The following is a 256014-nucleotide window of genomic DNA, read 5'->3' as shown; positions in this document are numbered from 1 at the left end:
TCTCATGAAGTCATTAGATTCCATTTGCTCATATTTAATTTTTAAGGAATTATGTTTTTCAGTGAGCTTTGGCCTAGTTTTTTAAGGTGTCATTTCTTACCATTTTTTTTCTCTTTTACCAAGCTCTTTTTTTTCTTTTTTCTCTGTCTCTTTTTTCATGATTTGCTTGCATTACTGATTTCTCTTTTCTATTTTTCCTCTACTACTCTTACTTGATTTTTAAAATCCTTTTTGAACTCTTCCATGGCCTAAGACCAATTCATATTTTTCTTGGAAGCTTTGGATATAGGAACTTTAATATTATCTTAGTATGTCTTGATTTCGTTGTCACCATAGTAATTTTCTATGGTCAGAATTTTTTTCTTTTGTTTGCTCATTTTTCCAGTCTACTTCTCTAATTTTAAAAGTAGAGCTTGTTTTTCAGGGTGACTCACTGTCCCTAGCTTCAGTAGTTTTGTGCAGCTGTTTTCAGAGATATTTCTGGGGACTGCTAAGTTTTCATTTCTTCCAAAGTGGTGTGATCTAAAGAGAGGTATTTACTGCTCTTCTTGTCTGTGAGTGATCACAAATACTTTTTTCTGCCCTGGAAAATTGTGTTGCATCCTTAGTTTCAGACTGATTAGCCAAGATTTCATGGAGTCAGATCAACATAAGCTGAGCTTAAGGTTTGGAGGGGATACTGAAGGTTTTTATTCTTAGTGAAAGGAATAATGTGATCAAGGAGTGGACACTTCTAGATGGGATCATGGGTTTAGGGCTAGAAATGACCTTAGCCTACCTTGTCTCATGTAGATGAGGAAACTGAAGCCTACAAGGGGTAAGTGAATAACCTTAAGTCACAAAAAGAATATGAAACTAAAGAGCATTTGAATCCCAGGTCGTCTTACTTTAAATACAAGATTAGACCCATTAAACTCACTTTTCCTCCAAGTTAAAGAAGGAAGCGGTAGTCCCTCCCAAGACAAGTCAAGTCTAAGGCCTTGAAGGCCAAGAAGGGGGTGGTGAAGGACATCCATAGCCACAAAAAGAAGATCCAAACATCCCTCACCTTAAAGTGACCAAGACTTTGAAGACAGCCTAAATACCTTTGGAAAAGTGTTCCTCGAGAAGCTAGATCTCCACCATCAAGTTTCCCCTGACTACTGAGGTCTCCTATGAAGAAGATTGAGGACAACATCCTCATCTTTCTTGTGAACTTCCAGAACAACAAGCAGCAGATCAAACAGATGATAAGGAAGCTATATGACATTGATGTGGCCAAGGTTAGCACATGGATCTGATGGATGTCCATCTTGTTCCAGACTATGGTATTTTAGATGTTGCCAATAAAACTGGACCGTTTAGATGATTCCAACTCTCCTACTTAATATACTATAAAAGTTTTCCGTTAAAATAATCCAATTTTAGTAGACCTCTAAATCTATCATAAAAGATTTAAAAGTATACTTAATCAAGTATAATTAATTCAAGGGATAATAGTGGTAATGATAACATTATACTTATGTATACAAATTATCTAGAGTTACACATGTTTTAGACTACTCTTACATGGTAAAGATTTTTGTCCATAATAAGCTTGGAAGCATAGCTCTTAAATTCTATTATCTTTGCATTAAAGTTATGAAAATGACTATCTTAATAAGGAAATTATTAAGTGTTAAAATATCAAGTACCTATGATCCAGGCACTGGGCTAGGTATTGAGTGTACAAAACAAGTTCTTTCCCTCTAGACACTTACAGTTGAAGTGAGAAGGCATTGAATTTGAAAGCATGTAAGAAGACATGAGCAAATATAAAAGGAGAGAGAGTAGGGAAAGTATATTGGAAGAAAGAATTTAGCTAAGAGCCTTGAAGTAAGCTAAGTATTCCCATAGCATCCCTCACAGATTATTCTGGGACCTGTGAGAACAGCTTAAAGAGGGAAAAGATGTATTAGAAAATTTTATAGTTCAGGCAAGAAGTGATGGAGCTGTCTTAACTGATAGAGTGAGCATGTAATTGCCTGGAGGAGGACATGCCTGGAGATGTTGGAAAAGCAGAATAAAGAGTGGAGTAATGGGTGATTGGAGATGGAGATAAGACAGTGGAATTATTCAGGATTCAATTTAGCACTTCAGTGTCTATGTAGCTAGCAAGGTCCCAAAGATAAGAAAAAATCTCATGCACTTAAGGAGTTTTCATTCAATTTCATGACTGAAGTTCATCTAATCACAGATGTGAAGCTGTGAAAGGGTCTCAGAAGTCATCTATTCAACTCTCCTCACTTGACAAATGAGAAAACAGCTTTAGAGAGATGAAATTACTTGCTTGGAGTCGCTTGGAGTCAAATGAGTGGCAGAGCTGATATCCAAAGGCTGGTCCTTTAATTGCAAATCCCATGATCTTTCCATAGTATTAAGATGATAATGCCCTCAAAAGAAATAGGGATATTTGGAGGAGGGCGGTGGTTTTTGAGGGGGAAAATAAGTTCTCTTTTGGACATGCTGAGTCTGAGATGGCAAAAGATCGTGTAGAAGATTGGAGATGGGAAAAGAAAAGAAATGTCTAATTTGTGGCCCATAAACCACAAACTTGATCTAGAGGACCAGTAAGGGATTGTATAGTGCTTACTATGTTCCACCCACTGTGCTAACCAGTTTTCATTTGTTCCTCATGACTCTGCATTTGGTGCTATTATTAATCCCATTTGCAATTGAGAAATTAAGACAAATCGCAATTAAACAATTTGCCTAGGGTCACATTAAGTGTCTGAGACCAGATTTGAAATCCAAAGCTCTATTTATCCACTGTACCATAATAATTTATCAATATAAGTTTTCTCAATGCAGTCTAGTGTGTGTTCTACAATTGATAATAGAAAGAATTACCTTATATATCAAGTTAATAAGCAGTAAGGTCTTGCTTTCCAGCATTGTGCTAAGTGGATCAAACAGCTTCAAGGAGAATAATATCCAGACTGATACCAGAATAGTATCTTACCTAAATCAGGACTTCTTAAATGTTTTCCACTTGTGACTCCTTTTCACCTGAAAAACTTTTTAACACAACCCCGGGTATATAGAAATATAAAATAGATATACTAATCAAACATTTATTAATCTCATACATTTGTTTTCAAACAATTCTAAGGTATACATATAATTTTCTATTAAAGATGAAAGCAAATTTGAATACTTAATGGGATGGATGTGTTTGTTTCATTTTACAAAAAGAATTCAAATTTGGAACATTGTACACATTAACAAGATTATGTGATGATGAATTGTGATAGGCTTGGCTCTTTTCCATGATACAGATATAGACTTGGGATAGAAAAATGCTATCTATATCCAGAGAAAGAATATGGAGAAAGAATATAGATTGAAATATATAGTATTTTCACTTTTTTTGTTTCTTTTTTTTTTCTCATTTTTTTCCCTTTTAATCTTGATTTTTTTTTTCTTGCACAACGTGACAAATAAAGAAATATGCTTGAAATAATTGCACAAAATGTTTGTGGCAGCCCTTTTTGTAGTGGCAAAAAACTGGAAACAGTAGTTGGAGAATGGCTGAATAAATTATGATATATGAATGTTATGGAATATTATTGTTCTATAAGAAAGGATCAGCAGGATAATTTCAGAGGGAACTAGAGACTTATATGAAGTGATGCTGAGTGAAATGAGTACAACCAAGAGATCATTGTACATGGCAACAAGAAGATTATAGGATGATCAATTCTGATGGACAGGTTCTTTAAAACAATGAGATTATTGGAGCCAGTTCTAATGATCTTGTGATGAAGAGAGCCATCTATATCCAGAGAAAGAACTGTGGGAACTGAGTCTGGATCACAACATAGCATTTTCACTCTTTTTGTTCTTTGCTTGCATTCTGTTTTCTTTCTCATTTTTTTTCTTTTTTATTTTTCTTGTGCAGCAAGATAATTGTGTAAATATGTTTATATGTTTGGGATTTAACATATTTTAACATGTTTAACATATATTGGATTATTTACCATCTAGGGGAAGAGATATGGGAAAGGGGGGAGGGAATTTGGAACACAAGGTTTTGCAAGGGTTAATGTTGAAAAATTATCCATGTATTTGTTTTGAAAATAAAAAATGGATATAAAATTGTAAATGAGGACAAAAGAAATAGAATTGTACATATTTAACCTATAAAATTATTTGCTCTCTTGGGGAGGGGATAGATAACAGGGAGAAAAATGTGAAACACAAAAGTCTTATAAAAACGAATGTTGAAAACTATCTTTACATGTATTTGGAAAAATAAAATACTATTGGGCAGCTAGATGGCACAGTGGATAGAGTACCAGCCTTCAAGTCAGGAAGACCAGTTCAAATGTAACCTCAGAAGCTTAATACTTCCTAGCTGTGCGATTCTGGGCCAGTCGCTTAACCCCAATTGCCTCAGCAATAAATAAAATACTATAAAAAGAATAATAGCTTGACAGAATATCTGATAATTTTTGTTACCAAAATTTTTACAACCCCCGCATTCAGTTAAGCAACTCCATATGGAATAATGACCCATAATTTAAAAAACTTTGTTCTAAAGAAAGAAATGGTAAGGAAGAAGTGAATCAGCATTTTTAAACAGAGGATGATGAGAAAGTTATTCAAACAAAAGAAGGAATAGGAGGAGGCTTTCTGATCCATATATATATATATATATATATATATATATATATATATATATATATATACACACATATACATATGTGTATGTATACATATACTGATATATATATAAAATAATATGTGTATATATATATACATATATATACACATATATTATATGTGTGTGTATATATATATATATATATATATATATATATATATATCAGTAAAAGTAGATTGAGATCAGAACTGAAATGAACCGTGTAAATAAAGAATGGGGGGAGGTAAGGATAGAGAGGAAAAGTTTCTATGAGGGTGAGACTGGGTTTTGTTAAAATTATCTGAGATAAAAAGCAAAATGAAGACAAAGTTACCAAGCCATCTATGATTTAATTTGCTAGCATTTGCATACCAAATCCAGCTATTTGACTCCTCAGAGTTCAGAGACCAGGAGTGATTTACAGAGCTGAATTTTATAACAGAAAAGAATAAAAGAAATATATAAACTTGTTTTGAACGTAATTCAATTGGACAAGGCTTTTCCCAGGCTTTCTTAATCCTATCCAGGAAGTTCTTGATTCACAAGTGAAACTTTTTATAACTAGAAAGTATAGTAGGAGAGAGAAACTTGTCAGGTGTCAGCAGTTACCCCCCCCCCCATCTTAGAACATTCCATTAATCAACTTAGACTAGTGCCTCCTCCCTCCAAAAAGGAGCTTATCCACTAAGACTGGAAAGAACTTAACTTCTTCCAACCTTTCTACAATCGCCAGAAAGAGGTATTTAATCTCTTGTCAACCCCGCTTTCTGGTAGAAGGTGAATATTAGGCTTTTAAAAAAAACCCAAAAAACTAGGGCAGCTAGGTGACACAGTGGTTGGAGCATTAGCCCTGAAGTCAGGAGGACCTGAGTTCAAATTTGACCTCAGACACTTAACACTTCCTAGCTGTGTGACTCTGGGCAAGTCACTTAACCTCAATTGTCTCAGCGAAAAACAAAACAAAAAAACTCTTATAATCTCTTATAATCTTATTCTAAATTATCTGCTATTAAATGAAAAACATATTAATCTATCCACTAAACCTTTAGGACTACTTTAGTCTGGCCTAGCTGTTAGGACTAGCTTTAGGAATAAAGGAAGAAGTATAGCATTAATTCTATAATCAAACTAAAATTAAATAAAAGCAATTGGTTATTAATTGATTGTATTAGGCAAAATGAGCTATACATTGATGCCTAGTATTGATTTTTTTTATGTAGTAGATTTGGAGAGAAAAATAATTATAAATTATTATTAATAACCTAAACTTTTCCATAAAATGAAAGTATTGATTAGAAAACAGATCCAACAAACTACTGCATATAGCTAATACATGTAAAACACAAATAAAAAATAAAACACAAAAATACATGTAAAACAGAATTAAAGGTCCAGAATGAAATTTATTAATGTTTCATATGAATCTAATAAAGCAAAAATTTCAACCAAAGTCTTGGATGAGGTAACAGTAAAATACTGTCCAGAAAGAGCCCAACATAACCATATTATGTCTGAAGGCATCATGAATAAAGAAATATCAACATTACATTATGTGTGTATGTCACATGTAATAGTCACATATATGTACTCCAAAACAATGGCAAATGAATACTTTCGAATGGCAAAGGAAAAACTAAATGAATTGCAGAAAGATGTCCATGGTGGGACAATAATTAAGGTGACTTTAATGTGCTTTTTCCAGACCTTGACAAACAAGGAAATTATAGATCTGAAAAGAATGTTGGAATTTGATAAACCTTTTCTGTCTATATATGGGGAAGAGGCAGCAAATGTCACAGAATCACAAAATCTTTATCAGAAGGAACTTCACAGCATGTATCTCATATTCTTTGTCCCAGTGGAAAGAACTAGAAACATTGTACCTAATGTTATGTAATGTTAAAATCCACAAAGAAGTCCATAAGGCTATGGAAGCCTTTCAGTAAGCAGGAGTGCATGTTTGGCTTCCAGTTGGGATGGCATTCTCCATCCCAATAGCAGGTAAGGAACTTCTATTATCACTTATTAAAAAGGAGTAATGGTACCCTTGAACCATTCCAGAATGAAATAGGTTGCGCTTTGGGGAAACTTATCCCTTTACAATCTCCCAACATAGTATTTTCACTTTTTTATGTTGTTGTTTGCTTGCATTTTGTTTTCTTTCATTTTTTTTTCTTTTTGATCTTACTTTTCTTTTGCATCATGATATTTGTGGAAATATGTATAAAAGAATTAAATGTGTTTAACAGATATTGGATTAGTTGCTATCTAGAGGAGGGGGCAGGGAAAGGGAGGGAAAAATTTAGAACATAAAATTACCCATGCATATGTACTGTCAAAAAAAAGTTATAATTATAAAATTAATTTAAAAAAGAATGTTATCACAGTTCATTGCAGTTTTTCTGAGAGAAGCCCGTAAGAATAATTTGCCACATCAGAGGTATGTTCAGAATTAAATTTTCTGACCATAATTCACAATTCAAATATGACTTATATTCAGTCTGAAAGAGAAGGGAGAAGAGTTAGTTAAAAAGACATAATTAGAGATGCCTAAAGGTCTCTCTCTGTATAGATTAGATGTGATTGATTGGGGTTTATATCACAGAAGAATTTGTCTAAAGCCTATCAAAGAGTTTACAAGACCTTTCTTCCTATGTAGTAGCTGAAGATCAAATGGTAGCAGAGGGCAGAATCATCTCCAACAGAAACCAAAAACAGGAAAACTTGAAGATATAATGGTGTTAAGCAAGTATATCTGTAATTGTTAGTGTATCAGATTGGGAGGGAAAAGGGGAATCCCAGATCAGTTGGGGGGAAAAAGCTATTCTGTGATGACTTAATGGAGAATCTATTTAATGAAGAAGCTCCTCAACAATATCCCTGACCAATATCATAAAACCTCAAACTTGATAAAATCTGGATGGCAGAAAACACAATCTTCTAGCTCTGGAGACAACCCTTACTTTGATAAGAAATTATACTCCAGAATCAATTCAACACTTCAAGTAAACAATTATTAATTAATTACTTACTATGTGCAAGAAATTTGGAATAGATAACGTTCTAAAGGAATTTAAGAATCTACTAAGGAGTATGATAGTAAGTTGTAATAAATCTCACAGAAATAGCCCATTTCATTCAGTTGTCTCTGATTCTATATATTTTTGTCCTGTCTGCCTTGGTGCTATGTAGACCAGAAAACAATGGAGTCAGAAAGAGCTGAGTTTAAATCCTGACTTAATAAGTAGCTGTGTGACAATGGTCAAGTTACTTAATTTCTCTTGGCCTAGTTTCTCCATTTGTAAAATGGGGGAAATAATGCACTTGTTTCACAGGGCCATTGTGAGGATCAAATAATATAGCATGTAAAAGCATTTTGTAACTTTTAACAAACTATATAAATGCTAGCTATTATCATTTTAATAATTTTTGTCACTTTGATGATATTGAAATGTATACAAGTCACTTGTGTCTATGGCACACAGCTGTGATTATATTTAAAGTTTAAGAACCTTGACATCAGAATCCTGGTTCTAGTGTTTCTAAAGTTTTAAATTAAGGAAAGAGGATGGAAGAACTATGCTGCTACACCGTGCTTCTCTCTGTCGGCAGAAAGAAGGAAAATCAAGCCCTAACTGTTCCCAGACAGAGGAGTTGTTCTTCCAGCAGATCTTGCCACTCCCCCATGAGGTGAGAGCTTTAATACTAGAGCTTCCTGGGAAAGGAACTGATGGGACTATCATGTAATTATAGCTGCCCATTCCCAAAAGTGTTACAGCCACTAAGCCATGAAGGAGAAATGCTCCTACAGACCATGTGCCACAGACTTAGTTCCTCTTTGAAAAGAAAATGCACTTCTTCACTTCCTTTTCAATCTGTTTACTAGCTCTAGCTTTTTTTTTTTTTTTTGGTAGTATTTTGAATTTATTTTCTTGTTATGCAGTCATTGGCTTTCACTTTGTCCATTCTGTCAATTCCCTTTCCAATTCTTCCATAATTTTCATTTCTTTCTCAATTTTTTTTCTTTTGGTGTTCTCATTTCATTTATTAAAATAATTTTCAAACTTTTTTTAAACCCATGCTTTCTTTCTTCCACAAGTTTTAGTAAAATTTGTGCCAAGCTGTGTTTTTAAGTTTTCCCTTTTACATGTTAGATTAATTTTCTTCTTTCTCTCAAAAGGAAAGGAGAGTCTCTGTCATGATAAAAATTTTTACAGTGGGATTTTTGTTGTTGTTTAATATTTTTCTAGTCTTCTTAATCACTAAAGACTTAGGGATTAACTTTTAAGAAGAAAAGACTAGGCTGGGTATCTGCAAGCTTTCAGTGCTCCCAAAGTGGTCTGGCCCTAAGCAAAGTCTAATTTTTGCACACACACATACCCATCCCCATTCCTCAGCAAGTTATGTTAAGTTTCTAATCTGGGTTTGGGTTTGAGCCACAATAAAATGCTGTGGACTCACAATCAGCCAGCTTGAAAATTCTGTTGGTTCTAAATCATCAAACTGCAAGTGATTCCTGCACGTTCCTGTCCTAATCATTCCTCTGCAGGATTTGGATTGAGAAAGAAATTGGAACTGAGATTCTGCACTTCTCTTGTGATGGATTCATACTACCACTACTTGATTCTAAATTTGTTCTACTCAGCCTAGGGCCTCTGATGGCTCCCAACCTTAAAAGTCATTCCTGAATGTAATTCCCATTTATCAGTTCATTCTGAATCCATGATCTGGAACTGGATAATGAATAACAAAGCTTCCAATTGCCATTTGTTTCTGCAACCTATACAGTCCTTAATAGGTCTAGGTTCTTTCTGGCTTTCCCTTATAAACAAGCTGGAGGGCTCCAAGCGCTGCTGCTTCTGACCAGACCCTGTCCTGAGTACCTATACACATATCTCTTAGTATGTCTCCCTATGCTGACTTGAACTAGAAAAAAAAAAAAAAAAAAAAAAAAAAAAAAAAAAAAAAACTCGATATGATTTTTTCTTAGATTTTGCTATCAGGATTCAGTCTGATACATTTCTTAGCTCTGTTTGGAAGAATTTTGCAAGGGGTGGAGGATCTGTATATTGCTTCCTGCTACTCCATCATCTTGTGTATATGCTATATAAATGCTAGCTAACTAATTTATTATGAACTTTATACTAGTTACCATTCTAAGAAGATTTCTCAGATTCCTGCCTGGTACGTCTATTGAAGGTTGAGTGCTTACTGAAATTCTTCTCTTCTCTTTGTATGACTGTTCTGTTTGTTTGTTTTTTTCCCCCACCATTTAATTTCTCTATATCTTTGACCACGTGGTTTCTTTCCAAAATGAAGTTTCTTTCAGGATAAAAAGGAACCAAAACATAGAAGATTCTGGTTAATGAGTATACTACTACTCTCGATCTACCATGTTTTTATTGGCAAGGTCCCCCAGGGGGAGTGGTTTTAGTTTAATTCATAAATAGTACTACAGAATCCACATAAATTCATTACACAAATGAGAATATAACCATATATCAATCACCTGATTGCAGTCAATTTCTTTTCCTGTTTGTTTTGATCGTTCCCTTTTCAATTACAATTGTGTTGACATAGTTTAATCTCCTTTTTAAATAATTTGTTCATGAGTTATCACTTTTTTTCATCTTTCAGAAAAAAATAGATCTCAATTTTGCTTAGCAAATCAATTGTCCTTTCATTTTCTTCTATTCTTTTATTAACTTTATTATTGTTCTCTACTTTTAATTTTTCTTTACACTACAACTTTGTTCTTTTTCTAGTGCTTTCATGTACAGAGAGAAATTATTATTTCTTTCTCATGTTAATAATATATTATTGAATTAGGATCAGGATTTTTTTCAGAAGCCTATAGGTTGTTGACTTTTTGAAGGATATAGCTGATAGTAAGTTTGAATTAACTTTCTCCTCAATTTTATTCATACCTCACCCGGGTTGGGAAGCTCATTATGCTCTACACATGTATAGGCATAGATAAAATTTTTTATTAGATTTCCCAAGCTGGACAATTTAAAAATACGACATATTCAGAGTTATATTCCCCAACTCTTCATTAGAATGGGTCCACCTCTCATTATAATATTGATTCTCTCTCATTGGTTATTAACCGTCAGAGTTGTAGCAATCAATAATTTGATTGCTACCCTCTGGAGCACCCACTCTTCCAAGAAGATATAAACTGCCAGCCTGATGCCATAATTGGTTTTTGACATTCTAAAGTGTCAATTACCCATTTTATTAGTAATATATTAACATTATTAATAAAATGATTAATTATCCAGAAATTGTATCTCTAGAACTTTTTGAACATCGCACATGTAATTACAAATTTACCTCTTAAAACTTCTTTGTTCCTCATAGACTTTGATATGTGATATTAATATTATTTAATCAAATCTCCTGATTTATTAGTTAATAAAATAATATTTAAATAGATTGGTGTTTTGCTTTTTAAGTTCCCACTTAACTTTATAGTTTTTACTCATGCTCTCTTCCCTTCATTTGTTTGGTCATGTCTGATTCTTTGTGATCCCATTTGAGGTTTTCTTGGCAAAAATATTGGAGTGCTTTGCCATTTTATAGATGAGGAAACTGAGGCAAACAATGTTAAATGACTTGTCCAGAGTCATACAACTAGTAAGTAGCTGAGGTCAGATTTGAAGTCATAAGGATGAATCTCCCGGAGTCCAAACCCCATGCTCTAGTGTTTGCTCCACCTAGCTCTCTGTGTTATTTTGTAGCTGGAAAATAACATCAGATACATTTTCTGCCTTTTAAAATTAACCCAGTATTTCTCTTTTACCAAATATATGATATTTTCATTAGAGGTCTTAAATAAAACACATATTCTCAGCTTCCTTCATGCAGTTCTTGCCATTTATCTTCTATTTACTAAAAACAAAACAAAACTCACTTTACTAAGTGAATTCAATTTCCTCATCTGTAAAATGAGACCATTAGACTAGAAGACTTCTTCTCAGGTTCCTTCTAGGTCCAAATCCTATACTCCCATCCTCTTCCCCAGATGTTCTCTAATTTCCAGTTCCAAATATCAGGGTCTTTAGAACAAAGCTGGAAATTGCTCATCATATTTAAATTAAGTTCTCTGGTGCAAGCACCTTGATCTCTTTCCTGGAGATCTTACCGTAGTTCATCATAAACATTTCCTATGACTTTCCAATTTTATTCCCTGATGGGTAAATTATCTCTGGTCATTAAGTGTGTAAGAGACCAACGAGTTCAAAATAACTCTATATTTTGAGTTTTCCAGTTTTCCAACTCCAAAACTCTTCTATTCTCCCTTGTAAGTGTGTGAAGAGAGAAAGGCATACAAACAAAACTAATCCCAGGGGAAACATTCTTGTTTTTTTTTTCATTAATCAATCAATAAAGATTTATTTAAATATCTACTATGTCCCAGGCATGGTAGTTAGGTAAGACCAGGAAAACCAAGATAGATCAGATTCGGGAAAACCTAGGTAAAAGGGAGTAGTCTACAATTTCAAAGAGAGGTCAAGAAGGATGAGGATTGAAAAAAAGTCATAAAATTTAATATTTAGAAGATAACTAATAACTTTGGAAAGAGCAGTTTTAGTTAAATGATAAAGTTGGAAGTCAGACTATGTAGAGTTTAAAAGAGAATGATTGGGGAAAAACATGTAAGTACTGATTATACACAATCTTTTTCAGGAGTTTAGAAAAGGGATCAGTGATGTGTGGGGACGGATGAATGCATGATTAGTTATGTAGATGTCAGTAAAACCCAAAAAAACTTTGAATTCACTCTAATAAAAAATAAATATGGCTGCTGATAAAGAATTATTTGATTACTGTCTAGAGATAAATATTGATCTGAAGATGTGAGATTTTTTTTAAAATCAGCTTAATTAAGAAGCAAATTTAATTTTAAGCACCATCTAAATTACTGTGGAAACTTCCACCACTTTCACTCCTCTTACAATCCAGAAAGGGATAAAATCTTTTTAAAATAAATAAACATAAATAAATAAAATCCCAATTCAGGCTCTCTGCAGTTTGACACCAATGTGGCTTATAAAATAATCCACTACCTAAAGCCATTTAATGTTCTCTGCTTAAAGTTATCCTCAAATTTCTGCAGAACTCTTGTTTCTTTCTGTAGGCTTCTTCAAGCTATGATGAAAATGATTATAGCTAGAAATCAGTATAAAATGTCCAGAATGTGTGACAGACACTTTGAAGCAGAATGAAGAAAACATTTGTAAATGTCAGACATTGTACTTAGAGTTTTGCAGTATTATCCTATTTAATCTTCACAACAACTTTGAGAGATAAGTGCTAATATGCTCTCTATTTTATAGTTGAAGAACTGGAGGCATGCAGAGGTTAAGTGACTTGCCATAAATCAAACAGCTGTGTTTACTAGGCATCTGAGGTCAGTTTTGAATTAAGAAAAAGAGTCTTTCTTCCTGACTCCAGATCTGCTATATCACCTAGTTGACCCCAAAAGATGCCTTAGGGATCATCCAATTTCAGACTGTGAACCTGTTAATTTAAAAATAGTTTGATAGTTGTAATTCAATGCAATTGATTTCCTTTGTAATCCTATGTATTTTATTTTATGCATTTAAAAACATTATTCCTAGAAGGACTTCATGTGGACTATGCCATCCAGGATCCCAATCAAATCTCATTCTTTTATGGTATAAAACTGAAGGTCTAGAGAGGGAAAGTAAATCGACTCAGAAACTCAAGACAACATTTATTAGGGGCTTACTATGTTGTCAGGTAGGGCAGCTAGATGGTGGCAGTGGGTAGAGCACTGGACTTGGAATCAGAAGGACTTCTCAACATGAGTTTAAATGCAGCTAATTCTGTGATCCTGGGCAAATTATGAAGTTGCCTCAGTTTGCTCATCTATAAAATAAGCTTTAGAAGGAAATGGCAAACTACTCCAATATCACTCCAGGAAAAAAACCATCAAATGGAGTCTTGATGAATCGGACACATCTGAAAACAACCACCCTCACCAGACAACACCATGTATCAGCTACGAGCCAAGTGTTTGGAACAAGAAGACCTACCCAAATTGAATACTCAGAGATCACTCATAGAAAGAAGAATTACTTATTAGAATCTCAAGAAGTGAACCCCACCCTGGTCTGTGAGCCAAATTCACAGCAGGACAGGGCCAGAGCCTTGAAAATCTTACAGCTTTTATACATTTCAGACAAAGAACCTCCCAAATCCCGCCCTCTATATGCTGTGATTGGTCACTTGAGTCTACTGTTCCCCTAGTTGGTCAGTAAAATGTAGTAGACAAAGTGATATACACCTTCAGCCACCTTGGACAATGGGATGAAGTCCAGGCCTTATCTAGAATCACGTGACTCTGGAGAAGCTCAAACTGAGGCCTATAGGCTTGATCTACTTTAGGATCTGTAAATTCTTCACCCTTTTCCCCCACACAAGGATTGGACAAAAATCTGTCCCTGACATAATCTAATGGGAAAGACAAGATATAATTATGTATGTGTAAATCAGAGTTATTAAGCATAATAGAAGCAGCTGAATTGTAAAGTGGATAAGAGTTCGGATCCTGGAGTCAGGAAGAGTTAAAAGCTCAAATTAGGACCCTATCCAAATGCCTTCGCCACCATTCGCCTCAGTTTCCTCCATTGTAAAATGAGGATAATAATAGCACCTCCCTCCTAAAGGCTGTTGTGAGAATCAGATGAGATAATATTTGTGTACACATAGTGCCTGGCATATAGTAAGCACTTACATAAACGTTATTTATCGATTTGGGGTTTTTTATTATTACAGAAATGCACACTTGGTGAGCCAGTTCCTCTCTCAAAGAACTGTGCCCCGCCCCTCCCCCCATGCCCAGAGTCCGTTGGCGTTTGCATATAACCACCGGGGAGGGGCAAGGGAAGGAGGTGAACTGACTGGCAGAGGGAAGGGCCGCGTGCTCGGGCGCAGGGCTGCAGTGACTAGGTGTCGAGGCGCGACCAGTGCAGAAGCTAAATTCTCGAGGTATCTCGGGCTTTCTTCTCTGTTTAGGCGATGCAGCGGTTGTGAGGAGCTCGCAGCCTCCACCTCAGCAGGTCTAAGCCCAGAGGCACAAGCGGATCTGGGGGGACGAGGGAAGGGCCACCTGTGATAGGTGAGGTGCATCCACCTGAGTGCCGGACCGACAGGGGGCGCAGGACTGGGCCCCTACACCCGCCAGTGCCGGGTAATGAAGCAGAGGTCAGAAAGCCGTAGGAAGGTGGAGCTGAGGGGACCAGCTGGCGTAGGGAAAAAGGGGTGGAGAGAAGCACTAACATAACACTGGGTTGGGCGGATGGAAAATGTCGTTCTTCTAGGATACCAGCTGTGTGACCCCTAGTAAGTAATTTTCCCGCCGCCTACTTCGGTTTCCACATCTGTAAAATGGGCATGATAATAGCACCTACTTCCTAGGGTTGTTGTGAAGCTAAAATGAGGTAATATTTGTGAGACGCTTTGCAGACCTTTAAATGCTTTACAAATGCTAGCCGTTAAATTTTATTATGAGTAATGGTACCTTGTTACAATGTAGCGTTAGATTCTTTTGGAAGCGCTGAAGGTGACTCACCTCTGTGTTTTCAAAGGCTGCTCCCCTGCAGAGCTTAGAGTACAGCTCTAGTTTAATGCCGTGTGATGAAGTTGTTTTAGCCCCAAATGTTCAAAGAGACCATCTACAAAGTCACCAGATCATGGGATCCAGAGTTGAAAGGGAAACTTTACTGCTCTAAAACAAGTTTATATTTGTGTAGGGTCCCTAAAATATTGACATGTGCAGATCATTGTACTGGGGAGAAGCTTGTGGGTGTGTATAGATATCATATGTTGTTGATATCATATATAGATAGATAAGATTAATATATATTGATCAATGTATTATATATATTCAATATCAATATATCAATATATATTAATCAATTTATATAATACATTATAATGTCAGTATTAATATAATGTCAATATGTAATACACATATATATTATATATTATACACATTCATATATTGCATGTTTTATATATACATATATACTCTTGTATATTCCCCATAAGACAACAGGGGAATGTGAATTGTAATAACAAAAAGAAATTATTTGATAAATATACATGAAGTACAAATGAAATCATGATTTAAGACAGTAATCTCAAAAATTTTTGATAGTGTATTCCATCATCAGTAGGACATTTTTGAGCACTCAACACATTATATATATTTAGTTATTTACAAATCATATATGACTATGCTAATAGTATGTATGTTTAGTTATTTATAAATCATATATGTTCTATATTAATAACTGTGCATACTATAAAGCTTACACAAAAATAGAAATTAGAAAAAGATGGGATAAAGATGAAAGAATACTTGATCCTAAAATCTTCTGAGAGCCAATGGAGTTTAATGAGTAGGGAAGTTATTATGGTTAGGCTAGTAATTCAGGAAAATCTCTGTGGAGCTTGAATTGAAATTAGGACAATTTTGGCGGGAAGATCATTTAGGAGGCTATTGTTGATTGAGAGGAGACAGAAATAGGGTAGTGGCTGAGTGAATAGAAAGAAAGGGACGGTTTGTGAGGTTTGTGGTTGGAAATTGATTGGATATGTGGATGTGGGTAAAGGCAAACTAACACTGATGTGCAAATCTGAGTCACTGGGAGTAGGGTAATGTCCTCAGTAGTAATAGGGAAGTTTGGAAAGACAATGTAGTGATATCTAAAACATAATGAGAAACAGCGTGGTATAGTGGATAGAGATAACCCTAAATCAGGAAAATCTTAGTTCAAATCTCACTTCTGATAAATACTGACTTTATGACCATTTGATCTCTCAGTGCTATAAATATGCTTACAGTGAGGTTCAAGCATTGCCTGCCAATTCCTGCACTCTCTCTTTCATTGCATAAGCTCTTCCTTGTGTGCCTTTTATGTAAAAACAGTTTTGTGAGGTGTAGTAGTAGAATGGTAGAATAATGACAGGGACTCACCTAAGCTTTCTCCCAAAGCACTCCAGATACCTTTAAGTAATGATTCTAAACAAATTCGAGAGCAACAAAAAGCACAAAAATACAGTGAAACAATTTTCCAGCCCAAGAAGATGAGCAGCAAATCTTTGTAGCACCTCAATAAGAGTGCAGTACAGGCCACTCTAGCACTCACTGCCCCTTCCCCAAGAAACCAGAAACAGGCATAGGGAACAAAAACAATAATAATCCTATCACAAAAAGCTACTAGGCTACAGGGAGGATCAAAACATAAACTCAGAAGATAACAGTGTCCTCTAAGAACTCAAAAAGAATTTTTAAAACCAAATAATTGAGGAAGAAGAAAAATTGGAAGAGAAATGAGAAAATGGGGGGGGGAAAGTTAAGATATTGGGAAAGGAAACACCAAAAAATGGGAAAATATACAAAAATTCACTTATGAAAATAACTCCTTAAAAAATAAAATTGGTGAAATATAAAAAGAAGTACACAATTCCACTGAAGAAAATAACTGCTTCAAAAGTAGAGTTGGTCAAATGGAAAAGGAGGTATAAGATCTAACTGAAGAAAACTTTTTAAAGATTAGAATTAACCAAGTTAAAGTTAATGATTTCATGAGATATCAATCATTAATCAAAAAAAAAATCAAAAGAATGAAAAAATTGAAGAAAATTTGTAATATCTGATTGGAAAAATAACTGACCTGGAAACTTTTATGCCCTAATACATGTTCAGTATAAATTTTTTACCACCCAGTGCAGAAAATTAGAAAAATAAATGCATCTTTTTCAGGTCATAATGCAGAAAAAATTACATTCAATAAAGGGCCATTAAAGTATAGATTAAAAATTCATTGGGAATTAAATAATCTAAGTCTAAAGAATGAGTGGATCAAAAAATAAATTATAGAAACAATCAATAATTTCATAAAAGAGACAATCACAATATGCACAATTTATGGCAAGCAGTGAAAGGAATTCTTAGAGGAAACTTTATACCCCTAAATGCTTACATCAATAAAACAGAAACAGCAGATGAGTACTAAAAAAAAAAAAAAAAAAAAAAAAAAAAAAAAAAAAAAAACTTAGAAAAAGAACAAATCAAAACTTTCCAATTAAACACTAAATTGGAAATTTTGAAAATCAAAGGAGAGATTAATAAAGTTGAAAAAAAACAATTGAACTAACAAAAGAAAACTTAAGAGCTGGTTTTATTTAAATAAAAATCAATAAAATCCTAATTATTATCTCAAAAGATGCTGAATAATTTTTGACAAAATACAGTACCCATTCCTATTAAAAACTCTAGAGAGCAAAAGTTTTCCTTAAAATGATGAATAATATCTTAATAACACCATCATGGTTGGGTCCTAGACAACTGGCCATATACCTCTCCTCCCCTTTTTCATTTGTGCAATTAGACTTGGGAAAATTGAATTTAAAAAGAAAACTTAAACCTTGAGACTCCAACTCCCCTTCACATACCATTGCACACAATGAAGGATACAAAAGAATGTCTCCAGGTGCTTGCTTCTTTAACTTGATCCCTGTCCAAAAACTACCTTGGGGATAGAATTATTGTAAAGGACCATTTCATGTCCTGCAGTTATGCCCTTGTTATAGCACCTATCTATCCAAGAATTGTCCCACTACTCTGTCTGACAGGGCCTAAACCACAGTTTTCAAGCTGTAAATACTGAGTTAACTCCTCACTGCCCTTTCTTTGAAGTAAAGATAACAATAGCTGCAAAAGCTAATTGAATTCTTGGCTTCTGTATTCTTCTTGCAAACTCTACATAAACTCTGTGCCTCAGTTTCTCTGAAACTTTGCTTTGAAAGTGTATTCCCATTTTGGTCAGTTAGCTTAAACTCTCCACATTAAAGATTAAAAATAATTTCTTCTCCCCTCAGTTTCTCTGGTATTATATCAGCAAGCATTATCTGTAATGGGGTAAGCTAAAACCCTTCCCAGTAAGATCAGGAGTGAAGCAAGGATGCCCATTACCATCACTATTATTCATTATTGTACTAGAAATTTTATCTGTAGCAATAATAGAAGAAAAAGAAATTAAAAGAACTAGAATAGACAATGAGGAAACAAAGCTATCCCGCTGCAGATGATATAGTGGTACACTTGGAGAATCCTAGAGAATTAAATAAAAAAAACTAGTTGAAATAATTAACAACTTTAGCAAAGCTGCACCAAATAAAATAAACCTATATAATTCATCAGCATTTCTATATGATACCACAAAAAACAGCAGCAGAAGAAAGAAATTCTATTTAAAATAATTGTAAATAGTATAAAAAACTTGGGAGTTTACCTGCCAAGATAAACCCAGGAACTATATGAACACAATTGCAAAACACTTTTCATAGAAATAAAGCTAGATTTAAACAATTGGAAAAATCTTAATTGCTGATGGGTAGACCAAACTTTTATAAATAAAATTCTGAACCCCCAAAAGGGTGCAGTAAATGAACAATCTTTGGGTGTAAAGCAGTTTAAACTTTTAATATGCCCCTGCAGAAGCAGGTGGAAACCCTATATGAGTTCACACACTGATAAAGAACGAACAACTTTTTTTATCTTAAGATTTGTCCTACTTCTCTCTTCAGTTTTGGTTGGTCACAGCTCTTTTGGTTTACAGTCTTTCTCATCCACCCTTACATGTTGCTCCCCTCCCTGATCATACATCCCATATTCAAAAATAGGGACTATCTCCACCATTGGCAGTGTGTCAGATAATATGCCTATTAAGCAGGTGTAATGAAGAAAAGCCTTCTCCCAGTCATTGGCCCTTGGCAGGTTTCTAGTCAGTTTCTAACCTATCCCCCTTTCTCAGTATTTTGTGGTTAGTCTAGTTTCTTTATCTGAAAGTTGATTGATTAGTAATGCTTGTTACTTTGAAACTGCAACATTTTGTGGAAACCTAATTTTGAAACTTTTTAACTATTTCTTACAAAATCAGCATAATAAAGATAACAGTTCTACATAAATTAACTTACTTATTCAGTGCCATATCAATCAAACTACCAAAAAAGTATTTTATAGAGCTAGAAAAAAATGCTAACAAAATTCATCTGGAAGAACAATAAGTATCAATTAAAAACGTGAAGGAAGGTGGTCAAGCAGTACCAGATCTCAAACTATATTATAAAGTAATGATCATCAGAACTATCTAGTAGCTAAGAAATAGAGTGGTGGATCAGTGAAGAATAGATTAGACACAAGATTCAGTAGTATCTGATCATGGTATCTAATGCTTTAACAATTCAGGGAGATCTCTGTGGGGACTTTGGGGACAAATACTCATTATTTGACAAAACATTGATGGAAAAAATGGAAACAGGATGGCAGAAATTAGATATAGACCACTATCTTTCACTGAATTACCAAGATAAGATCAAAATGAGTACATAATTTGAACATAAATGGTGATACCATAAGCAAATTAGAATAGCAAGGAATAGTTTACCTGTCAGATCTAAGAAGACAGCAAGAATTTATGACTAAGCAAGAGATAGCATTACTAAATATAAAATGAACAATTTTGATTATGTTGAATTTTGCACAAACAAAACCAATGAAACCAAAAAGGAAAAGGAAAGGAAGAAAAGCAGAAAGCTAGGAAACAATTTTTACAATTAGAATCTCTATAGAGACTTCATTTTTTTTTTTTTTTTTTTTTGCTGAAGGTTAAGTGACTTGCCCAGGGTCATACAATAGAGCTAGGAAGTGTTAAATATCTGAGGTCAGATTTGAACTCAGGTCCTCCTGACTTCAGGACTGGTGTTCTATCCACTGTACCACCTATCTGCTCCAAGATTTCATTTCTTATAAAGAGAACTCATTTAAATCTGTAAGAGAACAAGTCATTCCCAATTGATAAAAGATCAAAGGAAATAGGCAGTTTTCAGATAGAAAAATTAAAACTCTCTATAATCATATGAAGAACTACTCTAACTCATTATTGATTTGAGAAATGCAAATTAAAACAATTCTGAGATTCCACTACATGCCTCTCAAGTTGTTTAATATGACATAAAATTAAAATAATAAATGTTGAAGGGAATATAGGAAAATTGAAACAACATCAAAGCACTCTTGGTAGAGATGTGAATTGGTCCAGGCATTCTGGAAAGCAATTTGGAACTATGTCCAAAGGACTATAAAACTATGCATTACTTTGACTCAGCAATAGTTCTACTTAGTTTGTATCTTAAAGATACTTAATAAAAAAGAAAAAGGACCTATATGTACAAAAATGTTTTATAGCAACTCTTTTTGTGATAATACACAATTAGAAATTGAAAAGGTACCTATTATTTAGGGAATGACTAAACATAACTGATTGTGAGGAAATAGTATTGAGCTATTTGAAATGACAAGGAGAATTCTCATAAACACCTTTGGAAAAACTTACATGAAATGATGCAAAGTGAACTAGGAGCACATTGTACACAATGACAATAATGTACAATGATTAACGGTAAGTGACTTAGCTTTTCTCAGGATTACAATGAGTCAAGATGATTCTGAAAAATGTGATCTATCTCCAGAGAAAGAACTGATGGAATCTGAATGCAGATCAAAGCATATTTTTAAAACTTGCTTTATTTTTCTTGGATTTTCATTTGTTTTCTTTTACCACATATCTTACATGGAAATTTGCATGATTGCATATGTATAATCTATATCAAATTGCTGACCATGTCAAGGAAAGGAAAAGACAGGGAAGAATAGAATTTGGAACTTAAAATTTTTTAAAATGAATGTTAGGCATTATCATATTTAGTTAGAGAAAAATAAGCTATTAAATGTATATTTAAAATAAAAATAATTGTGGAGTACTGGATTAATAATAATCAAACACTTGTCCCAAAATTCAAAATTCAGGAAAAAAATTAAATTATAGTTATACTTCATATAGTAAGTTCTACTACTTAGAATTTAGAGCAGTGTACAGTTGTTTTTCATGTCCTAATATGGTAACAATAAATTAAAACATTTATCTAAAATTTGTACCACACAATGTCTTCCCAAATCCACTTACCACCTTTCTTTTCTATTTTAAATATCTTGTAAAAATTAAGCTTTAGAAATTAAGGAAATAATCCCATTCTGGAATTTCATACAAAAAGAAAATATGTAATATTTCACTCATAACCTAGAAAAACCCTGAAGACAGCTTTCTTAGTGGGATAAGTCCAGATTTCCTGATTAGGAATTAGCAAAGGTGGGTTAGAAAATATCTTCATCAGTGGACAAAATCCTGTTAGGACTTCTGCAAAAATGGATTGACACTGAGAAAAAAATATATTCATCAGTAGGGCTAAATCCAGAACGGCAAATAGCTCCTGCTTAGGAATTTTCAAAGGTAGATTGACACTGAGAAGAAAATATCTTCATAAATGAGCTAAGTCCAGAAAAGCAAATAGCAAAGTTTCAGCGTTCAAAGTGGTCTTTTATTAGCCTTCTGAGACTTTATCGAGGCTTGCCCAGGCCCCAGTCCTGCCCCTCCACCCCAGCTGGGAGCAGTTCCAGGGACTTATCTCCAATTCAATAAAGGGTGGTGATTATGCCCCTGGCCAAAATCTCCAATTAAATGACATTACTTATTTTGGGAAGAGTATTGTTTGAAAAGGTGTGCCTCTCCCAGGGTTTGAGACTCAGAAACACCCTTTCTCTCAAAGGGGAAGCTTACATCAGAGGTCTCCCAAAGGTTAAAAGGGATACAATTTACATCATTTCCCCTCCCCCCAAAAAAAATCTCCGTTTACATCATAATGGTATCAATCCAGTTGAATGCATTTCTGCCTGTCAAAAACCACATTTCCTTTGTCTATCAATTTAGACTTTTCTATAGTAGCTGAATTTCACCATCAGCATAGAATAATTATTGTCTAATTATAGTTATAAAGTTTTTCAAAAGCACCACCATTTTCAATACACAGATCAACAATGCTGTTAATATTTTTCCAATTAATTTATCTAAACCCAGGATAAATTAAATTTTTAAATTTTAAAGTATTCAGTATATTAGTCATCTCCACTGATTTAAATGACTTAATTTAAGAGATTACACTTATTATTTTTATTCTTGCAATCTATAAATTTTTCACTTTAATGCCAGATTTTAAGTGTATTTTCCAATAAGTTGTTTTACTTATAGATGGAAGATCAAATATTGGAATTGTCCAAATAGTAAAAAAAAAAATCTTGCTTTATTTTTTCCCTGTTTTAAAAAAATTATTTTAAACTTTTTTCCTTTTTGTTTTAAACTTAAATACAAAACAGGAAAAGAAAAAAAGGATTGCTATGTGCACAGGAGAACATAATAAAGGATTCAAAATATAATACAATAAATTTTCATATCAAGAAAGTTATATAATAAATACTACAATGACTCAGAGCTGTTCATCTTTTCTTTGCTTCCTTATAAATTTTCTTTTGTTCTGTTTTTATGTAAACAAAAAACACATGTACTTAATTATGTATATATACACATATCTATATACATACATGTATATATACACACATACATGTATATACATAAGCATAAATATGTGCATATATACATATCTAAAATCATATGCATATGCATTCAGATACATCTATGTAAGATGCTTGTTTGTCCTCTGTTTCTCTGAAGGTGAATAACTTCTTGCTTTGTTAAGTGCAAGTCTTTATATATTTTCTAAAAACACCAGACACCATTTCCTATACCACAGCAATTTCTAGCTTTATACTCTTTAGTTATTTTAAATAGTCTAAAACAATACTCATTAATGTGGCTGACATTTCCCTATTTTTCTCTTGATTAAATCTATTTTCATCTTAACTTTGTCTGAGATCATGATCACTTCCCTTACCTTTTTTTTTAAACAAATTATATTCCTGATCTTTATTTTGTTTGTGTGTATCTTGTTTCCTATCTCTCCTGATTTCTCTGATTTATTTTTGCCTACTATCTTGCTCTTTTTAATCTCCCCACTCTTCAGAGATCTCTCCCTTTTCCTCTTGCCCTCTTGTTTCTATCTGAATCTAGAAAATTTTTATAGTCTTCTACACAGATATATGTTGTGTCCCCTCTTTATTCCATTCTTGTAAATCTACACACCTTTCAATACTCCTGTTTTTCAATTCCTTCATTCTCTTTATTTCTTTATACTTTTAGAAGATTTTTATTCCCTTTCCAAATATATGTGCTGTTTTCTTCTGAACCCAGATGTGAGCAGAGTTCTCTAAAAATCCCTCCCTTATACTCTCTTCCCTGACTATCCTCTTATTCTCTTATTTCTTTTTGAATTTAGAAGACTTTTATATCCACCTAGATATATATGTATTGTTCCCTCTTTAATCCATTTCTGGTGACATTATGGTTCCAGAATTATCAACTTTCCTTTTCCATCTAATTCTTCTTTGTTAGTTCTTCCTCTTGTGCCTTTTATATAACATAATTACTTTTTTTTTTTTTTTTTTACCTTTTCCTACATAGTTTTCCTTTTTGGAATCCCATCATACTTAACTCTACTCCAGTTTTTTAAATTTTTATTTAATTTATTTTTAATAATCAAATTACTAATGGCAATCCTAATTAGATATAAGGTTTTCATTTCTATTTATAAAAAATAAAGTTTGTCATTACTGAATTCCTTGAAATTAGTCTTTGATGTTTACCACATATTTCCCTTAGATCTTGCATGTCAAATTCTCTACTAAGTTTAGGGTTTTTATAACAAAACCCTGAAAGTCTGGTAATTTATTGAATATCCATTGATTTAAAATTCAGAATTATGTTTAATTTTGCTGGATTCAATTGGCTTTTAATTTAACTAAATAATTAAGTTCTGCAACAAAATGGTGAGATAAAATAAATTGAACTCATTCTTAAATTATGTCCTTCCCAATTTAAACAAATTTCTTTTTAGGTGGAGAGTTAATAATAAACGGTTTTAAAGCATCGTGTCATATTTTAAAATGGGAAAACATTTTCCCTCTCTATTTTTGATTTTCACTGAAGATTAACTCTGCGAATTGGCTTCTATTCTGTTTATTTTCTTATGTATATACATAATGGAGAAATCACCTTCTTCCCTAAACATGAAAATATTAAATATGTTACTCTTCAGGATGACAAGAAAAAATGATGAAGACATATGTTGTTTGTATGAAAAATTCTTGTAACTCAAACCCACTGGATTTTTTAGCATTTATAAAAGCATTTTTACCATGATTTGGGAATGCCTGGTAACTAGATTTCCTTTTATTTCAAATAATTTGTTATTTAGTTTACAATGTTGTAAATTTCTACAAATGAAGGATTTCTTTCCTTTTTATCTTTCTCTTTACATTCCCCAAATAGTCAGAATTAGGAACACAAAAATGAGATTATTTTAGACTATTATTGAAACTTTTGGCAAAAAAAAAAAGTTCTCATGTTTTCCTTATTTGTTTTGAAACTTATCTCTTACTGAAGATATAATCAGGACAATGGAAGGTTCCTGTTTATTGGGTTAGATTAATTTAGTGTCAGAATTGCGGTAATTACAGCACATAATGAATCCAGCAAAATCAAATCAAATACAGCAGGAGCTTATTTGGATATCAAGTTCACCTAAGTATACAATGCTTCAGATTAAAAAAGTTCTTCCCTGGGTTAAGCTAGTTTCTTTTTTTTTTTCTTTTTTCTTTTTTTTAATTTTTAGACACGGACACATTTTATTTTAGATATTTATTTAGATATATTTTATTTTGAATTTTCAGCATTATCAGACTTAACCCATTCATTTTTTTTAATTAATTTTTTTCTGCTTATATATGTATACCAACTATTTTTAAATACACCTTTCTTTATGAATCATGTTGGAAGAGAAAAAAGGAACAGAACAAAAGGGAAAAACCATGAGAAGAAAAAAATAACTAAAAAAATAAGTGAACATAGCATGTGTTGATTTACATTCAATCTCCATACCTCTTTTTCTGGATTCAGATGGCATTTTCTATCCAAAGTTTAATGGAATTGCCTTGGATCATGGAAGTACTGAGAACCAAATCTTTCATAATTGATCAGTGCATAATCTTGCTGTTATTGTATGTAATCTATTACTGATTCTGCTTGCTTCACTCAGTATCAGTTCATGTAAATCTTTCCAGGCCTTTCTAAAATCAGCATATTTATCATTTTTTATAGAACAATAATATTCTATTACCTTCATATACCACAATTTGTTCAGCCATTCTCCAATTGATAAGCATCTACTCAGTTTCCAGTTCCTTGACACTACAAAAAGAGCTGCCACAAACATTTTTGAACATGTGAGTCCTTTTCCCTCTTTTATGATTTCTTTAGGATATAGACCTAGTATTAACACTGCTGGTTCAAAGGGTAGGCTCAGTTTGATAGCCTTTTGGGCATAGTTCCAAATTTATCTCCAGAAGGCTTGGATCAGTTCACAGTTCCACCAATACTGCATTGGTATCCCAGTTTTCCCTCTTCCCCCCAATATTTATCATCTTTTCTTATAATCTTAGCTAATCTCAGAGGTGTGAGGTAGTATCTCAGATTTGTTTTAATTTGTATTTCTCTAATCAACAGTGATTTAGAACATTTTTTCATATGATTATAGATGACTTTAATTTCATCATCTGAAAATTGTTTATATCATTTGACCATTTATCAATTGAGATTCAATTATATTCTTTTCATTTCTACACAGTTCTTTATAATTTTAGAAATGAGGCCTTTATCAAAAACACTGGCTGTAAATTTTTCCCCAGCTTTGTATTCCCCTTTTAATCTTGTTTGTGTTGGTTTTGTTCATGCAGAGTTTTAAATTTTAATTAAAGTTGTCTATTTTACATTTCAAACTGTTCTCTAGTTTTTTGGTCATCAATTCCTCCCTTCTCCAAAGATCTGATAGGTAAATTATACTTCACTCTCCTAATTTGCTTATGGTATCACCTTTTAGGCCCAAATCATGTTCCTTATTTTGTTATGGGGTGTGAGATACAGGTCTATCCCGAGTTTTTTACATATTATTTTCCAGTTCTCACAGTAATTTTTCTGAAATAGTGAATTCTTATCCCAGGAGCTAGAGTTTGGGGATTTATAAAATACTAGATTACTATACTCATTGATAAATGTCATATGTATCTAACCTATTCCATTGATCCACCACTCTGTTTTTTAGGCTGTACCAAATAATTTTGATGATTGCTGCTTTCTAATATAGTTTTAAGTCTGGTATTGCCAGATCTCCATGCTTTGTAAATTTTTTTTCCATTAATTCTCTTGATATTCTTGACCTTTTGTTCTTCCAGATGAATTTTGTTATTATTTTTTTCTAGTTCTATAAAATAATTTTTGGCAGTTTGATTAGTATGGCACTGAACAAGTAGATCAATTTAGTTAGAATTATCATTTTTATTAGCTCAGTCTACCCAGGAGGAATCAATATTTTTCCAGTTGTTTAGATCTAACTATTTGTAAATTGTGTTTATAGTTCCTGAGTTATACCCAAATATTTTATTTTGTCTATAGTTATTTTAAATGGAATTTCTCTTTCCATCTCTTGTTGCTGGACTTTGTCAGTAATATATAGAAATGCTGATGATTTGTGTGGGCTTATTTTATATCTTGCAACTTTGTTAATTTTGTTAATTGTTTCAAGTAGGCTTTTGGAGGATTTCCTAGGTTTTTTTAAGTATATCATGCAAAGAATGGTAGATTTATCTCTTCATTGCTTATTCTGATTCCTGCAATTTTTTTCTTCTTATTGTTAAAGCCAACATTTCTAGTATAATATTGAATAATAGTGGTGATAATGGACATCTTTGTTTTGACCTTGATCTTATTGGGACTGCATCCAGCTGCTCTCCATTACAAATAATGCTTGCTTTATTGGTTGGTTTTAGATATGTGCTGCTTATTATATTAAGGAAAACTCCCTTTATCCTCATATTCTCTTAAGTGCTTTAATAGAAATCGGTGCTATATTTTATCAAAAGCTTTTTCTACATCTATTGAGATTATCATATGATTTATGTTGACTTTGTTATTGATATGGTCCATTATGGCAATAATTTTCCTGATACTGAGGTAGCCCTGCATTCCTGATATAAATTCCATTTGATCATGGTATATTGACATGCTGATAAATTGTTGTAATCTCTTTCTTAATATTTAAGATTTTTGCATCAATATTCATTAGGGAGAATGCTCTATAATTTTCTTTCTTTGTTTTGTCTCCTCCTTGTTTAGTTATCAGTACCATATTTATCTCATAGGAGAAATTTGGCAGGACTTCTTTACCTATTTTTCCAAATAGTTTACATAAGTATTGGAATTAATTATTAGATAAAATTCACTTCTAAATCCATCAGGTTTTTCTTTCTGATGACTTCTTCAATTTATTTTTCTAAGTAATTTATTTCCTCTTCTGTTAATCTGGGAAATTTTATAAAAAATATATAAGAAATATATATATATATATATTTAAAATATATATAATATATAAAAAAATTTATAAAAAAAATTTTATAAATAATCATCCATTTCAGTTAGATTTTTAGACATGCTATCATACAGATGGGAAAAATAGCTCCTGGTTGTTGCTTTAATTTCTTTTTCATTGGTGATAAGGTCATTCTTTTCATTTTTTGATGCTGGTAATTTGTTGTTGTTTTTTTTTTCCTTTCTCTAATCAAATTAACCAAAGGTTTATCTATTTTGTTATTTTTTTTAATAAAATCACTCTTAGTTTTATTAATTTAATAATTTTCTTAGTTTCAATTTTATTAATTTTTCTTTTGAATTTCAGAATTTCTAATTTGGTATTTAATTGGGGATTTTTAATTTATTCTTTTTCTAGCATTTTTTGTTTCATGCCCAATTCATTGATCTCCTCTTTCTCTATTTTATTCATATAACTTAGAGATATAAAATTTCACCTAAGAATTGCTTTGACTGCATTCCATAGGTTTTAGTCTTATTATTGTCATTCTCCTGGATGAATATGAATTGCTTCTGTGATTTGTTGTTTGATCTACTCATTATTTTGAATTAGATTATTTAATTTCCAATTGGTTTTTAATCTCTTTCACTAGCCCTTTATTGAAAATAATTTTTATTGTATAATGGTCTGAAAAGGAAGCATTTACTATTTCTGCCTTTCTGCATTTGATTGTGAAGTTTTTATGCCCTAATATATGGTCAGTTTTTGTGTTAGTGCCCATGTACTGACAATAAAAAAGTGTGTTCCTTTATGTATGTTCAATTTTCTCCAAAGAACTATTAACCTCCCTAATTTCTTATTTATTTTGTAGTTAGATTTGTTTGATTCTGAGATGGGAAGGCTGAGGTCCCCCACTGATATAGTTTTGCTGCCTATTTCTTCCTTTACCTTAATATTTTCTCTAAGAATACTTTCTTTTTAATATTTTCACTTAAGAATTTGGATGCTCTATCATTTGATGCATATATATTTAGTATTATTACTATTTCATTGTTTATATTCTCCTTAATAAGATATAGTTTCCTTCCTTATCTTTTATATTTTGCTTTTGCTTTATTTGAGATCAGAATTGCTACCCCTGAATTTTTTTTCTTTAGCTGAAGCATAATACATTGTGCTCCAGCCTTTACTCTATGTGTATCTACCTGTTTCAAATGTGTTTCTTTGAGGATTCTGTTTTTTAATCCACTCTGCTACTGTTTTAAGGGAAAGTTCATCCCATTCACATTCATAGTTATGATTACCAGCTCTATATTTCCCTGCATCCTATTTTCTCCCCCTGTATACTTTTATTTTCTTTTTCCATCTTGCCCCTCCTTATTAGTATTTTGTTTTTAACCCACTCCACCTCTACTTGCACTATTTTCTATCACCGCTCCCCCTTCTCTTACCTCTTTTTCCTAGTGTTTCTGCCCTCCCTTCCATCCAGTCCCTCCTTCTCCCCCATTTCTTCTTCTACCTTTTATAGGATAAGATAAATTTCTGTACTCAAAAGAATGACTAAGTTATTTCCTTTCTTTGAGTCAAAGTTGATGAGCTTCAAACAATGCTCATCCCTCTAACTTCTTTCCTTCTATTGTTATAGGTCTTTTGTGCCTCTTCATGTGATCTAATTTGTTACATAATATGTTCCCTTTCCTCATCTCTCAGTACAGACTTTCCCCGCCTCTTAATGTCTTTTTTATATAATTACATCAGAGTCCATTCAAGACCATACCCTCTATCTATGTGATACCCCCTCAACTGCCCCAGTAAGTTCTCAAGATATAGTTCTCAAGAATTATATATAGTTTCTCATCTAGGGATGTAAATAGTTTAACCTTTAAATTAGATAGATAGATAGATATAGATATAGATAGATATAAATATATATTTATATCCTCCCATTTATCTTTCTGTATTTCTCTTGAGTTCTATGTTTGAAGATCAAATTTTCTGTTTAGCTGGGTTTTTTTTTCAGTAGATATGATTGAAAGCCTCTTACTTCATTGAAGTTCCATTATCCATTATCAAACTGTGCATACCCTTTGATCCAACAGTGTTTCTACTGGGTTTATATACCAAGGAGATCTTAGAGGGAAAGGGACCCACGTGTGCAAAAATGTTTGTGGCAGCCCTTTTGTAGTGGCTAGAATTGAATGAAATTGAATGAATGCCCATCAATTAGAGAAATGGTTGGGTAAATTGTGGTATATGAATGTTATAGAATATTATTGTTCTGTAAGAAATGAATTAGATGAACTGATGCTAAGTGAAATGAGCAGAACTAGGAGATCATTATACACTTCAACAACAATACTATACGAGGATAAATTCTGATGGAAGGGGATATATTTGGCAATAAGAAGATCCAATTCAGTTCCAATTGATCAATTATGAACAGAATCAGCTATACTCAGAGAAAAAACACTGGGAAACGAATGTGGACTACTTGCATTTTTGTTTTTCTTCCCAAGTTATTTTTACCTTTCTGAATCAGATTTTTTCTTGTGCAAAAGAGAATTGTACAAATATGTACACATGTATTTAAGATATACTTTAATATGTTTAACATGTATGAGACTGCCTGCCATCTAGGGGAGGAGGTGGAGAGAAGGAAGGGAAAAGTTGGAACAGAAGTGATTGCAAGGGACAATGTTGAAAAATTACCCATGCATATGTTCTGTCAATAAAAAGCTATAATTAAAAAAAGAAAGAAAAAAAAAAAAAGAAAGATGATTCTCCCTCTCATTGGATAATTAATCTTGGTCGTACCCTAGGTCCTTTGCCTTCCAAAGTATGTATTCCAGGTGCTCCAATCCTTTATTGTAGATGTTGCCAGATCCTGGGTAATCCTGACTGTTGATCCTTGATATTTGAATTGTTTTTGTCTGGCAGCTTGCAGTATTTTTTCCTTGAAATTATAGTTCTGGAGTTTTGCAACAGTATTCCTTAGGGTTTCCCTTGTGCTATCTTTTTCTGGAGATGATTAGTGGGTTTCCTTCAATGATTATTTCCCCCTCTGTTTCATATATATCAGGGCAAATGTTCTTGATGATCGCCTAAAGAATGATCTCCAGGCTCCTTATGGCCCTCAGGGCCAGTAATTTTTAAATTACTTTTAAAATCTTTTTTGGTTCTATTTTTCAGGTGTACTATTTTCCAATGAGGAATTTTACATTTTCTTCCATTTTTCATTCTTTTTAGTTTGTTTGACTGATTCTTGATGTCTCATAGGGTCATTAACTTCCATTTGCCCCATTCTAGTTTTTAAGGTGTAATTTTCTTCAGTTGGCTTTTGTATCTCTTTTTCCATTTGGTTAATTCTACTTGTAAAAGTGTTGTTTTCTTCAGTGATTTTTTTTTAATTTGGCCAATTGTATTTTTAAAGGGATTACTTTCCTTTTCCAAGCTGTTGGCTGTCTCAGGCATACCTCTTTTTTCTTTTTTTCATTTTTTCTTCTTCCTCTCTTATTTGCCTTTTAAAGTCTTTTATGAGCCCTTCCAAGAAGCCTCTTTGGGTTTGAGAACAAATCATATCACTCTTTGAAATTTCCTCAGTGGACATTTTGTTCTCATCTGAGTTGGTGTTTTGGGCTTCCCTGTCACCACAATAGCTTTCTATGGTTAGGGTTCTTTTCTGTTTCTTGTTCATTTTCTTCCCTTTTGTTATTTCCTTTTTTTTTTTTTTTTAACTTTTAAGTTCAAGCTCTGCTCTGATTCAGAAAGGTAAAAATAACTTGGGAAGAAAAACAAAAATGCAAGTAGTCCACATTCGTTTCCCAGTGTTTTTTCTCTGAGTATAGCTGATTCTGTTCATAATTGATCAATTGGAACTGAATTGGATCTTCTTATTGCCAAATATATCCCCTTCCATCAGAATTTATCCTCGTATAGTATTGTTGTTGAAGTGTATAATGATCTCCTAGTTCTGCTCATTTCACTTAAAGTAAAAGGAATGCTGTCCCAAGCTTCCTGTGTAGCTCTGGTGGCTTTGAGCACAGGGGGCCCCTCCCTTGTGTTTGGTGTTTTACTTATAGTAGGGGGGTAGCTTTGTCTGTTCTTTCCAGGAAACAGCCTCATTTCCCAGAATTTGCCTTTTGAGCTGTACTGGAGGCTGCCCCACTGCTATTGAACCAGGACTGAGGGTCTCAGTTGATGATCTGCTGTGTTTAATACCCTCTCACTGGCTTTTCCAGACTCTGACTGAGCTGGGTTGAGCACCCCTTTCACTACAGTGAGAGTAACCTTTCTTGAAGTCCTTCCAATTTATCTTGAGTTGAAGAGTGATTTCATTCCCTCAGACTCTGTTCGGAGGCTTGGTTTCATGTGGTTTTTAAAGAAAGCTGGGGGAACTCAAGCAACTTCCAGGTTTCTCCCCATCATCTTGGTTACACTCTGGAAACCTGATATCTAGTTTCAAAAGTTAATCTGATACAGTAATTTTCACAAAGATGTCAAAATCAGGTTTTAGGCAAATTGGGTTGTGTTGTTTTTTTTTTTTTTTTCCACTTAGCTGGATATCAAAAGGGATGTTCAAATCCCATCTTGGGAGTAGATTAGACAAAGAATAATGCAGCATTTGAAATGACAGGGAAATTACCCCAAACCAGAACTGACAGAACTAGAGTTACCAGAATCTGAGAGATAAGAATACTGATTATTCAAGGCAGAATGAAGACATTAGAGTTATATTATTCATGATAGGAATCTTATTGACCACTAGATTAGACCAGATCATTTTTATCCAGGAATTTAAACAAAATAGTAGATAAGTCAGTACAGTAATTGCAAATTATAGACAAGGTGGAGCCAAGATGTCAGAATGAAGCCAGGAAGTTGCTCAAACTCCTCTAATTTCCCTTAAAAACCACATGAAATCAAGCCTTTGAACAGAGTCTGATGAAATGAAACTACTTTTTAGCTAGATCGATTTAGAAAGATTGGAAGAACTTCAATAAAGGTCAATAAAAGTCAGTCCCACTGGAATGAAAGGGGTGTTCAGCTCAGCACAGACAGAGTCTGGGAAAACAGTGAGAGAGTATTAAACACAAGAGATCAGCAACTGAGACCCTTGGTCCTGGCTTATAGTAGAGCAGACCAATGGGGCAGCCCCCAATACCAGCTCAGAAGGCAAACTCTGGGAAACTAAGCTGTTTCCTGGAAAGAGCAGGCAAAACTACCCCCTGCTATAAGTAAAATACCAAAACCAAGGGGGCCCCCTGTGCTCAAAGCCACGACCCAGAGCTGCACAGGAAGCTTGGGACAGCATTCCTTTTACTCCAGGAGCAGAGCTTGAACTTAAAAGTAAAAAAAGGAAATAACAAAAGGAAAGAAAATGAACAAGAAACAGAAAAGAACCCTAACCATAAAAAGCTGCTGTGGTGACAGGGAAGCCCAAAACACCAACTCAGATGAGAACAAAATGTCCATTGAGGAAATCTCAAAGAATGATATGAATTGGTCTCAATCCCACAGAGGCTTCTTGGAAGGGTTCATAAAAGACTTTAAAAGGCAAATATGAGAGGTAGAGAAAAAATGAGAAGTATGCAAGAGAAAAGGAAAGCAATTCCTTAAAAAATACAGTTGGCCAAATGCAAAAAAAAAAAAAAAATTTCACTGAAGAAAAACATCCCCTTCAAAAAATAGAATTCATGAAATGGAAAAAAAAATACAAAAGCCAATCGAAGAAAATCACACATTAAAAACTACAATGGGGCAAATGGAAGCTGATGACTCTATGAGATATCAAATATCAGTCAAACAAACTAAAAAGAATGAAACAATAGAAGAAAATGTAAAATACCTCTTTGGGAAAACAGTTATCATCTTTGACATTTTCCAGATATTTTTGCAATTTCACTGGCTAATTGTTTGCTCTTGTCTAAAACTCTCCTTGGGTAAAATTCACCTTGCAAGAAGTTTCAGACTGGACTATTTGCAATAAGTTCAACCTAGTTTTATCTCATATGATATGCCAAGAGTTGTGACAGAATTGTTCACATGTCCACATGTCTGCTGCTAATCAATAAAAGTGATAAATACTGAAGATTATATCATTCTCAGGTAGCATTACTGGTATACAAGAGTGAGTTTGCCAGTTTATCAGTTTCAGCAGCTTTATATAGAATATCAATACTAAGCAAATGAGAACAATGAAATTTTACAGAAAATTGGAGGGGAAGATAATGATGTATAGTACACATCAAGAAACAAATAACAGAAGAGAAAGGCTGCCTTGGGAACTAATTGGTCAAAATTGGAACTGTGTTTTATTTCCCAAATTTGGTTTTTACACATTTCAGCAAGAATAACCTATTTGTTTTAAGTAAAAGACTGGAGTAGAGTGGGTTTTGTTTTGTTGTTACCACAATGGCAGGAGATTCTCAGCCAGAAATTCTCTTGTCATATTCATAAACTTTTTTAAAGTTTTTTTTTTATTCACAAAGCATATGCAGGGGTAATTTTTCCAACATTGATCCCTGAATATCTCCCTGCTGCAAATTTTCCCCTTCTCCCGATCCCTTCCCCAACCTGGCAGGCAGTCCAATACATGCCAAATATGCCAAAATACATGCCAGATCCAATGTGTATACATATTCAAACAGCCATTTGATTGCACCAAAAAAAAAATCAGATCAAGAAGGAAGAAAAAAGAAAAAATGCAAGCAAATAATAAGAGGGAGAGTGAAAATGCTATGCTGAGTTCCACCCTCTGTTCCCATGGTTCTCTGTCTGAGTGTAGATGTTTTCTTCATCACTGCATGAGTGGAACTAGTCCAAATCATCTCAGTGTTGAAGAGAGTCAGGTCCATCAGAATTGATCATTGTATAGTCTTGTTGTTGCCGTGTATAATGATCTCCTGGTTCTGCTCATTTCACGTAGCATCAGTTCGTGTAAGTCTCTCCAGGCCTCTCTGAAATCATCCTACTGATCATTTCTTATAGAACAATAATATTTCATAACTTTCATGTACCATAACTTATTTAGCTATTCTCCATCTGACAGACATCCATTCAGTTTCCAGTTTCTAGCCACTACAAAGAGGGCTGCCACAAACATTTTTGCACATATGGGTCCTTTTCCTTCTTTTAAGATCTCTTTGGGATATAATCCCAATAGAAACATTGCTGGATTAAAGGGTATGCACAGTTTGATAACATTTTGAGCATAGTTCCAAACTGCTGTCCAGAATGGTTGGATCCATTTACCGTGACATCAACAATGTATCAGTGTCCCAATTTTCCCACATCCCCTCCAATATTCATCATTCTTTTCCTGTCATCTTAGCAAATCTAACAGGTGTAATTTCTTCATCTGAAAATTCTCTGTTCATATCCTTTGACCATTTATCAATTGGAGAATGGCTTGAACTATTATAAATTTGACTCCATTCTCTATATATTTTAGAAATAAGGCCTTTATCAGATACTTTGGATGTAAAAATGTTTTCCCACTTTATTGTTTCCCTTCTAATCTTGTCTGCATTAGTTTTGTTTGTACAAAAACTTTTTAACTTAATATAATCAAAATTATCTATCTTATGATCAATAATGATATCTAGTATTTCTTTGGTCACAAATTCCTTCCTCCACAAATCTGAGAGGTAAATTATCCTATGTTCTTCTAATTTGTTTATAGTATCATTCTTTTGTCTAGTTCATGAATTCATTTTGACTTTATCTTGGTATACGGTGTTAAGTGTGGGTCTATGCCTACTTTCTGCTGTACTAGTTTACAATTTTCCCAGCAGCTTTTGTCAAATAGTGAATTCTTATCCCCAAAGCTGGAGCATTTAGGTTTGTCAAATACTAGATTGCTATAGTCATTGACTGTTTTATTCTGTGAACCTAACCTATTCCACTGATCAACTAGTCTGTTTTCTTAGCTAGTACCAAATGGTTTTGATGACCACTGCTTTATAATATAGTCGTAGATCTGGTACAGCTAGGCCATTGTCATTTGCTTTTCTCCATATTCATAAATCTTTAAGGGGGAAAATTATTTTATCCAGGAAAATAGCCTTTTTACCATAATCTTCTTGGCTAATTAGGTATAAGACAGTAGTTAAGATGACTAAATCCAGAAGTAGAGTGTTTTAAAATAATATTTGGAAAATACTTTATTTGGGGTTAGAATTGGACTAATTCTATGTTGAATTCTGTGTGCTAAATCTATATGCTAATTTTTCTCTGGGGAGAAAATATTTGATAGTTAATGTATTATTGTGCTATTATAGAAAATATTAATGCATTTTCAATTTTAACTTTTATCTCAGTCTGGAAATTTTGGGTTTAATTTTTCATAATGAAATAAGGTAAGTAGGAAGTGACCTTCCTACTTAATTAATTTTTTTCATATTCTGTATGTATATAATATAAACAATACACAGGCTACATTTTAAAATTTAAAATTGTGGCACAATAATTTGAATTTATAAAAAAAACCATATAAAGTAAACATTTGGTTTGTTTATATATTGGTAATCTTTGTTGAAGAGAACTCAATGGAAATGCATCCACACATTGATTCAAACCTAGGTAAAAATTAGTCAAAGTCATATGGTAACATTTGTAAAAGTTCTGCTCTCCTTATACCTATTTGTAAACTAGCTTTCCTTGTACATTATTTTTCCTATTTCAACAGAAAGAACATAAAACTATTGAAGTCCAAGATATCCTAGCCAGTATGGTTTAGTAGCAGTCTGGTCAAAGAGATTTAATTTCTACTGTAACTTTTATTCTTAGTGTGTTATTTTAGAGTAGTTAGATTTAAACATGACTGTGGTAGGTATTATGATAAAAAATGAAGATCTTTACCTATGTAACAAGAAATAATTTTCAGGAAATTCAATATTGATTCATTAAATCCTTTTTTCCCTTTAACTTCCAGAACTAAATAGAAAACAGCAGAGATTTCTTCTATGGAAATTCTTCTAAGATGTAACTAAATTGAACTGAAACATGTTACAGATTCTTTGACATTACAAGAAATCATCTACCTCCTATTGCTAATTTGAATTTTTGTAAAGGTACATGCTGATGAAGAGTTGTCCTTCTAAGTCAGGAAGACCTGGGTTCAAGTTCTACTTCTTACACTTACTGTTTAATCCAAGTAGCCCACTTAACTTCTCACTACCCTAAAAAAGTGATGTCAAACTCAAATAGAAATGAATCTCTGGGGGACACATTTGTTGAGATATGATAAATGAGGGTTGAGATCTTCCCTGACAGCAATGATCTCCTTGGCCTGCTACAGGCTTTGTGAAAAAATTAGCAAACCTCAATGAATACAGACTCAAGGTTTGTTGCAAGAATGGGTTTATTACACTGAAAAGAGAAAATATCTTCATCAGCGGGCAAACTCCTGTTAGGATTTTTGCTAAGATGGGTTTATTGTTCCATGATCTTTAGACTGAACAGGTTCATAGCTTGGAGCCTGGATGAAACAAATCTTATAAGCAGGTTAAGTGGGGTGGCATCCAGGGTGGAGATGGTGACTTTTGGGAATGAGGCCTTTGCAAATAATGCATTGGGTCCCATCTGTAGGCTGCCTTGAAGATGCTGATAGCCCACTCAACACTCCTGAATGCCCCATTGCCACAGAGCTCCCTAGCTGAAAGGCTAAGAAGGAATTAACTACTGGCAGGGGCCATAGAATTACATCAAGAAAAGCCAAAGAGAAAATGCTAGGAGCAAAGTTCTCATCCTTGGAGTGAGAAAGAGTTAGGAAGAAGAGTGCTAGTATGAGAAAGAAGGACACAATACAATTTCACCTTTTTTCTCCAGAGTGTTCTGGGAAGTAAAAGCTGGACTATTTGTTGCTCTGCAAGGAGCTATGCAGGCTTAGGCAAGGTATGATCTCTTTCAGCAAGCACCTTGATATCTCCTGAGCCTACTCAGTCCTGCAGGGAAAAGCTTCTACCCATTTAGTAAAAGTGTCAACAAAGACCAAAAGCAACTTGAAACCAATTTCCTCTGGATATGTGCCCCTTCTCTGAACAGACTTCAGGAGAGGGGAAGATTTAACAGCTAAAAGTTGGCTTGATGGTGTTTGAAAACAGCCAGAAGGAGAAAGGGTTTGTTTATTGGGCTATAAGAAGGGGTGTAAGAATCAGGGAGCCGGCAGATTAAAGGTGCCATACTCAGGGGTGCATGGGCAGCAGCTTTAGCAACTAAATCTTCAATCCCATTCTCCTAGGTGTGTCCTTTACTAAATTTGACTGAAACCTCTCTTGGTTTATGGACAGGCTGCAGTAACTGTAGAATTACATATTTTATAGGAGAGTTCTTTGTTATCAAAAGTCCTTTTTCTTTCCAAATAGCCCCATGAACATGCAAAATATGACAAGCATATTTGGAGTCATTATAGATGTTCATTCTTATTCCCTTCCCCAGTTCCAGAGCTCTAGTTAAGGCAATGAGTTCAGCTTTCAGGCAAGAAGTCCCAAGGGGTAGTGACTTAGCTTCCAGAGTGCTATTGAAGGTAACCTTCCCACTATTAATCCACTGATGCCCTTTAACTTCAAAAATGCTCTGGTGCCCTAGGGTAAATTTTGAGGATTTTTCAATTAAAAGGGCTATAGCAGCCACTGCTGTAAGGCACAAGGGCCATTCTCGGGAAACTGAGTCCAGTTCCTTTGAGAAATAGGCAGGGGGTCTGGGATCCCCCAGTGCCTGGCCTTAATGAGAGAAAGGAAAGGAGGAACCCCGTTAGCCGGCTCAAAGATCCCATGAGGCACAATGTCCCCTGTAAATGAATTTACAGGACCGAAAATCTAGATTGATAAATAAAAGGTTTATTGTAGAAATTTGGAAGTAAAGTTCAGTTAGAAAGACGCCAGGGCCAAAGGTGGCCTCTGGGCGGGCAGGAACCCTTACATGGCTGGAAGGATACCATGTGTTGGGGGGAAGGGCTCCTGCAAAGAGAGAGCTCCAGCTTGGCTCTTTTATACTTAAAAGGAAATTGTAGGTGGTGCCAAGTTCTGGCGGGGCTTTTCAGATAAGGAAGAAACTGTTTGTGGGGGCTGAGAAAACCCAAGCCAGCTCAGATCTGGTGGGGGCTGGGCCTGGATATTCAAAAGGGTGCTTTTTGACTAGGATTTATGAATCAAGGCTGACCTTGGGTTGGGAAATCAGAAAGGAATCTTAAAGGGACCTCAACCCCCATCAGCCTCACCTTTCAACTACATACAGAGTGAAAAGCTTTTCTAAATCAGATAGAGCCAAGGCAGGGACAGAAGTCAGTTTGGCTTTTAAGGTGGCTGCATCTAGAAAAGCTTCTTGGGTTGGACTGCAGTTAAGCAGCTCCAAATCTAAACTCTTTAGCTAAAAGTTCGTGCTTAAGAAATTTCTCAATCCTGACAGAGAATTTTTCCCATTTTTCAGAGGGAATATAGGAGGACTTTGAGAGCAGCACAAAAAGACCATCTGGAGGTCTGAGGAGAGAAAATTGAGTCCCCAGTTTCACCATTAAAGCACACCCTAATAAGGGAACTGGATAGAAGGGAATAATAAGAAACAAGTGTTTAAATAACGGGTCACTAAATTGGCAAGGCAGAGGGAGAGTCTCCAAACAATTCTCGGAAAGTTTCCCTTCAATCCCCATTCTATAGGGGGAGGAGCAAGTGAGACTAGAGTATCAGAGCAAAAGGGAAGGAGAAGTCCCCTATCAAAAAGAAATTCAGTGGTCTTACTGGCCAGATGTTGTCGTGGTGGATGGAGGTGAAGCTTGACCAAGCCTTAAACTCCTGCTGGAGGGCAGGGTATTGGGGGGACACCTTGTCCCCTGTAGGCTCCTCCTCCAGTGCACTCAGAGCAAAACTTCTTGGCAGAGAGTTTCACCGCATGGCCCTGTCCATGACACCTGAAGCATGAACCCCTAGGTTTCCCAGAAATGTCAGTAGCTAACACATGGGACTGTTCATTTCTCGCTTTAATTCTGCAGTCTTTTTCCTCTGATGCAGTTTGCTCCCTATCATTAAAAATGCCAACATCTGTTCCTAACAGCCAAGTGGAAGAAGTTTGAGGGTCCATAGCTGGCTTCTGCAGCTTCCCCTGTATATTTGGGGCAAATTGTTTAATATTAATATCTCCCTAGGAGAGATTAAATTGAAGGTCATTGGCCTTGGACTCCTCGAAAAACTGGGTGGGGTCCTCAGAGTAATGGCCAGATTTTTCCTTAGGTTGGGAGAGATCTGCTCTGAGTGTCTCTTCCTGAGAGTCTGCTACTTCTCAGGGGGCAGAGGTTAGAAGAGGTGGCTAAATCAGTATCGTAAGGAGGAGAAAAAGGGGTCCCACTCCTTGTAACAGAGGGATTCAGCAGTGGGGACTGGGAAGTCTCAGGATCTGGTTCAGGAGGAGAGGGGGATAGAGTTAAAGAAATATTGTTGGACATAAGGTCCTGTCTTTGGTTAAGGAGGTGGTTCTGGAAGGGATTCAGAAGCCTCCTGATAAGGACTGCATAGGAGTGCAGAGAAGGGATCCCCTGTCCCTAGAGAAGCAGGAAAGGAGGGGGTTATTTAAAAGGTTAGTATCTAATTTTGATTTCCCTCCAGCAAATTTAAGCAGCAGCATCTTGTAGTGCTATTTTAATTTAAGCATTTTAGTTTTGAGATCTTTTAAGCCGAATTTGTCTCTGTTTTTTAAGAGACTGCCCTAAGGAAAAATCTTTGGGGATAGACACAAAGGTAGATTGTTCCATTTTGCCACAAGTCTACATTTCCCAGATTCTATAGTGTCTTGTTCTCTCTTAGATGTCCCTAGAGAGGGAGATGACAGAAGTTCCCTGATTAAAGGGTACTTCTTTTAGAATTCAGGAATTACCAGTTTGGCCGTTCGCAGACAGAGAATTCTGCTAGAGCATGGAGCTCCCGACAATCCAAATCTTCCAGGGTCTTTGAGTGTCCTAGCTATAGAATACACAACAGCAAGAGAAGGCTTACCTCAGCCAGAATTTTGGGGATCCCCCTAACAGGCCACCAAATATTGAGGTATGAGAAATGAAGATTGAGAGATCCCCTAACAGCAAGAGGATCCCCTTGGCTGGTTACAAGCTTTGCAAAGGAATTCCAAACCCTAATGAATTGAGGTTTGTGGCAAGAATGGGTTTATTACCTTAAGAGAAAATATCTTCATTAGCAGGCAAACTCCTGTTAGGATTTTGCTAAAATGAGTTTACACTGAGAAGGAACTCAGTGGGCATTCCTGATTAGGAATTAGCAGTAAGGGATTGATATGCTTTCAGTAATATCAGGTTTGTCTTGGTCTGGAGCTGGGGGACCTTTCAATAGAGGGTGGTGATCATGTCCCTGGCCAAGATTTCCAGTTGAATGAGATTATTTATTTGGGAGTTTCCCCTATAGGAGGGTGAAGCCCCTCCCAGAGGCTGGGAGGATTTGAGATCCAGGACCATCCTTCCCCCAGATTACTTTTCAACCCTCCCCCCCTACCAGAGATTAAAGAGGACACAGTTTACATAACATTGACTAAGTAAATTAACATTATCTATCTTGTATAGCATTTTTATTTATTACATTTTTATTTATGTTGTATTATTTATTTCATTAACACATTGTTACAGTCATGTATCATAACTTATTCAGCCATTTCTCAATTGGGCATCCACTCGATTTCCAGTTCCTTACTACTCCAAAAAGAAATGTTACAAACATTTTTGTAACATGTGGCTCCTTTTCCCTCTTTTTGTGTGTGAGGCAGTCAGGGTTAAGTGACTTTACCCAGGTTCACAGAGCTTCATAAGTGTTAAGTGTCTAAGGTTACATTTGAATTCAGGTGTTCCTGACTTTAGGGCTAATGCTCTATCCACTTCACCATCTAGATGCCCCTACTACTCCCTCATTTATGATCTCCCTGGGATACATCTCCAATAGTGACATTGCTGGGTCAAAAGGTTTGCACAGTTTTATAGCCTTTTGTGTTATTTATTTTGAAGAAGCAGGAAAGAATACAAAAGCAGTAAGTAATCTTGGGGAAAGAAGTTTTACAATAAAATTCTATTATGTTTTATTCCTTTTTTCTTCATTCATGTCCAGATTGTTTATTAAGCATTTTGTTATTCTTAATATTTTCTCTGGCCCCTAACTAGTGTGAATTTTGTCTCTGGATAGACAAACGATGGTGTTCAAGCAACTTAGACTTCTTCTATGGAAGAATTATATCTTAAAGGTAGGTATAATTATCTCTGAAATTATGGGGCATGACTCAAAGGGGAAAAATTCTATCAGGTCATTTTAGCTGCTTTTTATAGGTAAGGGACTTATATCATGCACCAAGGGAAAAAGAGAAGTTCTTATTTATTGATTTATCTATTCATCATTTATTGTGCTTTTTCTGTGACACACAAAAAAAAAAAACTATGTTAGATGCTCTAGGAGTTAAAAAAAAATAAGTAAGACACAGGTATTTTCTGCCTTCAAATAGTTTATAATTTAGTCACAAAGATAAAACAAATCCAAAGATAACTAGAGTATGAAGAGGTATCATGCATGCAAATTTAGAACAGAGAAAAATAATTTGCAGCTTAGAAGAAGAAATTTTGAGAAATCCAAATGATCCTCAAACTGGGCCCTGAATGATGAATAAGGTCTTAATAGGTAGAGACAGGAACAGAGGAAAAAAATGAATAGATATGAAAGGTTTCAGGGAAAGATTCTACAAAAGCTTGATATTATGACAATAACTGTGTACAGTATTTTATGTTATATGTGTATGTAGTATGATCCTTATTTTATAGATGAAACTAAATCTAAAAGATGTTAAGTGAGCTCCCCAAGGGGGGGTGAGACAAAAGGATGTAGCTGGGACTGAAACCTACGCCCTTCTGATTCCAATGTAATATTCTCTTTGCATGAGTTCACATAAAGGAGAAAATATAGTGAATTTTAAACTTAGATTCCTGAAAAAAAAATGGCATTAGTGGAAATAGGTAGAAATTAGGAAATTAGTAGAAATAAGGAAAGAAAATTGAAATATATCTTGTTTCTTTGATTAACACAGAATTCTCTCATTTCTTTTTTAGAAACGGAACATCCTAGTAGCAATCATAGAAATCCTTCTACCATTGTTGTTATTGGGGATTTTAATTTGGCTTCGCCTGATTGTTAAGTCAAAAAAAGTTAATGCTACCCTGTATGATGACCAGTTCATTGATGATCTGCCCCCGTTTTTCAAACGTCATCCTACAGATGATCCATGGGAACTGGTTTATATTCCTTCCAACAGTGAAGTTGTGAAAGATATCACTGAGGAGGTGAAAAAGGCCTTAAACAAAAATTTAAGAGGTTAGAAACTGAAGAAGAAGGTAGTGGCTTCAAGTAACATGGTTTTATTAAAGTATCATATTCTTAAGTATTTTCACTAATATATGAACCTCATAATCAAAAACTCTGAGAATAGATTCCAGGCTTGTTATAAGTGTATCTTTGTGAGCTGAATAATGCATGGGTTTGAAATTCAAATCAATGGATTTCTTAGCCCTATTTATATCAGAATGTGTATGTTCAATGAGGTTAGTCTGGGAAGGTATCTAAATAAATTGGAGTTGAACCTTAGTTGGTGAGAATCCTTGGTAAAATATGAACTAAAACAGTAAGCAGAGAAAAAAAGCTGAAAAAATTCATTTACTTTGAGGAAATAGCCTGGTTACTTCTGATTCTTCTTGGGCTTCCTGGAGGCATGGCTAAGTGAGGAGATCAAAATAGTCTTTCTCTTGCATTTATTTGGTTTTGTTTCTTAATTTTACTTATGCATAGATTTTACACCACATTAATTTCACAGTATTTTTTCCTTGCTTGTTTTCTTACATTAAAAGTTTTGTTCTAAGGATGTACTCATCTTCTTTTACCACCTTAAAAAAATAAAAACTTAACATATTAGGTATTTGTCCTTGTTTTCTTCTTTCCTTTTGAGATCAAATACATGTAAGTTATCTATTGCAACTTATTTAGATTGGGAGAATATTACAAACAGGTGATTCCATTTTAGTTTTCTTATAGCAAATTTTAATATGCACGTGTATTTGTTGAAGATAGTTTTTTATTACTATTTAGGTTATTGACATTAAAGCTTTATATCTTGTAAGATCATAGATAGAGAGTATAGAACCTCAGAAACTATCTGGTAATAAACTTTTCACTTTTACAGACCAAGGTTCACAGACTTACTCAAAGTCACAGAGGTACTAAGTATCAGAATTTGGAATTTGGACCCAGGACCTCAGATTCCAAAAATTTTTTCCATTGAATTCAAGTTACCATTGCCTTCTTGATTAGTTCATTCACTGATATTAATGAAGTATTACATAAAAACTTTGCAAGTGCAAGATTGTTTTTTTACACTAAACAACTTTGCTCCTCATGTATGTATTACAGTTCTTATACAATGTGAATTGAAAACATGGTTTTGGGAGATGAGCAAAAAGTTGATTGTTGTTATATCAGTATATAAAAGAGATCTCTTATATCAGCAGGGAAGAGAGAGCTCTGATAGTGAGATATCTGAAGGACAAGAAATATCAAACAATTCATAATTCTAAAAAATAAGTTTGGGTAACTTGTTTTAGGAGGCTTTAAAAAATCTATCTAGAAGGGCAGCAAGTAACTGGGAAACTTTGTAGTGAGATTGTCTTATTAAAGTCTTGTATTCGAGATATGTATAAGAAGCAGATGAAAATAGTAAATTAGATTAAAGAACATTCCTAATATGAAAATGGTCAAAACATATGAATAGGCAAGTTTTCAAAGGAAGAGATCCAAACTATCAATCATTTGAAAAAATTATTCAGATCCCTAATATTTAGAGAAATAAAATGTAAAACAGTTCTAAAATTCTACCTCTCATCATATTGGCAAAGGTGGTAGAAGAAGAAAATGAGAATTGTCAGAAGAGCTGCAGGAAAACAGGCACACCAGTGCTCTCCCTTTTGGTGGACCTGTGAATTGATTTCAGTCGTTCTAAAAAACAGCATGGAACTATGTTTCAGCTAGGTAGTATAGTAAATAGACTAGTCCAGGAATCAAGAAGATTCATTTTCCTGAGTTCAATCTGACCTTAGACTCTTACTGTGTGACCGTAGCAAATCACTTTAACTCTGGAGAAGGAAATGGAAAATTTGCCAAGAAAACCCCAAATGAGGTCATGAAGGATTAGACACAATTAGTCAGTGTCAAAGTTACTAAACTATGCATAATCTTTGACCTAATATTACCATACTATGCCTATACCTAAAGAGATCAAAGAAACAAGAAAAGAACGTAGACCTAAAAAAAAAAAATCTGAAAATTTGTTGCATAACCCCATTGTAACCCTAAAGTGGAAACTCAGGGAGTACTATCCAATTGATAAATGGCTAAACAAATTGTAATGTGTAAATGTATTGTGTGAAATTATAAAGTCAGTAATTTCAGAAGAAAATAGGAAGACTTCCATGATTTGACTCAGTAAAATGAGCAGAACTAGAGAAAGTTTATACAATTATAACATAATAGAGAAAAATAACAGACACTTTAGAATTCTGATCCCTGCAATACTAAACCACTAGTGCAGAAGACTGAAAATGAAATGCTTCTCCACTCCCTCCATAGAGTTGCTAGAATGATGCAGCAATGAGACTTATTTTTTGGTGCATGCTCAATGTAAGAATTGTTTTGCTGCACTGTGCATATTTACTTTGTTCCCTTTAGGGGAGGGAGAATAGGAAAAAGAATACTAAATGATCATTTAAAAAAATTCTTCCTTGCAATTCAGAAGGGAGAACTGAATTAGTAATAGGATTGAAAAAGAAAAATAGTAGAATAAAAATCACTGAACTGGGTAATTGATGGGACTGGAAATACATAGAAGTTCAAGTCTTATTTTTAGAACCCATGTATTGAGAGACAAGCAACCTAAGAATATCTTCTGACTGCTTAGAACAATTTTAACTTAAATAAGAGAATTGTCCTATTCGTGCACATAAAAGATTTTGATTTCCTCAAAGACTGAAGGCTATGAGAAATTGTTTTGGTTGGCATGAGATTGTAGCTCAATATATAAAATATTAAGGTATTTCAAGTTGGATTCTAAGGTTAATAGATATTTCCATTATAGATACAGATATAAGTATATATGGATATATCTATAAAGATTTATACCATTTGCACACTAAAATATACTATATAATAACATATATTTTACATACTAAACTGTGAAGACCGAGTTAGCACCCTGGATACCTCGGAATCAGCCCAAGTCAGGATAAGCAAAAGTCCTTGGTCTTTATTCTTGGTCTTTAGGGGTAGAAGTGAAGGGGATGGACACAGGATTTCCACGACCTCTTCTCTCTTCCTCTACTGCCAAAAGTGATTCTGGCTAGTCTTACTCCACCCCCTAATCCTTCCCACAATTCTCTGTATACACCAAACGATTGAACTAGCACAGAACAGTGAGAAGGGCCATTTTCCAAGCATATGATAATATTGTCCAATCAGTAATTTGCCGTAAGTGCTTGGTTGTCCGATCCCAGTGCATCAACTCAGAGTTTCAGCCCTTTACACTAAACCACTGACTAAAGGTCCAAAGTAGTTCAAAGCTATGGTTTTAGGGATGCAGATTAAAGAATGTTGTTGATAGAATTGACTAGAAAAGTGAGGTAATATTTCTGTTTGAAGCATCCTTCACAAATCTCTCATATTAGTCTCCCAAAAGAATAAAATTTTGGTTGATTGTGGGAAAAGAGAAAGTTTGTTTGACCTCCCCAATGTAGGAAAAGTCTATTTGCTTCATTCACTTCTCCTGCTCCATGCTGGATGCTAGAATTTTTCCTGATAGTTTTGAGAGTATAATTAGATTAGATATGAGATTGAAGTTGATGATGTTCCTAGGGAACATTTCTCTCTATCACAAAAGGAGAATTCCCTCTGGGCAATTTTCACAGAAAAATTTTCCAAGTTGGGATTTCTTAATATTACTGAGGAGACACTGGGAAGCTTTTAGGGGGAAAATTTGAATCAGTTCTTTCTAGTGTCTTTCCAGTTTTTATCATTTTTGATTAAACACAGTTTGGTTAACTACTACTATGCTGGTCCTATGTTCTGAATGAAATATTGTCCTGGGTATGATGGGAAAGGTTTATAAAGCCTTTAAGCTCATGAAATTTTACCCTCCTTGGATATAAAATAGACTGAAACTCCCATACCTCTTGAAATAGAAGGGGAGACATTGTTTTGGTTAAGCAGTCAGGTCACTACTTGAATTTTCTTTCTCTGCAGTTCAAGGCTTTCTCTCAGAGGATGATTTTCAGGATTATATTAAAAATGATCATTCTTCACAAGTGTTGGCTGCCATTGTTTTTGACCACATTTTTCTAAAAAGGGATGACCCCTTGCCACTTAAGGTGAGAAAGTCACATCCAAAGCCCTCGTCATTATAATAATTGGTGCTAGCATTTGGAAGGACTCCCCAAATCATCTAGTTTACCACTGCTTTTTACTTACTCAGACTGAAATTGATTAAGTAATTCTTAAAGATTTATATAAATATTTCATTGTACTTTTGGACTATCAAGCTATTTAGCTAGACTGACAAGTAGACTGGAGAATCTCTCTAAGTATCTGTGTGTGTGTGTGTGTGTGTGTGTGTGTGTGTGTATTTAAAACTAAAATGCACAATAGAAAAAGAAAATGAAAAAAAATCTGCTTAACAAAACATGAGAGGATTCAAAATATGAACGTATTTCCATTTCAAGAAAGCATATATTATAATAAATACTACACATTGTATTCAGAACTGTCCATTTTTTCTTTCCTCCTTTATAGGTTTTCTTTTGTTCTCTGCTGTGTACTTTTTATTTTTTTATTTCTTCTCCCAACTTCCACCCCTTCACCATGTCCCTCAGGCAGACTAAAGTTAAACATGGATATATTTATATATGCACACACACACACATATACAACACACATATTTATATACATATATACATACTCATAAATAGATATCTATAATCATATACATATATGTATATATATGCATTCATATGCATCTAAGATTGTTTTATTCATGTTTGTCTTTTGTTTCTCTGAAGATGGATAACATACTTCTAAGATCAAAATCTTTCCATAGTTTTCTAAATCTACTAACTCATCATTTCCTGCACCATAGCAATATTCCAATCTTACAGTATCTAGTGGTTTTAAATAGTCTAAAACAATATAAATATGTCTGATATACAATGTGGTTTCTATATTTTTTCTTTTTATTGAATCTTTTTTAACTTTAATTTGTTCAAGCTAATTTCTAGCTCTTGTGTACTGTGAAAATAGATGTTTGTTATCCATGTCTATCCAGAATCACTTGTATTCAATTGTTTGCCTAGTGAGATTAAGTAATCTTGAGTCTAGCATTAGTTTGTCATCTCTCAATATTTCAGATCCAGTCTCTTTTTAGAGAGGGGATAAGGACATTTTTGAGTTTAGATGACTATTTTGGGGCATAATTTCTACTTTTGGAAGGGTGTCAGAAAACCATTATTATTGCTTGGAATAGCTAGCTTTCTATAGTAGCTAGCTGTTTATGGGGGCCCTCAAGCATGAAGTGTTTCTGAGAAATAATTGGGAATGCAGGAAAGAGGGAAATAGCATAGGTAGCCTAATATCAGTACCACTAAGGTGAATATAGGTGAAACTTTTTCATTTGTGACAGTGTATAGTTATTATTTTCTGACATGGATAGTTCTTAATAATACACTTGGACTGCCTGTAGTCAACCTTTTCCCCTTGACCCCAGTCAAAATTAGTTACTCATATAAATTTTAAATTTTTTCTTTCCAATTTTTGAGTTTCAGCATCTCACAGACACTTTTCTATTTTCTCTTCCTAGGTTAGGTATAGTCTGCGATTTTATCACTATTCACGGAATGTTGATCTCGACACACAACTTGTAAAAATTAAATTGGACTGGCTAACTAAGGCACTTTTTCCAAGTTCTCAAACTCTAGGGCCCAGAGAACCCCTTCTATCTAATGGAGGAGAGCCTGGTAAGGAGAAACCTTATGTTTGCTTATTTGAATAATAGTATATTTACTTTCTGATCTATCTTATTTGAGTGACAGTTCCATTTTTTCCAAAATTTCATTTCTATCATTTTATGGGCACTGACCAAATCACTGACAGATAAATCAAATAAAATATTGATATATTTTGTTCTTTAAAAAATAGAATCACAATGATTTTATTTATTTATTTTAGTAATAGAAATGATGGGACAGCTAAGTGGTGCAGGACTGGGCCTTGGTCAGGAAGACTTCGGTTTTAATTGGGTCTCAGACATTTACTATTGTGTGGTCCTGAGTTAAGTCACTTAACCTCAATTTGTCTCAGTTTCCTCATCTGTAAAAAGGAGCTAGTAATAGCAGCAACCTCCAAGAGTTGTTATGAAAATCAAATAAGATAACATTTATAAAGTACTTAATATAGTTCCTGGAAATAATAGTTTCTACATAAATGCTTAGTTATTTTTTTTTTATTGTTAATAGAATTGCAGCATATACTAATCTGCTCTTTTCCTTCTGCATGTAGAAAGTAAGAAATGTTGTCAACGGAATGACATTCTGTGTTGTAGACTGTAATTTTTATATTTTTGTGTGTATTTACACATATGTGTGTATACATACATATATATGAAAAGAGAATTGTTTCTCGTAATTCAATTTAGTTATGGTTTATGAAGTCACTATGAACACTGATTTTTGCAAATGCTGAGATTTTGTTTTTAAGAGAATTAATGATTGAGTTTCTGTTTTCTCAAAAAAAATTTAATAAAGGTAGATTGAAGTTAATATGAGCTTTATCAGTTATTAGCAAGATGTGATCCTATTAACAAATAACAAAGTGGGACAAATGGCTACCTCAGGTAAACCAATGATCCACAGGAGGAAGCATACGGTCTTTTTTATAAGCATGAGATAAAGAATTGGGTAAGTGAGGAAAATAATACAATTGCTGATAGAACTGGCAGCATCATGTGGATGAAGACATGATGATAAAATGCTTAGTTGGAAATTGGGAATGAGGGGCTAGCAATAACCCCCTCTTTCTCGTGATGAAGAAATGTTTGTTGTTTTAGTCCACCTGCAAGGTAAGAGATAGTGGACCATACTTCTTTGGATAATAAACTAGACATCTTTGAAGGATAGCTTGGTGATGCAGAGTTAATAGAACAGACTCCCTGGTGATCCACTTGTATCCCTAAGGGATAACATTTCCTTGAGCCATAAATAAATCAGTAATTAATTAGTAGGAGAACTAAACTTCTGAATTTAGTCAATAGTCAAAAAGACAATAGAATCATATAAAATAACACAGAATAGTATCAATTACAGAATAGAATCAATTATAAAATGATATAGAATCCATTTGACTTCTTCAATATGAACTCCCTAGTAACATTTACTTAGCACTTTTCAGAGAATCCTCATATACAATATTAGAATCTCTTCTTCCTTTTTCTGGTTGTATTGTATTGATGATTTGTTAACTCATACCTGAATGAAGCTTATCTAACATATGTATTTTCCTTATAAGATATATCATAACCTTCTTTGCATGAGAGACAGATTAGGAGACTATTACAACAAAAATGATAATAGGCCTGAACTAGAGTAGTAGTGGAAAAAAGGTGAGAAATGATAAAAGGCTGCAGAGTAGAATTGGCAAAAGTTTAAATATAGGGAATGAAAGGCACTCAAGGACTATTTGGAGATTAGGAAACTCTGTAATCTGGAAGGATAAAATAGAAGAATAAAAATACAAAAAGGATGGGTTTGGGAGAAAATAATGAATTATTTTTTAATATGTTTAGTTTGAAATCTTTCAGAAGGACATTGAGATTGAAATGTCCCAAAGAGACATTTGTCTCCAAAAGAGAGTTATAGATGAAGAACTGGAGTCATGAAAGAGACTAGAAAAATTAGAACTGAATATATAGCTCTTGTAGGCTTCTCTGTGGAGATTATAGCTGAAGTTTTTGGAGGGGTCAATAAAGGGAGGAGAGTGAGACTAGTGGGGGGGGGAAGAGATAAAGGGACAGAGAAAGAAAAGAATTTGAATTGAAATTGAATAATCTAATAAAATTAAAGAAAATGCAGAATTGTTAAGAAAACAAAATATGGTAACTATGCATACAAGAAACTATTCTAAAAATAAGGACATAGAATAAAAAATGACAAGCTAGACTACTGTTTACTATGTATGAGAGGATTCTTTTAAAAAGTAAAAGTTATAATCATATCATAAAATAAAATAAAAAATAAGTATAACACCAAAAGATAATCAGGGAATCTAAAATATGCTTAAAGATATCAATAACAAACAATATCATTACTAAGTATATAGGAACCTAATGGCAAAATATCCAAATTCACAAGGGAAAAATAAGTTAACTAAAGTGAAAAAAAAAAGAAAAACAGTTATCATTGGAACATTAATGTTCCTTTCAGAGCTATATAAATCTCCTCCCCCCCCCCCAGGCTGGGGTTAAGTGACTTGCCCAGGGTCACACAGATAGGAAGTGTTAAGTGTCTGAGACCAGATTTGAACTTGGGTCCTCCTGAATTCAAGGCTGGTGCTCTTTCCACTGCGCCACCTAGTTGCCCCAGAGCTATATAAATCTAACAGAAATATAAGCAGAAAGGAAAATAAAGAACTGAACAAACTGTTATTGAAGTTAGATTTGAAAAGCAGCCTCTTTTAAATTAAAGAATATAATTATATCTTGATATTATATGGTACCTTTACAAAAACTGACCATGTATTAGAACATAGGAATTATAAATAAATATAAAAAACAAACACATTCTTTACAACAAAGAGTGCAACAAAAATAATAATAAAGGGATTTCAAGCAAAAAGAAAATTACAGACCTAAATAGAGGCTAAAGTAAGGCTAAAATAAACTAAAGTGATTTTCCTAAAACGAAAATCTTATCATGTCACCCTCTAGTCAGTAAACTCGGATGGCTTCTTATTGCTCCCAGGAATAAATACAGAATCCTTTGTTTAGTATTCAAAGCCCTTCATAGCCTAGCTCCCTCCATTATTTTTTATTATTCTTATATCTTACTCCCCAGTGTATACTCTTCAATCCAGTAACACTGGCTTCCTGACTGTTTCATGAACAAGATGTTCCATTTCTCAGCTTGAGGCATTCTTTTTCTGGCTGTCTCTCAAGTTTAAAATGTTTTCACTTCTCCAATCTGACTAGTGATCTCTCCAGCTTCCATTCAGTCTTGATGAAAATCCATCTCCTATAGGAAGTCCTCCCCAACCCCTCTTAATTCCGGTGTCTGTTAATTATTTTCTATTTATCTTGTGCATAGTTTACTTTGTGTGTATTTGTGTGTTGTCTTCCCTATTAGATTGTAAGCTCTGTGAGGGCAGGGACCACCTTTTGCCTCTTTTTTGTATCCTTAGCAATCAGGAACATGCTAGTCAAAAGCTAAAAAATGAGTAGCTCCAAATAGATTTATAAAATTATGTAAAGACTTAGACTTATGAAGGATGATATTATATACCTTCAGAGAAATCAAGGAGAAAAAAAGTAAAAACTTTACATGGATATATATATATATATGTATGAATGTATACATGTAAATATATATATTGTTAAAGATATCTATGCATATGTATGTGTATATATGGGTACGTATATATATATGTGTGTGTGTGTTTGTGTGTGTGTGTCTGTGTATGTATGCATTTGTGCATATATATGCACTTATTTTTATCTTTCTTGGGGGAGATGAGGAGAGGAAAGGAGGAAAAATAGAATAAAATTTAAAATGCATATCAGAAAACAAAAGAAAACCTACAAGGAAGCGCAGAAAAGATTGGTGATTCTGAACACAATGTGTAGTATGTATTATGTAGGAATTTTTGAAATGAAATTTGAATCCTCTCTATTGTTGAACTGTGGCATGGCAATTTTTTTCTGTTTTATTTTCTTTTTCTATTTTGTATTTAAATTTTAAATATATTGCATGGGGATGATTTGTTTCCATATCAGTAAGGGGATTTTAGAAACAAGTATTTTATCAGAACTCTTAATATATTTAAGGATCATAGAAAAAGATTAAAATGAAAGATGGTCTATGGGTAGCTTTGTTCTGTTTTAGTATTTTAGAAGACAAAAATGAGGTAGGAAATCTCATTTCTCAGGAAAATATACTGGAAAAGAAAGGAAAAAGAAGAAAAGGAAATGATTGACAATCAAAAATGTATAAATTAAAGAATATATAATCATAGAGGTAGGAGTGGGGAAAATGGGCATCCCATGAACTCCACTTTTACCTAAATCAGTTAAAGGAAGATTGAGCACAATTACTTGCACATTGAAGTACATTAAACGTGAACAAGGACAAGATAGGGTTGGAGAATGAGCTAATATGGAGGACAGGAAAAGTAAGGGAAGAGTCACAAGCAAAACAGTCAAATGTTAAGGGGAGAAACATGGAGGGAGAGAGTAAAAAGAAAGGAAGAAAATGCCAGTATCAAGAGTTGAATCAGAGCAAGAGGAGATCTGGAAGAAGATGAAATAAGCCATTTCCTTTATAAGACGAAATGTATCAGACAAACTCCCTCTTTTCCCAGCTTCTTATTTATTAAAAGGAAGGTAAGAGCAAGGAGAGGGAAATTTCATATAAGAAAACAAGGTCAAAGGAAATACAAAATTCAGTAGTATCTTAATATCTGTCTTCTTCAAAAACGCGTCAAATTCAGTGTTTGATTCATTTCTATGAGAAAAAAAAATGTTTTAGCACTTAAGGCTTGCTTGACATATCACATTTGGTTGTTGTCTTGGTTAGGCAGTAGAGATGTTGAGGTTGGCCAAATATACAGCCCAGCCCCCACCTCCTCACAGTCAGTCATGATCATGTTGCTCCTCTCCAAGGAAGGCAGCTGTGTGCAGGACTGCCACGTTGGAGCCCAGGATGCTGAGGTCGTGCACTTCTGCTGGCTGATCCTGAAATAGTTTCTTCTGAGGAATTACCTGCAATGTATGTTCTCCTGACTACCAAAACAGTAGTCCTGAAAGGGACACAGAGTGGACAATGTGCTAAGCAACAGAAGCAACAGCAGCAGGAGCCCAGGTGTCAGAGGAAGCAGAGGATTCCTGCTAGGTACTCCTGAACTCTGGGCAGAGCCAGAGCACTGGGTGGCAGTGGGTGCAGGGCCATAGCTTCCAACTTCACATCCAGACCCCTCTCCAGCCAAGAAAGCTTGGATGGGGTGGGGTGGGGAACAGTTAAAAAAAAAAAAAAAAAAAAAAAAAAAAAAAGGAAGATTCCTTTCAGAAAGTGAGTTGAGTCAAAAGGGAGGACCCTGGCTGGGCTGGGCTGGCTTATTTTCTCTGAAGCTGAAAGTCCTACTTGCCCCTTTGAGGAATTGGGTATAGAGGAATGGTTAGTTAGGCTGTGGACTGAAGATGTACCACTTATAGGAAAAAATTCATCTTATACTGATTGTTTTTGAACTCATTATGCCTTCTGGAACCAATTATTGATGAATAGGCGGTATCACTATAATCATAATTGTGAATTCTAAAGGAATGGACTCACATATTATATGTAAAAGGAAAGCATAATGGATTAGAAGGCAGAATCTTAGAATACATTGCTCATAAGAAACAAACTTGAAATACAAAGATGTACATAGCATTTAGAAGCCAAATCTATTGCATTTTGGCTTAACTCAAAGGAGCAATTAAAATTCAAATAAGAGAAAAGTAAATATTGACAACTAAAAGGGAATAAGGAAACAAATTACATTTGTGTGTGGAAGATAAATGATAAATTAGTATTTAATATATATAAATCTAATACCATAGTAACTAAATACTTTAAAAAAAAAGTTGGTTGAATTAGAGAAATAGAAAAATTTTGTCTTTCATAAGAACAAACCCTAAAACTTGGAGAAGAAATTTAGAAAGAAATTTATTTGGTAATTGATCTGAAGAAAGCAAGATAGAAAGGGTGTGGCTCTTATTTATTGTCTCTGAAGTTTGCATTGTATAAGATTCATAAAAACACCACATAAGAATCTCAAAAAACCTCACTAAAACAAAACATTTCCCATATAAAACCTTAATAGTTAGAGAACTTAATTTGTTTCTTTCAGAATGAGATAAATATAACAAAAACATAAAAAGTTATTAAGTATTTGAGTAGAACAGAAAACTTTGAGATGATAGATGTCTGGTGATTGCTAAATGGGAATAGCGTGGTATTATATTCATTCCAAATGTGCATGATACCTTTATCAAAAATTATCAAAATTGAGCATGCATTGAATAATAAAAAAACTTACCAAAACATATAGAAAAGAAGAAAACAAAATAATAAATAAATACTAATGATATATTTACTAATCACATTGCAATAAAATTCTATTCAATAGAGAACCCCTAAAGAAAAGAATAATTTGAGATTAAATAACTATTGAAGTTGAGATTAACTAACTGTTAAAGAACTATTGAGTCAAAGAACAAAATTGTTCAAACAGTAAAAAATTTCATCAAGAAAAGGACCACAGTGAAAATATATACCAAGGGAGCCAAGATGGAGGAGAATAGATATGGCTGTATCTGACCTTCTCTAACCTTCTCTCAAACCAACAGCAGATTAAGCCTCTGAACTGATTTTGAAGTGACAGAACCCACAAATATTTGGAGTACAACACATTCCTAAAGAAGATACTTTAGAAGAATTTCAGAACAGGTCTAGGGATGCAAGGTTGGGTCAATATTAGGAAAACTATTAGCATAATTAACTATATTAACATATCAATAACCAAGCTAACAAAAATCATATGATCATCTCAATAGACACAGAAAAAGCATTTGATAAAATCCAACACCCATTCCTATTAAAAACACTAGAGAGTATAGGAATAAATGGACTTTTCCTTAAAATGATGAGTAGCATCTATTTAAAATCCTCAGCAAGCATCATAAACTAGAAAGATTCCAATAAGAACAGGAGTGAAACAAGGTTGCCCACTATCATCATTACTATTCAATATTGTATTAGAAATTATAGCTTTGACAATAACAGAAGAAAAAGAGATTAAAGAAATTAAAGTAGGTAACAAGGAAACCAAAATTATCACTGTTTGCAGAAGATATGATGATATACTTTAGAGAACCCTAGGGAATCAACTAAAAAACTACTAGAAATAATCCACAACTTTAGCAAAGTTGCAGGATACAAAAGAAATCCACATAAATCATCTTATTTACATATTACAACAAAGTCCAGCAGCAAGAGATACAAAGAGAAATTCCATTTAAATTAACTATCAGTAATATAAAATATTTGGAAATCTATCTGCCAAGGAAAAGTCAGGAACTATATGAACACACCTACAAAACACTTTCCACACAAACAAGTCAGATCTATTCAGTTGGAAAAATATCTAGTGCTCATAGGTAGGCTGAGCGAATATAATAAAAATGACAATACTACCTAAATTAATCTACTTATTTAGCGCCATACCAATCAAACTCCCAAGAAATTTTTTTATAATTATAACTTTTTATTGACAGTACATATATATGAATAATTTTTTACAACATTATCCCTTGCACTCACTTCTGTTCCGATTTTGCCCTTCCCCTAGATGGCAAGCAGTCTTATGTTATAGTTAAATATTTTATAGTATATCCTAAATACAATATATGTGTGCAGAACTGAACAGTTCTCTTGTTGCACACAAAGAATTGGATTCAGAAGGTAAAAATAACCTGAGAAGAAAAACAAAAATGCGAACAGTTTACAATCATTTCCCAGTGTTCCTTCTCTAGGTGTAGCTGATTCTCTCCATCATTGATAAATAGAAACTGAATTAGATCTTCTTTTTGTCAAAGATATCCACTTCTATCAGAATGCATCCTCATGAGGGCAGATAGGTGGCTCAGTGGATAGAGCACCAGCCTTGAATTCAGGAGGACCTGAGTTCAAATCTGGTCTCAGACACTTAACACTTCCTAGCTGTGTAAACCCTGGGCAAGTCACTTAACCCCAGCCTCAGAAAAAAGGGAAAAAAAAAAAAAAAGAATGCATCCTCATACAGTATTGTTGTTGAAGTGTATAATGATTTCCTGGTTCTGCTATATTCACTCAGCATCAGTTCATGTAAGTCTCTCCAACCCTCTCTGTATTCATCCTGCTGGTCATTTCTTACAGAACGATAATATTCTATAACATTCATATACCACAATTTACCTAGCCATTCTCTAATTGATGGGCATCCATTCATTTTCCAATTTCTAGCCACTACAAAAAGGGCTGCCACAAACATTTTGGTCCCTTTCCCTTCTTTAGTATTTCTTTAGGATATAAGCCCAGCAGTAGCACTGCTGGATCAAAGGGTATGCACAGTTTGATAACTTTTTGGGCATAGTTCCAAATTGCTCTCCAGAATGGTTGGATTCTTTCACAACTCCACCAACAATGCATCAGTGTCCCAGTTTTCCCACATCCCCTCAACTTTCATCATTATTTTTTCCTGTCATCTTAGCCAATCTGACAGGTGTGTAGTGGTATCTCAGAGTTGCCTTAATTTGTGTTTCTCTGATCAATAGTGATTTGGAACACTCTTTCATATGAGTGGAAATAGTTTCAATTTCATCATCTGAAAATTGCCTGTTCATATCCTTTGACCATTTATCAATTGGAGAATGGCTTGATTTCTTATCAATTAGAGTCAATTCTCTATATATTTTGGAAATGAGACCTTTATCAGAACCTTTAATTGTAAAAATGTTTTCCCAGTTTGTTGCTTCCCTTCTAATCTTGTTTGCATTAGTTTTGTTCATACAAAGGCTTTTTAATTTGATGTAAACAAAATTTGCTATTTTGTAATCAATAATGAACTCTAGTTCTTCTTTGGTCACAAATTCCTTCCTCCTCCACAAGTCTGAGAGGTAAACTATCCTATGTTCCTCTAATCTATTTATGATCTCATTTTTTATGCCTAAATCATGGACTCATTTTAATCTTATCTTGGTATATGATGTTGTGTGGGTTCATGCCTAGTTTCTGCCATACTAATCTCCAGTTTTCCCAGCAGTTTTTCTCAAATGAATTCTTATCCAAAAGTTGGGATCTTTGGGTTTGTCAAACAGTAGATTGCTATAGTTGTACACTATTTTGTCCTGTGAACCTATTGTGTTCCACTGATCAACTAATCTATTTCTTAGCCAATACCAAATGGTTTTGGTGACTGCTCCTTTATAATATAGTTTTTAATCAGATACAGCTAGGCCACCTCCATTTGCTTTTTTTCCCCATTAATTTCCTTGAAATTCTCAACCTTTTGTTCTTCCATATGAATTTTGTTATTTTTTCTAGGTCATTAAAATAGTTTCTTGGGAGTCTGATTGATATAGCACTAAATAAATAGATTAGTTTGGGGAATATTGTCATCTTTATTCTATTCGCTAGGCCTATCCAAGAATATGTAATATTTTCCCAAGTATTTAAATATGACTTTATTTGTGTGGAAAGTGTTTTGTAATTTTGCTCATATAATTCTTGACTTTCCTTTGGTAGATAGATTCCCAAATATTTTATGCTATCGACAGTTATTTTGAATGGAATTTCTCTCTGTATCTCTTGCTGTTGGATTTTGTTGGTGATATATAAAAATGCTGATGATTTATGTGGATTTATTTTGTATCCTGCAACTTTGCTAAAGTTGTGAATTATTTCTAATAACTTTTTAATAGAATCTCTAGGGTTCTTTAAGTATACCATCATATCATCTGCAAAGAGTGATAATTTGGTTTCCTCATTACCTACTCTAATTCCTTTAATTTCTTTCTTGATTCTTATTGGGGGCTAGCATTTCTAATACAATATTGAATAGTAATGGTAATAGTGGGCAACCTTGTTTCACTCCTGATCTTACAGGGAAAGATTCTAGTTTATTGCTATTACATATGATGCTCACTGACGGTTTTAAATATATGCTCCTGACTATTTTAAGGAATAGTCCATTTATTCCTATGCTTTCAAGTGTTTTTAGTAGGAATGGATATTGGCTTTTGTCAAATGCTTTTTCTGCATCTATGGAGATGATCATATGGTTTTTGTTAATTTGGTTATTGATATAGTCAGTTATTCTCATAGTTTTCCTAATATTGAACCAGCCCTGCATTCCTGGTATAAATCCCACTTGGTCATGGTGTATTGTCCTGGGGATGATTTTCTGTAATCTTTTTGTTAATATTTTATTTAAGATTTTAGCATCAATATTCATTAGGGAGATTGGTCTATAATTTTATTTCTCTGTTTTCAACCTACCTGTTTAGGTATCATCTGTGTCATAAAAGGAATTTGGTAGGACTCCTTCAATCCCTATTTTTTCAAATAGTTTATATAACATTGGAGTTAATTATTTTTTAAATGTTTGGTAGAATTCACATGTAAATCTATCTGGTTCTGGGGATTTTTTCTTAGGGAGTTGGTTAATAGCTTGTTCTATTTCTTTTTCTAAAATGGGACTGTTTAACCAATTTACTTCTTCTTCTGTTAATCTGGGCAAGCTGTATTTTTGAAGGTATTCTTCCATTTCATTTAAGTTATCAAATTTATTGGCATTAAGTTGGGCAAAGTAACTCCTAATTATTGCTCTAATTTCCTCTTCGTTAGTGGCGAGTTCTTCCTTTTCATTTTTAAGACTTAGCAGTTTAGGGGCAGCTAGTGGTGCAGTGGATAGAGCACCAGCCTTGAATTCAGGAGGCCTGGAGTTCAAATCTAGTCTCAGACACTTAACACTGTGTGACCCTGAGCAAGTCACTTAACCCTAGCCTCAGAGAAAAAAAAAAAAAAAAAAAAAGAAAAAGACTTAACAATTTGATTTTCCTCTTTCTTTTTTTCAAACAGATTTACTAAGGGTTTGTCTATTTTGTTGTTTTTTTCATAGAACCAACTCTTAGTTTTGTTAATTCAAGAGTTTTTTACTTTCAATTTTATTAATCTCTCCTTTTATTTTTACAATTTCAAGTTTAGTAGTTTGACTTGGGGGGTTTAATTTGTTCCTTTTCTAGCATTTTTAGTTGTAAGCCCAATTCATTGACTTTCTCTTTCTCTATTTTATGCAAGTAGGCCTTTAGAGATATAAAATTTCCCTTTATTATCACTTTGGCTGCATCCCACACATTTTGGTATGATGTCTCATTATTGTCATTTTCTTGGGTGTTATTAATTATGTCTATGACTTGCTGTTTCACCCAATCATTCTTTAGCATGAGATTATTTGGTTTCCAATTATTTTTGGTTTATTTTCCCCTGTCTTTTTATTGAATGTAATTTTCATTGCATCAAGGTCTAAAAAGGATACATTTACTATTTCTTCCTTACTGCATTTGAGTTTGTTTTTATGTCCTAATATATGGTCAATTTTTGTATAGGTTCCATAAACTGCTGAAAAGAAAGTATATTCCTTTCTGTCTCCATTTTTACCTATCATATCTAACTTTTTTTTTTTTTTTTTTTTTGAGGCTGGGGTTAAGTGACTTGCCCAGGGTCACACAGCTAGGAAGTGTTAAGTGTTTGAGACCAGATTTGAACTCTGGTCCTCCTGAATTCAAGGCTGGTGCTCTATCCACTGCGCCACCTAGCTGCCCCCATATCTAACTTTTCTAGTATTCTATTTACCTCTTTGACTTCTTTCTTATTTATTTTATGGTTTGATTTATCTAATTCTGAGAGTGCAAGGTTGAGATCTCCCACTATTATAGTTTTGCTGTCTATTTCTTCTCGCAGCTCTCTTTATTTTTCTTTTAAGAATTTAGATGCTACACTGTAGCGAGCTATCGTCTCTAGAAGCTGCCGGATCACTCTCTGGGAACACTACACCACTTGGTGCATATATGTTTAATATTGATATTGCTTCATTATCTATGCTATCCTTTAGCAAGATATAGTGCCCTTCCTTATCTCTTTTATTAAGATCAATTTTTGCTTTTCCTTGATCTGAGATGAGGATGGCTACTCCTGCTTTTTTTACTTCACCTGAAACATAGTAGATTCTGCTCCAATCTTTTACCTTTACTCTGTATGTATTGCCCTGCTTCAGGTGTGTTTCCTGTAAATGATATAGTGTAGGATTCTGGCTTTTTTTCTAGTCTGCTAACCGCTCTCTCTTTATGGGGAGTTTACCCCATTCACATTTATGGTTAAAATGACCAATTCTATATTACTTGCCATCTTGTTAACTCCTGCTTATGCTTTTCTCCTTTCCTTCCTATGAGAACCAAATTAGCACCCTGGATACCTCAGAATCTGCCGGAGTCAGGATAAGCAAAAGTCCTTGGTCTTTATTCTTGGTCTTTAGGGGTAGAAATGATTTGGATGGACACAGGATCTGCACGACTTTTCTTCTCTTCTTCTCTCCTCAAAAGGTGATTCTCGCTAGTCTTACCCTAGTCCCTCCTATAATTCTTTATATCCACCAACAGACTGAGCCAGCACAGAATAGTGGGAAGGGCCATTTTCCAAGCATATGCTAATAGAGTATTGTCCAATCGGTAATTAGCTTTAAGTGCTTGGTTGTCCAACCCCAGTGCATCAACTCAAGAGTTTCAGCTCTTTACACCTTCCCCATTACCCTCCTCCCCAGTATTAAATTTGTGAACACCACTTGTTTCTCACAGCCCTCTCTTTTTAGTATCCCTCCCCCTACCTTACATGTCCTTCCCCTATTTTACCCCTTTTCCTCCCAATTTCTGTATTCCCTTCCACTTAGCTTACTCCTTCCCTTTTCACTTTTCCTCTCCCAGTTTTCAATGAGGTGGAAGAAGTTTCATCATAAATCTAATTTTTTTTCTCTTTAAGCCAATTCTGACAAGAATACGATACATACTATGTTCATCCCCCTCCATTCTTTCTCTCAGATATAATAGTTTCTTTTGCCTCTTCATGAGATGTAGTATTCTTACTTTACCCTTTTTCTAGTACAATTTCCTTTCCACCTCTAATTTCTAGAACAAATTATACATGTATTCTTTATATATCTTTATAACAGAAATATAGTTCCCAAGATTTCTTTTTACCTTTTTAGGTATCTCTTGAGTTCTATATTTGGAGATCAAACTTTTTGTTTAGTTCCGGTTTTTTCATCAGAAATAGATGAAATTCACTTATTTTATTGAATGTCCATCTTCTTCCCTGGAAAAAATGCTCATTTTTGCTGGGTAAGTTATTCTTGGCTGCATATCAAGTTCTTTAGGTTTTCAGAATATCAGATTCCAGGCCCTTTGAATTTTTAATGTGGACGCTGCTAGATCCTGGGTAATCCTTATTGTGGCTCCTCTATATTTGAATTGATTTTTTTCTAACAGCTTGTAATATTTTTTCTTTGGTTTGATAGTTCTAGAATTTGGCCACTATATTTCTTGGAGTTTTGATTTTAGGATCCCTTTTGTAACGTCCCGTTGTCTCTAGATTTGCGATCGTATTCTGGGAGGAGATCTCTTGGGGAGCTTCTAGGGAGGCAGCCTTGGCTTTAGTTCTGTATTGTGTCTTTCAAAGTCTTGAATCTTTTCCTGTCAGAATCTCTCCAGCCAACTTCAGTCTCTAGCTTCCTCTGAATCCAAAGCCTCCAGTCAGCACAAAGGTAGATGTGAGAATGAATCAGATTCTGCCTCCAAGAGTGTGGAATTGTGGGTTTCCTGGAAGTCAATCCTACTTGTGAATCTCCATGAGCAGGCTTTTCCTTTAGTTCTTATGAATCTGCTCTTGTCCAAATGTCCCCAGTCAGCACCACAGTAGAATCTCGAATCCTTGTCTTCCTGAATCCTGGCTCTGAATCCCGGCTCTGAATCCCCTCAAGCTTCCCTGAAGTTCTCCCGGGAAGTCCTTCCCCTGACTCGCTCCAGACTGACCTCTTCCAGACTGACTCCTTCCAGACTGACCCTGCTCAATGTTGGCTCCTTTTATCCTCCCAGAGAATGGGCTTGTGGGTACTCCAGGGGCTTGTGGAAACTCCTTACAGGCCAATGAGCAAGTTCCTTTAAAAGTGTAAACTCCTTTAAAGGTTTGAACTAAAGGTGTGAACTCTGAACTTAGAGAATTGTTAAGTACCAACTTAGCACTTACTAGGGATTCTAACACCTTTTAGTAGGTGATCAATGAATTCTTTCAATGTCTATTTTACTCTCTGTTTCTATAAAATCTGGACAGTTCTCTTTGATAATTTCCTGGAAAATAGTGTCCAGGCTCTTTCTTTTTTTTCCATCATATTTTTCAGAGAGTCCAATAATTCTCAAGATTGTCTCTCCTAGATCTATTTTCCAGGTCTGTTGTTTTCCCAAGAAGGTATTTGACATTTTTTCCCTTGTTTCATTTTTTTGGTTGTGCTTGACTGATTCTTGGTGTCTCCTCAAGTCATTCAATTCCATTTGTTCAATTCTGATTTTCTCTGAATTACTTTCTTCACGCGTTTTTTTTTTAAATATCATTTTCTAATTGTCCAAGTGAGTTTTTAAGTGAGTTGTTTTGTTCTATGTATTTTTTTCCATTTCGCCAATTTTATTTTTTAGAGAGCTATTTTCTTTTTCCAACTCACTGATTTTGTTTTTCAAGGATTTGATTTCTTTATCCACTCTATCTTTAAATGTGTGGGATGACCTCTCCAGACTCTCTTGCCAAGCTTCCCTTTCCTTTTCCCATTTCTCTTCTAGCTCTCTTGTGAGAGCCTTTTTGATTTCTTCTATGACAGTTTTGTGTATTGAGGAGCAGATCATATTGCCCTTTGGGGATTCCTCTGGAGACAGTCTGTTTTTAGTCTCCTTGGGATTTAAAGTCTGCTCCTTATCCATATAGAAGCTATGAATTGTTAGAGTCCTTTTAAATTTTTTGCTCATTTTGTCAGAGAAAAATCAAAACAAACTAACAAAAAAACCCAAACAAACAAAAAACAAATGCAGTCTGCTTTTTGGGGGGAGGGGACAGCAGCGAGGCACTAGCAGGACAGGAATGGCTGCGCTGAATCTGCATTCTGAGACCCTGAGAGCTTCTGAGACACTGCAGGTGTGTCCAGGTCCTGAGAGACCCCAGATTTTCTGGGTTATAGCCTTTACCTCCTATGTTTACAGTTTCTCTGCTGGCCTATTGGCTTGCTGCCAAGGCAAAATAGCCACACTGTGGTAAAGTTCTCCCCACAGAAACAGCTGAGATCACACCCCACCTTCCTCGGGTCTGGCTCAGTATAAGCTCCTGCCAAGCTCACACTGCTTGCCCTCAGCCTGGGCCAATCTGACTATCCCCACCCACAAGCAAAAACAGACCTTTTTTGGCGAATCTCAAGGATGACTTCTGTTGGAAATTATTTGTGAGTTTTTTCTCAGTCAAGCACTAATTCCGAGGCTTGTCATGAAATAAATTCTGAGAGCAAAGACAGAGATTAAGTAGATGTATGTGTCCTCTCCGCCATATTGGCTGGACATCTCCCAAAAAATTATTTTATAAATGTAAAAAAAATTAATAACAAAGTTCATCTGGATGAACAAAAGGTCAAGAATTTCAAGGGAATTAATGAAAAAAAATGCAAATGAATTTGGCCCATCTGTGCTAGACTTAAAACTCTATTATAAAGCAGCAATCATCAAAACTATTTGTTACTGGCTGAGAAATAGAGTAGTTGATCAGTGGAATAGGATAGGTTCACAAGCCAAAGTAGTCAATGACTATAGTAATCTAGTGTTTGACAAAGTCAAAGACCCCAGCTTTGGGGATAAGAACTGTATTTGACAAAAACTGCTGGGAAATTTGAAAACTAGTATGGCAGAAACTAGGCATTGACCCACACCTAACATCCTGTACCAAGATAAGGTCTAAATGGATTCATGATTTAGACATAGAGAGTGATATTATAATTTTACAAATTAGAAGAACATAGGATAGTTTATCTCTCAGATTCTTTCAGGAAGGAATTTGTGACCAAAGAACTGGAGTTCATTATTGAACACAAAATAGATAGTTTTGATTATATTAAACTAAAAAGTTTTTGTACAAACAAAATTAATGCAGACAAGATTATGAGGGAAATAATAAATTGGGGAAAATTTTACATTTAAGGGGTCTTATAAAGGCCTCATTTATAAAATATATAGAGAGAGAATTGACTCAGTTATAAGAATTCAAACCATTCTCCAGGTGATAAATGGTCAAAGATGAAGAAATTGAAATCATTTCTAATCACATGAAAAGATGCTCTAAATCATATTGATCAGAGAAATACAAATTAAGACACTTCTGAGATACCACTACACAACTGTCAGATTGGCTAAGATGAAAGGAAAAAATAATGACGAATGTTGGAGGGGATGTGGAAAAACTAGGACACTGATACATTGTTGGTAGAACTGTGAACTGATCTAACCATTCTGGACAGAAATTTGCCCAAAGAGTTATCAAACTGTGCATACCCTTTGACCCAGCAGTATTTCTAATGGGCTTACATCCCAAAGAGATCTTAAAGGAGGGAAAGAGACCCCCATGTGCAAAAATGTTTGTGGCAGCCCTTTTTGTATTTGCAAGAAACTAGAAACTGAGTGACTGGCCATCAGTTGGAGAATTGCTATGTTATGATATATGATTGTTATGGAATATTATTGTTCTATAAGAAATGATCAGAAGGATGATTTTAGAGAGGCCTGAAGAGATTTAGTGATGGTAAGTGAAATGAGCAGAACCAAGAGATCATTGTATATGGCAACAACAAGATTATATGATGATCAATTCTGATGGACATTAATCTTCTCAACAATGAGATGATTTAGACCAGTTCCAGTGATCTTGTGATGAAGAAAGCCTTGTGTACTCAGAGAGAGGACTGTAGGAATTGAGTGTGATTCACAACATAGCATTTTCACTCTTTTTGTTGTTTGCTTGCAATTTATTTTCTTTCTCATTTTTTTCCTGTTTGATCTGATTTTTCTTGATAGTAAGATAATTGACGAATTATATATGCTTTACCATATATTTCTTTTTTATTATCTCTTATTATTTACAAGATATATTGCATATATCTCTACCATTTTAACATATATTGGATTACATGCCATCTAGGGGAGGTGGTAGGGAAAGGGGAAGGGAAATTGGAACACTAGGTCTTGCAAGAGTTAAATTATCCATTCTATGTTTTGAAAATAAAAAGCTTTAATAAAAAGTAAAATAAAATTTAACTCACATCTAAACAATGCATTTTAAATAAGAAAAAAAAGAAAATATATACCAAAACTTAGGTGAAAAACTAAACAATTCTAATGGGACAATTTCTATTTTTGAAAAACAAAATAAATGAATTGGAACTAAAAGAGATGTTCTTTTCTTGGGGAATGACTAAACAAATTGTGGTATATGAATGCAATGAAATATTATTGTAAGAAATTGTGAATGAATGGTTTCAGAGGAAATGGAGAAGGTTTCTGTGAATCTATAATACTCAAGTCCTTATGTTATTAAAGAAAAATGGTTTACATAACATCTTAGTTACAAAATAGAGGCTTTAAACAAAACACAGTTGCTCATCTTAAATTAGCATATTTAGTCCTACTATAGGATTGGAGAGTAAAAGATAGTATAGTGTAGAATTAGTTAAAGAATGAGGAAAGAGAATATAGTCAGAGCAAGGGCAATAGGTTGGCAAAGGATGACAATATTGTAAGCAGGATGTGGATGAAAAATGTAGGAGGGATAAAATAGAGGGTTGGATGATTTAAAAAAAATCCATTTTATATTGGAATTTAGAGTTCTCCATCATGGAAGTATTTACTTGTGAAGATCAGACTGTAATCATCGCTGTTGGTCTTTGTATCCCAAAAACCTAACTACAACTTGTATGTTGCTATTTCATCATATAAAGGGCAAGAGCTGAGGTGAACTTAAATACTATGATCTAGGTACTATTTCACTGAGGAAGGAGATTTTACAAGAGAATGGTAGATAATGGCTATTGGAATCTAAATTGGGCAGCAAATTTGGATAGTCAAGTGTGAACCACATGATAGGAGAAGTTACTGAGTAAAGATTGTAGAACAGTCTACAAGTAGCAATGTAGGTACAGGAAGGGAATTCATGATAATTCTACCTCTTCCTCAGGAGGCCTTTCTTTCCCACTGTCAAGATAGTTCAGTACTAGGAAGGATGATCAGAATGTAGTATCATCATGGTGGAACCAGTTCTCTATGAGTGTCAAAAAGTGGAATCCATTAGAAAAAGAAGTCAGAAATGAAGAGAAATGTGTTCTTCATAGAGTGGAAGAGGGATTCTTTACAACCTAGCAGTGGGTGTTTCCTTCATATCATTTACCTTGTTGTGAGCAAACTTTATTGAGCCATTCAATGGCTAGCTGCATTGTACTTATCATGATCCTCATCCTTTTTTTTCTCATTTAGGATATATCAGAGAAGGATTTCTGGCAGTGCAACATGCTGTGGACAAAGCTATCATGAGGTATCATGCACCAGAAGCTGCCAACAATATATTTAACAAAATCACATTAATTGTGAAGAGGTTTCCTTATCCAGCTTTCGTTAAAGACTATTTCCTCAAGAGTTTACCTATTATACTGCCTCTGCTTCTTGTGCTGGCCTTTACTTTCACTGTACTGAATATCATCCGTAGCATTGTGCTTGAGAAGGAGAAAAAACTGAAGGTAATCTCCCTAATTTAGAATGGAAACCATCTGAGAGGCTTGAAGCATTATGGGGCACAGAGAGATAGAAATTTAATGAAAAATTAATATAAGTATGAGGTCAGCCTGCTCTTCCAGGCAAGTGGCTTGTTCAGCTATCAGACTGAAGATTATTCATTAGAGTTAGAAGGATAATGGTAATGTGATGTGTTGGTTTCAATATTATTACTATTTACTGCTTAGGTTTTCTTAAACATAATCTTTGTCTTGAAGTTGACTTTTCAAGAGTATTGCCCCTTGAGCTGAGAGTTGTCATTCTGATAAATCTCAATTATAATATGTTAACATTTTGTTTATACAAATAACAAAAACAGTCTTTGGGTGAAAAGATGTCAGAAAGGAATGAAGATCCGTATCTCACCCATTTTATGTTATTCTTGACTTCCAGTTCTCTCTGGTTCTCCTACACTTGTACTTCACTGTTACCAGTTCTTCCTTATTCAGGCTCTATTGACAATGCCACACTTAGCTATAAGACGTTATAATCATAGCCATTGTCTGTGTTGAACAGAATATGAAATGAAGTCAGAGCAAAATTGTACATTTTCAATTTTGCCCAAACTCCCAGTAACACAAATGTATAGAAACAAATGTGTTTATAAAAGGAAGATTTCTGATTTTTATTTTAAAATAGTCAAAAATTAACCTAAGTGCCATAACATATGAGCATTCTTTTTCATCTTTTAAATCCATTATCAGTTGCATTTTTAAAAATTGTCATACTTCTGTCCAGTGAAGGCTTGAGTTGACATTATTTCCAGGTTTCATGAATCTGCTTCTTACTCATCTTCAGGAGTGATCTTTTATGATTAATTCATCAAATGTTTATTAACCTAAACTAAATACAATGTACTGCACTAAGCATTAAAGGAAATAAAGAGCAAAATGTTTCCCTAATTTCAAAGGAATTTGAGTAATAGTGATGAGTTATATATATATACAGAAATATAAAACAGAATTTAAGATGAGATCTTTTAATTAAATATACTCATTAAAATGAACATGCCAGAGATGATCTTTGATACTATTGGCTTTCAGCATGTGAAGTAGTGGTAAAAAAGCCGTCAGGGAGGTGGCATTTGAGCTTGGCCTTAGAAAACAAATAGTCAGCTAATGAATTTGGATTTGAAGAATTTATTTATAATTAAAATGTTTATAATAAAAGAATTCCAAAGGGTAAGTAGAATGGTAAAATTTTCCTAGAGAGTTGTCAGGTTTTTCTAGGTGTATGTGTTCATCATCTTTCTCTAGTAACTTATTTGTTTTATCTTGTTTCTCTATGGAATTTGGATATAGTCTATTTATAGTTTAAAAATGAAGCTTCTATACTAAGGGATGGGAATTTTTATTTCACAAGGACTAGTGTGACATCACTGGTTTAGGGGTAGGGAAACTGGAGTTCTTGTCTTGGATATGCTATTAAATAACTTGGAGCCTTGCATAAGTTACAGACATTCTTTGTCATAGTAATTCTGTCTAAAAGACAGGACAATATTACTCTCATAATGAAGCAGATTTTTTCATATTACTCAGAGAAATTTATTGATAATATTATTCAAGTAGAAAATTAGATTTGATTTTAATAGTATTTGATTTTTCTAAACATATGCAAAAATAGTTTTCAACATTAACCTTTGCAAAAACTTGTGTCCAAATTTTTCTCCCTCTTCCCCACCCCTGCACCCTCTCCCTAGATGGCAAGCAATTTGATATAAATTAAACATTTATAATTCTTCTAAAAATATTTCCATATTCATCATGCTGCACAAGAAATATCAAATCAAAAGAAAAATAAACACAAGGAAAAAAAAGGCAAATAACCACCACCAAAAAGAAGGTGAAAATACTATGCTTTAGTTTACATTCAGTCTCGTTCTCTCTATGTAGATGGTTCTTTCCATCACAAATCTATTGGAATTGCCTTGAATCACCTCATTGTTAAAAAGAGCCAAGACATCACAGTTGATCATCACATTCTTTTTGTTGCTGTGTAAAGTGCTCTTGGTTCTGTTCATGTCACTCAGCATCATTTCATGTAAATCTTTCCAAATTTTTAAAAATCAGCTTGCTCATCATTTCTTATATGGTATATACCATATAAGAACTTATACCATATATACTTATTCAGCTATTCCTCAACTAATGGGCATTCCCTCAGTTTCTAATTCTTTGCCTCTATAAAAAGGGCTGCTACAAACATTTTTACATATGTGGGTCCTTTTCCCCTTTTTTATGATCTTTTTTTGGATATAGTCCCAGTAGAAACTCTGCTAGATCAAAGGGTATACACAGCTTTATAGCCTTTTGGGGGCTCTCCAGAATGTTGGATCATTTCACAATTCCATCAACAATGCATTAGTGTCCCAGTTTTCCCACATTACCTCCAATATTTATCATCTTTTCCTGTCATTTTAGCCAATCTGAGAGGTGTAAAGTGGTACCTCAGTTGTCTTAATTTATATTTCTCTAATCAGTAGTGATTTAGTACATTTTTATATGACTAGAAATAGCTTTAAATTTCTTTGTCTGAAAATTATATGTTCATATCCTTTGATCATTTATCAATTGGGAAATAAATAAATTTAATTCTGTTCTCTATATATTTTAATATTGAGGCCTTCATCAAAAGCACTGACTGTAAACATTGTTTCCCTGCTTTTTGCTTCCCTTCTAATTTTGGTTGCATTTGTTTTCTTTGTGCAAAATCTTTTTAATTCAATATATCAAAATTATGTACTTTTAATAATGTTCTCTAGTTCTTCTTTTACCATAAAGGCGTTTCTTCTTTACAGATCTGAGAGGCAGACTATCCTTTGTTCTCCTAATTTGCTTATACTATCACTCTTTATGTCTAAATCATGAACCCATTTCAACTTTGTCTTGTCAGTGCCTGTTTTCTGTCATATTATTTTCCAGTTTTCCTAGCAATTTTTGTCAAATAGTGAGTTCTTATTATAGAAACTGGAGTTCTGGGATTTATCAAATACTAGATTACTATAGTCATTGACTATTGTGTCTTTTGTACTTAATCTATTGTATTGATCCATTATTCTATTTCTTAACCAATACTATATGGTTTTAATAATAGTTACTTTATAATTCTGGTATAGGTATGCCACCTTCCTTTGCTGTAGTGTTCTCTCTAAAATGTAATGTTCTTTGTTGAGGTTTTCTTAGGGTTTCTGGGAGCAGCCTTGGTTTCAGTTCAGTAATCACCACAAGTACAGCCAGGAGTTAAAGTCCAAATCCTTTATTGTCTCTTTCCAAGGCTTGTCTCCTTTCTTGGGGTCTGGTTAGCTTTCTTAGAGGCTTATCTCTCTCCTTGGTTCCGACAGTTTGAGCTCCTGCCTCCTTCTCTGGCTTCTGAATCTCCCCAGATTCCAAGGGTTTGTGCTTGAGCCTCCAGGCACAACAAAGGTGGAAGATGGAATGAATCTGTGTCAGCCTCCAAGAGCTTCTAGTGCACTAGTCCTTTCTGGCCCTGAGAGCTTCTAGCTTATATGCTATACACTGAGTACAAACCAATCATTATTTCACTAGGAAACCATTATTTGTTGTAAGATTAAACCAATGATAAACTAGATAACCATTGTCTCCTCAATTCCATTTAGTATCTTGTTTCAAGTTCTGGCCCATAAAATCTCCTTGTAGGATTAAATTAATCATACTGAACAATGCTAAATTAAATAACTATTGTCTCTATCAATTCCACTGACTTAGTACTTTGTAAGAATAATTTGTTTCAAGTTCAGAGTTCTGGCCTGTAACACTTTGAATTTTTTTCATTAATTCCCTTAAAATTCTTAAACTTTTGTTCTTCCAGATGGATTTTGTTATTATTTTTTCTAGCTCTATTCTTAAGGGACAGGTCAATTTCCCCCTCTCCCCCACTCAGAGCCTCCATAGCTGTGAATCATAATATCTGAAGGAGCTGCAAGGCAGCCTTTGCTGACACAGGTGTCGCAGACTAGGAATGAGATAAATTGGAGGCAGAAAGAAGAGGAGAGGCTTGCCACCACTGTGGTGTGAGATGGAGTGAATGAATCTGTCTCTCAGTCCCTGCTGGCTGTTACATACTCTATTATAATTACATCATTGTAGATGTGAATCTTATAGAACTATATTCAGTTCTAAGTACATGTACTGAAATAGGGAATCACTGTGCTAAACTAGATAATCATTGTTTTATTAATTCCATTTAGTTAATACCTTGTAAGAATCCTTGTTTTAAGTACAAAAGTTCTGGCCCATAACACTCTATGAAATAATTTCTTGGCAGTTTGATTGAGATGGTACAGAATAAGTAGATTAATTTAGGTAGAATTGTCATTTTTATTATATTAGCTCAGCCTAGCCATGAGCACTTGACATTCTTCCAATTGTTTAGATTTAACTTTGTGTGAAAAGTGTTTTGTAATTTTTTTCTGGTTTTGCCTTGGCTCCCAATACTTTATATCATCTATAATTATTTTAAATGAGATTTATCTATCTCTTGCTGCTGGACTTTTTTGATAATATATAGAAATGCTGATAATTTATTTTATATCTTGCAACTTTGCTAAAATTAATTGTTTCTAGTAGTTTTTTAGTTGTCTCTAGGATTCTGTAAATATATCATCATGTCATTTGCAAAGAATGATGATAGTTTTGTTTCCTCATTACCTTCTCTTAATTCCTTCAATTTCTTTTTCTTTTCTTGTTGCTATAAGAAAATGTTGCTACAGCTAACATTCTTAGAACAATATTGAATAATTGTAGTGATAATGGACAGCCTTGTTTCAACCCTGATCTTATTGGAAATGCTTCTAGCTTATCCCTTTAACATATAATGTTTCCTAATGGTTCTTATCATTTTAAGGAAAACTTTATTCTTATGCTTTCTATTGTTTTTAATAGAACTGGGTTATATTTTGTCAAGTATTTTTTCTGCTTCTATTGAGATAATCATATAATGTGTATTAGTCTGGTTATTGCTATGATCAATTGTGCTGATAGTTTTCCTCATCTTGAATCATCCTTGCTTTTCTGATCTAAATCCTACTTTGTCCTGGTGTATTATCCTGGTGTTAAGTTGCTGTAATCTCTTTTCTAATAATTTTTTAAAATTTTTTGCATCAATATTCATTAGGGAAATTGGTCTGTAATTTTCTATGTTTTGGCCCTTCCTAGTTTAGGTATCAGTGCCATGTCTGTATCATAAAAAGAATTTGTTGTAGAATGCCTTCTTCCCCTATTTTTCCAGATAGTTAATATAGTATTAGAATTAATTGTTCTTTAAATGTTTGGTAGAGTTCACTTGAAAATCTATTTGACCCTGGGGATTTTTTCTTAGGGAGCTGATTAATAGTTTTTCAATTTCTTTTTTGCATGATATTCATTAATGGCATGTTCAATTTCTTTTTCTAAAATGGGACTTTAAGTTAAAATACTTAATAATACTTAAAATACTTAAATAGTTTTCTCATCTGTTAATCTGGGCAATCAGTATTTTTGTAAGTGTTTGTCCTCATTATTACCAGTTTTACTGACATATAATTGGGCTAATAGCTCCTAATTATTGCTTTAATTTTTTTCTTCCCTGGTGATAAGTTCATGGTGATTTGGTTTTCTTCTTTCCTTTTTCTAACCAAATTAATCAAAGAGTTTTTTTCATAAAACCAACTCTTAGTTTTGTTTATTAGTTCAATAGTTTTCTTACTTTCAATTTTATTAATCTCTCTTTTGAGATTTCTAATTTGGCATTTAATTGAGAGTTTTCAATTTGTTCTTTTTCTAGCTTTTTTTGGTTGCATACCCAATTCACTGGTTCTCGTTCTCTCTCTCTCTCTCTCTCTCTCTCTCTCTCTCTCTCTCTCTCTCTCTCTCTCTTAATTTCACTTAAGAGCTGTTTTGGCTGTACCCCTTAAGTTTTGTTATGTTTTCTTAATATTGTCTTTCTCTTGGATGAAATTATCAATTGTTTTTATAATTTGTTGTTTGATTCACTCATTCTTAAGGACTGGTTATTTAGTTTCCCATGAATTTTTGGTCTGTTTTTCCATAGCCCTTTAATTTTTATTGTGTCATGATCTGAAAAAGATGCATTTACCATTTCTGCCTTTTGGCATTTGATTGTGAGATTTTTATGTCCTTATATATAGTCAGTTTTTATGTAGGTTCCATGTACTGCTGAGAGAAAGATGTATTCTTTGCTATTCTTATTCAGTTTTTTTCCAGAAGTCTATCATGTCTATGTTTTCTAAGATTCTATTTATCTTCTTAACTAATTTCTTGTTAATTTTGTGGTTAGATTTATTAAATTCTGAGAGTGGAAGTTGAGTTTCCCCACTAATATAGTTTTGCTATCTATTTCTTTCTATAACTGACTTTTTTAAGAATTCGGGTGCTATCTAATACATTGTTGGTGGAATTGTAAATACATCCAGCCATTCTAGAGAGCAATTTGGAACTATACTCAAAAAGTTATCAAACTGTTCATACCCTTTGATCCATCAGCATTACTACTGAGCTTATATCTCAAAGAGATTTTAAAGAAGGGAAAGGGACCTGTATGTGCAAGAATGTTTGTGGAAACCCTCTTTGTAGTGGCCAGAAACTGGAAACTGAGTGGATGCCCATCAATTGGAGAATGGCTGAATAAATTGTAGTATATGAATATTATGGAATATTATTGTTCTGTAAGAAATGACCAGCAGGATGATTTCAGAAAGGCCTGGAGAGACTTACATGAACTGATGCTGAGTGAAATGAGCAGGACCAAAAGACCATTATATACTTCAACAACAATACTGTATGAAGATATATTCTGATGGATGTGGCCCTCTTCAAAAATGAAATGAACCAAATCAGTTCCAATAGAGCAGTAATGAACTAAACCAGCTACACCCAGTGAAAGAGCTATGAACCATTACATAGAATGCCTTTTTTTTAAATTTCAATTTTAAAATTTTATTTTATTTTATTTTTTCATTCTGGGCATCATGAATTTATTTTATTTATTTGTTTGTTTGTTTGTTTGTTTATTTTGACAGTACATGTGTATGAGTAATTTTTTTTACAACATTATCCCTTGTATTCACTTTTCCAAATTTTCCCCTCCCTCCCCTAGGTGACAGGCAATCCCATAATATTAAATGTGTTACAGTATATCCTAGATACAACATATGTGTGTAAAACCAAATTTCTTGTTGCATGACAAGAATTTGATTCTGAAGGTATAAGTAACCTGGGTAGAAAGACAGTAGTGCAAACAGTTTACACTCAATTCCCAGTGTTCCTTCTCTGAGTGTAGCTGTTTCTGTCCATCATTGATCAACTGGAACTAAATTAGATCTTCTCTATATTGAAGATATCCACTTCCATCAGAATATATCTTCACACGCTATCGTTGTTGAAGTATATAGTGATCTCCTGGTTCTGCTCATTTCACTCAGCATCAGTTCATGTAAGTCTCTCCAAACTTCTCTGTATTCATCTTGCTGGTCATTTCTTAAAGGATAATAATATTCCATAACATTCATATACCATAATTTACCCAACCATTCTCCAATTGATTGGCATCCATTCATTTTCCAGTTTCTGGCCACTACAAAAAGAGCTGCCACAAACATTTTGGCACATACAGGTCCTTTTCCCTTCTTTAGTATTTCTTGGGATATAAGCCCAGTAGTATCACTGCTGGATCAAAGGGTATGCACAGTTTGATAACTTTTTGGACATAGTTCCAAATTGCTCTCCAGAATGGCTGGATTCTTTCACAACTCCACCAACAATGCATCAGTGTCCCAGTTTTCCCACATCCCCTCCAACATTCATCATTATCTTTTCCTGTCATCTTAGCCAATCTGACAGGTGTGTAGTGGTATCTCAGAGTTGTTCATTTCTCTAATCAGTAGTGATTTGGAACACTCTTTCATATGAGTGGATATAGTTTCAATTTCATCATCTGAAAATTGTCTGTTCATATACTTTAATCATTTATCAATTGGAGAATGGTTTGATTTCTTATAAATTAGAGTCAGTTCTCTATATATTTTGTAAATGAAGCCTTTATCAGAACCTTTAACTGTAAAAATATGGGACTTCTGGCCAAGATGGCAGAGAGGAGGCACACAGCTGCTTGAGCTCCACGTTTTCTCTCAGGATTCATTTCATGACAAGCCTCGGAATTAATGCTTGACCGGAAAAAAAAAAAAACCCACAAATAATTACCAACAGAAGACATCCTTGAAATTTGCCAGAAAAGGTCTGTTTTTGCTTGGGAGAGGGGGCAAACAGATCAGACTCAGACTGAGGGCAAGCAGCGAGAGTGAGGCAGAAAGCTCACACTAATCAGACCAAAGGGGGGAGGGGTACAGTCTCTGCCATTTCTGTGGAACAACCTTTACCCCAGTGTGGATATTCCATCTTGGCAGCAAGCCAGGATCAACAGAGAAGGTGTAAACATTGGAGGTAAAGAATAAAACCTCATAAAGCTAGTGTCTCTCCGGACCTGGCTACCCCCACTCCCACCCGGAGTGACTCAGCACATTCTTAGAGCCTCAGAGCACAGACTCAGTGCAGACTCAGCGCAGCCATTGCTATCCTGTTAGTGCCTTGCTGCTGTCTCCCACAGTCTGTAGAGAAAGCCCGGGAACACCATCCAGCCCCATTCCCCCCCCCCCAGAAACAGACCAATTGTTTCTCTTGTCAGTTTGTTTTCTTTCATTCTGCTCTAACAAAATGAACAAAAAATTTAAAAGGACTCTAACCATTGACAGCTTCTATATGGATAGAGAGCAGACTTCAAATACTGAGGAGAATAAAAACAGACTGTCTCCAGAGGAATCCCCTAAGGGGGAATAAGATCTGCTCCACAATACACAAAACTCTCATAGAAGAAATCAAAAAGGCTCTCACAAGAGAGCTAGAAGAGAAATTGGAAAATGAAATGGAAGCTTGGCAAGAGAGTCTGGAGAAGTCATCCCATGCATTTAAAGACAAGAGTAGATAAAGAAATCAAATCATTGAGAAATAAAATTAGTGAGGTGGAAAAAGAAAACAGCTCTCTAAAAAATAAAATGGATGAAATGGAAAAAAATCCATAGAAGAAAAAAACTCACTTAAAAACTTAATTGGACAATTAGAAAAAGATATAAAAAAGTGAGTGAAGAAAATACATCATTGAAAATCAGAATCAAACAAGTAGAATTGAATGACTCAAGGAGAAACCAAGAAGTAATCAAACAAAACCAGAAAAATGAAACAATGGAAAAGAATGTCAAATACTTTATTGGGAAGACAACAGACCTGGAAAATAGGTGCAGGAGAGACAATTTGAGAAAAATTGGACTCCCTGAAAAGTATGAGGAAAAAAAGAGCCTGGACACTATTTTCCAGGAAATTATCAAAGAGAACTGCCCAGATGTTGTAGAAACAGAGGGTAAAATAGACATTGAAAAAAATTCATCAATCACCTACTGAAAGGGACCCTAAAATCAAAGCACCAAGAAATATAGTGGCCAAGTTCAAGAACCATCAGATGAAGGAAAAAATATTGGAAGCTGCTATAAAAAATCAATTCAGATATGGAAGAGCCACAATAAGGATAACCCAGGATCTAGCAACATCCACCTTAAAGGAGCGAAGGGCTTGTAATATAATATTCCAAAAGGCTAAAGAACTTGGTATGCAGCCAAGAATAACTTACCCAGCAAAAATGAGCATCTTTTTCCAGGGAAGAAGATGGACATTTAACAAAATAAGTGAATTCCATCTATTCTTGATGAAAAAACCAGATCTACACAAAAAGTTTGATCTTCAAATACAGAACTCAAGAGATTTCTAAAAAGGTAAAAAGAAATCTTGAGAACTATATTTCTGCCATAAAGATATGTAAAGAACACCTGTATAATTTGTCCTAGAAACTAGAGGTGGAAAGGAAATTGTATCATAAAAAAAGGTAAAGTGGTGGTACTACAGCTCATGAAGAGGCAAAGATAACCTATTGTATCTGAGAGTAAGAAAGGAGGGGAATGAACATTGTGTATACCAATAGACTTATTGGATTTATGGTGAAACTCCTTCCACTTCATTGAAAAGTGGGAGGGAAAAAGTGAAAAGGGAAGAAGTAAGCTAAGGTGAAGGGAATGCAGAAATTGTGAGGAAAAGGGATAAAATAGGGGGAGGAACTTTAAGGTGGGGGAGGGATTCTAAAAAGGGAGGGTTGTGAGAAGCAAGTGGTGCTCACAAGTTTAATACTGGGGAGGGGGATAAGGGGGAAGGAAAGGAGAAAAGCATAAACAGGGGTTAACAGGATGGCAAGCAATATAGAATTAGCCATTAAATATAAGGGGGTAAACTTGCCCATAAAGAGGAAGGACTTAGCAGACTGGATTAAAAGCCAGAATCCTACAATATGTTGTTTACAGGAAACACACCTGAGACAGGGTGATACATACAGAATAAATAAAGATAATAAAAGATAAATAAATAAGAAAGAAGTCAAGGAGATAAATAGAATACTAGAAAAGTTTGATATGATAGAGAAAGCTAAATGGAGGCAGAAAGGAGTATACTTTCTTCTCAGTAGTACATGGAACCTATACAAAAATTGACCATATATCAGGACTTAAAACCTGAAAATCAAATGCAGTAAAGCAGAAATAGTAAATGCATCCTTTTCAGACCACAATGCAATTAAAATTACATTCAATAAAAAGCCAGGGAAAAATAGACCAAAAAATAATTGGAAATTAAATAATCTCATACTAAAGAATGATTGGGTGAAACAGCAAATCATAGACATAATAACTTCACCCAAGAAAATGACAATACTGAGGCATCATACCAAAATGTGTGGGATACAGCCAAAGCAGTAATAAGGGGAAGCTTTATATCTCTACAAGCCTACTTGCAAAAAATAGAGAAAGAGAAAATCAATGAATTGGGCTTACAACTAAAAATGCTAGAAAAGGAACAAATTAAAAACCCCCAGACAAACACAAAACTTGTAATTCTAAAATTAAAAGGAGAGATTAATAAAATTAAAAGTAAAAAACTCTTGAATTAATTAATAAAACTAAGAGTTGGTTCTATGAAAAAACCAACAAAATAGACAAACCCTTAGTAAATCTGATTAAAAAAAGAGAGGAAAAGGAAATTGTTAGTCTTAAAAATGAAAAGGGAGAACTCACCATTAATGAAGAGGAAAATAGAACAATAATAAGTAATTACTTTGCCCAACTTTATGCCAATAAATTCAATAATTTAAATGAAATGGAAGAATACCTTCAAAAATATAGCTTGCCCAGATTAACAGAGAAAGAAGTAAATAGTCTAAATAGTCCCATTTCAGAAAAAGAAATAAAACAAGCTATAAACCAACTTCCTAGGAAAAAATCCCCAGGACCGTATAGATTTGCATGTGAATTCTACCAAACATTTAAAGAACAATTGACTCCAATGGTATATAAACTATTTGAAAAAATATGGATTGAAGGAGTCCTACCAAATTCCTTTTATGACATAGACATGGTACTGATACCTAAAGCAGGTAGGTTGAAAAGAGAGAAAGAAAATTATAGACCAATCTCCTTAATGAATATTGATGCTAAAATCTTAAATAAAATATTAGCAAAAAGACTACAGAAAATCATCCCCAGGATAATACACTATGACCAAGTGGGATTTATGCAACGAATGCAGGGCTGGTTCAATATTAGGAAAACTATTAGCATAATCTACTATATCAATAACCAAATTAACCAAAACCATATGATCATCTCAATAGATGCAGAAAATGCATTTGATAAAATCCAACATCCATTCCTACTAAAAACACTTGAGAGTATAGGAAAAAATGGACTATTCCTTAAAATAATCAGGAGCATATATTTAAAACCATCAGTAAACATCATATGTGATGGGGATAGCAAATTGGGAAAACATTTTTACAGTTAAAGGTTCAGATAAAGGCCTCATCTTGAAAATATACAGAGAATTGACTCTAATTTATAAGAAATCAAGCCATTCTCCAATTGATAAATGGTCAAAGGATATGAACAGGTAATTTTCAGTTAATGAAATTGAAACTATTTCCACTCATATGAAATAGTGTTCTAAATCACTATTGATCAGAGAAATGCAAATTAAGACAACTCTGAGATACCGCTACACACATGTCAGATTGGCTAAGATGACAGGAAAAGGTAATGATGAATGTTGGAGGGGCTGTGGTAAACTGGGACACTGATGCATTGTTGGTGGAGTTGTGAAAGAATCCAACCATTTTGGAGAGCAATCTGGAATTATGCCCAAAAAGTTATCAATCTGTGCCTACCTTTTGATCCAGCAGTACTGCTACTGGGTTTATATCCCAAGGAAATACTAAAGAAGGGAAAGGGACCTGTATGTGCCAAAATGTTTGTAGCAGCCCTTTCTGTAGTGGCTAGAAACTGGAAAATGAATGGATGCCAATCAATTGGAGAATGGTTGGGTAAATTATGGTATATGAATGTTATAGAATATTATTGTTCTGTAAGAAATGACCAGCAGGATGAATACAGAGAGGCTTGGAGAGACTTACATCAACTGATGCTGAGTGAAATGAGCAGAACTAGAGGGTCATTATACACTTCAACAACTATACTATATGAAGATGTATTCTGATGGAAGTGGATATCTTCAACATAGAGAAGATCTAATCCAGTTCCGATTGATCAATGCTGGACCGAATCAACTACACCCAGAGAAGGAACTCTGGGAATTAAGTATAAACTCTTTGCATTTTTTGTTTTTCTTCCCAGGTTATTTTTACCTTCTGAATCCAATTCTTCCTTTGCAACAGCAACAACAACTACAAAATTCAGTTCTGCACATATATATGGTATCTAGTATATAGTATAACATATTTAATACGTATGGGAATGTCTGCCATCTAGGGGAGGAGGTAGAGAGAAGGAGGGGAAAATTCGGAACAGAAGGTAGTACAAGGGATAATGTTGTAAAAAATTACCAGTGCATATGTACTGTCAAAAAATGTTATAATTATAAAATTAATTTTAAAAAATTAAAAAAACTATAAAAATATTTTCCCAATTTGTTACTTCCCTTCTAATCTTGTTTGCATTAGTTTTTGTTTGTACAAAAGCTTTTTAATTTGATGTAATCAAAATCTTCTATTTTGTTATCAATAATGATCTCTAGTTCTCCTTTGGTCATAAATTCCTTCCTCCTCCACAAGTCTGAGAGGTAAACTATCCTATGTTCCTCTAATCTATTTATGATCTCATTCTTTATGCCTAAATCATGGACCCATTTTGATCTTATCTTGGTATATGGTGTTAAGTGTGGGTCCATATCTAGTTTCTGCCATACTAATTTCCAGTTTTCCCAACAGTTTTTTACAAATAATGAATTCTTATCTGAAAAGTTGGTATCTTTGGGTTTGTCAGTAGATTGCTATAGTTGTACACTACTTGTCCTGTGAACCTATCGTGTTCCACTGATCAACTAGTCTATTTCTTAGCCAATACCAAATGGTTTTGGTGACTGCTGCTTTATAATATAGTTTTAGATCAGGTACAGTTAGGCCACCTTCATCTGGTTTTTTTTTTCATACATTCCCTTGAAATTCTCAACCTTTTGTTCTTCCATATGAATTTTGTTGTTATTTTTTCTAGGTCATTAAAATAGTTTCTTGGGAGTCTGATTGGTATAGAACTAAATAAATAGATTAATTTAGGAAGTATTGTCATCTTGATTATATTCACTTACCCTATCCAAGAGCACTTAATGTCTTTCCAATTATTTAAATCTGACTTTATTTTTGTGGCAAGTGTTTTGTAATTTTGCTCATATAATTCCTGACTTTTCTTTGGTAGATGGATTCTCAAATATTTTATACTCTCAACAGTTGTTTTGAATGGAATTTGTGTTTGTATCTCTTGCTGTTGGATTGTTTTGGCAATGTATAAAAATGCGGAGGATTTATGTGGGTTTATTTTGTATCCTGCAACTTTGTTAAAGTTGTAAATTATTTCTAATGGCTTTTCAGCAGAGTCTTTGGGGTTCTCTAAGTATACCATCATATCATCTGCAAAGACTGATAGTTTGATTTCCTCATTACCTACTCTAATTCCTTTCATCTCTTTCTTGGCTCTTATTGCCGAGGCTAGCATTTCTAGTACAATATTGAATAGTGATGGTGATAGTGGGCAACCTTGTTTCACTCCTTATCTTATGGGAAAGGTTTCAGTTTATCCCCATTACATATGATGCTCACTGACAGTTTTAAAATATGCTCCTGACTATTTTAAGGAATAGTCCATTTATTCCTATACTCTCAAGTGTTTTTAGTAGGAATAGATGTTGGATTTTATCAAATGCTTCTTCTGCATCTTTTGAGATGATCATATGGTTTTTGTTTATTTGATTATTAATATGGTCAATTATACTTATAGTTTTCCTAATATTAAACCACCCCTGCATCCCTGGTATAAATCCTACTTGGTCATAGTGTATTATCCTGGAGATGATTTTCTGTAGTCTTTTTGCTAATATTTTATTTAAGATTTTAGTATCAATATTCATTAAGGAGATTAGTCTATAGTTTTCCTTCTCAGTTTTCGACCTACCTGCTTTAGGTAGCAGTACCATGTCTGTGTCATAAAAGGAGTTTGGTAGGACTCCTTCATCCCCTATTTTTTCAAATAGTTTATATAACATTGGGGCTAATTGTTCTTTAAATGTTTGGTAGAATTCATATGTAAATCCATCTGGTCCTGGGGATTTTTTCTTGGGGAGTTGATTAATAGCTTCTTGTATTTCTTTTTATGAAATGGGACTGTTTAAGCAATTTACTTCTTCTTCTGTTAATCTGGGAAGCCTATATTTTTGGAGGTAGTCATCCATTTCACCTAAGTTATCAAATTTATTGGCATAAAGTTGGGCAAAGTAACTCCTTATTGCTCTAATTACCTCTTCATTGGTGGAAAGATCCCCCTTTTCATTTTGAAGACTAACAATTTGATTTTTCTCTTTCCTTTTTCTGATCAGATTTACCAAAGGTAATCTATTTTATTGGCTTTTTCATAAAATCAACTCTTGGTTTTATTTATTAATTCAATAGTTTTTTACTTTCAATATTATCAATTTCTACTTTTAATTTTAGAATTTCAAATTTAATATTTGGTTGGGGGCTTTTAATTTGGTCTTTTTCTAGCCTTTTAAGTTGTAGTCCTAATTCATTGATCTTCTCTTTCTGTATTTTATTCAAGTAAGCCTCTAAAGATATAAAATTTCCCCTTCTTACAACTTTAGCTGCATCCCACTGTGAAGTTCTTACTAAGTGCTAAGTTGGTACTTAACAATTCTCTAGTTCAGAATTACACCTTTAGTTCAAACCTTTAAGGGAGTTTACACCTTTGAAGGAATATTTTAAAGGAGCTTGTCCATTGGTCAGTAAGGAGTTCCCACAAGCCCCTGGAATACCCACAAGCCCATTCTCTAGGAGGATATAAGGAGCCACCAAGGCTGCCTCCCAGGACATTGAGTCTGGAGAAAGAGTCTAGATTGGGATAAAAACAAGATTTCCCAGGAGAACTTCAGGGAAGCTTGAGGAGATTCAGAGCCAGGATTCAGGAAAAAGAGGATTCGAGATTCTACCTTAACTCTGGCTGGAGGCTCCAGAAGCCTCCCAAGAAATCTGCTCACAGAGGAAAAGATTATACAAAAAAGAGACCTCCTCCCAGAGAAGGATTATAATTGAGAGACAATCAGAACTTTACATCCCACAGATTTTGGTATGATGTCTCATCATTGTCATTATCTTGGGTGAAATTATTGTTTCTATAATTTGCTGTTTCACCCAATCATTCTTTAAGATGAGATTATTTAGTTTCCAATTACTTTTTGGTCTATTTATCCCTAACTTCTTGTTAAATGTAATTTTTATTGCATTGTGATCTGAGAAGAAAGCATTTACTACTTCTGCCTTCCTGCATTTAATTTTGAGATCTTTATGTCCTAATATATGGTCAATATTTGTATAGGTTCCATGAACTTCTGAGAAGAAAGTATACTCCTTTCTATCACCATTCAGTTTTCTCCAAAAATCTATCATGCCTAATTTTTCTAATGTTTTATTTCTCTCCTTAATTTGATTTATCTAGTTCTGAGAGTGCAAGGTTGAGATCTCCCACTATTATAGTTTTGCTGTCTATTTCTTCTTGCAACTCTCTTAACTTCTCCTTTAGGAAGTTAGATGCTATACCACTTGGTGCATATATGTTTTGTATTGATATGGCTTCATTATCTATGCTACCCTTTAGCAGGATATAGTTTCCTTCCTTATCGCTTTTAATTAGATCAGTATCTGATTTTGCTTACTCTGAGATAAGGATGGCCACCCCTGCTTTTTTGACTTCTTGAAGCATAATAGATTCTGCTCCCACCTTTTACCTTTACTCCGTAAGTTTCTCCCTGCTTTAAATGTGTTTCCTGTAAGCAACATATTGTAGAGTTCTGACTTTTGATCCAGTCTGCTATCCACTTACATTTAATGGGAGAGTTCATCCCATTCACATTTACAGTTAAAATGACTAATTCTGTATTTCCTGCCATCATATTATCCCCAGATTATGCTTTTTTCCCCTTGTCGCCCTTGAACCCCTTCCCCAGTATTAAACTTATGGGCCCCACTTGTGTCATGCAGCCCTCCCTTTTTAGTAGCCCTCCCCCCCTCCTTTTAAGTCCCTTCCCCTTTCTTATACCTTTCCCTTATTACTCTTTTCCTTTTCCCTTTTCCTCTCCCCCTTTTAATGAGATGAGAGAGAATTCTCTGAAAAACAAATATATCAATTATTAACTCTTTGAGCCTACTCTGATGAGAGTAAGATTCACACAATGTTCCTCCCCCTCTCTAAATTCCCTCAGATATGGTAAATTTTCTTTGCATCTTCCTGGGATGTAGTTTCCCTCTTTTTATCTCCCCTTTTCCCATTTCTGATACTATCCCCTTTCCCTTTCTACTTCCCTTTTTTTTATGTTATATCACTATAATCAAATTATACATGTGGACTTTCTGTATATCCACAACAAAAATACAGTTCTCAAGAGTTCCTTTTACCTTTTTGTGCTTCTCTTGAGTCTTTTGGTTGGAGATCAAATTTTTTGATTATATCTATTTTTTTTTCTTAGAAACAAATGGAATTCCTCTATTTCATTAAATGTCCATCTTCTTCCATGGAAGAAAATGCTAAACTTAGCTGGGTAATTTATTCTTTGCTGCATTCCAAGTTCTTTTGTCTTTCAGAATATCAGATTCCACACCTTTCGATCCTTTAATGTGGATGCAGCCAGATCTTGAGTGACCCTTATTGTGGCACCTCAATATTTGAATTGTTTTTTCCTGGCTGCTTGCAATATTTTTTCCTTAGTCTGATAGTTCTGCAGCTTAGCCACAATATTCCGTGGAGTTTTTTTTTTTTTAGGGTCTTTTTCAGAAAGTGTTCGATGAATTATTTCAATGCCTGTTTTCCCTTCTGTTTCTATTTTCTCTGGACAGTTCTATTTGATGATTTCCTGTAAAATAGAATCTAGGCTCTTTTTTTACATCATAATTTTCGGGAATTCCAATGATCCTCAGATTATCTCTCCTAGATCTACTTTCCAGGTCTATGGATTTTCCCAGTAAATATTTGACATTATTCTCCAACTTTTCATTTTTTTGATTTTGCTTGATTGATTCTTGGTGTCTCAATGAATCATTCATTTCTATTCAGTCCTGATTTTTAATGAGTTATTTTCTTCATTCACATTTTTTAGTTCTTTCTGTATATGTCCAATTGAGTTTTTAAATGAATTATTTTGCCTCTATGGAATTTTTTCCATTTCACTAATTTTTTTAGTGAGTTATTTTCTTTTTCCAATTCATAAATCCTACTTTCTTGGGAATTTTTTATCTTTTTCAATTCAGAAATCCTACTTTACTGTGATTTTTTAACCTTTTTCAATTCACAAATTTTGTTTCCCTTCATTTCCTGTGAATTCTTTATCTTTTCCAATTCAAATTTCAGGATGTTGTTACTCTCTAGCATAGCTTCTCTTTCCTTTGCCCATTTATCTTCTAACTCTCTTTTCAGGTCTTTAATAGTCTTTTCCAGGAGAGAGTTATGTGATGGGGGCCAGGTAACATTCCCCTTCAGGGTATTATCTAGAGACTGTCTGCTGTTAGCCTCCTCAGGGTTAGAAATCCATTCTTTTTCTATATAGAAGCTGTCAATCGTTCTCTTCAACTTCTTACTCATTTTTAAAAACCTGTGGGGTCTGCTTTCTGGGTAACAGGTTATCAGCTTCCTCTACAGAACAGAGATATGGAAGGCAGAGCTGTCTTGTGAACAGACTGGAAAGGTACGAGGGTGCTCTGGGAGAGAGTTCCCCCCCCCCATCCCACTGGAAGTGATTCAGAGTCGGGCTGCAGGTGTGCCCAGTGAAGGACCCCTGCTTTGTAGCCTAGCGACTGCCCTAAGGCTAGAGTCTGAACAGTGAAAGCGTCACAACCCCAGGCCAAAGCCCCTCCGTGGGGCCTTGGATATTAGCAGCTGACCAGCAAATAGCCCCGGCACACAGACCAGAAGTATCTCTGCCCCAGGAAGCACAGTCACTGATGCAGGAGTTTCGCTGCTGTGGAAGATCTACTCTCGGGCCAAGGCCCCCACTGTGAGATTAGAGGCTACCCCAGGCTGTGTCCCTCTCTCTGCCTTGCAGGTTCTTAATTGCCCCAAAGAAAATCCCCGCACAACAGAAGGCATGCCACGATCTGTGCAGTCTCACTTCTGGTTTGGGGTAGCTATAGGCAGTTTCTGGTGGGGTTTTTTTAAGTGGCTTGATTTCTCTGCTAGTCTGCTGCTTTGCAAGCAGAGTGGAGCTATCAGCCTATGCCAGAATCCTCAGTCTCGGTACATTTTCTAACCCCAGAGGCTTCCCAGCCCAAACAGCACAGTAAGCTAGCCTTTAATCTATCACTGTCTTTGCCAGTCTTTTTTTCCCCCACCTTTCATTACAGACCTTTTCTGAGGAAGTTCCAGATTCTCTTCAGCTGGTAAGTTATTGTGTTTCTAATCTTCGTGATTTTTACAAGTCCGATGCTATTTTTGAGGCTGAATTAAATAGTTGGTATTGAGAGTAAGAGAGAGCTTAGAAATTCTCATGTATCTTCTCCACCATCTTGGCTCCCCAATTTCACTACATAGAATTCCTAATCCCTCTATTTTTGTCCGCCTGCATTTTTTATTTCCTTCACAGGCTAATTGTACACTATTTTAAAGTCTGATTCTTTTTGTACAACAAAATAACTGTTTGGATATGTATACATATATTGTATTTAACTTATACTTTAACATATTTAACATCTATTGGTCAACCTGACATCTGGGGGAAGGGATGGGAGGGAAGGAGGAGGAAAGTTGGAACACAAGATTTTGCAATTGTCAATGCTGAAAAATTACCTATGCATATATCTTGTAAATAAAAAGCTATTTAAAAAAAAAAAAAAAAAGAATTCGGGTATTGTACCACTTGGTGCTTATATGTCTAGGATTGTTTTTTCTTTATTTTCTATAGTACCTTTTAGCAAGATGTAGCTTTTTTGGTTATTTTTTAATAAAGTTTCTTTTTATTTTCAAAACATATGCATAGATAGTTTTCAACATTCACCCTTCCAAAACCTTGTGCACCAATTTTTTTTCTCCCTTCCTTCTGCTTCTCCCCTAGATGGCAAGTATTCCAATATATGTTAAACATGTGCAATTTTTCTATTTGTATTTTCACAATTATCATGTCGCAGAAGAAAAATTAGATCAAAAAGGGGGAAAGGAGAAAGAAAACAACATATTTTGTAGTCTGACATTGGGAAGTGTAGAAGTAGGCCAGTACTGTGACCACAGCATTTGTTACAGTCCTCCTAAGATAAGCTTCAGCAATTTCTTTCATCTTGGTTAAGACCATAAAAGATACTTCTTCAGGATATAAACCTTTGGTCTCCCATTTGTAACTCCATTGGGACTAAGGAACTGTCTGTGTCATTCACCACTATGAGACGAATGCTTCATGTCTGACTGAAAACTGCATCATCAAATCTTCACCTAATCAGACATTTGGCATCAGAATCTCTGTTGGTGAATTCTGCAGCTGGATTCTTTGCAGCATCACCAATTAATCATTCTGTGTCAGTGAAAGCAATGCAGCTGAGGGGGTCCTGCTTTCTTGGTCATCACTAATGTTCTCTACTTTCCCAACCTGGAAGTCTCCTACATAGGAATAAGTGGTGCCAAGATCAGTGCCAAGTGCAGGTCCCTTTGACATGATTGCTGGGGAGTTGGGGGTCACAGCTGACTACTGTGGAAAAGGAAGGGCTGCTGCTGTGCTGAGTAGAACCCTTCCACCCATTTGTAATGAAAAGACCGAAGCTAAACAGAAAATCTGATCTTGAATGCAAAGTTCAAGAGAAGCATAAAAAAGTAAAATAGGAAAAACATATTATGTAAAGGTTAAACTGTTAACATCCCTATATGGGAAGATGATACTTATAACTCTTGAGAGGGAAGTTAGAAAAGGTATATACAGACAGTGTTCATTTTAATATGATGATATTTTAAAAAAAAGAAAGAAAGAAAAGGGCTAAAAAAAAGTATTGTACTGTGAGAAGAGGAGAGGAAAGGTAAAATGAGATAAATGTGCCACATTAAGAGGCCTATTACAGTAGAAGGAAAGAAAAGAAGGGGATGAGCGTTGTCTAAAGCTTAATTTCATGAGATTTGGCTCAGAGAGGGAATAACATACATACTCAGTTGGATATAGAAATTTCTCTTATCCTAGAGGGATTATTCTCTCCTTAAGAGAAGAAAGAGGAAAGAAAAGGGAGGGGTTGCATATAAGGGAGGGCAGAAACAGTAGAAGAAAATGAGATGGGGTGATAGAAGGAAAGCAGACTGAGGGAGGGGGTGGTCTCTGGTCTCATTGTGCTCTGAACCATCAATAAGCCAACTGCTGCCACTATTGCTTATGGCTTTAGCCAAAAAGGTATTGCTGAGAGAAATGTGTTGATCTTTGACCTAGGAGGTGCACTTTGGGTATCTCCATCCTTACCATTGAAGATGGCATTTTTGAAGTCAAGTCCACAGCAGGGGACACCCAATGGGTGGGGAGGGTTTTGATAACCACATTGTTAACCATTTCATTCCCAAATTCCAGTTACCTGGGTAGTTGATTCTTGGTTGTAATTTAAGATCCTTTGCCCTACAGGGTATGGTATTCCAGGCCCTCTGATCCTTTATTGTACAAGCAGCCAAATCCTGGGTAATCCTGATAGTGATTCCTTGATAAATGAATTGTTTCTTTCTAACAGGTTGTAGTATTTTCTCCTTGATCTTATAGTTCTGAAATTTTGTTACAATATTTCTCAGAGTTTTTCTTGTGAGATTCTTTCAAGAGTTCAAATATATTCTCTTTCAATGAATATTTTACCCTCTGTTCTAGTATATCAGGGAAATTTTCTTTGATGATTTCTTGAAAAATGCTGTCATGGCTACGGCTCTTTTTTTTGATTGCAGCTTTCATGTAGTCCAGTAATTTTTAAATTGTCTCTCCTGGATCTGTTTACCAGGTCAATTTTTCAAATGAAGTATTTTATATTTTCTTTTATTTTTTGTTCTTTTTAATTTGAGTGATTCTTGATTTCTCAGAGAGTCATTGTATGATTTTCTTCAGTTAGCTTTTGTATCTCCTTTTCTATTTGATTAATTCTGCTTTTAAGGTGTTGTTTTCTTTAGTGAATTTGTTTTTTGCATCGGGTCAGTTATGTTTTTTAAGGAATTAGCTTCTTCAGTGGATTTTTTTTTGCATTTGGCCAGTTTTATTTTTAAGCAATTGTTTTCTTCAATCAATTTTTATCCTTCCTTTTTTTCAGATTGTTGAGTCTCTCTTGTATGTTTCTCATTTATTTTCCCATTTTTTCTATCTTTCTTATTTGACTTTTAAAATCCTTTATGAGTTTTTCCAAGAAAACTCTTTAGGCTTGAAACCAGTTCATATTTCCCTTTGATGTTTCACATGTAGGCATTTTGTCCTCTCCTGAATTGGTATTTTGGTTTTCTCTATCACCATAGTAGCTATCTGGGTTTTTTTGTTTTGTTTTGTTTGTTTGTTTGTTTGTTTGTTCTTGCTCACTTTCTTTCTTTTTTCCCCTATTTTGTGACTTTACAAGTTTAGCTCTTTTCCTAGGGTATGGGGCATGCACAAGCTTCTTATGCAGTTTTGAGCTTTGACTTTTAGCACAGGGCACCCTTGTGTTTGGTGACTTGCTCACAGCTATGAGGGTAGCCTGATCTAGTCCTACCTGTTGTTGCCTGGTTATCTAGGGTGGCAATTTTCCTTATGCATTGCGATTGGAGGCTGCTCCACTGCTCTGTTATGCTACTGTTTTATTGAGCCAGAACAGGAGGGATCAGTTGTTGATTAAGACCCTCTCACTGGCAGTCCCAGAGCTGAACAGTGTATCCCTTTCTTTCTAGTGAGACTGACCTTTCTTGAAGTCCTTACAACCTATATTGAGCTGGAAAATTGTTTCATTTTGTCTCTTTGTATCTGTCATTCCAGAATCTGTGCAGGCTTGGTTTCATGTTGTTTTAAAGAGATATTGGGAGAGCTCAAGGGGCTTCCAGCCTTTACTCCATCATTTTGGCCCTTTACTCATCCATCTTGGTCTCCAGTGATTCTTAAACTTTTCTCCTCAATCTCTTTTCCATGTCAGTTGTTTTTGCTTTGAGACACTTTAAATTTTCTTCAGAATTTTTAGCATTATACCTTATTAATTTCTTGTTTACTTACAGAGTAATTGGCTTCTATTTGTTCCATTCTAATTTTCAGGGAATTTGTCCCTTGATCAAGGTTTTGCATGTTTTATTCCAGGCTGATAATTCCCTTTTTAATTCTGTTTTCCATAGTTTTCCTTTATTCCCCCTTTTCCATCCCTTCAGCTCAACCATTGTTTAAAATATTTTAAGTCTTAACATCAAAATTCTTGTTTCATTTCCTTCTGGAATTGTAATTAAATTTGTGACCATGTATTTTTTCTGAGACTTTACTTATAGTTGTTTTGGAGTAATTTTCTTCTTTGGTTTTATGACTTGACTTTCCCTATCACTATAATAGGTTTTTATTGTAGTTTCTTTTTTTTTTAACCATTCTTCAGGCCTACTACCTGAATTTAGATTTGGTGTTTTAAGACTGGTCTCTTCTTTGCTTCTGGAAGGAAGGTCCAGGCCAGTTCTGTTTCTGCTTTCTTGAGAATACTAAGTATTGTATTATTCTAGGATTTCATGGAATAATAGACTTTTAGTAGTCTCAGTTACCTGATCTATTGCAATCTATTGATTTCTGTCTTACTTCTCTGAGCTCTACAAGCTCTACCTTACCTGTGTTTGGATCTAAGTAACAGAAAACTACTAGAAAAAGCTTTCGACAAAATATGATACTCATTTCTATTAGAAAACCCTAGAGAGCATAGAAACAAATTTAACTTTCCTTAAAATAATAAATAGTAACCCAGAGAGAGGATTGTGGGAACTGAGTGTGGTTCACATCATAGCATTTTCTCTCTTCTCATTGTTTGTTTGCATTTTATTTTCTTTATCATTTTTTCAGTATGATTTGATTTTCCTTGTGTAGCAAGGAAAATATGTATGCATATGTTGGATTTAACATATATTTCTACCATGTTTAATATATATTGGACTACTTGCCATTTAAGGGAGGGGGTGATTTTGCAAAACCTTTAAACACATGGTTTTGCAAGCGTTAATGCCAAAGAATTATCCATGGATATGTTTTGAAAAATAAAAAAGCTTTAATAATAAATAAATACAAAAGAGACCAAAAACAAAACAATAACTAGTAGCTATCTAAAGCCATCACCAAATCTTAATGGTAATGGGGATAAGTTAAAATTTTCCCAATAAAATAAAGAGTGAAGCAAGGATAACCCATTATGACCACTGTTATTTAATATTATGCTATAAATGTTGGCACAGCAATAAGAAAACAAAAAGAAATTGAAGGAATTAGAATGGGCAATGAGGAAACAAAATTATTGTTCTTTGTTTATCATATGATGATATTCCTAGAGAATCAACTAAAAATCTAATTGAAATAATTAATTTTAGCAAAGCTGCAGGACATAAAATAACTCATAAATCATCAGCATTTTTTATATTATACATTATATTATAATATAACATTAATAAGAAATGTAATTGTAATTTATATTGTAATATAAAATTATTATATATTACATATAATGACATATTATCATTTGTATATTAAATGTAAATTTATCTTTATGTTATCAAGTCCAGAATCAAGAGATAAGAGAAATTTTATTTAAAATAACAAAGGACAATATAAAATAATTGGCACTTTCCCTGCCAAAATGTACCCAAGAATTATTTGAACAAATTACAAAACACTTTTTACACAAATAAAGTCATATCTAAACAATCATAAAAATATAAGTGCTGATGGATAGGTCAAGCCAATGTAACAAAAATGACGATTCTACCTAAATTTATTTGCTTTTTCAGTGCCATAACTAAATGAAAGAATTATTTTATAAGGCTAAAAAAAAATCTTAATAAAATTCATCTGGAAGAGCAAAAGTTCAAGGATTTAAGGAAATAATTAAACCAAATGTGAAGGAAGGTGGCCAACTAGTACTGGATTTCAAATTGTATTATAAAGCAGTAATCATCAAAACTATCTGACACTGGTTAAGAAATAGAGTGGTAGATTAGTGGAATAGATTAGGATTCAGTAGTAAATAACCATAGTTATCTAGTGTTTGATAAACCAAAAAAACCCACATTTCAGAACAAGACCTCAGTATTTGATAAAATCTTCTGGGAAAACAAAAATTGTATAACAGAAAGTAGGATAGAATATCATCTTCCACCATAAACCAAGATGAAATAAAAATGGGTCCATAATTTAAAAATAAAGTGATACCATCAGCAGATTAGGAGAGTAAAAAATAGTTTATCTGTTAGATCTATAGAAAAGGAAGGGATTTATGACCAAATAAGAGGCAGCATTACTACTTACAAGTTAAAAAATCAAAGAACAAACCAAATGAACCAAATCAATAAAACCAAGAAAGGAAGGAAGGAAAACAGAAAATTGGAATATAGTTTTTAAAGCTAGTATCTCTGATAAAGACCCAATTTCTCAAATATCTATATATTGGTTTCAATGGATTCAAATAAGAATATAATTTATTTCCCAATTAATAAATGGTCAGATATAAACAGATGGTTTTTAGATAAAGAAATCAAAGGTAGCTATAGTTATATGAAAAAAAAAACATTCTAAATTCCTATTGATTAGAGAAATGCAAATTAAAGCAACTCTCAGATACCATATTGTACCTTTCAGATTGGCTAATATTACAGAAAAGAGAAACAATAAATGTTGGAAGGATTGTGAGAAAATTCATACATTAAATCACTTTTGGTGGAATTGTTAACTTGACCCACCCATTCTGGAGAGCAATTTGGAAATAATCAAACTGTGTATACCCATTGACTATCACTATCACTACTAGATCTGTATCTCAAATAAATTTTAAAAACACAAAACAGGGTCACGGGGAAGGACACATTAGTACAGAAATATGTACAGCACCTCTTTTTGTAATTATGATAAAGAAATGAAAATTGAGGGAATGTCGATCAGTTGAGGAATGGCTGAACAAACTGAGGTGTATGATTATAATGGAATACTCTTGTTCTGTAACAAATAATGAACAGGTTCTTTTCAGAAAAATCTGCAAAGACTTATACAAACTGAAGCAAAGTGAAGTAAGCAGAACCAGAAAAACATTGTACTTTACATATGGTAACAGCAATATCGTATGATGATTATCTGTGAATTACTTAGCTATCCTCAGCAATACAATGATCTAAGATAATTCCAAAGGATTCATGATGAAAAATGCTATGCTATCCATCTCCAGAGGAAAAAAATAATGGAGTTTAAATGCATACTATTTTTAATTTTATTCTTGAAGGTTTTTTTTTCCTTTGGGTCTGTGTCTTCTTTCATTCATGACAAATATGGAATAAGCATGATTGCACTTGTATAATCTATTTCAAATTGCTTCCCATCCCAAGGAAGAGGTAGGTGAGGGAAGGAAGGAGAAAATTTATAACTCAAAATTTTTAAAAGAATGTTTAAAATTGTTTTTACATGTAATTTGGAGGAATTATTGTTTTCATTATTTTAAACAAAAAAACTACTGCTAAATTCTGCCTGTTAGCTAGCTGGAGAGGTCTGTTTGTTAAAGTAGCAGATATATAGTCTTCCCTTTGGTTAGGGGTTCCTTCTGTGTTTAATTCTTATGAAAACTGGGTTAGACCTTGGAGCTGAGATCCCACTCTGCTCTTTCATTCTGAGTCACATAGCTGCTGTGTGAAAAAATTTTTAATTTCTTCTTTCTCAGTATACCACCTAATGTTCCCTGCTTGGGAAAGCCACATAAGTCCTTGTTGTGTGTAAGTCCTTAGTTGGCCCTGAATCTGTGACTCTGAATTGAGTAATGAGTGACAAAGATGCCAATTCTTACCTGTTCTTCTCCTGGCTTGGTGTCCATCTTATAGTGCTTCCACTCCAAATTATTTTGTAGATACTTTGTGTGTATATAGAGACATGTAAATAGTATATACACATAAGTATGTATATATGTATGTACATGTCTCCCTTAATAGAATGGGTCAAAGATTCTTTCATCTTTGTCACTATATCCTCCGGCATCTAGCGTAACTCCTGGAACATTGTAGATTCATAAAAAATGCTAATGGGTTGATTAGATCCATATTTTTAAGAATTATGTTCTAACTTGGTTGTAGTGTGTAGTGTATGCATAGCTTTAATATTTCTCTTTTAGTTTTTAAGTGGTAATTACAACAGCATAAGATTTAGATGATAGTGTAGTGTAGTTGGGGTTTTTTAAGAATTAGATTTGTAATTGGGAAACTTGAATTTAAATTCTATCTCTGGTATTTAGAACCTGTATAATTTTAGGAAAGTACTTTAATGTTTCTCTAGGTCTCATTTTATAGAAGATTAAACTTTTGCAAAAATCAATGGTATTTATTTATTCCTTTTCGTTCTTGCTTGCATGTACAGAAATATTCTTATAAGCCCTCAGAAATAGCTGAATTAAAATAAGAATCAAAAAATTAGTCTGACCAGTTACTTTGCTGAAGTTTTATTAATGGTTTGCTTATTAGGTTAAATAACATTAATTTCTTTTTTTCCTGATAGGAGTATATGCGAATAATGGGACTCTGCAACTGGCTACACTGGTTTTCCTGGTTTCTTGTGTTTTTTATTACCTTCTTCATTGTTATATTTTTTATCACTATTCTCTTTCATATCAAGGCAAGTGTTTAGTTATGCCTATTTTCTTTATCTTCCATTGGGAGGGAAGTTTTATTCATGGATAATGAAAATCATTTTGTAATGATTTTTTAAACTCTAGGCAAATCCTTCACATTTGTTTGGTTTTTTAAAAATAATCCTTTACAACTAATTAGAGTCATGGTAGCCTTCATTCTTATCTATAGATGCAAATGGAGTTTAATTTTCTTTTTGAAGTTTGATTTTCTTTTTATTTGGTTTTAATTCCTGGGAAATGGTTATTAGTTGTAGTAGAACTGCTGTAATTTTGAAGAATCTATTTTATACTCTACAGTTTCCTGACTTCCTGTAACAAGAATAATATGTATAACCAAAATATTTTAATAAATCTTTCTTAGGTGAAAAATGATATGGCAGTATTCACCAAAAGTAACCCAGTTTTGATATTTTTCTTTCTGATGTGTTTTGCAACATCCTCCATCTCCTTTGGCTTCATGATCAGCACATTCTTTAATAAAGGTAAGTACAGGGAAAGGGTCCAGAAGTAGCAATAAAAGGTTTAAAAATTGTTCTTTGCTCCTGACTTACTATGTTGGAAGGGCATGCTGGAAGGTTCATCTGGAGAGAGTGACAATGGATACATTGTCTTTTGGGAGCCAGATTTTTTGAATATAGGAAGTAAAAGATATGAAGGGTGATGGTCAGTTTACTAACAATAAAATAGTTGTAACTTCCATATAGCATCAAGTAAACATTTATAAAGTACCACTCTGTGCTAAGAATTGTGCTAAACATTAGGATTACAAGGAAAGACAACTTGCCCCCTCACCAAAAAAAAAAAAAAATCCCCCCAAACCCAAACCTTGCTCTCAAAGAGTTCACAGTCTAATGGGGAAGATAAAAGACCTATGTATTTGAAAAGAATTTGAAAAGAAAGCCAGATTTATACAAGATGAGTTGGAGATAATCACAGAAGAAAGCCATCAGTATGAAAGGATATTGGGAGACATTATAGAAGGTGGGATTTTAGCTAGGAATTGAAAAAAGCTAAAGAAGCCAGGAAGCAGAGATGAGGAAAGCATTTCTCACATGGGAGAGAGCCAGTGAAAATGCCTAGAATTTGGAGATGGATTGTTTCGTGTTAGTGACAACAAAGAGGCCACTGGATAATTAAGTATGTGGAAGAGACTACAGCAATGATTTCAGTTGAATTTTCTAAATTTCCAGGTAGAAATGTTAATAATAATATATATTTATATAGATAGCACTTCAAGGTTTGCACAGTACCTTCCAAAGAAAAACCTAATGAAGTGGGTTAGAATAATAATAATGTTATAGATCAGAAAACTGAAAATCAGAAAATTTAAGTGGCTTAGTTTAAGTAATTAAGTCACACAGTTGTTGTGTTAAAGAACTGGTATTTGAATTCAGGTCTCATGACTTCAAATTCATTGATCTTTCCATACCATCATAATGTCTTTGTGGTGATTTCTCTCTGAATATTCATAAAACTTATACATTTCCTATTCATTAAGACTTGTCCTGTACATTTTCCTTTATTCTTGTCAACCTTAACACTTAGTTTGAAGAGCTCCATGAAAATCTAAAAGAGGAGCAGCTTTTAGGGAGCTTTTCTAGTTAGTTTATATTGCTTTACAAACTTTTTATGCTGAAAAATGACAACTCTTCCTGACATTTATTGGAAATAATGTTCAATGCAACAACCTTGTCAAAATTTATGATTTCTGGCTGCAAAAATATGTACATATACAGGGTACTTGATGTAGGTAGGCTTAGTAAGCAGCACTTTAAAAAAAAAAAATCTATTGTTGTCTTAAAGCCCCATGCCTGCATGTTGCATGAAGTAGTGTCAATCAAAATGTCCCATATTGGACAGTACAACTCAGTATACAAGACTGGAAGGAGGGTAGAATCAGAAAAAAACACAGCATGTAAATGTGATGTTTGTAAGTCTCAGTCGATAGTGGTTCTCAAACCACTTCAGTGGTAGAAACTTTAATTCACCTTAAACAAAATTTCTGTGGAATCTTGCAGTAAAATTGTTTTGAACGCCTGCTCTAAAGGGCTGAAACTCTTAAAAGGTGTGTTTGAATCAGATAATTGAGCACTTAAGGTTAATTACCTATTGGACAATGATTCTATTAGCATATGTTTGGGAAAATGGCCCTTCTTACAGTTTCCTTTGCTGGCTCAATGTTTGGTGTATACAGATAATCGTAGGAGGGATTAGAGGGTGGTGTGAAAAGAGCCAGACTCATTTTTCGGCAGGATGAGGAGGAAAAAGGCTGGTGGTGAGCCTGTAGCAGTTTGTCTGTCTCCTTCATTTCTCCCCCTAAAAATCAAGGACTTTTACTTATCCTGACTCTGGCTGTTCTTGAGGCCTCCAGGGAGCTAGCCCGGAGTTTACAACCTGCTCCTGATAGAATGAAAAAAATAAGGCTGAATTTTAGAAAAGTCTTGTTTTGTATAATATTTCAAATGTAAAATCAAAATTGTATTTGTTACCCTGTTTTATAAATGGAAATATTAGATGCAACAATTGACTTTGTAAGATAGTTCACAACAATTTTTATTTTTTCACTTATCTTACACAATTCACTGTTTTGTGGGATTATTTTATTTCATAATTTTGCTGTAAACATTTAAGATTTTTTATTTATTTTCTTTTTGTAAATGTCTGTAATTTTTTTCTGGAGTTGTAGCACTTAAAATGGTCAACATAATGCATGTATATTTTAAGTTAGTTTGATGATTGGTCAAATAAACCCAGTTCTACTGCAACCTAACCTGTTTAATGAGTTCATGATATAAGCTGGCCATACTCTTATCACGCTTGGGACAACTAACCAATATAGAAAACTTTGCAGAATATTTAAAAGAAACAAAAAAATGGGAAGTAAGTTCTGTGGTAGATCAGCTCCCACTTATGCTTTCTTGGTCTCACTAGTATCTCTCCAGCAATTCTGTGGCTATTGTACTATGAAGCAGATGTCTCTCTTTCCTCTCTTTCTCCATTTGCAGATCACTCTGCCTGTGCTTGTGAATGAACCGTTCCCTTATTTCTTCTGAATAAATTTTGTCTTTCCCTCCTTCAGAATGGGAGTAGGGGTTATTGTCTTTTCCCAGGATAGTCACAATCTTCTATGTCCCTTGGATGAGAATACAATGATGATTTCTGTCCTGCCCTGCAGGTATTCATCCTATCTGGATTTATTGGTTAAAAGCTATTTGGATTGGAGCTATAGTTTTCTCTAGTTCAGGAATTTTGCACCTCTTCAAAATTAACTGTAGTACACTTTACATCTGCAATTGTATATCACATAATCAAAATAAAATCAGAATTTAATAGAACAAAAATTATTTATTCAGCAATCCAGGAAATAAATTTAGGGAACCATTCATAGCAAAGATATATCAACAGTACATATGATAGACCTACTTCAGTGTAAAGCATTACTTGATAGACCACTAGAGTGATGTTAAGTCTAAGTTACACCAGGATATATTATATGCCATGTCACAATGGAAAATGTACTTCCAAAGAAGACAAGAAAACATACATAACAGAATCTTTATTTAATAACATTTTCACTTGCTATGTAATTTTAATTTTAAAAATATAAACACTGGGAACAGCTGTATGGTGCAGTGGATAGAACACTGGCCCTGAAGTCAGGAGGACTAAGTTCAAATCTGACCTCAGACAAATAATACTTCCTAGCTGTGTGACCCAAGCAACTCACTTAGCCCCAATTGCTTCAGCAAAAAATAAATAAATAAATAATATACCAAAGGATATTTTTTCTGTTCATGTTACATAAATTATTTCTTTTCTTATTCTGAATCTGTAGCCAATTTAGCTGCTACTACAGGAGGCTTCCTCTACTTTATTATCTACATCCCATATTTCATTATTGAATCTCGTTATAACTACTTGTCTTTTGGCCAGAAGTTATTATCTTGTCTGCTGTCAAATGTTGCAATGGCATTAGGAATTCTGCTCATAATCAACTTTGAAAAGAAAGGTAAGCACTGATTTTCGCAAATTTATATTTTTGTTGATCCTGATATCTAACCACAGCTAGAGAATGATGAACTGTGTTGGCCTGCAGTTTGGGGTAAAACTCTTAATTGCCTTGTCATTGCTGTTTTTCAAAGTAGACATTTCAGTATTTACAATTAATTTTGAAAATCACTTTGGGCAACTTTTTAATGGGTATAACAATGGGAGATTGGTGATAATTAGGCTAGAGTTCTTATACATTATCAAGGAATACCTGACCCAGCTGAGGTTCTCTAGGTTGTTCATAGGTGAAAGGTGATGGCATAGTTAAAGTTTTGGCTTTTGATGATGTACAGAGAACTTGATTTTATGGTGATCAAGGGTAAATGAAATACTGTTTGGGAATAATTAGTCCATCAGGAATAAAATATTTAGGTGTAATTCAGTAAACACTTTGAGAAAAAGAAAGTCATTTTTCATTAGTCTGGTAAAGACAGAATGGCAGTAGCACTCATTTATTAGATAATCATAGTGCATCAGTTCCAAAAATATGACTTTTAGTGCTTTCCCTTTGAGATGGCCTCCTATCTACTATGTAGATATCTTACATGTACTTAATTATGTATTTATTGTCTCCTTTAAGAAAGAGTTGTGAGCTCTTTGTGAGATAGGAAAATGTTTTTGCCATTCTTTATATCCCTAGTACTTGGCAGAGTGCCTAATAACATAGTAAGTAGTTCACAACTGAGCTTTAGCATTTTAGTACTCTCCAAAGGATTTGAACTCCTTTTGTAAAATTAATTTTTAATTTAATAGAAAAGAAAGATAAAACAATACAGACATTGTCTCATGCCCAGCAGAATGTCAGGGAGGATTTAGAATATAACAATGAATTTCCAGGTCAAAAAAGGATATATAATAGTAAAATAATATTCACAACTGTCCATTTTTTCTTTACTTTCTTGTAAGTTATTCTTTTGTTCTCTGTTGTGCACTTTTTTATTTTGTTCTTTTTTTCTTCCTTTCATCCTCCCCATGTCATAGATGCCTTCTAACTCTTATCCTCTGAAGTCCTTTTCTCCTTTTATAAAGCTCTGAGGGCCTTCTACACATGGCATTAGTGGTGGATTAATCACTCTGCTATTCTTAGCTGACTTCTTCTAGAGTATGAGATTTGCACTGGATAGATGTGTCAATTGAGCTTGTTTCTTTTGGGGTACAGTTTTTTAGCCATTCAGGTCACTGTGCTGTTGGAAAGCTGGGGAAAGTTGTTACCAGTTGCCATGATGGTTTATCAACAAGTTTAGCCTCCTCTGGGTTAAGCCACTCAAAGGTCATCCTGAAACCTTTCCAGATGTTACAATGCTCACAAAGTTGTTATCTTGGCATACCCATATGTCAAGGACACATTGTCATTTCTCATTTTCTGTGGTTCCTTCTGCAGTCTCCAACGGACTCTGCTGCCATCTCTGGGTACTAGTAAGACCTCTCTTAGAAACTCTGTATCTCCAAACTTAAAAAGTCATTTCCTAGACATATCTACCTTGGAGTACTTAATCACCTAATGTCAAAAAAGAATAATAGAAAAGACAGAAATAGCCATATGCTTAGAGTTGATATCTTCTTCAACTGACTCTTAAGACTAGATCAAAGTAGACTTCTTTCTTTGCAGCTACAAAGGAGAGAAATTACACACTTGGGTACAGCATAGCATTTCCAGATCTGTGGCCATTTAAAAGACCCATCATCTTCATACAGTACCAACCCCCTGATTCACTTATGATCAGAAACTAGATCCACATAATTTTCACATAAACAGTTAAACTGAAACCAGGTTGGAGAACATCCACACATGGTTAACTTGCTAGCCTTTATTGGCCAGTCCACTCTGTAAATAAAAAGCGTTTGTCTAGTACTTATTATATGCCCAACATGATGCTAAATTACAAGTAGAAAAACTACCCTGTATAAGATTTCTTTCTTTTGTTTTATTTTTCTCAGTAGCATTTTATTTTTCTAAAGAAAAATGTCTATATGTCTACATGTGTAGACAGTTTTCAACATTCATCTTTGTTTTAAATTCCAAATATTTTCTTCCTCCTTACCCTTCCCTCCTCCCCAAGACAGCAAGCAATATAACATATACATTATAGTCATTTTCAACATATTTCCATATTAGTCATATTGTGAAATAAAAATCAGAACAAATGTGAAAAACCACAAGAAAGAAAAAGCAAATAAAAAAGGTAAAAATAAAATGCTTCCATTTACATTAAGTCTCCATAGGTCTCTCTCTAAATTCAGATGGTATTTTACATCCAAAATTTATTGGAATCATTTTGGATCACTGTATTGTTGAGAAGAATTAAGTCTGTGATAACTGATTATCACATAATCTGTCTGTTACTGTGTCCAGTGTTGTTCTGGCTTGGCTCACTTCACTCAGCATCAGTCTTTTCAGGCTTTTCTGAAATCAGCCTGCTCATCATTTCTTATAGAATGATAATATTCCATTACTTCAAATACCATAACTTATTCAAACATCCTCCAATTGATAGGCATTCACTCAGTTTCCAATTCCTTGCCACTATAAAAGGGCTGCTGCAAACATTTTTGCACATGTAGGTCTTTTCCACTCTTTTATGATCTCTTTCAGATATAAACCCAGTAGTGACAAAGCTAGATCAAAGGGTATACACAGTTTTATAGCCTTTGGTCATAGTTCCAAATTGCTCTCCAGAATAGTTAGATCAGTTTACAACTCCACCAGCAATAGATTGGTGTCCCAATTTTCCCATATCCTCTCAAGCAGACCACTGCTTTATAATATAGTTTTAGATCTAGTACAGCTTAGGCCACCTTCATTTGATTTTTTTTTTCATTAGTTCCCTTGAACTACTTTTCCTATCATCTTAGCCAATTTGAAAGGTGTGTGGTGGTACCTCAGAGCTGTTTTAATTTGTATTTCTCTAATTATGGTTTAGAGCATTTTTTTCATGACTATAGTTAGCTTAGATAATCAAAAAACTTCCTGTTTATATCCTTTGGCCATTTATCAATTGGATAATGACTTGTATTTTTATAAATTAGATTCAGTTCTTTATATATTTCAGAATTAAGGCCTTTATCTGAGATATATATTGCAAAAAAATTTCCCTAATTTTCTTCCTCCCTTCCAATCTGATTACAATTAGGTTTTTTTGTACAAAATATTTTTAATTTTAAATACTCAAAACTATCTGTTTTACATTTTGTTATACTCTCTATATTCTTTTTAAAATAATAATACCCTTATATTTTTCAAAATATATGCAAAGATAGTTTTAAACATTTACCCTTGCAAATTTTTCTCCCTCCCTCCTCATCTTTCCTCTTCCCTAGAAAGCAAATAATCCAATATAGGTTAAACATGTACAATTCTTCTAAACATATTTCCACATTTATCATGTTGCACAAGAAAAATCACATCAAACAGGGGAAAATGAGAAAGAAAAAAACACAAGGAAGCAAACAACAATATATGTTGTGATATCCCCATAGTCTTCTCTCTGGATGCAAATGGCTGCCTCCATCACAAGCCTATTGAAACTGGCCTTAATCACCTCATTGTTGAAAAGAGCCAAGTCTATCTTATTTGATCATCACATATATTCTTCTTGTTGTGTATAATGTTCTTTTGATTCTACTCATTTCACTTAGCATAAGTTAATGTAAGTCTCTCCAAGACTTTCTAAAATCATCCTGCTGATCCATTTTTTAATTATTATTCATGGGTAAATGCAAAATCTTTTGTTCCAAATTTTCCCTTCCTTGCCCCTCCTCCTTCCCCTAACTCAAGTAGTCCAATACATGTTAAATATATTGAAATACATGTTAAATCCAATATATGTATATATATTTATATAGTTATTTTGCTGCACAAGAAAAATCAGATCAAGAAGGAAGTTTTGAAAAGAAAAACTGAGAAAGAAAACAAAATGCAAACAAATAACAAGAGAGAGAGTGAGAATGCTATGTTGAGTTTCACACTTTGTTCCCATAGTTCTCTCTCTGGGTGTAGATGGCTCTCTTCATCACTGAACAACTGGAACTGGTTTGAATCATCTCAATGTTGAAGAGAGCCACGTCCATCAGAATTGATCGTCCTATATTCTTGTTGTTGTCATGAATAATGATCTCCTGGGTTCTGCTCATTTCACTTAGCATCAGTTCAGGTAAGTCTCTCCAGGCCTTTCTGAAATTATCCTGATTGTCATTTCTTACAGAATAATAATGTTCTATAGCATTCATATAACACAATTTATTCAGCCATTCTCCATTTGATGGACATCCACTCAGTTTCCATTTTCTTGCCTCTACAGAGAGGGCTACCATAAACATTTTTGCAAATATGGATCTCTTTCCCTCCTTTAAGATCTCTTTGGGATATAATCCCAGTAGTAACATTGCTGGATCAAGGGTGTGCACAGTTTGATAACTTTTTGAGCATAGTTCCAAACTGCTCTCCAGAATGGTTGGATACATTCACAACTCCCCCAACATGTATCAGTGTCCCAATTTTCCCACATCCCCTCCAACATTTGTCATTATCTTTTCCTGTCATCTTAGTCAATCTGACAGGTGTGTAGTGGTATCTCAGAGTTGTATTAATTTGCATTTTTTTAATCAATAGTGATTTGGAGCAACTTTTCATGTGACTACAAATAGTTTCAGTTTCTTCATCTGAAAATTGTTCATATCTTTTGGCATTTATCAATTGGAGAATAACTTGAACTATTGTAAATTTGAGTCAGTTCTCTATATATTTTAGAAATGAGGCCTTTATCAGATCCTTTGGAAGTAAAAATGTTTTCCCAGTTTATTGCCTCCCTTCTAATATTATATGCATTAGTTTTGTTTATACAAAATCTTTTTAATTTAATGTAATCAAAATTATCTATTTTGTGATCAATAATGATTTCTAGTTCTTCCTTGGTCACAAATTCCTTCCTCCTCTACAAATATGAGAAGTAAATTATCCTATGTTCTTCTAATTTGTTTATAATATCATTCTTTACGTCTAGATCATGAACCCATTTCAACGTTATCTTGGTATACAGAGTTAGGTGTGGGTCTATACCTACTTTCTGCTATACTAGTTTCCAATTTTCCCAGCAGTTTTTGTCAGATAGTGAATTCTTATCCCCAAAGCTGGGGCATTTAAGTTTATCAAATATTAGATTGCTATAGTCATTGACTATTTTATTCTGTGAATCTAACCTATTCCACTGATCAACTTCTCTAGTTCTTAGCCAGTACCAAATGGTTTTGATGACCGCTGCTTTATAATATAGTTTTAAATCTAGTACAGCTTAGGCCACCTTCATTTGGTGTTTTTTTTTTCATTAGTTCCCTTGCAATTCTTGACCTTTTGTTCTTCCAGATGAATTTTGTTATTTTTTCTAGGTCAGTAAAATAGTTTCTTGGGAGTTTGATTGGTATAGCACTAAATAAATGGATCAGTTCAGGTAGTGTTGTTATTGTCTTTATTATATTCACTTGACCAATCCAAAAACACTTGATATTTTTCCAATTGCTTCGATCTGACTCTATTTGTGTGGAAAGTGTTTTGTAATTTTGCTCATATAGTTCCTGATTTCCCTTGGCAGATGGATTCCCAAATATTTTATACAATCGACAGTTATTTTAAGTGGAATTTCCCTTTATATCTCCTGCTGTTGGATTTAGTTAGTGATATATAAAAATGCTGATGATTTATGTGAATTTATTTTGTATCCTGCAACTTTGCTAAAGTTGTGGATTATTTCTAGTAGTTTTTTAGTTGATTCTCTAGGGTTCTCTAAGTATACCATCACATCATCTGCAAAAAAGTGATAATTTGGTTTCCTCATTACCTACTTTAATTCCTTTAATCTCATTTTCATCTCTTATTGCCAAAACTAGCATTTCTAATATAATATTGAAGTAACAGTGATAATGGGCAACCTTCTTTCACCTCTGATTTTATTGGGAATGCTTCCAGTTTATCACCACTACATATGATGCTTACTGATGGTTTTACATAGATGCTACTGACTGTTTTAAGGAAAAGTCCATTTATTCCTATACTCTTTAGTGTTTTTATTAGGAATGGGTGTTGGATTTTATCAAATGCTTTTTCTGCATCTATTGAGATAATCATATGGTTTTTGTTAATTTGATTGTTGATGTAGTCAATTATGCTAATAGTTTTCCTAATATTGAACCAGCCCTGTGTTCCTGGTGTAAATCCTAGTTGGTTATGCTGTATTATCTTGGAGATAATTTTCTGTAATCTCTTTGCTAATATTTAATTAATATTTTTGCATCAATATTCATTAGGGGGATTGGTCTATAATTTTCTTTTTCTGTTTTCATTCTACCTGGTTTAGGTATCAGTATCATGTCTGTGTCATAAAAGGAATATGATAGGATCCCTTCATTCCCTATTTTTTCAAATAGTTATATAATATAGGAGTTAATTGTTCTTTAAATGTTTGGTAGAATTCACATATAAATCCATCTGGTCCTGGGAATTTTTCTTAGGGAGTTGAATAATAGCTTGTTCTATTTCTTTTTCCAAAATGGGACTATTTTACTTAAGTAATTTATTTCCTCTTTTGTTAATCTGGGCAATATATATTTTTGGTATTCCTCCATTTCACTTAAGTTGTCAAATTTATTGGCATAAAGTTGGGCAAAGTAACTCTTAATAATTGCCCCAATTTCTTCTTCATTGGTAGAATAGTTCTCCCTTTTCATTTTTTAAACAATTTGATTTCCCTCTTTCCTTTTATTAATCAAATTAACTAAAAGTTTATCTATTTCTTTGTTTTTTTCATAAAACCATCTCTTAGTTTTATTAATTCAATAGTTTTTTTAGTTTCAATTTTATTGATCTCTCCACTATAATAGTTTTGCTGTCAATTTCTTCTTACAACTCTCTCAACTTCTTCTTTAAGAATTTATATGCTACACCACTTGCTGCTTGTGTTTAATATTGATATTGCTTCATTATCTATGGTACTCTTTAGCAAGATATAGTTTCCTTTCTTATCTCTTTTAATTAGATCAATTTTTGCTTTTGCTTGATCTAAGATCAGGATGGCTACCCTGCTTTTTTTACATCACTTGAAGCATAATAGATTCTGTTCCAGCCTTTTACCTTTACTCTGTATGTATCATTCTGCTTTAAATGTGTTTCTTGTAAACAGCATATTGTAGGATTCTGATTTTTAATCCAGTCTGCTATCTGCTTACATTTTATGGGAGAGTTCACCCCATTCACATTTACAGTTAAAACTACTAATTCTTTATTTCCTGCCATCTTATTAACCCCAAATTATACTTTTTTTCTTTCCTTTTCCCCTTTCCCTCCTCCCCAGCATTTTACTTAGGAGCACTACTTGCCTCAAGGAGACCTCCCCCTTTAGAGACCCTCCCCTTTTCTTATACCTTTCCTCTACTATTTTTGTTTTCCTTTCTATTTAGCCTTTTTTTGCCTTCTATAAGGTGAGAGAAGTTTCTAGGTAAAACCAAATATATCTAATATTTTTTTTTTTAGACAAATCTGATGAGAGTAAGATTCACACAGTATTTATCTCCCTCCTTTCTTTCCTGATTATTATAGGTTTTCTTTGCCTCTTCCTGAGATGTGATTTCCCTCATTGTACCTCCACTTTCCCCTTTTTTTTCCTCTTACAATTCCCTTCTTTCGGGTTGCTTGTAATATTTTTTCCAAAAGTATTGGAAAATACTTTTTCCAATAGTTCTGAAATTTAGCCATGATATTCCTTGGGGTTTTAATTTTGGGGTCTCTTTCAGGAGGTGTTTGATGAATTCTTTCAATGGTCATTTTACCTTCTGATTTCATGACATCCAGGCAGTTCTCTTTGATGATTTCCTGAAAAATAGTGTCTAGGCTCTTTTTTCCTCATGAATTTCAGGTAGTCCAATAATCCTTAGATTGTCTCTCCTAGATCTATTTTCCAGGTCAGTTGTTTTCCCAATTAGGTAGTTTACATTTTTTTTCTATTTTTTCTTTTCTTTTTTTTTTTTTTTTTTTTTGGTTTTGGTTGACTGGTTCTTGTCTCATTGAGTCATTCATTTCCATTTGTTCAATTCTGAATTCTGGTGAATTTTCTTCATTTACTTTTTTTTACTTCTTTTTGTATTTGTTCAATTGAATTTTTAAATGAGTTGTTTTGTTCTATTTTGTTTCCATTTCACGAATTTGGTTTTTTAGGAGTTTTTTTTTCCATTTCACATTCTGTTTTTTAAGGAGTTATTTTCTTTTTCTGTTTCACATTCTGTTTTTCTGGGAGTTTTTTTTTTCTTTTTCTGTTTTATCAAATCTATCTTTTAATGAGTTTTCCAAAACCTCTTGCAAAGTTTTCATTTCCTTTTCCCATTTTTCTTCTACCTCTTTTAAGATCCTTTTTAATTTCTTTTAGAAGAGACTTGTGTGATGAGGACATGATTATATCACTTTTTGGGGTTTCATCTGGAGACAATCTACCTTTAGTCTCCTCAGGGTTTGATATCTGTTCTTCTTTCACCATAGAAGCTGTCTGTCTTCAGAGTTCTCTTTACTTTTTTACTCATTTAAAAAAAAAAAAGGTAAGTTCTGCTTTTAGGGGAAGAGAGGTTTTCCAAGCTTCCTCCACAAGCAGCAACTTCCTCTAGCTGTGACTTCTGCTGCACTGGGTTGGTGCTGACTCACTCCTGGTGCTGGATGGGCATGACCAGGTCCTGTGAGATTCTGGCATTTTGGGCTTGGCTATTTACCTTTGTGTTTGTGTTGGATGTTTTTTTTTTTAACTTTTCTGCTGATATGCTGGCTTGCTTATCACCACTAACAGCCAACACTGCTGCTGTAGATTCCTCCCTCTAGATTCTCCACCATGTGGAATCTGTACTGCAGAGTCCACATTGCCCAGGGTCTGTGCTGGTGTCTGTGCTCAGCCTGCTTCCACTTGACTACCTCCCTCCCATTTCTGATTGAAACAGACCTTTTCCCCTCCACCACATGGAGTCTGCATACTGCCCTGGGACTCTGAGCTGTCTGCACTGACATTTGTGGTCAGCTGCTTGCACTGGCTCCCTCCCTCCCATTTCTGATTGAAACAGACTTTTTCTGGTGAACTTCAAATTTATCTTTTTCTGGTGATTTGTTGCACTCCCAATATTTGTGGATTCTGCCAAGCTAGAGCTAATTCAGAGCCTGGATTTGGTAATTAATCTGGGGGTTGTAGGAGAAGATTAGAAAGAAACCTGTGTTGTCTCCACCATCTTGGCTCTACTCCCAGAAGTCCTCTGATCCTTTCTTATAAAACAATAATATTCCATTACATTCATATACCATAACTTATTCAGCTATTCTTCAACTGATAGACATCCACTGTGTTTCCAGTTCCTTGCCCCTGCAACACATACTGATACAAATATTTTTTGCACATGTGGCTCTTTTCCCCTCCTTTATTACTTCCTTGAGACACAGACCTAGTAGAGATACTGTTGGGTCAAAGAGTATGTACAATTTGATAGCCCTTTGAGCATAGTTCCAAATTGCTTTCTAGAGTTGTTAGATCATTTCACAATTCCACCAACAATGCATCAGATTCCTGGTTTTCCAACATCCCCTTCCATCATTTATCATTTTTCCTATCATCTTAGTCAACCTAAGAGGTGAAATGGTACCTGACAGTTAATTTATATTTCTCTACTTGATAGTAATTTAGTGAGCAGAACCAGGAGATCATTGTACACAGCACCAACAATATTATGTGACAATCAGTTCTGGTGGATGTGACTCTTTCCACCAATGAGTGATTGAGGCCAGTTTCAATCAATGATCTTGTCATGAAGAAAGTCATCTACACCCAGAGAGAAAACTGTGGGAACTGAGAGTGGATCATAACATAACATTCTCACTCTTTTTATTGTTCATATGCATTTTGCTTTCTTATTCATTTTCTTTCCTTTTAGATCTGATCTTTCTTGTGCCGCAAGATAATTGTACAAATATGTTTGCATATATTGGATTTAACATATATTTTAACATAAATAACATATATTGGATTACTTGCCATCTAGGGAAGGGGTAGGGCGAAGGAGGGGAAAATTTGGAACCCAAGGCTATGCAAGGATCAATGTTGAAAAATTATCTTTAATAATAATAAATAAATAAAATTTTAAAAATATTTTTAAATTAGTGATTTAGAACACTTTTTCATATGACCAGAAATGTCTTTAATTTCTTCATCTAAAAATTGTCTGTTCATATCCTTTGACCATTTATCAAATGGTGAATGGTTCATTTTCTTATAAACTTGAGTCAATTAGGAATGAGGCCTTTATCAGAAACACAATGTAAAAAAATTTCCCAATTTTCTGCTTCCTTTTTAATCTGATTATAATTGTTTTTATCTGTGCAAAAGATTTTTAATTTTAAATAATCAAAATTATCTTGGTTTTTTTTTTGTAATGTTCTCTATATTTTCTTTGGTCTTAAATTCATCCCTTTTCCATAGATATGACAAATAAACCACTCCATGGTCTTCTAATTTGTTTATGATATCATCCTTTATGTCTAAATCATATCCCCATTTTGATCTTACCTTGGTATACATCATAGATGTTGGCCTATATACCTAGTTTTTGACACTGTTTTCTAGTTTTCCCCAGTTTTTTTTTTCTTCAAAAAGCTTGGAACTTTGGGTTTATTATGTGCTATACTATATGGTCATTTAGTTCCTAACCTATGTAATGATCTAATATACTATTTCTTTGCCAATACCTGATTATTTTGATAATTACCTCTATATAATAGAGTTTGAAATCTGGTATGACTGCATCTATATTTAAAAGTTAGTTATTGTCCTTTGTTCTCAGAGAAGATCAGGAATGATATCACTATATTGTAGGTAAATATAGTGTGTTCAACTAACTGGCTGTTCATACCAATATGAGCTTGGGAGGTTTTATAAGTTGGACACACATGGTATATATGAACATTTAGGATGAAAATATCTCTAATTTTGCACATTTCACATTTCTTTTGAGCCATTCAGCTTCACTCATAGAACATAGCACTTTTCTTTGACACAGGCATACTATGCTGGGTGGAGCCTTTGCCAGTGTCTCCCACATTACAGAATTGATTTCAAAGTTTTTCAGAGAGACCTTGACAATGGTCTTGTATCACTTCTGACCACCATGTGCACACCTACCTGTCTTGTGTGTGCTCTCCATAAAATAGTTTTTGGACAATAACTTTATTGGCATTTAATCAATGGCCAGTCTATAGGAATTGTATCCTCTGCAGTAGAATTTGAATGCTTGAAAGTTTAAGAAGAGACTTCAGTGTCTGGTACTTTATTTTGCCAGGTGATCTTTAGAATTTTCTTAAAACAATTCAAATGGAAGCCATTTTGTTTTTTGGTATGGCATTGTTTTGCTATCCAAATTTCACAGGTATTCAACAATGAGGTCAGTGCACCAAACCCTGTAGACCTCAGTTTGGTAGTCTGATACCTCTTCTCTCCCATACTTTCCTTTGAAACCAAACAGTAATAACAAAAATAAAGATGTTTGTATTGTCTTCCAATAAATAATATATATGGATAGTATCTTAAACTTTGTAATACCAAATGAAAATGGGCTGATTTAAGCAATATAAAAAAACAAAAAATTGAAAGAAATCAAACTCAATAAGCAAACATTTATTAAATACTATGTGCTGGGACTTAGGGTATGTTCTATGGGATATTAAAACAAAAAAAATGAAACAATCTTTAACCTTAAGGGTAGAGAATTTATATACATATAAATAAAGAAATAGGGACTATGATTTGGAGCTATAATTTCAACAGTATAGGAGTGTCTTAGGTGAGGAAACATACATCTACCAATGCAGTTCATTATCTTTTCTGCAACTTATAGCCTTATATAGTAGTCTTGCCTAAAGCCTAAAATGGCTCTGTGAATAGAGCACTGAATTTTAGGCGTAACTGAATTTAAATCTGATCTCAGACACTTGCTAGCTGTGTGACCCAGGGCAATTTATTCAGTCTCTTTGCCTTAATCCACTAGAAAAGGAAATGGCAAACTCCAGTATTCTTGCCAAGCAAACCTTGTGGACAGTATGATCCCCAAGATCCTGAAGAATCAAGACAACAGAACAAGAAATCTAGAGCACTGAGTTAAGTGATTTTCTTAGAGTCACACAGATAATTATCATCCTGGATTTGAGACTTGTCTTCTAGCCACTGTTCCATGTTGTCTCTCACACATATTCATATATAGTATATACCAGACAAATCCCAGTTAGGAGTTCATGAAAAGGGTAACTAGCAGATTGTATGTTAGTGTTTCTCTAACCTCAATTGTCTTCTAATCCTATCCAGGATTACCACCAGCAGCTTCAGCTATTTAAGTATCAGGTTGCCTTCCTGCAAAGAAGTATACCCAGATCTAGAACTCCTGACTTTTAGACTCATTCTCTTTTAAGTCTTTTTTTAGTTCTAAGGGAAAAAGGTCTAAGGTATGAACCAAATATATTTGAACTCTGGAATATTATTAAAATAGCAGGCATTTCTCTTATCAGATCTATTGATAAACCCAAAAATATTTTCAATTACATTTTGCTTTTTCAATTAGCAAAAATTATTTTCTCTCCATTTTATTCTCTTTCCCCTGTTTTAAAAAACCTTCTAGTATTTATATGTAGTCAAGTAAAACAAATTTCCTCTCAAATCCATCTCCTCTATATTGGGTCAATAGTATATTTTATTGGTCATCTCCCTAGAATCATAGTCATTATGTTGATCAGAATTCTTGTCTTTCAAAGTTATTTTTATAATGATGTTCTCATTGTATAAATGGTTCTTTTGGTTCTCTTCACCTCACTGTGCATCAATACGTACAAATCGTAACATGTTTCTTTAAAACTATCTGTTATTATTTATTATAGCAAACTATATTTCCATTACATTCATATACCCATAATTTATTTAATCATTCCCCAACTGATTAGCACCCTTTTAGTTTCCAATTCTTTGAGTCCACAAAGAAGAGCTTTTATAAACATTTTGGTATACATGAGTTCTTTTTCCTCTTTCTTTGACATAGACCTAGTAGTAAAGAGTCAAAATACATTTACAGTTTAGTAACTTATTGGACATTGTTTCAAATTGTTTTTCAGAATAGATGGACCAATTACAATTCTTCCAACTCTGAATTAATGTTTTTCAGAAGCTTCTCTTATTTCATCATTTTTTCTTTTTTCTCATTTTTGGCAATATATCATGAGTTTGATGTGGCATCTCCAACATATTTTAATTCACATTTCTCTTAATTCTTAGTGATTTAGGATCACTTTTTCATATAGTTATTAACAACTTACATTTCTTCCCTTGAAAACTACAAATAAAATTTTGCAATTAAATTTCTCTGATCTAAGTTCTCATTTCTCATATAGAGAGAACTAAGCCAAATTCAATATCCATTCATTCCCCAGTTGATAGATAGTTAGGGATATTAACAGGCAATTTTCCAAAGAAGAAATCAAAGTTATCAATAGTCATATGAAAAAGTGTTCTATATCTCTAATGATTAGGGAAATGCAAATTACAACAGTTCTAAGGTACCATCTCATATCTATTAAATTGAATAACAGGACAGGAAAGGAAAATGACAAATGTTGGAATAGCTTCAATAAAACACTGTTGGTGGAGTTGTGAACTAGTCCAACCATTTTGGAAAACGAGGTCTATAGCCCAAAGAGATAAATAAAAAATACAGAAAAGAAAAGGACCTATACAAAAATTTTCATAGTGGCAAAGGATTGGAAATTAAGGGGATGCTTAGCAATTGAGGAATAACTAAATAAGTTGCAGTTTATGGTTGTGATATGAGAAATGATGAAGAGGATGGTTTCAGAAAAATCTGGAAACATGTGAACTGATACAAAGCTAACTGAAAAGAACCAAGAGAACATTATACACTCTAACAGAAATATTGTAATGATGATTAACTGTGAAATACTTAACTCTGATAAATACACTGATTCCTAACATTTCCAAAGTACCCACCAAAAAGATGCTATCCATCTTCAGAGAAAGAACTGATAAAGTCTGAGTGCAGATGGAAGCATACTTTTTACACTATTTTTCTTGTCTTTTTTTGGGGGGGGTGACATGACTAATATGGAAATTTGTTTTCCATGACATCACATGTATAATTGATATTTTTTCCTTTCTTCTCAAAAGATTGAGGAGGGGCTGTAGGAGAATTGGGAACTCAAAAATGTTTAAGTTAAATATTAAAAATAAATTGATTTTTAAAAAAGAAAACAAAACTTCTTATTCATATTCTTTGGCCATTTATCAATTGGGGGACTGACTCCTGTTTTATAAATTTGAATCCTTATATATTTTTAGAATGAGATTTCATCAGAGAAACTTTATATAAAGATGTTTTCTTCTCATTTTAATTGCTTTGGTCTTTCTTGTTCAAAACCTTTTTAATTTTATGCCCTCGAAATTGTCCCATTTTATCTTCTATACTTCATTTGGTCATGAAGTTTTGCCATATGTGTTAATCTGGAAAATTATTTTTTCCTTGTTTCTTTAGTTTAGCATTTTGCCTTCTATGTTTAAGTCATTTACCCATTTGGAACATACCTTGTTAAAACATTGTGAGATGTTGATGTGAATTTAATTTCTGAAAAACTGCATTCAGATTTTCTTAGATTTGGGTATTGGTTTGTTTATTTTTTCCCAAATAGCAAGTTCTTACTCTAGTAAGTGGAGCCTATTTCAGATTGTTTTGTAGGATAGTTTAAAATGCACCAAAATGACAAATATCATTCTGAATATGGGAATCCAAGGGGCTCACTGAGATGACTCTGTCCCCTGCTTTAGCTACAATAGGATATTAAGAGATTATGCTAGATTCAAGTCTCTTGGAAAGCCTCAAAGAACACTGGCACATAATAAGCATTTAACAGATGCTTATTGACTGATACATATGTACTCCCCCCCTTTCCTTGAGCAGATAACTGACAGGACGTAGCTTTATAGCCTTCAGACAAGAAAATGATGAGTTCCTGACGTCTTCAGACCCATCTGGTATATTTCTGACCAGAGCATGTACAAATTTCTGGTTATCATCTTTTATAGTTCGGCATCCTTTTAAATCTATGACAGGATGTTTCTTAGGGGACCTAAGCTTAGCTAAAACCTTTCATATTTCATCTTTATCCTAAGTCTTCCAATTGATTTTTTCAAATAATTTAGCTGGCTAAATTTTCCCCTATATTCCTCCCTTTCTCTTCCCAAATAACTATTTCATGTATCATAGAATTTTTAAAGATAGTGTGTAAGAAGAAATAGAGAAAAAATTAGCAAAATCTATCAATAAAGAAAAGAAACAAAGAAAAATCCTATATAGTATATACCTTTTTAAAGGAATGGTATGAGGTGTCTCCTCTTTGAGATCTTAACACTTTTGTGGTCTTCTGGATACTTTCTTCTTTCTAGATTTTCATAACATTTCTTTCTTTTGGTTATCCTCTGATCGCTCCTCTTAGTTTCTTTTTGTAAGATCTGCATTCAGATCACACTTACTAACTTTGGGGATCCTCCGAGATCCTGCCTTGGACCCTCTTCTCCTTACATACTATTTCACTTGATGATTTTCTTAGTTTCCATGGTGTCAGTTATCATCTCTATGAAGATGCTTAGAAAATCTCTTTGATCACTCCTAACTTCAGTCACCTCTCTAAATGCCTTTTGTATATCTTTAATTGAATTCTTGTAGACATCGTAAAGTCAACACACACAAAAATGAAATTTCATTATCTTTCTTCAAAAATCCTTCCTCTTCCTAATTTACCTGTTACTGTTGAAGGTACCATCATTTTCTCAGTCACCTATGCTCACAACCTACATATTCTCCCGGAGTTTTTCATTTTTTTATTTTTCATATCTAATTTGTTAAATCCTGTCATCTCTCCCTTTGAAACATCTCTTGTATATATCTTCTGCTCTCTTCTGACACTGCCACCACCCTAGTGTAAGCCCTCATCACCTTTCACCTTGACTATTGTAGTGGCTGCTGTTTGTTCTTCTTGGCTCAAGTCTTTCCCACCCCAATTCATTCTCCCACTCAGTTGTCAGATTAATTTTCCTAAAATGGAATATGTCAACTCCCTCCCCCATGTTTAGTAAATTCTAATTTTATTTATTTTAGTGTCTCATGTTGTTTTTTCTGAATTAATTCCCTTTTCTTTAAGACAGTACCTTGTACCTATAGTTATTTTTGTTTAATATGCTTTAAGATACCCCTCTTCCTGTAGTTTTTTGACCCCTTTACCTTAACTTAACTCTCTTCCTATTTGTCAAGCTTTCCCCTCCCAATCTAACTTATAGATTTCTTTTTTATTTATTATTATTTATCTAAATCTTTCTCCCTTTCCCCCCTTATTTCTCAATAGCAGGCCAGAGAAAATAACACAATAACATTACCAGAAAATAATAATGATCCTATGGCTTTAAAAGTGTTATTCTTTGCCTCCATTACATATATTCCTTACATATTATAGAAATGATGTTATAGGAGTGTATTCCCTCCACTGATATGATATCTCCTTTCTGTTGAGCTTTGATCACACATGTTCCCTATATTTGAGACCCCTTTCGTGTTTACTTTTCCCATTGATGATTTTTATGTTTGATGGAAAATGTACCTAAGCTTTATGGTAGAAATAATTTATAAACTACTGCACTATTTCATTAAACACCTTTGCTTTGAACTAATTGTTAAACATAAACATATTATTGGGGCTTATGATTTATAATTTTGAATACTGAAAAAGTTCAAAGTCAGTATAATATATAGGGTAACTTTTTGTCTTTTGTGTTTTGCAGGGATAGGCATGCAATGGGAAGAGTTCATGTCACCTATTCACGTAAATGATGACTTCACTTTAGGCCATGTGATATTAATGCTACTATATGACTCTGTTTTTTATGGTTTGGTGACCTGGTATATAGAAACTGTGTTTCCTGGAGAATATGGTATGCCCCAGCCCTGGTATTTCTTCTTACTGGTGAGTTTATGCTGCTTTTCTTCAGATTAACCTTGATTATTGCTGTTTTATAGAAGAGGGAACTTTAAGATTCCTGTGTTCCCCTGTTACCCTGATACCAAAGCCTTAAGAAGCAATTGCAAGGTTACAGATTGTGTCTTTACTATGTTAATCCATGATTACCTCTGTTTTAATTTTTCCTTTATTTGAGTCAATAAAGTAACAGTATTATGCTAGTCATGTAAACAAAACATATAGCCTAAGTAGTGGAACTGCAGGCCCACATCTCAGCAATTGCAAATAAATTTTTTCTTCTTATTTTTCCCGTCTGGGAAATCATGAGTAAGGAAGACTGAAGTTACAGATTTCTATTGACTTCCTGATGAAGGAAGTTACATATTTAGGAACTTACAGAGATACAAACTGACTCCTCATATAAACAGAACTAAACAGATTAGTAAGATATCATGGAATGTAAGCATTGAGAATATTATTAAGTTGAAAAAATATATTTTGGGATCTTTGACTTTCTCCACAACTCAGAATACCATAACAATAATCAAGGTAGCCTCCATCCTGCTCCCCTCTTATCATTTTCCTGGGGCAATTACAGCAAAACCCTTTCCCTCTTCTGCTCCCCAGCTTTGCTAGAATGCAGTCAACTCCACAGCCTTCAAGCCTATTTAGGCCATAAATCATAGTACTATAGGAAAATCTGATTCTTTCTGACCAAAGAAAAAAATCAAGCCTTATCTTATTAAAAAAAAATGTTGAACCTTAAGTCAGGAAATTTGTTTCAAATCCTGGCCCAATATTTTTGACTCTGAGCAAATCACTTGAACTTTGTAACTCTCAAGTTTTTCCTTATTAAAATGAGGATAAAAAATTATACCAGGAGCAGCCAGATGTGGTTCAGTGGATAGAAGTATCAGCCATGGAATTAAGAATACTTGAGTTCAAATTTGATTTCAGATACTTCCTAGGTCTGTGACCCTGATAAGGTCACTTACCCCTGATTGCCTTTAAAAAAAAAAAAAGTTAAACTACATAACTCACAAAGTTGTATTCTTCAAGAAAAGAAACTTGGTCTAGCTTAAAGATTCCTCCATTTTTCTTTCATTTTGGAGTTCATTCTGGAATTACCACATTTTCATCATTAATTTTTGGATAAGAAAATGTTTGTTAAATGTTTTCAAGACTGAAGTCATTAGGTCAATTAGCTGCAGAATTTCAGAAAAAAAAGTGAAGAACTGTGGTATTCTCAACAGTACTGTGACATTGTCAGTTAGTGCTCATTTTGGTAATTGAGTTTTGATTTTATACCATAGCCTTCCTACTGGTTAAAGAAGCCAAGAATGATTTTAAAAGAAAAGGAGGAGGAAGATATTGAGAAATCTCCACAGCATGAATTCTTTGAGTCTGATCCTACAGACCTGCAAGTAGGAATAAAGATAAAAAATTTGTCCAAGGTATTGTCTCCATTCTAGTTAGGACTAAGATTTGGTTTAGAATTTTAGATTTTTCCCTTTTATGTTTTAGGGAACTGGAATTTAGTGAAGAAGGTCTTATTTAATAACATGTCTCATTCAGTTTATTTGAAGAGGTTGACTCGTATTCTTAGATCTGTTTTACCCTGCAGGAAAGAAGGGTATACAAGGAGGAAGAGTGGGAGAAGGGAGGGCATATTGGAGGAGGAGTATCAGAGGCAAAACACTTTTAAAGAGGGAAAGGGTGAAAGGAGAGAGAATAAAATAAATGGGATAGGAAAATATGGTTAGGAATAGTAATTGTGAAAAGAATATAGAAGCCAAGTTTCTCTGATAAATGTCTCTTCCCTCAAATGTATAAAGAACTGCATCAATTTTATTTTTTTTAAAAAAAAGGTATTCCCTAATTGATAAATGATCAAAAGATGTGAACTGTGCCCAAAAGGTTATAAAATCATGCATATCCTTTCACCTAACAATACTAATTCTAGATATGAATCCCAAAAGAACTTTTAAAAAGAAAAGGACCTATATTTGGACAAAATATTTATGCCAGCTCTTTTCTCAGAGTAAAGAATTGGAAATTGAGGAGATACCCATCAACTAGGGAATAGCTGGATAAATTGTTGTATGTGATTATAATGAAATACTACTATTCTATAAGAAATAATGAGCAGGGTGCTCTTAGAGAAACCTGGAGAGTTCCCCATGAGTTCATGCAAAATGAAATGTACTGTGTACAAATTAATAGCAATGTTGTAGATCATCAGCAGTAAATGACTTTGGTGTTCTTTGCAATAGTGACCCAAGACAATTCTGAAGAACTAATGATGAAAAATCTAATCTGTAGAAAGAACTGATTGTGTCTGAATATAGATTGAAGCATATTTTTTAAACTTTATTTTTCTTAAGGTTTTTTTGGGAGGGGATATTTATGGGGTTTTTTTTGGTAATATGACTTCTTTGGAAATGTTTTGCATTAACTTCACATGTACTTTATCAGTGGGGAAGTGGGAGGGTAGGAAGGGTGAGAATCTGAAACTTCAAAGTTTTAAAAACATGTTAAAAATTGTTTTTCCTAGGACACTAATATATACATATATATATATAAATACATATTACATACAGTATATACATATACAGACAAATATATCTATACAAACATAGATATAGAGAGAGACCCATATACATGCATATACATACATGTATCTAGATTCTATAATCATAAATATACATATATACATCCATATGTATCTGTATAAGACTATATTATTCAATTTGTCCTCTGTTTCTCTGAAGGTGAACACCATCATCTTTCATAAGTCCAATCTCTCCATATTTTTCTAAATGCTTCATTTCATCATTTCCTACACCACATAATGATTTTAAATAGTCTAAAACAATATTGATTGATATAGTTGGCATGTGTGGTTTCTTTACTTATCTCTTGATTAACTCTATTTTGGCTTTAACCTTGAGATATGATAACTGTCTCTGCTTTTTATTACATAATAAATTTTACTCCTGATTTTACTTTGTTTGTGTGTACTTCTTATTTCCTTCTCTCCTGACTCTTCTGCTATACTTTTACCTGCTGCCTTGCCTTCCTGTTATTTAACCTATCTATTCCTCCTTTTAAAGATATCTCCTTTATTCTTTCTCCCAACCCTTTCCCCTTGCTCTCTTGGTTTTATTCCCCCCCATTCCTTTGTCCCCTTATTTCTTTCATATAGAAGGCTTTTATATCCTTATAAATATATATATATATATATATATATATATATATATATATATATATATATATGTTGTCCTCTGCTTAACCCATTCCCAATGAGTAGGGTTCCAGAACTATCAATCCTCCTCCCCCATCTAATTCCTCTGTGTCAGTTCTTCCTCTCACATCTTATTTACATAAGATAATTACTTTTTTTTACAACTTTAGAATCACATCATACTTAGCTTTAGCTCAATCTTTTTTTCCAAACAACTCAATTACTAATGACAGTCTTAGACAAACAGTTTACCTTATATTTCTCTATATTTTGTATATCAACTTTTCTATAGTTTGTCTTTTTTCAACAAAATCCTGAATGTATGGCAATTAAGTGAATATCCCTTTTTTGTTTTTATGTTAAGGATTATACTTAAAGGGTATAATTATTTTCAGCTGCAGTTCAAAGACCTGGGGACTTCTGGATTTGGCTATTATATTCCTATATGTTTTCCTTGTAAGATCTCTTTCAAGTGGTGGTTGGCTGATTTTTTTTTTCTATTTTTACTTTCCCTCCATTCTTCAAACACTTCAGGACAGTTTTCTTTAATTATTTCTTTTATTGTTATATCAAGATAATTTTTCTGATAATAGCTTCTAGGTAATCCAATTATTCTTTTATTTTCTCTCTTTGGTCTGTTCTCTAGATCAGTTGTTTGTCTTAAGGGTTGTTTCAAATTCTCTTCTGTTTTTTCATGGTCTCTTAAAACATCACTGACTTCTCCTTGCCCAATTCTAATTTTCATGGAGTTGTTTTCTTCCTTAAGATTCTGAATCTCCTTTTTCAGTTGATTGATTTTCTTTTCATAATCTTCTTGTTCTTCTTGGATTGTTCTTTTTCTTTAAAAAAAAAAAATTTTTTTTCTCAATCTGTCATTTGATTTTTAAAGCTTTTTGGGTTTTGTTTTGTTTTGTTTTTTGCTGAGGCAATTGGGGTTAAGTGACTTGCCCAGGGTCACACAGCTAGAAAAAAAATTTGAGGCCAGATTTAAACTCAATGGCCTCCTGACTTCAGAGCTGGTGCTCTATCCACTGTGCCACATAGCTTCCTCCTGATTTTTAAAGTCTTTTAAAATTCTTCTATGATTTTTTTTTGGTATGTGACCATTTGACATTACTTTTTGAATTAGAAGAGACTTTTTTTGCTTCACTGTCTATGATTAGGTTCTTTTTTCCTTTGCTTGCTCATTATTTTTTAATTTATAAGAGCTTGTTATTGCAATCTTGGCCAGTCCTGCTTCTGGCGTCAGGTCCTCCTTAATTCTCCCCTCTGGTCAAGAACCAAAATCAAGAACTCCCTCCTTACAAGAGCTCACAACTAGTGGAGTCAAGTCCCATTGTTTCTTCTGGTCTGGGCTGTACAGCTATGTCTGGCATCCCTTATCAGCAGAGGTTCCCCTCATCTTCCCCTGCTTAGAAACCTAACTCCCCATACTTTCCAAGAGGTGAAAATTCCTGTGACTAGAGTTGAGTTACCTCCCAACTCAGCTAATCCCTGGGCTTCCTGCTTGCTGTTTCAGTGGAGCTAGCCTGAAGGTGTTTACACAGGCCAAACTGTCATAAACACTTTACTGCTTGTTTGTAGAGGATGACTGTTTTGCTCCAACTGTTGTTTATTTTCAACCACTCTACATTTGCCCTGAGGCACTATTTTGTTTAGTTAGTATGAAAAATCTGGAGAGCTTGGAACCTTCTGGCCTATTCTTCCATCTTTCTAGAATCTCCTCCAGAAGTTTAATTTCACAGTGAGGGAAACGGTTTACATGCAAAGGAACTGGGTGACAAGGACTCTGCCTCTAGTGGGGGACCTGAAGCAATGTGGGAAGATCTTAATGCCGATGGTTGTGCTACTATAAGTTGTAGATCTGACCATAAGGGATAACAACAACAATGAGACAAATTTGATTCAGAGTAGGGCTTCTTGATCAGCTCTTGTCAAAGCAATGTAATAACTTTGTGAAATTCTGGGATTTTGCTGTGGCTGAGATCATGGGGGTAAATACAAAGGATTATTGTTATGTTAAGCTCTTGGCTCAGCTTGCTTACTGGACATTAGCTCTGGAAAACAAAGTGTCTCCTAATATATTTATATTTCTTACTTCTTTTATTGAGGAAATGAGCAAATTTTCTTTGGATTATTTAGACAGCATATGTATACTTAAGAAGTTGCCTCTTTGACATTTAGAATGTGTGCAGAAGTGATTTCTTCCTTTCTCAATATATTTTGCATCCTTATTTTTACATGTTTACGTTTTGATGCCAGAGCTTCAGAATGGGAATGGGAATGGGAAAGAAAGATTATGCTTTTTTGCTGCCAAATTCTGGTATTTTTGTGGGCAAGTATATGGCAACAATAGGCTCTAGAGCAAGGGTTCTCAAACTATGGCCCGCAGGCCAGATGTGGCCCACTGAGGACGTTTATGCCGGCCCCCCGGGTTTTGGCAAATGGGCTGAGGGGCAGAGACAGAGTGTGAGCTTTCGTTTTTACTATAGTCCAGCCCTCCAACAGTCTGAGGTACAGTGAACAGGCCCCCTGTTTAAAAAGTTTGAGGACCACTGCTCTGGAGGATATCCTAATTGTCCTTAGTCAGAGATATACAGAATTTTGGATATGGTACTTTAGGGAAGCAATATGAGTTTCCTCCCATCCTAGCCATGAAGTTCTTTGTAAAATAATGAAATAACAGGGCAGGGACTTAAAGCATTATCTGCTCCAGGATCTTGCCTTTAGACAAATAAATTTAGTTCCTGTCTACTATTTCTTTTCCTTTTGCCTAAATACATGCTTATTTTAGCACAATCTTTAAAAATAAACAAAAATTTTACTTGATCACACCATTGCTTAAAGTAATATATCCTGTATATCTTCACATTCAATTACATTTCTAGAAAAAGCTGCCAACATCATTATCTCTATGTTCTCTCACCACTCAATTAAAACTTTCTCCAAAGTTATTAATAATCTTCTACTTGACAGATTTATTGCCTCAGGGATCATCCTCCTTGACATCTCTGTAATACTGATTGTATTGATATGGCTTTCTTTGTTTTATCCTTACTTATCTGATCCCTTCTCAATCCTTGGCTGGATTGTTTTCAACATCCCAACTCGAAAAATATGGATATATCTGCAAGGCTCTGTCATGGGTCTTTTTTTTTCTCTTTTCTATACCTTCTTTCTTAGTAATGTCATTTCAAGTCAGGTGACTTTCAGCCCTATATATTGTCAATAGAATTTCTGAATGCTGCCCATATTGGAACAGTCTGTAACCTGGAGAAACCTAAACAGAACAAGCCAGACATGTGTCAGGACTCAAAGTAACAGTATATTTCAGGGTGAGTAAAGTGACTTGCATACAAGGACAGAGGAAAGAGAGCTTAACATGCTGGGGTAAGGCACATATGGGTTGAACTGTGACATAATCATTCCTAAGTCTTGATTAGCACTTCCTTTAGCAGGCTCATATATGGACAATATAGGTTTTTCTGGGTCCTATGGGAACTGTCTCCAAGTTGATTGTTAAAGAACCAGAGTCAGTATGACAGGAACATGAGTGCCCTACCTAGTTTGATTCAGTTAGCTGTTAAAAGATAGATTGTGAGCAAGTCAAGAGAAGTGATTAATGACTTTAGACCACAAAATGTTGGCTTTCTGTCTCTGGAAAATAGGAGACAGTGATCATCTAATGCTAGTCAAAGCAATGTACTTTGCCAGAGGATGAGATCATGCAGAGGTCAAAGGATTGTTATTATGCCAAGCTCATGGCATAGCCTTGCTGCTTAACTCTGGGAAACAGAGTATCTCCAAAATATTTTGAAAGCATCTAGTCATAGTCTCTTTCAAATTAGTCTCACAACACCAACTACCTATTGGACATCTCCAACTGGATGTCCCTTAGGGTTCTAAGAACTTTAAAGCATCTAAAAAAGAGCTCATCATTTTCCTCCATCACCTATTCCTCTCTTCCTTATTCCTGTTGAAGGTGTCACCATACCTTTTATTGCAGTTTCATAGTTTCTTGAGTCATCACTTTTTCCTCTCTCCCATCTCCAGTCACTTCCATGACATCTTTCACATTGTTGCCCTTCTCTCTCTCTCTCTCTCTCTCTATATATATATATATATATATAGATATAGATATAGATATAGATATAGATATAGATATAGATATAGATATAGATATAGATATAGATAGATAGATAGATAGATAGATACTACTTTCTTTCAAATTCTTACTTTAACCCTGGATACTGTTCTAACATACTAATTGGTTTCCCTGCTTCTGGTTCCTTTCCTTTCCAATCTATCACACAGCTGTCAAAATGACAGGATTAACCATATCTCTCCAATTCATAAATCTTCAGTGGCTCCCTATTACCTCTAGATTCAGCTACACTATCTTCATTTAGGGGTATTTTACATCCTTAACAACATAATCCCAGTCTATATTTCTAGGCTTTTTGTGAATTCTTGGATCTAGCCAAACTTGCCTATTTGATGTTCTTTACTCATGACATAATATCATCTGTCTTCATGCCTTCCACAGAATAATAAATAAACTCCCTTTTGACCTGTACCTCTTACTGGCTTTCTTCAAAGCTGAGCTAAGTGCCACCTCTTCAATAAAGCCTTTCCTAATCCTCCTAGGTGCTAATACCTTCCTTCCCACTGAATTTGTTATTTGGTATCAATTTTGCTTCATTATATTTACATATAAGTCATTTCCCCCAAAACAGTGCAAGTTCTTTGAGGGCAAATACCTCTTTTGATTTTGCCTTTGTATCCCTAGAATCTAGCAGAGGATCCAGCACAGGGAAAGCATTTACTAAATGCTTTGATTAATGATTAAATGATTAACCAAATATAATGATAATCTTTGTTGGAAATTGTTCTTTTCTTGTGACTCTACTGGAAGCAAAGAGCTTTATCCATTTTGATATTTCACACCTGTTTAAAAAAACATTCTTATATCTAATCAAAATCTTCCAGCTTTAAAATTAAATATTAAAATATATAGTTCAAGAGCTCCTTAATTAAAACAAATAAGTGAGCAGAAACAGAACATTGTACACAGTAACAGCAAAAAAAAATGTGATGCTCAACTATGATAGACAGCTCTTCTCAGCAATACAGTGATCCAAGACAATTCTAATAAATTTGTTATAGAAAATGTCATCTATAACCAGAGAAAGAATCAAGGAGTATAAATATTACTTTCCTTTTTTTGTTTTTTTTTTTCTTTCTTACAGTTTTTCCCTTTTTTCTGATTTTTCTTTCACAACATGACAATGTGGAAATATGCTTAATATGATTTTGTTTGGTTAATATGAATAAAACATTTAGGGGCAGCTAGGTGGTGCAGTGGATAGAGCACCTGCCTTGAATTCAGGAGAACCCGAGTTCAAATCTGGTCTCAGACACTTAACGCTTCCTAGCTGTGTGACCCTAGGCAAGTCACTTAACCCCAGCCCCAGGGGGAAAAAAAAAAAAAACATTTAAAAATATTTAAATACCTTAGAAAATGCTACATAAAATATTTAGGAAAATAAGCAAAGAAGGAAATGCAACCAAATTCCTTTTATGATTTAAATATGGTCTTGATACCTAAACTAGGAAGAGCTAAAACAGAGAAAGACAATTAAAGACCAAATTTCCATAAAGAATATTGATGCAAAAAATATTAGCAAGAAGATTGCTATGAAAAAATGAAGTAAAATGAATGAATTGAAATGAAAACTCAATGAAAAATTGTCTTGCATGTTTTGAAAATAAAAAGTGTTAATTAAAAAAAAAATTACAACAATTTTGTCGCCAGGATAATAACACACTATGACCAGGTAGGATTTATAAAAGCAATGGAGGGCTAATTCAACAACAAAAAAAAAAATGTACCAATCATGTAAACAACATGTAAATAACAAAACCAACAGAAATCATATTAATTAACTTGGTAAATATAGGAAAAGCTTTTGACAAATTACGGCAGGCATTCCTATTAAAAACACTGGAGAGCATTAGAATAAATAAAGATTTCTTTAAAATTATAATATCTATCTAAAATGATCAGCAAGCATTATAATGAGAATAAGCTAAAAGCCATCCTAATAAGATCAGGAATGAAGTAAGCATGCCCATTATCACTACTATTCAATATTGTGCTAGAAATGGTAGCTTTAGCAACAAGCAAAGAAAAGGAAATTGAAGAAATTAGAACTAGGCAACAAGGAAACAAAATTATCATTCTTTGTAGATGATATAATGCTATACTTAAGAAAATCCTAGAGAATCAAATAAAAAATAAGTAAAAGAACAACTTGACTAAAGTTTTAGGATATAAAATCCATATTTATCATCATCATTTCTATATATTACTCACAAAGCTCAGCAACATGAGATAGAGAAATTCTATTTAAAATAACAGTAAACAATATAAAATTCATGGGAATTTATCTACCAAGACAAACCCCAAATTATATAAACCTAATTTTAAAATACTTTTCACACAAATAAAGTTAGATCTAAATAATTGAGAAAATATCAATTATTCATGAGTAGGCCAAGCTAATATAATTAAAATGACAATTCTACCTGAAGAAATTTACTTATTCAGTGCCATACCAAATTCCCCAAAATTATTTTATAGAACTACAAAAAAAAATTCATCTGGAAGCATAAAAGATCAAGAATATTAGGGAGATTCAACAAAGTTAAGTATAATCCAGAATAGAAAAAATGCCAGACTTTAGGATTTTATTGCAAAAATGACCTGAATTTAATAGAAAATTTGATATATAAAATGCAAAGTAAAATATAAGGTAAACATCAAAGACATTACAAGGGACTCGGTAATGATAAATAGTTTGTTTTATATGTGGAAATATAAACCATATATCCAAGATTATCATTAATTAGTGGTCAATTACTGAGTATGATGAGATTCTAAAAGCAAAACTCTGTAGGAAAAGGTAAATAAAAGAGTATTTTTTTTGCATGAGTAATTTTTTAAAATAATATTATCCCTTGTATTCATTTTTCCAAATTATCCCTTCCCTCCCTCCCTCCCCTTGATGACAGACAATCCCATACATTTTACATGTGTTACAATATAACCTAGATACAATATATGGGTATAAATACCATTTTCTTGTTGCACATTAAGTATTAGATTCCGAAGGTATAAGTAACCTGGGTAGATAGACAGTAGTGCTAACAATTTACATTCACTTCCCAGTGTTCCTTCTCTGGGTGTAGTTGTTTCTGTCCATCATTGATCAACTGGAAGTGAGTTGGATCTTCTTTATGTTGAAGATATCCACTTCCATCAGAATACATCTTCATACAACATTGAAGTGTACAGTGATCTTCTGGTTCTATTCACTTCACTCAGCATCAGTTGATGTAAGTCTCTCCAAGCCTCTCTGTATTCCTCCTGCTGGTCATTTCTTACAGAGCAATAATATTCCATAACCTTCATATACCATAATTTACCCAACCATTCTCCAATTGATGGACATCCATTCATCTTCCAGTTTCTAGCTACTACAAAAAGAGCTGCCACAAACATTTTGGCACATATAGGTCCCTTTCCGCTCTTTAGTATTTCTTTGGGATATAAGCCCAATAGCAGCAATGTTGGATCAAAGGGTATGCACAGTTTGATAACTTTTTGGGCATAGTTCCAAATTGCTCTCCAGAATGGCTGGATTCTTTCACAACTCCACCAACAATGTATTAGTGTCCCAGTTTTCCCACATCCCCTCCTTAATTTGCATTTCTCTGGTCAGTAGTGGTTTGGAACACTCTAAAAGAGTATTTTATATGAATGAGGTATGATAGGAAGAACTAACACAGAGAAATTAGATTGGAGAGGATTGGTGATAGTTCTGGGACCCTATTTTCATTGAGAGTGGTTTAAAAAGAAAACTAGATAGATAGATAGATAGATAGATAGATAGATAGATAGATAGATAGATGGATGGATATACAGATATTAAAAGAGACAGACTGAGACAGAGTTATAAAAAATTTTCTAAATTCAGAAAGAAATAAGAGAATAAAGGGATAAAGAAAGGGCAAGAGGATAAAGGAGGGGATTTTTATTTTTTTATATTCACAGTAATACTGTTTTTTTCCTTTTTTATTAATTTTATAATTATAATTTTTGACAGTACATATGCATGGGTAATTTTTTACAACATTATCCCTTGTACTCATTTCTGTTCTGAATTTTTCCTCCTCTAATCTATTTATGATCTCATTCTTTATGCCTAAATCATGGACCCATTTTGATCTTATCTTGGTATGTGGTGTTAAGTGTGGGTCCATATCTAGTTTCTGCCATACTAATTTCCAGTTTTCCCAGCAGTTTTTGTCAAATAATGAATTCTTATCTGAAAAGTTGGGATCTTTGGGTTTGTCAAACACTAGATTGCTATAGTTGTACACTATTTTGTCCTGTGAACCTATCGTGTTCCACTGATCAACTAGTCTATTTCTTAGCCAATACCAAATGGTTTTGGTGACTGCTGCTTTATAATATAGTTTTAGATCAGGTACAGCTAGGCCACCTTCATTTGATTTTTTTTTCATTAATTCCCTTGAAATTCTCGACCTTTTGTTCTTCCATATGAATTTTGTTGTTATGACTTTCCTTTGGTAGATAGATTCCCAAATATTTTATTCTTGACGTTGTTTTGAATGGAATTTCTGTTTGTATCTCTTGCTGTTGGATTTTGTTGGTGATGTATAAAAATGCTGAGAATTTATGTGGATTTATTTTGTATCCTGCAACTTTGTTAAAGTTGTGGATTATTTCTAATAACTTTTTATTAGAATCTCTGGGGTTCTTTAAATGTACCATCATATCATCTGCAAAGAGTGATAGTTTGATTTTCTGATTATCTCTTTCTCGACTCTTACTGCTGAGGCTAGCATTTCTAATACAATATGGAATAGTAATGGTGATAGTGGACAACCTTGTTTCACTCCTGATCTTACTGGGAAAGGTTCCAGTTTATCCCCATTACATATGATGCTTTCTGATAGTTTTAAATATATGCTCCTGACTATTTTAAGGAATAGTCCATTTATTCCTATACTCTCAAGCGTTTTTAGTAGTAATGGATGTTGGATTTTATCAAATGCTTTTTCTGCATCTATTGAGATGATCATATGGTTTTTATTAATTTGATTATTAATATGGTCAATTATACTAATAGTTTTCCTAATATTAAACCACCCCTACATTCCTGGTATAAATCCTACTTGATCATAGTGTATTATCCTGGGGATGTTTTTCTGAAGTCTTTTTGCTAATATCTTATTTAAGATTTTAGCATCAATATTCATTAAGGAGATTGGTCTATAGTTTTCTTTCTCAGTTTTCAACCTACCTGGTTTAGGTATCAGTACCGTGTTTTTGTCATAAAAGGAATTTGGCAGGACTCCTTCATTCCCTATTTTTTCAAATAGTTTATATAACATTGGGGCTAATTGTTCTTTAAATGTTTGGTAGAATTCATATGTAAATCCATCTGGTCCTGGGGAGTTTTTCTTAGGGAGTTGATTAATAGCTTGTTCTATTTCTTTTTCTGAAATGGGACTATTTAAGCAATTTACTTCCTCCTCTGTTAATCTGGGAAGTCTATATTTTTGGAGGTAGTCATCCATTTCACTTAGGTTATCAAATTTATTGGCATAAATTTGGGCAAAGTGTAACCCCTTATTATTGCTCTAATTTCCTCTTCATTGGTGGAAAGTTTCCCCTTTTCATTTTTAAGACTAACAATTTGATTTTCCTCTTTCCTTTTTCTGATCAGATTTGCCAAAGGTTTATCTAGTTTATTAGTTTTTTCATAAAACCAACTCTTAGTTTTATTTATTAACTCAATAGTTTTTTTTTTACTTTCAATATTATCAATTTCTCCTTTTAATTTTAGAATTTCAAGTTCAGTATTTGATTGGGTGTTTTAATTTGGTCTTTTTTAAAAGTTCCAAGCCCAATTCATTGATGTTCTCTTTCTCTATTTTACTCAAGTAAGCCTCTAAAGATATAAAATTTCCCCTTATTACTACTTTAGCTGCATCCCACAAATTTTGGTATGATGTCTCATCGTTGTCATTATCTTGAGTGAAATTATTAATTGTGTCTATAATTTGCTGTTTCACCCAATCATTCTTTAAGATGAAATTATTTAGTTTCCAATTACTTTTTGGTCTATTTACCCCTAACTTTTTGTTGAATGTAGTTTTTATTGCATTGTGATCTGAAAAGAAAGCATTTACTATTTTTGCCTTCCTGCATTTAATTTTGAAATCTTTATATCCTAATATATGGTCAATTTTTGTATAGGTTCCATGAACTGCTGAGAAGAAAGTATACTCCTTTCTATCCCATTCAGTTTTCTCCAAAGATCTATCATACCTATTTTTTCTAATATTCTATTTATCTCTTTTAATTTCTTTCTTATTTGTTTTGTGGTTTGATTTACCTAATTCTGAGAGTGCAAGGTTGAGATCAGGGAGGGAATTTTAAAGGGGATCCTACTCACATTAGATCTGGGTTTTAGAAAGGAATAAAAATATTTTGAATTTATAAATAAATAAGATGAGAGAATAGGACAGGAGTGGGGTATAGGAGGGTGTGTAGATTAACTGGAATGGAATAATGAGGGAAGGAAAGGTGGAGGGAGAAGATAAGGCAGAGTACTTGAAGGGAGGAAGTCAAGGCAGTGGGTAGAAATAAAGCAGAGGGATCAGGAGGAATAGTAAATAATAGATAAACACAAAAATAATAAGGTTCAGAAATAGAATTTATCAGGTAGAAAAAAGCAAGGGTAGTAATCATTGATCTGATAAAACAGATTGTCAAAAAGAAAAAATAGGGAAACTACACTATATGTTAACCATATTAATATTGTTTTAGACTATTTACAATAGACTAACCAGATTACTTACAATGTTAGACAGTATAAGGTTGGAATATCGCCATGGTATAGGAAATGATAAATTGGTAGATTTAGAAAAATATGGAAAGACTTGGACTAATAAAAGAAATTGGTATCTACCTTCAGAGAAACAGAGTTCAAACAAGTGTAGTATGGTCTCACATAGATGTACATGAATATATGTGTATATAATTAGAGATATGTATATGTGAATGTGTATGTACATATATGTGCACATACATGTACATATATATGCACACACATATTCACTTAATTGAAGTCTTCTTGGGGGAAGCAAGGACAGGAAAGGGGGGAAATGATAAGATAAAAAGAGCACAGCAGAGAACAAAAAAAATCTACAAGGATGCAAAAAAAATGAACAGCTTTGAATACAGTGTTTCCCTTCATTCTTGAAGAGGACCAAAATGAAATCACTGTGTTAAGAGTTGAGTTACAATATGTCTGACTAGCTGATCAGACCAACCTAAGCTCGAAATGCTCTACCACAGATTGGACACAAATAATCCCTATGTATATTTAGGGTGACTTCTCTAACTTTACACATCTTGTGTTTCTTCTGAGCTATATCAATTCTGCTTTGCTCATAGATCACATCACCTTCTCTGATGAGGGCATGTCATGCTGAGCAGGCCTGTGCCAGTGTCTACCATGCCATACAATCAATTCTAAAGTTATTAAGAGAGACACTGTAAATGTCCTTTTATCACTTTACCTGACTATCTTGTGAGTACTTACCCTGTGTGAGTTCTCCATAAAATAATATTTTGTGCAAGCACACATTTGGCATTTGAACAGTGTGGCCAGCCCAATGGAATTGTGCTTTCTTCAGTAGAATTGAAATGTTTGGCAGTTTAAATAAAAAGGACACAGCTGAGAACAAAAGAAAAGCTACAAAGAAGCAAAAAAAAAAAAAATATGGACAGCTCTGAACACAATGTTTAATATTTATTATAAAGATTTTCTTGATATGGAAATTTACTGTTTCATATTTTGAATTCTCTTATGTTCTGCTATGCACATGGCAAAATCTGTTTTTTTCCTATTTTGGATTTAACTTTTAAAAAATGAAGGAAGAGAAGGAGAGAGGGATTGATGGAAGGACATAAGGATATTAATGAAGAAAATGAAAAGGAAAATACCTTAGCTATAGCAGATCTAAAACTATATTATAAACCAACAATTATTAAAACTATTTGGTACAAAGAAATAGAGTAGTGCATCAGTAGTATATATTAAGTACAAAAGACACAGTAGCAAATGATGATAATAAACCTAAAGATTCCAGCTTCTGGGAGAAGAATTTAGTATTTGACAAAAACTATGAAGAAAATTGGAAAAGAGTATAGCAGAAAGTATATAAAAGACCAGCATCTCACACCATATACTAAGATACAAGGATGATGTTATAAACAAATTAGTTTACTTTCAAGTCTATAGATAAGGAAAGAATTTATGACCAGACAAGAGCTAACAGAGCATTATCAAATGCAAAGTGGATAGTTTTGATTATACTAAACTAAAAAGTTTTTGACCAACAAGACCAATGCAATCATTATTAGAAGGAAAGCAGACATCTGGGAAACAATTTTTACAAGGGTTTCTTATAAAGACCTCATTTCTTAAATATATAGAGTATTGAGTCAAACTTTTAAGAATAAAAGTCATTCCCCAATTAAGAAATGGTCAAAGTATCTAAACAGGCAGTTTTTTGAAGAAGAAATCAAAGCTACCTACAGTTATATAAAACATGCTCTAAATCACTGTTGATTAAAGAAATGCAAATTAAGGCAACTCTAAAGTTTTCACACCTCTCAGATTGGCTAAGATGACAGGAAAAGAGAATGATAAATGTTGTAGGAGATGTGGGAAAATGGTGATGTTAATACATTGTTGGTGGAGTTGTGAACTGATTGAACCATTCCGGAGAGTGAGTTGGAACTATGCCCCAAAGGCTATATAACAGAGGGAAAAGGAACCATATGTGCAAAAATATTTTTAGCAGCTCTTTTTGTGGTAACAAGGAACTGGAAATTGAGTGGATGCCCATAAGTTGAAGGATAGCTGAATTAATAATGGTATGTGAAGGTATGAAATATTGTTCCATAAGAAAGGATGGGAATTGATTCTGAGTGAAGTGAGCCAAACCAGCACAACACTGGACACAGTAACAATAAAATTATGTGATATAAACTGTGATGAATTTTGTTCTTTTCAACAATACGGTAATTCAAGGCAATTCCAATAGACTTGAGATGGAAAATGCTATTTGCATCTAGAGAAAGACATATATGTGTGTGTGTGTGTGTGTGTGTATGTATATATGTATGTCCATATCATGAACAATTCCTTTATATAATTATAAGAAGCTAGGTTGACACAGTGGAAAGAGTACTAGACCTGGATTCATGAAAATGTGCATTCAAATCCAGCTTCAGACACTTGCTATGTGACCTTAAGCAAATCACTTAATCTCTTGTTTCAGTTTCCTTCCATGTAATGGAGATAATACTAGCACCTAACTCCTAGTATTGCTGTGAGGATTAAATGAGATAATACTTGTAAAGCACTTTGAAAACCTTATAGCACTATATAAATGCTAATTATTACTGGTATTCTTTATAAAATAATTGGTAAGTTCTGGACATGATCAGCACCAAATAATATTACAAAGCAAATATCAGTAAGTCACTTGCACTCTTTAGAATATCATCTCCCTACTATTAAAACCTTGGACTGTGCCCCTGGGTAGCTAAATTTTGATGGATGAATTTTAGCCTAATTTGGTTCAGAACCAGTTCTCCATGCCATTCCCAATCACTCCACATCACCCCCACCAGGTTTCCCTTTAGGTTTTCAACACTTCAGAACAGAAATTCCTTGAGGACAAGGACTATCTTCCTAGCTTATATTTGTATCCCTAGAATTTAGTACAGTACATTGAACATAGTGAATATTTCATAAATGCTTTATTTAACTACCTTGGTAAGAAAATACTTATTTTTTATTTCATTTTTTCCATCAATAAAAATGTGCTTTCTCTACTTCCAACCAACCTCCTTCACCCCCAATAGAAAAAGAAAGAAAAACAAGCCCCTCTTACAAACATATAAACAAAGAAAAAGGAGAAGAAGGGGAATATGTTGGGGTCAGGAGGAACATTAGGTGTAGTGATCGCATTAGTAACTGGATGTCTTAGAATCAGCCGAAGTCAGGATAGACAAAAGTCTTTATTCTTGGTCTTTTGTGGACCCGTCAAGGGATTAGATCTAGGAATCTCCACACCTCCTTCTTCTCTCTCCACTGCCAAAGAATGATCCTGCCTATCCTACTCCACCCTTTGATCTCTCTCTTTTCCTTTTCTTTGTCCACACCCACAGATTGATCCAGCAGAGAGTTGAGTAGGGTCATCCTCCAAGCATATGTTAATAGAGAATTATCCAATTGGTAATTAGCCTTAAGTGCTAGGTTATCTCAGTTAAGTACATCTGCTCAGTTCTAGCCCTTTACAATTAAGGAACTTTTATCATAATTGAGGTGCATTAGAAGTTTATACAAACAGAAGAAAGAAGAAATACTTCACTTTTACTCTCATTTGCATTGTTCAGAGGAGGGAAGAGTACATGCATAGAGTTGGGTACAGAAATATATTTCAAAAGGGAAATTTTAAAAAGGGAGAATTAAAAGGAAATAATATTAAAGGAGAGATGGGCCCTAAACAAAACCAATGCTTAACTAAGGATAAAAAAAAAATGCATATCTCTTTTAAGTGACAAAGAATTGGAAAGTGACTTTTATTGAGAGGTCTTTGAAAAATTTTTTTTATTTTGTTTATTATACCATTTCCCCCAAGTTTTTCTTCACCTAGTTTTGAAAAGTTCGATTTTTAAAAATACACATGAATCAAGGCCTTTCTTAACATTCCATGGTTCCCTGACATTCCTTTATGTATTCTATCTTCATTTTCCCTCTCTCTCTTACCTATCACTTCAACGAATTTTTAATTGTATTTCTACCTTCATTGACTTCTTTAATTCTTGGAATATTTCTTTAGAACCTACCTTCTGTGGTTTGCTAATTGTGGTGAAGAAATACTAAGCTAGTTTTCTATGTGGACATAATGATGTGCTATACGTTTTGTTTAACAACCAGCCTACATAAATTCAAAGAGGTTTATCAACCACTTGATTATGGAGCAATATTTTTTTTGGTCCCAGCAACTCTTAAAAGACAATTAAGTTTTAGAGAGATTGTGATCTAAAATGGTATTGGGTAAACCCACAGCAACAAAATCAGAAGTCTTAGAAGTATTCTATAAATGTTTTCCCTCACTCCCCAATTAACATTCACTAAACTTTTTTGAGCAAAGTGGCCATGCATTATATTTCTTTTGCATACTCTACAAGAGTAGTGTCAAAATCAAATAGAAAGGGAAGTCTATTATACTGTAAATTTGCAGCCACATATTTACTCAGAAAGTTACACATTAACATTATTTGTATACTGTTGTATTTTTATTTATTTTGCTAAATGTTTCCCAGTTACATTTTAATCTGGTTCTTTCTGCATCTGAGAGTGTTGCATGTTTTATACTTTTTGTCTTACAACATCAACTATTCTTAAAACATTGTTAGCCCTCAATAGATATTATTATTGATTAGTTTATTCAAGACAGTGTATAAATCATATGCCATATGGTGTGGTACCTCGGTTTTTTCATGGGAAAGAATTGTTCTCTTTAATGTCTCTTGCTAGTTTCATTTTCTTTCCAACTCTTTAACTTTTTAAATCTTGACTCTACACAACCATACATTTACATTAATTTCTGGCTTTCTGGAATAATTTCTTTTTGTTAACTCTCTAAATACTCTCTGTAGATTACCCATTTTTATCTACTTTGTCTTTTATTCCAGCCAGGAATTCAAACTCAGTATCCAAAAATAAACTCATTTTTTTTCCTTTTAAAGAAATTTTATCTCTTTTCAGAAATTTTGTATTGTTGTCAACTTATATTTTCCATTCCTGCCTGAGAAATTTTTCTGATATATCCCTCTAGTTAGGTCCCTCCTCTATTTAAAATGTTAAGTTTTCCCAATATAACCATGAGGGATTGCACCTATGTGTACTGGAAGAAGTGCTTTCACTTTCTGTTCTTTGCCAAAGTCCTGCAATTAAATCCTGGGGAACCTAGCTTCTAATGAGAAGAAACTAGATTCCTGGAAGTCTTTCACTCTGTAGCTCCAGGGACATTTTCATTATAGCTTATGTCATGGTTGACATCTAGAGGTTCTCCATAAAGCCAGGAACAAAAAAGGTGCTCATATGACAATGTGAATCAAACATAGAAAGTTGTTCCTACACACAAAAGATATTATAACCACAAAAGACTTAGTACACATTTAACAGAAGAATTTAGGATTCAGTAACTTACAATCTGCTGAGAGGCAGATATTTAAATCCCATTTGTTCTGTCAGGAAAACCTAAGTTCAAATTTAGCCTCAATACTTACTAGTTCTTTGATCTTAGACAAATCATTTAAGCTTTGTCTGCCTCAGTTTCTTCAGCTATACAATGGAAATAGTAATAACACATACTCCCCAGGATTGTTTTAAAAGATCAAATGAAATATTTGTAAAGCACTTAAAACAGTACATGGTACATAGTAGCACTTAACAAACCCTTGTTTCCTTCCTTTCTTCTTTCCTTCCTTCTTTTGTCCTTTCCTTTCTCCCTCTTTTCTTTCCTTACCCTGTTCCTCCCTTCTTTCCCCTCATGAAGCATCCTAAGGTTTCCTTTTCCTCTATTGAAAACTGAAAATGATTTCTTCCTCCTCAATTTTCTCATAATATTTTGCTTGAACCTTTTTTTGTACTTTTAACATTTGTCTGTATTATATTTATCTATGTCCTCATCTTTACCCCATTATTGCAAAAGGATATATTACAGCACATTCTCATAGTTCTAGAATAGTTTTGAATTCTGAAATCTTAATGAAAATTTTCATAACTCAAAACTGCACTAAGACTTTGGAATACCCAATATGCCTATCTTTATATTCCTGATGCCTTACACAGAGTAGGAATTTATTTGCTATTATTCATCCCTTCTGCATTGAAGATCCCAACATGAAATTATGATGACAATGCAATAACATTAACTAAAATTAATTACCAATTAATTTTAATATCATTTCAAAAAACTTTAAAATTGGTTTTCTTTACAGTTTTACTCCACTATTTAGTGTGCTAAGTAAAAGTATTTGTCACATTTGAATTTTCTAAGTCTGATGATGTAATATGATTTTTTTTTAAAAAGGCTAGTTGCTATTGAGTACTTCCTCTGTTGCAAAATTCTTTAGATATATATTTATTTCTAATTTCTAATAGAAATATTTAGAAATAGTCTCTGTTTTCTTTTTCCATAGACATTTAAAAGAGGAAAAAAGAAAAATGAAGCTGTTAGAAACCTGAATTTGAACTTGTATGAAGGGCAAATCACTGTTCTTCTAGGGCATAATGGAGCAGGGAAGACTACTACGCTATCCATACTCACAGGTATGTATTTAAGTACATCCCACTTGAGAAGATGGATAACTTCAGATAATAATACATGTTTTTAGAATCTAAAGAAAATTATTTCTAAACATCACATGGTCATACCTTTTCCTTCCTTCCCCCAAATATGTGGTTTTCATTTCAGCATTTACCAAATATAGGAAGAATATTGTCTATAGAATTAAATAATATGAATTCAAATACTGCTTTTATATTTTCTGTGCTGTGACCTTGGACAAATCATTTAATCTTCCTTCTAGCTTGGGGGGAAAATTGAGTATAAGTGAACTCTTAATAGAAATTTATTGTATTGAATTTTAATAGAAGTGTGAATTTTGGTCCCTTATGTAATGCTTAGCTATGTTATATATTAATGAGACTTCCCCATAGGCCTTATCCAGACAAATTCTAATACATATTCTCCTTAAATGGCTTATCAGGTATTTGTAGCTAGTTTTTTTTTTCCATCTTACATGTTTACCTACTACTTTTTTGTCTTTTTTGGGTCTTCATCTATACAAGTTGCCAACCTTCCTGTGATGGTTAAGGGCCTTGAGCTAGAAACTGTTATTTCCAAGTTTTTCGGTTTGAGGTTCTGGGTTGTCTGTCTCTTAATGTCTGAGAGAAGGTGGTTATTATGATGGTAGTAGTTTGACTTGATTTGCCTGGCGCATGCTGCTGCTTTTCTCTCTTGCAGGGCAGTGCTTCTTAAACTTTTTTCACTTGTGACCTCGTTTTACAAGAAAGTTTTACATAACCCTGGGTATATAAGGATATAAAATAGATAAACAAATCAAACATTTCCTGATGATAAAATATAAAGAAATGTATTTTTAATAATTCCTTGGTATATGCATAATCTTACCATTTATTAAAGATGAAAGCAAATTTAAATACTAATAGGATTGATGTAGTTATTTATTTTTATATAAAGAATTAAATCTTGACAAAATTTCAGAATACTTTTACATTGCCAAATTTTTCAATACTCCCACATTCAGTTATACAACTCCATGTAGGGCCACAGTCCACAGTTTAAGAACCTTTGCTTTAAAGTTCCTTGCCATTTAAACTGGGCTCACTTGCCTTCCCAATATGTGGCAGTTGAATGTGGCAGTTGATGGGTATGGCTGGTCCCTTTTCCACATGAGCTGTTAATTTGGATGATAGTTACAAGAGCTGTGCTGGAAGCAAGATCAATAGTTTAGGACAAAGCTTCTTAAACTATGGCTCATGATCCATATGGGATCACATAACTGAATGTGGATTTGTGAAATTGTGATGTATTACTAATAAATGTTTAATTTGTATACCCTATTTTATTTACCTATATAGAGGGTAAAAATCTCTCAGGTGAAAAGGGGTTAAAAAGTTTTAAGAAGCCTTGGTTTAGGATATCTTACCTATTGTGGAGCTCTTATATCTATAGGCTTTTTGGTATCATTTGATTAGCAGTGGTTTCCTTTAGTGATAAGGAAGGTGAATAGAATGATTTTTTTTCTCCCATTAGTGACACCTATGGGGAATGGGATGGAAGCAAGGCAAAGAACCACTCAGTATGATAATTTTACTATATATTCTCCAATTTGATGATATATTGTTGTTCCAAATCATGTGAATAAAAAAATGGAGGACTTGACATTTTCTCTAATTCCTCATTACCTCTCAAACCCTTCAAAAACAAAATTAGGCCCTAAAGATAAAGTTTCTTCATCTCCATGGTCTAGAACATTCAGCATCCAAAGGATTTAAAAAAAAAAAAAAAAACAATCTCTAAAACCTCTGAACTGATGCTCATTGACCTTGAATTTACTTAGCACCCTTCTACCACCTCCTGTAATACTGGCAATAAGGCTGCACTAGCAGACACAACTTAACACCAGTTTACAATAAAACTGGTATCTGCAGCCTGTTTCTTCCTGCATCTTGGTAGTGCTATGGACGCTGGTCTCAGGACATGGAAATGTGCTCTGGCCATGACAGAGAGGGGCAGGGCTATAGCCTTTTAAAAACAAAAGCTTCCTAGAGGCCACAGTTCTGTAGTATTGCAAAGCTGAAAATTGCCAGAACTAAGAAAGTGAGAGAGAGGACTCTAGGACAGGACATCATGTGTATGGGGGAGGATTTTGCAGCAGTTTAATTAGAGGAAAAGAGCATAGTATCCAGATGGGACCAGTTCTGACAATCCAAAAGTCAGTTAGAATAGAGATCTAGGCTGGTAAAACATAAATTGGTCAACATGGGAAGAGAATGAGATACTTTTTAAGATCCAGCCCTCAAAGAAACCAGAGAGAGAGACAGAATCAGAAATTAAAGGGGAGAAGAGAGTGAAATTAGCAAAGATCTGAGGAGGAAGAAACTGAAAGACTTTGAATGTAAACAGATAAATAAATCAGCAGGAGGAAGAATAAAATACAACCTCCAAATCTAGTAAAAAAAAAAAAAAAAAGTTCATGAATTTATAAATACTGCAAAACAGAAAAATCATTCAATTCTTGGTGAGACACAGGACCTTTTGGAATGTGAGGAAAACATAGAATGGCCACACATCATTCCTGAATGATTAAAAATAGAAATGAGAGTTAAGCGAGCAGAATTTATGTCCTACAAAATAAAAAATGAATTTGAAAAGCTGGAATTTGCAATGGCAAGCTTCACCAAAGAAACAAAAGAGAAAGCAATATTGGAAATACAATCCAGAAGAAGAAAAGCAAAACAAAGCAATATTGAAAGAAAATGTGATCACTGGGTAAGCAAAACATACAGATCTCAAAGGATATATAGAAACAATCTGAGAATCAATCATAGGTATCCACAAACATAAGATAAAACCTTTTAACACCATGATGAAGGAATAATAGAAGAGAACTGCTCGGAATTTCTGAACATAAAAGAATACCAATTGGAAGAGTTTATAAAATTGTCTCCAGAAAAAAAATCTAAGGATACAAACTCTGAGATACATAGTGGTTAAATTTAATAGTTCAGTTAAGAAACAACAAGTTCTGCAAGTAATCAGGAAAAAAAATTTCAAATAGAAAGGAAATTTAAATAGTGTAAGACTAGAAAATATATGAAGAAATGGAATATTCTAAATGTTCTGAAGGATGTGGGATGCAGCCCAGTGTTATCCTATCATGAAGACCTAAACTTAACCATACATGAAAAAAGATAAATGTTTACTAATAAACATATTTGAAAAAACAGAACTGAAGAAATTATTTGCTTCTCAGACACTCCAAGCAACAATAATGCAAGACGAGTGAATAAATATAGCAGCCAAAGACAGCAACTGTGACAGCAGAGAAAGCATTAAGATAAGTCAAAATTTGGAAGGAAACAATCTCGTAGAAATCTGATTGTAATAACAGTGACAAAGCACACACACTATGATGAACAGAAATTATTGACACTTGTCCTGTAAGTAAGTTAGTGTGGAACTACATTCCAGCATGGGAAGATACATGAAAAGGGAGAAGAGAAGCAAGAGGAGAGGAAATAATATATGATGTGCCAAATTAAGTTCCAGCAATGAAGTGAAAGTGGCTGTAGACTCAGCAAAAGAAGAGATTGAGTAAGGTATATGAGATACACCTGATGAGTGTAAAAATGGTGGGGAGTATAGACACTATTGGCTGTAGGCTTATGGGAAGATAAGAGCTCTTGATCTATAGTTCCAGGCCAGAAGAGAGAATTGAAGGAGAACCTGAGGCCAGAAGCACCATCTCTCATATCCCACAACTAGAGGGGTATCTGCTACAAAAGGATCTGCTACAAAATTATCAGGCCAAAGAGAAAGAACCTAACCAGAGAGAATTGTAATAGGGAAAGCTGGGCTTCATCTTCAGAGGTGATACTGAAATTTAAAAAATGCCATTCCTACCTCAAAGAGTAATGTAAAATGATCACCTGCCCAAAAAGAATTCACAGAAGAATTCAAAAAAGATTTTAAAAATCAAATTAGAGAGATTGAAGGAAAAAATAAAAATAAGAACAACAATAATCCAAGAAAATCAAGACTATTATGTAAAGTCAACCAACTAGAAAAGGAGATTCAGAATCTTAAGAAAATGTCTTAGAAAGCTAATTATTGGGCAAAGAGAAGCCAGCAAAGTTTTATATATATATATATATGTAAAGAATGGAAAAAAAAAACAGAAAATATGGAGGGCTTCTCATGAGAAAAACAACTGACCTGGAGAGCAGATCAAGAAGACAAAAATAAGGATAATCAGACTACATGAAAGCTATGATTAAAAAAAAAAAAAGAATCTTGATACAATAATACCAGAAATAAAGAAAATTGAAGTGTTAGAACATGAGGGGAAAATAGAACTATAAACAAAAAATCTAACACCTGAAAAGAAATTTTTTGAGTAAAATTTACAGAAACATCATAATTTAATTCCAAAACCCCCAGGTCAAGGAGAAAAGATTACAAGCAAAAAGGGAAAAAAATTCAAATATTGTGAAGTCACAATTAGAATCACACAGGGACTAATACCACCCACACAACACTTAAAACCACATCAAGATCTTAAAAGAGAGCAGGTCTTGGAATATTATATGTTAAGGAGCAAAAGAACTAGGGTTGCAATCAAAAATATCATACTAGCAAAAGTATGGATAATCCTGAATGAAAAAAAATAGATATTGAATGAATTTCCAGACTTTCAGAATTTTTTTCCAGACTTAAAATTAATAAAAAATTCAACATAAAATCCAAGTAAAAACATGAAAGATTAATTTCGATAATGATTTCAATAATGACAAAATGTTTACTTTTTATACATAGAAATGTAAACTATATATCTTAAGATTTTTAATTTTTTGTAGCTTTTTTAGTTGCCTAATTCATTGATCTTCTCTTCCTCTATTTTATGCAAGGATCTAGAGATATAAAATTTCCCTTAACAACTGCTTTGGCTACATTCCATAAAATTTGGTATATCATCTCATTATTGTCATTCTCTTGGATTAAATTATGGATTGTATCTATGATCTGATGTTTTACCCACTCATTTTTTAGGCGTAGATAATTTAGTTTCCAATTAATTTTTGGTCCATTTTCCCCTGGCCTTTTATTACATGTAATTTTTATTGCATCATGATCTGGTAAAGATACACTTACTATTTTTGTCATTCTGCATTTGATTTTAAGATTTTTATGCCCTAATACATAGTCAAGTTTTGTGTAGGTTCCATGTACCATCAAGAAAAAAAGTATATTCCTTTCTGTCCCCATTTAATTTTCTCCAAAGGTCTATCATATTTAACTTTTCTAAAATTCTGTCTCCTTAACTTCTTTTTTTATTTATTTTGTGATTCAATTTATCTAGTTCTGATATGGTTGAGATTCCCTACTAAGTATAGTTTAACTGTCTATTTCTTCTTGAAGCTCTCTTAATTCTCATCTAGGAATTTGGATGCTCTACCACTTGATGCATATATGTTTAGTATTGATATTACTCAATTATATATGGTACTCTTTAGCAAAATGTAGTTTCCTTTCTTATCACTTTTACTTAGATTCATTTTTGGTTTTACTTAATCTGAGATCAGGATTACTACCTCTTATGATTTTTATGCTTCTTGAACTGAAGCACAATAGATTCTTGTAACATACCCTCCTGGCAGTTACAATTACTAGTCTGCCTTAGGCCCAACAGAGTACCTTTGACCACTGACCTTTGCAGTGTCAACTCTACCCGGCTCGCCTCCTCTGAGGCCTTCAAAGGTCTCTGGCCACGATCTCTTGAATCTATAGTTTAATAACCAGTAGCAGGCTCAAGAACAGCCACGTTTAATCTTAAAAGCCTTTATTATACCTACTCACATAATGCCCTGACTTAATGCCATGACTTGTTGGTTCCCTAGTGAACACCTGGTCAGAAGACCCACGTGTTCACTACCAAACTCCTTACATCTCTGGGCTATCCATCAGCTTGGCTCAGGGAGCCAAGTTAAAGAGAGCAACTGCTGTCTACAGTGGGCTTATATAGGGCCTGTGAGGTCACACACACAGCCAACCAGCAAGAGAGCCGTCACTTATTATGAAGCTATCTCAGTATGGCCAAGATCCCACCCACAGGGCAGTAATATCCACAGAGATTACTTCCTGGGGCACTCAATCTCTCGTTGCGTTGTGGCGCCGCCCATTTAAAAGGCCCTTACAGATTCTGCTCCAGTCTTTTACCTTAACTCTGCATGTATCACTCTGCTTTCAGTGTGTTTGTTGTAAGCAACATATTGTAGGATTTTGGCTTTTAATCCAGTCTGCTATCTACTTCTGTATTGTGTTCATTCCAAAGTTAAAATTACTAATTGTATTTCCTTGTCATCCTTTTTCTCCAAGTTATACTTTATTCTTTTCTTTTCCTCCTCTCCAGTGTTTTGCTTCTGACTGCCACCTCCCTCAATCCGCCTTCCTCTTTTACATCCCCTCACCCCTTTTTGATCCCTTCCCCCTTCTACTTCTCTTCTCCCTTCTTCCTCTTTTCCTTTTCTCTTTTCCCTCCTACTTTCCTATAGGGTGAGACAAGTTTCCCTATCAAACGAAATATGTTTGATATTCTCTCTTTGAACCAAATCCAATGAGATTAAACTTCACACAATACTCATCCCTCTCCCTTATCTCCCTCAATTATAATATTTTTCCCCTCTTCATGTGACATAATTTACCTCATTTTACCTCTCCTTTCCTCTTTTACCAGTACAATACCTTTTCCATCCCTAGTTTCTTTTTTATATCACAATAAAGTCTAATTATGTCTATATCCTTTAAGTATATCCCTAACAAAGATACATTTCTCAAGAATTAAAAATATCATCTTCCCATATAAGAATGTAAAATTTTTAATCTTTAAAAAAACATAGTTTTTTTTCTTTAGCTTTTTACCTTTTTGTGCTTCTCCTGAGTTCTGTTTGAAGATCATTTTCTGTTCAGCACTAGTCTTTTCATAAAAAATAAATGAAATTTACCTATTTCATTGAATGTCTATTTTTTCCTCTGAAAGATAATGCTTAATTTTGCTGGATAGTTATGCTTGCTTACAGTCCAAGGTCTTTGCCCTCTGAAATATCATATTCCAGGATCATATTTGATCCTCTAAAGTGAAAGCTGCTAGGTCCTGGGTAATCCTGCTTTGTAGCTCCTTGATATTTGAACTGATTCTTTCTGGCTACTTGTAATATTTTCTCCTTGATCAGATAATTCTGAAATTTAGCTGTGATATTCCTTGGAGTTTTCATTTTTTGGATATCTTTCAAAAAGTGATCAGTGGATTCTTTCAATGGCTATTTGCCCTCTGGTTCTAGGACATAAAGTCAGTTTTCGTTGATTATTTCTTGAAATATGTTATCTTTTTTAAATTAATTTTATAATTATAACATTTTTTGACAGTACATAGGCATAGGTAATTTTTTTACAACATCATCCCTTGTACTCCCTTCTATTCTGAATTTTCCCCTCCTTCCTTCCACCCCCTCCCTTAGATGGCAGGCATTCCCATACATATTAAATATGTTATAGTATATGCTAGGTACAATATATATGTGCAGAACCGAATTTTGTTGTTGTTGTTGTTGCATTTGGAAGGTAAAAATAATCTGGGAAGAAAAACAAACAAACAAAAAATGCTTACAGTTTACACTCATTTCCCAGTGTTCCTTTTCTGGGTATAGCTGATTCTGTGCATCATTGATCAATTGGAATTGGATTAGCTCTTCTCTATGTTGAAGATATCCACTTCCATCAGAATACATCCTCATACAGTATTGTTGTTGAAGTGTATAGTGATCTCCTAGTTCTGCTCGTATCACTCACCATCAGTTGATGTAAGTCTCTCCAAGCCTCTCTGTATTCCTCCTGTTGGTCATTTCTTATATAATAATAATATTCCATAACATTCATATACCATAATTTACCCAACCATTCTCCAATTGATGGACATCCATTCATTTTCCAGTTTCTAGCCACTATGAAAAAGGCTGCCACAAACATTTTGGCACATACAGGTCCCTTTCCCTTCTTTAGTATTTCCTTGGGATATAAGCCCAGTAGTAGCACTGCTGGATCAAAGGGTATGCACATTTTGATAACTTTTGGGGCATAATTCCAGATTGCTCTCCAGAATGGTTGGATTCTTTCACAACTCCACCAACAATGTATTAGTGTCCCATTTTTCCCACATCCCCTCCAACATTCATCATGATTTGTTCCTGTCATCTTAGCCAATCTGACAGGTGTGTAGTGGTATCTCAGAGTTGTCTTAATTTGCATTTCTCTGATCAATAGTGATTTGGAACACTTTCATATGAGTGGAAATAGTTTTAATTTCATCATCTGAAAATTGTCTGTTCATATCCTTTGACCATTTATCAATTGGAGAATGGCTTGATCTCTTATAAATTAAAGTCAATTCTCTGTATATTTTGGAGATAAGGCCGTTATCAGAACCTTTAACTGTAAAAATGTTTTCCCAATTTGTTACTTCCCTTCTAGTCTTGTTTGCATTAGTTTTGTTTGTGCAGAAACTTTTTAATTTGGTATAATCAAAATGTTCTATTTTGTGATCAATAGTGGTCTCTAGTTCTCCCTTGGACGCAAACTCCTTCCTCCTCCACAAGTCTGAGAGGTAGACTATCCCATGTTCCTCCAATTTATTTATGATTTCGTTCTTTATGCCTAAATCTTGGACCCATTTTGATCTTATCTTGGTATGTGGTGTTAAGTGTGGGTCCATATCTAGTTTCTGCCATACTAATTTCCAGTTTTCCCAGCAGTTTTTGTCAAATAATGAATTCTTATCCCAAAAGTTGGGATCTTTGGGTTTGTCAAACACTAGATTGCTATAGTTGTACACTATTTTGTCCTGTGAACCTATCGTGTTCCACTGATCAACTAGTCTATTTCTTAGCCAATACCAAATGGTTTTGGTGACTGTTGCTTTATAATATAGTCCTAGATCAGGTACAGCTAGACCACCTTCATTTAATTTTTTTTTCATTACTTCCCTTGAAATTCTCGACCTTTTGTTGTTCTATATGAATTCTGTTGTTATTTTTTCTAGGTCATTAAAATAGTTTCTTGGGAGTCTGATTGGTATAGCACTAAATAAATAGATTAGTTTAGGGAGTATTGTCATCTTGATTATATTTGCTCGGCCTATCCAAGAGCACTTAATGTCTTTCCAATTATTTAAATCTGACTTGATTTTTGTGGCAAGTGTTTTGTAGTTTTGCTCATATAATTCCTGACTTTCCTTTGGTAGATATATTCCCAAATATTTTATACTATCGACCATTATTTTGAATGGAATTTCTCTTTGTATCCCTTGCTGTTAGATTGTGTTGGTAATGTATAAAAATGCTGAGGATTTATGTGGATTTATTTTGTATCCTGCAACTTTGCTAAAATTCTGAATTATTTCTAATAGCTTTTTAGCAGAGTCTTTGGGGTTCTCTAAGTATACCATCATGTCACCTGCAAAGAGTGATAGTTTGATTTCCTCAGGTTCTACTCTAATTCCTTGAATCTCTTTCTCAGCTCTTATTGCCGAGGCTAGCCTTTCTAGTATTATATTGAATAGTAATGGTGATAGTGGGCAACCTTGTTTTACTCCTGATCTTACAGGGAAAGGTTCTAGTTTATCGCCATTACATATGATGTTTACTGACGGTTTTTAATATATGCTCATTATTTTAAGGAACAGTCCATTTATTCCTCTACTCTCAAGCGTTTTTAGTAGTAATGGATGTTGGATTTTATCAAATGCTTTTTCTGCATCTATTGAGATGATCATATGGTTTTTATTAATTTGATTATTAATATGGTCAATTATACTAATAGTTTTCCTAATATTAAACCAGCCCTGCATTCCTGGCATAAATCCTACTTGATCATAGTGTTTTATCCTGGGGATAATTTTGGCTAATATCTTGTTTGAGATTTTAGCATCAATATTCATTAAGGAAATTGGTCTATAGTTTTCTTTCTCAGTTTTCGATCTACCTGGTTTAGGTACCAGTACCATGTCTGTGTCATAAAAGGAATTTGGTAGGACTCCTTCAATCCCTATTTTTTCAAATAGTTTATATAGCATTGGAGTTAATTGTTCTTTAAGTGTTTGGTAGAATTCACATGTAAATCCATCTGGTCCTGGGGATTTTTTCTTAGGGAGTTGGTTAATAGCTTGTTCTATTTCTTTTTCTGAGATGGGACTATTTAGACTACTTACTTCTTCCTCTGTTAATCTGGGCAACCTATATTTTTGAAGGTATTCTTCCATTTCATTTAAGTTATCGAATTTTTTGGCATAAAGTTGAGCAAAGTAGCTCCTAACTATTGTTCTAATTTCCTCTTCATTAGTGGTGAGTTCTCCCTTTTCATTTTCAAGACTAACAATTTGCTTTTTCTCTTTCCTTTTTTTAAATCAGGTTTACTAAGGGTTTGTCTATTTTGTTGTTTTTTTCATGGAACCAACTCTTAGTTTTATTAATTAATTCAATAGTTTTTTTACTTTCAATTTTATTAATCTCACCTTTTAATTTTAGAATTTCAAGTTTTGTGTTTGTCTGGGGGTTTTTAATTTGTTCCTTTTCTAGCAATTTTAGTTGTAAGCCCAATTCATTGACCCTCTCTTTCTCTATTTTATGCAAGTAGGATTGTAGAGATATAAAGCTTCCCCTTATTACTGCTTTGGCTGTATCCCACACATTTTGGTATGATGTCTCATTATTGTCATTTTCTTGGGTGAAGTTATTATGTCTATGATTTGCTGTTTTACCCAATCATTCTTTAGTATAAGATTATTTAGTTTCCAATTATTTTTTGGTCTATTTTCCCCTGGCTTTTTATTAAATGTAATTTTGATTGCATTGTGGTCTGAAAAGGATGCATTTACTATTTCTGCCTTACTGCATTTGATTTTGAGGTTTTTATGCCCTAGTAGATGATAAATTTTTGTATAGGTTCCATGAACTGCTGAGAAGAAAGTATACTCCTTTCTGTCTCCATTTAGCTTTCACCAAAGATCTATCATATCAAACTTTTCTAGTATTCTATTTATCTCTTTGACTTCTTTCTTATTTATTTTGTGGTTTGATTTATCTAATTCTGAGAGTGCAAGGTTGAGATCTCCCACTATTATAGTTTTGCTATCTAATTCCTCTTGCAGCTCTCTTAATTTCTCTTTTAAGAATTTAGATGCTGCACCACTTGGTGCATATATGTTTAATATTGATACTGCTTCATTATTGAGGCTTCCCTTTAGCAGGATATAATGCCCTTCCTTATCTCTTTTAATTAGATCAATTTTTGTTTTTGCTTAACACCACATACTAAGATTAGATCAAAATGGGTCCAAGATTTGGGCATAAAGAACGAAATCATAAATAAATTGGAGGAACATGGGATGGTTTACCTCTCAGACTTGTGGAGGAGGAAGGAGTTTGTGTCCAAGGGAGAACTAGAGACCATTATTGATCACAAAATAGAACATTTTGATTACACCAAATTAAAAAGTTTCTGCACAAACAAAACTAATGCAAACAAGATTAGAAGGGAAGTAACAAATTGGGAAAAAATTTTTACAGTTAAAGGTTCTGATAAAGGCCTCATCTCCAAAATATACAGAGAATTGACTTTAATTTATAAGAAATCAAGCCATTCTCCAATTGATAAATGGTCAAAGGATATGAACAGACAACTTTCAGATGATGAAATTAAAACTATTTCCACTCATATGAAAGAGTGTTCCAAATCACTATTGATCAGAGAAATGCAAATTAAGACAACTCTGAGGTATCATTACACACCTGTCAGATTGGCTAAGATGACAGGAACAAATAACGATGAATGTTGGAGGGGCTGTGGGAAAACTGGGACACTGATGCATTGTTGGTGGAGTTGTGAAAGAATCCAACCATTCTGGAGAGCAATCTGGAATTATGCCCAAAAAGTTATCACAATGTGCATACCCTTTGACCCAGCCATACTACTACTGGGCTTATACCCCAAGGAACTACTAGAGAAGGGAAAGGGTCCTGTATGTGCCAAAATGTTTGTGGCAGCCCTTTTCATAGTGGCTAGAAGCTGGAAGATGAATGGATGTCCATCAATTGGAGAATGGTTGGGTAAACTATGGTATATGAATGTTATAGAATATTATTGTTCTATAAGAAATGACCAACAGGAGAAATACAGAGAGGCTTGGAGAGACTTACATCAACTGATGCTGAGTGAAACGAGCAGAACCAGAAGATCATTATACACTTCAACAATGATACTGTACGAGGATGTATGCTGATGGAAGTGGATTTCTTCAACATAGAGAAGAACTAATCCAATTCCAATTGATTAATGATGGACAGAACCAGCTACATCCAGAAAAGGAACACTGGGAAATGAATGTAAACTGTTATTTTTACCTTCTGAATCCAATTCTTCCTGTGCAACAAAAAATTCGGTTCTACACACATATATTGTATCTAAATTATACTGTAATATATTTAACATATATAAGACTGCTTGCCATCTGGGGGAGGGGGTTGGGGGAGGAAGGGAAAAAATCTGAATAGAAGTAAGTGCAAGGGATAATAATGTAAAAAATTACCCATGCATATGTACTGTCAAAAAATGTTATAATTATAAAATAAAATAAAAAATTTAAAAATTAAAAAAAAAAAAAATTTTTGTTTTTGCTTGATCTGAGATGAGGATGGTTACTCCTGCTTTTTTGGTTTTACCTGAGGCATAATAGATTCTGCTCCACCCTTTTACTTTTAGTTTGAATGTATCACCCCAGGTTCAGGTGTGTTTCCTGTAAACAACATATAGTAGGATTCTGACTTTTAATCCAGTCTGCTAACTGCTTCCTCTTTATGAGGCAGTTTGCCCCATTCACATTTATGGTTAGAATGACTAATTCTATATTGCTTGCCATCCTGTTAACCCCTGCTTATGCTTTTCTCCTTTCCTTCCCTCTTACCCCTCTACCCAGTGTTAAGCTTGTGAACACCACTTGCTTTTCACAGCCCTCCCTTTTAAGTATCCCTCCCCCACTTTAAAGTTCCTCACCTTATTTTACCCCTTTTCCTCACAATTTCTGTATTCCCTTCCCCTTAGCTTACTCTTTCCCTCTCTCTTTTCAATGAAGTGGAAGAAGTTTCACCATAAATTGAATATATCTATTGATACACACTATGTTCATCTCCCTCCTTTCTTTCTCTCAGATATAATAGGTTTACCTTTGCCTCCTCATGAGATGTAGTACCATCACTTTACACTTTTTTATGATATAATTTCCTTTCCACCTCTAGTTTCCAGGACAAATTATGCATATATTCTTTACATATTTTTATAACAGAAGTATAGTTCTCAAGATTTCTTTTTACCTTTTTAGAAATCTCTTGAGTTCTGTATTTGAAGATCAAACATTTTATATAGGTCTGGTTTTTTCATCAAGAATAGATGGAATTCATTTATTTCGTTAAATGTCCATTTTCTTCCCTGGAAAACGATGCTCATTCTTGCTGGGTAAGTTATTCTTGGCTGCATACCAAGTTCCTTAGCCTTTCGGAATATCATGTTCCAGGCCCTTTGTTCTTTTAATGTGGACGCTGCTAGATCCTGGGTTATCCTTATTGTGGCTCCTCCATATCTGAATTGCTTTTTTCTAGCAGCTTCCAATATCTTTTCCTTTGTCTGATGGTCCTTGAACTTGGCTGGTCTCTTGTCTTTCTAATAAGGTACTTGACATTCTTTTCAATTGTTTCATTTCTCTGGTTTTGCTTGACTACCTCTTGGTTTCTCCTTGAGTCATTCATTTCTACTTGTTTGAGTGTAATTTTAAATGATGTATTTTCTTCACTCACTTCTTTTATATCTTTTTGTAATTGTCCAATTGAGTTTTATCTTCTATGGAATTTTTTTCCATTTTATCCATTTTATTTTTTAGAGAGCTGTTTTCTTTTTCCACCTCACTAATCCTGTTTTCCTTGGAGTTGTTTACCTTTTCCAGCTCACTAATCTTGTTTCTCAATGATTTGATTTCTTTATCCACTCTGTCTTTAAATGCCTGGAATTACTTCTCCAGGCTCTCTTGCCAAGCTTCCCTTTCCTTTTCCCATTTCTCTTCCAGCTCTCTTGTGAGAGCCTTTTTGATTTCCTCTATGAGATTCTTTTGTATTGAGAAGCAGCTCATATCCCCCTTAGGGGATTCCTCTGGGGACAGTCTCCTCAGTGTTTGAAGTCTGCTCTCTCTCCATACAGAAGTTGTCAATGGTTAGAGCCCTTTTGAATTTTTTGTTCATTTTGTCAGAGCAGGAATCGAAGAAAACAAATTGACAAGAGAAACAATAGGTCTGTTTTGGGGGGGATGGGGCTGGATGGTATTAATGAGCTTCCTTTACAGACTGGGGGTGGAGGGCAGCAGCAGCAAGGGACTAACAGGACAGCGATGGCTGTGCTGCGTCTTCGCTCTGAGGCTCTGAGAACACGCTGAGTCAGTCCAGGTGTGGGTTGGGGGTAGCCAGGTTCCGAGAGAAGCTAGCTTTCCGGGATTTTAATCTTCACCTCTGGTGTTTACACCCTCTCTGCTGATCCTGGCTTGCTGCCAAGATGGAGTATCCACAGTGGGGTAAAAGCCTTTTAGCAGAAACGGCAGAGATTGTACCCCTCCCTCCTCCAGTCTGAGCTGTGTGAGCTGCCTGTCTCACTCTGGCTGCCTGCCCTCAGTCTGCACCCAGTCTGATTGACCCTCCCCTGAGCAAACACAGACCTTTTCTGACGAATTTCAAGGATGTCTTCTCTTGGTGATTATTTGTGGATTTCTTTCTGGGTCAAGCATTAACTCCGAGGCTTGTCATGAAGTAAGTTCTGAGAGAAAATGCGGAGCTCAAGCAGCTGTCTGCCTCCACGCCGCCATCTTGGCCGGAAGTCTGGCAAAAACAAAATTAGAACCAAATAAAAGAGATAATCTTAACTTTTTAAAAGGTACCTTACACAATGAAGTAATACTAGTATTACATATATACCCACTAAATGGCATAATATCCAGATTCTTAAAGAAAAAATTAAATGAGTTACAGGAGAAAATAGATAGTAGATAATAAACATAAAATAAATAGCAAAGTTAAGAAGATGAATAGGATTTTAGGAAAGTTAGATATGATAAACCTCTGTAGAAAACTTGGAGTGAAAAAGACTATATGTTTTTCATCAGTGCTACCTGCAATCTTCACAAAAATTGAATATTTATTAGGGCATATAAAAACTCATAAATGCAGCGAAGCAGAGATATTAAATGTCCCACAATGCAAAAAAAAAAAAAAATACAATCAATAAAAGGCCTTTGGCATCTAGATTAAAAATAATTGGAAACTTAAAAATCTAAATCTAAAAAAATGGATCAGAAAATAAAGGAAATAATCAACAAATTTCATTAAAGATGATAAAAGCAATGAGACTACCTACCAAAATTTGTGTAATGCAGCGAAAGCAGTACTTGGAGGAAAATATATATCTCTAATCTCTTAAATCAATAAGATAGAAAAAGAAGCATATTAATGAATTGGGCATGCAACAACAACAAAAACTAGAAAAGGAACAATTTTTAAATCTTTAGTTAATCACCAAAATAGAAATCCTGAAAGTCAAAGGAGAGTCAATATAATTAATCAAAATGACAATTCTGTCTGATTTACTTATTTAGTGCCATGCCAATCAAACTACTAAGGAATTATTTTATAGAATTAAAAAAAAATCTTAACAGAATTCATCTGAAAGAATAAAAGATTCAAAAAAAAAGAAATCAATGCAAATTGAGGACTGTAAATCCCAATAGTATCAAATTTCAAACTTTATTATAAATTGATAATCATCAAAACAATTTAATATTAAGAAATAGAGTGGTGCATGTGCAAAAATGTTTGTGGCAGCTCTTTTTGTAGTGGCTAGAAACTGGAAACTGAGTGGATGGTCATCAGTTGGAGAATGGTTGAATAAGTTATGGTATATGAATGTTATGGAATATTATTAAGAAATGATCAGCAGGATGATTTCAGAGAGTCCTGGAGAGACTTACATGAACTGATGCTGAGTGAAGTGAGCAGAACCAGGAGATCGTTGTACGGCCACAAGAAGATTATACAATGATCAATTATGATGAACGAACGAGGCTCTCTTCAAGAATGAGATTGATTCAAACCAATTCCAATTGTTCAGTGATGAAGAGAGCCATCTATACCCAGAGAGAGAAGTATGGGAAATGAGTGTAGACCACATCATAGCATTTTCATTCTTTCTGTTATTGTTTGCTTGCATTTTTGTTTTCCTTCTCAGGTTTTTTTTTCTTTCTAGATCCAATTTTTCTTATGCTGCAAGATAACTGCATAAATATGTATACATATATTGGATTTAACATATATTTTTATTTTTTTCTCTTTTTATTATTATAGCTTTTGATTTACAAGATATATGCATAGGTTTTCAGCATTGACCCTTGCAAAACTTTTTTTTCCAACTTTTGCCCTCCTTCCCCCCTTCCCCTCCCCTAGATGGCAGATAGATCCATACATGTTAAATAATTTAAAATATATTTTAACATATTTAACATGTATTGGACTACCTGCCATATAGGGGAAGGGGTGGAGGAAGGAGAGGAAAATTTGGAACAGAAAGTTTTTCAAAGATCAGTTGTGAAGGTCCTGTCGTCTCTTCAATTATAATCCTTCTCTGGGAGGAGATCTCTTTTCTGTAAAATCTTTTCCTCTATGAGCAGGTTTCTTAGGAAGCTTCTGGAGCCTCCAGCCAGACTCTCCTTCCAGACGATGTCTAAACTCAATCTCAGACTCTTCTTCCTGTAGAGAGCCGTCCCAACTCTGACCTAGAGTAGACTCACTTCTCTGGGCCCAATGTTGTCTTCTTTTATCCTCGCAGAGATTGTAATGAGAACTCAACGGGGCTTGTGAGAAAATATTTCAACCAATGAACTTGCTCCTTTTTAAAGGGGCATGTGAGAACTCAGGGGCTTAAAGACTTCTTTAACTCAGGCTTCTTAAAGGTGCAAACTTCTTTTTCACAGACAAAAATTAATTTACCCCACATAAAAAGGGAAATGGTTTGCTTGATTCTTCCATCTCTAATTATTGTCTTAAATCTTTACCTTCATGACTAAATTCCTTACCAAAGAAAGCCATCTGCAATTGATGCCTTCACTCTTTTTCCTCTCACTCTCTTCTTAATTATCTGTCTAGCCACTTTTTGTAATATTCTTCTTTAAAATATAATCTTCTCTGGGAGCAGGTTTTTGGGGGGCTTCTGGAGGCAGCCTTCATTTCAGTTTCAGTGTAATCACCCCAAATGCAGCCAGGAGTTTAAGTCCAAATCCTTTGTCATCTCCTTCAAAGTCTTGTCTCTTTTCCTGGGGCCTGGTTAGCTTTCTTGAAGCCTAGCTTTCCAGAACTTGAGCTCTGGCTTCTGAATCTCCCAGATTTCCAAGGGTTTGTGCTTGAGCCTCCAGCCACAACAAAGGTGGAAGATGGAATGAATCTGTTTCAGCCTCCAAGAGCTTCTAGTGTGCTTGTCCTTCCTGGCCCTGAGACCTTCCTGCTTATATGCCCCGCACTGAGTACACACCAATCATTGTATCACTAGGAAACCATTATTTGTTGTAGGATTAAATCACTGTCTCCTCAATTCCACTTAGTACCTTGTAAGAATCCTAACAAATGTTCTTAATAATCATCTCTATTTTCATGATTCTCATATCTGTTCATCCAACCTTTAATCATTCTCATCTCAAAATTTGTATTTTCAACTGCCTGTTTGATGCTTTAATCTTGATGTCTCATAGATGTTTTCCACTCAGTATATCCAAAACTCAATTCATTATCTTTCTCCTTAATTCTTCCCCTTTAATAAGAAAAGGGAATGTTGAAGGCACCATCCTCCTAGTCACCCAGTCTTTCAACCAAGATGTTAACCTTGATTCTTCACTCTCATCTCCCTTTTACAGTCAATTGCCAGGTCTTGTCAATTCTACGTCCACAACACTGTCCCTACCCTGATGCAGATCCTCTTTATCTCATGCCTAAATTATTGCCAATAGCCTATTGTATCAACTCTCTTCATTCTAGTCCATCCTCCACTCAGCCATCAAATTGTTTTTTTCTTTTTTTTTTTGCAATGAGTAATAATTGTTTAATTGAAGTTTTTATTTTCAAAACATACTTAAGAATAACTTTTCAACACTGACTGTTGAAAAACAGTGTGTACCAGTTTCTTCCCCCTTCGTCCCCCCCAAGATGGCATGTAATTCATTATATGTTAGACATGGTAAAAAAAAAAATGTGTTAAATCCAATATATGTATACATATTTTTTTTAATTTTAGGCTGGGGTTAAGTGACTTGCCCAGGATCACACAGCTAGGAGGTGTTAAGTGTCTGAGGCCAGATTTGAACTCGGGTCCTCCTGAATTCAAGGCTGGTGCATAGGTATACATATTTATACAATTATCTTGCTGCACAAGAAGAATCAGATCAAAAAGTAAAAAATGAGAAAGAAAATAAAATTCAAGCAAACCAGTACAAAAAGAGTGAAAATGATATGTTGTAAACCATCCTCAGTTCCCACAGTCTTCTCTCTGGGTGTAAAATGGCTCTTACCATCACAAAATCATTGAAACAGGCCTGAATCTCCTCATTGTTGAAAAGAGCCAGTTCCAATGGACTGGTGCTGGAGAGAGCCATTTGCACTCAAAGAGAAAACTGTGGAGACTGAGTGTGGATCACAGCATAGTATTTTCACTTTTTTGGTTGTTGTTGCCTCTTTTTTCTCTTTTTTTCCTTTTTGATCTGATTTTTCTTGTGCAGCATAATAATTGTGGAAATATGTATAGAAGAATTGTGCATGCTTAACATAGATTACTAGCTGTCTGGGAGAGAGGGGGAAAGGATAGAACACAAGGTTTTTCAAGGGTGAATATTGAAAACTAAACATATTTTGAAAATAAAAAAGCTTTAAAATAAATTTAAAATGACACAAATGCAAAAAATCCATCTATAATCATTTGAAAAAATGCTTTAAATCACTATTGATTAGAGAAATGCAAATTTTAAAAACTCTGAGGTACCACCTCACACTTCTCAAATTGATTAAGATGACAGAAAAAGATAATAATAAATGTTGGAGGGGATGTGGAAAAGCTAAGTTCATTGTAGTGGAGTTGTAAAATTATCTGGAGAGCAATTTGAAATTATGCCCAAAGGGCTTTAAAACTCTGCATACCTTTTGATCCAGCAGTACCATTGGGTCTGTATCCCAGGAAAATAATAAAAAAGAGAAAAGGACCCACATGTGAAAAAATGTTTGTATCAGTCCTTTTTGTGGTGAAAAAGGATTGAAAAAATGAGTAGATGCCTATTAAATTGGGAATAGCTGGATAAATTATGATATATGAAAGTAAGGAAATATTATTGTTCTGTTAAAAAATGAGCAAGCTGATTTTAGAAAGGCCTAGAAAGATTTACATGAACTGATGCTGAGTGAAACAAGCAGAACTAGCTATTGTACATAGTAAGAAGAAGATTGTGTGATGATCAACTATGAAAGACTTGGTTCTTCTCAGTGGCTCAGTGATCCAAGGCAAATCCCAATAAATTTTGGATAGGAGATACCATCTGCATCACAAAGAAAACTATGGAGATTGAATGTAAATCAACACATGCTATGTCCACTTTTTATGTTTTATTTTTCTCTCATGGTTTTTCCCTTTTGTTCTGATTTTTCTCTCCTACATAAGATTCATAAAGAAATGTGTTTTTAAAAATTAATGGGCATGTGTAAACAGAAAAAAACAATTAAATTTAAAGAAAAAATCTGGTTTTAAGGTACTCTCTGTTTATATGTATCCCCATCCCCACTTCCTGGGCTTTGAGTAAAATTATTTCATCTTGAAAAAAAAAAATTTTAAATGCTTGTGACTAACTGCTTAAGAAAGGAATTTGTCTCCCCTTTCTAATGCCAAGGTCTACTTGTTCTGAACAGAATATTTATTTTAATGATATTATGGTAGTGGGATGAAGTTAATCTGTGAATTAACTAGATCAGGGACTCTAAACCAAGTGCCAATGGAGAATAAATTTATGTTTCTGTTAATGGAATTAAAGCGTCTATATATCTTCTATACTATAGGTCTCTTTCCTCCTACAAGTGGACAAGTATACATTAGTGGGTATGAGATTTCACAGAATATGGCTCATATTCGGAAGAATCTGGGCATATGTCCCCAGCACAATATCTTATTTGATGAAATAACAGTTGCTGAGCACCTTTTGTTTTATGCTCAGGTAAGCTGAAAAGAACCCTCTTTTATATTTTTGTTCAACTACTTGATATATCCTAACCTTAGAACATTTTCTGAAGAATTGGGAAGTGGGTAAGAGGAGGGAGGAAAGAAATCCCAGCTTCTTCTTACTCATTAATCTGTTAATAGATTCACATTTTTCAAGCTAAAAAATTCTCAAGTATTTTCCTTATTAGAAAGCCTTTTTCTAACCAGTCTCCAACTCTTGTTTCTTAGCTAAAAGGATTACCTAAGAAAAAATGCCCGGAGGAAATTGATCATATCTTGGGCATTCTCGATATGGAACCTAAACGCCATGCTTTTTCAAGGACATTGAGTGGGGGAATGAAACGAAAGGTTTCCATTGGCATTGCTCTCATAGCAGGCTCCAAGGTACAGTAAAAAACACAAGATCAAACTTCTTGCTACAGTCTGACCAGAAAAATCAAGTAAAGTCATTTTAACTAAAAAGATACCTTCCACTGCATGCTTAATGGACAAGCATGTCAGTAATCTGATTGGCCTAGGGATCCATGAGTTTATGGAGTCAAATAACTCTCTAGCTTAATTCTATCCTGGACTTTAAGCTCACCTAGAAAAGTAAATGCTAAATAGGTAAAATGTGACAGAAATGTTTTGGTGTCTGAATGTAAATCAAGGTAAGCTAATTAGGCTCCTTTGGACCAGGATGAGAGTGGTAGTGTAGAGGAGGAAGCAGGGCTCCCCCCTGGGTTAGTAAATAATGAAATACCATTGAACTATCATTTTACTAATTACGGGACTATTTCCGTTGGATCTGTAGGTAGTGATGTTAGATGAGCCAACAGCTGGCATGGATCCAATCTCTCGTCGGGCTACTTGGGATCTACTTCAGCAGCAGAAAAGTAAACGAACAATTATGCTGACCACTCACTTTATGGATGAGGCTGACCTATTGGGAGATCGCATTGCTATCATGGCAAAAGGGGAATTGCAGTGCTGTGGCTCTTCACTTTTTCTCAAACACAAATATGGTAAGGAAGACAAGGAAGAAAAACTGGGCAATTTTATTTTTCACTCCCCACTGGCTTCACTCAAACCCTTAATATCGTGAGAGAAATTCTTTGTTGTTCCCTTTTATAGAATATCCTAAACATCTTCCCATTAAATTTATTATCTCTAATTGCTTTGGTGTTAGACACCCTGGATCTGAATAGGAAACATGTGAAAATTATTTATACAAATACCAGAGAGAATATATAAAATGATAATGTTGTGTTATTTTCCATCCAAGTCTTTATTATATACCCTGACATTCACTATTTCTGATTAGTGATGTTTCCTTAGCCAAATTGTTGAATATTTATGAGAATGTCCTTTTGTATAACTTTATTGTGTTAATTTTCACAAATAAGAAATCTTTATCTGTTCTGATTTTTATTGCCCATAATATCAACTGAAAAGATTTTCTAAGCAGAAGTGCCCTCATTTTCACTATTGCCTAGCAGATAAATCAGAAACAAGACTCTGGAGCAGTATTAAGGATGTTCCCTGACTACCTATTTACATTTGACTGTCTGCCCTTATTCCCATAAAAATGAACTGAACATTCCCATGTTCAATTGAAGCAGCAGAAAGTCATATGTGGCCTAGAAAGGGAAATATTTTTAAAAATTGATGTTTTTTTCTTTCAGGTGCAGGATACCACTTGGTCATAGTGAAGGAACCTACATGTAACATTGAGGAAATTTCCCATCTGATTCTTAATTATGTACCAACTGCCACAGTGGAAAGTAATGTTGCAGCTGAATTATCATTTATCCTGCCCAAAGAAAGCTCAAACAAGTAAGGCCTTTACAGGAACTGGACTGATGAGGGTTTTTTCGTTTAAAAATTTTTTTATTGTTAACTTGAAACATATGACCATTTCTGTATACAAAGAAAAAATGGGATCATATATGAAATCATGTATCTATTACATACAGCTTTCTTTAGTAGCATATTTAGTATATATTAAATTTAACACAGTCGCATCATCATTTCTCTGGTTTTCTTTGTTCACTTCTAAAACATGTTCTTTTCTGTGTATTTCTAGTGTTCGATCTGGTGTTTCTTTTTTTTTTTTTTTTTTTTGCTTCTTTTTTCCTTATCAATATTGCTTCCTGATCTCCCACTGAAATCTATTATTGTTTTTTTTAATTAATTTTATAATTATAACTTTTTTTTGACAGTACATATGCATAGGTAATTTTTTACAACATTATCCCTTACACTCACATCTATTCTGAATTTTCCCTCCTTCCCTGCACCCCCTCCCCTAGATGACAGGCAGTCCCATACATGTTAAATGTGTTATAGTATATCCTAGATATAATATATGTGTGCAGAACCGAATTTCTTGTTGCACAGGAAGAATTGGATTCAGAAGGTAAAAATAACCTGGGAAGAAAAACAAAAGTGCAAACAGTTTACATCATTTCCCAGTGTTCCTTCTCTGGGTGTAGCTGAGTCTGTCTATCAATTGGAACTGAATTAGATCTTCTCTTTGTTGAAGATATCCACTTCCATCAGAATACATCCTCATACAGTATCATTGTTGAAGTGTATAATGATCTCCTGGTTCTGCTCATTTCACTCAGCATCAGTTCATGTAAGTCTCTCCAAGCCTCTCTGTATTCATCCTGCTGGTCATGAAATCTACTATTGTAATAAAAAAGTCCAGTTAAGCAAAAAAAAAAAAAAATTCATACATTGGCAATGTATGAAAATATTTGTCTCATTCTTCACCTTCAGCTTATTACTTCCCTGCCAAGAAATGGGAAGCATGTTTTTACAGTTGTGCCTAATTGCTATATTGGCTGGGTTCTTAAGTTGCTCAAAGATCCTTTCCTTTATAATGCTGTATAAATTGTTCTTGCTCATTTCACACTGCATTAGTTAATTTGTCTCTTTCTATGTTTCTCTGAACTAAGTCTCCTTCATTTCTTATCAATAGTGCAATCATTTTTCTTAGTATTTTATTTTTCCAAACACATGTAAAGATAGTATTCAACATTCATTTTTGTAAAACTTTGTGTTCCAAATTTTTATCACCCTCTCCCTTGCCTTTCCTCTCCCCAAGACAGCAAGAAATCTGACATTAAACATGTTCAGTCCTTTTAAACATATTTCCATATTTGTCATATTGTGCAAGAAAAATCAGACCAAAAAATTACTAGAAAGAAAAAAAAAAAAAACAAATAAGCTAACAAAACAATCCATATTCAGTCTCCATAGTTCTTTCTGTGAATGCAAATGACATTTTGCATCCTAAGTGTATTGGAATTGTCATGGATCACTATATTGATGAGAAGGGTAAGTTTATCATAGTTGATCATCAGATAATCTTGCTGTTACTATAAACAATGTTCTCCTGGTTCTCCTTGCCTCACTTAACATCAATTTGTGTAAGTTTTTCCAAGCTTTTCTGAAATCATCTCACTTATAATTTCTTATAGAACAATAATATTCCAATACATTCACATGCCATAACTTTCTCAGCCATTCCCCAATAAATTGGCTTTCACCCAGTTTCCAATTTCTTGCCACTACAAAAAGAGTTGGTATACATTTTTATTTTTATTATTATTATTACATGTGTGTCCTTTTCCTTTTTTTTTTTTTTTTTTTTTTTTTTTTTTTTTTGCTGAGGCAATTGGGGTTAAGTGAGTTGCTCAAGGTCACACAGGTAGGAAGTATTAAGAGTCTGAAAGCAGATTTGAACTCAGGTCTTCCTGACTTCAAGGCTGGTGCTCTATCCTCTGCCCCATCTAACTGCCCCCTTTTCCTTCTTTTATGATATCTTTGAGATATAGGCTCAGTAAGAACAATTATTTTTAATTACATTCTTGTATCAGATTTTTTTTTCAAGCATTCCCTAATTTATGTAGACACAGTTGGTTTCTTTGCTACACTTAAGTGTGCTATGGGAGAGGATTCTGAGAAAATGGTGAAGTAGGTTAGAAAATTCTAAGCTTTGGGGGCTTCTCAGGGTGAAAGTCAAATGGTTAAAAACAATGAAGAGTTGGGGCAAAACAATGGTCCTTCAGGGATGATCGGAAAAGATCCAAGGAAAGACTCCAAGAGGAGATTTGACCCCTATAAAATATAAATACCTCCAAGCTGGTTTTCTTGAAACAGCAAGTAGCAAGTCCTAGGGAGAGCTGGTTTAGGAAGTAGTCTCAGCCTCAGCCACAGGAATTTTCACTTCCCAGACAGTATGGGAAGTTGGCATCTGAGTCAGGGAAAATTTAAGGGACCTCTGCTGATAGAAGCTGTTAAAGTTAGTTGTTGCCCAGATGTAACCCTGGGTAAGAGGAATGTAGAAGCTGAGAGGCAGGAATGCTTCTGACTGTGGGTACTTAAAGAAAAGTGGAATTCTTGGTTTGGGTTTCCAGGTCACAGGGGAGAAATGAAGGAGGATCTGAGATCAGAGGCACCATTCCCTGTATCCCAAAACTGGAGGTGATTGCACCAATAATCTGCTACAGAATAGGGCAAAAAAGAACCTAACCATGTAAAATTAATGTGGAAATAGAGAAGACCAACCATCACCTTTAGAGAAGGATACTAGAATAAAAAAAGCCTCTTCTACCCCAAAAAGTAATGTCAAATGGTTACTTGCCCAAAAAGAATTCATAGAAGAATTTTTAAAAGACTTTAAAAAATCAAATGAGAGTGATTGAGGAAAAAATAAGAAAAAATTTTAAAAACTCACAAAATTATTGTGAAAAGTTGACCAACTAGACTTTAAAGAAGACCCAGAATCTTAAAGGAAAAAATAACTTTTTGAAAACTAAGAATTGGACAAAGGGAAGCTAGGAAAAAGACCAAGAAATAATATAAAGAATGAAAAATAAAAGAGAATGTGAGATATTTTATAAGAAAAAAACAACTGATCTTACAAACAGATCAAGAAGATAAAACATAAGAATAAATGTATTAACTGAAAGCTATGATCAAAAAAATGAATTTAAATATAATAAGAAAAAAGTAAAGAAAACTGACCTGATGGGAACAAGAAGGGAAAGTAGAAATAGAAAAAAGTAATCTATGATCACCACCTGAAAGAGATACTACAGGGAAATCCTATAGGAACATCATGGACAAATTCCAAAATTCCTAGATCAAGGATAAAAGATCCCAAGTAGTAACAACAACAAAAAAAAAAAAAGTAGAAGAAGAATTCAAATACAACAGATCTACAATTAAAATCACAAAAGATCTAGCAGCAGCTGCATTAAAAGACAGCAAATCTTGGAATGCTACATATCAAAAACAAAAAAACTAGGGTTATAGAGGAAAATATCATATCTAGCAAAGTTAAATATAATCAATCCTGAATGTGAAAAAAGGATATTCAATGAACTGCCAGACTTTTAGGACTTTTGTTGCACAGATCTGAACTTAGTAGAAAAGTTGACATAAAAGAAATAACCGGTAAACCTCAAACAAGGAACTCAATAAGGACAAACTGTTTTATATGTGAAAATGTAAACCATATGCTTAAGATTGTCATTAGTAATTGGCAGTTCAAAAGAAAGATTGCGGTAGAACTGAGTATGATGTGATTCTTAAAAAGAAAGCCACATAGGAAGAGGTAAAAAGGAGAAATTAGGTTAGGGGAATGAGATGTGAGAGCAAGAACTGACACAGGAAAATTAGATGGGCTGGTAGTTCTGGAGGAAACACATCAGAAATGGATTAAATACTGTTCCTTACATTATATGTACACATGTAGAATAGTATAAAAGGCTTCTAAATTAAGAAGTAAGAATTATGGTGATACGTGGTATAAATCCCACTTGATCATAAGAGTATTATCCTGATTATAAGTTGCTATCATCTCTTTTCCAATGTTTTAAGATTTTTTTTAGTCAATATTCACTAGGGAAATTGGTCTATAATTTTCTTTCTGTGTTTTGGCCCTTCCTGGTTTAGATATCAGCATCATATCTGTGTCATAAAAGGAATTTGGTAGGACTTCTTCCCCTATTTTTCCAAATAGTCCATATAGCATTGGAATTAATTGTTCTTTAAATTTTTAGTAGAATTCACATGTAAATCCATCTGGCCCTGGAGATTTTTTTAGTGAATTCATTAATAGCTTGTTCAATCTCTTTTTCTAAAGTGGGACTATTTAAGTAATTTTTTTCCTCCTCTGTAAATTTGGACAATCTATATTTTTGTAAATATTCCTCCATTTCACTTAGATTATCAGATTTGTTGATATATAGTTGGGCAAAACAGCTCCTAATTATTGCTTTTATTTCTCCTTAATTGCTGATAAGTTCACCCTTTTAATTTTTGATACTGGTAATTTCATTTTATTTTCCTTTTTCTAATCAAATTAATCAAAAGTTTGTCTCTTTGGTTTTTTTTTTTTCATAAAACCAACTCTTAGTTTTGTTTATCAGTTCAATAGTTTTCTTATTTTCAGTTTTATTAATCTCTCTGATTTTCAGAATTTGTAATTTGGTATTTAATTGGGGGTTTTAATTTGTTCTTTTTCTAGATTTTTTAGTTGCTTCCTCAATTCATTGATCTTCTCTTTCCCTATTTTATTTATGTCAGCATCTAGAGATTTAAAATTTCCTCCAAGGACTGTTTTGGCTGCATCCCATACATTTTGATGTGTTATCTCATTATTGTCATTCTCTTGGATGAAATATATTGATTGTTTTTATGATTTGTTGTTTGACCCACCCATTCTTCAGGATTAGATTATTTAGTTTCCAATTAATTTTTGGTCTATTTTTCAATGGCCACTTATTACATGTAATTTTTATTTCATCATGATCTGAAAAGGATACATTTACTATTTCTGCCTTTCTGCATTTGATTGTGAGGTTTTTATGTCCTTATATACATGGTCACTTTTTGTGTAAGTGACATGTATCACTGACAAAAAAGGTATATTCCTTTTTATGTCCATTCAGTTTTCTCCAAAGGTTGATTGTATCTAACTTTTCTAAAATACTTTTCACCCACTTAACTTATTTTTTGTTTATTTTGTGGTTAGATTTATTTACTTCTAATAGAGGGAGGTTGAGATCTCCCACTAATAAAATTTTATTGTCTATTTCTTCTTGCAACTCACTTAACTACTGCTCTTAAGAATTTGGATGCTGTGCAACTGTATATATGTTTAGTATTGATATTTCTTCATTATCTTTAGTACCCTTTTGAAAGATGTACTTTTCTTTCTTATTTCTTTATCTGAGATCAGGATTATTACCCCTGCTTTTTCTACTTCATCTGAAGCATAATATATTCTATTTTAGCCTTTTACCTTTACTCTGGATATATCTCATTGCTTCAAATTGTTTCTAATAAACAATTGGCTTTTAATCTACTCTGCTATTTGCTTCCATTTTATGGGAGAGTTCATCCCATTTACAAATGCACAGTTAAAAATTATTAACTGTATTTCCCACCATCCTATTTTTTCCAAATTGTACTTTTCTCTCTTTTCACTCTTTCCCTCTTCACCAGTGTTTTGCTTCTGACCACCACTTACCCCAATCTGCCCTCCCTTTCCCCTTCTATTTCTGCTCTACCTTCTATTAGCCTTCCTTTTTTCTTTTCCCTTTTGTCTCCTACTTCCCCATAAGGTGAGACAAAGTTCTATAATACAGACTTAATTATGTGTAATAGTCCTTCTTTGAGCAAAATCCAATGAAATCAAGGTTCAGATAATGCTCATCCTCCTTCTTTCTTCCCCTCAATTATAATAGAACTTTCATGCCTCCTCATGTGATGTAATTTGCCCCATTTTACTCATCATATTCTCTTCTCCCAGTCGAATCACTTTCCCACCCAATTTCTTTTTTATATCATCACATTAAAATCACCATATCGGGGGCAGCTAGGTGGTGGAGTGGATAAAGCACCAGCCCTGAAGTCAGGAGGATCTGAGTTCAATATCTGGCCTCAGACACTTAACACTTAGTAGCTGTGTGACCCTGGGCAAGTCACTTACCCCCAATTGCCTTAGCAAAAAAAAAAAAAAAAAAAAAAAAATCAACATATCTGTACACTCTAATGTATACCCTTTCTAACTGCCCTGAAAGATATTGTTCTCAAGAGTTACATGTATCATCTTCCCATATAGGGATATAAACATTTTAACCTTTAAAAAAAACATAGTTTTTTTTTTCCTCTTCCATATACCTTTTCATGATCCTTTTGAGTCTTGTTTTTAAAGATCAGATTTTTTTGTTCAGCTCTGATTTTTTTTCAAATCAATATTTTTGTTTTGTTAGGCTTCTACTTTTTCTTTTATTGTGGGTTGTTTTTTTTTTTTTTTGTAATTTGTGTATAAGCAATGCTGTGAATTTGAAAAATATCTAGAAATTGATGTGATAATGGAATTAACTTCTCTTTTAATCTTCATGCTGTTAGATTATGAACTGTTAAAGAATGTGACCACAAAATTTAAAAATTCTTTAATCCTTAGGTGTGTATATTTTGCTTTAAAATGAATAATAATTAATAATTTAATTATTAGAGAATGGACCACAGACTTTTATCTTATCTGTTACATGGGAGATATATTAGGTTCCTTGGGACCTTCTCTTTGTTCAGGTTCATAAAATCTGCTGAAAACAAGCTGTAAAATTCTAAAATAATGAAGTGGTTTTACTAAGAAAGTAGGACCTTTCACAGTAGAAATGACCAGTGTTATTCTGAGTGAATTATCATGTGTTCACTGTATGTGTTTAAGTAGACACTGTGATTATTTTCTTTATTTCTAATGAATGATTTCTGCTCCAGGATGAATTTAAACTGGAAAAGGAGAATTATATGAGTCCTTTGTTGCTAACTTAATGTTAACTTTATTTATATTAACTAACATTGCAACAACATGAGAAAAATAATAATAATGACTATATTATATTGACTAATTGAGATTAGTGGAGCTTGCTGTTTGAAGTAAGCATTCTTAGGATTGTATTTTGATATTACTCTGAATTTTTAGCTCAGGTATGATTGATTATCTGGATTATCATTAACTCAGTATTCCACCATTCAAAAGAAATGCCATTTGCTGCTCAAAGGAAGTACAAAAGGGCATACAGGTGTATGTTTTATGTCTGGGAAGATTGAGGGGATGGCCTTGAAAATGCAATAGTAGGAATCTCATTTGTTTTCTCCATTGTGCTATTTCCTTTCTGAACAGGAAATCTTCCCACCTGACTAATCCTGAGCCCGACAGCGATATCCTGTGAATAATGTGGAATTTGGCAATTGATTGGTAATTCCAAATTAAAGATTAATTATGACGCTTTCCTGGAAGTAAACAGAACTGATTAAACTTTATCCCTTTATGCTTATGTCAGATGGATTTGTGCCCTTGAAGAAACAGCATTGACTTCATTTTAACTATGTCATTATTACTTACTTTCATAGCACATTTCTATAACCAAACAGGTGAATTGTAAAAGTTTGTTGACAGTATTAGTTCTTTATTTTTAAAAAATGTTTTTGGTCATATTAAGGAAAAGACTCTTCCATTTCTATGCTTTTTATCAATTTTAACATTGATGCTGTATTTTTTTTTAATTTTCTTCATCTATTGATATAATCATATGGACTTTGGAACTTGTTTTTGTTATTTATCTTATGGAGTACATTAATGATTTTCCTAGTTTTGAATCAGATTTGCATATTTTATATATATATAAAATTTTGTTATAAATATTTTTGATATATTACTGTAGTATCTTTGTTAAAATTTATTCTAAAGATTTCTATCAACATTCATTAGTTCTCTTTCTTTGTTTTTTCTCTTCCTGGTTTATCAAAATCTTATTTGTCTTCTAAAAAAAATGTTAGTAGAATGTCTTTCTTTTTAAGAACAGTTTAGATAACAGAAAAATTACTTCATCTTTATATTTCTGATAGACCTTCCTGAAGTTTTGCTACCTCATCTGTATTGGAGTAGCAATCTGAAATTGCAATTTTATATATATATATATATATATATATGTATATATATATATATATATATATATATATATATACATATACATATATATATATATATATATAAAAGACTCCACAGCATCATTGTGAGGCTCTCATGAAATCATGTATGTAAAATATATTGTGAACTTTATGTTGCTTTGTAAATGTTAATTATTATTAATATATTTTCATGTTTTTCACGGAATTATAAAAAAAAATTGTCCTGAGACAATTGTTATCCTGCTATTATTCTTTCACATTTAGTGTTCTGCAAGTGATTGCAGAGTTAAATAAAATGCTGCTTTTTCTGATTGAATAAGGGTTTAAGAATATAATCACATTCTCTATAAACTCACTGAAAAATCCTCAATACAAATCTGATAGCATGTAAGACAACTGGGATCATATATATTTCATTATCTTCCCCAATAGGTAGCTATATTTTGAAAACTTTTATTCTGTTTATCCTGGACACTGTGAGTAGTTGACAAGGCAATACCTATTTAAATATTATTTACAAGATTTTATGATCAGTGTTATATCTGAGCAATTATGAACAGCAGTTCAATCTATGATACTAGTACCAGTTCTAGTCCTTTTTTCTTTCTTTCTTTCTTTTTTTTTTTTTTTTTTTTTTTGAGTCCTAGTATATTTTTAATTCTTGTACACTGGGATACGTCATTTGTCAGTCCATGGACAATAATGAATTTCTCATGCATAATTCAAACCATTACATATCTTGCTAAGCATTTGGTATATGCTACTATTTTTAAAATTAATTTTTAATTTACAGAATAAAACAAGCATTTCCATAACATAGTACAACAAAAAAGATAATTATACATGAAACCACTCTATATAATAGTAAAAGAAAATGTATTCATGAGTGTCCATTGTTTCTTTACTTTCTTGTAGGTTGTTCTTTTGTTCTCTGCTGTCCAATATATTCAATCTTCTGTTCCTTTTAAATACACAGCAAAGTTAACGTGTAAATTTCCTTTTCCCTCTTTTCCTTCCCTTCCTTACCCCACCTCAGAGATCGCTACCATTAAACACAAATAGACACAAATCAAACCAATACTGTTGTTACTGTATATAGTATTCTGTTGTTCTGCTTTGTTTCAGTCTTTATTATTACATACAAGTCTTTTCATGTTTTTAAGATCATTCATATAGCACAGTAGTCTTCTATTACAATCACATGCCAGAATTTGTTCAGCTATTCCCCAAATAGGCATCACTGAAATTATCAATTCTTTGCCACCACAAAAAGATCTGCTATAAATATTTTAGAAGATATAAGGATATAAGGAGCCAGGATTCAGAGGGGAGGGTCAGAGTCTGGATTCAATCAAGGAGAGGACTTCCCAGGAGAACTTCAGGGGACTTCGGAGGAGAGGACTTTGAGAGATTCACAACTAAGATTGACTTCTGGGAAACCCACAATCCCACACTCTTGGAGACGGAGTCTGATTCATTCCCATGTCTACTTTCATGCTGTCTGGCTGGAGACATTCTTACAAGAGCTCATTGGGGAACCCAGGAGAGAGAAGCCTCTAAGAAAGCTAGTCGAGCCCCAAGTGGAGGAGACAAGATTTGAAAGAGAAAATAAAGGATCTGGAGATAAGATTTGGAAAGAGATAGTAAAGGACTTTTAAGTCCTGGCTGCATTTTGGGATTATTGAATCGAACTGAAAGGAAGGCTTCCTCCAGAAGCTCCCCAAGAAACCTTCTCCCAGAGAATGATTACAATTTAGAGAGAAACAGAACAATACAGGGAACAATTGATATTCTTAAAGATTTGATAAAGTTAATCATATATATTAGATATGAGACCTTTACAACTGATGCTGAGTGAAATGAGCAGAACCAGAAGATCACTGTATACTTCAACAACAATACTGTATGGGGATGTATTCTGATGGAAGTGGAAATCTTCAACATAAAGAAGATCCAACTCACTTCCAGTTGATCAATGATGGACAGAAATAACTATACCCAGAGAAGGAACACTGGGAAGCGAATGTAAATTGTTAGCACTAATATCTGTCTGCCCAGGTTGCATGTACCTTCGGATTCTAATGTTTATTGTGCAACAAGAAAATGATATTCACACACATGTATTGTACCTAGACTATATTGTAACACATGTAAAATGTATGGTATTGCCTGTCGTCGGGGGGAGGGAATAGAGGGAGGGGGGGCAATTTGGAAAAATGAATACAAGGGATAATATTATAAAATATATATATAATAATAAAAAAAAAAAAAAGATATGAGACCTTTATCTGAGAACTGTTTATAAAATTTTCCCCAATTTCTACTTTCCTTCTTATCTTGGTGACATTTATTTGTAGCAAAACTTTTTTTTAAAAAATTTAATTTATTTAGAACAAAGAATAAGAAAAACAGAAAAACAGAAAAGGGAATACAAAACAAAATAAAACAGAACAGAACATTGTCGTGTGCCCAACAAAACTTCAGAGGATTCAATATAAAAATAAATTACCAGCTCAAAAAAGAATATATAATAGTAAAAGAAAATATATTCATGAGTGTCCATTGTTTCTTTACTTTCTTGTAGGTTGTTCTTTTGTTCTCTGCTGTGCACCATTTTTACTTTATTCTTTTTTCTCCTTTTATCCTCCCCGCCACTTTCCCCAAGCAGACTATAATTAAGCAAGGATATATGTTTATGTATACATATGTAAATATGTACATACGCACACATTCCTCTTTCCTGTTCCTTCTAACACTTTAATTCTGCTCCTTAACTTGATGTTATTTGTCTTCTTCCCTTAACTTTATGCTTCTCCCTCTACCCATCCCTCTGCCCCATATTTCTTTTTCTTTTCTGGGATATACTCTTTTTTTATTAATAGCTTTTAATGTACAAAACTTATGCATGGGTAATTTTTCAACATTGACCCTTGCAAAAACTTCTGTTTCAACTTTTCTCCTCCTTCCCTTCACTCACTCTCCTAGATGGCAGGTAGTCCCATCCATGTTAAATATGTTAAATATATGTATACATATTTATACAGTAATCTTGTTGCACAAGAAAGATCAGATTTTGAAAGAAAATAAAAATAACCTGAGGGGGAAAAAATGTAAGCAAACAATAAGAGAAAGAGAGGAAATGTTAAATTGTGGTCCACACTCATTTCCCAGCGTTCTTTCTCTGGGTGTAGCTAGTTCTGTTCATTATAGATCAATTGGAACTGATTTGGATCCTCTCATTGTTGGAGAGAGCCACATCCATCAGAATTGATCATTATTCGCTGTACACTTCAATGTTATATGAAGATGTATTCTGATGGAAGTGGATATCTTCAACATAAAGAAGATCCAGCTTACTTCCAGTTGATCAGTGATGGACAGAAACAACTACACCCAGAGAAGGAACACTGGGAAATGAATGTAAATTGTTAGCACTACTGTCTATCTACCCAGGTTACTTATACCTTCAGAATCTAATACTTAATGTGCAACAAGAAAATGGTATTTATACCCATATATTGTATCTAGGTTATATTGTAACACATGTAAAATGTATGGGATTGCCTGTCATCAAGGGGAGGGAGGGAGGGAAGAGATAATTTGGAAAAATGAATACAAGGGATAATGTTATAAAAAAATTGGTAGAGTTGTGAACAGATTCAACCATTCTGGAGAGCAATTTGGAACTATGCTCAAAAAGTTATCAAAGTTATCAAAAGTTATACCCTTTGACCCAGCAGTGTTACTACTGGGTTTATATCCCAAAGAGATCTTAAAGAAGGGAAAGGAACCTGTATGTGCAAAACTGTTTGTGGTAGCCCTCTTTGTAGTGGCTAGAAACTGGAAACTGAGTGGATGCCCATCAATTGGAAAATAGTTGAATAAATTATGGTATATGAATATTATGGAATATTATTGTTCTGTAAGAAATGACCAGCAAGATCTACAGAGAGGCTTGGAGAGACGATATATATGAAGTGATGCTAAATGAGCAGAATCAGGAGATTATACATTTCAACAACAATACTGTGTAATGATCAATTCTTTTTTTAAAATTTTTTTTAATTTTAAAAAATATTTTTTTATTTATAAGTTTTTTTGACAGTATATATGCATGAGTAATTTTTTTATAACATTATCCCTTGATTCATTTTCCCACATCCCCTCCAACATTCATCATTATCTTTTCCTGTCATTTTAGCCAATCTGACAGGTATGTAGTGGTATCTCAGAGTTATCTTAATTTTTCATTTCTCTGATCAACAATGATTTGGAGCACCTTTTCATATGACTAGAAATAGTTTCAATTTCTTTATCCAAGAATTGTCTGTTCATATCCTTTGACCATTTATCAATTGGAGAATGGCTTGATTTCTTATAAATTAGAGTCAATTCTCCATATATTTTGGAGATGAGGCTTTTATCGGAACCTTTAGCTGTAAAACTGTTTTCCCAGTTTATTGCTTACTTTCTAATCCTGTCCACTTTAGTTTTATTTGTACAAAAGTTTTTTAATTTAATATAATCAAAATTTTCTATTTTGTGATCAATAATGATCACTAGTTCTTCTTTGGTCACAAATTCCTCCCTCCACCACAGGTCTGAGAGGTATTTTCTTCTAATTTATTTATGATCTCATTCTTCATGCCTAGATCATCAACCCATTTTGATCTTATCTTGATGTATGGTGTTAAGTATGGGTCAATGCCTAATTTCTGCCATACTAATTTCCAATTTTCCCAGCAATTTTTGTCAAATAATGAATTCTTATCCCAAAGGCTGTGGTCTTTGCGTTTGTCAAACACTAGATTGCTATAGTTATTGACTATTTTGTCCTGTGAACCTAACCTATTCCACTGATCAGTTAGTCTATTTCTTAGCCAGTACCAAATGGTTTTGGTGACTGCTGCTTTATAATATAGTTTTAGATCAGGTAAAGCCAGGCCTCCTTCATTTGATTTTTTTTTCATTAGTTCCCTTGAAATTCTTGACCTTTTGTTCTTCCAGATGAATTTTGTTGTTATTTTTTCTAGGTCATTAAAATAGTTTTTGGGAGTTTGATGGGTATAGCACTAAATGAATAGATTAGTGTAGGTAGTATTGTCATCTTTATTATATTCACTCGACCTATCCAGGAACACTTAATATTTTTCCAGTTGTTTAGATCTGACTTTGTGTGGAAAGTGTTTTGTAGTTTTGCTCATATAGTTCCTGACTTTTCTTTGGCAGATAGATTCCCAAATATTTTATTCTATTGACAATTATTTTAAATGGAATATCTCTTTGTATCTCTTGCTATTGGGTTTTGTTAGTGATGTATAAAAAATGTTTTGTATCCTGCAACTTTGCTAAAGTTGTGGATTATTTCTAATAGCTTTTTAGTAGAATCTTTGGGGTCCTCTAAGTATACCATCATATCATATGCAAAGAGTGATAGTTTGGTTTCCTCATTACCTACTCTAATTCCTTTAATTTCTTTTTCATCTCTTATTGCTGAAGCTAGCATTTCTAATACAATATTGAATAGTAATGGTGAAAGTGGGCAACCTTGTTTCATTCCTGATTTTACTGGGAATTATTCCAGTTTATCACCATTACATATGATGCTTACTGATCATCTTAAATAGATACTATTGAGGAAAAGTCCATTTATTCCTCCACTAGCTAGTGTTTTTTAATAATAATGGGTGTTGAATTTTATCAAATGCTTTTTCTGCATCTATTGAGATGATCATATGTTTTTTCTTAATTTGGTTATTGATCTAATCAATTATGCTAATAGTTTTCCTAATATCAAACCATCCCTGCATTCCTGATATAAATCCTACTTGGTCATGGTGTATTATCCTGGAAATGATTTTCTGTAATCTTTTTGGTAAGATTTTATTTAAGATTTTTGCATTGATGAGAGATCATGATGATTAGAGAGATTGGTCTATAATTTTCTTTCTGTTTTCAATCTACCTGGTTTAGGTATCAGTACCATGTCTGTGTCATAAAAGGAATTTTGTAGGACTCCTTCATTCCCTATTTTTTCAAATAGTTTATATAACATTGGAATTTATTGTTCTTTAAATGTTTGGTAGAATTCGCATGTAAATCCATCTCGTCCTGGGGATTTTTTTTAGTAAGTTGATTAATAGCTTGTTCTATTTCTTTTAATAAATTGGGACTATTTAACCAACTTACTTCTTCCTCTGTTAATCTGAACAACCTATATTTTTGAAGGTATTTATCCATTGCCTCAGTGGCAAGGTCCTGACAGAGAAATAAAGGTCTAGCAGAGGAATCCTGGCAGAGAAATAAAGAGGAGTTAACGCTGAGAAGAGAATCCCCATAATTAGAAATGCTTACTTGGGGCAGCTAGGTGGTGCAGTGGATAGAGCACCAGCCCTGAAGTCAGGAGGACCTGAGTTCAAATCTGCTCTCAGACACTTAACACTTCCTAGCTGTGTGACCCTGGGCAAGTCACTTAACCCCAGCCTCAAAAAAAAAAAAAAAAAGAAAGAAAGAAATGCTTACTCAAAATACTTTTCTTTCTCTCTCTTCCTCTCTCTTTTAAATGAACTGGCAAAGAAGAAAGAACTTTCTATGGGGTGGGGGGGAATGGTGCTTCTAGCTTCTCTTAAACTCTCCCTTCTGACCTGGAAACCAAGCCTACCCTCCTGGAAGTACCCACAGCCAGCCGTGTTCCTGTCTGCTGCTTCTGGACTCACTGGGTGCTGGTTCCTTCTTGCCCATGGCCATGTGTCTATAGTACTGCTTGGTCTGGTGTTCTAATCAGCTGAGGTTCATTCATCCCACCATCAGACCCAGGACTCCTCAGGCAGTTGGGGAGATGAAAGTTTCTGTGGTTTCTGAGGAGGCTCCAACCCTACCCAGCTAGCCCCAGGGGTCCCCACTTGGTATTTTTGAGGGATCTGGCCTGGAAGTGTTTGCACTTCAGACAGGTTAGTCCTGGCCTAGAGGCTTTCTTCAAAATTTTTTGTATTGTACCAGGAGGACCCCAGTAGACCCCTGTTCTGCCCAATCTTCTGGATTTCTCACCAGTCTGTGTTTGCCCTGAGGCACAAATTTGTTCTATTTGTGGGGGAAATTTGAAGAGCTTGAAATTTATGGCTTCCTGTCTTCTTCCCAGAATCCTCCCCAAAACTTTTTTAATTTAAGGTAATCAAAATTGTCCATTTTACAGCTAACTTTGCTCTCTTTCTCTCTCGTTTATAGTTTCTTACTTTGTCATTTCAAGAAATGTCTTTATTTGGGGGGGGGGGGAGAGTGCATGATGCACTCAGTAGATGCAGAAAAGGCCCTTAAAGTGACAAAGCACAGGACTCTTCTACTAAAAAACTATACAAAGTATAGAAACACTTTTTAAAATATATAATCCAATTTAATAAGCATCTCTTATTTACTACATTGTGCTAAGTGCTAGTGATATAATTAATAAAAAGAAAGTCCTTTTAAGGAACTAACAATTGAATGGAGAGGGAAATAGCACACAAAAAGAACCAGGCAAGGAAGGAGGCATCTTGGTCCAAGGAGTTGAAACCAGAGAAGGCAACAGATGTTTAATTCAATGGGCTGAAAAGTACAGTTTTTGCACTCTATAAATGATGGCATTTGGGAATGTTTAGTACTTCTCTTTAAGAGAAGAAATAAGGAAAGTAGCATCCATTGAGGCTTAAGTTAACAGAATGATGATTAGATTATAGGTGATGAGTTTAGCCTGGGAGGGCATCTTGTTCCAAGGAACTCAGCAAATGAAAAGTAGAGTAGAATTTCATAAAAAGCATCTACCTAAAACCAAAAGAAGGCATTCTATGGAATTAGAGAGCCAAGATGGTAGAATATAGACAAGGACTTAACCTGAGCTCTCCCAAATTCCTCTCTAAACAACTTTTTAATAATGCTTCTAAACAAATTATGGAGTAGCAGAATCAACAAAAGATGAGGTGAACCATTTTCCAGTAAAGACAATTTAAACTGAACAGGAAAGGTATGACTCACTGGGGTGAGAGTGGAGCAAAGCCCAGGACAAGCCAGTAGCAGGATAAAACTCAAAAAGCCAGTGGCAGGACATTGCCCCAGCAAGCCTTTGGGGCAACTGAATTAGCAGCAGTGACTTCCAGAGCTCTCAGTATACAGCCAGTATAAAAGGGTCACCACTAGTCAGAAGGAAATTACAAAGGATCTTTTGCTGACCCTGAGTGTGGGACTTGATTGCATTGCCTGAACAGAGTACTGGGTTACAATTCCATGATAAGTAAGAGCTCATGAGGGAGAATGAGGATGTTGGCCACAGTTCCAGGGCAGAAAAAAAGTGCTTGAGATGACTCATAGATCATAAAATAGGTCAGAAGAGCAGTTATCACACTTCTCTTTAAACCATACCATCTTGGAAGAAATGGAATCTCATATACTATCAAAACTACCTCTGAAAACAGTAGTACAAAAAATCTGAAGCTGGGGGTCCAGAAAATTGGAGGTCAAGAAACAGATTGGAAAAATGAGCAAGCAAGCAAGCAACAACAACAACAAAAACCTCACCATTGAAAGTTATTGTGATGACAGAGAAGAAAAAAAAAATTCAGAAGAGAATAAACTTGTCAAAACAGTTACATGCAAATCCTCAAAAAAAAAGTGAATTGGACTCAGGCCAAAAAAAAAGACTTTTTAGTAGAGTTCAAAAAAATAAAAGGAAAACGGCAGAGAGAGAGAGAGAGAGAGAGAGAGAGAGAGAGAGAGAGAGAGAGAGAGTTATAGAAGAAAATAACAAAATAAAGTATGAATAAGTTGGTAAAGGAAGCACCAAAAAAAAAATGGAAAAAAATTCACTGTAGAAAAATAGCTCCTTAAAAAGTAGAACTGACCAATTGGGAAAGGAGGTACAAAAGCTCACTAAATCAAGTCCTTAAAAATTAAAATTGGGCCAATAGAAACAAAATCAAACGAATGAAGAAAATAGAACAAAATGTAAAATACCTCCCTAGAAAAACAACTGATCTGGAAAATAGATTAAGGAAAAATAATTTAAGAATTATTGGACTACCTGAAAGTCTTGATCAAAAAAAAAAAAGAGCCCAAACATTTTATTTCAAGAATGTATTAAAGAAAACTGTTCTGATATTCTAGAAAGAGATAAAATAGAAATTGAAAAAATCCATCAATCTACCTCCTGAAAGAGATCCCCAAATGAAAACTCCCTGGAAATTTATAGGCAAATTCCATAGCTTCCAGGTCAAGGAAAAATATTACAAGTAGCCATAAAGAAACAATACAGGTATCATAGCACTACAGTCAGGATAACACAGGATTGACCAGCTTCTACATTAATACATAGGAGGGCTTGGAATATGATATTTTAGAGAGCAAAGAAGCTAGGATTACTATCAAGAATCGGCAAAATTTAATTTAATCCTTCAGTGGAGGAATTAATATTTAATGGAATAGAGAATTTTCAAAATTTTCTGATAAGAACAGAGTGAACAAAAAATTTGATTTTCATATACAAGGCTCAAGAGAAATATAAAAAACAGAAAAAGAAATAATAAAGATTTCAGTAAAGTTAAACTGTTTATATTTATATTTCTACATGGAAAATTAATACTTGTAACACCTAAGAATTTTGCCATTATCAGGTCATTTAGGAGTATACATAGAGGGCATGGATATGAGTTGATTATGATAGGATGGTATCCAAAAAGATGACAACAACAACAAAAAAAAAAGGGGTGAGAGAGAAATACTGAGCAAAGGGGAAAGAGAAAGGTAGAATAGAGAATAAAAGGTATGGTTTTTAAATTGAGGAAAGATAGGAGAGTATTGTTGGATAGTGCTTGAACCTTACTCATCAGAATTGGCTGAAAAACAGGGAATCACATACAAACTCAGTTGGGTATAGAAATCTATCTTGCTACAGGGAAATAGGAGAGAGAATAAGAGAAGGTGGGGTGGTAACAGAAGGAAGAGAATATTGGAGACTTTTGTGGTCAGAAGCAAAACATTTTTGAGGAGAAAAATGAGACAGCTAAGAATAAACAGGAAAAAAAAACAGAATAAAGGGAAATATTCAGTAATCATAATTGAATATGAAAGGGATAAAATTACCCTACAATAGAACCAAATAATATAGTAGATTAAAAACCAGAATCCTAAAATGTGTTATTTATAAGAAATACTCAATGCAGACACATAGAATAAAAATAAAGGACTAGAGCAGAATCATGCTTAAGATAATTTTTTTTAAAGCAGACATAATCATGATCTCAAAGCAAAACCAAAAATAGATCTAATTAAAAGAGAAAAGGTAGGAAACTATCTAGCTAAATAATATGGTGAACAATGAGGTAATATCAGTACTGAACATGTATGTTCCAAATAGCATCCAAGTTTTTAAAGACTTCTTAGTCTTTAAAATTAGTTATAGGAAGAAATACTAAAATTATACTAGTGAATAATCTCTTTTCAGAACTAGACAAGTCTTACTAAAAAATAAATATGAAATTAAGGAGACACGTATAACCTTAGAAAATTATATAAGTTTAAAAAAATTTTTAAACTTTTAGAAAAAAGTTAAATATGATTGACTTCTGGAGAAGACTAAATGAGAATAGAAAGGAAAATATCTTTTTCTCAGTGGTACATGGCACCCATACAAAAATTGGCCATGTATTAGAGCATTAAAAACCTCACAATCAAATGCAGAAAGGCAAAAATATTAAATATGTCCTTTTCATATAATATTGCAATGAAAATTACATTTAATAAAAGGTCATGAATAGACTAAAAATGAATTGAACACTAAACAATATAATCCTAAAGAATAAATGTTAAAAATTGTTTTTACATATACTTGGAAAAATATTTTTAATATTTTAGTATTTTTTAAAAGTATCTATATGATAGGGATAAATTAGGACCATATTACCTTTTCCAGTAAACATGAGAGAAATGTAGTAATACTTTCTCTCCCCACTATTATTATTTTTTTAATTTATTTTTTTCCCCTAGGCTGGGGTTAAGTGACTTGCCCAGGGTCACACAGCTAGGAAGTGTTAAGTGTCTGAGACCAGATTTGAACTTGGGTCCTCCTGAATTCAAGGCTGGTGCTCTATCCACTGCACAACCTAGCTGCCCCCCTCCCACACTATTATTTTATATAGTCCTGGAAATATTAGAAATAGCAATAAGAAATGAGAAGTAAAATCATTCTTATTTGCTGATGATATATTTAGTAAATTCTATAGAATTTCCAGAAATACTAATTGAGACAATTAATGGCTTTAGCAGAGTTGCAGGTTATAAAACAAGCCCCCAAAAATCAACAGCAGTTTTGTATAATAATTATAATCCAAGAAGCAAAAATAGGGAAATTCTATTCCAAATCGCTACATACACACATATATATATAAACCTATCTGGCGATTTACCTACTAAATCCCATTAAAAAAAACTTTTAGAAATTCAATTACCAAGTATGATCTTTAATATTAAGGTTGTGTGAACATTTAGAATGGAGTGGAATATAGTATAAAGTATTGGTCAAATCCTAATTTCTGCTAGATTGCTTTTTAGAGCATTAGTATGTTTTTAAAATTTAGGGTATAAGTATTTAGGTTGGATTAGAGGGAGGAAAAGGGCTACCAAAAAAAAAAAAAAAGTCAAGTGAGAAGAGCTTATCAGCAATCTAAGTAGAAGGTAATGAAGAAGCAGTAAGATGAGCAGTAGAAGTGGAGCAGAACAAATAAGAGATGTGGGGTATGACAATGAATGTTCCCTTTGTGGGGACAGAGTATGCTCACCTAGTATTCTTGGTTCTCCAGTGATGCTGTCATGTAAAGACATTACAACTTGTGCTTTATCTTCTCTTTAAAATAACAAAATTGGCTTATAGCAGTCAGTATTCTAAATAAATCTGGATTGTGGTACTGTCAAAAGTTTAGGATTATAGAAATTATTTCAGTACTTTTCTTAAGTTCTCAGGCCTATTCTATGCCAAATGTTGGAGTATTTTACCTCATTTTATCAGAGCATGAATAGGATGTCAGTGTGATGATCTCTCTAGGCCTTTGAAGAAATAAGAAAACAAGATTCTTTTAACTCGAAAAAGAAAAAACATTAAAAAGTATTTTAATTGGGAGTTCTTTTCACTCTTTTTTCTCCTTTAATTTTCCAGATTTGAATCTCTATTTACTGAACTGGAAGAGAAACAGACTGAGCTAGGTATTGCCAGTTATGGTGTTTCTGTCACTACAATGGAAGAAGTCTTCCTTAGGTAAATAAAGATAAATAACAAAACTCTGTAATTTGTTATTCTTAATAAATATGATATTAGGAATAAAGAGGGGGTAGTGTGCAAATTCACAAGTGGATTCAGAGCAGAATCATTCTTTTAGATGATGAATTTTTCATTATATATCACAAAAATAATGGACATATTTGATGAATATCTACTAGATGGAAAGAAAATAGGAATGAGGACTGAAACTGCAATTTTATTGGTAAAGAAAACTCCTAGATGAGTTACCTCTCTTTTCCGAAGCAGATTGGAACTTTATCTGAACTATAGTTTTAAAGAGTTGCTTAGAGCACTTAGAGATTTCTCACATAATTATCCTATCAAAAGGAAAACTTGAACTCAGATCTTCCTGACTTCAAGACCAGTTCTCTATGTACTACTTCTGATTTGCAAAGATTAATTAGAAGTTTACTTCAGCAAACATGTTAAGCAACTTCTACATATATTGTACACCAAAAAATAAAACTACATATACTCCTTGTCCACAGGAGTATATAAAACAATAAACCTCTTATAATATTAGAAATAGAAATCCCTAAACAAAATAGAATGTAATAGGTATTTAAAAGATACATTAACAAAATGATGATGGGATTTAGAAGAAGGAAGAAAAATCTCTGGATGGGATGAGGGCCTATTGTAGAAATAGGAGAAGCTCCAAAGTAGTTCACACTTTTAGGAAGGATGAGATGTCTATGTTGAGCCTCCTTCTTAAAAGGATACTTTGTAACTCATATCTTCACTCTAGTCAAAAGCTAGTGATGAGGTATCAGTATCAAGGCTGGTTCTGTCTTGCAGGATATGAAAGAAAGTAATATAAAACAAGCCTGGATGGGTAGGTTGAAGCCATATTGTGGATGGCCTTGAACACCAAATTAAAGAATTTAGATTTTAGTAGATAGTGGGAAGTTATTTAAAGTTTTTTAAACAGAAAAATGACTAAATTGTTCATTGAGAAAATTAATGTGTGGAGTTTCATGTCGATTGAAGGGGAAGAGAGAAATTAATTGACTTAATCACTTAAATGACATAATAAACTAAACAAAAAGTAATGACATCCTGCAATAATAGGGTAATGATAGTAGGAGAGAAAGAAGGATGCAGCCATGAAAGAATCTATTGAGAGAGAATTGAATACGTTTGTGGTTGATTGCATGTGTAGTTAATTCATGAGTTTGCAAGTATTTGGAAGCCCCTTCGTCTGAGGTAGATAATGGACTAAATGCTGAGAACACAAAGAAAAAAAAAAAAACCTTCCCAGCCCCCCAAAACAAAACAAAAACAAAAACAAACAAACAAAAAAAAAAAAAAAACACCACAGTCTCTGACTACAAGGAGCTCACATTTAAATGGGGGAGATAATTTGTAAACAATTATGTGTGTAATAAAATAAAATAGGAGATAATTTAAGAAGACAGACAGGAGGAATGTAGAGACCCAGGAAGGAGTCTCCTGCAAAAGGTAGATTATAGTCTGAGAATTGATGAAAGCCTCACTTAAAACAAGAGGAGAAAACATTCAGCTATCGAGGACAGTTAGTGAAAAGACAGTTTCTGGAGAGGAAGCGTCAGCATGAGGCCAGGCAGAAAGCAGCTGTTGCTGGATCACAACGTACAAGAAAAGCACATTGGAAAGGTAGTAAAGGAGCAAGTGTCTTTAAAAGCTAAATAGAGACGCTTTCTATTTGATCTTGGAGGCAATAAGGAACAGCTGTTCCCTTATAATAAAGAGATGGGGGTGTAACCTCCCACCCAGCATTACTGATTGCCAGTCACGCTGAATGCCCAGGCCTTCAGAAATCCCGGCCACTGTCTCGCACAGTGGTTCTTTCCCAGGTGTCCCCCAAAGGGGGGCCTCTCCGAGCCGTGGTTCTCACGTACAACAGAGCGCCCGGAGACATAGCTGTTCACAAGCGGGGTCTTTATTCCACGCGTTCCCATCCTGCGCTCTCCTCACTCTTACTAACCTCCTGTGGACTCCTGTTGGACTCCTGTTGAACTCCCCTGAACTCCACCTACTTCCTGGTCCCCGCTGTTTATATGGGGTCTGTGAGGTCACAGGCACAGCCAATTAGAGAAGGAGATACTTCCTGTTGATGATGCATTCTTAATGGGACCAGAGTTTCTGCTGGGGCAGTCCATGCTGGTCACAGAAACTACATGGGGATCTCGGGCTTCGAGATCTCTGTGCTTCCTGATTGCACTGTGCGAGTTTCCTCTCCGGACCCTCACTACGGGAGGACCTGCCATGGTCAGACCCACACCTGAGAACAACCACTTTCTTTGGGCAGCAGGGAAATTAACAAGAAGTGTGTGGAGTAGAGGTGTGGGAGTAGAACACATAGGCTGTGCCAGGGTCAAAGAGAAAAGGCCACGTGAGAGTGGCTGTGGGGATGCAGATGAGAAGACTTGGCCACAGATTGAGTACTTGGAATGAATGCAAAAGAGGGATGGAAGGTAAGACCCAGGTTGTGAGTCTGGGGTCTGACCAACGTCAGCACCATCAGTAAGAGGTGTAGGAGAGAGGAGTGTTAATAGGGAACGATCATGAGTTCTGTTTTAGATATGTTGAGTTTTAAGATGCCTGCATGACATTGAATTTAAGATATCTATGTAAACTGGCTAGAATGACAGGGAAAGATAATGCAGAATGTTGGAGGGGATGTGGGAAAACTGGGACACTGATGCATTGTTGGTGGAATTGTGAAAGAATCCAACCATTCTGGAGAGCAATTTGGAACTATGCTCAAAAAGTTATCAAACTGTGCATCCCCTTTGATCCAGCAGTGATACTACTGGGCTTATATCCCAAAGAGATCTTGAAGGAGGGAAAGGAACCTGTATGTGCAGGAATGTTTGTGGCAGCCCTCTTTGTGGTGGCCAGAAACTGGAAACTATGTGGATTACCATCAATTGGAGAATGAACTGAATAAATTGTGGTATATGAATATTATGGAATATTATTGTTCTGTAAGAAATGACCAACAGGATCATTTCAGAAAGGCCTGGAGAGACTTACATGAACTGATGCTGAGTGAAATGAGCAGGACCAAGAGATCGATATACACAGCAACAACAATACTATATGATGATCAACTCTGATGGATGTGGCCCTCATCAACAATGAGATGAACCAAATCAATTCCAATATAGCAGTAATGAACTGAACCAGCTACATCCAGCAAAAGAACTCTGGGAGACGACTATGAACCACTACATAGAATTCCCAATCCCTCTATTTTTGTCTGCCTGCATTTTGGATTTCCTTCACAGGCTAATTGTACACTATTTCACAGTCCATTTGTTTTTGTACAGCAAAATAACTGTTTGGAAATGTATACACATAATTGTATTTAATTTATACTCTAACATATTTAACATGTATTGGTCAACCTGCTGTTGGGGGCGGGGGGGAGAGGGAGAAGGAGGAGAAAAGTTGGAACAAGGTGTTTGCCAATTGTCAATGTTGTAAAATTGCCCATGCATATATCTGGTAAATAAAAACTATTTAAAAAAAGATACCTATGTAATCTGGGTGTTGGTGACACAAAAGAGCAGAGAAGATGTGAGCTACAAAATCTCCTTTTAATAAGGAGGTTCAACATAGATATCTCATCCTTCCTAAAAGTGTGACCTACTTTGGAACTTCTCTGACTTCTCCAAGTGGCAGGGAAGGCAATGGTGCCTTTATTGGAATATGGAAGTTGGAACAATGAGCTAATTTTGGAATGGTGATGACTTTGCTTTTGGATAAATTGCATTATCTGTATCTGCAAAACCATAGATAGCAAAAACTATAAGAATAGGTTAGTTAAGTTATTCAAGCTTCCTATAAAATAAGGAATACTTAAGTATTTGGACTCTGGAAACCTGCTTTTAGAAGGTGGAAGGAGAAAATGGACTCAAAGAGTGATTAAGAGGTTAAAAAAAAAAGCAGTGGAGTACAGTGTTTAAAAAAAAAAAGAAATCAAGAAAGACAGTGTCAGAAAATAGTTGTGCCCAGGCATCAATATGCTAAAGGAAACTTTGGATTTAGCTATGGAGATCAATGGTAATCTCTGATTAAAAACTAATATTTACCTATCAGTTTTAAGCTAATTAGCTTTAGAGTTTATGAAGTACTTTTTAAATATATTAGTTCATTTGATCTTTACAACTGCAACAGGTTTGAGAAATGTATTTTGTAAATCTTAAAGTACCACATAAATGTTATTATGATGTCAATTGTGTCTGACTCTTTGGAAGCCCATTTATGGGGTTTTCTTGGCAAAGATACTGGATTAGTTGGCCTTTCTGTAGTCTCCTCAACTATAAACTGAAGCAGAGACTTGCCCAGGGTCACACAGCTAATAAATGTCTGAAATAAGATTTTAACTCAGTTTTTCCTGACACTAAGCATGATATTCTGTCCCCTGGCCTGCTTAGCTGCTACAAATCATTATAATAAAGTATGGGATGAAGTAATGATTATAAACTACTCTTTCCGGAAGATTTGTTATGAACACTGCTCCAGGAAGCAATTTCAGTGCTCTTTGAATTTTCTTTCCCAGACAACCTTTCCAGAGTGACTTTTCCTATAAACTTTTACCAAGTGACCATTAGTAGACAGCCTAATCTCACTTAGTAAAATGACAGAATTTGTCAAAAGAGAGAGATTTGGGAAGCTTTCATTGAAGGAGTTCTGGAAATGTTGATACAAACTTGCAAATCTATCAGCAATTACATAAATTAGTAATATAGTTCCTGACTTTAAGATATATACAAATATTTATGTATATGGAATACAACTGGATTATAATTCCACATATCTGAAAAAATTTTATTGGGTTTAGTTGGCATGATAGTCTATAGACTGCTAGTCCCAAATCAAACAAATAAACAAAAAAAAAAGAAAAAAGAAATAAAAAAAGAAAATGGGAAGATCGATATCTGAATACTCTTTTACATGTAAAAAAAAAAACAAAAAACAAAAAAAAAAAACCGCTCTTCCTCTTGACTTCCTTATTCTGATAAGTGGACTATCACCCTTTATACCATCTTTGCTACCTATTCCTCCATATCTCATAAGAAAGGAAAAAAGAGAGTAATACCTTCTCTGGTATTCGCATTTTAATAGCTATTTTTGTGCTTTCTCTGAGAATAAGAGTCAAAAACTGTATCTTTTGAATCACAAAGTCTGTTCCAAATTTAAGAGTGTTGTGGGATACTGCCTCTTTTAGCAAACACATCAGTTTCACTGTTCATGATAGACAACTTCTTGGATATCTTCAACATAAAGATCTAATTCAGTTCCAGTTGATCAATGATGGACAGAAACAGCTACACCCAGAGAAGGAACACTGGAAATTGAGTATAAAATGTTTGCACTACTGTCTTTCTACCCAGGTTACTTATACCTTCGGAATCCAATTCTTACTGTGCAACAAGAAATTTGGTTTTACATACATATGTTGTATCTAGGATATACTGTAACACATTTAATATTATGGGATTGCCTGTCATCTAGGGGAAAGAGGGGGAAATTTGGAAAAGTGAATATAAGGGATAATGTTGTAAAAAAAATTATCCATGCATATGTACTGTCAAAAAAAATTATAATTATAAAATTAATTTTTTAAAAGGATAGATAACTTCTTTCTTCAAAAAATCATATGGTTCATTACTGTCCTTTTTCCCAGGAGAAGGTGTTTCTTAAAGTACATAGTAAAGCTTAGCATTATATAAATGTGACCTATTTTAAGTGAATGGAGAAAAAGATGTATAAAAAGAGAACTCAGATATGCAAACAAAAGAATGATTGTTGGAACAGGGTGCTATTGAATCAAAGAGCATAATAGCTTGGCTGACTTTTTGATCAGTTTAAATTCAAATAGCATGGGAAATTTCTACACAAAAGAGACTTAGCTGAGAGCTTCACTGAAATCAATGGTGTATAATAGGTAAGACACTGACCCATTCTGCAAGCCAGTTCACTCCTTTTATATTTTCACTGGGGCAAGAAGGAAGGTGTTGAAAAAGTTTTACTATCTTAATTATTTTGGAAATCAGTCTTCATTCTAAAGATCACCCTTCTATGAGAATGCTGTCAATTCCTATCTTTTGATAGTTGTTACATTTTGGGGATTCTTATTTTCTGAATTTCTAATGTTTTATCTGCAAGTAAATTAAATGCCTTGCCCTTTTTATTTAGGGTCAGTAAATTGGTGGATTCTAGCATTGATCTCCAAGCAATCCAGCTCCCAACACTGAAATATAAGAAAAATACAGAAGATACAGAAGATAGTGAAAATCTTGATGACTCAAATGAATTAGAACTGAAGATTCTATCTAAAAAGAAATCTCATGTGAAATTAAATACCGGGGTGAGCAGCCTTATTTAGTATTATCATTCTGACAGGGTGCAGTTAAAATACATGCTAGAGGAATATTTTGGTTTAATTTTTTGGATCCAAAGATTTTAAATAGCAGCTAGGGAAAATCTATCAAGGATTGGGTTGCTAATAATTATTTATGTATATGGCAGCCAGATTGCTTAATGAATTAGAGTATTGAGACTGGGATCTAGAGGATCTGAATTCAAATCCAGTCTCAGAAACTTATTAGATGTGTGTGTGACCCTAAGGAACTCACTTAACCTCTGTTTGCTTTAATTTCCTCAGTTGTAAAATGGGAACCCTGCAGAAAGAAATGGCAAATCACTCCAGTATCTTTCCCAAGAAAATTTCATAAGTGGACTTGCAAAGAGTTGGCCACAACAAAATGATTTAATAACATTTATATTGTCCTTTAAAGTTTACAAAATAAAATTCCCACAAAAGCAAGTATCGTTTATCTCCATGTAGCAGACAAAGAAACTGAAATGCAGGATTACATGTTCTGCTCAAGACCCATAGCTAGGAAGTATTTGATCCAGGATTTTAGACACAAGTCCCTAAAATCTGAAGTTCAGACCTCTGGGATGTTTTGTACTACAAAAATGTAGATGAGGAAAGGTTCTAGGCCCAGGCAGATAGCAGCAGAATTAATAACCATTAAAACATAAAGAGAATAGTCATAACATTTCATTATACTCTAAATAAGATGTTATTCAATTTGAAAATAATCACTGTTCTCTTACAAATTTTGTTTTAATGTCATCAGATTAGTTTGACTTTTTAGGTAATTGAAACTGAAATACTTACGAATTCTATTTATAGGTTAATCAGATAAGTCATCTTAAAAAATTTTTTTGAATTGTAAAAATTTAATCAAAATAGCCTTATTAATATCCTGTGAGGGGGAAAACCTACTTAATTTCCATGTCATTGAATCATGTCACCTTCTGGCCCCCTGTTTACTTCTCAATTGTAGTACTATGCATTTCAATTAAACTTATATCTTCACTCTTCCCTAAAAACAACCTCATCTCTGTCAACAAGCATTTCTCACCCAAAATGATTTCCTCTCCTTTTTCACCAAGTTTTAATTATTTTTCAAACCTTACATTTTCCACGAAAACTTCCCTGGCCATTTCCTTCCTCTGAATTCTGAGCACAAAAAATTACCAATTATTTGATATTTTATTATATATTGTACTATGATCTAAAATCACAGATTCTCAGAATTGGAAGGGACCTTAGAGGCAATGTATTTAAATAAGTAACTCACTTAAAATCTCTTAACAAATGGTCATCTAATCTTCAGTGAAGATTTCTACTGAAAAACCATCTTTTGTATTGTTTTATAATTGTATCATAATAATATTTAATTCTTATTGTTGTTTATTTTTAATATGCATCAATTTGATATTCCCAAATAGATTGTAAACTCCATGAGGGCATAAATAATAACAACTTACCAATTTACCTAGTCCTTTAAGGTACTTTCTTCAAAATTATCATCTTGTGAAGTAACAGGTTCAGTGACTTGCTCATGATTATTCAAAAAGTATAAGACCAGGATTCAAAAACTAGTCAGAGATTAGATTCAATTCAACATTTACATAATTAATTTATTATATTCATAGCCCTATACCAAACAAATAGGAACATAAAGAGAAAATTCCTGCCATTGAGGGTCTTCCCTTCTACTTAAAAGACACAATGTATACACATTACATTTGTTAAGTACCTGATTTTGCAACTTTGTGCTAAACCCTGGGGATTCAATTACAGTTTACTGGATTACAATGTATGTTTGGATGTGTGTATGTGTGTGTATATGTAAATATATGTATACACATATATTGTGTGTGAATGTGATTAAATATAAGATATGAGAAGATCATTAACAATGGGATGGATTAGTCAAGGATTCATCAAAGAGGAAGGGAAGAAGCAGGGAATAAGCATTTATGTAGCATACACTATGTGCCAGACACTGTACTAATTACTATTTATGAATATCACTTCATTTGAAACCCTGTAAGGAAGATGCTTTTATTATTCCCATTTTACAGTTGAGGAAACTGAGACACTCCAACTTTTAAGCATCTGCAGACAGATTTCAATTTAGGTATCTCAGCATACTATCTACTATATGCCAATAACTATCTCCTTTGAGTTCAGGTAGTACTTGAAGATAAAGGCTTCTAAAATTTTGCCTAAGTAAAGGAGGCAGTGCATTCCAGGTATAAGGAATAATTTGCATAACTCCACATAGAAGCTAAAAATCCAGATTTATAAGGAGTATAAAGTCTGGGAGAAATAATGTGAAATAGGGTTAGAGGAATAGATTGGAGCCAGTTGTAAAGAACCCTAAATTTTAGGCTTAAGAGTACTGCATTTTGTCTTAGATGCAATAGGAAATAATTGAAAGTTTCTGAGAAGATAATGATCCAGCCAGATTCACTCAAAAAAATTTGGTGGATGTGTAGCAGATAGATTAGAAAGAGTATCTGCCTGAAATAAGGAGACCCATTAGGAGACTGTTACAATAGTCTGAACAAGAAAGAACATTCTAAAAGCAAGAGATAGTATGGATCTAGGATCTGGGAATTCATTATTTAGGAGGAAGGAGGTAGAGGAGAGAAAGAATCTAGAATGATTGATTCCAAGTCCTAAGTTAATGGAGAGATGCTGGTGCCCTCAGTGGGAAGGTTTGAAAGAGGAATGCACTTAGCAGGAACATAATGTCTTCCATTTTGGAGAGATCAAGTTTGAGATATTAGTGGAACACCAAATGTCCTTTGGGCAATTGTCTGTTTAGGACTAGAATTCTGAGGAGGTTTAGTATTTTATATATGGTAGTAGCTCAATAAAAAATAATAAATGATTATTACAAGTATATCATGCATTATATGATATATTTTAATTCTAAAAGTTATTTTATAGAAACAAATGAAAGTATTTTGATAATGTATTTATTCTGTAGGCTTCTATTCAGAGACATGTACTTCATGTGTTCTCTTTCTTCCACCAAATTACATTACAAATTACTTTAAGGATTTATAACTTTAAGTCTGAAAACATTGTTATACTCTGTCTTTCCTATTTTTATTATAGTTTTATCTTCATTGCCAGCAGTTCTTTGCCATGTTGATGAAAAAGGTTATATATAGTTGGCGTGAGTGGAAGATATTAGCAGCACAGATTCTCTTGCCTCTGATTTGTACTGCTATAGCTCTTATAGCCATCAACTATTCTTCTGAAATTTTAGATTCACCTTCTCTACAATTGTCCTTAAATATATATGGTGAGACAATTGTACCCTACAACTTCTCTGGAACTTCTCTGGATCCAAAACTCAAAACAATCTTTCTTCAAACTTTGAATAATGATGGACATACACCCATTCCAGTGAGAGGTAAGAATCATATAGAAAGGTATTGTTGGATTATGAAACTTTGTCAATAGACCTTTTACAAGTAAACAGATCATCCTTGTGTGTTATCTTATACTAATAAAGTCACATGGAACAACTTGCCTTACATATGTCTTCCTTTGGGTCAGAATTTAATCATTGGCACAATGGACACCTGTCTTGTCCATATATTCTGAGAAAATCAGAGGGAGAGACCCATTGAGGAGAAAAAGTTCTATTAGCCTATTTATCTATGGATGGGAAAAGGATTTGGCTAACTGCCATAAACTGATTAGGTGGTTATAGAGTCATAAAGTTGACTTTTTTGTGACTGATAATCAGTCACAAAAAAACTAAGCTCTTCTTTGAGAGTTAAATTCTGAGAGTCCCTTGTGTCTTTACTCTCAAGAAATGATGCCCTGAAAAGTGTTTGATCTTCCCCTTTTACTTACCATTCATCTAAACGAATCTTAGTACTTTCAGACCTTCAGTTTTTTCATGTTATGTTATATCACTTACTAAGACTCAGTGAGTAAAAATGGCTAACACATTTTTATAAGGTAGTTCACATATTTTTATAAGGTGACTCACATTTCTTTCCAACTTTAACTCATCTTATTTCTCCTTGTATATTCTTGAAGACTTAAGGAATCCTGAATACTGACTGAGCTCCATAAGAATAGAAGATTCTGTATAAGCATCTTAGCTTAGGATACTTTATACTGTCAGCAAACAAGACTAATCATAGTTTTTCAAATATACCATATATATTTTCACCTGACCTTTACCCTGAAATATCATGTCATATCTACTCTTCATGTTGAAAGTCTACCTATTCTTATAGCCTCTGCTGAAATTCCATGAAGCTTTCCCTTCTATCTAGAAGTGATCTCTCTGTTCTCTGAACAACATAGTATTATTTTTCAACCATCTAAGGCAGTCATATTTTTGAGCATATGTCTTATCCATGCATAACTAGAATGTAAACTATGTGTCACAGAAGGACAGAAACCAATGTTTGACAAATCTTACACACCTAGGCATCCATTATAAAGCTCCACATCTTAAGCACTCAAAAATATTTTTTAATTAACAAAATTCTTTAAATTGACAGAAAATATAAATACAAAATCAAATTTCAGCAAATCAAGAGAAATATTTCCTTTTTCTATTACTTTTTTCTCTTGAATGAAATATCAATATAAAAGATCATAATTTAATTTGGTTAGAACTTTGATTATGTGAAGAGGTATGATATAAAATAAAAATCGACATATGGGTTGAAGCCAAATCATAGAAAACACTAAACTCCAGGATAAGGGAGTTGTAAATTGTAATTTGTACTCATTGAACAATTTTTTTTAGTATTGTGTGTGTGTATATATATATATATATATATATATATATGTATACATATATATATATATATACACAATATATATATTGTATTGTATTTTTATTATAGCTTTTTATTTGCCCTGAGGCTGAGTTTAATACCTCTGCATTAAAGCAAAGAAAAATTTGGAAACAGAAAAACTAACTAGGAGGCTATTGGAATAATCCAGATAAAATGTGATAGGGACCTAAGCTAAAATGTGAATGAAGAGAAGGGAAAAAAAGAGAATTTATGTTAATTTGTGAGAAAAAGAATTAATAGGACTTAACAACTGTTGAGATATAAGTACTAATAATCAAGGATAGCTTGGAAGTTAAACTTGATAACTGAGAATAAGATAGTACTCAACAAAAATAAAACTGGAATTGTTGGATTTAGGTGAGAAGATAGTAAGTTCCACTTTGGACATGCCAATGTGATAGTATCAAATAATCACTTGTGTGAGATTGGAGTTTTGCAGTGACAGGATCTAGGTATACAGATTCATGGGTCATTTGCATAGTTCTGATAGTTGAATCCATAAGAACAGATTAGATCGCCAAAGAGTCTACTTAAGAAATGAGATCTGTATGGTAAGAAGCCTAGGATAGTTGAAAGAATGCTGAACTTAAAAGACAGGGAGATCTGGATCTGATTCTTAATTACTGTTTGATTGCAAGACACTTAACTTAATTGACCCTCATTCCCTCATATGTTGAATGAAGAGTTTGGACTAACTGGACTAAGGTCTTTTGAAGCTCCAAGTCCTATTAAAAGAGAACAAGAAGGAATAGACAGATGGGTAAGAAAACCAGAAAAAAAGCAAGGCCACAGATACTAAGAGAGGAGAAATTATTCAATATTATCCAAAATTATCCACATTATTCAAGTTTCAGTTGTAGAGAGGTTAAGGAGATTGAAGGCTAAAAAAAAGCTATTAGAATTAGCAATTAAGATCTGATTCGGGGGTAGAGCCATGATGGCAGAGCAAAGCTGGGAGCTGCTTAAACTTTCCTAGTTTCCCTCGGAAATCACATGAAGCCAAGCCTCTGACTAGTGTCTGACAATGAAACCATTCTCCTGCTCAAGATTGATTGGAAGAACTTCAAGAAAGGTCAGTCTCACTAGAGTGAAAGGGGTGTTCAGCCCAGCACACACAGAGTCTGGGAAAGCCAGTGAGGGGATATTAAACACAGTAGCAGATCAGTCCATTGGGCAGCCTCCAGTCCTAATACAGGCTAATTACCAGCCCAGGAAACCAAGCTGTTGCCTGGAGAGAGCAAAGAGGGCTACCCCTTTTGTGAGCAAGACATCAAACACAAGAGGTCCCTGTGTCCAAAGCCAAGGCTCAGAGCTGCAGAAGAAGCTTGGAATATCAACTCCTGCACCCCAAGAGCAAAGCTTGACCATAATGGTTACAAAATGAGGAGTTAGGGGGAAAAAATGAGCAAGAAACAAAAGAAGCAAAATGTAGAAAGCCATTATGGTGATAGAGAAGACCAAAACATCAATTGAGAAGAGGACAAAATGCTTACATGGGAAATATGAATTGGTCTCAAATCCAAAGGGGCTTCTTGGAAGGGCTCATAAAAGAGTTTAAAAGACAAATAAGAATCGTAGAAGAAAAATTAGGGGGGAAAAGATAGGAATGAAAGAAAGAGTCAATAACTTAGAAAGGAAAACAATTCTTAAAAATAAAATTGGCCAAATGCAATGCAAAAAAATGCAACAACAACAACAACAACAAATCCACTTTAAAAAACACCCTGAAAAGTAGAATTATTCAAATGGAAAAAGAAATACAAAAGCTAACTGAAGAAAATCACACATCAAAAACTAGATCCAGGCAAATGAAAGCTAATGACTTTTTGAGACATCAAGAGTCAGTCAAACAAACTAAAAAGAATGAAAAAAATGGAAGAAAATGTAAAATACTTCATTGAAAAAATAGCCAACCTGAAAAATAGATCCAGGAGAGGCATTTAAAAAATTGTTGATCTATCGGAAGGCCATAACCAAAAATAAAGAGCCTGGATAACATTCTTCAAGAGATGAAGGAAAACTACCCTGATACACTAGAACCAGAGGGCAAAATAGTCATGGAAATAATCCATCAATCACCTCCAAAAAGAGATCCCACAAGGAAAACCTCAAGAAACATTGTTGCTAAACTCTAGAATTAACAGTTAAGAAATAATTGCTAATGTTTGAAAAAGGTCAAAAGCCATATTTTTTTATCTTTTTTCTTCTAAACTTAACAAAAAACAAAATAAACACTTCCATATGAAGTATATAACAGGAATAAAAGATTGTTTTATATACACTATGAATATTATATATAGCTTATTTTTTTTAAGTATTAAATTCAACTGAAACTTTCAAAGCTGCTTTCATCTGTTTCCTTCTGGCATTGTCTGATATCTATGATATATAGAGAATGGATCCAAATATATATAAGAACAAGAGCAATATAAACAGGCAGTTCTCAAAAAAAGAAAAGCAAGTTGCTGACAAACATAAGAAAAAAGGCTATAAGTCACTAAAAATAAGAGAAGTACAAATTAAAACAACTTTGAGGTTTCACTTCACATACATTAACTCTTAGTATCTTGGGATACATTGGAGCAAAATAGTTTTACTTTGCCAGGAGCAGCTAATTACTCTTAATTGTCATCTTGGGTATAACTCCATATTGGCAATTTTTTTCTCCTTTCCAATCCAAGAGTCATTTTTCTTGACAGAAAAGACAAAAATGAAGCAGCTATCCCTTCTCTCTTGCTAGTTTTTATTCTGTTCACCCCAAAGAGTTTTCTCTTTTCTTTGATCTGCTACCTTCCCACAGTACTGATTAAGGAAGTGAAAGCTTAAAAAAAAACTTAACCTTAGCTTCTCCTGAGCTTTTTTAGCATTCTTTTCCTATGGGAGCAAATCATGCTTTTGTATTTGTGCTGATTTCTCCTACCTTATATTTTCTGTAGATATATTGTCTAAATCTAAATTAGTTGATGAATTATGTTCATATTAGTCTTTTTAGATAACGCCTATTTTTTCCAATCAAAATTATTTTTCTTCATCTCTTTAGAATTTCATTTCTGAAATTTTCCCACCCTTTTTATTTTCCAGTATAGGAATTTAGCCCATGGAACTCCTACCTAACCTTTCTCTGAACACTTTGAAATCTCCTCTTCTAAAATCCAGGGTAACATACCAGACCATGCTTGATTTTCCTTTCCATCACAAAATCTAGGAAGGAATAGGTCATTTCCCTTGAGGTTACCATTATTTCCATCACAAATGCCAGTCTTTCCTTGATACTAAGAATTAATTACAGAATAGAATTCCGTTTTGTTGATTATTTTGCCTTTTAAAGAGTGTAAATTATCATTAAGGCAAGTCAACAAATTGGCCACTATTATTTTGGCAGAGAGACATCTCTATCTGAACTCTGGATAATTGAAGTTTACTATATAGAATCCACAATGCCAGAATTGTGATGTTACCCCCAACTCATCTATTTATTTTTTTGACCAGGTAGTCTGTTACATAAGCTGATTACAAAATCATTTGTTTCTGCCTTAATATGTCTTCCCCTGTGTGCTTTCTAATGTGAAGGAAATGGTTTACTGATGAAAACATATGATTAGATGCTTTATAGTTGTCCCTGACACCATGGCAGGGGTAGTGATGTGTCCTGTGAGATCTGGGGAGTTATCACAGCAAGAAGGAACAAGATGAGATATGTGCTGGGGAGACTAGAAATCTTTGAGGGGATGAGACATGTGCCGCACATTGAAGCTACAGTTGGCCCAGGCCACAAGAAGCCAGCATTGCAGGGCCACTAGTTTCAAACATAATGTTTTTCTATTGCTCAGGTGATGGTTTACTTTGTTTCTAGTTCCAATAGGGAAAATGTATATTGACTAAATGTATGATTTTGTTTTCTCTTCCTAGACAACCTGGACAATGAACTGCTTTCTAAGGCAAAAGAGAATGAAAACTTTAATGATTATCACCTTACAGCATTTTCCTTCAAACAGTTCGGAAATCACACATTAATCACTGCTTTCTTCAACAATCAGGCATACCATACTCCTTCCATAGTAGTATCAGTTATAGACAATATTCTATTCAAGTTTCTTTCTGGTCCACAAGCTTCCATTACTGTCTTCAATCATCCTCAACCTCGAAATGAATTGCAAATTGCAAATGATGAGTATTTTTGGTATGTGTAAACTTTCCTTTTCCTGGGATTGAGTTTTTCAAACCTGCCACACTTTACCATATGCAGCTATTTTTAAAAATCCTCTTTATCTATTATGTTCTGGAATATGGCTGCTACTAGAATATGGCACAGTCCTCTACCTATTCTGTCTCTTTGCAGGGGCCCCACGGGAATTGACATTGCTGTCCACTTACTCTATGGAATGGGTTCATTGGCCAGTACATTTTCAATCATGGCAGTTGGTGAAAGAGTCATAAAGGCAAAGCACATCCAGTTTGTCAGTGGGGTCTATGCTATTAATTTCTGGCTGTCTTCCCTATTGTGGGATCTCATTATCTTCTTCATTCCCTCTTTGCTGCTGTTGGTGAGTAGTGAGTATTATGTTTTGGGGTAGATTCTCCTACATATCACAAGTTTTCCTTTTGTCCAATAATATATATAGAACTGAATTTTAGGTATTTGTGCTCTGTTATTTCTCCTACCTTACATTTTCTGTTATATATTTTAGGTTCTCTTTCTTTTTTAACCTTTCCTCAATAAGGAAGTCCTTAGAAGTCCCAGATATAGAAGTGGTCTTATCTAGGATTAGAGCAACATATATTTATTTCCCCCTTGTTGCCCCAAGTTTTAGGGAAATTATTTCTTTTTTTGCTATTCTGGATTAATTTATTTTTTACTTTGATCACTTTCTCCTCTTCTCTAAAAACTGTGTCTCTGTGCTTTAGGTGGTGTTTAAAATCTTTGATGTAAAAGCTTTCATTGAGGACTACCACTCTGCAGATATATTGCTAATATTAATGATTTACGGCTGGTCTGTCATTCCCCTTATGTACCTAATGAGCTTCTTATTCGTAACAAGTGTCACTGCCTTCATAAGACTCCTCATGTTCAACTTCTTCTCAGGAATTGTCACCCTAATCGTTTTTCAAATCTTAAGCATAAAGGGTGAGGGCATCAGCATTTACTTCCTTCTTACAAACACATACTGAGTCCTTACTCAGAGGTAATAAATGAGCAAGTAAAGAATAATCAGTTCTGTAAGGGAACATCACTGAACAAGCAAGTCCCTTAATGTCAAGCCCATGCCTCACAAAGGTCAGACTACAGGACTAAATCAGATTAGCTAATACTGTTTAGAATTCAGGTTCTTATGGTAAATTTATCAACTCCTTCATATTGAAAACATACACTTAATGAAATTACAAGGGACAAATGGGCCACCTCAAAAACTGAAATAAGTAATAAGATTTTATCTACAATAAAAAGGGGCCTTCATTTTATAGATGAGGAAATTAAAGCCAAAGAAAGTGCATTGTCCACAATCATATAAGTAATAAAGGTCAAAGGCAGGTGAAAACTGGCATTCCATTTTTTCTACAGTCTTCCCAGGATAGCCTATATTTTATCAATTTGAGTTGGAGGACTTTCATTGATTAGGAGTTCCCCTGATCAACCTCTTACACATGAAAAATTAACTGACAAATAAATGTTAAATTAATATTATAGATATTGTATAAGTTTAGATGAGTAATCTCTTAAGTGGAATTTCATGGGCATGAGTTTTGAGCTAGGTATTAAGATTAATTAAAATAAATTAAATTAAAGATTAATCAAATATCCAATATATTTTATATAGGTGTGTGTTATATTGAAAGTTGTGGAAGATAAAGAATATATTCCTATCCCTATCCTCAGGTCTTAATGAAATCTGTTTCTACTTAAGATTATTAAATGGAACAATTAGTCCTAATGTGGACTAATGGAGTTTGTACAGATAAAATTATCAAGGAAGGTATTCCAGGTAGAAGAAACAGAATGAACATTAAATACATGAGTAAAGTTAAAAATAAAGTAGACTATTTTAGCTGGAGTTTAGGCTAGGAGGGGTGGTTAACAGAAGATAGAGGATAGAAATATAAAATTAGGGTGATACTGTGAAGGCGTTGATGCAAGGCTAAGAAATTCACATATTTCTATAGCCATTAATAATTTCTAAGGGAGTAAGCTTTAGGAAAATGAATATTGTAGTAGAGCAAAGGACTGAAACAGGGAAATCAACCTAGTTCAGTAATCCAGGGAAAGACAAGTTGGCAGCAGTAAAAGTCAAGTGGTAAGGATAGATGCAAAAATTATTGCAGACAGAATTAATAGGAATATAGATTTAGTACTTGAATAAGGGACCTTATAGATTATTTTTTAATCTACTCACTTTACAAACTGAATCTCAGAGGTCACATGATTTAAACAAATTCATATAAGTATATTTGGCATAGCTGAGATTTAAAAGATAGGTACTCTGACTCCAAATAGAGCATTCTTTCCACTCTATTTCCACTGCCACCCCAAAGGCTTAGTTGAGTGGCTAAGGGGAGGGTAAAAAAGATTTAAAACTGGTACTGAAATTTCAGGGTTTGAAACTGGAAGAATAGTGCTAGCAGTGATAGACACAAAGAAGTCAAAAGTAAAAGCAGATTTTGAGGGAAATTTTACTTTATTTTTTATAATGTTGAATTTAAGATACCAGTAGGATATCAGACAAGAGATGTCCAATAGGCAGTTTGAAATATAGGAATAGGATTTGAGTTAGAGCAGGACTGGAGATAAAAATTTTAGTAATTTACATTTACATGAGATGATAGTTGAAACCATGAGAGTAAATAATCTTTCATGGTATAAAAAGGGGGTGAGAGAAAAAAAAAAGAATAGAGAGCAGAAAAGAGATCCAGTTCAAATCATATCACAGTAGAAAAGAGTTTCAGGAAGAAAGCAATCAACAATCACAATTTACACAAAAGGATCAAAGACTACAAAATTAACTTAATCTATACTATTTTCCTTCACAGAATTAAAATTGGAAAAAATCGCTACATTTCTGGAAAGAGTATTCTTCCTAATACCTAGTTACAATTTAGGGATGTGCATCAAAATTTTCTACAACAACTTTGATGCCAAGAAATACTGTACTTCCTCTGATATTACACTCTTTAGTTGTGAACTTAACGGTGAGTATCCATCCAGCCCATTCATCCCTATATTTACTATAGCTAGTGTAGACAATCCCTTCTCTTTATTGTTTATTCAGGTAAAACATTTGAAGATACAGGTAAAGCTTGTTTCTCTTTCCTATTCTAAAGAAGTAGAGTCATCAAGGACTACTATCAATTTAGAAAAAACTTTTACAATGGGGGAAAATCTATGTGAAGCACATTGGACCCTTTGAGAAGACACAAAGTAAATTCATAATGGTCAAGGATTCATGGACTAATTTAGTTCATTTATTAAACGTCTATGCATAAGGCAATAAGTCCTCCTGAAGGTGGTTTTCTAAAAATAAAACATATTAATCCTTTCAGGCCTCTACAACAAGGCTGAGCATTTTTAAAACAAAAAGAGATTTATCAATGTCCTCAATTGTCCAAAAGATTTACTTGACTTTTGGACATGGCAAAAGCCATGACTTTTTTTATTTAACATTCAGCAAATGAGGCAAAAGGGAAAATAATAAGAATAAGGAAAAATAAGAAATAAGAAAAATAATGTGTTCTTGCTGTTGGAGCTGCCTGGGAGTAGCTAGGTATTACAAGTTACCATGTCTATATTCCCACTCATAAACACTGTCAGAGTCCTAAATATCCTGTGTTATTTACTATTATGGCAGTAGCTTGGAAATGTTGTTAGTAATGGCATGATTAAGCTCTAATATTGACCTTGGGAAATCTTCAGTTTATATTTTTAGCTTTAGAACAGCATGAAAGAGGAGAATGCAAAGCACCTTGCTATGAACAAGAGTGGCATTGCAATAATAGAAAAGAAATGAAGAAACTTTGGTAATCTTTTCCCATCAGAAATGTAATATTGACTTTGTTGTACATAGTATAAAATCTTTCTCTAAACATTTACCTTTTCTGTGGACCCTCCACATCATCATATTGAATGTTCCTGCAGATCAAAGAAAATAAGGATGATATGGAGATGAATTAATGTTGCTATGATGAATGATCTGCCTTTCTCTCTGTCATTTAAGTCCCTCTTTGGGAAATGACCTGGGAATCTTAAGTACAGTAACTAAGTACAGTGAAAAAACTTGAGAGTTTTAAAATGAACATAATTTCATTCACTATCCCCAGATATAAAATATGAAGATGATTTCTATGCATGGGAAGCTCCAGGAATTGGAAAGTTCTTGATCTCACTGGTTATCTCTGGCTTTTTTTTCTTCAAATTGCTTTTATTCATTGAGGCCAACATTCTCTGGAGACTGAAAATCCTTCTAAGTCTCCTCTTTAGAGCTCGGACTTGGGTGAGTGACTAAATATTAATTTAGAGATGACCTCGTGAAGTTTCTTTCCCATCCAACTTTAGGCCAGATAAAGAAGCTACCTTCACACTCTCCTTTACGGGAAGGGAGGAAACCAACTCTTTGAAGCTCACTATCCTGTAGTTGGGAACTTTTTGAATTAGACACCTTTAATCCTCTTTCTTTTCCATTTTTCATTTAATATCATCAAAACATAACAGAACCACTTCAAAGCCTTGTTTAATTGAATTCTCTCTGTAATTTCTGATCATAATGGGGGTCCAAGGGAACATATACATCATCTTCTCATATGTGAATGTATACTTGTTTAGTTTTGTTCATTCATATTTACCTTTTTATGTTTCTCTTAATTCCAATGTTTAACCTTAAAAGTTCATACTTAGCTCTGGTCTTTTCATCAGGAATGGAGTGAAAGTCCTCTATTTCATTAAAGAATCATTTTTCTCTTGTAAGATTACACTCATTTTGCTAGGAAGTTATTATTGGTTGTAAGCTATCCTTTGCCTTCTTGAATATTATATTCTAAGCCACCCACTCCCAAATAGTAGTGACTGCTAAGAATTCTGGGATCTTAGCTCTGGCTTCTTGGCACTTGAATTCATTCTTGCTTGCTTGCTGTTAGCAGTATATTTTCTTTGACCTGGAAGCTCTGGATTTTGACTTTCATAATCCTATGGTTTGGGGTTTTTTTTGGGGGGAAGAGGGATTTCTTTCAAGAAATGACCGTTTAATTTTGTATTTCCGTTTTGCCTTTGATCCTAAAAGATTTTTCCCTGGTATCTTAAAATAAGGTTTTTAGGCTCTTTCTTTGATTATAACTTTCAAGTAGTCCAGAGATTTTTGAATTTCTTTCTTCTTAATCTGTTTTCTAGGTCAGTTATTTTTGCTACAAAATAGTTGTATTTTATACTCTCTTCTATTTTGTTTCCAAATTTTTGACTTTGTTTTCAATTTTCTTATTGTTTCATGGAGCTGTTAGTTTCTATTTAGTCCATTCTAATTTTTAGGGAATGTGTTGCTTAGACAAAAATATGCTAATCTTTTACCAAATTGTTCATTCCCTTTTCAAATCTTTATTTTTTTATCTCCCAGTTCTTTTTCAATTTTTTCCTCTAGTATTTAATTTATAAAAATATATTTTTAAAATGTTAACACTTACTTTATGTTTTCTATTATCTAGTTGAACTTGTGCCCAAACTCTGTTTTTCATTGAGGCTTTGCTTGTAGATATTTTTGTAGTCATCCTCTTCTGAGTTTATGTTTTGAGTGCCCCTATCATAATTATCACTTTTTATAGTAGAATTCATTTTCTTTTTTTCATTTTTCCAGTCTTCTTCCTGACTTTTAACTAAGATTTAAGCTAAGATTTACATGCTTATGGAGGAAATATTTGGTTTGACCTTCTGTTATCCTAAGTCCTATTGCTTTCTTAAGGTATTAAGTTTTGTTTTATTTCAGAATTTCAAGACTCAGGCTAGAGATTTGCAAGTTTTCAGATCTCACAAAATGATATGATCTATGAGAAATCTGAACACTGCTCCCCCACCAATCTAAATTTTTTAAGTTCCTGACAGTAGGTGCTATTTAAATGTTAGCCAGTGATTTTAAGGAACTCCTTGTTTAATTATAGGAGCAATATTAAAAATGTAAAATCCAGGGGAAATTAGAGATAATCAACAGGAAAAACACTAGCACTTAAGGGGATCCAGAGAAGACTTAACCATTCCTTTTTCAAGCAATTGAACCAATCAACACTTGAAATAAAAGTTAGTTTACTATCCATTTCATTTCCATTTTGTTACATTCCCTTAAACTTGAAACTTTTGTCTGAATGTCTGTTATTTTTAAAAGGAATGTGTTTTTATAGCAATTTTTTTTGTTTTGTTTTGTTTTGTTATTATTTTCATATCCTCAGTGTTTGGCCCTATTTTTAAAATTAATTTTATAATTATAATTTTTTGACAGTGCATATGCATAGGTAAGTTTTTTACAACATTATCCCTTGTATTCACTTTTCCAAATTTTCCTTTCCCTCCCCTAGATGACAGGCAATCCCATATATAATAAATGTGTTACAGTATAACCTAGATACAATATATGTGTGTAAAACCAAATTTCTTGTTGCACGCTAAGAATTGGATTCCGAAGGTATATTTAACTTGGGTAGAAAGACAATAGTGCAAACATTTTACATTCACTTTCCAGTGTTCCTTCTCTGGGTGTAGCTTTTTCTGTCCATCATTGATCAACTGGAACTGAATTGGATCTTCCTTATGTTGAAGATATCCATTTAAATTAGAATATGTCTTCATACAATATCGTTGTTGAAGTGTGTAATGATCTTCTGGTTCTGCTTGTTTCACTCAGCATCAGTTGATGTAAGTCTCTCCAAGCCTCTCTGTATTCCTCCTGCTGGTCATTTCTTACAGAACAATAATATTCCATAACCTTCATATACCATAATTTACCCAACCATTCTCCAATTGATGGGCATCCATTCATTTTCCAGTTTCTAGCCACTACAGAAAGAGCTGCCATAAACATTTTGGCACATAGAGGTCCCTTTCCCTTCTTTAGTATTTCTTTGGGATATAGGCCCAGTAGTAGCACTGCTCCGATCAAAGGGTATGCACAATTTGATAACTTTGGGGGCATAATTCCAGATTGGATAGCAATTGTTAATCCATGAAGCTAAAAGATATTTCATTTCTATCATAATATTTTGATTCCTTATAGTTGTTCACAAACCACAAAAAGATGCTACAGCTTTTTCTTTTATTTCACCTACAACCTTTATAATATTACATACCATAGATTCAAGCATTCCAACATCTTGTCCTATTTTAGAATTGCTTTGATCAGTTTCATGTCATTCTATTACATCAAATTTTTGTTCTAATGTAATAATAAGCCTTTTCTTTTTTACACAGGAAATGTTTCCAACTGAAGTATTCTTCCTTTTGTCCATTAGGTTAAGGACTTTTTTCAAATCAATTAACATAATTGGTAATGTGATATGTGGCAGCACATCACAACCACAGGCAATAATAAATGACATAGTACTGTGTTAAAACCCCTAACTTGTGTGTCATTAATTTAATTTTTGCTCACAGTAAATGCAACTTTGTTTCATTTTATAATTGATACTAAATCATATTTCACATTATTAAAATTCACATTAATTGTGCCCTTTTTTATATGAATGTAATGAAATGTTATTGTGCCCTAAGAAATAATGAAATGGACAACTTCAAAAGAAACTGTGAACCAAATTCAGAGTAAAGTAGACAGAATTTGGAGAACGATGTATTTAATTATAACAACATAATTAAGAAAAAGCTTTGAAAGATTTTAAAAATCTAATCAGTGCAATAATACACTTCTGGTTCAGAAGACTGAAGAAGCAATTTTCCATTCAGGTACTGCCGAAAAGATAACAGCTTAAAATAATGCACAGTGAGACATCCATTTTGGGCATAATCAATGTGGAATTTTGTTTTGCTACACTGTGCATATTTAATATGTAGGCAATCCTTTTTTAAAAAAAAATCATTCAATGGGAGGAAGAGATAATAAATGCTTGTAAAAAATATTTTTACATATGGAGAAACAATTAACTGAATCAAAGTAATCAGAATTAGAAAAACACTATGTCCACCATAATAATATAAACAAAAGGAACTATAAAATGAAGCTGAATGTTAAATAATATTGATGATTAGTCTTGATAAGGAAGCATTTCCCTCTTTTTACTGGAAATGGAAAGCTGTGTGTGATGAATGGTATGAAATTTATCAGATAAGGTCACTTTGTCCTATTTGTCTTCATTATCAGGAAAAGCATATTCAGAAATGAATTTGATGTAAAACAAAAGGTATTAAATATTATAGTTTAAAAACATTTTAAATGGGTTAAACTAGATGATCTCAAAGGTTTGTCTGAGTTCTAAATACTGCTATCTAAATTCTAAATCACTATGTATACAACATCTTAGCAAATTGTAGCTAGTAATAAAAACATTATTTTACAATGAAATAAAGTAATTGATGAGATTAGAGGTGAATTCCCAGATCTATATCCTATAATATAGGATATAGAACCTATGATCCTAAGGTCTCTAGTCATAATGATCTATGAATATCATCTTCAACCACAAGACAGATACAGAAGATATATAAGCATCTAACTCTTGACAGAAATAAAACCTAAAGAAACGCTAAAAAGAAAATTGAATGTGAGAAGGTCAAATTATGGTAGGTTTAACAGAGTTAGAAGAGTTGCATAGGTATAATCAAAACTAAGCCAATGATGCATAAGTACATGGTCTAATTAAATTTAATAACCATGGAAAAGTATATTGCTATTTAAAAAAAAAAAAAAAAAAAAAAGATGTATAGGATAGTCACTAGAATTTTTCCAGAGAAAATTAGCTACTTCTAGCAAATGGAATGCCAGGCCTAGAGTCAGGAAGACTACTCCCTCCTGAATTCAAATATGGCCTCAGAGGGAGATTGTGTGACCCTGAGCAAGTCTATTTACCTCACTTCCTCATCTGTAAAATGAGCTAGAGAAGAAAATGGCAAATCTCTCCAATATTTTTGCCAAGAAAACTTCAAATGGGATCACAAAAAGTCAGATTCAACTAAAATGAATAAACAACAAAACAAGTAAACTACACCAAATTTTTCAGAAGATCTACTTACCTTATATAAAATTGTTTACAGAATTGCTTAGTGTAATAAGCCTTATATGATGTTATCTATAGAACTATTGATATATGGCCGAAACAGTGATTGGGAAATCACATGACAATCACCTTAAAATAGTTCTATTTGCAAATATGGGAAGCTAAAATACTATATTATATATCTCAGCAACTTTGTAATCAATTAATTGAAAAATTAATATCTTTTAGCTTTGCATTGTCAATGAACAAATTTAAAGATGTTTGTTTGATTGCAGTATATGTTAAAGATGATGTTAGGGGAAACTTTGTTTGCAGACCTATTAATGACAGTGCTAGCAAGAATTTCCAATGTAATTTATGGGGAGCAGTTTTAATGAAAATGATATGATATGGAAGAATTGTATTGGACTCTGTACTGACATAAGTAAATTAAGGTGAAGACAATACAGACAAACACTAGTTAGAAATATGGTCCTTCATGTGATTTGCACACAATGCATGTTTCATGACTTCACTTGTATTGAGAAATGAATGAGGAACTACATAGGATTTTTCAAGTTGTTATAAAACTAGTCAACTTTACTTTTAAAACTCCGTTAAAAGACTCTTTGCAAATGTGTGATGACATGTTGGCAAAGGGCATGTGGTATTTGAATATTTTTGAAAAACATCCTGGCTTTCTTATGTGAGAATATTTTGAAGGATATTTGGTTTAAAAGAAAAAGATGCTATCTTTTCTTAGTGATAAGCAAAGTTCATTATATGACAGAAACTCCCGAAACTTAAGTGCTTTCTGCATATTTTTGAGAAGCAGAATAATTTTTCATTAATCAGTGCCTTAAATTCATGCTGTGATCTAGAAAGATAAATAACTTCACTTACCAAAAAAAAATTAAAACTACTTATAAGAAATTTACCAAATAATATTTTGTCTCCAAATTTCAAAAAATATTTTCCCACAAAAAAAGAAAGTAGAAATTAATTTACTAATAACTTGACCAAACTTCAGAAGTAATTCTGATTTTATTTCAACTAAACATGAATAAAAATCTATTTGGCACATACAAATTTTATACATTTGCCCTTAATCCATCTCAAGAACAATAAATAGACTTGCCCTATGATAATTCTTTGAAATAAGTGTTTTGAAACAAGTGAAAGTTTTATTTTCACTAGGAGTGATTAAAAAGTTCTCAAGTTTTATCAAATAAACTAATACAAATTTACTATTTATAACATCTTATTTGTATAAAATATGGGTTTTTTGTTGTAGTTGTTAGAAAGTTATGATAAAAAAAAATTATCATGTTTGAAAAAATATATCACTGAACCAAAAAAGGAATTAAAAATAATAATATTACCAATAACATAAACATTTTAAGAAATTATGAAAAATAACTCACCCATAACATTTATGTTTATTATTGTTATTTTTGTGTAATAAGTATAAAAATATAAATATAAAAATTGAATGCATTATTAGAAATAAATATCATATGTTATTTTAGTTACATGATTAAGATTTGTTTTCTTATAAAAATTGTATAAATTTTTATTTGAATAGAACAAACTAAGAAAATTATTTGTATAGATGGGGTTTTTTAAGTCTGGAGAAGATTTACCACAATTTTTTATAACAAAGAACAGGGTGAATATCATTATGTAAAGTCCAAAAATCACTGCCATATGATAATTTCAATTGTATTGCATCTGGGGTAGAAATTATAATACTGTACTTTGTTTTGTAGTACCCTAAGATGTTTCTAATTATAAAAAAACTAAAATTATAACTTTGAATATTATTTAACTTTAAAGCTATATCACTAATGTGGTTTACTTTAATGTGGTTCAATAATGTAGCAATTTTAGAAAGTGAAATTGTTACAAAATCAAATTAACAATGAGATTGCAATTCAAAAAAAATTAATTGGATTTCTGGATCATTTGACCAACAAGATGAAAGATTAGATATTTTACTTTTTTCTAAGCCTCATAATTTCTCAAACCTCCAAAAATGAAAATCATGCCCCACAGAGCATTTTCTGCAAACAAGGCAAAACCTTTTACTAACAGTAAAAAAAAGCCACTATTCTGTAGCCTTTAAAAAAACACACTCTCCTTCATAATGCTGCACAAGCCAACCTACAGACTGACACAAAGTTCAAATCCATAGTCTGACACCCATTCCACTCTCATGATACCATTGAGAACTAAATTCTAAGGAGCGGAAATTTTCTCAGATTTATACAATAGCCCCATAACAACATTTTGTGCTCTAATAGAACCTGGTCTGAGTAAAAGAATGAAAAAACAAGACAGGCCTCCAGAAGTCACTTGAAGTAGAGATTTAGACTGCTGAACAATGAGTTCTTCAGCCAGGAAAAAGACTGATTTGTTTTTAAGGTCCAGCACACTGGAAAACCCCATCAGAGGGGAGGGAATCAATGAGCAATGGGAGAAAATAGGAGGGAAAGATTGAAGTCACAGACTATAGAAAGAAGAAATCTCAAAAGATCTGAAGTAGAAACTGATAAACCATCAAGAAAGACATTAACATTAAAGAAAATAAGCCCTCCTCAGCTAGAAAAAGGGATTCACAATAAATACAGCAAAATAAAGGAACCTGATTCAACATTTGATGAGGAAGAAGACCCTGTGGACTTGGAAGAGAACATGGAACCCCAACGTGATGTTTCTGAATGGTTTAAAAGAGAAATAGGAATTGTGAGAGCAGGCTTTAAGCTTCCATAGGAGAAAAAAATAGGCAGAATACACAAAACTTGAATCCATGGTGACAAACCTCATCAGAGAAACAAGGAGGATAAATAAATGATTAGAAATACAAATAGATGTAAGTCAAGGACAAACTAGAAAAAGCAAAAAACAGTAACATTAAAAAAAAAAAAAAGCTAAGCCTCCAAGATAAGCTATATAGAGACTACTTAAGGATTTTAGAAGACTATTACAAAGGGGAAAAAACCCCTAAACTTCATAATAATAATGCAAGAATACTGCCTAGAACTTTTGCACACAGAAAATAAATTGACAATGGAAAGAATCCATAGATTTCTTCCAAGCAACAAAAAGAAAGACCTTCAAATATCAAAGAAAGGAAATTTGAATAACACAAGAGGATTTGGCATCCACCATAAAATGCCAGGAAGAATGAAATTACATGTTTCTAAGAGCAAGGGAGCTCAAGATATAATCCATATATAACTGTTCAGATAATGGAAAATATATTCTATAAAGAGAGATAGAGACCTTACAATGTTTTATCTGAAGAGATTTTTTTTTTTGCTTAAAGAGACAATTCATCCTGCCTGAAGTAAAGGGGAATTAGTTCTTGGGGGAAAGGAAAGTAGAAGAGTATCCAGAGAGAAGAACACCTAGAGGAGTAGGAGGGCATGGACCCAGGGAAGAGATTTTGAGGCAAGTTGTGAGGGTGGGGGTGGGGAAAAAATGAGGGATGGGGAAGAATGATCAAGGAGAGAGCAAAGATCAATACTGAAATATACAATTGGAGACATAGAATCTTACCATGCCTCAACATCATCTTTATCACTTTTTTCTAAGAGTAAGACACACAAAAAGGAGAGATGGGAAGAGCAATTAGCAAGTTCTTGTTCAGTTGTTTCAGTCATGTCTTGATTCTCTGACCACCTTTTAGGGATTTTATTGGCAAAGATACAGGAGTGGTTTTGCCATTTCCTTCTCTAGCTCATTTTACAGATGAGAAACCCAGGGTTAATTGAGTTGTCCAGGGTCGAACAGTATCTGAGGTCAGATTTGGATTCAGAAAGAGATCTTCCTGACTCTAGGCCTTGTATTCTATCCACTGTCCCGCCTAGCTGCTCTCTGAAAGCTTTACAAGACAATAAACTAGGAGAAAGACTCAAAATAGATACTACAAAAGTTTTAATTCCATGAGAAATAGAGAATAAAGAATTTAAATATAAGATCCATGAACCAAACAATAAAAGTTTAGACTAGACAGATTAAGTAATGAAATAAGAGAAAGAAATCCTTTCTAATAAAAGGCACATAAAATTTTTTAAATTAATTTTAAACTCCCTTTAATAAAATTAAAGGGAAATAACTAGATAAAAAGATAATAGATAAAAGATAATATCACTAAAGTGATAATAAGAGAAAGAAAAACCACCACCACTCCCCAAAAGAAAGAAAATAAAAAGTGAATCTTGTAAAAAACAGAAGCAATAACTTGAAAGAAAAAATGACATTCCCACTCACATCTTTTGCTAAGATGTGATGTCTATGAATGTGATGTGTTGCAAATTTTTTGACAGTTATGCTGAATTTTTCCTCTTTTAAAAAAATATTGCTTCTTATAGGTACAGGAAGGGAAGAATACTGGGAAAAATTAGGGTGATTTTTTTTAATTAATAACCATTTTTTTATTTTGGAGACAATCAGGGTTAATTGACTTGCCCAATGTCACATAGCTAGTAAGAATTTGAATTCAGGCCTCAACTCCAGGGCCAGTGCTCTATCTACTGTGCCATTTAACTGTCCCCAAAATTTAATTTTTTTTTTAAATCTCATTTGGAAACACACCCCAAAAAAAGACTCAGGTAACATACTATCTTGTTCAGGAGGCCTTTTCTGATTGGCTGCTTGGACTGGACTTCCAAGTCTATATCTTATATATACATATTTAGATATGTTTATATTGTCTCCCCAAGTAGAATATAAGATCCTTTAGTTTACCTCTCACACATGTGGAAGAGGAATGAATTTATGTCCGAAGAAGAACTAGAGATCATTATTGATCACAAAATAGAAAACTTTGATTACTTCAAATTGAAAAGTTTTTGTACAAACAAAACTAATGCAGATAAGATTAGAAGGGAAACAATAAACTGGGAAAACATTTTTACAATCAAAAGTTCCGATAAAAGCCTCATCTCCAAAATATATAGAGAATTGACTCTAATTTATAAGAAATCAAGCCAATCTCCAATTGATAAATGGTCAAAGGATATGAACAGACAATTCTTGGATGAAGAAATTGAAACTATTCTAGCCATATAAAAAGATGCTCCAAGTCATTATTAATCAAAGAAATGCAAATTAAGACAACTCTGAGATACCACTACACACCTATCAGATTAGCTAGAATGACAGGCAAAGATAATGCACAATGTTGGAGGAGATGTGGGAAAATAGGGACACTGATAACGTTGTTGGTGGAATTGTGAATACATTCAGCCATTCTGGAGAGCAATTTGGAACTACGCTCAAAAAGTTATCAAACTGTGCATACCTTTTGACCCAGCAGTGTTAGTACTGGGTTTATATCCTAAAGAGATCTTGAAGAAGGGAAAGGGATCTGTATGGACAAAAATGTTTGTGGCAGCCCTCTTTGTGGTGGCCAGAAACTGGAAACTGAGTGGATGCTCATCAAACAGAGAATGGCTGAATAAATTTGGGTATATGAATATTTTGGAATATTATTATTCTGTAAGAAATAACCAACAGAATGATTTCAGAAAGGCCTGGAGAGACTTACATGAACTGATGCTGAGTGAAATGAGTAGGACCAGGAGATCATTATATACTTCAACAACAATACTATATGATGATCAATTCTGATGGATGTGGCCCTCTCCAACAATGAGATGTATCAATTCAGTTCCAGTAGAGCAGTAATAAACTGAACCAGTTATGCCCAGTGAAAGAACTCTGGGAAACGACTATGAACCACTACATAGAATTCCCAATCCCTCTATTTTTGTCTGCCTGAATTTTTTATTTCCTTCACAGGCTAATTGTACACTATTCTTTTTGTACAGCAAAACAACTGTTTGGACATGTATACATATATTGTATTTAATTTATACTTTAACATATTTAACATGTATTGGTCAACCTGCCATCTTGGGGCGGGGGAAAGGAGAAGAAAAATTAAAACAAAAGGTTTGGCAATTGTCGATGCTGTAAAATTACCCATGCATATATCTGGTAAATAAAAACTATAATAAAAAAAGAATCAAGTGAAAATAATAATTGTAAAGTTAAAAAAAAAGAAAAGAAAGAAAAAATATGAGATCCTTGAGAGCAGGAACAACAGTTCAGATTTATTTTTGTATCGCAGTGCTTAGCAGTGCTTATCAATGACTGATCCATAATAAGCACTTAATAAATGCTTATTGATTGTTTTAAAAGACGCCAAAAGAAAAAAAAACTGTGAAACTTATGGATTGGAAGGAGCAAGTGTACAAGCCTTCAGATAAAGCTTATTTCATTATAATTCTGATTTTCATGTATGAAAAATGAATATCAGAACAACCTATAAATTTTAAACTTCTCTCAGGCCTGTTTAGATTTATTTTCCCAATCCCAATGAGCAATTATTGATAAGGTATGTTTTTTTAAAAATTATTTTAAAAATTAAATTATTCAATATACACTAAGTTCCATAAGAACTGTACCAGTGGATAGAGGGCCAGAGTCCATTGCTTCTCCTTAAAGTTTGATGTATGACTCCAATGGGCAAAAACTAGGTGAAATTCATAAGGAGATATTGCTACAAGTCAAGAATAATTTTCCAAGTCAGCTGTCCAAAATTGGGACAAGTTTCATGGAAGAGCAAATTAAACTATATGACCTTTAAAATTTCTTCCAACTCTATTACTCCAATGATAAAAAGAGAGTTGCAGATGTATTGACTCCTTTAATCAGCAAACTCCTTCATCTGAGCATACTTCCCATACTCCATTCATAAGGGAGTATCTGTTGACTAGTCACAATATAATTATTGTTTTTATAAAAGTCAAATGAACTAAATAGAACTAAGTAGAACTCAGATATGGCCAAGCAGGAAAGAAGTCATTTTTCTAAATGTCCAAGGAACAGTTAAAACTACTTGTTCTAAAATTTGATACTTTGAGCTTTTGATATAATGCATTCTGTACCTTTTCTAACAGGTTCTCACTGCGTATAGGATTCTACATGGAATTTGTTTCTAGGATTTCCTGATCCTGTTTGTGTGAGCCTCATTTTTCAATGTCCTCAGACAGAGAAAGAAAGGATGCATGTGAGAGCAGTAATTTAGCATAGGGCATCTCACCAAGATCTGTCCCTGTGCCTATTTAGTATCTCTGAGATTCCAAATCATTTCTGTTGCCCCTTTAATCCTTGTTTTCCCAAATTTCAAATCCATCTCTTCCAATCAAGTAGGACCAGATTTCTGAAAGGTATTTATATCTGTGATCTTATCCCTTATCCATATAGGCACAAGTGCATAGCAAAGAATCAGACCTTTCCATAGATGAAGAAGTAGAACAAGAAAGAAAGAAAATTGAGGAATCCTTTTCAGAGCTTTTGCAGAATACTCCACTGGTTATTAAAGAACTCACAAAGGTAAAGTCAGATGAAAGACAGTTTCCTTCTTCAACAGAGAACTATTGAATATATGTACTGATTGAATTAATACATTGCTTGATCTCTGGGATTTATGGAGTGATGACCTAAGATAAATTTCCTTTGTGAAACAAAGATTCTATGAAAAAAGCCAGGAGTTTCTTCTTAGTCATAGATGAATGTTTTTTGAATTCTTTGGGGATTAACAGACCAGTTTTTAATGTCTTTAATAATAACTTTAATAAGGTCTTTAATAAGCCACAGCATCTACATGCAAGAGACAAATTAGATGAGCCTAGGATGGGGTATTTATTGTTGAAGTGAAGACAAAAGCAGAACTTGATGTTACTATTCCCAGCAATGAAAAATGAATAGAAGATTTCAGGCTTAGAAGGCAAAAACAGAAAGATTAATTTTTAAGAGAGTCAAGAGGGGATCTAAAAGATATTAGGTTAACTTCTGTTTGCCCGCCAGTGAACATCACAAGTATTTAAAAGACATGGGGGAACTAGACAGAAGAAACACTCCAATCAGAAACGATAAGTGATAACATTTAGGAAAAAAAGAGATTATACTAGATCAGATTGTAGATTTCAAGAAACAATGGCAAAGGCTCACAATAAGTTAACATAACTACAAAGTTTTATTGAATAATATACAAAGCACATGAACATAGTCACTGAAGAAGGGCACAAGAAGACAGACATATCTACTTGACTATCTACATCAGGATTCCCATCTTTATTAGACCTAAAGAAATGAAACTGCTGTGCCCAAGCTAAAACAATATTATAAAGCAGCAGCCATCAAAACCATTTGGTACTGGCTTAAAAATAGATTAGTTGATCAGTGGAATAAGTTAGATTCAAAGGACAAAATAGTCAATGACTGTAGCAAACTAGTGTTTAACAAACCCAAAGACCCTAGCTTTTGGTATAAGAACTCACTATTTGACAAGAACTGCTGGGAAAATTGGAAACTAGTACAGCAGAAACTAGGCATTGATTCACACCTAACACTACATACCAAAATAACATTAAAATGGGTTCATGATTTAGACATAAAGAGTGATATTATAAGCAAATTAGGAGAACAAAGGATAGTTTACCTCTCAGATCTGTGAAGAAGGAAGGAATTCATGACCAAAGAAAAACAAAATTAATACAAACAAGATTAGAAGGAAAGCAATAAATTGGGAACACATTTTTACATTTAAGTGTTCAGATAAAGACCTCATTTCTAAAATATATAATTGACTCAAATTTATAAGAATTCAAGCCATTCTCCAATTGATAAATGGTCAAAGGATATGAACAGATAATTTTCAGATGAAGAAATTGATACCATTTTTAGTCATATGGAAAGGTTTCTAAATCACTGTTGATCAGAGAAATGCAAATTAAAACAACTCTGAGATAACCACTACACACCTCTCAGATTGGCTAAAATGAAAGAAAAATATGACAAAGGTTATAAGGGATGTGGGAAAACTGGGACACTGATACATTTGTTGATGAAGTTGTTATCAGATCCAACTGTTCAGAAGAACAATTTGGAACTATTCCCAAAGGGTTATCCAGCAGTGTTTCTACTGAGCTTATATCCCAAAGAAATTATTATTATTATTATTATTAATTACAGATTTTTATTGAAAAAACATAAGCATGGGTAGTTTTCTCAACATTGACCTTTGCAAACACTTCTGTTCCAACTTTTCCCCTCCTTCCCTCCACTCCCTCCTTCCTACTCCTTCCCACTTCCCTTTCCTTCACCCCCTCGCCTAGTTGGCAGGCAGTCCCATTCATGTTAAATAGGTTAAAGTATATGTAAATGCAATATATGTATACATATTTATACAGTTATCTTGTTGCACAAGAAAAAATGGATTTAGAAAGAAGGTAAAAATAACCTGGGAAGAAAAACAAAAATGCAAGCAAACAACAGAAATGCAAATGTTATGTTGTGGTCCACATTCATTTCTCATTTCCCAGTGTTCTTTTGCTGACTGTAGCTGGTCCTTTTCATCACTGATCAATTGGAACTGATTTGGATCCTCTTATTGCCAAAGATAGCCATTTCCATCAGAATTGATCATCATATAGTATTGTTGTTGAAGTATATAATGATCTCCTAGTTCTGCTCATTTTGCTCAGCATCAGTTTATGTAAGTGTCTCCAGGCCTTTCTGAAATCCTCCTGCTGGTCATTTCTTATAGAACAATAATATTCCATAACATTCATATACCACAATTTATTCAGCCATTCTCCAATTGATGAACATCCATTCAATTTCCAGTTTCTAGTCATTACAAAGAGGGCTGCCACAAACATTTTGGCACATACAGGTCCCTTTCCCTTCTTTAATATCTCTTTGGGATATAAGCCTAGTAGTAACACTGCTGGATCAAAGGGTATGCACAACTTTTGAACATAGTTCCAAATTGCTCTCCAGAATGGTTGGATCCATTCACAATTCTACTAACAATGCATCAGTGACCCAGTTTTCCCACATCCCCTCCAACATTAATCATTATTTTTTCCTGTCATCTTCGCCAATCTGACAGGTGTGTAGTGGTATCTCAGAGTTGTCTTAATTTGCATTTCTCTGATCAATAATAATTTGGAACACCTTTTCATATGCATAAAAATAGTTTCAATTTCATCATCTAAAAATTCATATCCTTTGACCATTTATCAATTGGAGAATGGCTTGATTTCTTATAAATTAGAGTCAATTCTCTATATATTTTGGAAATGAGGCCCTTATCAAATCCTTTAACTGTAAAACTGTTTTCCCAGTTTATGGCTTCCCTTCTAATCCTGTCTACATTAGTTGTGTTTGTACAAAAGCTTTTTAACTTCTTATAATCAAAATTTTCTATTTTGTGATCAATAATGATCTCTAGTTTTTCTTTGGTCACAAATTCATTCCTCCTCCACAGATCTGAGAGGTAATCTCATTCTTTATGCCTACATCATCAACCCATTTTGATCTTATCTTGATGTATGGTGTTAAGTGTGGGTTCATGCCCAGTTTCTGCCATACTAATTTCCAATTTTCCCAACAGTTTTTTGTCTTTGGGTTTGTCAAACACTAGATTATTAAAGTTATTAATTATTTTGTCCTTTGAACCTAACCTATTCCACTGATCAATTAGTCTATTTCTTAACTGGTTTTGGTGACTGCTGCTTTGTAATGTAATTTTAGATGAGGTACATCTAGGCCACCTTCATTTGATTTTTTTCATTACTTCCTTGAAATTCTTGACCTTTTGTTCTTTCACATGAATTTTGTTGTAATTTTTTCTAGGTCATTAAAATAGTTTCTTGGGAGTCTGGTTGGTATAGTACTAAATAAATAGATTAGTGTAGGTACTATTGTCATCTTTATTATATTCACTCAGCCTATCCAAGAGCACTTAATATTTTTCCAATTGTTTAGGTCTGACTTTATTTGTGTGGAAAGTGTTTTGTAGTTTTGCTCATATAGTTCCTGACTTTCCTTTGGGAGATAGATTCCCAAATATTTTATTCTATCGACAATTATTTTAAATGGAATTTCTCTTTGTATCTCTTGCTGTTAGGTTTATTAGTGATGTGTAAAAATACTAAGGATTTATGTGAATTTATTTTGTATCCTGCAACTTTGCTAAAGTTGTGGATTATTTCTAATAGCTTTTAGTAGAATCTTTGGGATTCTCTAAGTATACCATCATATCATCTGCAAAAAGTAATAATTTGGTTTCTTCATTACTACTCTAATTCCTTAAATCTCTTTTTCATCTCTTATTGCCAAAGCTAGCATTTCTAATACAATATTGAATAGTAATGGTGATAGTGGGCAACCTTGTTTCGCTCCTGATATTATTGGGAATGATTCCAGTTCATTACCATTACATATGATGCTTACTGATGGTTTTAAATAGATGCTACTGATTATTTTAAGGAAAAGTCCATTTATTCCTATATTTGCTCATTTTTTTAATAGGAATGGGTGTTGGATTTTATCAAATGCATTTTTTGCATCTATTGAGATGATCATATGGTTTTTGTTAATTTGGTTGTTGATATAGTCAATTATGCTAATAGTTTCCCTGATATTGAACCAGCCCTGCATTCCTGGTTTAAATCCTACTTGGTCATGGTGCATTATCCTGGAGATGATTTTCTGTAATCTTTTTGCTAATATTTTATTTAAGATTTTTGCATCAATGTTCATTAGGGAGATTGGTCCTTAATTTTCTTTCTCTGTTTTTGTCCTACCTAGTTTAGATATCAGTACCATGTCTGTGTCATTTTAAAAGGAATTTTGTAGGACTCCTTCAATCCTTATTTTTTCAAATAGTTTATATAGCACTGGAGTTAATTGTTCTTTATTTTTTTTATTTTTTATTAATTTCATAATTATAACATTTCTGACAGTACATATGCATAGGTAATTTTTTACAACATTATCCCTTGTACTCCCTTCTGTTCCAAATTTTCCCCTCCTTCCCTCCACTCCCTCCCCTAAATGGCAGGCATTCCCATACATATTAAATATGTTATAGTATATCCTACATACAATGTATATGTACAGAACCAAATTTTGTTGTTTTTGTTGTTGTTGTTGCAAAGGAAGAATTGTATTCGAAAGGTAAAAATAACCTGGGAAGAAAAACAAAAAATGCAAACAATTTACACTCATTTCCCAGTGTTTCTTCTCTGGGTGTAGCTGATTCTGTCCATCATTGATCAATTGGAACTGGATTAGATCTTCTCTATGTTGAAGATATCCACTTCCATCAGAATACATCCTCATACAGTATTGTTGTTGAAGTGTATAGTGATCTCCTAGTTCTGCTCATTTCACTCAGCATCAGTTCATGTAAGTCTCTCCAAGCCTCTCTGTATTCATCCTGTTGGTCATTTCTTATAGAACAATAATATTCCATAACATTCATATACCATAATTTACCCAACCATTCTCCAATTGATGGACATCCATTCATCGTCCAGTTTCTAGCCCTACAAAAAGAGCTCCCACAAACATTTTGGCACATACAGGTCCCTTTCCCTTCTTTAGTATTTCCTTGGGATATAAGTCCAATAGTAGCACTGCTGGATCAAAGGGTAGGCACAGTTTGATAACTTTTTGGGCATAATTCCAGATTGCTCTCCAGAATGGTTGGATTCTTTCACAACTCCACCAAGAATGCATCAGTGTCCCAGTTTTCCCACAGCCCCTCCAACATTCATCATTATTTGTTCCTGTCATCTTAGCCAATCTGACAGGTGTGTAGTGGTATCTCAGAGTTGTTTTAATTTGCATTTCTCTGATCAATAGTGATTTGGAACACTCTTTTATATGAGTGGAAATAGTTTCAATTTCATCATCTGAAAATTGTCTGTTCATATCCTTTGAAGTTAATTGTTCTGAAGTTAATGTTTGGTAGAATTCACATGTAAATCCATCTGGTCCTGGGGATTTTTTCTTAGGGAGTTGATTAATAGCTTTCTATTTCTTTTTTCCAAAATGAGATTATTTAGCCAATTTACTTCTTCCTCTATTAATCTGGGAAATCTATATTTTTAAAAGTATTCATCCATTTCATTTAAGTTTTCAAATTTATTGGCATAAAGTTGGTTAAAGTAACTCCTAATTATTGCTCTAATTTCCTCATCATTAGTGGCAAGTTCTCTCTTTTCATTTTTAAGACTAACAATTTGATTTTCCTCTTTTCTTTTTCTAATCAAATTTACCAAGAGTTTATCTATTTTGTTGGTTTTTTCATAGAACCAACTCTTAGTTTTATTTATTAATTCAATATTTTTTTACTTTCAATTTTATTAATCTCTCCTTTTATTTTTAAGTTTCAAGTTTAGTGTTTGATTGGGGGTTTTAAATTTGCTCTTTTTTTAGCTTCTTTTAGTTGCAAGCCTAATTCATTGATTTTCTTTTTCTCTATTTTATTCAAGTAAGCCTCTAAAGATATAAAATTTCCCCTTATTATGGCTTTGGTTGCATCCCACGCATTTTGGTATGACGTCTCATTATTGTCATTTTCTTGGGTGAAATTATTAATTGTGTCTATGATTTGCTGTTTCACCCATCCATTTTTAGGATGTGTTGGGATTGCTGGGTGAGGACTGGGGTTGTCTGGATGGTGACAAGGTGAGAATTCAGGTTTTCTGGACAATTACAAGGTGAGAACTCAGGTTGACTTGATAGAGGGGGCAAGCTCATTGGCTGGGGTGGTTCTTCCCAGAAGCCCTTGCATTATCCCACGCCCATTCTCTGGGAGGATAAAAAGAGACAGCACTGGGCACAGAGAGCAGATCGGCCTGAAGAAGGATAAGAGTTGGAGGAGATTCAGAGCCAGGATTCAAGAGGAAGACTCTGAATTGCATCAGGCTTGACGGAGCTCTCTGCAGGAAGGGAAGTCACTTCTTTGGACAAGAGTTAACAGCAACTGCCTGGAGACAACGGTTCGTTACAGGAAGAAGAATCTGTTGGAGAGATTTGAGTAGACACAGCAGATCTCTTCCCAGAGAGCGATCCAGCAGCTTCTGGAGACGACAGCTCGCTACAATTGGCGTCCACACGTGGGGCAAGGACTTTTGCTTATCCTGACAAGAGGAGCTAGACCAGACCTTCGCAAGGATGAGATTATTTAGTTTCCAATTACTTTTTGGTCTATTTTCCCCTGGCTTTTTATTGAGTGCAATTTTTATTGCATTGTGATCTGAACAGGATGCATTTACTATTTCTGCCTTTCTGTATTTGAATTTGAGGTCTTTATGTCTTAATATATGGTCAATTTTTGTATAGGTTCCATGAACTGTCGAGAAGAAAGTGTACTCCTTTCTGTCTCCATTTAGTTTTCTCCAAAGATTTTTCATACCTAACTTTTCTAGTGTTCTATTTACCTCTTTAACTTCTTTCTTATTTATTTTGTGGTTTGATTTATCTAGTTCTGAGAGTACAAGGTTGAGATCTACCACTATTATAGTTTTGCTGTCTGTTTCTTCTTGCAGCTCTCTTAACTTCTCCTTTAGGAATTTAGATGCTATACCACTCGGTGCATATATATTTTAGTATTAATATTATTTCATTATCTTTGCTACCCTTTAGCAAGATATAGTACCCTTCCTTATCTCTTTTAATTAGATCAATTTTTGCTTTTGCTTGATCTGAGATCAAGATGATCTACCCTTGCTTTTTTTACTTCACCTAAAGTATAGTAGATTCTGCTCCAGCCTTTTACCTTTCCTCTGTATGTATTGCCCTGCTTCAAGTGTGTTTCCTGTGAACAACATATTGTAGGATTTTGGCTTTTAATTCAGTTTGCTTCTACCTCCATTTTATGGGGGAGTCTACCCCATTCACATTTATGGTTAAAATTACTAATTCTGTATTTCCTACCATCTTGTTAACCCCAGATTATGCTTTTCTCTTTCCTTGCCCCCTTCCCCTCTTCCCCACTATTAAACTTGTGAGCACCACTTGCCTCATGCAGCCCTCCATCTTTAGTATTCCCTCTGCCCCTTAGAATTCCTCCCCTTTTCTTAAACCTTTCCCTTACTATTTCTGTATTCTCTTTTATTTAGCCTTTTCACTTTTCCCCTCCTTATTGTGGCTCCTCTATATTTGAATTGTTTTGTTTTGTTTTGTTTTTTCTGGCTGGATTAGACCTTCTCTATGTTGAAGATATCCACTTTTATATCCTTATTGTTTTTTCTGGCTGCTTGTAGTATTTTTTCTTTGGTCTGATAGTTCTGGAATTTAGCCACAATATTTCTTGGATATTTTGATTTTAAGATCTCTTTCCATAGGTGATCCTTGAATTCTTTCAATGCCTATTTTACCTTCTATTTCTATTATATCTGGCAGTTCTCTTTGATGATTTGCTGAAAAACAGTGTCTAGGCTCTTTTTTTTCAATCATGATTTTCAGGGAGTCAAATAATCTTTAAATTATCTTTCCTAGATCTATTTTCCAGGTCTATTGTTTTCCCAAATAGGTATTTAACATTTTTTCTTTTTTTTTTTTCTTTTTTTTTTGGGGGGGTGGGGGTTTGTTTTTCTTTTGTTTTGCTTGATTGATTCTTGGTGTCTCCACAAGTTATTCATTTCCATTTGTTCAATTCTGATTTTTAATGAATTGTTTTCTTCATTTACTTTTTTATTTCTCTTTGTAATTGTCCAATTGAGTTTTTAAATGAGTTGTTTTGTTTTATTGAATTTTTTTTCCATTTCACCAATTTCATTTTTTAAAGAGTTTTTTTTATTTTTCCAATTCACTAATTCTGTTTTTCAGGGAGTTGATTTCTTTATCCACTCTATCTTTTAATGAGTTACATGTCTTATCCAGACCCTCTTGCTAAGCTTCCCTTTCCTTTCCCCATTTTTCTTCTAGCTCTCTTGTAAGAGCCTTTTTAATTTCTTCTATGAGAGTCTTATGTGATGGGGACCAGGTTATATCATTTGAGGTTTCATCTGGAGAAATATACTTTTGGTTTCCTCAGGGTTTGAAGTCTGCTCTTTTTCAGTATAGAAGCTATCTATAGTTAGAGCCCACTTTGCCTTTATACTCATTTTGAGAAGAAAAAAAAAAAAAACTGCAGTCTGCTTTTGGTGCAATGTGGGGTTACTGAGCTTCCTCAACAACAACAGAAAGTAGCAATGAAGCAGCAGTGGGACAGCAATGGCTGTGCTGAAATTAGTGTCTGGGCTGTGTTCAGCATCTGTGCTGGATTTAGCAGTTGCACTGAGATCACGCTGAGACCCTCCCGGTGCTAGGTGGGTGGCCAGGTTCCGAGAGACTCTAGCATTTTGGGGTCAGTCTTTACCTCCTGTGTTTATAGATTCTCTGCTGATCCACTGGCTTGCTGCCAGGGCAAAGTAGCTGACACTGGGGTAAAGTTCTCCCCTCAAATTTTCAGCCTGCAAAAACCATCCCCACTCCACTCTAGTCTGCTCAGCATGAGCTGTTTTCTGTGCTCTCCCTGCTTACCTGCCTGATTCTACTCCTGGTCTAGCCCCATTCTGTCCTCACACACAAGCAAAAACAGACCCTTTCTTGCATTTTGAGATTACCTTCTTTTGGTAATAGGTGTACTCCCAAAATTCATGGGTTTTGATGTCAAGCACTAATTCCAAGGCTGATTTTCATAAAAATAGTCTGAGGGTAAGGAAGAGATGGTCTTCACAAGCTAAAAATTTGCAGGGAGAACTTATCCTTGCATATGTTTTGAAAATAAAAAACTTCAATAAAAAGAGAGGAGGGAGAAAAAAAATGAAGCTGCATATAAAACTACTTCCCCCCAAAAAAATCTGGATAGTAGGCTATCCAGATTTGTAGCCTGACCACTATGCACATATCAAGAAGTAATGAAGTTCTGTGATGAATTTTTTTTAAAAGTTAGAACTCTTTCAAGTATACCAGTATTGTGTGTTTGCGATATAAAGGGGACTGGTAGAATTCCTTTTGAGTTAGGGAAGATTACAAAGGAAACCAATTACATTGAAATAAAGTTATCACAATATTTTTAAAAGCACAATCCCCAGGCTATGAACTCTTGATATAAATTGTAAAGGACCTGACTCATGTCAGATAAGCGTTCCTGGCCAACAGGAGGCCCTAGGTATTAATATTATGGAGAAGCTTTCTGAACTAGAAGGAGACAACAATTATACTGCTGTTTTGGGAAAAGGGAATAAGAATAACTTAAGGGACTGTGGCTTTGATTTTCCCAGTTAAACAGTATTTTGTCAAGTATATGGATTTTCTTTTGTCTAAATCTCAGGTATATGGCAGAAGACTGCCCCTCCTGGCTGTAAATAGGATATCCTTAACTGTCCAGAAAGGGGAATGCTTTGGATTGCTTGGCTTCAATGGAGCAGGGAAAACCACGACCTTCAAAATGCTGACAGGGGATGAAACAATCACCTCTGGGACCGCCTATATTGATGGCTACAACATCATTACCCACATTAAAAAGGTAGGATGCTATGGCTACTTTGAGAAGGGAATAATGAAAGGAGGGTACTAGAAGCAATGATATCATCCTGAAGGACAAATGACATTAGACAACATATATTAGGGTAAATAGTAAGCTAGTAATATAGGCTTAAGAAAAGGTCATGAAATATAAGCATTCTAAAAATTCAAGTGGAGAATGTTTTCAATAAACTAGAATAGAGAAATAATCTCTTAGCCCCCATTCATTCTTCATTCCTTCAAGAATGGCAGAAAACTCCCTCTGGTATCTCCAGAACTACAGACTCACAAATCTTCACCCAGCCTCATTAGTTTTCCGTCCTCTTGGTCAGGTATTTGGCAGCCCAGAAGACCTGGTTACTTCTATTAACTTGTAAAGATGTTTGAATAGATCACTATTGATTTTTGTTTTGTTTTGTTTTGTTTTACCAGGTGAGCATTCAGTATCCAAAAGAATACTTCTTCTGGTCAAAAGTATCTCAAGTCTTACTCCAGGTCTTCTTGGTTCTGTTGTCTGTCTCTGAACTGCCCAGAAACATTATGTTAATGGGATCTTACAGATCCATGAGGAAAAGTGGTGGTATACCAATTCAGGTAGAATGCTATCCTAGAAGGCAAAAGACCTAAATTCTCTTCCTAACTACACAGAAGGAGTCACCTTGGGGAAAATCGGTTAATCTTTATGAATCTCTGGTTTCTGATCTATACCATAAATATAGTACTAGATAATTTCTAAAGTCTCTTCAAGATGTGACAATCTGCAATTCTGTGACCTGTCACAGAAGCTAGTCCTTGAGTATGAAACGTGAAGTCCTTGTTGATTCAAATACAGACTTTATTACTCCAAGATGATGTCTAGCTGAGGTTTTATCCCTAATAATAATATCTAAATCAGTTAGTACATGTGAATTCCTAGACTATCAAAGCATGCCTACTGATATTACAATATAATTGACTTGTCAATAGACTAGTAACATATTTAGATGAATTATTTTAATTGGAACCAAAAGCGGTGCATTATATAATCAAATCAATATAGCTTCCACACATTGGTTTTGAGATCTGTAAACTTGAATTCAAATCATAGTTCTGTTTCTTATTTTTGTGACTTGGGCAAGTCATAAAATCAAAAGTTGAGAGTTGGAAATGACCTTGGAAATTATCTAATGCAAATCTATCATTTTATAAAGGAGAAAATTAAAGGCCAAAGGTATTGTCTAAAAGTTCAATATTCTTTCCATTGTGCCATGTTACCTTTCACCTCTCTAAGCCTACTTTTGCTCATCTGTTTGGTTTTTTTTTTATTGTACTTGATTACCCCTGAGGTCATTTCTAGCTCTAAGTCTTGTGATCCCAGGATAATTAAGTCAGATCCTTCCAGATCCCAGAATCTCTCTTAAAAGTGTTTTTGAAAGGAAAAAATGGTAAAGATGAGTCTATCCTCTCCAATAAAAATCCAGATCCTATTAATTCAATTGACTGGTTTTTGAAATATTCATTACCCATATCACTATTCTGTGCTCCTGAACAAATTTCCCCTGCTTCTGAAAATCTGCTTTGTCCCCTGACTCAAGTTTCCTTATGACTAGGACTTTACTTTTCTCATCTGTGATCATGAAGCTTTAAGATGGTACATGAGTAGCCACTATGAAAGGGCATAATGAAGTTGGCAATATCACTGAACTATTCAGCATCTTTTTATGTCATTTCCCAAGAATAACTTTGTCTCCATATTCTGCATAGGCCAAACCTTCCCAGAAGGAACTGGCAGAGAAATAGGATAGTGGTATTCTGTTGGCCATTCAAAGAGACCCTCTTAAGGGGCAGTTAAGTGGTGCAGTGGATAGAGCACCGGCCCTGGAGTCAGGAAGACCTGAGTTCAAATATGATCTCAAGACACCTAACACATCCTAGCTATGTGACTCTGGGCAAATCACTTAACCCTAAGGTTAACTTTGCCTCAGGAGAGAGAGAGAGAGAGAGAGAGAGAGAGAGAGAGAGAGAGAGAGAGAGAGAGAGAGAGAGAGAGAGGCGAGAGTTCCCAGACTAATACTTGCATGAGAGAGAGAGAAGAGAGTTCCTAGACTAATACTTGCATTTTCTATACATTTTATAATTTTCTGGATACTTTTCCCAAATAGTCACTGCCATCTAAGTTATGTGTACTGTTTACAACAAACTAGAACTTTCTCACCCCCAAAAAAAAAAGGCATTGAGAGGTCCTAACTCACTCCAAAAAAAAGCCCAATGTCAGAGAAGCCAAAGCCCTCCCAGCAATAGAAAGAATTTACAGAGAACAAAATAGAATAAAGTTTCTAGGCAAGTACATAAACATAAAAGGATACCAGGTCTTTTGTCTAGTCAGTTTTAGAAGTTTAGACCACATGTAAAGGAACAGGTCCAGGAGGAAAACAGATACCATATTTAACTTTTGGGAATAACATCCCTTACAACTCTTTTGGGATGCCTTTCCTGGACCCACCCCTTTACAACAGGATAAAGTTTTCTTATTTGGGAAGCCATTAAGTTTGTATCCATTGCCTGGGGTCTTTGCTGTTATTTCAGGTACAACAACGAATTGGTTACTGCCCTCAATTTGATGCCTTACTGGATTACATGACAGGACGTGAGACTTTGGTTATGTATGCCCGACTTCATGGCATCCCTGAGGGTCACATTAATAGCCTTGTGAAGGATATGCTGCAGGGGTTGCTTCTAGAGGCCCACTCAGACAAACTCATCAAAACCTACAGGTACAACGCCCTCTTCTTTTAACAAAACATCTTATTTTCAGAATTAGGGATTGAAGAACAAATGATTCAGGTATCAAAATCTTGTTAGAATGGATGCCCATCAATTAGAGAATGGCTGAATAAATTATGGTATATGATTGTTATGGAATAAAATTGTTCTGTAAGAAACGACCAACAGTATGATTTCAGAGACCTGGAGAGACTTGCAGGAACTGATGCTAAATGAAATGAGCAGAATCAGGAGAAGACTACATGATAATCAATTCTAATGGAAATGGCTCTCTTCAAAAATGAGATGATTCAGGGGCAGTTCCAGTTCAGTGATGAAGAGAGCTATCTATATCCAGGATGTAGGAACTGAGTGTGGTTCACAACATAGCATTTTCATTCTTTTTGTTGTTGTTTGCTTGCATTTTATTTTGCTTCTCTTTTTTTTTTGTTTGATTTGATTTTTCTTGCGCAGCATGATAATTGTATAAATATGTGTGCATATATTGGATTTAACATATATTGAACTACTTGCCATCTAGGGGAGGGCATGGGGAAAGGAGAGAAATTGGAACACAAGGTTTTGCAAGGGCTAATGTTGAAGAATTGTCCATGCATATGTTTTGAAAAATAAAAAGCTTTAATAAATATGTATGTGTGTATATGTATATAGTCAAAGCTCCATGGCATCTAGTAAATATTCTCTTGAGCAAATAATTCATAAGATCTTAACAGGATTATAGTTATTCCTGCTCTTATGACAGTTTCATCCTGCCAGATCCTTTGATCATATCCAGGATAAGGGACTATACAAAAAGATTTGTCTTATGAGAAACCTGAAGGCCCCAGGAAAATGGAGGCCATTTTTTAATAATTTGCTGTTTTCCTATTCCATTTCTCAAAACTTCTCTACATTATACCTCATTCTCTCCTCTGTTCAATGGATGAAGAAGAAATGATCTTTCTTTTACTAGACTACTCCCTCTATATTTTTCTCTTGATTTCATTCCTTCCTTTTACCTCCATAAACTTGTATTACTTTGTCTTTCTCATTTTCAGTATCATTTTATCTGCAAATTCCTTTCTTGCTGCCCACAAATATTTCCATGTCTCTACATTCTTTTAAAAAGAAAACAACAATAACAACAAATCTTTACTTACCCCTGCCTATGTATTCTGTATATAGTTTGTTTTGTATATATTTATATGTTGTTTCCCTCATGAGACTGTAAACTCCCTGAGCTTTAAAGCCTTCCAGGCTGTAAAGCCCCCACCTCCAGCTGTTTTGCTGTAGCTCTTCTCACCTTCATAGCCAAACTCAAAAAAGTTATCTAAATTAATTATCTATACTACTTCACCTTCTGTTCATTTCTCAATTCTTGTAATCTGGCTTCCAAACTCACCACTCAACTGAAGTTATCAATAATCTCTTAACTCATATAGCAAGTGACTTTTTTCTCAATCCATAGTCTAGTTGATTTCTCTGTAGCTTTTGAAACTATTAGTGTCTTCAATTAGATTCTCCTCTCTCTTAGCTTCTTGATTCTGTTCTCATTCAGGTTCACATCTTCAGCATCATTTTTTCTCTACCTAAATCTTATGTCAATCAATTACCAAGTCAAGTTGGTTCTGTCTCCACAGTATTTCTTATATCACCAAATCTCTACGTCTTTCATCAGGATTATTTCAGGAGCCTCCTAAATGTGCTTCTTGAAGCTTCCAGTCTTTTGCTTCTCCATTTCGTTTTCCCTGAAGATGCCACTTTAATATTTGTAATATGCAGATTGACAAAGACATGTCACTATCCTATCCAGAAATTTTCAGTGGTTCTCTATTATCTCTAGGATAAAATGCCTGGAACTTTAAAAATCTCTCTACAACCAGGTTCCCAAATGCCTTAATAATATTTTTATGTCACTCCCCTCCATGCACTCCATATCTCAGTTAAAGTGGCCTACAAGTTGTTATACCAAATCAATCTTCCATTCTATTCCCATATCTTTGCACACCCCTGTAATGCCCTGCTTCAAACATATTCTCTTCAATTCCATTCTATAGATTGGAATGGGGAGAGACTAAAGACAAGCAGATCCCCTAATAGACTATTGCAGTAATACAGGCAGTGATGACAGGGTTTTATAGAATGGTAAGAAGAGGATACAGTCAAAGGACTTGCAAAGGTAAAATCAACTGGTCTTAACAACAATTTGGATATGGGTGATAAGAGATTTATGAGGAATCTGGGATGATTCCTAGGTTGTAAGCATGAGGAACCAAGAGTGTGGTATTGCCCTTTACAGTAACATAGAAGATCCATAGGTACAGAGTGGTGAGAATGAATTCTGTTTTGGACAGACTGAGTTGAAAATGTCTATCGTATGTCCATGTTGAGATGTCTGAAAGATAGCTGGAGATGCAAAATTGAAGGTCAATAGAGAGCTTGAGCAGGAAAGGTAGATTTGAGAACTATTAAGAGCTGATGCCATCACCAAGTAAAGTAGTACAGACAGAGGAGAAGAGCTTTCTAGGATAGACCTCTTAGAGACCCCAGTATTTAAAGAACATGATTTGCTAGAGAATCCAGCAGGACAGAAGGAGCAGTCAGATTAGAAAGAAAAGCAGAAGAGAGGGTTGTTCTAAAAAACCTGTACAGAAGAGAGTACCAAATAGGAGAGGATGATAAACAATGTCAAAGCTGCAGAAGGCTCAAGGACAATGAAGACTGAGAAAAAGCATTGGATTTGACAACTAAGTAATCAGTAACTTTGGAGAGATCAGTCTGTGGAATGATAAGAGCAGAAGCTGCATTACAAGGAATGAAGAAAAGAGTGAGAAAAAATAAAGTGTGTAGATGATCCTTTTGAGGAGTTCAGCTGCACAGAGCAAAAGAGGCATGGGTCAGTAGTCAGTGGAGATGGAAAGGTTAAGTAAGGGTTTTTTCAGGATAGGGGAGACATGGACATGTTTTAAGAAGTAGAAAAACTAGCAAATAGAGAAGGATGAGTGAAAAAGTGGGGATGATAGAGGAGATGATCTGATAGAAGAGACAGGAAAGAATGGAATCATTTTGATAGAGGAGTTGACTTTATCAAGGGGAAAGGCTACTTCATCATATGAAATGTGTGAAGGAGAAAGTGGAAGAAGGCAATTGAATAAGAGGAGAAGTTAGCAGTGAATGGCCTCAATTTTTTTCCATAAAATATGAGGCATAGTTCTCAGCTGAAAGAGTAAGGGGAAGAGAAGCCATGGGAAGTTTGAAGAGGGATGAAAAGATTGAGAAAAGCTGTTGGAAAGAGTGGAAAAGTAAGTTGATAAGGGACTATAATAGGATTGCCTAGTAGCAGGGAGGGTCCAGTTGAGGTTATATGACATAAATTTGTAGTGGGCCACATAACAGTTGTGTGATTTTCTCCACTTTTGTTCAGCAACGTGTATGTAGGCACAAAGGTAATAAATGGTTATAGTGATCCAGGACTGAAGCTTTCCTGGGAACAATATGATAAGGGGATTGGGGATTCAAGAGAGGAGGACAGTATAGAGGACCATCAAGGGATCAAGACTAACAGATCATAATGCAGGTCAAAATGCAAATGAAGAATAGAATTATGTAGGAGAAAGCAGAGGAAGAAGTGAAAAGCCAAAAGATTATGGTCAGAGAAGGATATTTCAGAATTCTTAAACATGAAGTTGGTACAACTCTAGATCAAAGGTGTGTCCACCTTTGTGTATGACTGAAATAGAAGGAAGGAGTGGCTCATGGAAAGTGAGTAGGGTGGTTAGCATATTTGGGGGAGAATCAATGTTTACTGAAGTCTCTTAGTATAGGGGTAGGAATTAGAAAAATTGTATGTCATATATCAAATTCATTGAAGAAGGAAGGAGAATAACCAGGGGGAAGGAAGGATGTCTGTAAACAACAGCTACCAAATTTTGACTGATTGGTAGCTCTGATTAGCATGAACTTCAAAGGAGAAGAGACTATTGAGTATTGAAGGAAGGGGAAAACCTGTAAGTGTCAATGGGCATCAAGGAATATTCCCACTCTCCTGCCCTGACCAATGAACCAAAAAGGATGAGTGAAGGTTCAGCCAGTACTGGAAAAAAGGGGGCTAGGGAGTCTGTAATATCAGGGAAAGTTAGGTTTCAGTAAGACCTAGTGCATGGAAGGAGTAAGAGAAAAAAATGAATTTAAGATGAAGGGAAGTTTATTATCTATGGAACAAGCATTCCAGAGGGTACAGTAGAAGGGCTAAGTGGAATTAGGATGAAACTTTGGGGTGGGAGGGAATAAAGGGAATGGGAATAAGCTTACCGAGTGGTAGAGAAAATGGAATGAAGTGTGGATGATGGTCTATAGGAGTTCAGAGTCACAGAATGTAAAAAGTATGGCTAGATATGAGAAATATGCTCAAAGGATACTGGGATATCTCATTTCTACAGAATAGTATAATTGTCAAGCTACGTGATCCATTTAGATTAGGATCTTCTCTAACAAGGGCATAAAATAATGATTTGGAAGGAAGCAGAGTTGTCCTTTTTAATAGCTATGTCCCCAAATATTTTATTATCCATAAATTAAATATTATTTAATTAATATTAAATATTAAATCATATTAAATCAGCTTTACAATAAAAACATAACTTATACTAATAAATATCAACTGCAATTTAAAACTTATACTGTAACCTCTCCTGACTCTTTGTATTTAGGTTTTCACATTGGTAGAGTTCATGTATACATGTCATGTTATTTCTTTTGGAATGATGGTTATACATTTCATAATGTTGCTTTACAGTAACATCAGTAAAACATTTCTAACTGAATTTCATTCTAATGTCCCCAATACTACTTTAGCCACCTTAAATTAATTGTATGAAATCTATTCAGTTTAACCCATCATCTAAACTCCATCTTCAAATGAACTCCATCTATCTAGACAGCCTTAGTTTCTCCTACCTTAAATTATTTCTGTTTTCCCTGTCCTCCCCCAAAAAGACTTCTTCCTCTATAACTTGTTTTCCTCCTGACTTACTCAACATCATTTTTGTGAAACCAATGAATAACATTAGGTAATGCCAATATTTCTATACTTATTTCTGCATACTGCATATAGCGATCATTCTTTATGGTAACCATAGTTTTTGTTACAGGGTTACCTGTCTGGTCAATTGAACAATTGAACTTCTATGTAGCAGATTTTACTCTCATTTCCCAACAAAAATGTTTCTTAAATGCAATGCTTTAGATGTCTGCTTCTGAAAAAGTTGATGATTTTTTATTGCTTTTGACAAAACTTTGAGGGTTGTTTAAAGGGTCTCCTTTGCTAGTTCATATGTATGAAAAAAGGAGTGATGACAACATGAGTAGTTTTCTTTTTTATTGTAGTAGCAAAATCAAGCATTGACAAAGGCTCTATCTGTGTAAAGCATATGAAGTTTTCCTTTCCAGTTTGTATTTGAACAAAAGAAAAAAAAAGTTTTACTATTTCCATCCACAGCCTTTGTGGTTTCCAAAAGGGGCACACAAAGGGCTTTTTCTTTAATGACACCAGCATGCACACAGCCAGCTGGAGCTGGCTACCTTGAAAGATCTCTAGAGTTTCATTTAGGGAATGAAGGGGAACACTGAAGCTGCCAATCCTTGAGTGGCCTGCTGCCTCTCGTTTTTTCCTCTGTCCCAATCCACAAACCAGCTCAGCCACTCCCAGTGCATATGATTTTATTAAAACCTCTTTAATAGTCAGGGGTTCATTTGTTTGGCAACCTGGTAAGCAGGTTATTCAAGAAAAATGTATGGTAAGTAAGTAAGATAAAGTTACAATTTATCTAGAACTTCTAATACTTTTAATGTCTGTTAACCCTCAAGTAGCCACACAGGTATAACAGTAATTCAAGCATCATGTACTATCTAGAGTTATGTGACTTTTCTGTGCCTTCCTCAAAGTAAAGGTTCTCATTTCTGATATTGATAAACCTTTCTTCTATAAAGGCTTTTAAAATATATATGTTTTTTTGCAAAGTAATGATATACTAACACTTCTGAACTATACTGCATATTTATGCCTTCATAACACATTTTACAAAAAAAAAAGGAGTACAAAGAGAAAAACAAACAAAAGAAAGAATCTCTCTCATAGACCATAGTAGATATGCAGTCAATGGTTTTATAAAGGCCTAACCACATTAGAAAGAATTTGAATCTCATTTGAACAATCCAGTTTTACAAAATTTTAACAAACAATGAAAATAATTCAACTTCTTCCACATATTTATCCACAATAAATAGGAAATTTAGATAGGAATACTAGAAAGCTGCGTAGATGTCTAGAACACTTAACTTTATCTTTGTGTCTAATAATTGACTACATGAGTATATGTAGACAAGAAGACTGCAGTTACATGTAATCTAGCAGATTTTGAAAGGGGATCCATCTTACAGAGTTTTTGAAGTAGTGATGAGCATAAATCATATATTAAGATATCTGTAACAACTGTAATATAATGGGAAATTCTATTGGTGATAAAGTCACAGATCCTGTTAATACTATAGTAGTTTGTGCTGTACATTCATAATTCAAGAAAATACTAAATTTCATTTAGAGGTTAATAAAAACAAGGATGAAAATTTTTTTTCATCTGAGTTCACAGATCATCCTAAAATCTATCCATGTTTCATGGAGCCCAGGTTTAAAGAAGAGTTAAAGGAATAGCAAGAAAACCACATAAAATCAAGCTTGGTAACAAACAGGCAAGGGGAGGATTAAATTAAAACCTTTTCATTATTTTCTTCAGTTCTTTTTTTTTTTTTTTTTTTTTTTTTTTTTGAGGCAATCAGTGCCCAAGGTCACATAGCTAATGAATGTTTAAGGACAAATTTGAACTAACTTCAGAGCTGGTATCCTTCAGTTTTTAAAGAAATGATCACACTTGATAAGTTCAATCTTAGTTTTCCTCCTAATTGGTATCAGGACCAAAAGAAAGGGATAAGGTTTTGACAGCCTCTCAGTTGAGGATGCCATAGAAGCTCTATATCCCAGATCCAGACTGAAGAAATCAGGATATGGCCCTGGGAAGCTTCCCATCAAGGGTCCACAATAAGGAAGACAAAATCAGGTAACAGAGCAGTGTCATCCGTACTACACCGAAGGAAAGATCCTGCTCCATTAGCATCTCATTTCAGTTCTGCAGCATCAGGAGATAAAATCTTAGCATAGCAACTCTATACAAAAGTTACAAAAGGAGGAAAAACAGACACAAATACAAATCTCCAATCTAGGAAATAAAGTTGACAACATGAGTGAGTAGAGGGAAATGCCTGAAAAATAATGAATTACTATGGATTATATGAATCACAAGAAAAAATCCAAGAAAAAGAAAATCTCAGTAATTGCAAGTAGAACATCAAAAAAATTTAATGAATTGGCCATTGAGACTCCAAAAGTGGATGCAAAAAGTAAAGGCATGAAATAAGAAATGTAGAGGCCAAAGTAGAATTTATCGTCTCAGCTGGAACCAAAAGCAAACAAAAAACAGCAGTCATGCTCTCAGGCAAAGCAACAGTAAAAACAGACTTGGTTAAAATAATTAAACAGGAAAACTATCATATACACAAAATCACCATAGATAATGAAATAATGACAACAATAAATGTATATGCATTAAACTATCATGGCATCTAAGTACTTAAAGGAAAAGCTGATGAACCAAAAAGGAGAAATAGGCAGTAAAACAATAATTTCTCAGGCTCTCTCAGACTTCAACAACTCCAACAAACAGATGAACAAGAAAGATACTAAGGATCTCACCTGAACAGAATTTTAGAAGAATTATATATAGTATATCTCCAGTGATTCCTAAATGATAATCTTAAATAGTTTTCCTTAGCCTTATGACAATTGAATATGTGCCAGAGGAGGTTGTCTTAACCTTTATTGTGTCATAAACTTCTTTGTCAGTCTAATTAGGACTAGGGACCTCTCCTCAGAATGTTTTAAATGCATAAAATCCAAATGAAATAAATTACATTGAAGTATAATTAAGATACTTTGAAACAAGTTCACACGCCATATGTTAAGAACTCATTAATAAGGCATAAAATATAATCATAATCGGTTACAAAATGAAGAGAATTTTTTTTTTGGCTGAGGCAATTGAGGTTAAGGACTTGACCAGGGTCACACAGCTAAGAAGTGTTAAGTATCTGAGGTCAAATTTGAACTCAGGTCCTCCTGACTTCAGGCCTGGTGCTCTATCCACTATACTACACTACCTACCTGCCCCCCAAAAGGAGAAATATTAAACACATCCTTTACTAACTGCAACTCAGTGAAAATTATCAATCTTTAGAAGAAAATTTCTCTATCCCAAGTATTTACTATAAATAGCTCTTTCATCCTGGAACTTACTCTTCTATGACCGTACTTTAGACTCACACTGAGCTTACAGGTCACTAAAACCTCTATATCTCTTCCAGAACAATAACTGTCTAACCATTTTCCACACTCATTTTATATTTATGAAGTTGATTTTGTTGTACCTGAGTCTTATGAGTTTAAGATAGAAAAGATCCAGTAAGCTTGCTTGTGCACAGGTTTAAGTTTTTAAGCAACCTGAAGTACCCCTCATTAAATTTCCAAGTGTCATTCTTGCTTAAGCTTCTGGAAAAAGCAGTACTATGTTTTCTTAAGTATACCAAGATGCATTTGCCTATCTTATCCAGAGTTGTATTAAATCATAGGTCATCCATTATACTACATTCTCAATATTGTTCCTGGTGAGGGCCATTTCGACCTCAGTTTTCAAAGCCTTTTGTCTCTACACTGAGTTCCGGTTGATCTAAACTGACCTTTTTTTTTTATCTCCATGGCCATATTTGAGATGTTTTAAGGCTACTTGGGGCCAATCTCTGTTGCCTCCAATCAATTTCTTTGTCCTTACTTTTCTTTATGTGCCTGAGCAACAGATTCAACTCTTAAATAACTGGGGGATTTTTCTTGCTACACATACCTCAACAGGCACAGCCATAACCTAGGTCATGTATCTACTCTCTTAGTTATTTAGGTCAATCTTATATTACAGTTCAATTCATAGGCTTTACACCTTTAATCTTTGAATTTACTTTTTGAAGTAATCTCTTGGGCCTTTTTTTTTCTTTCTTTTATCATTCCATCTTTTCCTCTGCCTTATTACCCCAATCCTTCATCCTCTCTATAACTTCCAATCTCTCTACCTCAGTACTTTTTGAGGCCATTACCCCTTCTGTAGCTCCAGTATCAATCATTTGGTGAACCACATCAACTCACTGCCATATTCTCTTGAATCCTTTATTCCTCTTGTCCTATTAACAATTATATTTCACAAAACTCCAACTCTGCATTACTCCCACCACCTGCTTCCTTTGCTCCTCCCCAGGTGCTGCCCAATGTAGTTGGAAGAACTGATGACTGGGTCCACCACAATATGATGTTATCTAATCTTAACTAGACCATCACAGTAGCAAAGCAATCCTCCTAATCCCTAATCTATTCTCTATTCCATATCACTCCTCCTTTTACTTTCTCAACTAAGGATCTTGCTTTCATACTTTGCAGGAATAAATGAAACCATTTGCCAAGAATTCTCTTTTCTCCCCATCTCACATCTCTCCCATATCATCCCCTGCTATCTCTTCCTTCATTCTACTCTCTGATAAATAGATGACCCTTCTTGCCAAGGCTGCCTTCATTTTGTCTCATCCAGCAGATTACCTCCCATTATTATCCCCATTTTTTTTTCTAATTTTCAGTCTCTGCTTACATACTGGCTTCTTCCATGCTACACACAAATCCATTTCTCTCCTATTCTTAAAAAAAGGATACAATAGAGTTCTCTCTCATCTCTGATTATGATGATGATTATGGCCAAAGAAGCATATCCATCTGGAATTTTCAAGTTTAACCAACAGAGATGATAATCCCTTACAAAGAAACATGCCAACTAATGTGAAGAGACACTCTGGAGGAATATAGTAATGTGGTAGAGAGAGTACCAGCCCTGAAATCAGAAGTCCTTGAGTTCAAATCTAGCCTCAGATACTTAATAGCTATGTAATTCTGGGCATATCAACCCCAATTGCCTCAAAAAAAAAAATCTCACAACATTCTGGGGTATCTGCAAAGATAGCTGTTATTGTCTCATAATCTCAAAGTAGTTGTCACTTTGCTGTAAACTCAGAAATCTTTTAGATCTTCTTTGCTTACTCCACAGAAGTCATCTACCAATTTAAGGACTGAAGTACATGGTTTATGTTTTGAATTATTTATTAAGATGTAAGACAAAGTGCAGCAATAATCTTTAAGGGATCCCACTGTTCACACCCCTCCATTAACACATTTGACCATTTATCTTTATCGTTTCTAACTGTTCTCTAACCATCACAAAATAGTCTTCTTGATTTTGTACTTATTAAGGTCTTTAACATAAAACCTTATCAAGGATTTTCTGAAGGTCTTAAATACATTTTATCTTTTGAATGCCCTTTGTTCATAGTCATATTTACTCTTATCCAACAATTTTAATCAATCATAGGATTATATAGTTAAAGCTGATTGTGACCTTAGAGGCCATCAATTTCAACTCCCTTAATTTTTCAGATGAGAAAATGGAGATTGAAAAAAGTTAATGGGGCATCTAGGTGGTGCGGTGGATAGAGCACTAGCTCTGAACTCAGGGAGAATCTGACTTCAAATCTGACCTCAAACACTTAACACTTCCTGGCTGTGTGACCCTGGGCAAGTCACTTAACCCCAATTGTCTCAGGAAAAAAAAAAAGTTAATGACTTGCCTACAGTCACATAATTAATAAATGTCTGAAGCAGAATTCAAAATCCAGAGTCTTGACTTTCAATGTCAACATTCTATCTACTGTGTCATTCTCTCAGCCACATTTCCCAGTTCATCTTCATTAGGTTATGTTTACTTTGACTTTCCATGTTCATTGATTTTTAATTTTATTGTAGATAATATAGGATTACTGTGTAGGGAACTATGAGTTCATGGTTTGCCATTTTCAAAGTTCCTAATGTGATCCTCAGGGATTTACCTTATATACCTCTCCTTTGTTCTGTCATGGAGGTTGGAAATTCATGCTCCTAGATAGCTAATACTTATCTCTTTCGTTTGTCTCCCTTTCTACATAGTGGTGGCAATAAGCGTAAACTGAGTGCTGGTATTGCCCTAATAGGAGGGCCCTCAGTCGTCTTCCTAGATGAACCATCCACAGGCATGGATCCTGTAGCCCGACGCTTGCTCTGGGATACAATAACAAGGAGTCGAGAATCTGGAAAAGCCATTGTCATCACCTCTCATAGGTAGATTCCAGGTCTTGTTCAGTTCTTTGTAGGATGGAGAAAAAGCTGTAGTGAGAACTAGGGCTGCTGTGAACATGGGTCATTGTCTTTATTTGTATTTTTAAGTTCCTTAAATTATAGGAAAGGAAGCTTTATAGAAACTTTGAGGGCTCAGGGGGAAAATGTTAGGCTCTTCTGATATCAAACACATTTTTTCTATGAAATTATATGCTCTGGAGTGACAGTGGAGGTAGGGTAAGTGATCCCGGAAAAGGAGGGAGAGCAGAAAAGAAGCACCTTATACTTAGACATTTGTTCCCTTATTTTCAAGTGCCTTAGACTCTTCCAGTGTAACAATTTATCAATCCAAGTCAAGGACCAGTCAACAGAGTCCTGGCTCTGTCTGACACTGGGCCTTTGTTCTGCAAGGATTATCTCAATGCTTATTCCTCCTTTCCTCTTTTCTCTCCAGCATGGAAGAATGTGAGGCTTTATGTACTAGGCTGTCCATCATGGTTAAAGGACAGTTGAAGTGCATAGGCAGCCCACAGCACCTCAAAAACAAGTTTGGGAGTGGATATACTTTGCTGGCCAAGATCAAAAGCAGCAATGAAAAGGACAACATGACAATATTCAAAGAATTCATCAAAGAGACATTCCCAGGTAAAGAATTTTGGGCTTCAAGAAGCACAGATCTTCTCTGTCTAACCCCATAATTGGCCATATTGACCTGGGATGTTTCTGAAAAAAAAGAGTGTCTGGGAGGCTCTAACTGGACCCACTTCAGCACTTGTCCCTTTTCAGCATTTTTCCTATTCCTATGAATATAATTGGAGCCCCTTAGGGTTTTTTTGCTGTTTTTATATTTTTAATTATTTATTACTTATCCAAGGACTGCTTATCTTTGGTTAAGTTTAAATGCCAAATTAACTTTGATCTGCTCCCAAATAACATCCTTTCTGCCTTTTCTAGCTACTTGGTTGGTAGCATGTCATCAAGGAACAACATACAGAAGCCAAGCATTATTGGGTACCTAAATTTTTTCCCTGAGAAGCCACCATACAATGTCTTTCAAAGCAAAAAGATGTATGGTGATTCATCAATTCCCTAAAGTCAGTCTTCTGGTAGTCTCAACTATGTGAAAATATAAATTTAAACTTAACCTTCCCTCTGATTTCTATACTATCACTGATGGCTAACTAGACAAAGGAATGCTAGTAGAGTTGTAACTTTTTTAAGCATATTAGCAGAGTACCAATGAATAAAACAAGAATTACTGAGAAGAAATGAATATCCAAAATGGTTGGTCAGCTTGCCAACCAGAAGGAAGAAAGTCTTCTTTGGTTGGTATGAGTGATGAAAAGCAAACTGTCTGGCACAAACACTGAAAAGGAAAAAAAGCAGCAAAGCAAGACATGAAGAGAAACAGGAACGTAACAGGAAAGAAGGTAGGAGACAGAATGAACACACTTCTAAGAATGATGAGAAGTTTAATTGGAAAAAGGATCAGCTACAAAGAAAACTAGAACAAATCTGCATTGTATGCATAAATATTCCTATGTGGTTTATTAGAATGGATTATAATGGATTGGACTGAGTTTAATTTAATTTTTTCAATTAATTTTTTTCCTAGGCAGAGTTCATCCCAAGGAAGCAGCTTTATTCTGGAAAGCAGGATATTTTGGAAATAGTATTTGTCATCTTCCTTACCCTGTATTATTTTACTGATTTGGTTCAGAATCAAGAATATTATGTTGAGTGTAATGTTGAATAAGATACAGATAAATAGGGTATTAATTTTTTATAAAATATCTGGTTTTTTGTATTATCCATACCTATAATTCCTTCATGTGTACCATGAATAATTGGGTTGACTTTTGCTATTACACTAGATTGCTAAATAAATGAAGGCCAAGGAATGGTCTTCTCGATATTCCATCTCTCACAGACAACATCTCTTCCTCTTTGTCAGGCAGCGTCCTTGAGGATGAGCACCAAGGGATAGTTCAATATCACCTGCCTTACCAGGACCTTAGCTGGGCAAAGGTAAATAAGGAGCCAGACCCCACAGATGCCAACCATCCTAACTCTGTCTCTAAGGAAGGATGCAGGAAGAAAGGTTTTGCCCTCTCAGAGAAGGCATGGTCTGGTCAACCATAAAAAAGTCTGTTCCATCTTTCTTGGATGCAAATCCTTCCACCTCTTAACCTTTTACACATTACTTCTCTCTGCACTTCTCCAACACCTCACTGTGGCAACACTGACCAGTATTTCTTAGCCCTAAACTGATTTAAATTCCTTTTATAACAAGCACAGACTTTTGAACACTGTACTTAGATGACCTGCGGGACTTTACTAGCCTCTGTACAGGTACAGAAGCTCTGGGAGATTTTTCATCTCTTTTTCCTTCCACATCAAAGGTTTTGAGGGCTATTATTTTCACACTTTGTATTCAGCAAAAACACAAAAAGTCCCCTTCATTTCCAGTTCCTTAACTTTTGTTACCTGACATACTTAGAAACCAAAACCTCTTGAGTTTTCTTCACCCTGCTCCCAGAAAACTTTTATTAACTGTTACTGTCTGTTGTCCCAAAGGTGTTTGGTATCTTGGAGAAAAGCAAAGATCAATATGAACTGGATGATTACTCCATCAGTCAGATCTCCCTGGAGCAAGTCTTCATGAATTTTTTCCGCATACAACAGCTTTCAGAAGAAGAAGGGTCATAAGAGTAGCCACCATCCTATAATCTAATGTTTCTTCTTAGTCAGGTACAAAGAGAGGCCTTTACTTTGTATATGCTAATGTATAATGTTAATAAATCCAGTAACCTGGAGGAGAGATTAGACCTTCCTCTCTGAGGGCTGATACCCTGAAGGTGAGAGCACAGAATCTCTCAGTTCTCCCAAGAAAACCAGCTTGAGAAGAGAAAAGATAAACTTTCACAGAATAGACCATCTGAATAAAGGATCGATCTCTGAGGCTCTGAGGAAGGAGGCTTCTTCCTCCTGCCAGGCAGGTATGGTTGATAATCACATAAGCCCCAGTGGCTCCAAATTGCTCCTCCAGGATGCCCAGCCCCTGAAGAACTACTGGGTAGAAATCCTATTATTTCCTTTCTAGACTTCTTTGTATCCATAAGTATGAGGAAATACCCATATATACATATATGCATAAATGTAAAATTGTACTAGGCCTTCTTCTGTTTATCCTTTGTAGTTGGTTTGGATATTTATAATACCCAAAACAGCTTACTCATTCTCTTGTTTGTGCTTATTTAACTCATCATTATTTCATGCAAGTCTTTCCATGTTTTTTCTGAAAATCAACCTGCTTGTCATTTCTTACAGTTCAGTTCTGTTCTATCACAATCATATATCACAACATAACACTACATATCATATATCTGTGTGTACATATTGCATTAGTACTTCTAACAAACACTTCAGCCTTCTGTAGCATCTGCCCTAATGACTATAACATTTCACCATTTAGAATGTTCCCTGAGTCTAAATAAAACTAAATTTTAAAAAAAGTAGAAAAAAAAAAAAAGATAACTCAGGGAAGAAATTGATTTATGAAACCACAGGATTAGTGACTTTTTAAATGCAAGTATGCTAGATTCTGGATTTCAGAAATGAGTTGCTGCATCTTTATCCCCCCAAATAAAAGGGCATTTTCTTTTGCTCCCTCCCTCCTGACTTCTCTGTTTTGATAGGAATATGGACACACTTGTGATTCCCCATCTCTGGAGGACCCAAATTCCAGCTGTCTTGGGGTCAAAATATCATTCACTGAAAACTTCCATGATCTGTTTGCTGTACATACATACACAATCCCAGTTTGTCAACAGAACATAAATAGTTTTTTGTAAGTCCTGAAGACAAACAGAAGCACATTTTGCCAACTGGCTGCTGAGCAAGGGATCAATCACTATGTTTTTCAGTAGCTCTACATGCAATTCTAATCTTAATTATAAAGGTTTTTCCGTGCCCCTGCCAAAGGGAATGGAGAAGCAAGGAAAGCCTGTCTATATGGTGGTTGGGGTATTTTATGACTTTTCCAGCCCCAAGGGCTGATTTATTTATTATTGATTAGATAACCTACTAATATTTCCAACTTTAATCTCCTTGTCAGGCCAGCATGGTCAACTAGAACAAACGTGATGCTTTCTCCTGCGTCTTTACTATTCTCATTATGCCTCCAGAGATCCTCAGTTGAAAGGTTACAACTTCTGGGCAAGATCTTAAAACTCCCCTGGCATTTTTGGAATAGGTTCCAAAGAGTTTGGGAACCAAGACAGCAACTAGTGGGATTCTTCCTCAATAGCTTATGTTACATGGAGAGCAAGAGCCAGCCTTTTAGAATCCAAAAATGGTTACTTAGAAGAGTACATATGCTCTAGGTTAATGCAGCCTGGTTTTCAGGGGGGAGAGAGGGAATGCTTCTCACTCCTTTGCTTCCATTAAAACCCACCTTAGAACGCTGAAGCAAAAAAGAACTGAACCATTAGCCCTGGAAAGGTCTGCTTAGGTAGGTAAAGCCTTAACTACTCATGAGGCATCTCCATCATGGAGGAGGTGGAAGCATGAGAATGCCCTAACATACACAACCTTGGTCTTCACAAAATCAACCGGAAGAGAAGGAGAAAGTATAAGCTCATGGATAAAGCCACAAAAATAGAAGAGGGAAGGGACCTGACCAGAGCAACCCTGGAAGCGATGAACTAAAGAGTGAGCCAAGGCTTAACAGTCTCTGTATTTTACCCCAGTGCTTTTAAAGAACTGGAAGGTGGGGCAGCTAGGTGGCGCAGTGGATAGAGCACCAGCCCTGAATTCAGGAAGACCCGAGTTCAAATACAAATAACTAAATACAGCCATTCTTTTAGCTTCTGGTGTTTCTATCACATGGGCCCATCACAGCCTTATAGAAGGTAACCAAAAACAATTCAAGCCCTTTCTATCACTATTGCCTTAGGCTTATATTTTTCCACCCTGCAAGCAATAGAATACTATGAAGAACCATTCACTATCTCTGATGTCATCTATGGTTCCACATTTTTTGTAGCAACAGGTTTCCATGGGCTACATGTAATCATTGGATCACTTTTCCTAGTGGTCTGCCTCTAGGACTATTTTATCACTTTACATCCACCCATCATTTTGGCTTTGAAGTTGCTGCCTGATATTGACACTTCATAGACGTAGTTTGACTATTCCTGTATGTATCCATTTACTGATAAGGCTCATATTTTTCTAGTATAATTAGTACTACTGATTTCCAATCATTAAGTTCTGGGTAAAACCAGAGAAAAATAATTAATATAATCTTAACCCTTCTGACCAACTCTATCATCGCAACAATTGTTGTTCTCATCGCCTTTTGACTACCTCAATTTTACCTGTACTTATAAAAATCCAGCCCCTACAAGTATGGATTCGATCCTTTAGGCTCTGCTCTGCTACTATTCTCAATAAAATTCTTTCTAGTTGCCATCACTTTTCTTCTCTTTGACCTAGAGATTGCTCTCCTTTTACCATTCCCAGGAGCCATCCAGCTCCCAACAACAGAAACTAAGCTCATCTTATCATTTTCCCTAATTATCCTACTCACAGGTGGTTTAGCATATGAATGATTTCAAAAAGGTCTTGAATGAACCCAATAGGTTTTTAATCTAATTGATTTCGACTCAATAAATCATGGTTCTACCCCAAGAATACCTTATGCTTCCTGTTAACTTAAATCTGATCGTGGCTTTCCAGTTAGCCCTCATAGGAGTCCTAATTTACCGATCTCACCTAATATCAACCCTCTTATGCTTAAGGGTATAATGTGATCTCAGACACTTAACACTTCCTAGCTGTGTGACCCTGGGCAAGTCACTTAACCCCAGCCTCAGGAAAAAAAAAAGAACTGGAAGGTATGTTTTACACCTTCCTCTCCAATCTCTTAGAGCAACTAAAGGATTGACACTAAGAGACATGTCCCAAGTTAGGACACCAAGGAAGGTGTAGAGCAGCACAGTCAGGACTGAAAGCTTCACAGGAGCTATATTTCTGATGTCATTGGTTAAAATTTACCTAATTTTTATATAATATATATGAATGTATTTGTTTTGTGTATGTGTGTACACATATGTGTGTGTATAAATACATATCCTAGCTATGTTAATCTTTTATATTTTTCTTTTTCTTTATTTTTACTTAAACATAACCAAGACAAAATAAATATCATAGCTACTAATATGTTAAATGAAAGGCATAAATGATAAATATATTACAATAATCATATTAAACTTAGATGATACTCTCCCAGCTGTGTACTTAATGTCTATGATGAAGGATGGACATACATTTATAAGAGCCTAGCAGGGAAGACTATAAGGGAGGAAAACTTATTTGCTGTAGATAATTCATAGCTCTAGACTGGAAACTTCAATGTTTTTAGTCTTTTCAGTAACATTTTTTAAAATTAAATTTACTTTTTGTTATATTTTAAATTCCAACTGTCTCCTTCCCTCCCTACCCCACACTAGAGAAGGCCACCATTTGACACAGATATATATATTTGTGTGTACATATATTTATGTGTGTGAGTATATTCAAAATATGTAGTTTTTGTGTATATACATATACACACAAATGTAAAACTATATTAGGCTTTCTTTTGTTTATCACTTCTTTCTCTGGAGGTGGTTAGCATTTTCATAGGATTTTTGTAATTGGTTTGAATATTTAAAATATCCAGAATAGCTTAATCATTCTCTTGCCTCTGCTTATTTTACTCATCATTATTTCATGCAAGTCTTTCCATGTTTTTCTAAAAATCAACCTTCTTGTCATTTCTTATAGTGCAGTAATATTCTATCACAATCATGTATCATAGCTTGTTTAGTTATTCCCCTCTTGATGGGTATCCCTTCAGTTTCCAGTTATTTGCTACCACAAAGGAGCTACTATAGATATTTTAGAACATATAGATTCCTTTCCTTTCTCCCTTGAAAACATATCTTAATAATGGCTATTACTAAGTCAAAAGATATTAATTCCTCTTTGGGCATAAGTCCAGATTGCTCTCCAAAATGGCTGGATCACAATAATGTATTAATGTCCCAATTTTTCCACATTCATTTGTCATTTCTCCCTTCTGTCATTTTAGCCAATCATAGTTATGAGATAATATCTCAAAGTTGTTTTAATTTGCATTTTTCTGATCAATAATGATTTAGAGCATTTTTCATATCACTATATATAATTTTGATTTCTTCATCCATTTTGACCATTTATCAGTTGAGAAATTATTCCTATTCTTATAAATTTGAAAAAGTTCTTTATATATTTAAGATATGACACCTTTATCTGAGAAACTATAAAATTCTCCCCCCCATTTTCTGTTTTCTTTCTAAGTTTGGCTAAATTAGTTTTATTTGTACAAAAACTTTTTAATTCAAAGTAATCAAAATTATATATTTTATATGTCCCATTCCTCTCTGTCTCTAATTTATTCATAAATTCTCCTTCTGTCTATAAGTCTGATAAGTAATATGTTCCATGTTCTTCAAATTTACTTATGATAGCTCCCTTTATGTCTAAGTCATATGTCCATTTTGACCTTATATTTTGGAAAACGATGTTAAGATATTGGTCTATATCTAGTTTCTGCTAGACTGCTTTCTAGTTTTCTCAACAATTTTTACAAAATAGTGACTTCTTATCCCAAAAAGTTTAAATCTTTACATTGTCAAATACAAAGTTACTATAATCATCTGTTACTGTGTATTATATGTCCACTCTGTTTCACCGATCTATCTTTCTATTTCTTAGCCAGTACCAGATCATTTTGATAATTATTACCTTACCAGTTTAAGATCTGGTATTGCTAGGTGTCCTTCCTTTACTTTCCCCCCTCCCCCATTAATTCTCTTGATATTCTTCTATTCTTCCAAATGAATTTTGTGGGTTTTTTCCACTTAGCTCAATAAAATATTTTTTTAGTAGTTTGGTTGAGACTGTATTGAATAAGTAAATTAGTTTAGGTATTGTTATTTTTTATTATATTAGCTCTTCCCACACAAGAACAATGAATAGTTCTCTAATTATTTATATCTGACTTTATTTGTATAAATAGTGTTTTTTAATTGTTCATGTAATATAATTTTGGGGTTTATCTTGGGGTACTCCCAAGATATGTTTTATACTGTTTAAATGGAGTTGTATTTTACTATCTCTTCTTAAAGGTTTGTTGGTAATATATAGAAGTTCTGACAATTTATGTGGGTTTATTTTATACCCTGTTACTTTGCTTAAAGTATTGTTTCAACTACTTTTTTAATATTGCCCATTCTTATTCCTTCACTTTTTTTCACTTTTTCTTCTCATTACTATTTCTTGCACTTCTAATGCAATATTGATTAATGTCCATAATAATGAGCATCCTTGTTGCACTTCTGATGTTATTAAGAAGGCTTCTGGGTTATCCTCATTACAAAGAATGATTGCTGATGGTTTTAGGTAGATGCTTCTTATCATTTTAAAGAAAAATTCTATTATTACATTATGCTTTGAAGTGTTTTTAATAGGAGTGAGTGTTGTATTTTGTAAATAAAAAAAACCTTTTTCTGCATCTGTTGATATAATTAAACGATTTTGGTTTCTTTTGTTATCAACATAATCAATTAAGCTAATAATTTCCCTTATATTAAATCATCCCTGAATTCCAGGAATAAATCCCACATGGTCAAATATATTATCTTTGTGATATATTGTTGTAACCTCCTAGTTAATATTTTGTTTAGGATTTTTACATCCATATTCACTAATGAAATTGGTCTATGATTCTCGTTCTCTCTTTTTGCTCTTTCTGGCTTAGGTATTCTCCCATATTTGTTTCACAAAAGGAATTTGGTAGGACTCTTTTGTATATCATTCCAAATAATTTACTTGTAAAACCTTGTCTTAATGCTTTTTTTCTTAGGAAACTCATTCAAATTCTGTTCAATTTCTTTTTCTAAAAAAGATTTATTTAGATATTTGATTTCTTCTTTTGTTAATTATGCAGTTTACATTTTTGTGTGTTAATCCATGCACTTTATATTTTTGTATGTATTCTTTAATTTCACTTAAATTGTTAAATTTATTGGCATATAATTGGGTAAAATATCTCCTATTAATGTTGAATTTCCTTTTTATTAATGATATATTCACCTTTTTCATTTTTGAGTCTTGTTGACTTTTAAATAATCTCTTCAAACAAGAAATTATTTAGATACCAAGTTAAAATGTATTATCTTTCCTTTTACAGGACTCAGAACTCAGTTCTGTACCAAAATTTGACCAGACCCCAAATGAAAGCAAATGTATGTTAAAATGAAGAATAGAAAGTACCATCTGGAAGATGCAATCACAAGTGTGCCTCAGATTAAATTGTGTATAAAAGTGTGGAATAAAATCTTATTGTTATGAGAGCTAGAACTTGTTTTGCAAGCAGCTGCGGGAGCCAAATGGAAAGGAAGCTTTGATGGCAGGCTGGGTTAGGGGGAGAGTATAAAGTATGGCTCCTCTCCATAGAGAATTGGGCCTAAAACCAATTAATGATGGGCACTGAGGTTATATCCTAATAAAAAATTACATAACAAAGCAGCATAAATTTTGACCTGGAAGGAATATCAGGGCCATCAAGTCCAACATTCTTATTTTACAAATAAGGCAACCAGTCCTAGGAAGGTGAAATACCTTGTGGAAGAGCACCTAAGCAGGAAGTGGCAAAGGCAGAACTTGAACCCACAGTTGTAACACCAGAGCTAGTTTTTCTCCCATACACCATGCCTCCCTGAGATTTACAAAAGCACTTTTCTTCATGAGTCTTGTGAAGCAAATAGTGCTAATTTTACTGTTCCCATTTTATAGGTGAGAACATTTCAAATCAGATTCTATTCCCAAGGATCCGCTCTTTGGCCTTCACTTCACAGCACAGCTCTCCTGAATCTCTTCGCATGTGTGACTACCCTCTGGTCATCCTATTCTTCCTAAAGGTGGGTGTCCCTCCAGGTTCTGACCTCAGCCCTTCTCTCTCTAGATTCTCCTCTCTGAGGATCTATCTCTATGCAGATGACCCCTATATCCATATGTACCCCTCTCCCAGTTCCTGGCTTTTTAACCTAATATCATCTCAAATTCATCATGTCCAAAATTTAATCTTTCTCTTCATCCCAAAACCCCTGCTCTTCCTCCCACTAGTCTCATTCTGTCCAGTCATCCAGGCTTAAACCCTGAGAATTCCTCACCCTCATCCTGAACATCTAACCACCTGCCAAGCTGTGTCCATTTTACCTCCATATCTTCTCATATTTGTCTCTTTCTGTTCACACTATTGACCCAACCTAATTCCAGATTTTTATCATCTATTACATTATATTTTAATGTCTACTTTGGAAACAGGAGAAATTCATTCTCATGTTTTTCCATACCCAAAGGGAATGATATTATTTGGGCATGGGGCAACCATAGCACAAATATAGAAATTGCTTTTTGTTCAGACTCTTTACAAAGTTCTTTACTAATTCTGCCCAGCCATTGATGTCTATCACTTGTCTTAATTCCTTAACATTTTCTAAATGCTCTGCCCAAACGTTATTCCAAACTAGACTGTCAGTTCCATAAAGTCCTCATTCTCTTTTAGGACACAAATACTCATTTTAACTACTTATCCACAGCTAGTCAAACCTCTATAATTCTATATTTAACAAGCATCTAACTGAATTGTTTGTGGGGTATCTTTCTCAGTAATATTAACCCAAATCGTAATTCTTAAAACTTAACTCATTGAGTCCCAAATACCATTATAGTAGAATAGCATTTTTATGATTAGAAATGGCTTTCATTTATTTTTTTATTATTAATTTTTATAATTATAACATTTTCTTTGACAGTACATATGCATAGGTAATTTTTTTTTTTTTTACAACACTATCCCTTGTACTCCCTTCTGTTCCAAGTTTTCCCCCTCCTTCCCTCCACCCCCTCCCCTAGATGGCAGGCATTCCCATACATATTAAATATCTTATAGCATATCCTAGGTACAATATATATGTGCAGAACTGAATTTTGTTGTTGTTGTTGCAAAGGAAGGATTGTATTCGCAAGGTAAAAATAATCTGGGAAGAGAAACAAAACAAAACAAACAAACAAAAAAAACAATGCTCACAGTTTACACTCATTTTCCAGTGTTCCTTTTCTGGATGTAGCTGATTCTGTCCATCATTGATCAATTGGAATTGGATTAGCTCTTCTCTATGTTGAAGATATCCATTTCCATCAGAATATATCCTCATACAGTATCATTGTTGAAGTGTGTAATGATCTCCAAGTTCTGCTCATTTGACTCAGCATCAGTTGATGTAAGTTTCTCCAAGCCTCTCTTTATTCCTCCTGTTGGTCATTTCTTACAGAACAATATTCCATAACATTCATATACCATAATTTACCCAACCATTCTCCAATTGATGGACATCCATTCATTTTCCAGTTTCTAGCCACTATGAAAAGGGCTGCCACAAACATTTTGGCACATACAGGTCCCTTTCCCTTCTTTAGTATTTCCTTGGGATATAAGCCCAGGAGTAGCACTGCTGGGTCAAAGAGTATGCACATTTTGATAACTTTTGGGGCATAATTCCAGATTGCTCTCCAGAATGGTTGGATTCTTTCACAACTCCACCAACAATGCATCAGTGTCCCAGTTTTCCCACATCCCCTCCACCATTCATCATTATTTGTTCCTGTCATCTTAGCCAATCTGACAGGTGTATAATGATATCTCAGAGTTGTCTTAATTTGCATTTCTCTGATCAATAGTGATTTGGAACACTCTTTCATATGAGTGGAAATAGTTTTAATTTCATCATCTGAAAATTGTCTGTTCATATCCTTTGACCATTTATCAATTGGAGAATGGCTTGATTTCTTATAAATTAAAGTCAATTCTCTGTATATTTTGGAGATAAGGCCTTTATCAGAACCTTTAACTGTTAAAATGTTTTCCCAATTTGTTACTTCCCTTCTAATCTTGTTTGCATTAGTTTTGTTTGTGCAGAAACTTTTTAATTTGGTATAATCAAAATGTTCTATTTTGTGATCAATAATGGTCTCTAGTTCTCCCTTGGACACAAACTCCTTCCTCCTCCACAAGTCCGAGAGATAAAACCATATTCCTCCAATTTATTTATGATTTCGTTCTTTATGCCTAAATCTTGGACCCATTTTGATCTTATCTTGGTATGTGATGTTAAATGTGGGTCCATGCCTAGTTTCTGCCATACTAATTTACAGTTTTCCCAGCAGTTTTTGTCAAATAATGAATTCTTATCCCAAAAGTTGGAATCTTTGGGTTTGTCAAACACTAGATTGCTATTTTTATTCACTATCTTGCCCTGTGAACCTAACCTATGCCACTGATCAACTAGTCTATTTCTTAGCCAATACCAAATGGTTTTGGTGACTATTGCTTTATAATATAGTTCTAGATCAGGTACAGCTAGACCACCTTCATTTAATTTTTTTTTTCATTACTTCCCTAGAAATCCTTGACCTTTTGTTGTTCCATATGAATTCTGTTGTTATTTTTTTCTAGGTCATTAAAATAGTTCCTTGGGAGTCTGATTGGTATAGCACTAAATAAATAAATTAGTTTAGAGAGTATTGTCATCTTAATTATATTCACTTGACCTATCCAAGAGCACTGAATGTCTTTCCAATTATTCAAATCTGACTTTATTTTTGTGGCAAGTGTTTCATAATTTTGCTCATATAATTCCTGACTTTCCTTTGGTAGATATATTCCCAAATATTTTATACTATCAACCGTTATTTTGAATGGAATTTCTCTTTGTATTTCTTGCTGTTGGATTGTGTTGGTAATGTATAAAAATGCTGAGGATTTATGTGGATTTATTTTGTATCCTGCAACTTTGCTAAAATTCTGAATTATTTCTAATAGCTTTTTAGCAGAGTCTTTGGGGTTCTCTAAGTATACCATCATGTCATCTGTAAAGAGTGATAGTTTGATTTCCTCATTTCCTACTCTAATTCCTTGAATCTCTTTCTCAGCTCTTATTGCCGAGGCTAGCATTTCTAGTACTATATTGAATAGTAATGGTGATAGTGGACAACCTTGTTTCACTCCTGATCTTACAGGGAAAGGTTCTAGTTTATCGCCATTACATATGATGTTTACTGACGGTTTTAAATATATGCTCGTTATTATTTTAAGGAATAGTCCATTTATTCCTATACTCTCAAGCGTTTTTAGTAGTAATGGATGTTGGATTTTATCAAATGCTTTTTCTGCATCTATTGTGATGATCATATGGTTTTTATTAATTTGATTATTAATATGATCAATTATACTAATAGTTTTCCTAATATTAAACCAGCCCTGCATTCCTGGTATAAATCCCACTTGGTCATAGTGTATTATCCTGGGGATGATTTTCTGAAGTCTTTTTGCTAATATCTTATTTAAGATTTTAGCATCAATATTCATTAAGGAAATTGGTCTATAGTTTTTTTTTCTTTTTTTTTCTTTTTTTTTTTAATAATATTATCCCTTGTATTCATTTTTCCAAATTATCCCCTCCCTCCCTCCACTCCCTCCCCCCGATGACAGGTAATCCCATACATTTTACATGTGTTACAATATAACTTAGATACAATACATGAGTGTAAATACCATTTTCTTGTTGCACAATAAGCATTAGATTCCAAAGGTACAAGTAACCTGGGCAGACAGACAGTAGTGCTAACAATTTACATTCACTTCCTAGTGTTCCTTCTCTGGATGTAGCTACCTCTGTCCATCATTGATCAACTGGAAGTGAGTTGGATCTTCTTTATGTTGAAGATTTCCACTTCCATCAGAATACATCCTCATACAGTATTGTTGTTGAAGTGTATAGTGATCTTCTGGTTCTGCTCATTTCACTCAGCATCAGTTGATGTAAGTCTCTCCAAGCTTCTCTGTATTCCTCCTGCTGGTCATTTCTTACAGAACAATAATATTCCATAACCTTCATATACCATAATTTACCCAACCATTCTCCAATTGATGGGCATCCATTCAACTTCCAGTTTCTAGCTACAACAAAAAGAGCTGCCACAAACATTTTGGCACATACAGGTCCCTTTCCGCTCTTTAGTATTTCTTTGGGATATAATCCCAATAACAGCAATGCTGGGTCAAAGGGTATGCACAATTTGATAACTTTTTGGGTATAGTTCCAAATTGCTCTCCAGAATGGCTGGATTCTTTCACAACTCCACCAACAATGTATCAGTGTCCCAGTTTTCCCACATCCCCTCCAACATTCATCATTATTTGTTCCTGTCATCTTAGCTAATCTGACAGGTGTGTAGTGTTATCTCAGAGTTGTCTTAATTTGCATTTCTCTGATCAGTAGTGATTTGGAACACTTTCATATGAGTGGAAATAGTTTCGATTTCATCATCTGAGAATTGTCTGTACATATCCTTTGACCATTTATCAATTGGAGAATGGTTTGATTTCTTATAAATTAGGGTCAGTTCTCTATATATTTTGGAAACGAGACCTTTGTCAGAACCTTTACTTTTAAAAATATTTTCCCAATTTGTTACTTCCCTTCTAATCTTGTTTGCATTAGTATTGTTTGTACAGAAACTTTTTAGTTTGATGTAATCAAAATCTAGTATTTTGTGATCAACAATGATCTCTAGTTCTCCTCTGGTCATAAATTCCTTCCTCCTCCACAGGTCTGAGAGGTAGACTATTTTCTGTTTCTCTAATCTATTTATTATCTCACTCTTTATGCCTAAATCATGGACCCATTTTGATCTTATCTTGGTATATGGTGTTAAGTGTGGTCCATATCTAATTTCTGCCATACTAATTTCCAGTTTTCCCAACAGTTTTTTCCAAATAATGAATTTTTGTCCCTAATGTTGGTATCTTTGGGTTTGTCAAAGATTAGATTGCTATAGATGTACCCTTTTTTGTCCTTTGTATTTAATCTGTTCCACTGATCTACCGGTCTATTTCTTAGCCAATACCAAATGGTTTTGGTGACTGCTGCTATATAATATAGCTTTAGATCAGGTACACTTAGACCACCTTCCTCTGACTTTTTTTTCATTAGTTCCCTTGCAATTCTCGACCTTTATTCTTCCATATGAATTTTGTTGTTATTTTTTCTAGGTCTATAGTTTTCTTTCTCAGTTTTCGATCTACCTGGTTTAGGTATCAGTACCATGTCTGTGTCATAAAAGGAATTTGGTAGGACTCCTTCAATCCCTATTTTTTTCAAATAGTTTATATAGCATTGGAGTTAATTGTTCTTTAAGTGTTTGGTAGAATTCACATGTAAATCCATCTGGTCCTGGGGATTTTTTCTTAGGGAGTTGGTTAATAGCTTGTTCTATTTCTTTTTCTGAGATGGAACTATTTAGACTACTTACTTCTTCCTCTGTTAATCTGGGCAAGCTATATTTTTGAAGGTATTCTTCCATTTCATTTAAGTTATCGAATTTATTGGCATAAAGTTGAGCAAAGTAGCTCCTAACTATTGTTCTAATTTCCTCTTGATTAGTGGTGAGTTCTCCCTTTTGATTTTCAAGACTAACAATTTGCTTTTTCTCTTTCCTTTTTTTAATCAGGTTTACTAAGGGTTTGTCTAGTTTGTTGGTTTTTTCATAGAACCAACTCTTAGTTTTATTAATTAATTCAATAGTTTTTTTACTTTCAATTTTATTAATCTCACCTTTTATTTTTTGAATTTCAAGTTTTGTGTTTGTCTGGGGGTTTTTAATTTGTTCCTTTTCTAGCAATTTTAGTTGTAAGCCCAATTCGTTGGCCCTCTCTTTCTCTATTTTATGCAAGTAGGGCTGTAGAGATATAAAACTTCCCCTTATTACTGCTTTGGCTGTATCCCACACATTTTGGTATGATGTCTCATTATTGTCATTTTCTTGGGTGAAGTTATTAATTATGTCTATGATTTGCTGTTTTACCCAATCATTCTTTAGTATAAGATTATTTCGTTTCCAATTATTTTTTGGTCTATTTTCCCCTGGCTTTTTGTTAAATGTAATTTTGATTGCATTGTGGTCTGAAAAGGATGCATTTACTATTTCTGCCTTACTGCATTTGATTTTGAGGTTTTTATGCCCTAGTAGATGATCAATTTTTGTATAGGTTCCATGAACTGCTGAGAAGAAAGTATACTCCTTTCTGTCTCCATTTAGCTTTCACCAAAGATCTATCATATCAAACTTTTCTAGTATTCTATTTACCTCTTTGACTTCTTTCTTATTTATTTTGTTGTTTGATTTATCTAATTCTGAGAGTGCCAGGTTGAGATCTCCCACTATTATAGTTTTGCTGTCTATTTCTTCTTGCAGCTCTCTTAATTTCTCTTTTAAGAATTTAGAAGCTGCACTACTTGGTGCATATATGTTTAATATTGATACTGCTTCATTATTGATGCTACCCTTTAGCAGGATATAATGCCCTTCCTTATCTCTTTTAATTAGATCAATTTTTGTTTTTGCTTGATCTGAGATGAGGATGGCTACCCCTGCTTTTTTGGCTTTGCCTGAAGCATAGTAGATTCTGCTCCACCCTTTTACTTTTAGTTTGAATGTATCACCCTGTTTCAGGTGTGTTTCCTGTAAACAACATATAGTAGGATTCTGACTTTTAATCCAGTCTGCTAACTGCTTCCTCTTTATGAGGGAGTTTACCCCATTCACATTTATGGTTAGAATGACTAATTCTATTTTGCTTGCCATCCTATTAACCCCTGCTTATGCTTTTCTCCTTTCCTTCCCTCTTACCCCCCTACCCAGTATTCAACTTGTGAATACCACTTGCTTTTCACAGCCCTCCCTTTTTAGTATCCCTCCCCCACCTTAAAGTTCCTCTCCTTATTTTACCCCTTTTCCTCACAATTTCTGTTTTCCCTTCCCCTTAGCTTACTCCTTCCCTCTCACTTTTCAATGAAATGGAGGAAGTTTCACCATAAATCGAATATGTCTATTGATACACACTATGTTCATCTCCCTCCTTTCTTTCTCTCAGATATAATAGGTTACCTTTGCCTCTTCATGAGATGTAGTACCACCACTACACTTTTTTTATGATATAATTTCCTTTCCACATCTAGTTTCTAGGACAAATTATACATATGTTCTTTACATATTTTTATGGCAGAAGTATAGTTCTCAAGATTTCTTTTTACCTTTTTAGAAATCTCTTGAGTTCTGTATTTGAAGATCAAACCTTTTATGTAGGTCTGGTTTTTTCATCAAAAATAGATGGAATTCATTTATTTCATTAAATGTCCATCTTCTTCCCTGGAAAATGATGCTCATTCTTGCTGGATAAGTTATTCTTTTCTGCATACCAAGTTCCTTAGCCTTTTGGAATATCATGTTCCAGGCCCTTCATTCTTTTAATGTGGACGCTGCTAGATCCTGGGTTATCCTTATTGCGGCTCCTCCAAAATAGCATTAATAATATGTAGCCTTCCCCCTTCACGGAATCAATGACCTCCTTACAGAGAACCCTCTCAAACACTGGGTAGGTTGGGGTTCACACACCAACCATTTCCAGTTCTTTCTCAAACAAATGGGAGTATGGGGTGGTGATCTCATTTTCTGAAACTACTTCCCACTGAGAATGGGGGTAGAGTCATCTTCCAGGGTTCCATTTGGAGAGGCTTGAGCTGATTGAAGATCCAGTAGGTTGTCAGACCCCTGAAGCTGGTCAATACAGTGCCTGGTACTTTAAAGATGAATTGCTCAAAGCCTAAGCAGGGGTTCTCAAACTACAGCCTGCAGGCCAGATGTGGCTGCAGAGGACATTTATGTGGTGGGTTATGGCAAATGGGCTGAGGGGCGGAGACAAGAGTGTGAGGTTTTGTTTTTACTATAGTCCGGCCCTCCAACAGTCTGAGTTGGCCCCCTATTTAAAAAGTTTGAGGACCACTGGCCCTAGAGAAACAAACTTAAAGGGAACTAGAGAGAGAACAAAAACAAAAAGCAGAACCTTCATTTTGGGAGGTGTGCTTATATCTTCCCTGAAGATTCTGTAAACAGCTAGTTAAGCATCATCTATTTTTATAGGGACTTCATCATATCCCAAAAGCAATTTTGAGAAAGGGGAAATCCCATCAGAACAGCAGAATAATCTAGGGTAGAGATTATCTTCCCCCAAAACAATGTAAGCTCCTTGGGGCCAGACACTGACTTTTGTAATGAGGGTGGTGACCAGAGATTTGGAAAAAATCTTTTGTTCTTTTTCCTTAGTCCTACTCTGTTACCTTCCCCCTTTTAGAATGTAAGTTCTTTTGGGGCTGGAACTAGCTATGTAATGAGGGATAGAGATCCTGATCGTGGAACTACCATAACATCCAATTAAGGAGGAATCAAAGGAGGGACTGGTGCTTCAGGGCAGGAAATAAAATGCAGCCTTTGGAGTTTCAAAGGTGTGTCTACTATCCTAGGCACTCACTCTTGCAAGAATGTAAAATCTTTCCTGCATTTATCAGTGAAATCAGTGGAGTTCTTACATGACTCAGTCATTAGATAAGCTGAAATAATTATTTGAACTGGCCGTGAACCAGACCCGCCGACAGCTATGCAAAACCAATTGGGGAAATCTCTCAATATCAGATTTAATTATCTTTCTATTTCTGATACTAAATGTATACTAAGAGAGAGTGTGAATATATTTCCTTATGGATTATGTGAATTAGGAAAGGAGATAAGACTGAGTTGTACCAAACTAGATTTGGAGATTTTCCTGGAATAAATTATGAAAAAAAAAAATTGTGATTCACTTATGAAATAATTAATTTTGTTTCCTTTATATTAAGAAGAAACCCTACACCACAATTAAAAGAACCTGCACCAAGGAGGAAATGTGGGAACTTAAGTATTGTTTCAACTTCCCAAATTATTCCACAACATATACTGGCCCTTCATTTGTGGAGAACAACTAACCTAATCTAACCTGACCTAACCTAATCATGACTCCTACCAGACAAATAGGACAAAAGTTCTACTTTCCTTGCCTTTATATATATGGGGATCAAATTCATATTTATTTAGCAAAATGATAATAAAAATAGGATGTTCTAAGGAAAAAGATGGAGAAATGTGGCCTATGCCATAGTATAATGACTGACTCTTTAGAGTTGTCATTACTGATTTGAGGTCAACTTGGTAGCAGAGTTTCAGGGATCTTGTAAAACCTGCCATTTTCTTTTCCTAATGATTTGGGTAAAAACATTGAAGGCATTTGAATCAAATCATCAGAGGACACTAAATTGAGAGCTATAGTTAAGATAATTCAGATCTAAAAAGATCCTTATGGGTTAGAATATTGAATCAAATTAAATAAGCCATTTAATGAGGATGAATATAAAACCTTGCCTTTGGGTTCCAGAAATGGATCCAGTAAGTGCAATTTACGGAGATGTATATTAGATAGCAGTTTGTCTGAAAAAGACTTGAAAGTTTTGGTGTACTCCAAACTTGTCACTCAATGATGTGATTTAGCCAAAAAATTATGTCATCTTGAGCTGCATTAAGAAAGGTTTAACTTCTAGGAGGAGGGAGGTGACAGGATCATAACACCCTTCTCTAGTAGAAGACATTGGGAATGTTCTGTTTAATGCAGAGCACCACAATTTAGGAAGGGCATTGATAAACTAGTGCAAAAATGGAATGTTTAATGACTTTACAAATCACCTAGATTTGGTCGAGCTCCGCTATGATCCAGAAGAGGCCAGACTGACCTGGGAGTCAGAGTCACCTGAGCAAGAGATAAAACTGAGCATTCCTTAAGCTGGGAGCATTAAAAGTTTCCTGCAATATTGATATAACTGAACTCGGAATTCCCCTTCCGTGGCAACCAATTCAGATTGAATCCCAGGTCTGAAAAACAGCCCAGCCCAGGAATGACCGGATAAAACCACTATTTGATTATTCCCACCCTACCCCTGACCTTTGATTTCTCCTTGATAACCTGAGCAGACCAGTATGCAGTTACTTCCTCCTCTCTTCCTACCTTGGGATTTTTGTTTTTAAACCCCAGAGCTCTATTCTAATTGTGCTCCCCATGTAATGGCTGCCTTCCTAGGAGAAATAAATCCAGACACCACCTAAAATACATACACACACGCACACACACACACACACACACACACACACACACACCCCTTTAATATGAGAGAAAACCTGAAAGTGACAA

The 256014-nt window shown here is 34.2% G+C and overlaps 1 protein-coding gene across 6 annotated transcripts; it reads left to right on the top strand.

Annotated features, from left to right (window-relative positions):
* Positions 1 to 14542: 14542 nt before the first annotated feature.
* On the top strand, positions 14543 to 245196 carry LOC141551315 (phospholipid-transporting ATPase ABCA3-like). 6 transcript variants are annotated; one of them, XM_074282818.1, is made up of 33 exons: positions 14543 to 14683; positions 37065 to 37203; positions 42301 to 42358; positions 43212 to 43473; positions 47440 to 47564; positions 49046 to 49202; positions 67625 to 67884; positions 95278 to 95394; positions 95772 to 95892; positions 99246 to 99419; positions 116347 to 116528; positions 117836 to 117976; positions 137156 to 137285; positions 157482 to 157636; positions 157870 to 158025; positions 158435 to 158645; positions 159306 to 159456; positions 179795 to 179893; positions 186107 to 186278; positions 189399 to 189699; positions 195023 to 195293; positions 195453 to 195657; positions 196019 to 196238; positions 198137 to 198295; positions 199421 to 199593; positions 211556 to 211684; positions 221472 to 221666; positions 224231 to 224418; positions 235584 to 235754; positions 236206 to 236396; positions 237706 to 237779; positions 238329 to 238502; positions 245032 to 245196. In XM_074282818.1, exons 3-32 carry the CDS (start codon positions 42308 to 42310, stop codon positions 238458 to 238460), a joined length of 5073 nt encoding a protein of 1690 aa, XP_074138919.1. In that variant the 5' UTR covers positions 14543 to 14683; positions 37065 to 37203; positions 42301 to 42307; the 3' UTR covers positions 238461 to 238502; positions 245032 to 245196. The 6 variants fall into 6 exon arrangements, with proteins under 6 accessions (XP_074138919.1, XP_074138918.1, XP_074138923.1 ...); XM_074282819.1 differs by having other exon boundaries at positions 14639 to 14813; XM_074282817.1 differs by lacking the exon at positions 37065 to 37203 and having other exon boundaries at positions 14561 to 14683.
* Positions 245197 to 256014: the final 10818 nt, after the last annotated feature.

Source organism: Sminthopsis crassicaudata, chromosome 1 (assembly GCF_048593235.1).
Source record: "Sminthopsis crassicaudata isolate SCR6 chromosome 1, ASM4859323v1, whole genome shotgun sequence".
Taxonomy (NCBI): Eukaryota; Metazoa; Chordata; class Mammalia; order Dasyuromorphia; family Dasyuridae; genus Sminthopsis; species Sminthopsis crassicaudata.
The sequence above is the reverse complement of the archived record's forward strand: the minus strand, read 5'-3'. Positions and strand labels throughout refer to the sequence as shown.

Coding starts and splice junctions, on each gene's coding strand:
- LOC141551315 (XM_074282818.1), top strand. CDS start 42,308: ATGGTGTTCAAGCAACTTAGACTTCTTCTATGGAAGAATTATATCTTA. Junction 116,529..117,835: donor CCTGGTATTTCTTCTTACTG/GTGAGTTTATGC, acceptor TTTATACCATAG/CCTTCCTACTGGTTAAAGAA. Junction 157,637..157,869: donor ACCTTTTGTTTTATGCTCAG/GTAAGCTGAAAA, acceptor CTTGTTTCTTAG/CTAAAAGGATTACCTAAGAA.